We start from the raw sequence: 288358 nt of genomic DNA on the forward strand, positions 1-288358 counted from the left end.
AGTGGAAAGCTATATATTTATTAAACTGTAATGTCACTGGGTTATACTTTGAGGTACCTCAGAGGTGCTGACTCCTCAAAGTCTGTAGATACAAGAAAAGGATCCGAGTCTTTTTGGAAAAGTTGGTTTGCTGAGAAGAGCAAACATTACTGCACAACTCCAGATGTCACTTTTAGTCAAATGTCGTATTATTCCATTGATCTCCTCTAATATGGAGGGAAATTGAACAAACCGTTCTGTAAAAATGAACCTTCACTTAACAACAGTGAAACGAAGTCAGGCATCATTCTAGAGGCCTCATTTTTATATCATTTTCCACACTCAGTAAATAGTTACAGCCATGTTGAAATCTGCAATTACTGGAGGTCTAATCCTGCCAATGTTCTAGATGCAGTGTTTCAGGGGGGGTTGTCATCCATAAGGAATATTGTACTGGACATTTTTAAAGCATAATGGCAGAGAAAAACTATATGCAAGAAACATTTGTAGAACAACTTAAAAATTAATCATGCCAGCTTCCAGAGATTTTCTGGACAGAAATCTTCTAACATGGGCTTCATCAATATTACCAGAAGCATGAAGACATCTTGACTGGTTTTCAGCACAGGCGAACTTGTGACCTGCTTCTAGAGAATCATGAGCTTGAGCTGAGAAACCACAGTTGTCTTGTAGGACATAAAAAAATCTTAGGGATCTCAGTAAACCAGCCAACAGGAAAAGACCTGCATCTGGGTTTATAGGGCATGCAGAATGATTAGAATTTGAACAACCATACATTTTGAATGAACTGTTTTAAATAATTTTCCATTGAAAATGAAGTATTCTTACTCACAGCGCTGAAGCAGGCACGTACAACAAAATGCTTAGTTCCATGTGCTGTATCCTTGAGACTCACCATAGAACTGGCATCAGCAGAGATTTAAATTAGGATAGAGTCCAATGCAGAGAGAGAACAGAGATGCACGTTGCTCTCTTTCAGGTCTTTCAAAAAAGGAAGAAAGAAGTAACACTTGGTATTGGAAACAGCATCTTGGGAATTAATCAGAAAAGAGTACACAAAAAACCTGCTTCTCTTCTTAGCAGACTTCATCATTAATGGCTTGGAATTAGGCTAAAAAATTAAAGCTGCTTCAACAAACAAAACAAACGTTTTCCAAGAATGACAGGAAAATCTGGACTGCTAAGTTTCTACGAAAGTTATTTGTTGGGACTGAAGATGTGGGTCTGAAACATAGATGTAACTCTCGCCTCTCACTTGAGATGTGATAAATGGGATCCATGAAATCTTGATAGAAAACTCTATCCTGTTCATTCTGAAGACCGAGCCTTACCCAAGAGATAGGAATCATCAGTACCTTATTACACACTGGTTAGAGCTATTGCCCGTTGCCCTGATACATGATGGTGTCATCATTTGTGCAATTACCGCCTCAGGCAGATCATGTAGCACACCACTGGGAATGACGATTTAGGGAGATGAGACACATGCCTGATAAGTACTAAGGGTAGAGCAAACTAAAATGCAGGGGTTGTATAGTGCTGCCTGATCTCTATGCTCAAAATAGTCCACATTTGCAGAAAGTTATTGGGAAGAAAGGATGGCCACTTGGTAAGGGAACAGGGCTCAGGAGATCTGGAGTCAGTTCTTAGATCTGTCAACATGTGGCCTTAGCAACGTAGTATGTTGCACTTTTTTGTCTATTTGTAAAGAAGAAATAATCTTTCCCTCCCAGAGTTCAGAGAAATATGCAAATGCAAGTGCAAGAGACCATCTACTCTGCACAAGCATACCGAAGTTCAGGATCCGCAGGCAGAAATTGTTAGGTGCCGACATCCTTAAGAACACTGCACGTGTAAATTAGGGATGAAGCTCTGATTCAGGCTGAGAAAGAGACTAAAAGAGGTGAATATAGCTGAACCTGCTGCAGATAACGGCTTCTTCTAAGGTTTATACATTAACAACATTAGAAGATAGGATGAAACAGATTATATATGCTTGTAAATATTATAAATGCAGATGGTGTACATTTTTTGTATTTAGGGTCCATTGTAGTTGAAAAGTTATGCCACATTTAAGGACTTATGAAATGCAAGTATAAGAAAAGATAAGAAAAGAAAAGATTATAGATATAAAAAAAAAAATAAGAAAAGATTTTTCTTCTTAAAGAAGAAAAAAAAAAATTCAAGTAGCATCCCCATAAAGTCATGGTGCTGAGTCCATGGAGCCATCTGTATATGCTTGTGGACTTTATGAAACCTTCAAAACCAGATCTATGCTTCTCTGTGTGCATTCATGATCTGGCCTATTTTCTTCCATAGAGAAATAAACCATGGATTTGATTTCAGGACTTTTTACCAGTGAGAAACTAAGTTATAATTGTATATACACAGTTACAAGTTTCTTACTCTGTCTTCAACTATTGAACCTGTTGAACTATTACATGATGGCTCCTGTCCCCAAGTCTATCCCAAAAATTAAAGCTCTGAGGGTCAACTTGACTTCCAATTAAAGATAACATTATAGCTCCATCACTAAAACAGGCTACCTCCTATGCGATTCGGATTAGCTAAGAAGATACACCATGGCAAGTCTGGGGCACAATGAAGTTATCCTAGACTGAATCTTTCCCCTTTTTGTTGTCTATTAACTTTATGGTCACTCACCCAGCTTTGATGAATTTAAGAGAAAAAATTGAAATTATTTACTGATTTCTCCCCACTGCCATCCCTCTCTCTTTTAATGGCTATTCCCACCAACATTTAACTTTACTCACTAACATCCATTATAGTCAATATTTGTACTGTTTCAAAAGAATGGAGAAAATATAGAATCGTACAATAGTTTGGGTTGGATGGGACCTTTACAGGCCATCTAGTCCAAACCCCCTGCAGTGAGCAGGGACATCTTCAACTCGATCAGGTCGCTCAGAGCCCCATCCAGCCTGACCTGGGATGTTTCCAGGGATGGGGCATCGACCACCTCTCTGGGAAACCTGGGCCAGGGTTGTGAAAAATTTCTTCCTTAGATCGAGTCTAAATCTGCCCTCTTTTAGTTTCAAACCGTTGCCCCTTGTCCTACCGCTACAGGCCCTGCTGAAAAAACCTGTCCCCATCTTTTTCCTCAGCCCCTCTCAGCCCTGGCAGCTGCAGGAAGGTCTCCCCAGAGCCTTCTCTGCTCCAGGCTGAGCTCCCCCAGCTCTCCCAGCCTGTCCTCCCAGCAGAGCTGTTCCAGCCCTCGGGGCATTGCTGGGGCCTCCTCTGGCCCCGCTCCAGCAGGTCCGTGTCTCTCCTGTGCCGAGGGCTCCAGAGCTGGACGCAGCCCTGCAGGGGGGTCTCCCCAGAGCAGAGCAGAGGGGCAGAGCCCCCTCCCTCGCCCTGCTGGCCACGCGGCTTTGGGTGCAGCCCAGGACACGGTTGGCTTCTGGGCCGTGAGGGCACATGGCCGGCTCATGTCCAGCTCTTCACCCACCAGGACCCCCAAGTCCTTCTCAGCAGGGCTGCTCTCCATCCCTTCATCCCCCAGCCTGTGCTGATACCAGGGGTTGCCCTGGCCCAGGGGCAGGACCCTACACTTGGCCTTGTTGAACTTCATGAGGTTCACAAGGGCCCATTCGTTGAGTTTGTCCAATTCCCTCTGGATGTCATCCCATATCTACAAATTTAAAATAGAAGTCAAAACAGGAATTCTCCCAAACCATATTAATACTTAGGGATCTAAGTCAATCATTAAAGCAAGAAAAATTTACCATTACTATACTTTTTAATTCCCATATTAGTCCATTTTATCAAAAAGCCATGCACTAAGTGATCAAATTAATCTGAGGCATTTAGAGCAGGGACCATGTGGTAGCTTGCAAAGCATTGGTTGTTCACGATAATTTGGACATGGCAAGTAGCCAAAGGACTGCTCACAAACATATGGTTATTTATTTCCACTAATCAGGCACTAATACAGCCTGTTTGTTACATTACTTTATAAATATAACAAGCTTCAAAAAGAAAAAGGACCACAAGTGCACAAAGCAATTAATGAAAACAGCCCAAAACAGCATGTAGAATCACTAGCATCCCGAATCCCAAGGTGATTTGCTAAATTCTTTTCACTATCACTCAACAAATCCCCAAAGACTGGCTCAAGCTTAATCTACTGTAGCATGTTTGACTCCTTTGTTTAATCACATCTGAAATGGCGTCTTCCAGAGTGACACGTCAGCTGAAAAAGTTTAACTGTTGTTCTGAAAACAGCATCGATCTATGTTTTATTATAAAGGCTGTAAGAGGTGTCTTTCTGTGAAAAGAAAAGGTGAGGGAGTGAAGTCCATGTAAGTGGCAAGAAGAACTGGGTACACTTATTTTTGTAAGAAATAAATTCACTTAAAAATGTATTTCATTGCTCCAACTCTTTCCATGAACTTAGATTCTTTACTCTTTGCCAAGTGGCACAAAAGAAATACTTAGTGGCCCAAGGAATATTTGAAGCCAAACAAAATAATAATTTTTGAATGAAAATCATATCAGTAGAAAATATTTTTTTTAAATCTGAATATGGTTCTTCCTGATTATCTGAATCACACAGCCTTTACAGTTCCCAAAGCAAACCTGCCACTGCTACTTCCCAGCGTCATCCAGCGCTTTGGGGTGCATCCATCTAGATCTTTTCCTTATTGTTAGCAAACCAAAGCCCATTTGTTTTTAGAATGCAAACTGGGATGATTACACTCTTGAACAGAAAAAAAAAAAAAATAAACCAGAAGAGAGATAAAAACAGTTTATAAGCAGTAATCTCCCTACCAGCTGTGTTCTTGTAGGGAAATTGCCACTTCAAGACCTGGATTCAGAAAACCGTGCTTGGTCCCACCTACTCTCTAGAAGCTTCTCTTTGCATCACCATGAACCCGGTGCTGTAACTTCCCTGAGCAGTCCTGGCGTGTGCCAACCCGCCCCTTCCTCCGCTTCCGCCAGGCTGGAGCCACCCATCCGGGCACGTCATCTGCAACTCCCAGAGAATCTCCTGCTTCCAAAACGCCCTACTTGACCAAGGCATAGCTTTCTCAAAGGAGGGTAACACATGTGCTGAGGGAAAATGAGAGAGATGCTTTTTGTCATATATTCCAATAACTTCTGAAGGTGAAAACCAAGAAATTCAATGCATTTTACGGCACGGTTTTCCTACGACAACTGTGTAATCAAAGATGGGAGGGCAGGAACCTGACCCTCTGCTGGGAAACATCATGCTTCTGGACCACCAGAACACATTTTCATTTTTTTTGAAAAGACAAAGCTTAGGTGAGAGGAGCAAGTGTTGAATTACGGTCTTAAAGAAGAATAATTCCCTCTGAAGGGATCTCACTAGGGATCCGCAGTAGCTCATCTGAAACCACGGCTGCACAAATCATCGTCACCACAAGATCTGCTGTATGCTAATGAAGAACACCGACTTCACTGTTCAGTTATTCAAGATTAAATTACTTGATTTACAATCAGAAATGGCAACTAGAGATTACAGATTCTGAGGCTGCCGGAATGAAGCAACAGCAATAGACTAATGTTTGGATCTGGCATTCAGTGAGGATAAATGTTTAAGGAAAAATGCTGGGAATAGCTTACAGAGTATTTTCTCTGTATATTCAATAACTGTATCACCTACAATGTCAGAGTCATTTACTTCTTCACTCTTTTGCAATATACTAATAGCTGTTAAAAAATAATGGCCAAATACTTTTTTTTTTAATAAGCACAGATATTTGTCTGTTAGAGAAACTAAAAAAAACCATTGTGATAAATTGGTAAGCAAATATTCTTTTACCTCTTCTAATGAAAAATAACTGAATGTCTTTTAAAATAAAATGTTATGAAGCATTTAGTCCTTGCCTGAACGTATAGAGCCAGAGCTTCATCATAAATTTATCTGTTTCCTGGGATTTAAGCTCCACAAAAACAGTTTACAGATTAAGAGGAGAGCTGACACAACCTTACGCATAGTTGTGCAAATAATACTATACTAGTTAGTTATACTAGAGACATGCTGTCATTTTAGAATTTGCTTATACAGTAGGCTTATTTATAGCGATTACTAATTTTCATCTATCAGCCATTGCCTTAGCAAGTCCCACGTCTTTTGGAAATAAGGAAAGGAAGACAAAAGAAAGGAGAGACAGGATATCAAATTTCCAACCGTGAGCAAGGAACAATACAACTTTTGCAGTAGCAGCTACATCTTCAGAAACACACAGGTCACCACACTGAGGGATTTTATTACCCAGCAGTGGAAATACCTGGGTAACATCTGTGGTTGTTGGGCAGTGGACATGTGCCAAACTTTCACCAAAGCATGAGCCACCATGGAGGGGGAGAGGGAGGAAGAAAAGAAACTTATGCTACCAAAGTGCCAATAACGTTTGTAAACTAAAACCGGTGTAGCAGACAGCAGGACTGCAGAGGAAATTCAAGGCAACAGTCAGAACAGTCAGTGACCTTCTTAAATTATTCAAAATGTGTCATTTTTTTCAGTCTGAGAACTTACTTGAAACTCACAATCAAGATTTGAATCCCACTTCTGGTTTTGGATAAATAAAAACTATTTCTCCATGACCCATTGAGCCTAATTTGAATCCTGCTATGGAACTTTCCTAATTAACCCATTGGGTATTTTCTTCCACTTTCTTTAAACCACTATTGACGTTTGCTTTAGTGCATCCACACATGGGAGCACCGATCAGACTCTTCTTTGCTTGTATAACATGCAAGATTTAAGCAACAGCAAAACAACAAAATAAATCTGACTTTATCAAAACATGTTTTCCTCTTGGGAAGGAGGTCTCAAGCTGACCTACTGAAAATCCTAGCAATTCAATTTACTATGTTAAAGCTATAGATCTATAGCTTTAGAGATGATGCTAGAGATCTCTATAGAAGGAGATGCTAAAGATCAAAAGAAATCAGGACACACAAAAGTAAAGATGTTCTGACCATAATTAAGCAGCTTTGGGTATAAAGATCTACACACCTAATATGAAAAGCAAGGTCAGTTGTAGGATATGCTTAATACTGCTCTTTTTGAAAACACCCTGGTATAGAATCAAGCATGGAAGCTAGTCTGTACTTATATTCCTCTTTCCTTAAATCTGTCTAGCTTTTAGCTGCCTTGATGACCCTTGGAAGGTGCTGTCATTCAGGGGAACAGACGGGAGAAAGCAGGCTCGGATTTACAGAACTCAGAAGACAGCCTGTGTTGATAATGACTTGCCACCTACTCTCCAAGATCTCCCAAGCATCAGGACCGTGTCTTACAGAAAAATGAAACGGTTGTGACAGATCATAATGCATTAGTACCCCTGAGTCTAGTTAGGACTCTCAGTAATCTGATTTTTTCAAAAGGCCACAAAACTTCATTGTATCAAAAAAATGTGACTCAACGATGTTGCTGAGCTACGTCAGACTGTTTTTCACTTTAACGAAAGGCCGTTTGCCTTAAGATCCTGAAGTTTTTTCAGGCAGAACTTCTTCTGAGGAGACTTTGCCTAAGAAAAGCCTTAGTAGTTGATTTTGATGACAAACTACCCTAAATTTGAGGTGCGCTATTTCCAGTAAGATAGTACATAACTTAGCATAATGCATCCCTTTCCTTTACAGTGATGGGCTTGAAACTATTTCCCCACAATAAAGTGTCCCCAAACCTTCAGCTACTCAAGAATCATAATTCTACTTTCTCATGATCGTGTATTTGCACTTACTTTCAATTCAGTATTACTGGAATCTGTGACTGGAAAATATTGCAAATAACTTAAAGACTATTTTTCTTTCTGTGATTTGTCAATTTATACCTTTCTTACTAATTATCAAGTACTGGCATCTTCATAAACATATTTTACTGAGATACGCATCTAAAGTTCAAAACACTAACGCTGCATCAAACGTGTACGGCATTTTATCACATGTCAAGTTACAAGACAATTTGTTACCACTTCAATCTTTTATACTAACTCCAAAATTCAACCCAAGGTTTTTCTGCCTTAAAAGGCATGATTAGTTTAAATTTCTGGAAGCGGGCTTTTTTCCATTATTCATATTTAAATTGAGTTCCCTTGAGATGGAAGAAAAGCAAGGAATTTTTATCAAGAGACTAATAATATAACCAGTGAAAAATCTGAGCATTTTTATATTGAATTTATAAATCATGCTAGCAGTAACCAAACCGCTTAAATAATATATAGAGTTTAACTATAACATACTTATTGGCATAAGTAATTTTAGGGCTTTTTAATGTAACAAATCACTCAGAAAATATTCTCAGTTAATCATTAGCATATTCAAGTCTAGAGAGAGGTACATGTATTGTTCACTTCATAATCTGGCAGGAATGGCTGAGTCATAAAACCTCATATTGTGTGCCAATTGATTTACCATTTCCTAAAGATGTTTGGGTACCCTGACAAAGTATCAATTTATCTCTGCATTATAAACCACTATCTGCAGACAGAATAGCATGTAATTTAGTGCAGGAGCAGGAATTAATTAAAATATACATGTGTGAAAGTGCATACGCATACATTTGTCTTTCATATAGAAACAGTAAAACATACCCACTAGCACAGATATAGGTGAAATTAGCCTCTTCCATATCGTCACTATTTGCTACCGTATTTATCACAAAACCAGAGAACAAAAGCTTCGTAGCAGTGACTACATGAAGATACTGGGGGCAGGGAATATGATTTGGGGGCTGTGACTGAGTGAGGCAGCAACCCTGAACACATTTCATGGTCTCATTCTGCGTGCAACGGTTCGTTCTGAACACCGACCCACCACCTGCCCCCACCCACCCCGAACTGCAAAATCCGCAGGTCCAGAGCAGGAGCTCTGAAATATTTCGAGGGCTTGGAGCTTGTCTTTGTAGCTTCCCTCGTTCCCTCCTACAAAGGAGCCGCAAGACGCGTTACACAGCGTAGAGTTCAGTGATATTTTCTGAACAATTAGGCAGGATCCACTCAGAGCATTCGGTGCGAGAAGGGACCAGGGCTCAGAGTTCAAACCAGACATACTCTGTTGTCAGCCTCAGTTACGTGATGTGACATTTTAATTAGAAAGGGTCAAAGCTGAGAAGTTTGTGTCAAGACCCAGATCTGAACTTTCGCAGATTCCTGTTGTAGTAAAAGGTTGAATTGGGTGTTGTTTTTCAGTCCCGTCCCTCATTTCCATCTTGGAAATACTTCTCTATTTGCATTATTACCAATATTCACCCTATAACTTTAAGGAGTTTTCCTTAAAATTCCATGTATCATCTCTATCTTTCTTGTTCTTTCAGTGACAATTTCCTGTTCAACTCATCTAGTTATTGTACTAGAAAAGTATAGATCTTTGTGAAAATCATCATTAGAAGTAAAAATATTTTGAGATAGTTACATTTTAGGTTTTTTAAATTTGATAAATTTGCTTCTCTGTTGAGTGCCCAGTCATTTACTTACAGCATTTTAAGGCAAAGGAAATAACTCAGACTACAGTGGAAATACTCAGGTTTATGAAGACCAAGATGCCAGATGCACGTGCAAGTTTTTAACAGTGGCAAATACCCTAATTCAACACGTTGTGTATTTTTCATGCTACTGTACAAAATTAATTTACTTCCTCTGTTAAGGGTATTCTATGGTGAGGTCTTCCACAATTAAGAGGTTTGAGATGCAATAGCAGGTACAAAAAAGCTGAAAAGTGCCCACTAGTTTATTTTTCAGGCCCAAACTACTTAGGTTATCAATTAGCTTGAAAAGACTATTTCTTCTTCAGATGTTAAATAAGAAAAATAGAAAAGCCCACAAAAAATGTAGATTAAAGCCAAAACAAATGTCTTTCATCTAAGTATGAAAAAGATTAGCACAGTCATTAACAAAAATAGCATAGAATACATAATTCACGTGTAACAATTGCTTGAGATTATTTAACCTTTGTACAATAGTCTTTGCATGTTAACCACACATCTGGGTTCAGGAGAAAAGCAAGACATAGTTCCACCAAGGTCTTTTGCTTAGAGCACAGTTTCCACTGCCTCCTACCCTTGAATAAAAACATCGCCAGAGAAGCAGGCCAGCATTACAAGACGTACTTGGAAAGCAGAATGATTGCATCTCACACAGGAGTGTGCTACGGTAGAGTCCCCCATACAGTTAAGCAGGCTGCCAAATTAGTCCAAGCAGCAATATCTCTCCAATATTTTAGTACTCCTCGTGTATAATTTTTCAAATAAAGTGATGGCTCCTTAAAATGTCCCTTTGTAATCCACTGAAAGGGAGCCCTGGTGCTCTTCAGAAAATGCCACATGTACGAAGAAACTCACTCAAATACACAGATGTTTCATAGGAAATTTTATCTGATTGATGCCAGGCTGCTAATAATCCAAAACAGGGCATTCCTTGCATTACGCTCATCTATAAATTTTGCGCTCCCTAACATCTAGCGCATCTGCCTGCCTATAAAATGACCATTTCTCTATACTGTGCTAACCTTTCCACTGTGATTCCCTTCATCCATTACTGAAAGATATCATTAATTTGCATTATAAGTTCTAGTGGACAGGAATGCTTGTCTCAAATTTCTTTTTTTTTTTTAAAGCATGGGGGACATGTGATGACTTACCAATGAATAATATAACCTTAAGTTTGCATGGTCGCTAGCATGATGGTAACTGGGGGCAAAAGAAGGGCATTGGTTGAATTATTCTGGTCCTTTCATCTCACCCAACTGAGACACCAATATTTTTATTGAAATGATATGTCATGCTTATAAAGACAAATCTTTCAACTGTCATCTTTTCTCCTTGGCTAGAAAAACTTATTCATACCAACTGTGAATTTCCCCATCCTTCAAGTCACATCTATGACTCCGGCAAGCCCAGTCACTTTGTCCAAGTTGTTCAACAGTCGTCTATTAATTTCAGTGTGATTGGAGGATACACTCAAAATATCTCAGGGGACTCTCATGACCTTGTTAAATTATCCCTTCAAATGGATATAAATTTTATTCCACGGTTCAGCAGACATGGGTTCTATTCTTGGTTCTGTGATGTGAATCTAGGAAAAAAACCACTCTGAGGGCCGTGATATTCCAAAATAGAAACATTAAGGAAGGCTTTAAATCTCTGTGTGCGCTCCTGAAAAAGTGGCCGGCAAACAGTCCTCATATCTTCCTACCATCAGTCAGAACTGAAAGAGGATACAGGAGGCACATTTCCTTGGACCATTGATGCTGCTGAGTAAAATGGGCTGCGAACAGGCTCCGGGCAAACGCGGCCACACGACGCAGCGTGGTCTTTTCTCTCGAAGGTGTCCAAGCTGTGTGTGGGACAAGCCCTGTCGTATCCCAGGGCGTACAATCTTGCACGTGGATGGCACTAGCGCTCTGGGCAGCTTTTAGCTGTCTCAGCTAGCTCTGTCAGAATGATAGCTGCATGAGGAGAAACCCGCTAATTTTTACAGATATCTACATCAGGGCTTTTAATAAATATTTTTTGCTTGTCTTCAGGATGTAAGTAATTTGAAGCTTGTATTCTGGAGAGATGAAGAATCCACGACATAGCTCTCTGAAGTTAATAGTCCAGCTAAATCCATGTCATGAAATAAAATTCTAAGCTAGATTTTCAAAAGATTTGGTTTCAGTTTAACTCAATACCCACTGAATTCAACAATAAAAATCCTAGTCTTAGAGGGAGCAGTTTTAGGTCAACGCTATTCAGTTTCTGCATACTTTTCAAAAACATGTACAAATACCTCCCTCCAAGCACATTTATAGATTTTGTCTCCAGGGCTGTGTCTTAATATTGGGGAAAAATTCTGTTTAAAGGTGAAAGGAAAGACAGATATTCTAAAGTCTTTCCTCTTCTGCTGCCTTGTCTGCAAATACTCGCATCCTGAGGACAAAGGATTTATTACAAGTTAAAGAGGAACATTTTTGTGAGTGCCCTTTGACAAAAAGGTCCCAGCACTACACTGCACAGGGACAAAATAATACAATTTAGCCTATTGTATTCTTGCAAAGGAAAAGGTTAAAGTGGAGATTGAGGTTTTTATGGCTCAGCTCAGAGAAGGATTAGCTAGGAAAGGTTGTTGATACCTATTGAACAATACCTACCGTTGCCTTTTGTGCTGTATTAATTTTCAGCAATAGAACAGCAGCCAGGAGAATTATAAAAAAGACAGCTGGACCCCCAAATGGCTGACATCTATATAAGATCCAAGTGGTTCCCTACGCGGGATCACAGGTGTGTATTAAACATAAGATAAAATTAAACATGTTATAATATAAGATAAAATTAAACACGTTATAAGATAAAATTCTTCCTGAATCTGACCTGTTGGAGTGCCATTTTGCCCTGTCTAGCACCTTCAAACAGTCCCAGATAGCTCGATATATATATTTTAGGAAAAAAACAGTTAAGAGCTCCTGCTGACTGAAGGACGTGGTCTGAGAACTCAAGTCAAACTTCATTTTAAAACATTGAAAGGCAGATATGGTTCAAAGATAGTGCTCTACTAAGGTCCTTGGTTCTCTCAAAAGATAGACATTGCTAATTTTTCATTAAAAAAAAAAGTAAACCCCCAGCTAATTAGGGACTTTAAAATTTACTGACTTTGGTACTGCAGAGGTAAAGTTAGGTTACCTGAGCCTGGAAAAGATTACAGCAAAGTAGATAGCTTACAGCTGATAATTCAGGACATTAAGAGAAACAAGAATAAACCAGAAGGAAACTAACGGGCTGTTTATTAAATCTGTGAGAAAATAACCATCTTTGACCCATTTTCAAACTACACATAAGAAAAGCAAGAAGTCTTGCAGTGAACTTCATATGCTTAGGAAGGTTTTGCCTTTCAGTCTGTTATTTTGTAAATTCCAAAATAATGTACAGCTCTGAAGGCCTGGTTTGGGACACTGCAGACGCGCTGGAGGTTTTTTAGAGAATGTGAGATAGAAAAAAACCAGTAAAAATGGAAGAGGGAGGAAGATGGGGAGGAGGGGTAGATGAAAGGGTTCCCACAGGCATGATCGCACAATAAACTCAAGAGATCTGTTGTCTGACATCGGAATATGTTTTGAATGGGTTCTCCAGAAAGATAAAGTGGAAGAGAAAACTTGCTGAGGACAAACCCATAGTCATCACACATGGTCCAATCTTTTTTAAAAAAAATCAGTTTCTTGAGATGTCTCAGCTTGAAAACACAAGCAATGGGCACAGCCCAAATTACTACCGATTCTCAAAAATCACAGCCCAAGAATACCAGCAGGGTAATGTAGTAAGAGGCTTACTAAGCTTAAGCAGCATACTTGTTTATGCGTTTATCTTGTTTTGAGAAATTAGATTTTTTAAATATCTGCTATTGGCCATGCAGTATTTTCCTCCTCTGTTTCAGAAATTTAACTCTGTCCCATTCTTAAATGTTTAGCATGCATGATGGTTTATTTCCTAATCTACCATGAAAGAAACTCAGAAAATGTTTATATTTATGTTTTTTGTAGAGAAGGGAAGAGAAGGGAGGTAATCACAGCATTGTCTCTAATGTAGTTTCATGCTTTCCTTATAGGCATTATTAGATTAATCTGATGATAGCTCTCGAACAAATTTTGCCACCAGTGATGATCCAAAGACATTTTCAATTATAACCTTCCAATATTATGCATATCATGATTACGACTCAGTAGATGGAAGAAGCGTGCAGTAAAAGCCTTCACTGAGGAAGCTTTCTCATATCAATGTTGAACACATTTTCACACAGATTGTTTCAAAGCAGAAATTTGTCTATCAACTTGCATCCTTAGTCTTTTGCTATTGTCACTAGATAAAAATGTCTTTTTTTGCAGTTATGTTTTTTCCTGTCAGGAAAACAACATTCAATTCTTTTGCAGTACATGGATAATATCAAGCAGATTATGCCACATTGGCCTATTTTTTTCTAGCAAGACCAGGTTCCAACATTAATGCCTTTGCCTCAGCAAAATAACAACTCTCAAAGTGTTCTGTGGTTGTTTTTCTTGTTGCTGCAAGTTCTTTGCAGTGTTAAATTAACTGAATGGGTTTTGTGAACAAAATCAGTATAACAAGTTGTATTTTTCCTGCCAGCATGTTGGCCTTCTTACTTGTGGAGTCTAAGAAAGCTTGTGCTCAGGATTTCTTTTTTTATCTTCACCAGACACAGGCTGATACCATGGCTGTTACCCAGTATTGCCACCTTTCCCCTTGAAAGGCTTGAGCTCTATGTTTGTAAGCAGCTCTGCCTGATGGATTCTCATTAAACTGCAGCTTTTGTCAAGGTTTCACTGCAACTGCCATTTATCTCCCACCTGAAAAGATACACTCCCTGTAAGACAGGTGGATTTTAAGCATCTTTTTTCTGTCTCTAGTGCTTTCACTCACTTGCTAAAAACTTGTAGCAGATACTGTAAGTTATTAGGAGCAGTCAACAAACAGAGGGATATACTGGGGTCTGCAAAGAGTCTTAAAAATCCAGGGTTGGATACAGTAAGGTGCAGGGAGATCTAAACTCTCTTTGGTGTCAACAGAATTTGAGGGCACTTCTTGCATCACAAAATCTGGTTCTTAATGCAGCTCAGACCGAAAATACATTACTGTTCATCCTGGAACACATGGAAACAAATCCCTTGCCTGGCTTGTATGGCTTCAGTCTATATTTTAGGCAAAAAACAGCAACTAATGATTTTCTTCAGAACTGTAAAAGCACAGAGAAAAAGCAAGGCAAGCAGTGTTCCTTGTTTGGAGCCCAATGACATGTAAGAAATCAGAATTGATCTGCAAAGCCTTTTTTTTTTTTTTTTTTCCTTTATAAATCCCACAAGCAAGCAAGGAAAACTAATGAGAGAAAATTCAAGCAACAAATGGACATTTGAATTTTAGCTTATGAATAGAAAGTACAATGTCAACATGCCAACATTATCTGCAGCTCTGACTTTTTTTGCAATATACTTTAAAAAGCATAGCTGGTCCTCTGACTTCAAATGTTTGAGAAACACGGGCTTCAACAGTTATTCATGGAAATATAACGGTCACAGAGAATTAAACAGCTTTCATGTATTTGTCAGCTGTAACTATAATCCTACTGCTCTCTCACAGCACGTTGAGGGCACACTTGTTTGGAAGGTGTTACTGGTATCTTCAGGTTTCCATGTTTTAAATATAGGTAGTTTCCCAGAAGGTGGCAAAAATCTTTCTCCCAATAAAGCAACTGCCAAATGCTGTCGCTGCAGCATAAACCTAAAATATCAACCATCCTTTCTTTATCAAGTTACTTAATACACCATGCTTCTGTGACGCTTTATACATACTAAAGAAGCCTGTGAGCACACGGATGTAAATACATACGTGTTTGTGTGGCCTTGCATAAGCTCATTAACATTCTGTGCCAACGTCCGTCTGATCCCAAACCCGGGTGCTGAAGCTCTCCGCAGGTACAACACAGCTGCAGAGGTTCAGCTGTGGAACCATTCCACAGCCATTACTCCGTGGCAGGGTTAAGGTGACAATGCAAAAGCCCTGACAGTCTGTAGTCTTTCTGATGGGCTAGCACGGGATTCCTGACGTTTACGAGGAGCCTGGAATACCGGCTCTTATATTACAAATGCACGGATAGAGAACAGCCAGCAGAGTTGTTTATTACACAAATAATAAATGTAACATGTTCATAGCAAATAATTTGGGAAATGCAGAAATCAAATACACCAGATTGAGATCAATGATCCGGCTGAAGCTGGAAATCATCTCAGGGATCAAGACCACAAACTTGCAGAGGTTTATGCATGTGCATTATTTTATAAAATGCTAGTATTTCCTTTTGGCTTCAGTGGAAATATTCAAGTATAAAATCACTCACATGCCTAAATCTGTGCTGGATATGTTCCCAAAAGCTCAGTAAAGAAGCCAAGAAGATGGACTAATTGTATAGTCCAGAACAGACGATTCTAAAAGACAGAAAAACCTCATTTTCTAAGAAAAAGCTCCAAACTTCATGTGGAAGTTGAGCATGAACAGCATCTAACCACATTAATAGTCAGCAGAATTGCAGGTTCTTACCTTGTTCACCTAAAACTGTTTGCTCCAGTATTCAGAAGTGATCTAAGAAATTTGCAGCACCCTTCCCCTTCGTTTCCTCCTTTCCTTGTACATGACCATAGGTGGGATATGGTAAAGAATAATTGCTTGCATTTAAAATGCACATTTTCAAATGCTAGGCTTTATTTTTGGGGTGCAATTTATACCTCCATCTGCACATGAATTGCTGGTGCAAATTTAACATTTGAATGGAAAATGACCTGATTTATGACTATGTGCCAGCTTGCTAGCTACGCAAGTGCTAAATCCATATCCCTAATTCCAAGGGTAGGCAAATTCACTGAAGCTGTATCTCAGCCAGGATAGAAACATATTCCGTAAATATCTGTAGCCATTGATGGCGAGGTGCGATTCCAAAAGGCTAGAGGTGGCTTATGCTCAAGTAGAAATAGTAGAGGTATGGCGCACAGGTATATTAGAAGCAATATTTTGGCACCGCTTTTACTTCTTTATTTCTAGGAAGAAAGAAAATTAGATTAAGGTGGCAGCTTCACAAGTACAGGCATTCTCCATTCCAGAAAAGGCATATAGCCTGCCCTCTAATTGTAACGCAGTTCAGCTGCAACTGAATTGTCTTCATTTTTAATCTGCCATTTACAACTCCACCTTCTACAGCTTGCTCGCTTTGGATTTCCACCAAGTCCTTCAACTCAAAAGTTCAGGGAACTTCACCAGTAAATAGACTCTTTCTGTGCTACAGACAGACTACATAAAAATGAAAAACTAAGGCACAATGTGGCTAAATAAATACTCTTTTATTTATTTAAAATACTCTAGGGCTTCGATGGGTAGGTTTCAGTATTTCTATTTTCATTTTCCATGCTGCTCCCTTATTTTGGGTTAATAAACTTCAAGTACGCAAAATATTTGCTTCTACTATAGAAAAAAGATATTTAACAAGAAATACAAATATTATCCACCGACCAAGGAGGGTGAGGCAATAACATCTACGTTCCATCATTTATAAAAGACAGAAAACTTTTGCTAACTCTCCTGAAGTCACTGAGGAAAGGTAAGAGTCTACTGAAATGCAGTAAAAAGGACATAACAGGACATTAAGCCTGTAGAAAAATTAAACCAATTGCACAGCAGCGGGACCATAGACAAAGAAGAGTATGTTCCTCAGAAGAGAGAAATGTAAGAAAGCACATTTGTGTGTCAGCAGATCAAGAAGCGTCAGACGTATATGTGCACAGAAGTAAAAGACACACCCGTGACGATTTAGGTTGTGTTTTAGTTTTTAGTCAAAAATATTCTTGTAGTCAGTTCTGGATGCCCGCACAGAATTATCTATATGCGGTAGCTGCTAAAGAGAATATCCTGGTAACTGGCAAATCTAGATATCCCAATAAAAGTCTCCAGTCTGCCACTCAACAAGACTCACTAGTTCCGATAGTCCAAAGGAACTCACTTTACAGCTTTGCTTCAAGGAGGCATAGGAAAGAGTGTAACTTCCAGCAGTCCTTAGGACAGAGTAGCAACCTTCCTTAAAACAGGGGGATCGGGGAAAGAAATCTCTCATCAGGATACTGGAGAGTTGTCGTGGATATTCAAAATTACCAAGGAAAGAACAGAACCCTTATTTTGACTTTTACTATTACAGGCAGATAGTTGGTGTAATCTCCTCTATAAACCCCTTTCTAATTAAACTTCAAAAAAAAAATTACTAAGCCCATTTACCCAAACTTATTAAGATTATGTATATATGTTTAAGTATTACATTAACAAATGTTTACAGTTTTCCAATTATTTTGGAAATTAGAAGCCTGCCAATAAAAACAAGCAAAGGGAAACAAAAGACAAGATTATTAGAAATGGTTTCCATAGTGCCTGAACACCTCTTAGAAGAGAATAAAAGCTATTATTGAACATTCAATCTGTCCTGACTCAGAGCAACAAAAGAGAGATGCACGTCTCTTTTCTACTGGTTTGATATTCCCAGTGTATTTTGGAGCTTCTTTTCTTTTCTGACAAACTCTTTAACCTTGGCAGAACACACCAAGAACACAAAGGCTGAGAGATAGCATTATTTTACTGCACGTAAGTTTAGTAAGGAATGATGATTGTTTCCAGTTTTCATCAGCTGAATTTTTTAAGAGCCATCTGATGCGTATTATTATTAGTCCTTAGGAGGAATAGATTCACGCCAACCCAATGCAGCCCTGAAATGAATAAACAACATCCTGCTCGTACACAGACAGATCTAAGATGTAAAATTCCATGGATGAGGACACTTAGTGCTGAAACACGCTCATTGAATCACCACGGGAAGCAGAGAGGAAACTCCCCTCCCGTTGAAGCCGCAAGGCACTGCTTAACCAGTCAAATACGTGAGATAGTGTTTTCGTCTAACAAAACGTCACGTGCCCCCCAATAAATGTTTCCCTTACGCAGGGGAGGGCCTGAGTGCATTGGAGGGAGGGGGCATCGCAGTCTGACCGGACCCTCGACGCTGTTCCGAAAAGAGACGGCGGAAACGCCCTGCTCGGAAAGGCTCCGCTCTGACGAGTGCAACCCGACGCGCATGGGGATGCGGGAAACGGAATCTCTAATGAGGTGTATGTCAGAGCTGGAGACGGGGAGAGACACCTTTCAGATTTAATCTAGGCGTTAGCAGATAAAGTATGGTTTTCTCATGCTTTCCTCACCTGCGTCGTTAGCTGTGTTGTCTTTTAAGAATATTGCATGTACTGAATTTGCATTTTATGCAGAGTTAAGAGCATTTTCAAAGAGACTTACTAATTACCAGGCATTCTTCATCTGTGAATACTGAAAACTTATAAAGAAGAGTGCTGGGGCACCTGAACTCATGCTCCTGCTCCTAAGCGTGTTGGGTTTTGGGTGGTTTTTTTAAGATACAAGAGTGAGCTCTTCATTCAAGAGCTGGTACCACAGAGGTCAGGAAAAGAAGAATCTTTCAGTGATCAGTAACAACTTGGAAGTTCTCATGCACCAAGATACTGGAAATACAACTGAATCAAGTATTTAGGTAGTCGCACATTAAAGTAATCCTTTTATTCCATACATTTCTTATGGCATTTTTCATTTGATTAGATATATGAAACATAAGGATATTGGAAAGTTCTTTTTAACTATTCTTTTCAAATTTTTTCACTATACACATTGAAAATATGGAGAGACAGAAAGACAAAGTGATTTACGAAAGACAGCAAAGAAATGCTGTTGCAAGAAGCGAAGCCAAACTATTGTATGTAGGTGCTATACTTCATCCACAAACTTCGTATTTTCTGTCTGTGATGTCAAAAGCATAAAAGGTCTCATAAGATCTTCTGTTTGGTGTGAGTGAACATTGTAGGGGGAAAAAGGTATTATTTATGTTCCTAAGATTCTAAATGCATCTTTTTTTCATGCCTGAAGAGGTCTGACACTTGATTAGGTTGAATCAGGCGATGCTGTCAGACAGACTTCACTCATCCGAAGCTAACAGTCGTGTACTATGGCTGTGCCCCAGTTAAAAGTTTTATGATCTCACAGGTGCTGCATTTCTGAGGGGAGTTGTGATGTTAATGAAAGGATTGCTGTAGACACTGCAGTTCAAAGCCTACTTTCACAACCAAAGCCCAAGAGACATGTTAGCTAAATGCAAAGATGTGTTATCATATTCCATTTATCAGAACTGATATTATTTCAAAGTTCTGAACTGAACAAATTTTGGAAAATACATACTAATTGTATCTCAGCTATTTTGCAGTACTTAATGTATAGATTGACTCATTACAGGAAAGTGTTCATTCTTGCTTTTATCTTTTATCTGAACTAATATATTAAGATACAGCAGACTGAAATCTTAATAAGGTAAATTAATATAGTTCCTCATATTTATAGGAAAACACGCAGATTTACACTGACAACCGACAGCTACGAAGTGAAAAGGATAGTAAACCTCTGTTAAGTGAACCACAGCATTCATGAAAATAACACTTACCTACAAAATCCACCAGTCACACAGAGTAGGCACAGCTTGACACACCAGGGTAAATTTTCCTCCACCAAACTGCTGATGCAAATCTCCACTGAGCTTACAGAACTCTGCCATAGATTGGCAGATTATTTCAATGCTCTGAATTGACTACTGAAAACACCTTTTTTTTCCTGACAATTTGTTTCTTGGTTTCTCTGCTGCTGAGAATATCAACTCAGTGGGCAAATATTCTGAATTATGCCAGCGTGATTTTCTGGTGATTTTCACTTACTACTTCCCCAACTTCTAGCAACCCATTTCACCGCAGGCCACCAAAAGCCGTGAAGACGATCCAGCAGAAAGAAAGTAGATATGTTTTAATCTGATCCATATCACCCAAACCAAGCACGAAATAACAGTACGAGCCCAAGATTAAAATGTTCTTACGTGGTACTTCACACGCTTGACCTGAATCTCATTAAACACGGGTAGATACAGCCATGTAGTGTCCCGGGAACAAGCTACTGAGGCAGCACTCATCCTACCAAACGATGTAGGTGAACCTATCAAAGCAGCCTGAATACCACCACCGCTAGATCTCTGCTGCCATCCTGATAATCAACAACTTATTCTCGGAGATTTTGGCAGCCTCACCTGGGTACATCAACGAATCTCACTGAATAGCTGCTTGATTTGTTATTGATTTCCCAGAGGGTGTGTTTGAAGCAGCAATTTTAGTGATAGATCCTCAGAGTGGAAATGCAGGGCGAAGAAAAAGGTTTGCTTATAAAGAGGGGCTCGAGTGGTCACACTCTAATAAGCTGGATTCAGGGGATTTTTCCAACTGAGGCAGGAAAATCTTTGCGGAAAATCTGCAGTTTTGGGAAAAATGCAAATAGTTTCAAACACATTATCTGCTTTACTAGAAATCTGAACTACTTCAAATTCCAACACCTGACTGTTAGCAGATCTGAAAATAGGTCTCTTATCTTAAACCGAGCATATTTGTGACAGCTGTCATATTTGCTGACATGCCAGAGATTGAACTGTGGAGCTGTTGAAGCAAAAAAATGAAGGCTGATATAGCCTGAGCTAATAATCCCTAGATTGGGCTGCAAGCAGATTCTTTCTAGGTAAGCCATAAAGCAAGTTATGCGTTCGGTTGTTAATACCAGATATGGCATTATGACATCTTCTACAGCAGAGTAAAACTGTTAACATTCAAGTAACTTGAATGGAAAAATTCAATGTACTCACACTTGTGCAGTATCATACGGCATTAGTATCAGAGATGGTTGCTGCATAAACCCTGGTTTTAGATTGAGCATCGTCTTTTAATCTGACTTCAGAACATGAAGCATGGCGAGTAGTCAAAATTTCAGATACAAGAAAAACATGTGGTGACAGCAGAAACTGCCAATGGATGAGAGGCAGTGAGAGATGTAAGAAAAAGGATCCTCTACCACACAACAAGAAAGATCTGCCCTGTTACAGGCTTCACCTATAGAATCTTTTATATATGTAAAACCATAATATTTATTATGGCTGCAAACATATTTTAAGTATTAATATATTAATGGAAAACAAACTGTCTCTGTAACGACCTATAATTACAGACTTATACTACAACAACCACTATAAAATTAACTGAAATCGAGGGCTTGCCCTAAGAAAGCCCTTACACCCAGATTCTTATACCACAATTTAACTCTTTTTTATTAGGTTGCTTGTACATACCACTATTTTTCGTGGACCTACATCAACATTTTTGGTAATTAAATATAAAGTAAATGTGTAGCAGTATCAAATATAATGATTTCCCATATATGAGAGTCTGTATAGAGGCAAGGACGGGGTGGTGGTGGTTGTTTTTTTAAAAAATAAAAGTTACATCTATTCTATGAGCCTCTAAATCATAAGAACTTTAAATGGCAGTTATTCTAAGCTTTCTCTGCTTTTGTAATCATTAAACCAAACACACTTGATGTACAGCAATGCCTATTTTGGAATCATCTGAAACTAAAAAGAGCAGTCCTAGAACAACTGTGTGAGCTGGCAAACAAGTCATCTTTGCACACTTTTCCTTTTCCTCACTTCTCTCGATCCATTTGCTCTTGGCAGCTCCAGCAGTCACTGCCGAGAGAACACGTAGGAGACACGATACATTTGTCCTTGTGAGCTTATGTCAGCCCATTTCTAACGTGATAACCTATTTTCTTTGATTAAAATGCATGAAAGTAGCTTTTAAAGCACATCCTACTATGGAGTTTAATCCTTCCCCAGCAGAAGGGGGAATAGTGAAGATTGTTGTTGCTGTTTACATACACCAACACATAAAATAATCACAACGCTTACATTTGGCTGGTATTAAAATTACTTCCCTCCCATTACTTGGCAATGCTGTTTTATTTTTCCAGGTTTCAAAGTTTTATAGAAGTTTCTCACTCACACACACACAAAGATTAGGCAAAACTAAGCACTGCAGATCCCAGATTAATATGCCGGGCTCTGGAGGAAAGCTGCCGTGACTAAGAGGAAACACATTTGTTTATATATACAACACAAATTAGATAATGGGGGAAAATGTAAAATAAATATCTTATTACATTTATTTATTCAATCATCTGATATGCCATGATTTCAGAGCCAACTTTTCCCAGTTATATCAGTATAAAAAAGAACAAAATAGAAAGCCAAAGCCATACATCCTTTTCAAACACTAACCAAAAATCTAACGTAATACAAAGTGGTGCAGAGCTTTTCTTATTTCTCGTTACTTGAATGGAAGCTCTATTATCCTACGATGCCTTACTTGTGACCTAGTTCTTTAGGCAATTCAAAAGCTCTCAATTTTTTATCCCAGAAATCCCACCATGTACGATTCCAGATTTTCTGTTGGCATATCTTCTAATTCCTAGATAAACACGTATGTACTAAGCTGATGCAACAGTTGTAAATAAAAAACTCTGTGATAAGTACACAGATTCTGTTAATGTAATTGTTCTCCGAACTAAGATTTTCAGTAATATTAATGATAGATTTTTAGAATGGAGGACAAAATTTAATTTGACAAGTAATTTCATTTTGCTCCAGTATTTAAGAGTGAAGAAATAGAGCCACACACTTTTTCTGATATTCATGTTAAGACATATTTTAAAGTTTTTATTTTTACAAAGAAAATCAGTACGCACCTACTTTCTCAGTATTCTGTGAGCAGCTTAAGCTTCCATTTCCTTTAAGTACATGCTTTGAGATTTCTGCAAAATTGAATTGCAGTAATTCTTAGTTACAAAATGTGGATTTTAGTGCTTCCTTCTGAGGACTTACACTTAATATCAGTTGCTCTGCTTTAACGGTTATAAGCTGTTAGTTTCAGTGTATTTACTCTTGGTTTGCAGATGTGTAACTAAGATGAAGTTGAGTTTCTCAAAAAGAAGTTTCAGACTAAGACAACTAGTGGAAAACAGCTTTGTTTTCTCCCTTCGTAATACCGAATTTTAATGAATGCAATTCATTCAAAGCTACTTCCCCCTTCACAGAAAGACTGAGTTTGAGGAATTTACAACTTTGAGAAAAACAAATTAGCTCAGAAATTTAGCTGAAAAATCACATTGTGGCATGTGATGTCAGGTTGCATCAGTCTTGCTTTATTCTATGACACAGTTCACCAGGAGTGACACAATCCAAAGTGACTTTGCACAATACAAGGTGTCAGCTAAAAAACCCAAACCAAATTGCTTTTATCAATAAATGCATTTTTAAGAACAAGAATTCGCTACCTTCAAAATGAAAAAAAAAAAGATAAAAATGTATGGCTAAAATGTTTATAAAGCATACAATAATGATCCATACACTAGAGACTGCTAGGGATTTTATTGCTTCTCAGTGCCATCTCTGCATTCGAGTGCAAAATTCACACAGACCTGTCATCTGCCAACTGCCTTTGTACACATGAAGCCAATGAAAATCTAATTCGGTAGAAACAGAAGCGATCGTTGCCAACACACACATGCATCCCTACTTTCTTAAATGGATCAGAAGTTGTTTTTTCAGGTAGGACTGAGATCAAACATCACCTCACATCATTCCCCTGTTAATGGAGTTCCTACATACCTCATACACAAAGGCTATTTGGAATTTCTACAATGTAGTTTGCTCTGATTTCTCTTCCTAGGCTTCTTGCTCACTGATTTTTGAAACAGGAAGCTTACTTTCCTCTTATCTCTTTGTGACACTGGCTGTACTTTTATAAAGGTAGCAGGCATAATGCAGGGACAAGAATAAGGTTCACAGGAGGGCTATTCGGTCAAAACAGCAAGTCATGCATACCTAGTTAAAAAGTTAATTGATGTATTATAACACTACCCAAATATTTCTCCTCTTTTATTTCTCCTCATGCAAAGAGTTCCTTTGTGTCCTCCCTCCGCCTAAACGCCCAATTTCTCCAATTATAAAACTCAACTGAAGCAAAATTCAAAGTTTGTATATTAGCACAGACTCTGATCCCATCGCAGGTAGGTGTAATGGGCATCGGGTCAAATGTTGAGATGAATTGCGCTTGACATCTTTCAGGGACATTCTTGCACATCTGAATTGCAGAATGTGCTCTATGCCAACTTAATTCAATTGATAATAGAGGCTTCATACTGACCACGACACATTTCACATGTACAATCATTTAAGCACAATGGGATTTTCTTCACAGAACATTTCTGGAAACATAATGACTTAGAGATTATATTAAGAGCATGATGCAATACAAGGTTAAAATCTAAGTGTTATCTTTAGCTTTCTTGGGAAAAGAGCCATTTTTATGCATTTTAGCAGGTCTTTCAGAATCATTTTTAAAACAATAAAGTTACCTCCACAGTGCTGAGTCACTAAACATATTCAGTAAGAGGTAGAATTTGACAGATATTTACAGATATATGCTCTATATGTGGAAATACAGGAAACAATTGTATTTTCTATAATCTATCTGGACACAGTGGTAGATGTCCTACATAGCGTCTAGAAATACTACTTGCTATTAGCACCTCAAATGCCAGCCATAATCTACACATCTGTAATTAGCCAATCACTACTTACTTTCATAAGAAAAGAATATAAAAAATCATTTTCCATATATCATCTAAAAAAGAAAGCATTTAATTCTACAGAATCATATGCCTTTTAAATTGCTATCCCTGACTTTACTCCCACCTATAAATCAAAAACTAGAAAATGTAGCAATATTTTATGCATTGCACCGTAAAAATTTAAAATCAGATTAGAAAACATCGTTGCCATGGCACCTGAGAACTACACTTTCATGCAAAGCAATTTAACAGATGCAAAAGAATTCAACCTTACAGCAGGCATGGTATAATTTTGAGCTAAACTTAAGAAGAAGCTGTAAGGATATTTCCAGCGCAGTCTGATGGCTGGATGGCTTCTTGTTCTGCATTTCACAAACTGCATCTCTACGTCTATAACTGCTTCAAACTCTCCAAGGGCTGAAATGTTCCTAGGGTGAAATCTTGATGTTAATCGAGTCAATGGAGGTTTTGCCACTGACTTCAAACAAGACAAGGTTTCCCCTTGGCTCTTCAAAGATGGATGGCAAAAAGAAACATTTAGGGAGAACAGCAGTCTCAAGCCAAGGTCAGGCTAAACTGCAGTATGGCATTGCATCTTCGCTCACAGAAAATGTTCATGCAGTCTGTTTTCACAAAAGCTGCTTCTCTGGATCCCCTGAATTAAACTTAAGGGGAAAAAGTTCACGGATAAATGAGGTTAATTTCTATTTCCCGGTATGATTGTAGGTGTTGTACACCTTGTTTTCTTTGCCCAGGGGCATCACTAAAGAGAGAGAAGAACAAAGAAAGAAACACCAGGAATATTGTGGCAAATAAAAGCCAGAAATAATAGCGACTAAAAGAAATATATATATATAGTTTTCCATGCAATTTTGTATCAAAAAATGGCCCCTTTTTGTATTGTTCTTATAGGAACATTGCATTGGAAAGCTCCTTCTTCTGACAATTGAAGAAGACACAAATGAAGACATTGAAATTTGATTCACAGAGACATCTGAGTTGCCCAAGAAAAATCTACTCCTTTGACAACTAAGAACCACCTCGACAGGCCATTAAATTACTCTTCAGAAGTCTGGGCTAGGCTTTTAAATTGTTTAACACCTACTATTTTCTGTTCTGGCAGCTGAATTAGTGGTCAGGAGAACAAGCTGGTCCTTTTTCCAGATTTTTTTAATGTGGTCAAAAGACCTTAAGTACAACGCTTTTTAAAACTTTAACATTTCAGCATGACTAAATATTAGAAAGGTTGTTTAAAAAAATCCGTTCCCAGCAGTTTGCTCTGTGCAATTTATATACCTTGGCCTGCGAGCACGTTAATAGCAAGAGCCGAACCTGAACATGAAAAGCAGCCTCCTATTTTGCCGTGCCACCAAGAGGCAGCGCTCTGCCTCCCACCGCACGTCTTCATTACGGGATTTCTGTGCTCATCCAGGAGGAGCAGATGTGGCCAACATGCAGCTAGGAAAAAGGAAAATGGCAACAGCTTCCTTCGATGCTTCAGTGAGATTATTTACTCTAAAAGACACACTCTGAAAATAGACTCCTGATCACATCAGGTACCACTGAGGGTTTTGTAGACTAAAAGAATTTCAGAAAAAAGCAAGCCAACAAACAGGGAATCTGCCCCAGACAGGTGACTTGATTGCTGTTATTCTGCAGCCCGACGGGATTGCTGAGCACGAGAAGGGATAAAGGAGCCCTTTGTAGATACTTGCAATGACACAGCACACGTGTATGCACATCATGTAACACCTTTCACTTCTTTATCCTTTGCTGCTCAGGTTTAGTTTTGAAGGAATTATCTCACTTTATAACACACCGGTGGTTTAAGTAAGGCTTTTGGGTAGCTATAACTCCCTTTAAAAATAGCATTGTAACAGACAGTAAAAAAAAATTTTACAAGAGTCCCACTCCCTCAATGGATCATTTAATATTGCCAAGAAAAATTAGACATTGTATTGGGATAGAAGGATAATCCATTGCATCAAGTTGTGAACTGCTGAGACAATATCCCGGTAGCAAACCTGAAGGGCCGCGTTCTTCGCTGCTCAGATGTTTCACCGCTTCTCCGTACAGCCAGATCCCACGGAGCCACCTTCTGCTCGCCACTTCCTTCTCCATCAGGGAGGCAGAAGGTGAGGAACAGCGACAACCACCCACAGCGACCAGCCGCTGCAGTATGTTGGGGTTCATCAGAGCACACCTGCACAGAAAATCACCCTTGTTTTAAATACTGCTTGCCATGACTAAAGTAGGCATTCGTCAAGAAAACTGAACACACAAAGATAACAGTGCCTTGCACGCGATGTCTATCAGACAGAGGGAGCTAAGATATACTCCGGATTAAGAGGACACACAAAAACTTTGCATTTTTAATTTGTTTCCTGGTTGCGAGGAAAGGAAGAGTGAAAATTGCCGCCTGGTGTCTATCCCTGCAAATTCCGGGAGGGGATGTGGGAGGGAAATCAATGAGTGGCTGCTCTGGGAGAGCCCTTCCCTTTCTGACTGTTTTCTAGCACTTTTTCCCCTTGCTATCCTCCAACCTCTTTGCTGTGTCTGCACTTAACGGGCCTCAGAGCTTCTGCCAGCCAGGAACCGAGGTCCTGGGCCAGTTCCTTCTTGGCAATGCAGAGCTGAGGGGCTGCTCCAGTCTCCAGGCAGAACCAGCACTGACGGGACATGGAGGAGCAGACGGGGTTGTGACAGGTATCTGCTGCAGAGTCCCATTAACGGCAGGACAGGAGGCTATCTGAGGTTTTTAAGGCACTATTAAGAGCATTCCATCTCCCACCGGTGGAAAAGAAAAAAGGGGTTCTTAAAGGTTGACTTATTTAGGAATTGAACTGGAGATGAAATAAAGTTTCTTGAATTCACCAGAACAGTTGAGATGCCATTGAGACTGTTTTGGAAGGGATCACCTATCTTTCATATCTTATCTGTTATTTTTACAGTTCTTCATAGCTGCTTTTTCTGGAAAATTAAGTCGTTTGGGACAGTGGAAGTGCAATAATATCAAATAATTTTCTTTACTAACCTTCAGTGTGCTGATTTTGGCAGTACACAACTTCTACTTGTAGCAGACAGGGAGAGTAAGTGTGATAAGTTACGAACAACGAAATGATGCCTGTCTGCAGTGCTTGCATTCTTTTTGTAGTAAAGCATCTACCTGTGTATTTCACTCAAGCCTCTACCCTTTGTATAGATGAGAACAAGGCTCAGCCTTACATTTCAGGTTCTAATTAATAAGGCTATAATAGTGAGATGCTTGATTTTTAGTGGGAGGCAACAAACATTTCAATTTCTACTCTTCTTTTCTTTTCCTTGTACTTTCCTAGTACTCAGCCTACTGAGAAGAGTTATATAAGGTTCAGACTGTTTAATTCCATTTTGAAGAATGCATTTGACAGCACTTAAAAAGTGATACCATTAGCTATTTGTTTTATCCAATACATTTCTTATTAACAATAATCTATCATAGTGCATAATGATTATTAAAATCGAAGCAATAGGAGCTTTAGAATAAATGAACTGGCACACTTGACTAACCTTGAAACCTGCTTTACAGATTAAAAATACTTTTTTGCCATGAACACTTCAGTCACTTCACTTTCCTTATATCCTTCATATCTGAATTGTATTTCCTACTTTCCCCTCATGCACTTGATTCTATTCAAACAAGCCAAAGCATTTTGAAAGCATTGAATGTACACCTGATCACCGAGTTTTCCTACGTTTAGGTCATCAACAATGGGCTCGTACTTGCACTGAGGTTCTCAAAGCTTCACCAGTGAATATACAAAATCTCTGCTCATGAGGACATTAAGAAATTTGTCATATTTGTCTAGGTGGTACATTTTAAATTTTTATCTAAAGAAATTTACTACTTATTTACTTAACCCCAATTTTAATGCTGACCTCTAAGTTTAAAACTGAATACTTTAGAGTATTTAAATTAAGGTATCATAGGTACAGACTTTTGTGCTTAGTGACTACAGTATAGTGTGAATTGTGTCAACAGTCCATTAGAATGAAAAAGTTCTATTCCAACAAAAACTGTTTTTCTATTAGAAAAAAGGGGAGGGGGGAACCCCAAAGCAGGAACCAACTCACAACAAAATATTACCAAAATCTTATAATTTACAGAGCACAGGAGAGAGATATTAAAATGAAGATAAAATGGATAGGACATAACAACATACAACAGAGTGATAAAAGAAAAGAAAGAGGAAAAAAAATGTAACAGAACTGAAAATAAACACGTCTATATGATCTGAGTACACACAACTGAAAGGTAAGCAACCAAAATTACATGACAAATCAACATAAAAAAGGGTACTTGAAACAAGATAACAAGCAAAATCAATGTCAAACCACTTTAAGTCCAAACAGAAATTAAAAAGGAATAAAACAAAAATCAATACCATTAAAAGGATTAAAAATAATAGGTCATGAATATAACACTTTTTTTTTTTCTTTTAATTGACTCTAACATCTAGAGCAAATAACACGGGTCACGGTGCCGTAGGTGGCTGCACAGCAATTTTTTCCTATGAGGAAGGCTTCAAAATTTGTTAATTTATCCCATTAGAAAAACAAACAGTTTCATCAGAGATGAGCACAAAAGCCTTTGACATTCTGAACCTGCGTGGAATGCACTGGTGTTCGGTAGCCAGTACACAAGCAGGGCTGCTGTGTTTGCAAGGAGATAACTCTTACACTACATGCAGCCAGATAAAGGACCAAAATTCCTTCCTGTATAAAGCCAAAACAGTCATGTTTGCAGGGGAAAGAGGCCTTGGAATCTTATCCTAATACACTACTCATAGCCGTAAATGAGTGTATTTTGCAAACGCAATTGGCGTTCCTCACAAGGCAGAGGAATAGCTGAAAGCAGCAGATCCAGGTAGCCACAGAGCTGTCATTTTTTCTCATTGCTACTCTTCCAGCTTTCCTGGCTACTACTTCCAAGCTCTGATGTGTACGGTACGTAAAAGAAATGCATAAAGCATGAAGTGTACAAGACACACAAACCCTGTTCTGCCCCCCTCTTCCATGCGGCAGCCGCGTATTTTGGTCCCGTAGAAGTCGGGGCCTTTGGCCACTGCGAGAGGGTGCAGCATGAAGCTCTGAGAATGGTTACTTTGACAAGAAAGGGGGAAAATAAATCACAGGGAAAAGTGTCAGGGCTCATATTTAAAAGTTACAGTTCTTCACATGTTCTTATCTTTGAGGATAAAATTATTCCGTCATGTTCAGAGATCCACATTCTGCCCTGGAAATAAATTCCTCTTTTGTTTTACGCTAAGCCCCAGCTTATTTGCAAGTCTGTGTAGGCAGCTGATTCCTGGCACTATCTGGCCAAACAATGACTAATTGTTACTGACTTCCCAGATGGTCATTCTAATAACTGGAGAAGGGCAACCAACCCAGCAATCAGGTTTCATTCAGCTGAAGGCAGCACAACAGCTGTCTTTTTCTTTCCTACACACACAAGCAGAGCTTTCTGCTGTTCCCGTACTCTCCTGAGCATGCAGCAAACAGAGCTCCAACCAGCTGGAAAGTCCTGCTTTAGACGATGCTTTACCAACTTCTCATCTCCTTCTCCTCCTTCCACATTTCTCTGCATTTCTGTCCACTGCAGCTGCACAGTAACTTGCAGGGGGGAAATAGCTTAAACGCATGTGTTATCTCCAACCTGTTCAAGGAATTTGAGTTCGAAGGCAAGCATCTTACAAGAGTATCCAAAACTTACACAGAAAGCAGTAACCGAGTCTCTGCAAACTCAGGATGAGCCGGTTAGTTCCCCAAACTGACAGCAGCCAGCTAGCATGAGCCTTTGGTAAGCAGCCACGTAGTATCTCAGGTGTGTAATGAGTAACAAAGTCAAGATTCAAATTTCATCAGCCTCACACAAGTTGGGATCCCGTAAGGACATAAGAGCATTTTTAACTAAGCATGAATTGCAGATGATTCTTCTAAGCTGTATCCATCAGGGCCAGAAAAGCTCAACAACTAATCCAAGCAGATGGCCTCTACCACAGTACATTTACAAGGACCAGAAGAGCATCAAGTTTGTCTGTTCCTGTAGCTCCTGACATCACCCTGCAAGAAAGGTGTAGACAGCTCAAATGGACAGGCCTTTCCTGAAGAATAATACAGCAGTGGAAAACAAGAGAGATCAAACCACTGTTTTGGCTTAAAGGCCAAACAAGTCAGAGGAATCTTTGAGGCAGAGACAGTCTGGCACATGCGCTGGTATAAACACTGAAAACTGGGATGATGTTCCTCTGAACCACTTTGGCCACAGCAGAATTAAAACTCTTTCAACTGTGTGTTTGCACTCGAGGAGAAAATCATTTATATCCTAAATATATCTTCTGACTATGTTATGGTCCCTGACTTCCAGACTGAATACAGTTCAGCAAAGTGCTAATCTCACGAAGTTCTCAGCCACTGAGTCTGACGTTATCACAGGTGAGAAATGTGATCTCCGTCATAGAGTTGAAACTCCAATTTGTCACATTTCTTTCTTTGGCTTTCCAGTCCAGCCCTTTAGACAACATATTCTGGTCCCGTATTAGCCCAGGAGCAGCCAGCTTAATAGACCACATGCATAGCAGGAGACACAAGATACACACCTCAGAGAACCCCGGGAAGAGGAGCTTGTTCACAGGTACAGCTTAACAAAGGCTTGCCAGTGACCCCAGTCATTGTCGCGTTTCGTTACTTCAACCAAAGAGCCAGTTCCTAGCGGTGCTGGCTACAAAAGCCCATGCTGGCTGGCTTCCTCCCGTGGCTAGGATTTGGCTCACCCTGCAAGTCCCGTAACAGCAGAGTTCCTCTGCTAATCACATAATGCAGCTCTACCACTGGAAACCATCCCCGTAACAAGCCTCATGTGACCTACCCTACACTAGCCGTTTGCAGAACAATTGCAATGGTAAATGCTGCAAACAGCTAATCGCAGCACGCCGCTTCCTCTTTGTTTCTTCTCCTCCCTAAAAATGTCAGACCAGTGAAGTCAAGACTCGTAACACAAGAAAATTCCAAAGTACTTCCTTCCTTGTAGTTTTTAATTGCAATCATGTTGGAAATATGAAAATAGCATTATGAATTGTTTCCAAAATCCTTTCACTGTGAAACATTATTATCTAAATGCCAAGAGATTAAATTACAAATAATAGAAAAAGTTGCTTGTATATCTGAACGGGCATTAATTACTGTAAAAGTAAGTTGCAGCCTTTTTTTTTTTTTTGCCTAGTAAATCACTTTCCAGCTAGACGCAATTTCTGCAAATGTGCCATATCAGATGGTCCAAGTGATTAATTTTCAACTGCTTTTTATAAGCTGCATAGCTTTTATACATATTAGTTTTTAAGTATAGCATTTCCTATGAAACCACATAGGTACATAACGCGTGCTTACCAGAACTGTGATACCATCAAGTATCTAAAATTTTGGGATTCAGAAATTATTCCACACTTTTCCAGCAATTATCCAGAATTATGAACAGCCTTAGTATGACTCAGTGACTCTCAGCTCAGCTAAAAAATATTCACTTATTAGTGCTTTCCTCTCCAGTTGGCATCTTTACACAAACATCGTTGGTGCTGAAGTTTCTGAATTTGGGTCTGAAGAGTGGTTCAGTCCTGTGGACCCCAGATGGGGCGGAGAACACAACCCAAGGGTACATGGATTTTCATCATGACTGGAACTGAATGTGAAATATTCAACTTAGAAGATGAGCTGGACTGAGTTTAAACTACTAGCATGGGAATGCAAAGATTCAGCACCTCTATAGACTCAGCATAGAAAGGGCACGTAACACACTGTGGTAAATAGCTGCGCTTAGGGAGACTGTTAATGCCCAATAAATATTTATTTCTTTAAAAACATCTCCAAGTAGGAGCCTAACTCAAGCCAAACATATCTAGATTTGAATATGAGCATAACCTAATAAAGTGTTTTTATTTTTAAATTATACATTGCATTCAGGATTTTAAAATACATCAAAAATTCTCTTTGTTAGCTTGGATTAATATTTTAAAGCTGGAAGTATGACAAGGAGACAAAAGGAGTATTGTAGCAGATTAAACTAAAAACACCCTTGCCACATTAAAATAGCTTTTAGAAATAAAGGGACAGCTGTTCACAGGATGAAAAGAAGTTAGAATAAATGAAACAACTACATGATGTCTTGATAGCCTGATGTATACACTCCAACGCCACAGATCTCTCTTTGTACAATATTTATATTTGATTCTCAGTAAGATTAACTGTGTTCTTATTATCCATTTGCATTTATGACTGAGTTTCAGAGCAGCTCTCAGACCCCCTCCACATCGGAGTTTTGCCTCTAAGCATGGTAGGAAAAGAAAAACAACACCTGTGCCCTGCAAAAGAACAGAGTGTTCTTGCAGAATATACACTAATGAGGGGTCAGGCCACTTTTATTTTCTTCTTCTTTTTTTTTTTTTTTTCAGCAATAGTCTGAGCACTGGTATATTTTCTAATTTTATTTCCACAACAAAAGAAGAGTTAAGATTTTCTGCAAGCTCCTTTGGATAAGTGATAAGTGAAACTAAGTATTCTACCCTGCGACTCTATCTGATTACCCAAGGGAATCCTATAAACACCGGCACTCGAGCTAAGGGTAGCTCACAGCACAGAGGCCACAACTCTATTAAAAGCTAGCACACAGGCAAAGCCTGACTGCAAGCCATAAAGGAAAAATTAACATATTTTCTGAAATTTAGTTAGGTCTAACATGAACCACATTTTCTCCCAGCTGGCTGGGTGACTGGTTTGATTTTAGGGCTAGCAGTCCATCATGCAGCTTCCTGAAAATAAGCATCTTTCTTTGCTCTAAATCCCCTGCACGTCATACGTGGTTGAAGTAAAGAAAAGTCTTATTGTCACAAGAAGAGAACCTGAGAAGACCTTGGCTGCTTCCCCAGCTCAATCTGAACAGCAAGCACAGGGCAGATGCCTTCTTAAAGGCGTCCTGTGACTCAGCAGGACCTGCAAATGGCCCTGACATTCATCATACAAACCGTTCAACGAACGGCCGCTGCAGGTTCACACGAGGCACGTGCTTGCTTCTGTAACTGCCGCGTCTCAGTCATCAAGTACGTCTCCACAGCACAGTCCCACCACCAGACGGCTGCCAGCGTTACCACTGAGCTTCCTCGACATGCGGAATTACCATTCCTGTAGTGCAGTTCCCAGGGGATTTTCCCGTGGGAAGAAGGGAATTGCCTGTTCTCTGACAGCCTTGGGGACCGCTCCTGGCCCAGCAGCTGGCTGACAGTGGGGAGCTGAAGATGACCTCCCCATCTCTTCCTTCCATCTCCAGCAAAGAGAAATGGGCACAGCGTGTAGATGGCAGCAGGTCGTCTCTAGCAAGGCACGAGGGTGAGTTCTCCCTGGCTGCGAAGTATTACCGGTACCTTCCTGGGCCGAACTGTTGAGTTATCACAGGTGGTCGTTGCCCTCACAGCACCAAGACAGACTGGCCTGCAGAGCTCCACAAATAAAATCAACAAACTAAGACGCTGAGGCTGCATAGCCGAGGGCTGCGCTCACCCGGGTGTCAACCACCATCCCTCGTGCACCCACACCGCAAGCTGGCTGTATCGTACCCCCGCCCAGCGTCGGGGTGCCCGGGAGGGTGGCTGCAGTGCCTCTGTGCGTGCTCTGCACCGCAGCCGAGACAGAACATTTTGCAGAGAAGAAAAGCATGGCAAGACATGAATAATTTTAACATTTGAAAATAGTTAAGGGCTTCAATTCTGTGTCTAGCTGTACAATAAGACAAGACACAGTTTAAAATACTTCAGGCTTTTATCTATTCCCAGTGATCCATATTTTATTCAAGCAGTACAGGTGTATTGGCCCATATCTTCTAATTCACAGTAAAAGGGATTCTATTCTGTCTCTAACTAACATTTCATCAGTTCACCCTTCAGAAACATACCATTTTGTCTGCTTGCAAAATTACTACTCAGAATATTGATCCATGCAGGCGGTGTGTTGCTCTGAACTTATTCATTAGAAAAGGATTAAGGTGGGCAACAGGAAAAAAAAAAAAAAAGCAACATCCTTTGGAGTATATAAGCAGTGTGTTAGAAATTAAGCACCACAGAAGTGAGTCATAGGGTAGAACAGATCGATGGTAAAATTCAAATGAATGCACTTGCAGCTAACAAGTGATCCAGAGATGCTGGTTCTTACTGCAGGGCAAGTGCTATGTTATAAAGAAAACAAAACAAAAATGAATTTATCATACTGTTCTTCACTTGAAGCAAAGTGTGAATACTTGATAAGAAAAATGTATAAAGTTGAAAAATAAGATTAATGTAAAACAATTTTGCTTTGCTTTTTGTCCTTCTGCTCACAGTGAAGCAATACTCTACAAATTATTAGCCCAATATAAAACAAGAAAAGTTTCAAGAAAAATCTCTAGAGAAGTCTTGGAGGCAGAATGGAAAAAAAAAACAAACCAAAACCAAACCAACCTGATTTCCTGCCTTGTACCTTGCTGGCCCAGCACTGTCTGCATATATCCTGCCTCAGACAACAGCTAGCAGGAGCTACACTTCATTATTGCCTCCATGAGTAGGAAACGTGCCTATACGCTAGTAAAAGACCCTTATGTTTTCACTACCTGAAGTTCCTTAGAACAAGGGATATACAGAGGCTGCTCCCAGAAGCCCACCTCAGGACAAGCCTGGCACAGAAGAAAACCTGCAGAAGAATCTTTTCAAATGATGTTCCACATCCAAATAGGCAGAATCCTGAACCACGATCCTTCATTTAAAACAAACCAACCCTCCTTTGTTATTAGCAGGCAGAACAGGTGAGTATTACACAGAATCACACATTCAATGGCTGAGGTTGGAAGGCACCTCTGGAGGTCATCTAGTCCCACTCTCTGCTCAAGCAAGGGTAGCTAGGCTAGGCTGTCCAGGAGCATATCTAGTCAGGGTTTGAGTATCTCCAAGCGTGGAGACCTTGCAACCTCTCTGGGCAACTGGTTCCAGTGTTTGGTCAGGAAATCTAAGCAGTTGTAAGTCAGCCATGTCAGATCTGTGCCAAACCCCTCTTGGTCTACAGCACAGAGGGATCGTGCAGGGAATCCTTTGGCACACTGCTAAGCTCGGACTATCGCTGATACAGCTGGTGCAGATGAGAGTAGCCTTAAGGCTATTTTAAGTTACACCATGGGATAAACAGGCTACCAGCTCTCTCAAGGCTTGGGAGTCATAAAGGTGGCTTAGAGTTGCTGAGGTTTGTTTAATGTATTTTTATACTGCCTTCACTACGGGTGAGGACTGACTCCATTATTGGAGACACTGTAGGACAAACTGGATGCAACTTTTTGAACATTGATAATAATGTTTGGAACTATTTTTGCTGAAGATCTCCCAGCAACTGTGTGCCAAAACAAGAACTATTAAATCGCTGGCTAAAGCCTCCTGTTCACTCGAAAAATTACTTCATGGCAGACACAGACTCTAAAAGCTTGGCATTTTTCTGCAAATGTATGCAACAGTTACTGTATGTTTTAAGGCAAAAATCTATACATTAGCACAGTATGATGTGTGAATAGTCCTTTCCCCACCATTTCAGTGTCACAGTCCTGCCACATAGTTTGGGGAGTAATTCATTACTGATTGATAGCCTAATGTATGTGTGACGTGCACACTATACCATGCCTGGCGCATGAATCTCACTGACTCAGTGCCTGCATGAGTAAGGAACACATGACAAACATGTCAAGTTTTTGGACATATTTTCTAAACAGGATTGACAGAGTTGTTCTTTGTTATTTTTGGATTAAGCTCTTTTTCTTTGACTATGTTAGAAACAAACAACAGAGACAAAATGAATCCCAGACTTTTCTGACTGTATCTGCTTTCTTCCATTGAATGATGATAATGCATTGCTTCCTTTAGGGTCTTATTCTACCTTGATGGTTTCCAGTAATAAGTTTCATGTCACTTCCACAGTTCTCTGAAAATTGTTCAAAAGGATTTTCATAAAACTCAAAACAAGCTGAGCTATTTCTGAGTGTAATTTGGTAAAAACGTAACAAAAAGTAATTTGACTTGACTATCTTGTGGGCAATTACACAAAGCAGCTCTAACATGTAAATACAGCTACATAAATTATTTGCAAATTCTGTACTATCGATATGAAGTAAAAACACTGTTATAAAATACTAGATGTAGGGCTACAGCTAAGAGAGGGATCATTTTGATCGTCCATGTTTTATGTCCACAAAGGCAACAATTATTCCCGCATCATGTCCATACCTCTTGATTTAATTTGCACATACTTCATCGCAACATAATGAAGAACCTGTAGCATCTCTAGATACTTTGGAAGCTGCATCATCACGTCATCAACTAATTCTGTATCATCACATCTAATCCAAATCAGTAACCATATTATATCCTCCCTTTCAGAACTGTATTTAATTCTGTAATGAATAACTTCTAACCAGAATTTTTCTAGAGCCAGTTGTCATTTGTTAGATCACGTTCTTTTCTATCACAACTGAAGAACATTTTTATCATAAAAAAATACTTTCCCAGTGTGTTTTTCCAGGGGCGGATATTTTCTTATTTCATGCTCCGTGTATGATGTTGATTATAGATCATTTGTACAACTATGCATAATATAATAAACAGCTTAAGTATGAAGGTTAGTACAAAACAAAATGCTAGGTGCAAGCACCTCCACAATATATATGGTTCAAAAGTCTGGGGACACATTATAAGCTCTCTGTGGCTATTACTCAACTCTATCAATTTCCTTTCAGGCAGAATACCTTCAATATAGTCATTGAGCAAGCGACACTTATGAGAGGAGGAGGATAAGAAACTAAATGAGCAGGCTTGATTAGTACATGTACTGTAACATCTAGGAAACAACTATTTAGATAAAGCTGAGGAAAACCATAAGAATACTGTCACACAATATTTGTATCCTTGATTTTCTGCACAATTGAGATTGTCCTGGAATATTATACCCTGATTATCCTCAGTTTTTAATGGTTAATTTACTTAAGAAGGGGCACAAACAAACCCAGTGTAAACCAAAAGGTTTTAAATAGGACCACAGTTTGGCCAGATAAACAATCTATGCCCATATGTATTTTTAAAACTGAAAATAATATAGTAAATACATTAAAGAAAATCTAACTGAAGTTCAGTCTTCCTCTGGGCATCATGATGTAACCACACTTGTTCCGCATCACAAATAATACATTCAATCAATGTTCAGCCTTTGAAAAATCTTGAACAAAGTTTCTTTCAGAATGATCAGAGGCAACCACACTGTGGGTTGCTGCTTAAAAGCTTTTACAAGTGTGTTCACACTAGGCTTCATGTGACTTGAATACCTCCTATGGTTACCTTAGAAATTTACTGATGTTGGTGGATACGTCCCACAGATGTTTTGGTAAATCTGAAGCTGGTTTTCCACAGAGAACAGGTCAGCTTTGCAGACTGACGCTGGAATGCCATTTAGTAAGAAAATTTTTGTAGGAATTAAACAGCAGCACTAGGCTAAGCAATTATGAAAGAAAAGCTGACATCTAGTAAAAGAAATCTAGAGATCTAGGTTTCTAGATCCCAAAAATACAGTATTATGCTGACAGTACAGTAAAATATGCAAATGATCAACCCCTTCATTATAGCAATATCATATGAACTACGTATGCATTATAGAGACACTGAGCCCCCAGACAGGAAGATCAGAGTTTCCTCACAAATGTGTTTGATTTCTTTTGACACACACTGAATTGGATGCTTTTTTACATTGCATAGGGGATTATATATGCAAATGCAAATACCAATGTAGCACTTCCAGAGCTAGCCCTGAATCCAACCCTGAAGTATCTTCTGGTTCAAGTTAGTAATAAAATGCTCCTTCAGAGACTAAACGTGCTGTCTTTTGAAGAATGCATAGTCTAAGCCTGAATTTATTTATTAGAAAATCTGGCCACTCATCCTGCAGCCTGCTACTGAGATTTGTCAAACCAAGTTGACTTCAAATAAGCATGATCAGCACCCACTCACTTTGTGCTGATACAAATGCAGAATTTAGCTCTGTGATATTGCTGCAGTTGGCTCCTACTGTAGTGCATAAAAATTATTGATCAATTTGCAGAACACTTGGAGAGACAGTCTGAAGATCTGAGCATGAAATACCCACAGAAAACATGACAATTCCACAGATATTTTAAAAGTCCACAGAAAGATAAATAACATTTGTGTAATATTTGACAATGACTTAAGTAATATTTGGATTTAATAAATAAAGAGAGAACTCTATGGTACAGAGAAACGTCTTTATAAAAGGGGAGGGTGTGTTTCGGAAAGAGACCTGTCCTAAAAATTGCTATTAATTCCGCTATAACAATCTTCTTGCTTTTAAGGACAATAGCTGTAGCAATGCCGGTCCCTTTTGTACTTAAACTACTAAAAAAGGAGGAAGAATATCCATAAACTTAAAATGTCAAAACCAAAATCTTGACCATAAATGGCAGCAGCACTAAATACTCCCCAGAAGTTAGTTTGGCCTTGCTGTTTTGTTCATGATAACCAGATGCTATAGGGACAGAGTCCGTAATCCAAAGATACGGTTATACGGAAAGTTGATATATTTCATTCATTCTGTCTAAAACTGACTATGTATAGCATCAGTTATCCTAAGCATTCACACACCACAGACGTGACAGTCATCTCCACAACAGAGCAAATGCTCCACATTAGAAAAGAATTCATAACTTTTCTAACAAGGAAACTTTTGCTGAATGTAACCGACCCAAGCTGGAAGTTCGCCAGCACACTGCATTACTAACTGCTTCTCTAAAAAAACCTAAAAGCTTCCGCGAGAATGTTAATGACCGGAGCTGGCCAGGGCTTTGGTTTTGTACTTCGCATCTGTGTCTTCTGCAGTGATGCTGTGACTCGCAGAAGCACTGGCAGGAGACTGAACGCTATGTCCCACTCACAGACGTGTAACAAAGGTTATAGTTACAGCTCCCTTGTTAAACACGGACCCATTAGGTCCCAAGGGTATTTTTACACCCCTTAGTGCCACGTGTTGGCATTCATTTCAGATGTTACTTAGAAGGCTACACTTCTTCTTGAAATATCAGAACTGTATTTAGATATCACTAAGCCAAATGATAAAGACTAGTTAAAATCGGTTTCTTTGACAAGATCACAATCAACACAGGAAAGAGTTTTGGAAACCTTCGCATTACTGCATTGCCCGATATGTAGAAAAGGCTGCTCCAGCTACCCATGAATTGCTCCTTCTAATATGACTATACGTATTGAAGTAATTCATAAGAATATAATAAATGCCACAACTGTGTGGAGCTGTATGCCTGTGATGTCTCCGTTACACTCTAAATTGCAACATAAAACATGCTTATGTACCACATTCTATAGTAACAACGAAAAATACTCAGTGCTTGCTTGAGTAAACCTCCTTAGGTATTTTATTCCAGAAGTCCTAAAAACCTTAAATTCACAAAGTTATATTTATTGGTTAAATCATCAATAATCCAGCACTAAACCCAGCAATTCCTGCTTTCGGTCAATAGAATACTTGTCTAAAATCTCTTCTTTGATTTCTGTCTATAATGTCCTCAATGTTTTTGTACATTGACTCTTCTGAATGAGAGGCACAGACTGTGGAAGGTGTTTAGTGTTATGATGCTTTAACTGTTAATTATTATGTCATTTTCCATGGCTAGAATTGTCACAAACAATAAAGTAAGTACAGACTTAAGAATAAGTAGAGACTTACTACTCTTCCAGTTACCCTAAACCAACAGTCAAATGCACTAGTCATTTGCCTATAAGTTTCAGGGATATGTTTTGAAAATTAAGACAGACATCAAAGATGACAGACACTTTCCCTTCCACTCCCCCAAAATTTGGAAATTTATTCCTCCCCACTCTACCTACTGGACTGCTTTTGGCCCTGCCTGTCAGTCTCAGCCTCCTCTGAAAGATCAGGCTTCTTGACTCCTCCTCACTAGCCCTCTCCTAAGACTTCCTTCTACCAAGGAGTATCAGGTAGGGTAAAGTGCCTCTGTCCCCCATTCTGGCGGGTCAAGGAGAAGACTGTATGATGGAGAACGACAGCGAAGTACGTGAAAGTACTCAATTCTCTCCCTTTATTTGCAAGCTATGCTATGAATAATGGAGAAGAGCAAGGAAAGATTCCTGTCCTAAATACAATACAAAATGAGCAAGTAATAAAATAACAGTTCAAAGCAAAGGTTTACAGAAGAAACTGTAGCTCGTGTATCATCCCTTTGCGGTTGCCCGCAGCGTGCCCATGATGCACTCTGTGCTGTAAGTGATAAATGGCCTAAAACTGACCTCTCCTCGGAGCCGGCTCCAACAGCACCGCCAAATACCGCTGTAAGAAAATGCTGTCTGCTTAATTTTTCCTCCCAACGGCTGCATGTCATTTTTGGAGTAAGACAATTTTTCTTCTTTACAGGAGCCACCGCGAGTGCCAAGCAATTTTGCTGTAAACCAGGTAACAGAAGAGAAGGAACCTCACTGACAACGCCAGGCCTTCTTTTTTTTTTTTTTTAATAAAGTGTTTCAAGTCACAGCTCCCCAAAGGAGGTCAATACCTTACTGGGTAACTTTAGAAAACACCAAAGCTATAAAGTTTCTTTAGTAGGACCTAGAGGTTCCTAATTCAGTGGTCCCCAATTTTTTTTGGATGTGTGTCTCACTTGCACCCAAAAAATTCTTGCTACTGCCATCCAGATCACTGCTTCCTCCATACTGTCCCACTTCAGTGTTTTGACTCCTGCTGCTTTCCTCTCTGGTCTGCTGTTCCATAGCCCGCTGCTCTCACAGCTCTCTTGGGCCAGTCCTCAGCATCCCTGCCACTACCTCCTGAAACTGTCTCAAATCTTGCCTCTTGTTTCTTCACCTCCAGAGAGCTTGTTATCTTGGACCGATTTTGAACGTGGGCTCACCTCATGAAGCTCAGACAGCCCCAAAATCAACGGCACTTGTTTGACCCTCTTTCGCACAAAGGTTTCCTTACCCAGGAGGTTCTGCAACAATTTTGCAATTCAAGGACAAATTAGCGTCTTTGGACTGCTTTGTTTAACAGAGTTCCAGCAAGTCCTTGTACACAGAAAACAAGTTTGCCACGTTTTGCAGGTAATGGTGAGGTATGGAAGGCTAAGATTCTTTTAAAAAATTTTTAAAGAAATAGTCACATATGAGTAGGCCAGGTTTTCCAAAGCATTTAGCCCTTTGCAATCACCACAACACATCACATTGCAGATTCTTCTGTGAATTAAATACTGTCCTTACGCTACGGTGATAAGCGGGTGCTCTATCTGACCATACGGCTTTTGTTCAATGGAGAAAATTGTGAAACTTCATGATCCTGAAGCCTAATTCCATTTAGATATCAGGCAGAAATACTGCAGAAGAAAGGCACAAGGCCTTGATACTACAAGCAAGTCAGATTCCTGGTGTAGACTCTACCTACGAATGCCTGAAGATCAGAGAAAAGTTTGTAGATCGTCATCTTCTTAGTCGAGAGTTTATCAGAGTAGTCAGTATTCAATATTTAACATCTTCCCCCCACCAAATTTACACTTCAGCTGAAGGAGTGCTTTAAATAAAACATTTATGTGTATACTGTCAGAACCACCTGCTCAGTGGAAGGGAATAGAAAAAAAATATTGAGATGTTGAGCCTTAAATACATCATTATTTCTTGTTGGCTTCTTTTATGTCTCCAGTTTTGTTCTCTAGGATATCCATAGGGTGTAACCTCTTTGTATAACAGGCTACTTTCTTCTGCTTTCAGATTTTTTTCAGTTGATTTGGGAGAAAAGCAAGTTCTAATGATTTCTTTTTTGTCCTAAAGACAATCTCTTTTTTTCAATTAAACATTCTCAAGATCTAAACTCTCTCTTCAAGGCACTTATTTCCCTCCTATTTACTCCCTTGTTCATATCATGTGGAAACTAAGATTAGCTAAATAATTCCTAATTTATTCTTCATCCATCAACCCATAAGAATTAAACAAAAAAAAATTAAAAAAAATCTTTTTCTCACCCTTTATAAAATAGCCTTTAGAAACAGATTCCTTCATGCCTTTAAAAAAAAGCATTTGGCAGTCCCACCCAATGAAATCTTGCCCTTAATTGTTACAGTCTAGGTGTTAGAAAAACCTCACCACATACAATACGAAATAAATATCAACATTCTGCATGCATGCTGAAAAATACCAAAGACAGAGTTGGCTTGAGGCTGCAATTAAACCCACCATACATTACCCCCAGCAGATCTGGGGTTTTTTGGTGAATAGGAAAAACAAAAAATTAAAGGAGATTGAGAAGGAGCAAGACTGCCCAACAGTGCCCAAAGCACTCTCATCTGGGCACAGACCTGGCAATTGTATCAGCACTATGAAACTATAACGCTTCTTTAATGATTCTGGTACTTTCTTTTTTTTCTCCCACCCTTTTCTGGGGGCAGGGCTTGGCTTGGGGGGCCCTATGTTTCTCAACCTTCCCCTTTGCTTTCCTACTCACACTTTCAACAGTGAGTACATCCTTCAGACATGTGACAAAAGCACAGGTATATCAGAAAATCATTTCACATCCTGGAGGGCAAAGGGCAGAGAAAGAGAGACATTGCGGATAATATTTCACAGGTCGTAGCTACCACATCAAATTTTTAAAGGCTTAAGTGAATTGAGTAAACACATTTAACTTTCAACTGAAAGCTGGGCAGTTATAAAACCCTAAAGTTTTGAAACTAAGGCAAAGTAATCTCCATAGCTGCAAATGCTAAACAGAAAGAACTGCGTAAGTATTAGCAAGATGAGGATCTAATGCTCTCAGTTGACAGTATAAGCAGAATACAGAACAGAGTGACACCAGAATTACTATCACTGATTAGGGATGAACTTCTATAACCTACTGAACCTATGCTTTTGCTTTGTCATTTATGCATGCTAAGGTTATTTCTATTCTGCTTTAAACTTACAATGTTTAAATACCTGTAATTTTCTAGAGAGAGCCTATAACATTATAAAAGAACTGAAGTTCAGGCTGAAGAGGTAAAGGAGAAAAAATAAAATAAAATAAATTGGTCTAGCAACATTTAAATGATGGCAAATGTAAGTTTAATATAAAACCTTATTAGAACAATTGAGAATCATGAGAGGCTGATTTATTATTGATATAGCACACTAAAAGTTATCTGTAAAGGAAATTGTGTAATATGCAGTAAATTAGACAAAGCTGCACTATAAATTGGGATTAAATCTTAAACTGGTTTTAATATTTAATATACTATCATGACTCACATTTTCAATAACGGTTGTTCAAAGTTCAGGAAGAAGCTTCAAAGCAGACAGAGGAGGATGAGTTGCAAAACCTTGCCTTTGTGATGATACAAATTAAATCAGATCATCTCTTAATTGCTAAAACCAGACAAAATTAGCACATGTCCTCTGTTGAGGACCTGGTCCAAAACTCAGCAAAGAGACTAGAAAAACTTCCATTAAACTCAACAGAGTTGAGATCACAGAAACTGGAAGTTACGTAACTATTAGGGCTAGATAAATTATATTACACAGGAATAAAATAATTCATTTGGTTTATCTTTAATGAATGTCCCAGTGGAACACTGGCAAAATTCATCCTTTGATGGGAGCAAAAATGGCACATTAAAAAAAAAAATCATTATCCTAGAGGAGCACTCAGAATTATGCTGTTTGACTTGAACAAAGAATTGAAGTCCAAGTGCCCATTTGGATTTCAAACTACACACTTAAGCAGGCAATATCTGGTCATGAAGTGACATGATTATATTTTTTGTAAGCGTGCAGAGTGCAAGAAGATGAGTTCTTGTATATATTAAAATGCATTTCTGCATTCAGCTGGACAGGAGCTGGCAATGTGCGCTCACGGCCCAGAAGCCACCCATGCCCTGGGCTGCACCCAAAGCCGCGTGGCCAGCAGGGCGAGGGGGGGGGATTCTGCCCCTCTGCCCTGCTCTGGGGAGACCCCCCTGCAGTGCTGCGTCCAGCTCTGGAGCCCTCGGCACAGGAGAGACACGGACCTGCTGGAGCGGGGCCAGAGGAGGCCCCAGCAATGCCCCGAGGGCTGGAACAGCTCTGCTGGGAGGACAGGCTGGGAGAGCTGGGGGGGCTCAGCCTGGAGCAGAGAAGCTCCGGGGAGACCTTCCTGCAGCTGCCAGGGCTGAGAGGGGCTGATAAGAAAGATGGGGACAGGCTTTTTAGCAGGGCCTGTAGCGATAGGACAAGGGGGAATGGTTTTAAACTAAAAGAGGGCAGATTTAGACTCGATCTAAGGAAGAAATTTTTCACCATGAGGGTGGCGAAACCCTGGCCCAGGTTTCCCAGAGAGGTGGTCGATGCCCCATCCCTGGGAACATCCCAGGTCAGGCTGGACGGGGCTCTGAGCGACCTGATCGAGTTGAAGATGTCCCTGCTCACTGCAGGGGGTTTGGACTAGATGGCCTGTAAAGGTCCCATCCAACCCAAACTATTCTATGATTCTATGATTTCACAAGTTAAAACGAGTTTATTTATGAAGTTTTACTTATGGTTATATGGAAGACTGATTTGAAAGGTTTTAATCTGCATGGCTTAGTCCTGCCTCAGACATTTATTATTTGCACTACTGTGAAAAAACAATTGCCTCAGTTATGGTCTATGGCCTTAACACACTGTGCAAAGAAAATAAATCAAAGTCCTTGACCAAAAAGGTTTATCACTGAAGATGTCAAACAACAGACAAACAAAACCAGGGACAGTTCAAGGAAACCGTGACACAGCTTTGGTCAGCAATTTAGTCAGTGGTCTCAGCACATTGGCAGCCTAACTCCTGTCAGGAGAGCTTTAGAGGAGAAAATGTTTTTGTTTTGTCGAGGGTTCTAGAGAGTGTCAAGGGCAACATGGAAAAGGCACCAAAATACCCCAAGGAGTCTATGGGGGCAGTTGTCTGGCTGGGGAGAGAAGTCAAGCTACTACTGCTTCCCAGAAGATCACAGAAAAAGTGGAATATGGCTTTACAGAGAAAAAACAATTAATATTTGATTCAGTGGAGTGGGAGGAGACAATCACACAATCTAGGGTATGATTTCAGCAGCAACAGTCTGAATGGAAATGAGTGGGTGGTCAGTATCAGAGAAAAGGATGTTGCACTAATAATCAAGACATGAAACTATATTTTATCTGCACAATACTTCACTTGCGGATTCCTAAGAAAAGTCATATCGTAGAGATACTTTATTTAAAGAACTTGCAAGACAGAAATATATTTATATCTGTGTGTAAGAATAAAGAAAAGTCAGGGTAAAAATACCACATACTTCAACTCTTTTCTAACATGTTAAAATGTCAGATGCCTAAGTGTATCTATGGATCAATATGCTGAATCACAATTCAACCAGTCTGGCTGTCAGTTGGATGGTTCCACATTAAACCAGTTCTCTATTCCTTTATGTCCAGGCAAACCCTTGGGAGTTTTGAGTGCCTGGCCCACAGTTTAACTCCTCTGCACTGCTTCACTTCATACAATATCACTCCCCTAAAAACCTTAAGAACTATGAGTGGAGTAGTTTTAAAAAACAATGATGTCATTTGCAGTTTAGACTTCACTAATCTTTTTTAAGGTTAAGGTGTTCTGCACAGGAAATCACATTTAGTTGTCTGGAATGTTTTGAGCTGCTTAAAATGCCTAATTGTCATTTTGATGAATGTAAAATAGGCATACAGCAGAAAAATTTGGTCCAAGGTGAATTGGCATTACAAATGATAGCACTTTCTAGCACTGCCACTGTAAGAAATGTCAATTTTAATTAACGCATTATTTTAAAAGACTTTGTTTTGCACATGACACATTAGAAAAGGTTTGTAATCTGCGTGAACTTTAGACTGCTGTGCTAGGCAGCGTGGCTAGAGTTTTCTTTTAAGCACAAAGGAGAGCCTCCGTGAACAACTCTCATGGGGACATTGCTGGTTTTTCTACGGTCACCCGGTTCTAGGACAGAGTTGCTATATTAAAAGATGTTTCTATCACACAAGACAGCTGCCTCCTTGAGTCACTTCAGCTCTTGTAGTTTATTTCTTCATTACCTCTAAAACTAAGACTTGTCCATGGCTAGTTCTGATTCTAGTCAAATGTGAAACAAATCTGAAATTATAGTGTATTAATGGAATGTACTGTTGCTTATCTGTCTTCTGTCACGACTGATTAATTTAGCATCCTGACTATATACTATTAGTGCAATATCTGGGCCTAAATAAACACTGAGAGAGATTATGTATTCAAGAAAGACAAATATATAACAAAAAAACCCCCCTGAACTCACATATTTTGGTAACCAGTAGGATTTTTTTCCTCTGACTTCAGTAAGAGGTTTAGACATTCCACTAAATACATTTTTCTCATTTATGACAGCCACTAGCGTTAAAACTCCCAAACAGTATAGCATCCAGATTCTGTTTATAACTTTGAACATCCTCCCCAGCTTTTGTTTCCATCCTTGTTACAAACATCTGAAAGCCAGCAACAGTGCTTGGGAGTTGGCCTCCTGTAAATGCATGGCCTGACTAGACTGCTTTTTATTATCTGGCAAAACTGGTAAAAGATATGAGGATATCTTTAATTCCCAAAGCTATCTAGTCACCTTATCTGTTGTTGAAAGAAAAGTGACAAATTATTGGTTCTTAAGGGAAAGGCAGATTAGGAAATAAAGGTTTCCATGAAAAGTACAACATTCTTTTTCTGCCTTATTAGAATCCATGTTTATCAGGTGCTATTTATCTATATATTTTACCAAACGAAATAGTGACTAAAGGTTTATTGATTTCTGGAAAGTACAGGCTACACTGCAGACTAGGCTGTGTTTCTTTTACCTAAAGACATCCGATGCTCAGAAGATAAAGGTTTATAAATTAAAATTCCAGACATTTTCTGTACCTGTTGACTCAGTCCCAGGATAATAATGAACTGAAACCATACTTAAGAAGCTGAGCTTGACAGCAATGAGGATGAGACCCACTTGCCATTTACAGAACAACTCCCTCCATAATTAGTCATTTTAAAGGATATTCCTGCATACTAGGATTCTTCTGGAGCATATCACCATGTGGACAGGGCAACTGGACCAGGCTTGTCAGAGCTCCACTGATTTCAACATTTGGCTAGATGAACCACACAGGGTGGAAATCGGGATGTAGCTCCACCTCTACCGGCCTACGTTTGATGCACAAAAATAATCACATAGCTTCTCCTATGGGAGAAGAAACTGGGAGTGCTTCTGTGTGTGTTTGTTCCGAGGCCAACATCCGTAAACCCCTCTCGCTACAGATCAACGATTATAGGGTAGACAAATAGTCCATTAAAATATTTTCAGGTGGGTATCTGCAAGTAATATTATTACTACTTTATTGACAAAATACAGCTCAGATATAAGCCAGCCTCCTTACGTGAGAACGCACTCTGAAATATATTTTGGTGCTGATTATAAATACTAAAGATAACTTACTCTAAAAAAAATTCTCAGCAAGAACATATCCAATCTTTATCATGATATGAAAAAACATTATGATTTCCAGCCTGGTATTACTTTTATGAGTTCCATTCTTTCTTAATAGAAACTTGAATAAAAACTGGTCTGGCCAGCCCTCGCTATTTTATTTCTTTTATTGCAAACATTAAATCAGCTTTCATTTCATTACTCTAATTGTGCCTGGGAGCAGCAACTGCCACCTTAAGGCACGTAACCTAATTTAAAATGCTCACAGCTCATTCCACCTTAAAATATATTGCGGTACTTACCATCAGCACAGCAGGTCAAGCTATACAACAGCACTGTTGTGATCAGAGGACTTTTTGGCAGTTAAATCAGGAGAAAGACTACGCGATGTAGAAAAGTAACATTTCTCTTGCTTAAATGATACACAGCAGTTGACATAACCATTTTTTATTTGTACCTTAAGTGTCTCCAGAGCATTCTTATTTAGGTAGAGATTTCTCACATAAGGAACATTTCTCGGCACAGCACACAAGCATCTAATTCACTAGGATGATTTTTACCACGGGGATTATACATGTAAAGAGCCATCTTGCTGGGCTGTGAAGGAAAAATCCATAATGATGATATATATGTCTGTCTGTGCTACTTGTGTGGGCCCCTTCTCCCATTGTTTCTGACTAACTCTCAATCTTTATCTGTTCTAAGCCTCCCTGTAAATTGCACATTAGCTCCATTTTACTGATGGGGAATTGAGAAACACAAAAATTAAGCAACTACCTAACATTACAAAGGGGTGCAAAGGCAGAGCTGGGATTTAAATTTAGGTCTCCTGATTCCCAGGTGAGTGCTTTACATAAAAGGTGCTGTTGTACCTGCTCCTTCTTTCCTTTCTTGGTATATAAACAGACTTACCTATATTTCAACATCCCCTACAGTATTATTTCTAAAAGACTTTCTGCTGGCTTAACGATTCCAGTTCCTGTAAACAAGACCATAAGCTAAATACTCTGCTTGAAGAGACTAGGGGCAGATGTTCATTAGCAAAAAGTGCAATTACAACCCTAAGTCTTGTTGTAACGTTGAATAAAGCGGCAAACCAAAAATTCAGGTCTTTAATGCCTGCAAAAAGGCCAGAAGCACATCCTACCTACCCCTCATCTGTCAACTGAAATCCCTGCCTACACTGCTTTGTAACCCGGTGCAAGGTCCCTCTCAGACCAAAGGTAAGGAAGCCAGGGATGCCAAGACACAGCAACTCCAGGAGCGAAACCAGGATTTGTGTGATATGCAAGGTCTCAGGGAGTTCAGTACAAAGCACTGCTAAATATCTGCTACCCGATTGTGTACCTGGGAGGCAAGAGTGGGATATTTTCCTTTGTCTCGCAATGAACCAGCTGGGCAGGAAATAACTCACCACCATTCCTTGGAAGGCACCAGCTAAGCAGCTACTCGTTTCACTAGCTAAACAGACACTAACTGCATCTCAAAGCCAGAGACCAAGCAGTCGTTGGACTGGGCCTATGCAATGATGGATCCATTCCACTCATGCTGCTGTTTTGGATATGAGAGAGCAAGAGATGCATCAGTGGATCATGACCAAAAAAGAAAAAGCTTACTTCGGACACATGCTGTGGTGCAACATCTGTGTAAGTACTTGCATAACATATATACATACACGTTTTTAAATACACACACCCACACCCCCCCCCATCTATAAAATAGATTCTCAGGAAGAATACTCAAATTTCTGTTCAAAAAAGGCAAAGTATAAATTTCAAAATTTCTTCAAACCTTCTTTTCACAGATACTTTTAAACAATTTTTTGCCTTCTAACAATTCAGCATATTTTAAAAATTCTTCAGTTGAAGTGTCATTGATGAAATATTCCAGGCTCAGGAACTTCACTATGTGATAAGAATGACTTAGCTGTTAGCTTAGGCATTCCAAAATGACAGTTTTCAGAAAACCTTGATGCTGTTTTCATAATGTAAATCAAATGATTGAGTGGCATATGGTTATCCTGTTGTTATGACACAGTATGTGTATCTTTCTTTTCTCTGCATCAATAAAATTATAATTTGAAAAAGGCACTCATTTAAATTGGAACATGAAAAAAAGCACTAAACACATCATATATATAATGCGCAGACGTATATTCACATACATAAGCCTGATACATATTACATCTGACATAACTTTAACCTGCCTCAGAGGTAAAGGGGCAATAGGTCACTGGAGACCCAGGGTTATTCTGTCAGCCAAACAGCTTCCAGCATCAATCAGGTCACGGACTTCACATTATATTCAGTGCAGCAAGAGGCTACCTTTGAGAATATGGCATATATTTATTTCAATTTCTGATTATTAGATGCCCAATTCTCAATTGTTGTTTTTAGACTTTGAATTGTTTTCCACAATAGTGCCAAACATAGTGAAAATACTTTGTAAAAATAATTAAATATTTAACAAAGGGTGTGAAGATTGGTTCAGTAACATTTAAGGGAAACCACTGAAAGTTTAGACAAAGTGCAACAGCCCAAGCAATGGAGGCACTAACCAGTTGCCTCCATAGCTATTTCAGGGACAGAGTTCAAAAAGCTGCTACAACTCTTCCATATCCATAAGACTGCTGTAATCTTGCTATCTAGCAGTGGGACATGGGCATCTTCTCCCTCCTATTTGACTGTGTCTTATGTGTGCTCAATACATGCAATTTTAACAGGGAATTTTCAGCAATAAAACCATCATTAGTTTTGAGTATCTTCGCTAGATCTTTTCTCTGAGCACCTCTGGAGAGAATGCAAACATCTAATCCATGAGGATTATTTTTTACCATAGAGAATATAGATGGTAAAACCTGTCATGTAACAATCTTTGTGATGCTGTGGCGGGATCAGGGTGTGGAGGAGAATGCTTATTTTAAGAATGTTGTTCAAATGTAAATGAAAAATATGGTTACCTGGATAGGTAGGTGAACCTGTGAGCAATAAGGCTTATGGGCTATATTCAGGCAGAACTGGCAATCATCTCGGTAACTGGCTGGTGGTTTCTGTGATGCAGTAACTTTTTTGTGCATATTGGCAGCTTGCTTCTAAACTAAACTTTGTAACCCAAGTCCCTAGCATGTTTAGAATTGCAGATGTGTGTTCTGAGAATTTGCAGTGTTTGCCAGAAAGACACTATATGATATTAACACAGTTGGTTCTGAATTTTAAACCCAAATCTGATGTGCTGTGACGCACAGCCTCAGGAAAGGATTAGATGAATACCTCATAAGGGGAGAGACACTGCCTGAATATCTTTATTGAGGGGATATGCTGAATAATAACCATTATCTCCACACCACAAGCTACCATTCTGCTTAGGATATGGTGTGCTGCTATACAAGCGGAGTGTGCCACACCGATAGTCATGTCTGGATTATCTTTAATACACCTAGAGTACCAGAAACAAAACTGCGACAGCACAGACCTCACTGATAGCTTGCTCTTCCAGTTCGTGTCCAGGATGCTTCACTGGCACTCTTTGACAGTCCATACTGAAATCCATACGGTCACAGCAACTCCATAGCTGCCCAGGTATCCCTGCTTGCGATGTAATCACACCTCTCATTGCAGTAGAGGCATAATCTCAAATTAGATGTGATACAATGAAATGATTTTTGCAATAGAGAAGATCTTTACAACACTGTCTCAAACTAGTCAGCCTTTAATTTTGGTAACAGGCATTTAATTTACATGTACATCTTTCTTGTAGCAGAAGTCCCTCACATTATCTAAAAACGACAGGTACAACATGAATCTGGCCCCAAGCAGATCTGGGAGGAATTTCTTCAAATAAAAATATTTAATACATATGGTTCCGAAAAGTCTGGGTCATCTCATAGACTATGGTTGGTACTAAACCTAGAGTGACCTTATGTTTCCAGTTTCCATATTGCATCATATGGTAGAATTTGCATTTGGTATTCCTCTCGCTTCTAGGGCTCAGAAGCATGACATTTGGCACCAAGAACTCTAAGTAAACTGTCTCCAAAGAATTATAACACAGAAGTGAACAACAGCTTGTGGCATTGTAAGCCTTGTGGTACCATGCAAGTCAATCTGCTCCGAGCACCACCATTCTAACTCATTTTGAAAGACCCAATAAATGTTCGTATAAACCAATTATAAATCACAACCCTTTTAATGACTTATTAGAGGACACTGCTTTGCATGGGGAGGAGGTGCACTTTCATTTGGCTAACTTTACTACCTAACAAGACTCACATCTGGAACATCATGATTTATGACACGTTCTTAGCTGTAATCCCGTTAAAGTAACATGGAATCTGTTCCATTCATTCTGCCTTTCTAGAAGATGCCCACACCAAACAGTTAAATAGTAGCTGGATTGCTCTCCTCTGATTTGTCATGTATTTTGTGTTTCTTTTTCACAGCGAGAGACCTCATGATATTATCCTCCAATGCCTTGAAATCTGGCAGTAGGACCTACGACAGAATATCAATATTCAAATAACACATTATTTGCTATATTTAACACAATAGCACCTAAAATTCCTGCCAGAAATTGAAGCCCCGCTGCACCTCAGTGCTATAAAAATATGTTGTGTAAAGCACCCTTGTTCTGGAGAGTTTTATGTTAAAAGAGCCCAAAAGGACAGACAGAGCTCGGAAAGAAGGTGGGTTAATTTGTGTTTTGCAGCCTTTTAGGGATGGTGTGGTGTTTCAGTGTCTGCTTACCTTTTTCCTCTGCCCTCATATTTCTTTATCCCATTGTTTTATCAGATTCAGTCACCCTCTGACTCAATCTTTGTGCATAGGACAGTACTGAAACATTCACTCACTTGCCTTCCAATTTCTGATCACAATTATTATGAGAAGATGAGGAGCTGCAAGAGGAATAGGTATGTTTTAACAATCATCTGGCACTATTTCTGGCTCTGTACTTTTATATCCCTGTTAATGTTTCTAGACTACCCAGGATGAGTTTGTGTGCTAATGCTTGCAGATTTGGCTTGTGAAAATGCCTCCATAAATAGAATTTATCCTTTAAACATCAGTCCCTCTCCTTCCCTGCTGTGCAGCACATTTCATTTTTCACAAGGTGCAAAAAGAACCTACTGATGATAATGTCCTTTTGCTCCTCCAGAAAAGTAAACTCTTAAGACCCTCCAGCAAAATATGTCCCTATTTAACAAGTAACTGAATAAAATGCAAACTCCTTGGGGCTTTGCTTAATGGGGCAAGCAAGTACTTCTGTTCAAAGCTGAAGAAATCATGGATGATAACTTAGAAATACTCCTTTCTCCTGAAGTTCAGCTCTACACATATTCAAGAAAATAAACTCAGCTGAAAAAATACACAGTTTAAAAAAAAAAAGCACCACCTAAATTTCACATTTTTTCCTCCCTTATGTGTCTGTTCTTTCTTTTTGAAAATTATATACATACAATAATGCAAACAAGACCCAGATTTCTTTATTTTCTTTTTTCTCCACTTTTTGTTTTGCAATTGCTGAAATTTTCAGCCATTTTTCAATTCTTGCAAAAGGCACAGAATGAAAAAAGGGAAAACAAAGAAACGGCAACTGGAAGGACTACTGCAGGAGGAAAGGAGTCCCAATACTGGAATAGCAAGAGGCAAATAAAAACTGAAGGCCTTAGTAACAAATGAAATAGCCTAAAAATACTCTGGTATATGCACATAAAGTGGTTTTTCATTAGAATGAATAACACACATAACTTCTCTTCACAAAGTAGGCTGGAGCGCAAGGACTTGACTGACCCCATGAGTACAGCAGTGCTAATAAAGCATACCCTGCCGGCTTTTTCCCAGTCCCGTATAAACTACGGCAAAGCCTTCATGACTCAAATACTAAACTTTAAAAAAATCGTTTGTTTTCTCCTATGCTGCTCACCTAAACAGAATGATTAATAAACATCTGTAAAGGCACTTCTTGTTTCCCTTCACAGCTCTCCTTAAAATCTCCAGTGCTGTAATGGACCTACAAAAACAATAACAGCTGAGTTGGACAGCTGAATATTGACATCGCTGTACTGAGGCTTCAGAAATATTGTCTCCTGGGTTATTCAAGCTCCTTCATAAGCAGCTGTGGTCTTTTTCTTCTCCCGAGAATGCAAGATTTATGGAGAAAAGACTCCAGTTCTTAGTACAAAGCACCTAAAACATGAAAACAGCAGCAGCAACAGCTCAAAAGCTCTCATTTCTTACTGCACTGCCATATCTGAGAAGTTATGATGAGGACAACACTGGCAGCACATACAACACCCATGGTCTACAATAGGTGCCAAATGCCAACTTTCGAAAACGCTTCCTTTCAGCGTAATCTGTTGTTGTTAAGGATCCCCTGGACATTATTTTGAGGCGCACACCAGATGTTGCAGGGTCCAGAGAATATATAATATGTGGCAACATAATAGAGAGCTCTCCAGAGAAGTACGGTTTCTGAGCAATAGGAAAACATCTCTATGGGGAAAAAAAAAAAATGGTGATAAAGTCATAACAAAATTAAGTTGGATATAACTACTTATTCATGTCAGGGGATGTCAGCAAGGGCTTGCTTTGGCAAGAAGTGCACCTACTGAAAGCAAGAAAGAGTAATAAGCCCAAATATGTGCTTGCTTAGGGGAAAGATTTTCAGAATTCAATGTATGGAAGTAACTAGACTAGAGATAAAATGAGAATGGGAAAAACAGCAGTAAGTCACTTGGATTCACAGTACGAAAAAAAAGTAGATGCTCCTTACCCATGACATACACAGTGGACTAAACATCCTATTTTCTGATCAATCTTGCTTTATCACAAAGACATTTTCTAGTCATGACTGACCGAATTCAATTAAAATATAAGCTCACTTGTCAATTAGATTCAAACAGAAACTCGCTAGATATTCAGAAATAAACATTAAAGATCGCCAATTACTACCAGAAGCTGCTATACTTAAAACTATTCATACACAGGAATATATTCTGTTACTGGATTAATGTGAAATGTGTAGTCTCTATTACCCTGTTGGGGGTTAATTTAAAGAAAGAGAAAAATGATAGCCCTTTCAAAGGTCTAAGGATTTTTTTTTCACTTTTTTTTGCTTCCAGCAGCAAATATTACAACAGCAGCACGATGTATATATGCAAGGGTATCCTAAATTATAGGGTGACTTGATAAGGCAATAGGACTCTGCCTCTACACTTAAAACCCGCCAATTCTTTAGTGAGTTTGTTTACTTAAACTGCTATTTCATTCAGTGTGGTGAAGCTTTGCTGACATCTCAACTTAATTTAGCTTACTTAAACTGAACTTTGTTACATTTAAATGTAAACATTCTTAGTTTCAGGCTGACTCCTAGCTTATTCCACGTTGCTAAAAATAAAGATATCTGTTGACATAGGTACTCTGAGTACAGTATTTCCTTATGAATTTGGTCTTGAAGTTGTACTAAAACACCTTTTTAATCTTCTCTGGAGGAAATACTAACATTTCATCTCTTACAATTCCTAGGACCCACAGAAAATATAATACTTACAGTACAGATTCCCAAAGGGAGACTCCGGGTTACAGAGGTTACTTGCTACAGCTTCAATCAATACGTACCTCTCAGTCACCTGTTGTACCCTTCAGCTGTTAAAGACCTATGCGCACGGTGTGCTGATGCTTTTTTGTGGCACCATCTATTTATCCTACTCCTGCAGAAGAAATGCTCTTGTTCACTCCGTCTGCTATCGGGAGAGACACCCCTTTAAACAGCAGTGGGGACAGTGAGAGACATGCCAACGGAAGGTGGTCTCTCATGGAAAGCTTTACTCCTCCAACAGTATGAGGTTATTAGAACTTTACTAGGAATTCCCAACTGTCAGGAAGCAGAGCTACAATTCCCATGTTAATAATAAGCGCTAACAGATATACAATGGTCTGGGAAAGTAGTGTGATGTTAAACTGCTTGGAGTCTGTTATTGCTCAGCTTTGGGTTTCTTTTGGGGTTTTTTTGCTTTTTGTTTTGTGCTTTTTTGAAAAACAGACAACAAAAAAGGTCACTTCATGCTTCTCTGTTTTTCTTTAGTTTTGCATTTAGTAGGATTGTTCTTCATTCCTTCCATTCTTCTGTTGATCTAGAGGGAGAGGAGGCACAGAGGGAAAATGACAAATAGGCTGCATTTGTCCCTTCCCTTCTGTCATTTGTTTCACGGGTAAGTGAGTAGAAATGAAGACAGCATGTTCCATGCCGAATACTGAGAGCACAGAATATGGCCTCTAGCTAAAGCACAAAATTTCTATGCATGATGAATCCTTTCAATAACAAGAGCCCTGATAATGTGGGATCAAATCACAGTCATTAGCTCTTGGCACTGTTTTTAAAAAGATGATACAGAAATCCGAGCAGCATCCAGCCGTAGTCCAGTATCACACACACTAGCCAGTATTTAAGTTGCTAATTTACTTTTCTCATCAATGTGCTGGTATAATTAGAAAAAAAATCCATTTGATAGGATAAACTCTTCTAAAAGCAATAGCTTGCTTAGGAAAATGGTGGATCATTCTGAAATAAGGGGCTGTGGTATAATAATATTGATGGATGAATTGAGGCTGGGACTATATCAAGACCTGTAGCCCTGAGTGATTTGTCTATGGCAGGTAACAAACTTTTGAAACAAACCCAATTTTTCCTTTTTCTTTTTTTTTTTTTTTTAAATCTAATCCTGTAGTATCAGTGTGTAGCACGCATATTACTGAAAGGGATCAGTTTTCCCAGTTAAACGAGTATATTCACAAATGTGACACTCTTCTTGCAAACTCTTCTTGTAGCCACAATTAGCTATTTCCTTGCTTCTGAAGTAGTAAAACCATGCTTGCATGGGCAAAGTCCCTTACATTATTTGAACTGCATGACTTCTATAATAATTCTCATTAAATGACAGAATCAAGAACAGAAAAACCCAGTTTCTTATTGAAGGAAAGTAAGAACTTTTTATCTGCTTCCTTGTCTTATTTAGTCTTTATACTATGGCTTACACAATGCTGTTAAAGTTACAGATAACTACAAAACAGTGTATTATTTAGGAGTCCATCAGGAGTAGATTTGGTATCTCAAAGCAAGAGGAATGGACACCTTCTACAAGAGACCCTGCTGTGAACCAAGTTCCAAACGTTCAAAATTGTCTCATCACCAAAGCTTCTTTGAAGTCACTGCAGAACTGACACTATGCACCAGCTCTTCTAGTGCTTCTTATTTTCAGTCAACAGTGCCTTTTGAACCCACGGTAGTCATAGAAGGAGTCACATTTACTGCAGCAAAAATACTTTCAAACTGAGTTCAGGCTCTTTGACCATGATCCAGAAGCTTTAGATAGTCATTTAGAAACACTTTGCCTCAAGCTATCTTTTTACTTTAAAAAAAATTGTATTATTATTTCTATGTAGTTAGCAGTTATTTTCCTATTTTAATTTTTAATTCTATCATTCAGTATTTTATCTGTTGAAAAATTTTGTTATTAATATCCTGCAATGTGAGAATTATATATTATTTTCAAATCCCCAAACAATTACTTCTCCTCAGTTTAAGCATACATGGTATTTTACTTTTAAACAGCACTTTCTTTCAGGGATTATTTTTTGGGGAGTTTGTTTTTTTTTATTTGCACTTTCTTTCAGCAACCGTGCATCTATAAAGATATTTTACATCTCATTATTATTAGATTTTTCCAAGAAAAGAAAATTAGAAATTAGTAAAGATGGCTGCTTCTGTATTCCCTACATTACTGTTCTTTAGGGAACGGTGTATGGTAAAATAGATACTACTATTTTACAAAGGAGGTTCCACAGAAAATTAAGCTTCAGCCTGTGTTTCACATTCTCTCAGTCCAGGTAAGGGATATTTTTGTATATTTTTTTTGCCAGTAAATGCACTAGAATAACTACTGCTTTCATAAATTGTCACACTGCTATTGGATTTGTTAGTTTGATACACCACTAACATCTTGGGTCTGTTCAGAGTTTGTCAAGTAGAAATGGACTCCATTTACTACCCGGTTAGGCTGTGGACAAACGCTAGTTAATAAATTCTCATTAAGTGCCAGATGAACAGCAAGCATGTGGCTGTGCTGCCTGCTGGTGTATGTGGGGAGCCCTGTGATATCATGTTTGTGACCTTTATTGACATCATGGAACATGTAGTTCTCATTCCACTTAAATCAAAGACAACCTAACAATAAAGACCGGCCTTCTGGACTATGACAACAAACCTGCTGACCAAATAATTCTAAAAATCCTTGATGCTTATCCAACTCCACACAAGTCAGTAACATTAAAAATAAAATACTTTAACAAAGAAGGAGACACTACAACTGATCCACTCTGATTTAGTGTTTTATTTCAACACAGAACAGACTGCTTTTTAGATCTGGAAAACAATACAAGATGCTCAGATTTGACTGGCCCAGACTAAGACACAGATTATACCCTCCCAGGCCTATATTCAGTAACGTAAGAGAAGAGATAAAAGGGTGGTGTGATGGTTAGCTGATAACTTGCCCTGCTGTTCATATGTAACTCAGAGAACACAGTCCTGAGGTGTATTAAACTGAGCCAAAAAAGAGGATCAAGTGGGATAACATTTTAAAGTTGAATCAATACATGCTTATTTTGAAAAGTTTTTATGATACTGCCATACAGATCTCTTCTGGAAGAGGATGCATGTTCCAAACCTCTTTTGCTGACTTTCTATGCAATCTTGGTTAAAACAAGAAGATTTATTTGGGAGTAAATTCACACTGATTTTTATATTTGAAAAGAGAATTTTTTTTTAAATGCATTGACTTTTCCCTCCGCCAAAAAAAAAAAAAAAAAAAAAAAAATCAATCAACTTTTCCTTAAAAGCTTAATGGTTCCCAACAGCAAAGTATTCATAAAACAGAACATGATAGACATGGGAAACCTCTAGGACATAAGGCTCTTGTCTGAATCTCTTCATACAGAAGAGACATGCAATTCACATCAGGGTAATTCAGTTTGAGACATTTTTCAGCTGTGACACTAATTTTAATCTGCGTAACAACGAACTGAACCACTGTTTCCCTTAAGCTCAGGCACCACTCCCGAGAGGTCTTACCTGTCCTTCCACACTGTTTCCAGCCACTATTACCTGCAGACATGTCCAGGTTCTCTTCTGACATAGCAACAACAGCAGCAATTGTTACAGCTGGCAGGACTCAAGAATTTTTGTCTCTGTTAGCTATTTCCATCTCATTCCATCCTTGTTACGAGGTCTTAAGAAGGAACAAGTTTACATTCCAGGTGCATTAACAGAACAATTTAAAGACAGCTATTATTTTTATTATACTTTTCTTGCTGCTTAATAAAACAACTAGACATGGTCGATGACAACCATTGAATACATCTGTAGTTTCTCTCTGTAGTTCTACTACAGAAAGTGCATCAACGCAAGAGGATTCTAACCAACAGAAGGGAAATACAGTGCCCCTAGAAGCTAATTACAGGTTTGCATTTAATGACATAGCATTTAGAGAAATGTAACTACTTCTTTATTTAGGAACATCGGATACTGTTCTGGAACAAACCTTAGCAATCACTATATCTAGCTCTCTTCTGTTGAAAGCTACCATAGTTTACCTATGTTCCCTCTTAAGAACTAGTATTGATTTGCTCTAATGCAATATGAAGATCAAACTTAGACCAATATTTTCATCTTTTATTCAGTCAGTTTGTCTCATTTAAAAGAAAAATCACAGCTTGAGCTGTGTAATCTCAGCCAAAGGTAAATCTCAGTTTATTATGTACCAAGACTTCCTAGTAAGCCATTTGGTTGAATTAAGCTCATCTTTCCTTTTTTGTGACAACTCATGTCATGACATTAAAGGTCATGTTCCTTTATTTCTGTCACATTAAATTATGCCGTCAATATCATGAAGTGATTCAACAGAGACTTTAATAAATGCTACAGAACTATTAAAATCATACTAGGTGGCTGCTTTTCATATATTCATGCAGTTCCTTTTATGATTTCAGCTAACACTTTACATTCTTAACAGGAAAAAACAGGTGCCTTGAATATAATAGGAGATAAGTTGAGGATGCAAGTCTGGGGAGGAGGAGTAACTTAAATTCCAGTCACACCATGCCTATAATCATAGCAATAGCACCATGCATGCATTCATTAAGGAAACATTCAGTTACCCTCTTTGCAATCAGGTTTAAAATGATTTAGCTCCACACTCTATCCCCAAAAGCATACATGTATACCAAAATAAGAAATAAATAATTTAAAGGTATAAATGTTTATTGAAAACATTTGCATCTGACTCAATCAAGTGCTTAGTTGTATACTTTTCAGTATGACTATTTTACTTCCATGTTGTTTTTTAGTTTTCAAATGAGAAATTTAGGTTCCATTTTTCAAAGCAAGCACCTTTCTGTTTCCCTCACCTTCTGGCAGATAGTCCCAATGTAGTTGCTAGAAGATGACTCCGAGTTCCCCACTGGAAACACAAATTGAAGGTATAATCCAACTGTAAACACACCATTTATGTTAATAGTTGTGAAAAACCATCCTGGAGAATTAACTTCCCCACAGTAGCATAATGTGGTGCTTCCCTTGTCTGAGAAAGCAGCAAGTACTCTGAGAAAAGGAAATAAAATAGTATTTTTTAATGTGGTTGCAGATTAAGATATGGCTTTTTTACACAGGTTTAATTATTTTGGTGTCAGAGATTCCATTTTTGTAGTTTCTCTTCCTTAATTGATTCATATCTCTGTTTTTGAGTTAAAATTCTGCATCCAACTACATGCAATACATGGCCCAGGCAACACAAACAAAATCATTCAAAGAACAACTGACCTGCTCGATGCTCACTATGACCTGGGCAGAGGTGAACCATGCATAGGGTTAGATAGATCTTTTACTAAAATCCTAAAATCAAAGGGTGGGAATAGACTTCAAAGGACACTGGAAACATCTCAATGGAATAGCCTTTTCAAAGCAAACCTGACTTAGCAGGCACCATCTCTAGTGGATATCATGGAGACCAGAAAATATCTAACAAATTGTAACAGATTTCAGCGATGTATTTGGGTCAAAGTAGGTTGCTTTGAATAGGAGACCTCACAGAGCTAACGCTATCCAATCTTTCTTCATATAAGAAATTGGCACAGGAATTCCTAACCTTTGCTTGTTTTTCTCTTGGATCACAACCCTGCCCATCTCAGGACTCCACACAGATTTGAACTGTTGTAACATCATGCCCATGAGTTCCTGCTCAGTTGCAATGTGTGTTTCATCCAACTCCAGAACAATACAACATGAATGGAAATACTATATTACTCTGATCTATGTGTCAATAGCATCTCTCCTAGCTGTCATGTGAGGTGCAAAATCATTTTTCTTGACTTTGCTACTCAAGATGTAATAGTTTTCTGAATATTTCTGAGTGGCAGAAAATGAGTTGCCACTCCAAGCTGCTTAGAGACCTTGTATTAAGGTACTGAATAAGCCTTAACTCCTCCAGAATATCAAGGAACTACCATCCAAGGAATTAACTAACTTGTTCCAAAGACAACTAGGCTGCTCCCATACTCACCAGCATTACTTGGTACGTGAGCAACCATAAATGCAACCGACATTGGAGCAAGTTTCCCAAGGAGGGAGCAGACATGGAGGCAGCAACAAAATCAAACCCCAGCACCATTAAGTCCAGGGAATGCATTCCTAAGCACAGTTTCTACTTTGACCTCTTCCTAACCACTTAAGCGACCGATGAAGTGTGCAATTCATATTGCCTTAGTGGACTGAATATTTAGTCTATTAATTTGATCTTCTATTTTTTTTTCCTGCAGGTTTAGACTCCACCTAAGGTGAAACAGTTAAACACATCAAGGTTCCACACTGAAACAGATCATGTATACTATGACACCTTCAGCGTTAATTTTTAATGGTTTAATAGGATCTAAAAAATGCAACTTTTTCTTTCCTACAGCATGTTTTCTTTCAATGGATCATACACAGCTTTAATAGTGCCACTGCAGTATGCCCTAGAAAGCCAGGTGACCAACTCAGTTATCAGCTATCACTATTATTAGTTTCTATTTTTATTATGAGTATGATATATCAGAACTAGAGCCCATTTTACTAGACAATGTGCAAATCTATAGTAAAATTTAGTCTATACACTGAAAGGAATAATAAAATTATTGTGATTAATTCCTTTTTGGCTTGAACCATTATACACTATCATGAACATATTGTGTTAAATGCTGCACATACGTATTATTTCCATTCTAAACATCCATAGGAAAAATAGGAAAAGCAGATAGTAAATGGGAACACAGCACTACAATTAATTCTGTCTCCTGAATAAGGAGGCATGCAGAGCTTAAATGACTTCGTTCAAGGACACACACACACACAGAGTAAGTGTCAAGGCTGGGAACTGAACTTAATTTCCTGAGTCCTACCTCAGTACCTTAACTAAAAACCCATCCAACCTTTCAGCCTACCTGCTTTTATTTAGACTAGTTTGTTAAATGCCCCATCACAGAAAAGCTATAATAAATGTGCTTACCGCAAGATATTAAATAAGGAAAAGGAGGAGAAGAGGAGCCTCCAAAATAAGTTACAGAGCTAACCATGTGTAAAATTAAATGTTTTAAATCTTTTAGTTGTTTAAATAAAATTAAATATACATACAAGGTTGTGGGGAGTAGGAATATCAAAGGAGAAGAACTTTTCAGTAGTGCTGGAGTTGGAAAAAAAAAAAAACAATCACCCTGAACGTAGAGTCCAGCAGTGAAAAGGGGTGTGAGAAAAGGAAGGCTGAGGCAGCAGGACAATGAAAGAAAGGCTGCCTGAGTGATCTGCAAAAAAAAAAAATAAATGACTTCACACAGACATACACCTGCAGCCCACCTTGGCCAAGGGACCCTGCTTATACTTTAAGTGAGGTCTGATGGTCCTTCTTCCCATCTCTCCCACCTGGAATTACGTTTTTTTGTCACTGCAGCTTCCAGCAAGAATTCTATCATGTGCTGAAACCCTTCTTTCAACCATCACTTTCTTGCACAAGAGGGCAGATCTTCACACCTTCCGTTTTCTCTATTCCTAGAGTCATGTTAGGGGATGGACACATTCGGTACCACTAACCACTTACTGCAGGTTTTTAGCTGCATATGTAGAAGGAAAGGAACAGCACAAGAAGCCTTCTCACTGCCTCTTAGCAAAATTTGGCTATTTTAACCCTAACGCTAATCTTAACTCTTTCCCTTTGCAGCTATGTAGTCCAGTATCTCTGGGAAAACAGGGTTTGCCTCACTCTTACACCTGAGCTAGCTGAAGACGACCGAGTCAGACCATGGGATCTACAACTTGGTGCTTGCCTAAACTGCCTGTCAAAGAAAATTTAGTCTGTCAGTGGAGAATTTAGTTTTGCCAGGATTTGATTGCAGTCAGCGCAAGTCCTCCTATGAAAGGCATTAAGGGTGCTTTTAACAAAAGAAAACGTTAGTAAGCTTCAAAGATTGTCCAGACCAACTTAAATAGCCCTGATAGAGACCTAAATCCCAGAATTTCCAAGAAAGAAAACAAAGACAGAGCTCTTACAATAGCCATTTTAAACTCTACAGACCAGCTATTCCGATCTGAGTTATCACAATGCTGTAAGGGATCTGGGGCCCATTCTGTCAGGTGCTGTGCAAGTACAGAACAAGGACTCCCAGGCCAAGGATCTTGCAATCAAAGTACAAAACAGAAAAAAAACATGGGTACAAATGAACACTGAGTCCAAGGAAACACAACCACAGCATTAGTGAGGGCAGGAGACACAGCATTGCAGCAAGTCTTGCTATTGTTAAATTTCTTGTAGCAAAGGAGAATTTGAAGGAGAGCAGAGGAAGAGGAGAGGAAGGCATCTTTCTAGATGTTTACAAGGAGCCTTTGTCATGCGCAAGAGCCGCACAGAAGAAAGCACAGAGACAGTCTGCTTCAGCGCCTCGCGCTGAGCTCGTGGATGACAGTATCACTGGCCACTGTTCGAAAACCTGTATTTGAAAATTTCTACCAGTTCTGAAGGCAAACACAGACTCTTACACAGGCAAAAATACTGGTGAACAAGCAAAGCATTTGCTAGAAGATAGAATGAGTAAAGGCTGAGCAAGACCCTCAAGTGGTGTTGCCTAACTTTTAGAGAAGATTCCTTTTTAAGGCATCTAGGGATATTTAATGCAAATTTGGCTCTACTGAAAAAAACAACAGCAGTTTAGGCTCTTAAAATCCTACTGTTTAGCAAGGGATGAATCCTTGAATATTCATTATCTTCCTGAATTGGAATGAGTGCTGGAAAATGAAAAATCAGGACATGTCAGAAAGAGGGAAAACAGCCAGACTTCCTCTGTGTGAAACATATGTGCTAGGTTTGTTGAAAAATGAGGAGGAAGAAGTTCTTTAGATTACACCACATAGGTAAGCTATTTACAAATACAAAACTCACGCTGAGGTCTCTGCCTTTCCTGCAGTCTATTCTTTGAGATCAACTCAGGCATTAATTACATAAATGACCCTGCCGCTAACAGCCGTGTGCAGAACACAGGGCGCAGAGATCATCCTCCATTGGGGAAGACAGGAATTTGGCCTTCAGAAAGCTTCTGGCTGCAGTCAGCTATTGCTATTGGACGTATTGGACTGTGTACGTACTGTTGGACGTATACAGCAGTTATTTACACTGTATAAGTGTTAAACGAAGAGATCTGCTGTTTATGGGACTGAACAATACAGAAAATAGCCACGAACACAGGAAAATTGTTATACCTGAAGAGGCAGCTTTCTGAAGGTGTTCTATAGCCTGAGAGACTGGAAAGGTCATACCTTCCCTTCAACAGGAGGCTCAAACTACTGGGGGGGGGGGGGGGTTTAACCCTATCCTACAAACCAAATTCTTAAGGATGTTTATTAAACCTCCTTGTCAAACGCAAAGGCATGCAAAAACAAAGCAAACTGTTGAAGGGAAAGAATGCCGTCTGCGGTGCTGATGAGGATGCTGAGAAATGAGACAACTAGGTATGACTATCCTCATACAGTACATTTGGCTCGTCTGCAAGGTTTCAGTGCCCAGGTGTAACTTCCATAGTCTGTTTTTCTCAAGGTACAGCACTTTTTCAGACTGTTCCTAATTACTGTAGAAAGACTCAGTAACACCACCTTCAAACAAAGCAATATAAAGAGCGAGACAAGCTTTGGAAATATTTTATGCAGGCTGGTAATATAAAGATAAATCAGATTCAAGAGGCCTAATCCAAAGCAACCTGGAATAAGGGGAAATTTCTTTTTACTTGAGTATGATCTGAATGAGCCAAATAATTTTTCAAAGGCATATGCTTAGGGGAAAAGGGAAAAATGCAACCTTATTGTAAAGTCAAGTTGCATGGAACTCTTCTGATCTCTTTTGCAGCTAGGTAGGTTTCCCTGCAAAAGTTGCTTTGAAGAGTAAGAGTTCTTTCTCTCCAGCCTGTTGTTTTTACTTCCTGCAGTAATAAGTAGCAGTGTCAGTATTTCTATTCACATCTGAATGCCTGTGTGTGCATATGCGCATCTCTTGTAATTCCTTTGCTCCTCCTATGGGAGAAGGACAGATCAAACTTCTAACTATCAAAATTTTGACCAGATTTAAACACATCTCTTTTCACCTTCAAACATTCTAACATTCTGTGTACTACTACAGACAAATATATATTTCTCACCTGTTGACTTCCACTGAACACTGTAGTTCAAGTTTAGGTTCCCATGGAAAGGTCATAAAAGATAGCGAAGACAGAGTTCATAGAAGTAGAAATTGTGTCTATCACTCAAAATCAGGTTTGCATATCTTTCGCTGCTGCACAGTAAGACAGAATGGCTCATGGCAGAGAGCCCAAAAGTGAAGAAGTGTAATGACCCGCTGGGGGATTGGACATAAATTGCTTCTTCATTTGAAAAAAGGCAAACAAAAAGTAAACACCACCCAAAACAAATCAAACCCCCAAAGCCCCAGCTCCCACCCAAACCCAAATCAGAAAAATACCCTCTCTATAGATTTTTGTTTGAGATCTGTTACTAGAAAGCTACATCCAGACACTAGATGATATCATTAATACAGATACAGCAGGGGTCTTACATTTTTTGTTCCACTGTTTTTCAATGGAATATCCTAAATTTAAAATCTGTTGTTATATTACATACATACTAACAAATGATGAATGAAACAAGGATCTCCTATGATATACTCTGCACAGACAGTATTGCTTATGTAAAGACAGACAGATGAACTGAGAATGAGCTGAACTTCTTTCTCAGAACTGTAGGTACCTCAGACTAGAGGGATTCAGACATGGCCTTCACGTTCAAAAAGTAGGTAACTCTTACACTGGTTTAAGTATTCCATAATTTTGTATTGCCGTTTTAAATTAAGGTATTTATGAGAGAGAATAGATTGGCATTCTGCATTCCTTATCAAATTAATTGTTTTATGCATTATAATCATTCTCATTGGAGGACTGAGTTCTGGAATAACCTCTCTCCCTTCCTTGGGCATTCTGATTATCTGCAGGAAAAAGGACATGGGTGTTTTAAAGGAGATATGTTTAGGTTCTGCTAAAATACCATGACAACCTTCAGAATTATTCACTTTCAAAGCTTTTCCAGAGTAATCTGTAAAGAAACATCAAATATTTCATACTATTATGGCAGAAAATGAAAAGTGTTCCATTTCATGCTTAATTTATTTTGTAATTATAAATACGTTGGTAAACAGTACCATAATAGGCTTTGCTTTGTGCCTGTTTATGCTTTTGAACTATTTGAGTTTCAATATGTTTTTCAATACAAACAACATGATAATAACTGTTCTTGGAAATGACTGGCTAGATCTGTTCATCGCAAAATAAATTTTAGCATTAATCACATACACTTGCTAGTAAGAGACATTTTAAAAACAACAGGTAGAAAATACTCTGGCAACTTCTAAACTGCAGAACAGACGCAATCATTTATAAGTAGAATAATTTAATATTAATTCTCCCATAACAATAGTCTTTTCAGAAAAATCAGAAAGACAGATTTTAATTGGAACCACTTTTCATATAAAAATGTTAAACTAGCATATAGGTGACATCTCACAAAGCCATGGTCTCATATTTTACTATAATCTTCCTGATGTACTCCTGAAGACAAGAGGTTTAGCTTTCTCCTGACATATGAGTGAGTACTTTGGCTTTCTGTTGCTCCTTTTGGAGTTTCACAATCACTTAAGATCGTGGCGGTTGGTATATAAACATTTGTATTACCAAAATGAAAGACTGTGCGTTCATTAACAGGCAGCCCATACTGTATTTTAGAAGAACGTCTTTCGTTCTGCTTCATTGTGGCAGTACATTCTTCTCCTTAAAGCGGGAGCGAGCACTGTTCGTACAACTACATGCAAGTCAATTATAAGAAGAGCCTTCCTGCTTATATATGCCAAATATGTGTATAAGTAGAAATACATTTTGAAAAATAGTCTCTTCTATGAGTCTTTACTCATGTCTGCATTCAGTCTTTGTTGATCAAAGTGTCATGACGTCCCCTAATATATATAGTATAGAGTAATACTCTCTACTTTCACATCTGCTGAGTTGTTACAACTTCACCCCCAGTCCCTGCAAGGGCTATGGCTTTGCAGAACAGGCAGATATTGGAACTTCTATACCAGCAGAAACAAGCATAAAAATTTGCAAGAGATCAGGGAGTCCATAGTCCAGTGGCAAGCATTAGGAAAAACAGGGGGTTATATAAAGTACTTCAGTTTACATGGCCACACAATACAAATCCACCCAGTTTGGTATTTCAGCTTGAGTGAACAAAAAAGTTCAAGCAGCCAACTCCTTTCCGCCATTAAATTATTTATCAGCACAACTGCAGAACAGTCTCTAAGCCTCTTCCATCACTGTACGCCGAGTAAAAAAGGAAAGCCTACTACACTATATTTAAGTAGAGCCGTTACCCTTTCTGAGTGACTATGTTATGAATACAAATTTAGAGACCAGCCTAGGTAGGTGTTTATGAAGGAGAGTGAGCATTCTGGCAATTTCTCACAGAAGTCTGTCAAGACTGCATAATCCTGAAGATATGCTTTTAGTAAGGGAGATGGCAAGTTAGTCGTCACTCCTATAAATCAAAATATCAGCTGCATAGAGCAATTGTAACCACAGATGGGAATTCCCTTATAGCCCTCCCTCTCCAGGCAAATCTGCTCCTAAACAAACAGTCACAAAGTGACTGCATAATTTTATAGTGAAATATATATTTAAAGTGGTCTGTAATACCAAGAAGAGAACGCACAGGTGTCTAGATAAAAAAACTGTAGGTGTGTGGATAAAAAAGTCAAAACCTGAGTGAGAAGCTAAGGTACTTTTTATAGAAACGCATTGCTCACAAGTTTAAAAAAAAGTCTTACAAATATTGTCCTTGATTTTTAACAGAACATTTTATAGAAAGTAATTTAACAAGTAATCTTTCCAGGTTTACTTTTTTCTATATTCAATGTAGGCGTAAATAACTTTATTTTATATTGGTATGTTACAATAAACAAGCATCTGCTTTATTTGTCATGTTCCAGTATTTACTCCCCACCTTTTGTCAAGTTTCAAAACTGGTTAAGAGGACGCTTCAGTTCTCATTTGGTTTCTTGGAAGCACTATTATACCTTTTGATGTCATGACTATGACAAAGTTGAAAGCTGTATTTTATGCAACTAAGTTCTCTTATCTAGACTAAGGAAAAAGCAGCTATAAGATCAAAAGTATGTATTTTCATGTCATCCTTGCGCAGTGTGGTAAAAGACTGAAGTTTGAGAACTTAATTGTTATTCTAGGACATGATTAAGTGATTTTCATTTATACAGTTGACTAACTTACAATATTAATCAAAATATTATTCCACTTATAACAATAGAAATAAAAAAATGAAGCTGCATAATTGCAAAAATTATTCATGAGCATATTTTTGTACCAATTAATTCTACTATTTTACATGAGGCAAACTCTGCTTTGACTTTCCTCATGAAGTCCAAAAGTTTTCATCATTAACTCCACAAATTTTCCTTACCAAAAAATGATTACCCGTTATTCGTGATTTCGTCTTCACTTGAAAAAAACCCCACAAACCCCCAAAACAGTAATTCAGGCAGAAGCTTCAAGTAATTGATTACAGAAGCAATAGTAGAATGGAAAAAGAGAAAGGTTTTGAAAGCATAATGGGCAACTCAGTGTTGAAAGTCAGTGACAGTGAAGCTCCTCTTTTCTTTTGTATTTAATCCCATCCCTCCATGAACTGCAAACAGGTCAGTTCTAAAAATGGCTGATAGCATAATTTGCCTCCACAAACATTTAGCAGTTATGCCTATATGTATTTAACTGCACGTGCATATACAAACAAAAGCAATTAAAGGAAAGAGGCTGTTTTACTGGATAATTTCTTTGCAACAAATCATTCCACTAACTCCTTATAAAGTTATTAAACCAATTCTAAATTATGTGTTCAGAACATATGCAAGGAACACACATGCTTTGCTTATGTTTACACAGTACTCAGCACACGGGGATTCTGATGCAGGACTAACAGCTTTTACTTTTGTCATTTTTTTCCTTTGTTCTCTTCATAAGAATATAGTTAGTTCTAAAAATCTTAATGGAACTGTCACTACACTATGGAATTAGCATTAACAAAATCTTTCTATACAGTTAAAAGGAAAAGTTCTTGGTATACTATGTTTACTGCAGTATTTTCAAGAAAGGAACCAAACCTTTGTTCAGTGGAAATGCTGGGAATGATTCCAAGAAAAAGAAAAATGTATCTACATAACAGCAAATTACATCAGGAGAACCACAGAGTCATGATGGACAAATAATAAGAAGCTGAGACTACATGAGTAGATTAGTACTGCAAACCTGAAAGCAGTCTTCCCCTGGAAATGGGAAAATTAGGCATCATGCAAATTGTTTTTAATATCAGTATAACACACCTTCTCAAAATCAAATTTCAGAAGCTATGATGTCTGCGTCGGCCTACTTTAACTACACAGCGAATATTTCAAAGTTTCCTGACTTCACAGGTATCATCTGAGCATCTAATTGCCAACTTGGGGCTTGCACAGGAGCTATGGAGACTCTGTAATACTGGCATCTCTACAGATGTCACACGAGCGAGACAGAAATACATTGCTTCTTTCTGACCTAACACACACCGATTTGTTGGGCACATGCTCAGAAGATTGTTTGAAATTATGGAACTAAAAATTGGCTCTGTCAACTTGTAAAAATGTTGGGTTCAGCAAAGTGAAAGCCTTCTGTGCCTTTAAAAAAAATCTGGGATTTCTAAAAAATAAGTGTGGCTTTCCAAGACCTGCAATCTTGATCCCTCAGCACACTGTTCAACTGAAACACTATGTTCCATATGCACAAGAATCTTGATGCTCGTCATTAAACAAAATGCCAATTATAAATTTCACACGTCTTTGGGCAACACAAACCCCACAAATTGCACCTTAATATAGGGCTGTATGTTCAAAATGTATACAGTATTTCAATTGGATTGATTGAGAAAGGCTCTAGGTTTATTTTCCCTGTATCATCCAAACAGAGGTCATTTTAAAATCCTTTAGGCTGTCTATTTTGAATGATTTTGTCATAAGAAATTAATTTACAGGCTTATGAACTCTGCAGAAATGATACATCTCTAAAGACTTTTTGAGCAGTGAATAATGAACTTTGTCAGGCTCCTCAAGACTCTGAATGATTTAGTTTCCTGAATAAGTGAGGCAAGTGGTGGTCTTATCTCCACACTGAGGTCACACGACTTCTGATTGGAAGCAGCAAACATAAAAGACAAAAACTTCCACTTTCTAAGACATAATGTCGTGGTTTAGCCCCAGCCGGCAACTAAGCACCACGCAGCCGCTCGCTCACTCTCCCTCCCACAGTGGGACGGGGGAGAGAATTAGGAAAAAAACCTCGTGGGTTGATAGGACAGAAAGAAAGAAGGAAACAACAATGATAATACCAACAAAGGAATGTACAAGAACAAGTGATGCCCAATACAGCAATTGCTCACCACCCCGTGATCGACAGCCCGTCCCCGAGCAGCGATTTCCGCCCCCCGGCCAACTCCAGTTTATGTACTGGGCATGACGTCGGATGGTAGGGAATATCTCTTTGGCCAGCCTGGGTCAGCTGTCCCGGCTGTGTCCCCTCCCAGCTCCCCGTGCACCCCCAGCCTGCTTGCTGGCAGGCCAGCACAAGAAGCTGGACTGTCCTTGACTGCTCAGCAACAACCCAAAACATCAGCACATTATCAACAGTTCCTCATCCCAAATCCAAAACACAGTCTCACACTAGCTTCTGTGAAGAAAACCAGCTCTATCCTGGCTGAAACCAGGACACATAAGAACACAGTGTAGGACATCACTATTTCTTGTACAGGAGCACAGTTCGATCTTAATGTCTTGAGCAGTAATTCTTCAGAATTATAAACAGAGAACCTTTGCTAAAATCTGGCAATGCAAAGCAAGATGCTTACTTCCACTCCACAATGAAGAAAAAATCATGTTTGAGATCTTAAAGGGTGTTAGTTTTCTCCATATTTTGAAGCAATCCCAGAATCAAGTTTTCCATTTTTGAAATACAACCTCTTGCCTTTAACCTTGAAGACACTATATGTAAATACTGCAAATACTATCATCTGGAGATACTTTTTTTCATTTCATCCTAATATTTCCTGCATTAAATCCTCTGCATTAATGCAAAGGAAATAAAAGATAATTTATGTGTGTCTGACATAGAGGAACACTTTAAGGAATTTGATGGTCATAGCAAGAACTAAATTCATTGGCATTGGCCTAAGTTCACTAATAAGCAAAAACCTGGACAGCTTTGATTGTTGAGAGATGTTATCCTAAATCAAAATCAGCAGACCACATGACCGAGGCTAACATCTGTCTATATATGTTTTTATACCTTTATCAAAATTTTACCATTTCCCACTTTACAGCTCTAAAGGTCACCTGTTCAGTATGTTACACCCTATCCATGTTGCCCCAGTACCATCATGCATTATAAATTCCATGATTCTTTAGAATACATGAATTTATAGCCTCAACTTTTGTCCCAGAACCAGCTACATTTTGATGAATGAGATCTCAGACTAGATAGGTAAATAGAAAAAGGGTGAAGGATGTAAGCTTGCAATGTATAATTTATTATAAGCGCCACAAAATACCAGTGCTGAGAGAAAACAAATTATTGGCCTCTCATGCAGTGACCATGAGAAGGTGATAAATATTTCATTATATAGTACTCATCAGACATTTGAATAGCTCATCTGTCCTATTTATGCCAGCTAAAATGAATTCAACCTATCAGTGGCAAATGTATTTTTAATGTTTCTCTTTACCTTCTGTGGAAGAGGCAGCTAAAAAGTCTATCTTCCACAAGAATTACATTATTCATTTCATTACATACTGTAAACTGTTTATTCTTGAATAGGCTTTTTCTTGTTAAAACCAGCTCTTTACATCTGAAGGAAATTTCACCTCCAATGCTCATTCTAGTTACTAGGAAGCAAAAGTTAACACAGTTGTTTTATATGCCGTGAAAACATGGTATTTTGTTGGGAAAACACCTGTCTCATATGAAACTTTAAAAACATTCAAAGACGTGTGGACTTAGTCCTCTGGAAAAGAAAAGCCAAGCTGGATAACACCATTTAAGGTTCTTAAATGTCTCCTTAAAGGGAAAAATTACATCAAGTTTGGGTGCAACAGGGCATCAATTCTCATACTAAACATTTCAAGTTGTCATATCTGTATAATATATTAATTCTTAAACTGTGCCAATTAAACACTAAAGAAAAAAGATAGGAGCAATCTGTGATGTAGGGGCACCTCAACATCTGAGGATTCAGATGGCATCACAATAAAAGGACGACCCTTCTTCACCTATTGACTATAACAGAATTCCACGAGGCCCCTAGAATCCCTGGAACAGTTCTTTATCAAGTGGCCAGCATTCAGTTGGTTTGAATTTTATACCTTCTACTACTTTTTAGAAACTCTGCCTTGAAATTATGTCCTGCATAGAAGCAATGCCTTTGAAGAAGCTTCTAAGTGAAAACAGAATCATGTTTTTCAAACATTGCAGTGTTAGCCTTTCAAATGCCTGGAATTTCAGTTCAGGATATAAAAAGAAAACGGAAAACTTGCACTAGCACCTGTTAACAGTGGAGCTTACAGCACGACTATAACAAACAGAAGGAGTCCCCATATCCAACAACATGAATAAGTTTTATGCAATATCTGAAGACAGACAATGCACAGGCACACACATGCACTCTTTTCCTTGCACATATTTCTATGGGAGCTTGATGTTCACCACTATATTCAATCCGAGGTAGGTTTACAGAATTTTTAACATATTTTCCCTGCCAGCACTAATGTGAAAATGGCTGTAGGATACTACTGGGAATCTGAAAACAAGTTTGCAAAAGGTTGTGCAAAACTTTTGGTATAACATTTGGCTCTAAGAGCATGAGAGGAATGGCAACCTCCAGGTATGTAACTTTGTCACTGATTTTAAAAAAAACAAACAAACAACTCATACAGGGAAGTGGTCATAACTCCAAGTGGTCTTTTGTAAGAAATACAAGCTTGAAAATCAGCAATTGCCTGAAGAAAAAAGGATCGTGCCAATTGAATTTGTACCTGTTAACTCTCAAGACTGTATACATTTGTTTTCCAACTGCAAACAGAACTTCCAAAATTATTCAGGAACTCCAATAGGGGCATGAAGTCATAAGAACCTGTTACAACTCATACATAACAGTAAGTAATTGGAAGTCATTATTATGAAGCCTCAGTTAACCTCTTTGGAACATGACAAATACTGTAAACATTCGCTTTATGTTGTCCTTGCTATACTTGACTCCAAGTACTATCAGCTTAAGGCCCTTTTATAACCCAAAAAATAAGATCGAGAAACTTGAAACTTCTAGTGCTAGGTCTCAATTTACTTTCCAGAATTTACCTCTTAATGCACTTTTTTGGGCTCTTAGTCATACTGTTCCTCATCCTAAATATAACCCTAGATTTAACATGGGCTTCAGATGCCACTGTAAATCCAAAATCAGGACTAAAGAAGTCAAATGACATTTATATCAACTCTGAGTTTGCCCTCCTGGAACTTCCTGATTACGATTCATTCAGGTTCAGGAGCTACTAACTGCAGCATCTAATCCTAAACTTTTCTGAAATATAGGAATCGGCCAGAAGTAAAGAATGATTCATTCAATTCTACTTATGCCAGATCTATACTTACACGTTTGCATGTTGTTGAATACCGCATTTATTCTGACATACAGAATAAATACTTTTCCTAACACTGTCTTTATTCTGGCCTTAACATTTAGCCTTAGCCCCAATATAATCTAGAGAATTTTATACGAAATTCAAAGCTACTTCTCTAGAACTTTGCTAACACCGCCTGCATTGAGCTTCCACAGGTTTTTTCCTGGCTTTATCCCTAGAGATGGAATGGGCAGGGAAACATGAAGAATTTAGAGTCCTGAAAATACAACTACCAACAGCTATTTCAGTGTTAGCTTTTGGGTTCAGAAAGGGGAATTTCTTTCATTTCTATACATCTCTGATATCCTTTGACTTGCATTACTTATAATCATCCCTCTGTTGCCATGGTGCATATCAGGCTCGCAATAGTGAACAGCCCTACTAGCTCTACAATGACAGTAACAAAGAACACAGATGGCTACAGCTATTATTTCCACTCCCTCAGGGTGTCCTTGGCACTTGACAGGGTCTGGAAAATGTCTGTGTTACTCCACCCATGTAATATTGACCACCACAAAAGCTGCTGGAGCAGCAATAACAAGATTGAGCCCGAAGAGTTTCAAAAATTTCTGCCTCCCAGTAACAAAACCAGGAGCCCTTACATCAGAGACAGAATGTCCTATTACGGATATTGAAATGACAAAAATAGGAAAAATATGCTTTGGTAACAAACACGTGCTTATATGAAGCAAACTCAGAGAGCCAACAGTAACCTGGGACTGTTGACAGGGGCTCAGCTCCCTAGTCCTTACTTGAATAAAACCGCCATTGAGACCGTAAGTAGGTTATTCTGAAAAAAAAGCCAAAAAGATGGCATTGTGACAAGAATCATCAGCTGCTAAATGAGCTGATTCATCAAAATACAGCAGAGAATACTTCATCTTTTCATGCTCCCCATATCCCGATTAAACTTTCTATACTTCAGAGACTTTTCAAAGGCATTCTGTCTTAGCTATATCTGGAAATAGGTTTCTCTGGTGGAGGCAGAGTATTTTGGACATTAGTAAACAAAGTGTCTATCAAGGTTAAGGTCAGTAAATAATTATTGTCAACCAAGCAACTTTGAGGTGTCAAAATATTCTTGTGGGTGACCAAACATTTAAATATCATGACAGCTTAATTTCAAAAACAGATTTTGATGAGATTTGGAATTTTTGCCTTAGTGTTTTGCGTTTAACACTGTAGTTCTGTTCATCTGCATTTTCCAACGGACGCTAACATTAGCGCTGTTTCCTCTTCTTGTATGCTGTATTTTGTGGATGAAAGCACAGGTGTTTCAGCTTCCAATGAAGCTTGTATTCACTTCAATGACAGTAAAATCAATGATCAAAGCTCAGTTTAAAAGTTCTCTTGAAACACTGCAGAATGAGTTTCCATGTGCCTTCTGTGTAAATATAACAATTTTCAGGACAAGCCAAATTCCAAGGCTGCTTTAAAGCAGAACTGAACCAGGGCTTTATAACAACATCTACCAGCAGCTGTGTTTCTCTTCTAGGGTTTTGGTAGACATGTAGAATCGCTCACTTTTGAAGAGCTGTACTAGCTCGACCTTAGCAACATACTAGCTTTGAGAGCCCTTGTTCCAGCTTATCCTTGTGGCAATACCTCTGTTAACAGTTCAGTAGGTCCCTTTATATTTAAGAAATCTAATGAAGTTCTTACTATTAAGTTAAGCTACCTCAAGATTGGACCAATAGTTTATCTTCGATCTATCCAAATTTCCTGATTGACAACAGAAGGCAGCAAGAGAGGCAAACAGTCTGAGATTTTCTTTAATATGCAAAACAGAGACATTACATCCACTAGTTGGAGTAGAATTTATGATAGAAAAAAGTGGTTTTGAAAGTTATTTTCTTTAAAGAATTGATTTTGCTTCTGATGCCCCATTGTTTTGCATTTATTAGCAAGTGATTTATGAAGGAAAGCAGTTAAATATTAGAAGTTCTGTATTTTTATAGTTAATTTTTTCTCAACAATTCCATATATGCTTTTGCTCTATTATGAATTCTGAGCTCTGTGTTCAGTAATCATTCTTTATGACAACCTAAATATGTACTGCATTATTTGTGAATTAGAGAACAATTTATTTAGGAATCTGAGAAAATTACTTTTCTCCTAGGTGCTTTTTTACAGTCTATCCATTTTCTCTTTTATCTAGAATTGCTTCTTCTATGCCACATAAGTCTTAAAAGATATCTCATACAGATGTGAATTGCAGGATTACAAACCCCCCCCCCCAAAAAAAAAACAAACCCCACCAAAAAAAAACAGTTTCAAAGAAAAAATCCAGCTTTGATTGTGGCCAGAAAGAAAATAAAAGCTCTATGAATACTAGGCAATAGCTAAGGAAAACAGGACCTTGTACAGGGCCACTGTTAGGGATTATATAAAAAAAACGAACCATATAGACGATGAGATGCCTGTAGGCACACAAGTCTGGATCTGACAATCAATTCTAAGTTCCTACTTCAATATGAAGAGGTTTTCCTCAGCATCCTCCTAAAACATCTTTCAGGAATTTCCACACCAAGATACATTTTTCCTATGAGTTCAAATTCTTCACCTGACCCTAAAGTATTCTTTCAGTTGGATTTTCTCAAAGCTCTTCTTCACATATTGAAGTTAAGCAAGCATTAAAGGCTCAGTTCAAGACTCGTTTCCTCTGGCACCTGGTGCATAAGTTTAAATAAAATATGGCTACAAAAAGAAAATTCACATTATGCAACAATAAACACTTGGCAAGCTATATCATACACACACAGCAGCTAAAGATAAAAATATTTTTGCTACACATTCAACATGCTAATGTGAAGCACAGTAAGTAATTAACACTTAGAATTGAGATAATGATTTAGCAGTTCTTTATCATGTGTAACCCAGGTGCCAAGAAGGCCACTTGAGTTTCTATTGCCTTCTCCTACCTCAGTCTAGTGAACAATGACTACGGGGAGGGGGGAAGACTTTTCTAGCTTCTTATTAAGAAATAAGGTGAATTTTATCATTGCAAGAGTCTGGACCAAAATTTTGGGCAGAAGGCTTTATTAACCTGGAATTAAGGTTAACTTCATCTTTTGCCTCCATTCCAAATCTGCACATTTTACAAAACAGTTTATATTAAAAGTACAGAAATGCAACATATGCAGAAGACAACCCACTGGATGGAGGAAAGCTTCTATCCAGCTGGTCTTGTGCTAAAAACTAACCCACCTGAAAGTTAGGAGCACTATACTTATCCTGGCTGCTAGCCACACAAATACCATGCCAATGCCCTTTTACTCCACCTTGCCTCATCCCATCCTCTGGCTGAAAGTTGGTTTTGCACAACTCTTCAACCCTTCCCCTCCATATGAGGACTCCCCAGAAGGACTCTTACACCAGCTCCAAGCTTCTTCTGAGCTCTTCCAGGAGCCTAAAGTGCCAGAACAAGGTCTTTTGTCTTTATTTTGACTCAAGTTCCAGTGTGTGACAGATCAGAGACAAATAAGAATTTGAATTTTCTTCAGAGCCACATAAAACTTCTTGTGACCATGACACATACACCGCTAAGTGACTGTGGATCTAATTTATTGATAGTAACTTAGTTTGACTCCGAGAAAGGGCTGATTGTAGACCTGGAATAACAAGTTTAACTTAACTCAGCAGTAATATAAATGGCAGGCTGAACTAAATGATGGTCCAAAGCATGAAAGCAGGTGCATCAAATTAGCATCCAGCAGAACAGAATGAAGGCAATTAATACATGGGGATGCAGCAGGGAGGCAGATGGACCAACTGACAGAACAGTGCAAATACCAAGATATACCAAATTAGATTCCCTCTGGATTCCACAGAATCACAGAATCATTAAAGTTGGAAAAGACCTTTAAGATCAACTCCAACCATGAACCCAACACCACCATGCCCCCTAAATCATGTCCTGAATGGCCACGTCTACAGGTTTTTTTGAAAACTTCCAGAGACTCCACCACCTCCCTGGGCAGCCTGTTCCAATGCTTGACCACCCTCTCAGTAAAGAAATTTTTCCTAATATCCAATCTAAACCTCCCCTGGCACAACTTGAGGCCATTTCCTCTTGTCCTATCGCTAGTTACCTGGGAGAAGAGACCAACACCCACCTCGCCACAACCCCCTTTCAGATAGTTGTAGAGAGCGATGAGGTCTCCCCTCAGCCTCCTCTTCTCCAGACTAAACACCCCCAGTTCCCTCAGCCGCTCCTCATAAGACTTGTGCTGCAGACCCCTCACCAGCTTTCTTGCCCTTCTCTGGACACGCTCCAGCACCTCAACGTCCTTCTCGTAGTGAGGGGCCCAACACTGAACACAGTATTCAAGGTGCGGCCTCACCAGTGCCGAGTACAGGGGCACGATCACTTCCCTACTCCAGCTGACCACACTAGTGCTGATACAGGCCAGGATGCTGTTGGCCTTCTTGGGCACACTGCTGGCTCACGTTCAGCCGGCTGCCAACCAGCACCTCCAGGTTCCTTTCCGCCAGGCAGCTCTCCAGCCACTCCTCCCCAAGCCTGTAGGGTTGCATCGCATGGTTGTGACCGAAGTGCAGAACCTGGCACTTGGCCTTGTTAAACCTCATACAATTGACCTCGGCCCATCAATCCAGCCTGTCCAGATCCCTCTGCAGAGCCCTCCTGCCCTCAAGCAGATCAACACTCCCGCCCAACTTGGTGTCATCTGCGATTATAAGATTATAAGAATCCAGGGCATGACAACCACATCATGAATATTATCCTCATCTCAAGCAACCCAATAAGTAAAATTTTCTCCCACAGAAGTATCCGTTTAATAGGGATGGTGTGTTAGCTGGTATAAAGGTCCTACAAAGGCCTCACAAAACCCTTAAAGATTGGTATGCATAAACTGTACTGGAACCTTGTTTAATATATCAGTAATCCGTTTTTGGAAATTTATAACCAAGTTACAACTACATTTACCAAAAAATCCGGCCTATGACTCCTGTGTGCGTTTTTGGAGTCAAACTTTTTTATAGGCTCCTCTGTGACATTTAATTGGAAGTCTGGGTGGTATATTTGGCCTCATGTCAGCAAAATGCCCTGGATAAACAGAAGCAAGCAAACTTCGATGGGTTTATTTACCACACAGTTAATAACTTGGGTGAACTATTTGTTTTGGGTCTAATATTTATTTTGGCAGAAACTTGGTACACATGCTTTATTCTTTTTGACTCTTATATGTACATAAATTTTAGAAATATCCATTGACAAATAGCAAAGTTCAGAACCTTTTCCTGAAAGTAAACGCTGCTCTATTGCTTTTGTATCAAAATGTTACTAGGCATTGAATTCACTCAACAGAAAACAGAAGGTTCTCTTACTGTCTCATACTTGCATCCTTCACTTTTAAACAAACAGTAAGACTCTCAAGAGAACATGTACCGCACTGAATTACTTTATTTTCAATAAAATCCAGCAGTGGTACTATAGTAACTGTCTTCACCATGATTAATGTAGGAAACATTTGGAAAGCATATTATTATTATACTAAATTACATTTTGCCTGAATTAATTTTTATGCACGGTTACTAAGATATAAAGAGTTCTGAATTGCTAATTGTAACATTCATGCTTTTGAGATGAGATTTGAAGAACAAGTACATGTTGCTGAAAGATTTTTAGTTTGAGAATTTACAAACTAAAAAAAAGGGTGCAATATATTGTAAAAGTCAGTCTAGTGGCTATCAAGCCAAAAGATTATAGTGACAATGACATCCTTAATTAAAGATTTCTGTTAAACTCCAAGACCATAATGTACTTCCAGCTTAATGCCATAACAGAAAACAATTTCATTCTGCACTTACGTGTTGTTTTCCCCTCTTATCACTGTTGTTAAGTGTTAAATCTCCTACAACTGCATTATCTGTTTCCCAGGCAAGGTAAAGTTGTGATAGATTAAGATGTACCTAGGATTATCAATCAGATAATACACAGAGGGACCCGGACAACAGTTCTTGCTGTAGATATTGCTGATTGCTTTAATGACACCTTTGGAAAACCTTATCTTCAGCCCATACCTTCCCCAGTAAATGTATGTTTTGCATATACAGAGAAGTATGCAGATATAGTTGAAAAAGAACACAGAAAAAACATTACACTCCCTCTCCTGTACTTTCCACAGATGTAAACAATTGATTGTAGAGAATACAGACCTGGACATGGAAGGAAACAAAACCATAGGCATATAAGGACCAGCTCTCCCCTTCTCTAGTGTGAGAGGAAGCATACAAGCAGGCACTGAAGGTTTCATAAACAGAAAAGCCCATGGTCTTTCCTAGTAATAGACAGGCTATTAGTAATAGCCAGACTAGCCAGGAGAAATAACTTTCCTGTTTGTAACCAGCTATAGCACAATTACATTTTCTGTGCAAAGATTAAAGCTTGAGAGAATTGAGAGATGCTCCTAGTAAGACAATGGATGCTGCATCTGAATTTAGCATTACCGCACACAATTCCTTTCAATAGCAGTCAATTCACTTTCTGACTACTTGGCCCACAACGGTCCTAAAATCCTAAATATCAATATCAGAAACATGAAGTGCATCAGATTCAAACACCATTGATTTTAGATAACTAGCATTAGCACAGTTTTGAAATGTATCTACAGAAAATAATCAATAATTCATTTTGTATTCTGAAACACTTAAGTATGGAATATCCGTAGACAAATCAGGAGGAGAAAAAAAAATATATATTTAGCCCCCAAATTAATCAGTTGCTGCAAACAGTCCCTCTCTGTAGTTACAACTCTACTTTCTCAAACTTGCACTCTAATTATTCCATGCTTCAATATCCCAAAGGCAATTATGCATTTTTCAAAAGTTATTGGATAGTAATCAGTACTTTCAACAAGATTTTCAGACAAAGCCTACCCAATGCCTTATTTATTAATAATGGCACATACTTTGATTTATATTGTATGCATTCAGCAAAGAAACAGACTGTCTCTGGTGGAAAGAATGCTCTGTCTTTTAGCGGATAAAGACGTTTCACCTTCAACCTCGACAGAGTTACTGAGAGGTCAACAACCGTCAAAAAAACCCTGTGTTTGTAGCCCTGTAGAGAAAGAACAAGTGTACATGAAAAGAGCAAGCCGAGAGCAGGGCGTACGCATGGATTGCATAGAAATGGAGAAAGTTGCTAATATCACGGTACAGTTATGTGCATAATGGTAGCAGCAGCACTGTCACCCAGTCAATAGCTAGTTCTATTTGCATCTCACTTCTCTGCCCCTTGACTTCACTAAGCAATGATTCAAATTCAGCATTTGCCATTCTCTCAGAGAAATTGTTCTTCTTCCTTATGATGGCTTTCTTATGTGGTCGGAGAAACAAGGAGATTCATGATTACCTCCTCAATCTGCTAATAACTTTGGCTAGCTAAGATCTTTCTAGACTGTGCTTTCTATAGCCTAGAGTTTATTTTTCTTTCCTGATAGTTCAGGCTTCTATCTATGTTCAGAGAACATTTTTTCATAGACTGCAATGAGACTTTAGCTTGAGAAAAAAAGGGATTTAAAGACCACAATGAAACTGAAATTCAAGTTTCTCTATATGCAAAGGGGATTGGTCATTTTGCCTGCTTGAGAAACCACTCAAATATAAGGAATCAATTTGTGTAGTTATAGAAGAAAACATAAAATTATTTAAAAGGAAAGTAAGAGCACTGTAGGGGAGAAAAAGAAAAAAAACCCAGGAAATTTAAAAATACATTACTGGTATCCACTTGATGGTACCTAACTGTTTGGAAACCCTTTTATGCTTAATACATACCACTGATTTCTTTTTAGGCTGAAATACTCTGTGCCCTTAAAAGATTTCTCTTCAAATCTCCATTTACAGAACATGGCAGCACAAAAGAATTTGAGAAAAACCTGGAAGATATCTTACCTTGTCAGTCCACTAAAAATCTTTTTTACAAAACCAAACAAAACAACAACCCACAAACAAAAAAACCCAAATTTTTGGCTGATGGTGTTATATGCTGCTTTATACTGCTGTAGTACCTGAAGAAGTAGCTACGTGCGAAAATACCATTCATCCAGCTTGGATCCTCAAACTGTTACAGAAGCATTTACCCAGACAGCATATTCCAAATGAGAAAAATGGAAGTTCTGCATTGTTCATTGCAGATTTACACATTGTTATTGGGCTGAATTCATGCATCACCATGATGTATGAGATGTTACCATAAGGTCAGGGACAAGCCTCAAGAAAACAAAATACAAAGACGTTAACTTTAAAACACTTTAGGTATTATCTGGAAGCCAGCTGGTTGTCAGTGACTGAGAAAACTACAACAAGTATAGAGACAAGTTGGAATGAAGGAATCCTCCCCTTACAAAAATGAAGGCTGGGATGGAATATGACTATGTTTTACAAATTAAATGAAGGTGCAAGCACTAGAGAACAAGAAGATCTATTCAAGCCACAGGCCAATTTTGGCACTGACATTTTGAGATTTCAATTGAAAGAATATTCATCCTTGGAGGTATGAAAAACTTGATGGATAAGGCCCTGAGCAGCCTGGTCTAGGCTGGGCGTGCTCCAAGTAGGAGCTCAACAAGATGACCTCCAGAGGTTCCTTCCAGTCAACTATTCCAGTATTCTATTTTAACATTTCTAAGTATTAAAGCCAATGATTTTTAGAATAACCCTGTAATGGAAGCAATGAGGATAAGAACATCACTGCATCAAGACAGTGTGGTAAATTCAGGAAAGAAACTCTAAATGACAATGCTAGCAATAGCAAAGAGCATGACTCAATGCCCAAGGAGGTCTCTTCCAGTCTTGTATTCCTAAAAAAGATGATAAAAAAACAATTCCAGAACAGCAGACATTAATATCCAATAGACTTAATTCATTTCACTGCCATTTGGTTTAAATGCCTTTCAATTCCATTGAATTACTTGCGTTAGTTAACTGGCATTTCAAAGGGAGACTTTCCACACAAATGCTCTATGTCGCTATGATTAGTTTAGCTTTTACACTTTAAAAAGTCTGGGTTTTATCTGGAAAAATGTGAACGCTAACTTAACAGCTAATACCTGTAAGGCAAGGAAAAATAGTAAATGGTAAGATATTAGTGGCTGGACAGATGCTATTGAGGAGTTCGTCTTAAATCACTGCAAGGCCCAATATATTTTACGTCTATAATTGCTGCTCAAAGTTCACGGTGGCATTTTGCTGATGTGCCTAAAATAGTTTTCATGGGTGCTGTTAGAGTTGATTTGACAGTAGTTAAGGTATAAGGGGCAATGATCCAGCTGAATGCCTGTCCGAGTCATTTTGATAAGTGTACAGCCTGTGCAGAAACTTCTTAATTGCTCCAATATTCTTCAGTTGTTCCTGTTCATAGACTCTATGAGAAAGGTCATCAATCACTGAGTATGTGAAGTTTTTATGTTTTGCTTGCTTAACAAAATACATTTTAAAGAAAGTAAAATCAGTTAATAAGAACTTAAAGAGGTTATGATGTTCCCTCTCCCAATAGCAAATTTGGAACATGAGTCATTTAGTATCTGTATTACAGGGGAGGCACATGGCTAGGACTAAACCTTGCTCTTACCTTATTTTTGGTTTGCAACAGAAATCTTATTGTCATGCTTTAATATTAACTCTATCCCAGACAAATCCAGCACACTTATTTAGATGTGATAATAGTAGTAAATAGATCCACAGTAATTAAAGACTTGTGATATACTGAAGGGAGTGGATTACCTGGTTAACTATGAGACAGGATGCCAGTCAGTCCCATATTCAGGTCCTGGGTTTGACATTGACTCAAGTGGATTTGGACAAGTCATTTAGCAGTTTTATGTTTTTGACTAGCCATGAAAGAACACAGCCTATGTCGAGCAGTATGCAGTATGTCCACAGAGGTCTGAAAACACAGAGCAACTTCATGGCCTTAAGGATGCTGTCCTCACTACCACATGACCAAGACTCTACTAGCCCTTAATCTGAGGCACAAAGATAAGCCTAGGTGCATGTTGCTTTTTTCCTAGCTACAATCCAAATGTAGCTGTGAAGGAAGAGAAAAAAGCTGGTGGGTTGACTTTAGTTTCACTGATCGGTCCCTTTGCTTTGGAAAAATCTTCATGCATGAGAAGGTGTTTTCAGCCCATGAGAGATACCAGGTCTGAATTTGACCCTTTGTATCTAATACTGTATACATATCAGATGGTATCAAGGTTGCCATAGTAACAAAAAGACTTGTATTGAATGGCAGAAAATTCAAAAAATATGATGTATGAATCCTGCATAATTTGTTGACACTAAATAACTGTTGCCCGAGGCCTGTATCACTTAAAAATTACACATTTTTGCTAAGAAAGAAATGGAAACCTTGATAAAACACATAAAATTTTACAGAATATTCATTTTTTTTCCACTTGCTGCTTTTGGAAATACTTTTTTTATACCATCTTGTTAGGGAGCTATCCCTGGTTGTGCCAGTGAAGATTTTAAAAAGAAAAGAAAAAAGATCTGTCATTTATGTAAAAAAAAAATAAATAAATTAACCTCTACCTTCCCACTTCCCCTTTATATTTCCCCTTCCAGTCCAGTCTCTTGTTTTAAGAACTTCTGAGATTTTATCTCCAAAGCCTCTCAGTTTTTAGTATTTTTCTATTCCCCAATGTTAAGTAGCCCAAAAGCTAAACTTTCATTATATTTCCTTTGTTGCAAATATTTTCATATCTGCAGCTACACAGTTACAGCCTCAATGCCTTTCCTCATAAACCAAAAACATTCCAGTAAGTTCTTTCCCCCAGACTTTATTTGATATAGTAACAGATGGATCCCAAACTGCAGAAACACGCCCACTGACTTAAAATGCGTAGAGTTTTAAAGTGCATCTGTAATGCGCCAATCCCCACTGCTTTCCACATTCCTATGGAAAATCATAAAGGAGAGGATTTTAGGCTGCTGAAGTAAGCATCCCAAAAAAACTCCTTTTTAGCTGTAGCATTTCATCTCTAAAATGAGAGAGAAGTACCACCTGCACATTATCAGTTCTCCAGCTGCCAACTGCAGATATGGAAACAGAGATGATGTGAGTAGGCGCAGCCCGGACCTGGTGGTGCTGCACCCCACGGCATTACTCCTCACTGAGGTGAAAATCTGCCCCATTAAAGATCTTCCATTCTCCCCCCCCATTTACTTCTCCAACAGCATCTGGTACCACGAGTAAACCTACAGCGCTACATACCGAAATTCCTGTAGCTGCTCAAAAGAGCAATTGCGTGGGTTTTGCGAAAGAAACTTATTGATGTTAGAATATGAATAAATGAAACGCTTCAGTATCGCTGCGGATTAAAACTGTGGTTTAGATGTAGAAAACTGGAAAGGGTCCCTTAATTCCTCTATACGTTTACCAGCGATTCTTTTTATGTGCGTTTCAGACACCGACTCATCTAAAAACACTGACACTGGAAGGGGATTACCAACACTTTTAGAATGCATACTGCATTCCCACAACTACAAGGTCAGGTTTACTATACGATAAGCAACAATGGAACAGTCTCAAGGAGTTTTGTAGCAGGAGGAACTCCCTCATTCCACACCTGTCCTAATCAATTGGTAATATTTCATCTCTTCTTGCAATGCAGATATAATAGGCTATGTGTTTTTCTACTAAACTCAGCAAATACCTACACAGTTTTTGCCAAAAGACACTTTTTGATTTATTTCATTTTCAGGACAGGAACTATTTTTTGAGGAAGTGTCCTGAAAGTCACTCTTAGAACCGGCTGTCCTCAAGTCTTTTGACTTGAAATATCCTCAAGAGCATTCTGAAATAACACAAGAGAAAGACATTTTCATATCCATAAAGAAATTCTACTGAATAGGAAATTTGGTGCATTTTTGTTCCTCTGAACAAACTAAGAAACAGAATTCTGTAACCCGAAGAGATTCAATACAGCTTTCATTATACAGAGAACACATAAAAATTGTGCATATCTGGAAAGTCTGGTGCAACAATTGATTCAGCTATTAAGGAGCTGAGGAATTTGGTATAGTCATTGATGATGAGGAATAACAGACATACAACAGGGCTTTGCATTACTGACAGCTGTTATTACATATCTCTGGGTGCTGGCAGCTCCATTACTTACTATGACTTGCGATTATCATATTGCTGGCATGTGCAATTTTTCAAATTTTTGCAAATTTTTGAAATCACAAATTTTTCAAATTCACAGTTTTTCAAATTCTGGTTTGTTACAGCCCTCTGAGTTTTGCAAAAATTTGTATTTTTTTGCACATTTTTTATATTAATAACCTACTATAGTCCTGTTTCTATTTGGATAATACTGTATCAGCAAGATTCATGATATTGAGATGAACATACAGACCTTTGCATGCAAGGGTAAGAATTATTAAAATAGGTCAAGATCACCTAAGGTACACTCTTGCCTCTTTACGAGTTAATTTTAAGGACTGCGAGTTGGAATTTTTGATGACCTGTGCTCCAACTGCCTAACATTCTCTTACATGAGTTACTTCCACTCTATTCTAGACACTGACTAGTCCTTATTTTCCAGCAGTATTAAAGAAAATGTTTACATATACACCAAGATGAAGCTGATGGAACACGGACCACAGATGCAAGGAGTTTGGCTTTGGTTCAATGATAGGCAAAATATTCTATTATACCATAATATCTCACAGTTCTTAAATAAGGATACCTGTCCCTCTCAGCTGTGTAGGAAAACAGAAATAAGCTGTTCTAATATTTAAGTTGGGCCCTCCTTTTGCTAGCAAACATTTCTGCTTCAGAACATTTGTATCTTGGTCTATGCTATTCACAGGAGGCACCATTTATTTTTAACTTTACAAACAAATAATTACATTTTTTAAAACCTCTTTAAAATATTATACTAGATATAAACGGGTTGAACTTTTCCTCTTGGCTGATCAAGTATGTCACCTAATTAAACAGTTTTGTGTTACTGCCATAGGCTTGGCAAGAAATGAAATAAATACCAAGCAATTGTATTTCCATGAACCGCACACCACTGTTGGCTTCCCTGCATTTAAAGAAAGAAGTCATTATTCCAAGCAGAGGCAGGAAAGATTTTCTTTGAATGAATGAAATTTTGCATGCCACACCAGAAAAAGTAATGTCAAGCATAGTTGGTAGAAGGTGATCTGTGTAGAAAGGTGAGCAAAGCCACATTCTGAGGGAGATATAAAAATTCTGTCAATTAATATTTTTGTCTTTTCTATGTAGATGGAAGTTTAACTCAGGGATCAGTGCCAAACTACTTCCATATCTTGCAGAATAACATGATGAAGACCGGAGAACAGCATCAGAGAAAAACAGAAATGCCTCCCACTATCTATGGAAAAGCCAAAACAGCCTGGAACAGAGAAAATCAATTCATTGATGTTCTGTCCTGGATAGTGTGTGGAAAAAAAAATAAATTTCTGCATCCATTTCTAGACATGCTGAAAAGCTTATTTGGAGGGACATTTGGAGAGGATTCCCCCCAGTGAATTCAGGGGCTATTCCAGCTATAGATCTAAGTTTATCTAAAAATAAGTTTGAATCTTCAACTAAGCACACCAGCTTTTTCAATGCTCTGTATCTATAGGGACTTGCCCACAATCTCATCCAATATTGTCACAGTATCTCATGCTGCTCTTTTTTATATCACATATACATATGCAGCATATGGTGTTTCTAATCTAGTTTTTTAATTTTCAAAACATCAAGGCTTACTCCCCTAAGAATGATCAAAATTAATCTTCGCTTGTGCTCTTAATTCTTATGACAACAGAAAGACAGAATACGAATCTCTAATGCATGCTTTTTTCAGTGTTTAAAATAACAATATTCACTTTTTTCTTTTGATGACAGCATCACACAAAATGTTTGGAAACTTCAATAGCATTGCTTTATGCATTCTTACCATAGTGCTTAAAAAGAAACACTCAGGTTCCCAGCATGGTTAAGATGATATGTCATATTTAAAAGTTGTAATTGAGCAGAGTCATTTGGCATAAAGATACATCTCCCCCCCAAAAAAACTATGTTACGTGGCATTAACAAGAAAAGCTATAGCACTCGTTATCTGGCTTTTACCAATTCATCACAAATAATCTCTTAGCTTGTCAAAACCACAAATACTTATTGCATTTCAGAAGCAACTTCAAAAATTCTTGTTCTAGTGAAGAAAACACTTCACAATCAATGCACATTGACCTGCAATGTCTCCTAAAAGTGACCATTTTAACAATTGCTCCCCACGTGAAGGCAGCACCACCACGTGCTCCAGTGGATGAAAAGGCAAAGCGAAGCCCACGGAACCCATGGAAATACTGCTCCCTGAAGTTATGGTTTGTAAACCAACACCACTAGATTCCTTTGGACTGAGTGTTTTATCAAACAATGCTAGCACCCGAATTGCTGTCCTGTTGGAGATGTATGCCTCCAAAGCATGCCTGGAGGTTAAAACAAAATGTGGATTAACCTTTCCAACTCTGCAGTCATTTCAGTGCTAAGAAAGTTTTTTCCTTCGAAAGACTGTCCTACCTACTTAACATATATAAGGTGAGGATTTGTAGCAGTACGTTGATATACTAATCTCAACACCTCTGCAGCAGCCCTGGCAGCAAAGTGCCAATAAATCTAAAGTGTCAGACGCTACTATACCTGCATCTCACTTGAAACCTTCCCTCCCCTTATGGAGAATCCCCTGCAGAGATGCATTCTGCAAGGATAATTTGCTGCTGCAAAGCCCAGCCAGCCTTGGCTTCCCTTCTTCAGCCCAACCTTCCTGTCCTCCCCTGTGTGCCGGTACTCTGTATTCTAAAGGGAAGGGCTGGGATAATACATTTCAGCTACACAAAAAAGAATGCAGAAATGACCAAAATTATTAGCAATGTTAGTGTGTGGTATTTTCTCAGCACCAGGCATTTTAAATTCATTATCTCTTACACCTTAAATAACATTACCTTATATAATTATTATTATTACTATTGCTTTAGATAATTCTCTAGTTAACTCATGCTTCAGTCAAGTAAAAATTTTTACTTCATAATTAGAGTCATCTGCTTATTCACCTCAACATTTTTGCAACTAGTTAAATACAAATAATCTATTCAAATTCCTATTTCTTCATAATTAGGAAGAATTTTAGTTTCATGTCCAACCTGGGCCAGCAGCAGGGCTCAACAGACCTTTAGAAGTTTGCTAGAAGTGAGTTTCAGTCTCACATTCAGAGAAACAGAAGTAACTTCACATGGAACAGCCTGATTCTTCAGTGCAGCAGTAAAACCTCACGCAGATTTTTTGCAAAAACACCACTAAGTGATCTCAGTATTTACCAGCACCAGCAAAACCATGTTTTTCACATGAAGGAATCAGCAAAATAAGTTATTTTTCAATATTAACTATGAAGGTCAGAGAAAATTGCAGACGTTCACAGGCATTGCTTTAAAGAGATTTTAGACAGATTGAACTTCTGTTGTGCTGGCTGCAGAGAAGGGATTCCCCCCCCAAAATCTTTCCATCAAATGCCTCACTGAGACGTGCATCAAATCATAAAATCTTTCCTCTTGCACTGGATAAGTAAATGGAGAGAAGAAACAGTATTATACAATCAATCATTACCAACCAACATTTGCAGTGCTGACTTTGCAGCCAACCCCTTCCACAATCAACAGAATTAGAACAAAATAAACTGCAAACTTTGTTGAGTATTATACTACCAAATGAAATAATTTGATCTCTTTGTGGACATTCTAGAAATGGAAAATAATTTATTCCCTAACGTCCTTGAACGATGAATATTTGGATTTATTTCAGAAGGAATCAAAAGAGTCAGAGAGCGTGTGACTGTAATGAATTTTGTTGCTGATACTGGGTTGCAGTGCAAATGTATCTATCATCTTCTTCTTGCCCATTAATGCTAATGCATGTGCATTGAAAAGAGAATATAATCCATAATATATGCACAAAATCTGCATTATTGTTGGTACAAGAGTTATACTTGTCCTTGGGCTTCAGTAATATTCACTGCTGGTGCTCTTTTGTTTAATAAAAGCTTCATTATTTTTCCTTTTAATTGAATATTTATACTTCAGAGCACCATTAGTAAGACCATTTTCAACTGAATTTTTACTATAATTCAACTATCCTCCTGTTTATGTCTCTTTAGGGATGAGTGAATCTGCCTCCAAAACTTGATAGGAGCCAAATATGATTGCCTTTGAAGATTCAAAAAAGTCAAAAAACTTCTGTTATGAAATAATTTTCTAATCTTTTCACTTCTTCAGCCTTGCATGAGACACAAACATCCTGCTGAAGGAATTGATTTCCGAGAATATCCCTTTCCAGCTGATCAAAATTCTCACTGACATCAGCTGGGCCAAAATCCTACTCCTTAAAATTTTCCTTAAGACAAACTAAAAATTAATAATTAAAAAAAGGAAAAAATATAATTACAGATCATGTTCCAAGCCTAAGAGGACTAGACAGGTGCTACTCTATGCATTCAGATGTTTCCTTTATTATTTTTTGTCACGTGTTACATGTACTATATAATTTCTCATTGGTACATCTGTCACAAGGGTTGTCAATTTAAGATACAGTAGGATTCTTGTCTCTGCAGAATTAGGCTGAATTTGCTAAAGCTGGTCCTTCTGTGAGAAATACTGTATTCACATCTGTCTGTCATAACTGCACAGGTGCAGTTACTCTGATTAAATAGGGAAGCAGTGTTTCTGAACTCAACCAGTTATTTATGGAAATGTGAATATCCACCATATCAGTTTAAAAATTGCAGCAATAAAGCTATAGCCCTAGTTGTTGCTTCACAGATCTAAAAATGACAGACACATGCATTCAACAAGCACATTTCTAGCTTGTCCTGTTCCTGTTGCAGCTCCCAGAGCTCCACCTTCAACTGCGAACTGCAGTACTCTGTCACAGGATCCAGACAGGACTTACACGAGAGTCAAACTTGCTTTTCCAGGAATGCGTAGCCAAGATAAACAAAACTGATGAGTTTTGCTTAAAAGGCAAAAGAAAGATTAAAAATTAAAATAAAAAACCCAGGAATAACACCTGGGATAAAAAAGAAGAGACCATTTTAAAGTGCTGGGAATACAGAAAATATGAAGTATTACTACACGCTTCAACCTTTCCCTGTCACCAGTAAACTATTATTTAGTAATTAGAGCTGACTTTCTTACATGATCCTATGACTCCAGGAACTGGAGCATTAAAAAGTACTGGTCCTGCAAACATTATCTGTTTTCTCCCCACATTTGCTCCCATCTGCTGACACATGCAACATTTAGACTGTCTACAGCACACCTCTCCCTTCCTCAGAGCGAACCCAACGCACCGAACGTAGCATTAGCCATGGCCTTTGTTGCTCGTGTTTTATAGAGAGAAAATGAGCAGCTATTTCTAGTATCTGAATGCAGAATCTGCACTAAATTGGAAATAAGGATTTTAAACAAACCAAAAACACTACTGGCAGCATACAGAAAGAAAGGAAAAATGTCCGTGCTTGTTCTTCCTGTTTTGTCAGAGCTACTAATTACAAATGGGATCTCAACAGTCCAGGGGAAACTTCTTATTCTGTCATAGTCTTCAAGCTAAGGTGGGCATGTACTTTGGCTTGTTCAACTCTCATTTTCCATTTCTTGTTCTTCCGTGAAACAAAATTGTTGTTTTCCACAACAACAAAAAAGTAAAATGTTTCTGACTGTACAGGGGAAAAAAAGCCCTGATAGATCCGAGCAATTCATGGGCAGAGTATGCCATCTGGGAAAAATGTTTCTAAAAGCAACAGCGGTTGATACATTCAGGCAAATGACTACATGGCTTCCCCAAACAATTTTACATGTTTCCTTTTCTCCATCTGAGGTACCCAAGGGGGAAATGCTATACTTATTTGTTACCAAAGGCAGACAAGTAGTGTTTTCACCAATTTCCCTATACGGATTTCTATTACAAATATTCTATTGCAGCCGTTATTTAACAATTCAGCTGATGACAGGTAGTGTTCTGCGCCAAATACCTCCCGTCTGCTGAGCTCTTCCAACTCCCAAGTTGTAGATGGGAACATTTCATTTGAATGCTTTTCTAACACACCTGCACAATTAAACCGCCTTGGTTTCTCTCCTTGGATGGATTTGGAATGAAATAAACAACCCACCCATGGCACACCCCAAACTGTTCCGAGTGTAGGGGCAGGTTGAGACTGATGTTGCAAATGAAAGGGAAGAGGGGAGAAAAACCAACAAAAAACACACTTAAAAATTAAATTATTTTCAAACCACTTAAGTATTGCTTCCTACTCAATCCTCATGCTAGGTTAAGAAAGGACTCTGAACATGATTGTGTCTGGTGATATAAATTCAGGTTTTATTTCAGGTCCCATAATAGAGATGACCCTAATTCAGATTCTCTAGAGAAGATGTTTGCCCCTTGTCATCAGTTTAGATTTCATTTGAGAGAACATAAGAAAAAAAAACATTAAAAGTTATAAATCACATCCCTGAGTTTGCTGTACTAACATGATTTGTGTGAGGGAATGCTGGAGAAATAAAGAGCAAAAGGAGCACTTGAAATGTTTTGACTGCAAAATCTTGCAAAAATCATTTCTTCCTGTCAAAATAAAATGTCAGTAATAGCCAACTTCCCTACAAATGAGACTTAAGGACATAATGGCCAGTATATACGTGAACGGCACAACTGGATCCTTGCAGTTTAATGGGTAAGGACTCCAAGATCCAATTCCCCAGTTTGCCAGAGTATAAAAACAAACTTAAGAGACAAGAATAGATTTCTTTTTTTCTTAAAAAAAATCAATTAATAAAACCATCCCAAGAAAATACAAGCAAAAGCCAGTTGACTTACATTAGTGAGGAATCACACGTAGCAGTTTTGCACTTCATCGTAAACACCTTGTTCCCCGTATTTTCTTCCATCATATTCCCCAGACAAAGCCCCGGCATGGCTCTCCTTCCTTTAGGCCAGGCCACAGCTCACGAGTTGTCGCAAAAATTCTACAGGAGTAGAAATTTTACTAGAAGGCAGTGCTGACTCTTTGCACCAGGTTGGTGCAACAGCAAGCAGCTCAGTAATGCTAATAAATGGACCTCAAAGCTTGAAGGGCTAGGTACCTTATTTCGGTTACTCAGCATACGAAAATCTGAGGCACATTTTTGCATAGTTATGAATTGCAAAGCTATACAAAAGCCTGAGAGATTCTTGTGCTCTCATATGCATCTGGTTCAGAAGGCACATATGTGTATAACAGCATAGTCAAATATGCTCTTATCAATCAGGTTAAATAATTCATTTGTTCAGAGTCTACTCCCTCCTTGAAGATATTCTTCAACAATTAAAACATCAGGTGACCGACTGATCTGCTAGTCATTTAAGACACAAAATAAAACTGGATTACTTCAAATATGTCTAATTTAGCACCTCCATGTTTAGCAGCATGTACCTGCATAAGCTATAAGAACAATTGGTTTAGTGAGTGAAAACAAAACCTACATGAGCACAGGGCAGTTAAAAGTTTTAGTAGGTATTAATCCCACAAATGGCAGAACCGATGTATTTGCACAGACCTCCTAGAATCCGATTGACAACAGCTCCTGTGTTGTGTCTTAAACCGCAATGTTATTAAAAGCAGGATGACATTCTTAAAATCTGCATTTAGATGAACAAACACAGGTTAAGTGGCTGCACTTGAGGCAATTGTTTCGGGAGAACTCTGCCGTGGTTTTTTTCACTAGCATGTTCCAGTTCTTACTCTCAAGTTTAGCAAAAGTGCACTGAAGGGATGCCAACAAACACACAATTAGAGAAGATCACAGTAATCAAGTAAGAGAAGTTTCGATTCCTTATTTTGCTACCTTAAAGTAATACAAATGAAAAATAATTCTGATATTCCACTTCCAAAATACATTAAACAGAAGAAAGTCTCCTTCCACAAGATTCCTGTCGGTAATAAGCATTCTGCACCCAGAGGTACAGCACAGTAACACAATTTATTCTATTTAAATGTAAAAAACAGGTACAAAATGCAGCTATTACCTAGTTGCTGAACGCTGGTTTCTCCCAATTCAAAAACCCTTAAAGACATTTTACAGCAATTATTTAACAAGCAAGTTCTGATTTTCAGATTTCAATGAATGCAGGCAGCATTTTAGAAGTAGAAGAGGAGCATTAAGGCCCATCAGCATAGGTGATTTCAGGGAAAATGGATGGCTTTTCTCTTCTGCATTCCTGCGGGAGTCTCACCAAAAGGGGAGGGAAAGAAGCGTCAAAATAGAGCAGCTTCTTTCCCCCGCAGCACAGGGGCTGCCCATACTGCTTAAACCTCCTCTTGCTGATGAATTTAATAGCTATACTTGGAGGCTCAAGCCATATTTGAGGTCTCCTGTCAGTCTGATGTGTTCCCATTATGTCAGGCAGTAGCCAAATCTCCAGGGCGGCTTTGCAGTGGCTCTACAAGCCCGCCATTTATTCATGGCATACTAGCAGCTAAATTAGTTCTAAAAGGTAGCCCCTCATGGAACACAGTCCTTATTGATGGGAAAATGAAGTTGACTGTCCAATACTGAAGTAGTTGATTGTGTTCTATATACAAGGGACAGAATACACACTTCCATGATATATTGTGATTAGTCTCGTATCCTTATAAATGACAGTATTATATTTAACTCTGGTCAAATAGTAGTGGGGTGGAGGGACAAGGTGTTTACAAGTATTTTAACTTAAATATATCTCTTTAGAAGGACCAGGGTTATTTTAACCTCTTTTCTCACTACCCCTCCTCTTGGTTTGAGTTAGCCCTTGAGCCCTTCTTGGTGCGTGGCAGAAGCAGACAGTGTCTGCTCAGAACACAAGTAACACCAGTTCTGTTCAGCATGAAGTTCAGCACAGATCTGTACAGACATCATTTACTGGGAAAGTTGATAAAACACTTATGAATTTGTCTCCCAAGTATGAATTGAGATCAAGTCTTTCAACACATGCTCACAAGCTTGGCTACTGATACTTATCATTAAAAAAAAAGATAATTTTAAAGATGCCACTCAGTTCTCACAGGCTGCTGTTCCAATGCACAAGGAAAAATAAAATATAAATGAAAAAGCATATTTGTATCTGAATAGTGCAGAATAAAATAATAAATTGCATCAGACAGTGTACAAGTTACTGTCCCTTTCTATTAGAGGTAGTTGTAGGCAGACCCAATGTTACAGAATGCTTCATTCTGCAGTTTTCCTTTAGGTGTCACATAAATTAGCCAGAAAAAATATTTAACTTTCCTCAGGAACAAGCTGTCTTTGTCACTTTGTCTAGGCTTTATCTGTGTGCTTTAGACTCTGCCTGAAAAGTTCTTGAAGGCTCCTCAACATCAGAAACAGAAGCTTCTCACTTTAAATCATAGTAACAGCAGCGCCCAACTTAGCTGGCAAAACAGAAGGAAAACTGTCTCAACCACAATGTTCCAGAGGTCTACACTATGAAATCCTGGGAGCATGAAAACTAGGAGCATTTTTCCACTCTCCCATTTCAACTGAAGGCCAGGGAGAAGCGATAAAAGAATGCAAGTTTTGCAGGTTGGGGTTGTTTGTTGTTGTTTTGGGGTTTTTTGTTTTGTTTTTAATAAGGAACACTATTCATCAGAACAAAAAGTACTTACGGAAACGCAATGATGACTATGAAATGGCTTTGGAAACATAATTTGTAACAACTTCAGAAGCTTTTCTTGTATACCAAGTTCCTGCATGTCTTTGTAATGTTGTGAATAGAAAAGATATTGAGCCAGGCCTTTATATAGTAAAGTGAACATAAAAAATACCGAGTTAGTATATCTTACTGTCATGCAAGACAATTCAAGTTACTGAAAATATTATCACAGAAGTGAATGATAAAAAGGGTTGAGATCTCTCTGATGGAAGGCATTTCTCTTTGAACAAGAAATGATATTTAAATACTTTTAAGATTACTCTTTAGAAAATACTCAGTTTAAAAACAAAGATACTTCTAGTGCCCACAAAATATAGATAATTCTGACTTAGCAAGACATCTTCAAGTACATTGGCTTTACAAGACTAACCATCCATCAAAAGAAGAGAGCTTTTTTGGAATGGATTTGCAGAGCAGGTTGTGAGCGTGAGTGGGAGAATGCTCATGTTGATGTTACACCATCACAATGTGTTATTTGTCATGTGATGTGTAATCATCACAATGGGTTATTTTAGTTCTAGTATAATGCTTCCTTTTACAAAAGGGTCAAATACAAGTTTTTTTTCTTGTATTTATAGTCTGTTTTGGAATAGGAATAAGAATAATAGCCTCCAAAGATTAGTATATATACTTGCATATACCTGTAGAGAAATATAAGTGGAAAAAACCTATTCGAGTATTGTCTCCTTAAAAAAATACTGCATTGACTAAAAATATTTCAAATTATATGTACCTCTATGAGCTAAGAGATGACAAAAATGCATTATTTACATGAGTACATTCCAAAAAGGACTTTGAGGAAGACGACAAAAACCCAAACACTTACAGCTTCTTCACTTTACTTAAGGATCGAGTCAGAACCTGAAAGAATTGTTAACACACACATTTCGGACATAAAAGGCTTCAGTTAAAAATCTCTGCTGTGCATATGATGGAATAAACTTTGACAGCAACCACCCCCTCCCCTGGTCAGTGCACTCCACACACTAGAATCGTTCTTCTGATCGTTCTCCCTCTCGTCTTTCCCACCCTACAGCAGAACAGGGTGTTCAGTCCAGTATAAAAGCTTAGGATTCTCTGAAAAAAAACACTTCTGTCATTCCATCTGCTGTGACAGATGCACCGTCATCCCAGCAGTTACTGAAATATGGCAGCTACAAAGGCCAGAGACACCAACGTGAACTATGTAACCTTCCACCAGTCCACGTGCCAGAAGACAGCGGTGTGTCCTCCAAGCCCCAAACCGCACCACAAATTCAAACCTTATAACCTCTTAGGCTACACATTTTAAGTGTTAAAACAAAATACATTTAAGGAACATACCAAAAGTTATATGATGATAGTCTATCGTACAAAGACAGGCACCAATTTTTATGCTGTTACCCACATACTGTTTAAATGCCACCTGTTAACATGTCAACATTTTACTATACACTGAACTGAGACAAGCAATAGTGACCAAAATCTAGGGTTGGTGGATATATTGCATCAGCGTATTTCAATCTCATTGATCCTGACTGCGTTACGTGTCTAGCAGGTACAGAAGTTTACAGTGAACCGTGCATGCACTCGAGCAACAGGATTAGGAAGAACACTCCGAGGAGCTCATTCTGCAACACCACCACCGGCAATAGCTTGCTCTGCGCTTTTGGTCTGTTTGGAAGCATTAGCAGCCAAAAAATTTCCCTTTCCACTTAACTGCTCGCATGAACATTGTTAGCTCCTCTTGCGGGTGGACTTTGGATATACAGAAATCTATCTTTAAATACAGAGATATCTGAATGAAGGACCTTTTGCATGCGACAATGTATGCATTAGAGACACTGTTCAAAAAATTGCACAATAACCAGGGTACACAGAAGGTTTCTTTCAGCTGAAGCTGTTTTACAGGAAGCATTTTTTTTTGATTGTGCTCCACTTAGACAGTCCATACATAATTTAAAACCAATATATTTTCAATTATTTTGAGCTCCCTAAACAAGAGAATTTTTATGAATGTTAAATATAACCAGGTAATCATTAAAATGTTGCTTGTGTTGCAATTTTTTTGCAGTTCAAAAGCAATGTTAAAATTTCTTAGTAGTAAATGAGACCTCTAGGGAGGAATAGTCAGAAAGAGGTTTAATCAGATTTTCCAGAAGCAAGAGGAAGAAAAAAAAAAAAAAAAATCCATCAAAATAGCCTTCAATTTTTCTACTCTTTTGGAATCGAAGTCAAGCCCAAAAACCCATCCATACTAAAGTTATTTCAACAGCACTAGGTTCCCAATTTCATGAAAAAGCACTGTCCAGGTGAAGTTAACTGCATGACCAGAAATGGTTGGGCTGCATTGTCCAAAATGTTCAGGTTTATAGTTTGACATGACCTCGTTATTACTAAATAAAATCAAAGGCTTGTACGATGTTTTGAAATGCCTGCCAGAAGTTACTGAACTGGCAGCCTAGTAAATCATATCTCAGTGACACCTTAGTAAGAAGTCAAAATAAATCAGCTTCATCTTCCTCAACTAACAGTTCAGTGTTCAAACTACTAGTAGGCTACAAATGTTGTGCATGTAAAAATATAGCATCGAAAGATGGACAGACATGTTGAGCCTCACAGTTTCCTTGTAGGTATAATTGATTTCTCATTAAAATCCCATATTCACATGTAGCATTTCCTGGAAGTTGTGTTTTACTACAGGAGAAGAAACTGTGCATCGTGCATTCAGATCACCAGCTGCTCCAATTCTGAACCACCAAGTTTTCTCTTTGCTGTTCCCTTTCACATTTCTTGAGGCAGTATTTTCAAATGCACAGAAGTAGTGAAAATTCCTTGGTTGCTTAAGGACTTCTGAAAATGTTTCCTTTTTCATTTAAACGGGACTGATGCACTACGAAAAGCTTGAGATAAGCTCTCAGTTTTCATAGCACACTTTAAGCCTGGTACATCTCCAACCTTGTGAAACAGTCTTAGGGGCTCCCTGAGACTACAGAGCATTATTTAACTAGATGCAACACATCCACATTTTTTTGGGAGCCTACGCAAGTTTTCTTATCTTTGCTTTATGCATGGGTATACCACAAGCCAGATATGTTAAATAGGAAGTCTTCAAAAGTCTGACTCTAAGAATCCCTTACCTCTTGGCATTATTAGACACAAAATGTGTGCAGCTGTTTTCTTATCCACAGCATGAACAGTGAACTCCAGGCCTTTATTGTCAAACAACTTGATATAGTCAACAAATACTGCAAAGCAAAATACACTTTGAAAGAAATAAAAGAAAGAAGAAAAATTACGTGAACACATGCCAAAACACCTCCTTGCTCTCTCAGCACATTTCAGATGACAGCTTTTACCTGCTTTCTTCAGAAATCCTTAGGGAGGAATTAAGAAAACTTATCTCAAGGCACATAGTTACATGGTGTGTAAATTACATTTTATGCATTCAGGGTTAAGCTAAACACAGGTGGAACAAGAATTGACTGCACACTTCCAGAGGTGTCCCTAAAAAGCCTACAGTCTTTATGCAAAGACTGTGCTTCTGCAGGGAGGGGTTTTTGTTTCATTTTCCTCTGCTAAAATTGAAGAAAACCTAACAGCATCTTGATTTTAAAAAGTTAAAACTGCAATTGTAGGTGCCAGCCAACACTATCATACAGTCACGGGGTTTTGCATCTATCCTGTGCTTTCTTGACATTTAAAAGCAAGCATATAGGAGTACTTGGCCAAATTTTACAGATTGTATTAAAATAAACCATTAAGGACAAGACCAGCAGTATTAAATGAATGCAGATACATCAGGAATGCCTTTTTAGTATGGAACTCCCCCTTTCTTTCACCAAAAAGAACAAAGAAAACACGAGCTCCATGAGACAAGATGACTGTCAGTTTGCTCAGAAGTGTTTGCTGTCAAAATAGATTAACCCATCTAGAGTTCCTATTAATTTGTTTCTTGTACAGTGAAGGAATTAGATCTGAGAGGCCTTCAAAAGAAGAAATCTGATCAACAGTATTAATTTTGGTGTGTAAATAGCTTAAGGAGTGATAATCTCCAGAGTCAGCAGGATTGTTTTATTTATTTACTGAAGAACACAATATATAGTTGTATAAAGCCTATTCATAGTAAATTAATTTACTCTTGACGAAGTGCATATGGACTTGACTTCTCACCAATGCCCATCACTATTGAATTACACCCTTTTTAGCCACACTACACCCTCTTCCTTTTAGGGGAACAAAGCAGAAGTGTCAGACCTTAAGCCACCACTGAAACTTAGATCCTTTATGTAGCGTTTGCCATTTTACAGGTGTATCTCCACGTAAATGGTGTAAGAGGACTTGGTGTGCCATCTTCTCTGTGAAGAAGTTATAAAAAACCAAAAAGTCTGCCAAATTTGAGGGAAGGAGTAAACATTTTATTTGGTGCAATGCAGAAATTGTGCAATCAGATATTTTCACATCATTTTAATGTTTAAGCAGTTTATTAGCACTAATTATCATCACAGAAGGGCACCAACAAATTCTCTGCTGCCATAAGCAGTGGCATTGGCTTCCAGAGTACATTACTCTTGCTGCTGTCCAAGCAGGGATAATAAAACAGAGGCAAAAACAGATCCAGAAATAGATCCAGAGTCTAGGTTATTTAATATTTTTAGTTTTGCTTATCATATCCACAAGAGATTGATGAACTCTTTCAATTACAGTCAGGAAGTCACCTTTTCCAATTGTTTCCAGACAGAAAATTTTCCAAAGAAATCTTCATGTAAACACACTTTTCTATATTTATGTACTGTTTCAAACAGTAAGAATTTTCTCTCCTATGGAAAACTGATGCCACCATTTGACTCAAGATGTTCATCTGCTAGCAGGATGGACAAACTTCTCGAAGCATGTTACACATGTCAGAACAAAACTGGGACTTAAAATTCTTCCCATTTTTTAGATTCCTCTTCAGTGCTTTCCCCTGTTGAACATAGGGATCGTAGTAACTATTTAGTCCATTACATTAGCTGTTGCCTTCCTCTCTTAATATTAGATTGGTAAGTTTAGTGAGCATGAAATGTTCTGGTAAAAATGCCCAGCAATGACACTTGGCATAGGGATTTGCTGATGTAAAATCAGCTTTACTACACACACTCAGTATTAACACTGGATGTTATGAAACTAGTGGGAGACATGGTCTGCAGTTTCATGATGTAATTTTCAATTTCAAAATCTATTTATTCTTTAAAGGACTTAACATACAGTTCTGAAAAGTAACAGTCAGCATGGCGACTTCTTTCTCAACAGATCTCTTCTCTGGGTGCATTCAATCAGCTCTGCTGACGAACTTGCCAACACAAAGTTTTGCTGGTCTGGTGTTCCAAGTCCCAACAGCACAACTGCAACAAGTCAAGCTAAGGCTAGACCCATTTCATACTGAAGACAAGGGAAATCTCAATTCAGTGAAAGGATCAAGAAAAAGATTAGGAGGTCAAGATAGAAAAAGAATATTTAGGGAGGAACTGTGAGGAATGGACAGAGAAAATGGTGAATTAGGACCTGGTTAAAACCTAGAGTGAAGACATTAGAAAAAGAGTAACAAATCTGGAAGGATGTATAATTTAAAGAAAAAACACAGAGGATTGAAACAAAGGAACACTATCACATTCTTCAAATATAATGATAAACCAAAGTGATATATATATACCTAGCACAGAAGAAGCAGGAGAACTGGAAAGAGAGAAACATGCAAAGAGTCCATAAATTATTTTGCATGGCAGAGTATTATAAGAAATTTAGTACTAGGATGTTACAATAAATCCAATAAATGTTAACATTACTATATGGGATAAAACAGGCTGGGATTGGAACATATACTGAAGTTCATGGAAGGCAGGGAAATGCCTAAAGCACAGTGGGTACTGTGCACCATTTGGGGGAGAGATGAAGAGCGCCAGAAAAAACTATCTTCAGTATTGTAAATGACATGAGTTTCTAAAATATGCATCAAATGGAATACCAGAGAGATGAAAAAGGCCCCTCTTCAGCAGTAAACTCTAACCTTGCTGCTGAGACAGAATGCTAGGGCAACAGCTACATATGGGGAGCTGGCTTCTGTTCTTTGCCTTGAGGGATGCTTCCTGATCCATGAGCACCATTTATTTTTCATCTAGCCTCAATGAGCAGAAAGTGATATCCTAAACAGGCAGTCTAATTTGTTCCACTAAGACACAGAAGATTTGCTCCATGAGTACTAAGGATTACACCCCTAAATTACCTGATTTAATTTTTATTTTACCAAAAATCAGGCACCTCAGTGGAAATAAGGCAGTGAAGGTAAGTTTCCTGAACATCTTGGGAAAAGGTTTTCAGGCTGAGAGCATGACCTGAAAGCACCTGTATAGTTACAGCTGGTGAAACACTACAGTATTTGTTACTATTATCATGGAACTCCTGTATTTGATTTAATACCATTTAGGACTCTCTTTAATCCTTATTTCCAAGTATTAGAACAACTGCTAGATATCTCTAATAGCAAATAAATGCTTCCCATGCTTGCACAAAATTATAACCTAGATAAACGTTTTTCTAGAAGTTGCTATTGGAAGATGTTTAGTCCTGTGTGTTACACACCATATTACATTGTGGTTTATAGTAGTATGTGCAACTGAAACGCCACAGGAAAAAAATCATCCAAAGCTAAAACGAGTCATATGACTTGGTCTTCAAAGCTCACATTCCAAAAGCAAGCTGGCCAATAGTAGATTTCGTAAACAAGCCGTGAGCCAAATACTAGTTCTAACATCCTGGCAAAAGCTTGTAATTGCAGAGTATTTTAAAAGAACTCAAAATCATTACGTCTATATATAGATGTATGCTTATGGACTGTACCTAAAACCCACCGAAAAATAGTCACATTATCACTCAATAACAATTAAAATGCTAAGGCATTTTGTATTATTTTTAATCAAACACTAATAAGTCATCAGAAGGCATGCAAATGGTTACATATGTGTATATATATAAAAATTGAACTCATGCTTCGTGAAACAAGCCCTAAGATGTAAGTCATGTGTCTTTTAAACTTTCTAATTTGTTTTGTAATTTTTGTAATCCATTTTGTTAGAATTGAAGCAGAAAAACACAGATACGGATAAAGAAAAATGAACCTAAAATAATTCATATCAAGTCTCTGCTTAAAGAAAGCAATTCAAAACTCATTGAGAAACATGGAGGTGTTGCCCAAGTTTTACCTTGTATGTCAAGCTGATTTGATATTTAACATTCAAAGCAAGCCAAACAGTGCAAACAAGCTTCCTTTAGAACAGGAGATGAAAAGTAGATAGAAGCTTATTGATTCAATGGAACTACCATTTCAGTACAAAGTTCAGCTTTAAAATTCAGCTAGAATGACTGCAATGGGAAAAAAAAGGTTATTTAAAACATACATATGAGTTTATTGGGGGGGGCTGGGGTGACAATGAGTGAGGGGCACTCTAATGGTAACTTCTGATTTTATTAAAAAAGAAAAAAGTAGGGGGGAAAACTCAAAACACTAAACACAAGAAAATGCCTTTTCCATAAGACTTTCTTCCATTTACGTGACATATCTAGCTCAAATTTGTTTGGATGAGTTGTGTAACTAAGTGAGCTCTCAAATGTTTAGCAGCTCACCTTGAACTACTTCCTCCAAAGTACTTGACCAGCTTTGCTTCTTGAAGGCAAGGAAGAAAATGCTACAGATGTGCTAAAATTCTAAGTTTCCAAGGAGAGAATGGGGGGCAAGAGAAGGAGATTAGTCTATAACACTCTGATTCTAGCAAGATTTTAAATTCCCCTGCTACCAGCTTTACATGCAATAGCCAGAAAACAAAGCCAAACTACAAGGCCTACCAGAGATACCAGTACCCGGTTACAGCAGTGGATAAATATGGCCTGTAAGTTGCTCTGCTGAATACAAGAGTGACAAGCAATTTAGTGTTAAGAATAAGTACTCTCCACATCAGAACTACTATTTTTAAATGAAATTTCATAAGGTGATTATGTAGATATCAGGCTACAGGACTACCTGGACAGGGTAGAGACAGGAGCAGACAATTTGATCATTGCAGCACTTTTGAAGTCTTTTTTTCTGGCTACAGATTATACAGACACAGAAGTGCTCCCTCTCGCATAAGCAATTTCAGATAGAAACACCGTGGAATGCACAAAGAAAACTCAGGCACCCACAGACCATTTCAGATTCAAGCTGTGTGTTCCAAACATTGATTCATTCTATTTTTCCATTTTAGAGGAGTATATAATATCGTTTATAATAGTTTATTTAAAAAGAGAAGACTCAATGTATGTATATCTATATATATGTGTACACATTCTGTTTTTAAAATCTTGCTCAGAGAAAGGGAACAAATTGAAGCACTAAACCAGTAACACAACTTAAACATTACTAAATTTCTTGTCTTTTCTGCATAAAAGCGACATAAGTGGGACTCACTGGATACATGTGCACTTGTGTATCTTGGCAGATACTCGCTCTACACTTAGGGTGAGTATCTTGCATTTCAAGAGTTTATTTTACTTCATATTTAAATGGCAGGTTTTTTTCCAATTCTTACTATCCTCTTATAAGTCTGTACACAGCAGAACACAATAGCTTTCAACTCCCAATTGTTTATCAAATTACTGATAGATAAGAACATATATTGAATATTACACCTGTGGAAATGCACATTATTAAGCTATGCGTTGTAGTACCAGAAAAATTAAATCAGCTTATGCATAAGCTGGTGAAGATTCTATCAGTTTTTCCTGTATACAGTTTTGAACTATGCAGATGTCCCAGTTTCAGCTGGGATAGAGTTAATTTTCTTCACAGAAGCTAGCGTGAGGCTATGTTTTGGATTTGGGATGAGAAAATGTTGATAACATGCTGATGTTTTGGGTTGTTGCTGAGCAGTCAAGGACAGCCCAGCTTCTCGTGCTGGCCCGCCAGCGAGCAGGCTGGGGGTGCACGCGGAGCTGGGAGGGGACACGGCCAGGACAGCTGACCCAGGCTGGCCAAAGAGATATTCCATACCGTATGACATCATGCTCGGTACACAAAGCGAGGACAAAGAAGGAAGGGGTGGAGGGATGTTCAGAGTTATGGCATCTGTCTTCCCAAGAAACCATTACACATGGTGGAGCCCTACTTCCCTGGAGATGGCTGAACACCCACCTGCAGTAGTAGTGAATGAATGCCTTTCTTTGCTCCACTTGCATGCACTGTTTTTGCTTTACCTTTTAAACTGCCTTTATCTCAAACCATGAGTTTCCTCACTCTTCCGACTCTCTTCCACCATGGGGGAGCGAGTGAGCAGCTGCATGGTGCTTAGATGCTGGCTGGGGTTAAACTATGACAGCAATATGAGGAAAATTACTGGTTGATTACCAAGTCTGTCAGCTTCCCACAAGACTCCACAGTATACTTCAAAAACCTAGAACACCTTGTCAGTGCTACCCCAAACTGACAGCTCTATTTCCAATGTACAATTGCCAACTCTGAGATAGAGCATTGGAAAGTCAATGAAAGCTATAGGTATTCATCAGTCCTCAAGAACAAGCTCTAATACAAATTTGCACACAAAATATTTCTTGAAGGATGAAGTCTGTACCTGAAATTATGGATCTACATATCTGAAGAGCAGAGTGTCTGCTCCGACAACAACATATCTATTAAGGAAAAAGGTACCAGAAGGGACAAATTTCATTAGCAACCAGCACAATCAGAAAGTATATTTAGAGTTCAAGTCCTTTGCAGAGAGAACGTAACCTTTCGTGCTACTGAATTCAGTGAGGAAGTGGGTGATCTACTGACTAGGCACTGACAGAGCAATTGAAAGCTGACACAGGGTCACTTGTAGTAACTTCTGTATCCAATTTGCCTTGGACAAAAATAAATTTCTGGCATTATTTTTGTGTGTAAGCACTACATGTATTGCTTTTGCTGCTTACTTAGGTCCTTTTTCTTTTCATACAAGCCATACATTCTAGACACAAGTATTGAGAGCTTTCAAATCTATAGATCAAGGTTATGTACTCAGCTCCTGTTTTAAGAAGATAGGGTAGCTTTCATTGCTACTTCTCTTAGCTCTTCTGAGATTAAAAACAGAGAATTTGTTTTCTGAGCTGCACTGCAGGAAAAAAAAAAATCTTTTTTTATTATCACCATATAGAAAGAGCATGCCCCACCACGTGGTAGGTTTTGTCACTAAAAATTTTAAGTGAAGTGATCGCAAAACTAAAGAATGATGGTAATTAGAATCCATCACACAGGTCACTTCAGCTCATGCCAGATGATCTTATCAAACCACTGAGCCCCAATGAAGCAGAGAAACAAGAACTTCTCAAAATGAAGAATCAACTTTGATTAAGAGCTCTTGGCCAACCTAAAATCTGTCAAGACACCTATAAGGGAGGACTGTCTGGGTAACTTGAGATCATGTGCTTAACCTTTAATCATTTGCTCACAGTCTTAAAGTAAACTTTTCAGTATTTTACCTGGGATTGATGCCAGACTCATCCCTAGATCCCCAGACACTTACCATTTAAGGGTATTAATACTTATCCTTTAAGAACTTGAAGGCTCCCCAACCCCTTACACCTATTCCCACCCCCTGCCCTTGGAGTTTTTACTTATTTAAATCACTTATTTAAAACAAGTGATACTGATTCCAAGAGTTTCAGCTTACTCCTACAACTCATCTGAGCCTGCTGATTTAAACATGTTCAAGAAATTACCAGGCTTTATGCCTCACTCTTTCCTAAAGATGGCATGTTTATTCATAATGTAATGAGAAACACACTCTTCACCATAAAGTACTGAAATCGCAACTTAAATCTTTGCATGTTCTACATTGCTATTCTTTTTCCTCTTATGGTTTGTTTCTTCCTTTTACAATGAAAGGGGCTGAAATGAAGTCTCCAGAAAAAACTTAATTCTATAAAGTTTACCCCAGAATTATATCACACACTATAGTAAAGTTACAGACTAATTATGGCCATTATTGTAGAAATTTTTTCTTTTCCCAGGGATCATCTGCTCCAGCAAATAACACTACCAACAAAGGGCAGCCATAGAAAAAGGATGCTCTAGTAAAATACTTCAACAATAAGTAGATAGAAATATGTGAAAACAGATTGTAACTACCATCTATGAAAATCTTAAACCACATCTCATTGGGTATTTTTGCTTGTGAAGTGAAAGGAATAAAAGCCCACCTGCTAGGTAATAACCTATTGTTCATGAAATAAACGCATATTTTGTCTGAGTGGACTAATTTTTTGAAATAAAAAGAAAACTTTGAATGAGCCACAGAAGACAGTTTGAACCATAAGAAATAAAGCAGATGTAGCCAATAATGAGATTGTGCTGTAACCAGTTCTATAACATTATTGCTGAATTTTCTTAAGAGACTACAGTGCTTAGACTGCTTACTATTAATAACACTAGAAGAAAATCTTATGTTAAAAATCAGGCAATCAAAAAGAGAAGTCACATGCAGGGAATAAACACACTCCTTTTTATTTTAGGTTCTCAATTGACAGTGAAAAAAGATTTTTTTCCTAACATGTACACCTGAATTACCTCTGTAAATATTCTGCATAGTTAGAACATGTATCTGGCCAAATGATTGATCTTGCAGTACCCACTGTGCCAGACAGTTAGTAATGCCCGAGGACACAGACAGTTATTTTACGTCGACGTTTTAAAAAAAACACACTTCTGCCCTGGTAAGGACAGAATCTTCTCCAGGGAAAGTTCCTTCAAAGTCTTCACTGAAGATTTCACCTTCACCGAAGACTGATAAATACTGCCATAGCTTTCAAACTTTTTTTTTTAATTATAAATGCAGTTATGAATTGTGAAGTGCTTATGTACTGTACTTAGGAGAAAAGAGGGCATAAAGATCCCTCAGATAAATTATAAAATCCAAATTAAGTTTATTCTGTTTGGGACCTATAAAAACTATCTACAATAAAAACTGAAGAATCTTAACCTTTGCAGTCAGCTCAGAGTATGTTGCTGTTCTCCACATGAAAGCAGTGCTACCATGCCATGCACTCTCAACAACAATAACTGTTAAACACTCATTGTTCATATTGTCTAAGTGCCAGCAGAAACATTACCATGCCTTCCTTTGATCTGACAATGTATCACCTGCAGGTATTGTCATATCTCTCAAAACAAATCTCAAAGACAAGTTCAGGGTTATGAATCATTCTTATATCTTGATAAATGCTGTCTTGAATATATCTAACAGATAAAATGCAGTATACTAAAATATGTGTCAGCCAAAGCACTGGCTGGCTTCAAAAGAAGACATATTTTCAAATTACTAAATGGATTATTGTTAATAATCCAGGTATTTTAAAATAACACAATTTTCAATTATTGTAAAAATTTTTACATTAATAGGAAAGGGACTCTCAAAAGCAATCCATTACTCTCTCTTCTAGATCACAATGTTCAAACACATTTAAAAAACAATGTAATTACAATACAAACACCTTATTAGTCAGGTCACTAAAACTACAGTAATCTCAGCAAGGTATCTCTCCTAGGTTCCATTCATGAAGTTCATACAAGCAAGCAACTTATCAATTAGATGTAGGCAAATTATTTATACTATTGTTGCTCAAGAGAATTTCTTAAATGCAGCCTGTCACCTATTATGTCAGAAACATTTGCACTTGCATGTTCTATATAGTCGGTGACAAGAGGACTGCTTTGTCTTTGTCAGACTGCAGCAAATGCAGGACAGCACATGATAGTGGTCTCAGTTTGTAAAGAGATAAGCAGTAACATAATCTTGGATATTAGTAAATGCAGTCTACCAGTCTTTTACATTACATAATTCCATTCCATTTTTATCAAACATTAAACATTAGGTGGAGAGATGAAACTGATATTTGTCAAGAAAGCATTAACGAAGATGAAAGTGTCTGATTTATTGATTACCAGATGTTTCTTTAAATTAAAACATCACTAGATAGTATCTCATGTTTAAAAAGTAATGTTTGCTATTTTTTCCTGTAGTACAAGATAGTTGCTGGCTGAAATTTTCCCTTAGCCAAAAAGCACATATTCAAGCAGAAGTTAATTGTTTTGCTAATTCAGCTTCGTTAAGCTGTGTTCTAAGTTACCGCTGTCAAAACCAGACCAGTTCTATGTAAATACTTGAACTGGAAATCTATGTGTTTGACCCAAAACTAGTATAAAAGACTTGCTCAAAGTTCCTAAAAAACAAAAGTTCCTGGCTTCTAATACCATGGGAATTTTATATCATTTGAACAGGGAGAAGACAGTAATATGTTAAGTTCCTTGTGGAGACCTATATAGTTAGAATGATGTAGATGATCTTTGAATTTGTCCCTCAGAGTCCTCCTATATTAGTCCATTGATACAACACTGCATTTCTGTTTACATGCTCAGCTCACTCCCTCCTCTCAGGGGCCTTAAGGAATGTTTTATATGAGCAGATCTGAGAGTTCTTCATGCCCCAGTACCTCTTGGAAGCTTCCCACTGCTCTAGAAGAGCATGAGGATTTTTGTACCAATATTTACACACAGTAATTTTAGTTCAAGTGGTAAGTCTGTCAAAGAGTGTATGCAACAGAATGAAAAGATCAGTCAGGAAATGCTGGAGTTACTGCCTAGGCCATTTGCAATTTGTACTGAAGGAAGATGAAAAAAGAAGAGATCATTGTGATTTAGTTATTCAAGTCTTGCAGTTTTGCTGCCACAATTCATTTCCTTAATTATACTGAAAATCATTTGCCCTGAGTGTTAACAGATTTTTTTTTCAAATGGTAATCTATGTAAAAAGCCTTTGGGGCTTAATGAATTATGTAACATATGTTTTCTTTCAATAGGACTGGGGATCACTTGTGAAAATTTCATAAATATAGGAAACTATTATTTTAAGAATTTGGGGACATCACGCTAGTAAAGTGCCTGCTCTGCTTTTTTTTTTTTTTAATTCCTCATCCTTGTTAAAAAAACCTATCCCACAAAACAAAAATGGTACAACAAATCCAGTATGGCTTTTGGATCACACTGGGGAGAAGAGTACGCATCTCTAATAGCACAAATATATTCACATATTTTCAAGGATCGTGCTGCACTTCCTGGAAATTTGAGAGCTGGACAATATGTGAGATTCTGAGATGCACATACGGGGGGAATAAACCTGGAGAAGTAAGCAAAACAAATGCCAGCAACCCCCATCTAGCAATTCATTCCCCTTGTAAATATGTCTCCAAAAACCTTTTAAGAGTACAGTTCCTTCTCAAACTTTGAGTCTGGAATCTTTCTTTATTGAAAAGGAAAGATTATGATTCTGCATTTGCATTGATTTATAAGAGCTATAAGAGAACACTATGGATAAAATTACAGGAGTCAGAAAATAAAAACTTGTGTCTTGATATCACAACATGGGTACTTAAATGCTATTGTTATCAGCAGAGATTATACACTTTTCTGGGTTTTCTATCAAAACCAAAATTCCTAGAAATACAGCTTTGACTAATCACCAAAACAGAGGTAACTTCAAATGTCTCATGTTCTTTTTTTGCTCTATGGTATCCCAGCTTCATTCTTCACAGGGAGTAGAACATGTCACGTAAAGGTATGTACAGTCAGGGCAGAGCGAGCTGCCAATAAGGACAGTCACTTCAACAGCCCAAACTACAACTCCCACAAACACCTTTATACTATTGTAGTACCAGAACGTTTCAGGTTTTATGTGAAACTTTTCAGATTTTGATTTTCAGTGAAAAGGCAGATTTTTAAAGTAGTTCTATCCATAGCTAACAATAAGGCTAATTCGGGAAACTTTTCACCTTACCTTAATTGAGTAGAAACAGCAAAACACCACTGCTCTCCAGAAGCCAGAAAATACATGCAAATTCAAAACATACGGAGGCCTGACATGTCAGAGATTTCCAATGTGATTGTGACAATATCGGACGACTGCAGGCATTATGTTGAATGCTACTCAGTGATGCAATTACAGAATTCAATAAAGGATATAAGCCACAAATAGTGGAGTTTTGCTAGTGCTCCCTTCCTTCAGTACTAGGAACAATAACTACATGCAGATGAGTACATTAACTTAGTACACTCTAAAAAAAATTATCTCATTCTTAATGAAATTTTTAAACTGCTAGACTAGCAAACTGCTAGACAAAGGCATAGGTACATAAACCGTTTAGTAAGGATTTCCTTCAACCAGAGGTACTTCTGGTTTTATAATTTAAAAGTCTGTGATACTTAAAGAGTCTAAAAAAATAAACAAAATGATGTAACATAGTAAACAAGTTGCTTTTAAACAAGCAAGCTATTTCAACTGTACCAAGTTCAGCAAAATTATACTTTTCTCCATTAGAAATTCATCATGGATTTGAAGAAAGTAGAGTTTGAAAATACCAGTAAGGTCTCAAGTGTTGCAAATAAGGAATGCAAATATGCAAGACAAGGAAGAAAGTGGGAAACACTGCAGGAAAACTGGGTAGTTTGGTTTTTTTCCCCCCAGTTGCTTCTTACTGTTGTTCTCTAGATGTACGGGGTCTCAGCATGAGACTCCCTCAGTAACTGGAACCCATTGGAGAGATGGTATATGTCCCACCTCAGAACTATTAGAACTATACATTTTCCCTAACTCCACATTTATAGAATGGTTTAAAACATTAAAGACTTGTACAGTCACTTAAAATACACAACCCCTTCTTTGAAAAGCAAAGGTACCATTTCTCTGGAAAACAGAATTGATTTGTGTTATGGTAAGTATCAATCAACTCTTTCCTTTCTAATGTCTAAGGACCTTGATGTTGTACTTGACATACAACCTATCCCCGCTCCCCAAGAGTCACGCATTTTAAAGCCCATGAATATTTGGTTGTGCCTTTAGTGAACATGGAAAAAGCAGGTTCATGTGAAAGTGTCATGAGGTTCACATTGTCACTTCGCTTCACTTTCTCAATATTCTTAGTCTTGCACTTGTTTGTCCTACTACGCTAGTTTTATCAACAACACTCAAAAATAGCTGTGCAAATGAAGCTACCTGTGGGAGCAGAGAAAAGGAAAACTGGCTGTATATCAGCAAAAACATATGAAATAAATAATACAGTGCATTCTTGTGTTCTCTCACAGTAACTGGACATCAATATTTCAATCCATTTCCACAACATCTGATTCTATAGCTCTGTAAAGTCCCTCTCATTTCCAGAAATCCTCCTTGTCCCCACTCCCCCAGAAGAGCAATGGCCAATGAGCTGGATTATCATAAATTCAGCAATCAAATTCACACAGCTCTGGAGATGCAAGTAAAATGAGTATTGTATCTTCATTTCCTTTGTGGCACTTTATCAACCTCTTCCTCTGCTGATGGTAGAAGTCAATAAAATCCTATTAACACCAAGATTTTGTATGAAGTTTGACAGTTTACAAATTGCAGGGGTTTTCATTTCAAATATGAGCAGCTTGAGATACTCTGCAGGTTCACTGTATAAAATTGTTAAAGTTTGAGTAAAGTTGATAAAATAATTTGAGTGTATTTTTTCTTTGCCTTTTAAAGACGGCAGCAGAAGCAAATCAAACAAGAAAACCTATAATCCTTCCTGAGAGATTCATATTAGTCTAACCAGGAAGATCAGGAGAATCATAACAGATCTATATTTAGAGCAAAACATTCACCTGATCTCTCTGTGGGTCTGATCCAGCTGCTATCTGAAAATAACACAATCCTTTCTATGGACTCCACAGGCTTTGTATCAGGCTCTGTTGCTCTCCGTAATCACAAGTAACCACTCTTGCAAAATGAGGAACACATCCTAAGAGAAAAAGGCTTAAAGCAACTGAACCTTTAAATAGGTAAACAGAGATACCAGCAGCAGGGATGGAGTTGCCACCTGCAGAAACAGCAATCAAGGTTACAGCTGACCAGCTGGTAAATGAATTAGGAATTATGCCAGAACAAACCTGGGGACAAATCTAAAGCTATTCCTGCAATTGGGCAAATTGCCATAATTTCTGCACTTATCCACCTGGTGATTTAAATTCATGTTAAATATTATTTGAAGAAAATAAACACCAGTCCCATCTGGTGCTACTCTTCCAGTACTTTCTTCATTGAAGCACGTTCTCCAAGAGGAGCATGGTAGCAGAAGGCATTTAAGCAAGATCTAGAGAGCTGTCTTAAACAAGAAATGTAAATCCAAAGCAGATGACTGGAAACGTGAAAGAAGGGAGAAGAGGAAAAAAGGATCAAATTTGGCCCAATTTCAGGAAAGCATGCAAGGACGTCCAATATACAAATCCCAGTGATTTCCTGAAGAGCCTATGAGGATAAAAGAAATAAGTAAAAAAAAAAAAAGGGGGGGGAGTAGAAAGGGAGAATGTAAGCAGAAGTAGAGGGAAACATAGAAGAAAGTGGAAAGAGAAATGTAGTAACAGCAAAAAAAAATGGGGTGCAGGACACCGAGAAGAGTCGGAGAACAAGGCTAAGCACAGAAGAAATAAGTGAAGCAGTGCCTAAGAGAGTAGCTTCCCCTTATGCTGTTGCTTTAGCCTCTTTAGAAAGAGTGCTTGGTCTCATCAGCATGGACTGGGAGCTGTAGAAAAGTTGCTACTAGAACGAATGGCACATAGGGTTTATCACAGCTTTTGGTTAGATTCTGATATTCTTTTCAAAAGCTTCCCCAAACCTACAGTACCACTTCTGAACAAGTCTGTATCATCCTTTTTTCCTAGTAAAAGATATTGTAGAATTACCTTTTTTTCAGAATAAGGACTTCCCAAATATTCACACATCCCCCATACTTGTCATCACTACTTTGAATAGGCTTTGAGTTTCAGGGAGAATCCTCATTCTTACATTTCATTTCTAATTATCTTTACTCTTGCCCTTCTGCTTAACGAAGGAGAGCTGTTCAAAGCTTTTTTCTTTTTTTTTCCCTTTTAAAAAAATACATTTCCATTTTAAGTACACAATCTCAAAGCCTGTAAAAATTAGTACTTACTGGACACCCAAAGGATATGGGTTCTTCTGATCATTAATTACTTCACTGAATCAGGATAGGAGCACTCAAATAGTTGATCTGATCAGGAAGTAATTATAGGTTTATGTATCAACACCCTTTTCAATACCAACAATTCAAAACATCAGAGTTTGTGGCTATACATAGATTCCTCGGATCACTACTCTTCCTGCATAAGACAGTCTTGGACCGCTCACAAGACAGAGTGGGAGGCTTTATTTTGAAGCAAACATTGCCTCTAGTAAGGATGTTTGCACACAGCAATAACTTGCCAGTGTTTAAGGCCAGAAGCATTCCTAACACCCACTTACAAAACATTAAAATATATCCTTTTTGCCTAGAAATTTTACTTTGACAGAAAACTTTTCCTGCTTCAAGTGATTATGTCCAAATATGATACCAAATAGATCATGTTTAGCCATCTATCCGTCACACTGAGAATATACACATAAACTAATAGTGCATCATATATCCACAGACACTCTAGAGTTGCTGCCCTGACACCTCATGCTGTCTACTTCCCTTTTGCTGTCCTTGAGCCGAGGGTACAAGGACAGAGTGGCAGAAATCTGTGAATTCAGCACCACAGTTAATTTATTGGCACTATGACTTCGCTGGTTTAAGTGGTTAGAAGTACAATCTTGCAGGTTTAAATTTCCCTCTAAGCAGCAGAATAAAAAGATGCCTTTCTATGGTGCTGAGAGAAAATAATCTGCTTGTGTAGGTAGAATTTCAGGCTTGAAAACTGAACAATATAGTTAAGTATTTTATTTGTAATGGATGACTTGTCTAAATTGCCAATTAAAGCTTAGGATTATTTAAAGATTTAGTTAATTAAAGAGTAGTTAGTTAAAGAATAGGCAAACTGAAACCTCTATACTGCCAATCTACATCCTAATACCAATCATAGTTAAGGTCAAGATTTGAAAATAAAAATCAAACCCAGAAAAATAAAAGCATCTGAAAGCATTTCTTCACAAGACACCAGCTGAGATTTGTACCATGTCACCTGATCAAACCCTTGCATTCAAAGCTACACATTCAACATGTAAGACATGAGACGTGGTGAGCCACATTCCTTTAGAGAGTGTATTTTTGAGCAACTGGTGCATACTAAGAATAGATTAAGTGCCCAAATCTTTGAAGAAAGGAAGATATCTTAATATTGTTCCCCAATCAAAACTGAAATAATCGTATGCTGTCAAGTGAGCAGTGAAATATAAATACAGTGCATAGGACTAACCTTCTCTCTTCTTGTAATATGGTTATGAGTGATGCATTTTTAGCTTTCTATCAGGAGGCAACATTTCAACATCCTTTGGTATTTTACTGCTGTGCTAACTAAAAAAATACAGCATGTGACCCCTTTTATTTTCTAGTTCATCAGTTTTATGTTCTTACTTACTTGCCATATGTTTTAAATCTGACGGTACACAACACAGGCAGCTCAGAATATGCTGTATTTAAAAGATATGGGCAGACAATGTCTTTGATTTTGTAAAAGCCTATTTTCAAAAAATTAGCTGTGCATGTGTGTATTTAATACCCAATGCAACAGTCAATCAAACAATGGAGAGACAAAGAAGATAGAATGACAGATTCTTCTGCATTTTCCAACCTGGGGAAACACCCCATTGTGCCCCTGCAGAAGTATATTTTGTACACTCTGCTGTAACAGGCATGGACTTGGTTTCCTCGCTGCAAAACTTGACAATGCAGTGGACTCACATAGAGGGCCAGATGCTGAGCTAGCACAAAATGACAGAAGCCCATCGATCTTCACATCTGACTGAGGAGTGCAATTGGATGCATGCAAAGTCCTACCAAGGAAAGACAAAGCATGTTCCACTATTCCACCAAACTCTGCTTTTGCTCATCCTATGATTTCAAGTGATGCTGGGAAGCTCTAACTGCACTGTTGCTTTGCACTAAGTAACAAATAAGAATCTTTTCAGTTTGCCACTGAATCATAACTTGGTATGATTTTGCTTCACCTACCAGAGTAATTGATTTTGTATGATAATCAACAACTGTCATATCAACTGCTAGACTTCTTACTATTTAGCAGTGTCCTTCTGTGAGTGGCCGATGACAAAGTATTACGTTACTAAAGAGGTAAAGGTCATGTTTTTCTATGGGAAAGAACAATAACTAATAACCATTTTATGTTCTTCTCACTGAAGTATTTAGCATGTTGCAGATAGCCCCCCAAAATGAAGTTGAATCTAAAACACCATTTCCTGCCATTAATCTTTTGGACCTGGGAATAACTACCACTCACAGATGGAAAGAAACTCCACACCAATCAGAAAAATGTGACACCTGTAGATCAAGAGCTATAAAAGTATGATTATTTTTAAAAATTTAAAAAAATTATGGAATAAAAGCTAATAACTACACTTCAAAATGGGGGCGGGGGTGTAAAGACTATTCTTCTGTTATGGTTAGGGTCTTTTATCTGTCCAGCATACATTTTGTCAGAATTTAAGAGAAAAGTGTGCATTCAAACAATCTCCATCCTGTTTGTATTAGTTAACTGAAAGCCATTCCATGCAAACCTAGTATGTTGGCATCCTTGACATTACCTCCTCTATATAAGAAAAAATAAGAATGTTTTACAAATAGAGGCCTTTAAAAGGGAAGTACTCCTTAAGGTAACAGAAAAGTATTTAGGTATACATTTGCCTGCCTTCATCTCTTGTTTGTTTTTTTTGGTTTGTTCTGCGCCCCCCCTCGCATCTCCCTCCTAAACCAACAGAACTAATTTGTTAAGTCTTTGACTTCCTTAGCCCCTTATGCTTCCACTGATTCAGCAGGAACAGTCAAACACCTGGTGCTTTGCTGTTCCCGAGTAGTCCAATTATCACTTAGAATAGAATCAGAATTAGGTTCTTTTTACAAATGACTCAGCTGCCCTCTCTTGAGATTATTTTCATGCTCAAACAGTGGCTCTTGAACAAGGGGTGGTGTATAATGTATCTAAAGGAAATTTCATCTACTTCTCATTCTTTTTTCATCTTCGCTAGGCTTACAACTACATAGAGTAACTGACCTGGGAAACAGAGGCAAACAGGAGCAAAGACCTGAGAAGCCGAAACACAAACGAGACTGCAAGCCACTATTATAGAAAATAAGACACAACCGGGCAGCTCCAAAATAGTTGAGAATCACTGCAGTAGAACTTGCAGTACAGGTCAATCTTCTATAGATAACAGCTAGGGGCACTCCAGTTGGAAATACTTCTTCCCACTGCCCCTTTTTCTACTGTCAACATAGGCAACACTCACTAGCACACAGCTCCACTCCTCCCCAGATCCTTTCCTGTAGTAATCCTAAAACCTTTCAGAGAAGGGCTTTACCCTTATTCTAATCATGCTGTCACATATAACACCTTAAGGCAAATACAGTGCTTGTTCCATGCTGTCATATGAAATCAGTTCTGGCTACTAGTCAATATAGTATGAACAGACAATGGCAAACTTTACTAAACACGGGATTATTTTAAAATATATTTTTGCCACTTAAAGCCAAAACCAGCCTTACCCAGAATCAGTTTTCAGAGGCAGCTGATGATCTGAACAGCATTCTCCAAGCAAACACTAAGTATAACTCAAACCACGTTTGCGAACAGAACGTGCAGAAGACAAATACTCTCAAATACCTCAGCCTTAGGTTAACTGTAGCACTTCTTTTAAGCAAGTCTCATCAGATAAGCAAGAACAGTTTACTGCTAGAATTGCGCAAAATGATAAAGTATCTAGTTTAATAAAGTGTTTATGTTCTTGATCAAAATATTATATTAAAGCTGTGGTCAGGTTAAATTGAATTCTTGAAAATAATGAAAGAGATTTGGCCACAGTACTGAGAAAAATTATTTCGTAAAAAACCCAAGTACAGAGAATGTATTTGAGCTAATGCTAGGAATCAGTAAATTCAGGTGCTTCTCCCTTTAAGAAATACAATTTGCTATTACACTAATCTGATACTTTTAGTTTTCTTGTGAATTAAATTGTCCATTCTAAAAACTAAAGTTCAATCAAACTTTCCTCTAAGCATTAAGCAGCCATAACATTTGACATAAAAACATTGTCTTTTTAATCTGAAGAGACTTTAGAATGATTTGAGACGAACTAAGATCGGTACAGAGATAGTGACCCTAATTTTCACTAAAACCAGCCATGACAATTATAGCATTGCTGGAATTACAAAGTCTGCTAATCTGAATATCAAGACAAAAATCAAACAAAAAAATCTATAAGAAGTTTGCTTTTAGATATTTGCTACATTTATTTTCAGGTATTGTACTGGGACAGGCTAGTTAAATCCCATCTGTGAGTTCACAGTCAAAACCTCTGCCTTAACTATAAATACAATTAGTAAAACTCTGCCCGCAAAAGCATTACTTTTTAAAAAATTTCAAACCATTACAAAAGAATTTGAAGCCGATATTACAGAACATTCAAATACTTATTTCAGGCTTTGTCCTTAATCATACATTTTGTTTTAATAACTTCAAGTATAGAGCTCATTCTACATCCAGTGATGTAATACAAGAGTCACTTCCTGTTCTCCATTAATTTAACTCTCCTATTCAGTCGTGAAAGAGTTTGACTCTTTGATATATGACCAACTATTTCTGCACAGCTTTTTGTTAACCAAAACCTAAACCCGGCAGGGAAAAGGACAATTCGGTTCTTTTCTCAAGTGTTTTCAGTATCAATTTACTATGAACAAGCGTGTTCTTTGCTTTGTTTTTCAGTGCTCCAGTACATCATGAGTTTAGAAGGAGGACAAGTGAAGAACAGAATTCAGCTCTTTACCAATACATTTTAAATGTTATTATTTCCGAGTAACATAAATACAAATAGTTCTATTTTTGAATAAAGATTCCAGTGAAACGTTCTGGACATATGCGTTGGATACATAAACTTATTTCTCCTGACAAACACCACCCCTGAAGTGAATGCCAGTCTGTTGGGACCTGTTCATACAGAGGTAACTTCTGGAATCAGATCCTCCTATGCCAAATACTTAGTTTTAAGAACTGAGAAACAAGCTTCAGATTTAGTTCAGACATCTACCATTTATATAAGGAATGAGAGAGAGATTATCAGGAATTTGCAAATCTTCATTCATTCCTTGAATGAAGAGAGATAGCTTATCTTTCAAAACCTAAGAACTCATGAATTTTGGTGTGACTGTGCTTTACTGCGTCTATAATATCCCAGAGACAGCCTAGAGCTACAATATACTACTACATTTTTTTTAACGAAACCCAAAACCAAACCACCAAAACAAAAAACCTAACCACACACAGAACACCAGACTCTCATTCCAAAGCTTTATTTCAAAATGAAAAAGAGTAATCTTCCAGCTCAGGCAGAACTAGACGCAGAGCTGAAAAGTGGGTCTTAACTATACATACATACACACACAGCTACTAATCACCAACCATGTTAAAAATCCAATAATTTTTATTTTAATACACTGAAGAATTCTTTCGGTCAGTGTTTGGCTTTGGTGGTTTTGTTTGGGGTTTTTTTTTTTGTTATTTCTTTTAAATAAGATGCAGTTCTGAAAGTGAACCAAGCACTTAGTATAAATTGCTCATCTCGACGTTAGTCCTAAACCACATCCACAAAACAGCATTTAAAACCTGTATTATTTCTTCAGGAAAGAGGTTCTGACACAGATCTCTGTCTCAGCTCTGAATTTTAATTGAGTGGAGTTCTGCAAGCTAACTAAATGATGCATGACTGTATAGATTCAAAGTTCAATTTCTTCAATCAAAAATCCAGAAAGCATTGCCAAAGTAGGCCTAGGAAAAAAAAAGGAAAACCAGCATCTGCTAATATTAAACTCAGACTTTGCCACTCCAAACAGAATTACAAAACCTCATCTAATGACAGAATAATTAGGCATACATAAAGCAATCATTGGCACATTGTCAGAAATAGAGTCTTTAGAAAAAATAAAAAGGATACAAATATCAGCACTTTCAGTAGCATTCACTAAGTCTGTAGCTTTTGCTTCCCCTGACTAACTCCAATCAATGAGTCAACTGCAGTAGGTCGAAAGCAACTGTGATAAAATGCCACCTTATGAAGTAACTGCCTTCATAGATCTTACCAAATGAGTCATAAAACTATTCATCAATATCACACCTTGTGCAGTACAGCACAGTTATGAGGTAAGCTTGGGGAGTTCTCTGATCAGAAAAGCTGACTCTGTTATTCCATTTACAGGCTATAAATCATCATTTCTTACATTCGGTACCACGATTAAGTAAAGAATGAAAACCTCCACTATCATTAGTCGACAGCTAATAAGGCATTAACATTTTCATTAACAGCGTTGACAAATTCAAATCGATTTTAAAAGCTCATTTGCATCATATCCTAAAAACGTGAAGTAGAAGGGAACAGCCTGACAAGTCGATTATATGCTAGAGCTTAAATTTTTGTTTTTCATGTTATGTACAGACATGAAGTATACATCACATCTGGTTATGTTCTAGCACCCTGAGATTTTTAGTTTGCAACTGCTGTCTTAAACTTATGGCCAGCAGCTATGCAATGTTCCAACTTCAACTGGCTTAAATAAATACTTGCCAATCATAAAAGATGGTACATACAAAGGAAATGGCAAAAATTTTGGCCTTCTAACTTGAAGAGGGAAAAGAAGGGAGAAGATGGAAAAAGATGACAGTATAGTACTCAGGCAAAAAAATGATGCATGCAACATCCAGAAACACAAAACTATAGACATTTCAAAATGTGCAAATCCCATGTCATTCCAGCTTGGAGTGGCCCTTATAGAACAATTAAATTACCTCTGACAGCAATGACTGTTCTCCACTACTGTTCTCAACCTTGAGATTATGCAGAAGTTGTACATCAAAAAGGGTATAATGTGGAACACTGCAAGTGTGGAGATAAATGCGCTCTTGCACACACAGACCTGAAATATGCAAGGGTGATAGTCTTTGAATATATTTAGTTTGTGAAAGACCCCAATTTGAGCCCTCATTCTAACTACACTGGACCAGAGACAGGAATTAGTTCCTCCCACACTTAGTCTCCTGTTTTTTTGGATGGGTAGAGCCTTGCTCATGGAATTAGGCAGCTACCATGCAGGGTCAGTCCTAAAAGACACTAAACAACCATGCAACATGAAAGCCTACAATATACAGTAGACACTGGTGAAGTTCTCTTATGAGTTCCAGTAAAATACCTGGTATTGCTTTCAAATTTCATTCAAAACCCTTCACCCAAATGAAGCACCACTACAGAGAAAAAGTCATTCTGTAATTAAATAACAGCCGCTAAAATGGATGAATTAGATCATGTTTCAATATTCCAAGTTTGGTACATAAATGTGCTTAATTTTGTTTCCTTTTTGCAAAGACACTTTTGATACGATAGAGAGGAAGCAATTCGGAGAAACAGATTCAAACAAGTGTGTATTCAGGAAAGGAAGGGTATTATGCAACTTCAAATTTACAGACACCTTAACAGTAAAACATACAGCACTTACTGTGTTCATTAGGGAAAATTCTTTTTGCAGTTATACTGTGGCTTTAGAGATACGTGCATTTGGCATTATAATCTTTTCATTCTAAGTAACAGGAACCTATTACAGTCAAAGAAAATTACAAGATAAAAAAATCATTCTAGAATTGGCACCCAGGAGACTGGTGAGGCAGCTTTACAGTAAGTTGTGGTGCTGGGGAGACAATCCCGAGACCTGCATTACTATTGACTAAAAATTCTAGACTGCCCATGTACAGTGCCAACTCCTGTTGTCCAAACTGGGTGTGCTGTGCAGTCTCCATCAGCTGGTTTCATTTGTCTCTAGAGTAAAACACAAGCAGGGATCAGCAGTGCATTTTCCTTCTCCCATTTCCATCGGCAAGTCATGAGGTTCAAAGATGAAAGAAAAACTGCTACTAATTAAATGGGCTTTGAATTAAACACTGCTTGCCCAGAAAAACTGCTTCATCATTAATTTCCTATAAATTAATCTTTACAGTCAAAGCTAACATGCTTTGCCATTTTTGCAGCAGGAATCTGAAGAGTATCCAGTGCACCATGTGGAAGTCTGTATCTTAGTAAAAAAAAAAAAAATATATGTATCTCAAACTGACTTCTGTCTTCCTGGCTCTGCTGACAGTAACAAGCAAAGGCTTATCTGTGCTGCCTTACAAAGCACACATAATGCTTTAAGACTGCACCCATAACAGCTGTGACCCTTAAACTGGACAAGTTTTATGTAGGGTGCAAGGCAGTAAAAAACCCAAACAAAACAGAAAAAATATATTTAAAAATACCAGCAGCACAACATACTGTTTGAAGATATTTTAAAGGACTTATGCCAAAAGCAATGTTCTTGATAAATAGTCAGTATACATTTGAAGTTTCTCATATTTTAATATTCTTAAGTCGCACTAGGAAATCTCCTTCAAGATCCAGACAGTTCTACCAGAACTAGCCAGTTCTGAAGTGTTTGTTGTTTGATACCCATTTCCCAATTGCTTCAATTTATAAGTTTTTTTTCCTCAGTAAACTTTCAAAAAATTACCCTTTTAAAAATTTTTTAATTTTCTATTTGCCAGTGCTTCTGCATCATGCAATCTTACACATGTTGAGATTTTGATAACTTAAGTCAGCATGTGCTTTTCCTTACATTTCTGTAATTAAAATTAATAGGATCCTTGCTAAAACTAGTTTTCTTAAACTGCAAGAGAAATTATTTTGGAAGGTAAATGGTTTCTTAAGTTAGCTGTCCATGTAATCAGACTCAAATTTCAACAAAAACTACACCTTCCCTTTTCTTAATGTATCCTCTCACCCACCCCCAAACCCTTGTAGTTTCAATAGAATATACAATGTGATAAAAATAATGCAGAGTGAGAAGAGTGGGAACAGATCAAACCCCACACTGAGCGAGTTTCTCAAAGGAAGCCTTGGAGGACTAGCCAGTAAAACTCAGATTAAGGTACCTGAGACTAGGGATATTGCCAGCTGGAGCTAAACTTCTAAAATAGGAACTGTGTCTATGTGTTTAGGCATCCAATTGTCTAAAGAAGTTGCCCACAGCTCTGAAAAATTTTTTGTTGTTGTTGTTTGGACTGTCACGTTTTGGATGACTTAGGAAGAACTTCAGCTATAATGTCTATGTGACAGTATTTTTCTAAGCACAGTGAAATTTAAAAGGAAGAAAAGTTGTGCAGAAACATGAGCAAAGACAAAACTTCATTTAAACAATGAAGTATTTTTTCACATAGCTCTGACTTTGTTTTTGTTAACTACTAGTCCTACCTGTCTTATAATACAATTTGACACATGTAATTAGTGTTAATGCCAGATGAGAACATGTCTAACTAGTCAGTTATTTTTTAAATATATATATATACACGAACACGTACACATACAAACTTTTGCTCTATATTAGGAAATGGTGCCTTAAGTTGCCTCAAAAAGTAAAAGATCAGGTTTACTAAAATAAATTATTAAAAGAAAAAAGTGACATTTTCCAGAAAAACTGACATGGACTCGCAAAATTTTATTTTATCTTTTTACAGATGACATTTTCTGTAAAAAGGCTTGTAGTGATTAAATAGTAATGTAACAGTATGAGTCATAATTAATTCTGATCGGAATCTCTGAGCTCATGATAAGTTTAATGCAAGGTGCCCCAAAATGTTTTCTATAACTTGAAATGCATTATTCTTCCTAACATCTCCTAGGTAAAAAAAGCACAGGCACAAAAATAAATTATACAAAGAACACATACAGTTGGGGTGCAAAAAAGATTATTTATGAATTACTTTCACTGTAGTAAATCCAAGTTCACATCTTTTAACATTCAAGAGAATGAACATTTTCGTATACCTGACTTGCCAAAAAAAAGCATTTAATAAAACCTCAAGAATTACACGTTCAGCTAGTTAGGGAAATACAGATCTTCGACACTGGCAGAAATCTGAGACAAAGAACATAATCTGTGAGACAAAGACTTTGCAGTTTGGGATTTTTTTATACCTAAGCATTGTAGGAAAGCTGCTGCTAATGCCTGTTCCACAGGCATTAAGTTGCCTGAGGTACAGCCAGCCTCTGCACATGCTCCATGGTCAGATTTACTTAGGCTCTAATCAATATGTTCCATGCATCTTGTCTATATTGGAGCTCTTATTACATGCTCAATTGATTCACTGAACAGCAGCAAGCTGTAAAAGCCTGTACTCCCATGGATAAAGCAGATGTTGTTCTGACCTCCACCCACTGGCTCAGACAGCTAGTTTTCTGTCTGCCTCCAGTAAAGAAAAATATCCCAGCTACACATTTTGCCCTTGAACAATAGATATTACATTCATTATACAAAAGCTCCTGCTAACTTTCCCCTTATTTAAAAAAAAAGCCGAACACCCACCACAAAAGTAATAATAAACTACTTACTCCTAAGAGTTTTAGAGAAATAGTCTCCATTTTCAAAAATATGAAAGTTTTGAAAATTTTTAAAACATGCACACCAAATTCTAGAAGGCAACACTAAAGCAAACCAGAGTCAGTTTTCTGAAATTACTCTAAGCTATAGATTAACACAGAAATGACACTATATTATGAAAACCATGTAATGATACTGACCTAGGAAAGCTTCTGTTGCTTGAATTAATCATTATCTTTAAAATTAAGGCGTCATGAAAAGTAGAAATAACATTAATCAATCAAACAAAATATTTTAAAAATCCCCTTCTTGGGAAAACAAGGGAATCTGATAAAAAATAGTAAAAAATACTATAAAAATCTAAAGATGGCCTTGATAAAGGAAATGGAAGTATGTGATCTGAAAGGATAGGATATTGCTTTTGAGAATACGTGACAGGAAAAATAGGAAAAAGACCAAGTTGAGATATTGATATATCAAATATTTGTTATATTTAGAAGACTATTTAATAGGTTAATCTGGATGCTGGGAAAGCTGAGGGACAGACGTAAGTCACTAGCATCTCCTAACATACACATAAAGAGTGAAACAGCTTTTAAGCACACTACCATGAAACAATAACGCCTATTTCTGTACTACGAGGGTGACTGCTAGTATCTGAGTGACAGACAAAACACATCTCAAAAAAAGGTTTCTAAGGCAACAATACACAAGAGAGCAAAATAGACATAACTGCTTAGCCCTATCAGTATCATAGGATTTAGTAAAAACCCAATAAAACAGGGTAAAGTTTCATTACCTTAAAGAATTTGTGGTCTGTTTGCACCAAGACATACAGTTTCTCCCAGTCCAAGTGCTGCCAGCTAAATGCTTAAGAATCCAGAGCAACCTTCCTGATCCATCTGCGGATTCAGCCAGAGCCAGCAATCCCAGAGGTGAAAAGCACTCACCATTGAACTTCAATAGGACACCTGTGAACTTAAGGACTTTATAACAGCTGAGCTTCTTGTAAAGTACTTTGCACAATTCTTTACCAGATCAAGGTTTAATTCCTGACATATTTCTCTTACCATGTTTGAGGAATTTAGAGTACCAGGCAATTAGTGCTAAAACCCAACCGAAGCATTTGGTTAGTAGCCTTTCTAGGCTGATGAACATGACCCAGGTACTTTAATTCCATTTATTCAGGATTAAAGCTTAAGCCTGTTTCTAAGAAGTCAATGGAGTTGTATCTGTAAATATGCATTTCAGGCATTTGCTTTTCATTAAAAAACAACATTTGACAGAGGTAAAATTAGAAAAAAGTTATCTGGTTTCTTCATCCCTAATACATATTGACACTATGTCCCTTCCTCATGTGTTTTGATTTGTCTTCTACCAGATCCCACTGTGTCTCACGTTCCAGCTTCTGAAGTACAGAGTATCTAATATAAAGAGTTGGGGCACTTTCTCTTGGTGTCCCTGCAAGGGACAAGTGCACCTCTGAAGGTTCTGACCCTTGTTACTAGCACCCTGGAGGGAGAGCAGAAGAGTACCAGCTACAAACTTCAAAGCTGAGTTCTTGGAGATTTTTGACAGACCAACCCAGGCCGCTTCTAGAATATTTGTGATAGCAAATAAACCAAGGAAAACCTCACGGACAATCCGATTGGCAGAAAACAAAGATCTGGAATTTGAACTGTAAACTCCCTAAGTTACCATCCACATGCATACACGTTTATAAAGAGGCCAGAGAGGGAAGATGTTTCTCTTCTCCCTTCTCTGTAGGTTTTGAACCATAGCATCAACTTCAAAATCTTTTGTGCAAGCCTTGTACAGTTTGTACAACAGTCTAGCACTACAAGACAATGGAACAGGAAATATTATTTTAGGATCGAGGTGCCTCACCAGAAATTGAAAGAACATAAATAGTAAAATATAACCGCTTATGTCTTTCTCTGACTAACCCCGTACTTAGATTTTATTTTTCCTAGACGCCTACAGTAGTTTAAGCTAGTCCTTAACTATTGCATTATCAGCAAAAGCAAATGAAACAAACTGCTACAATTACTTGTCACTTTTGCCATTTCTCAATGGTAGTAAGTAGTTCTGCAATGCAATCAGGCTGTAGCTTAGATCAGGATGTGAAAAATATTCTTGTCTTAAACTTAAGAAAATTCTTGTGTTTATAGGTAACAAAATCCAGGTTCCATCTCCAGAACACACATGTTACTCCTTATTAAATTTGAAAGAATGTCTAATTTCATTATGTTCCCTCTGCAGGTATAGGTGTAGATGATCTTACTCACTCAAGTGGAGGACTGGATAAAGATGTACAGGAGAAAAATGGGTAAGTGAGGATATTGCAGAAGTGATAGGTACTAATTGTGCTGCCTGATAGGATGTTTGTCACTTCTCTTGCCTCGTTTAATGTTGTTTCAGAGATATAAATGTATTTTTCCCCTCCACAAAATATTTGGAGCACTGATGTTTGCTAAAGATCAAATGAATTTTGGTTTAATAAATCCAAGAGCAGAAAAATTAGTTTAAATCTTCATTCTTTAGATGTTCTTAAGTTCTTGCACTTGCATTAAACAGGGCAGGAAGCAGGGAGCCCAACAAAAACCAACAGAAAAAACTTGGTTCAAGGGTATGCTAAAACATCTCTTTCCATACTGTGTGTGGAGAAAGTCATGTAAAAGTCACGTCCTACATTATAACCTGTGTGACAAACCCTGTTCCTTAACAGCAAAGAAAGAGTTCAGTGAAATAAGGCATGACACCTGGCTGAAGTCTCATTGTGCTATCAGGTTTTAAACAATTCTGATAAGCAAGATGAGATGTGTCTGAAACTTGGTATCATTATAATAGTTTATACATTCTATTTCTCTTCATCTACAATTTTAAATTAGATGTATCCTTATTTAGTATATTGGATCTATTCTCTGGATTTGAAATAGCATTAACCGATTATTCTCCCTTGAGTTTGGTTTTGTTTTTTCCCCAAAGAACTAATAGCTTTTTCCAGCTGTGGGTGAGGAAGGGGAAATGTTTCTTTGCTCTATAAAGAGCAAAGGGAGAAAGAAGTCCCAGATAATTACTTATTATTCTCTTGTCAAGTGCTATTATTGTCCTGCCTACCAACTGAGAGCAGAAGCAGCACTGAACTGTCATTTTACGATAAAATAATAACTAAAATAATTGATACATGATGGGATGTATTCTTGAGCTTTATTACAAGATCAGGGGACCCAGGGACTTGACTCTAAATCTTTACTGCTGTTTGAAAAGACAGTATATGCTTAATTATCAGGAAACTAGTAATGAAAAACAGTTCTTTTCTATTTAAACTTTCTAATTTAAAGGACACACTAAGCAAAAGAGAGATCATACATGATTTAATGTAATTGAGGAAGGGAATTAAAATATAATTTTCACTCTTCCATCTAATAACACTGCTCTTTCAAGCTCTGGGGATGTTGTTTAAGTCAAAGGTGGTAGTTTCCTTGACAATTCTAGGTAAGAATAGATACCTTGAAAAGAAATGAATAGAGTAAGAGGGCATGAATAAGCAGCATTTACTAAATTGAGGGTTAAGGAAATTATAAAAGATCCCTCAGAAGACTTAACACTGAAGATGTAATATTAGAAAGAAGAATAAAATGGAGGTTAATCTTGATAATGAAGGACTTAAACCCAGAGAAAACATCATTATCAACACGTTAACACGTGCAGAGTTGGGGCGAGAATCAGACGGCTTGGGATGGCCAATGATACGTGTAGCTCTTCACCTGCTGCTTATCAGGGCTAATGTAAAACTGCTACTAGAGAGCAGCAGCCTGAGAGGACCTTCATGAAGGTGGCAGTCTGTTCTGAGCAAAATGGGGATAGCATTTAACAGAGCAACCAATAGCTCCTTTATAGTGCCCTGGGGGATAACTTTAACCTAAAAGTAAACCTGTTACTTATTTTCCAGTTACGTCAAGCCCTGACCACAACTCTGATGTAACAAACATTAGCCCATTACCCTGCAATGCAGACCACGCTTAAGACATATACTGACAATTTTAAGAACAGCAAAACACCACAGGCCTTAACAGACACCTGATTAAAAAGCCCAAGTTAAAGTTTTACAAGCAGCTCATTGCACCGTGTGTAATCATGGGGCATTAAGGAATACTGTTTAATTCTGCTGGAGTTCAAGGATTTATCAAAACAGCAGGTGTTAGCTGTTCAAAATTTGTTGTTGTTTTCCTGCAAAAGTCCAAATAAAATTCTCAGTTTGTGTCCAGTGACTTGCACCCAATTTCTTATTATTTTGTATTTTTTTTCTCCATTTACTGCAGAGTTCACAGCTCAGTGGGAGAAGCATGTGATAGGGTTATATGAAAGAAGTATGAAAGAAAGGCAAGGCAAGGAAAATTTCTCTTAGAATAATTTCACCTTCTGTATTTCAGTTTATGCATTATATTTTGGAAATTCGGGTATTTATGAATAAAAGCTGAGGTTTTGTTAAAAAATGGCTGAGAAATTTTAAAGGTTCAGGAAGACACAAAACAACCTCAGTGCTGCCACAGAGAGAGGCAAAGACTCACAGTAATAGCATGAAGGAAATGAGAGGACTCTACCTGAAAATAGAATAAAAAGACACAAATTATGTATGAAATTAAATTGGCAATTTAACAAATGCCTGATCAAATAAATTCTAAGCCTGAATGATTAATATTCAGCAGAGGAAGACAACAAAAATACTAGATTTTCAAGACTGGCAAAATCAAATAGGTAGATGCAGTAAGATCTTGGATAACACAAAATAAGTAACTGATGAGAGAAATTGCCTATTGATTGCTTGTTTGCTATTCTTTTCTATGAACTAGAATTATAGATTATTGGTCTTTTAAATTCAATGTTGTTTCCTACCTTCCTTTTCTTTTACTAAGACTTTTAATGCATTTTAAAGGAGATCTGTGGTACTCTGACACAGTTTCAGTAAATTGAAGCCAACCAGGGAGATACTCAAATACTCCAAAAAAGTTTGAAAATATCCTTTCTGGCCTTCCTCAGAACAATACGTGGCATAATTTTCCTCACTTCTTTTAAAAGGAATTAATTAAATTCAGAATCAAAAGCATTGTCACTTATGTCTAACTCATTTTATCAAAGTTCTTTAAAAAGAACTCATTGTTATGATTTTTTGACTACTGATAAAAGCCCCCGTATAGCTTAGAGAAGCTTTGCTACAGAGAATTATATTATTGTTTGTACTCTAGTCTCCATTTTACCTAATATATTTCTATTCAACAGCAACTATAGGAAAAGCACTATAAGAAAAACACAATAATCAACTGATTCTGAAAACATACTTACTGATAAAAAGTTTTTCTGCATATATCTCTCTCTATCTTTTGCATTGTCAAGCCGCATTTTCCATTAAAAATACATAGGCAGATGCTCTTTATGTTCTGCTGGAAAACTATCAAACAGCTTGAGATGTTTGTGCTGTTCGGATGAAGTTTCTGTATCTCTATTGCAACATTCCTTTAACTAATCATTGGGGTTGGAAAAAAAATTTTTGTTGTGGTATTTACGTAAGTTATTTTGGCCTGCCAGGAGTATGAACAGGTTGCAATATGTTGCAGTTTTGAGACAGACCTAAGGTAATAATAAATGTAAAATTAATCTCTGCCACTGATGGTTCTGACTTTGGAGTGCAATGCAACATACACTTTTGGCCATTTGAGCAAAACCACAATGACTTTTTTTTGTATCCTATGATGTTAAAAAACATAATTCAGTCTTGTAGTTCAGTAATGCCCTCTCCAGATATGGAGTGGGGATCGTTTTTGTGATCAATAAGAGATATAAAATTATGACTGTGAGAAAAAAGGAACATTTACAAAATTCCCAAGAAGCCTATAAACTAAGCACATATACTGAAAAGCTGAAGTGGTGAATAAACACATCTTTGGTTTCTACCACTGCAGTGTCCCTAAATCTCATAGAAATGGAGAAAAAAATAGAAAAAAAGAGAGAGAGAATAAAAAAGGGAGACTACTCCTTTGACCTGCATTCCTGCAGTAAATAGGCCTCCTGGCTTTTGTCCGGTAAACAGTATAATTCTCTCAATTTCTGATGTTTCCTTTCATTTCTTTGTTAAGATAAAAATACATATTTTGATTCTTTTTCTTTTCCCAAGCCTTTTCCTGACTTAATCAATATTAGCATTAGTTCAAATTCAGAGAGAGTATATAAGAAAACTTATAATTTCTGGCGCATTGTTGATTACTATCCAAGGAGTGTTCCTGAACTTTATCAGGAAGGAAAACATGCAAGAACCCTAATTGTTTGTAGAAATATCTGTACAGCCCCTTAAATGGCTTTGCAACTTTGTGATAGACTCTTCAAAACAGTAAAAGAATAACAGATTAAGACACATATCAAAGCAGTGATACTTTCACAATTTTAATTTGACAACAATAGCACACTTCTATTAGAAATCATTTTGAAGGGAAAGTTCTGCCACCTGCTATTGCATAGTACCTGAATTCACAAAGAGGCTGATTTCAAATCAGTGAGAAAACTGATTTCAATGAGAAAACTCAGTAGCTTTGTAGGCCTTTTTTGAAGTCTTCTACTAGGATGACTGTATCCTTGCTACTGCTTCATGGCATTAGAGCAAGGACACACGCCATAGACTCCTTACACAAGTGCAGTTCATTAATATCTGTCTCAGACTCCACACAACATTTTTTTTGTCTCACATTTATAAAAATAATCTTTACAACAGACACAGAAAAATAACTGAATTAATACTGACAATATCAGAGAAGCATCACAATAAACTGGCATTGGTAAGATAGTGAGGATGGGAGCTAGGACTCCAAAAAGCCTTTAGAAGTGTGAGTGTCACAATTAAACACTTCTAAAGCTTTTGGCAACTCAGGGCAGGGATAAAAGGGGGAAAAAAAGGCTGACTCAATTTTTGAGGTTCTATTTCAAAGTTTGATTATTACTAGCCATTAAAATGGACAAAACTTTCCATTTCAAGAACTGGCAGCAGCAAAACGCTAGCACCTCAGATAGAGCCTTTGAAAATTATTTTCACCAAAAAAACCAAAAGCATTTTATCAGACCTTAGTTTGACTGCACTAATTGCATCTTAATGGCCCCCGCTTACACGCCCGCCCATAGGCCTAAGGCCATCGGTCCCTGCCTCAGAAACGCTGTACGTGTACTGGTCTCAAGCTCAGCCACAGCTAGGCTCTCCCTGGCCATCGGCCTCACTGAGCCAGGCTTGACCTGTGGGCTGATGTCCCAGCCTGGCTGCGTCACCACAAACTTGCCTGGTGACCTGGGCTTTTGGTTGAACTTAGCTAACATACTTGACCTGTCCTAGCAGCCCTGTTGCCCCTGCTCAGCTCCCTGTCCCTCACGAGCAGCTGGCTCCCACTGTGCCCTTACACATTAATTAGCTTTCAGTTTAAAACTTTTTTTTAAATTACGCTAAGTTTTGTGAATAACATTTTCTGTGTTTTGATATCACTGAAACAAATTGGGGTGTCTTGCCTAGGCTTTAGACAAGTGAGAAAAGGGTTTCATAACTGAAAGAGGCCAGCATTATTGTACTTATGGCCAAAACTATTTCCTTAGCACAAACTAGCAGAGAACTACTTTGAATTTCAGAGTAACATCCTAACAAGACAGACCAATTTTCACATTCACTTCTATGGGTTTTTTTATGAACCAGTGACAGCTACTTCACAACAAGCACTATGAAATAATATCCCAATTATATACAATGTTTAACTGTCCTTAGATAAAATCTGCTAACTCACAATACTATGGGCCAAAACTAGAGTTTATTATCTCAAGCTTTCTATACCTGATAGTCATTCTGGGTGGAGTCTTAAATGGTACGAATTGAAACATAGTTCGGTTTATCGTTTTTAACAATGTGGCAGTTTAGGGAACCTATGCAATTCAGAAACAGTTGAGGACCAGAGAGATAAAAAAAAACTTTAAAGAATTATATAACTGCCTTACAATGCTCAGAAGCATTGCTGTGGATCAGATTGTGCCTTCGCATTCTGGGTTGAACTCTCTACTGATCTCAACAGGGAGCTCTACTCAAAAAGGTTTGTGAAATATCCTGGCCAAACAAATTGAGATACCTTACCACTTAATTCCGCACTGGCATCTTAAGATAAATCACATTACCATTCTTTAATAATTGCAGAACAGTATGAATTCTGACCTTGTCTCTGCTGCCTTTTTTTATCATATTTTGTATTTTTCTGTTTCTTCACATCTGAGGACAGTAAAGCTTCACTGTGATCCACTAAGACCATCTGGTGTTTTTAACAGCACAAAAGACAGGTGAAAGCAGACTTTCCTCCGAAGCAAAGGTGGAGTCTAAGTCATTGATACCCGTCCTTTAGCAGTAACAAGATAAACAGCAAATAATGTGACAATTCCAAAGCATAATTCATCAAAACTGTAGAATTGTGTGATTAAAATCCTTATAAATCGCATTGTAATATTTTTGAAAGTAATAAACTTAGATGCAATTAAATATTTTAAAACTGAATAATCTGCAAATATCACTGTCTCTATAGGTTCAAGTGCATCATTCACTCTATAGCAGTAGAAGGCAAATCTTGCTGTTTCAAGTCATACACATTCTATTTTGTCTACAGCATAATGCATAAAGATACCATATGAATTAGCTTTTTTTTTTAAAACCACACAACAGGATACAAGTATGAGAGTTGTATAATTAAGGGGGGGGGGAGGTATTCCACTGAACAGTGGTGAAGGAGAAAGAGGATTAAACATCCATTTGGAAAAAAAATTCCACATATTTTTTCCTCTAGAATACCTGGTTAATGAACAGCATTTATTTGAACTCCAAAGAAAATTTTAAGTCTCTGAAATATATAATTTTCCTTCATCATTCTCAATAAAGAGATATTGAAAATAGGACATGTACAACGCTTACAGACCAGTATTTTTAAAATTCATTTGGATGTAGAATGCCTGTGTTCAAACAACACCTCCCAAATCACAAGAGAGGTGCCAATTTCAGGCACTCTGTGAGTACCTTGATCCAAACGGTCTCTAAAGAAAATTTAACTAATTCATCTCAGGACAAATACAGCCAAATCTTTCCCAAATTCCAAAGGTAAACTAGTGGATTACAGAATGCATGAAGAGATACAGTGATCAACTACAGTACATAACTGATGAGTTCTCCATCTAATAGCCAAGTGATTAAGATTCAGTTCTCCATCCTCTTCCCAGTTTATTTCTTCATTTTCTGGGACATCTAGTACATGTGTTTTAATGTTTTTATTTCCTTGTCTAACATCTTTCTTTAAATAAATGATCAAGTGTGTTTTCCAAATACAAACTGACAATACATCAAAAAAATTATATGTAGGAAGATGTTCATAATTTATTCAAATGTCTCTTTCATTTAGACTTCAGAAAAAAGCATTGAGATCTGAACCACATCTGACTTCCATAAAACAAAACCTGGTCATGTTTTCCAAGTACATCGACACTAATAATCCATTTTCTTGCTAGAGTGCAATTTGAATTGCCTAACAGTCAAAACATTAAGAGATTGAAGATTTACATCAATTATTGATGTAATTACATTACATATGTATTTATATTTTTTACATATAATTATTAAAAAAAACATCTCCTTAAAACCAAATTTACAAAAGCAGCCTTATATTGTGGTAAGTAAAGTTTAGGTACTTATTTCCCTTGAATTCTAAAGGAAATGGTTCTTTTTCTTCAGAGGAATAAAATACCATAAACCAAACAGACACTTTCCAAGTTATATTCTTTTACCCCACAGCAAAAACATATGTTTTATATTGAAGAATCAATCTTTTGTTTAATCTGTCTCCCCCCACTTACACACTTGTCTTATTTATAAGTCTGTCTATCACTTATTCTGGAAAATTACTACAATTTCTCTTCTACTCAGTTCTTCTTTGTTTTCCTCTCTTAATTACTTCTTGCCTTAAAAAAATGTAATTCCCTCTTTTTCTGTTCTTCCCAGATCTCTTACCTAGATACCAGAGTCAATGATAGGTCATGTGAGACCACTTTTATGCATTGCTTCCAGCCTCAATGGCTCTACATTACCCATTCAGATGTAATGAGCTCCTACTAACTTATGTTCTTACTTCAGTACTGATAACCGCATACAGCTTTTCAGAGCAGGGACAGATGTCTTGCTTCTGCTGCCTCATCTCTTTAGAATCCTTTCCCTCCGTCTCTCTGGTCATTTGTTTCCTTTGACTTGAAACCTTTTTTCTCATACAGTAAAAGCAATTAACATGTATTGAACATTCCAAAAGAGACACTTCGTTTTTAACTATTATTTGACATGCAATGGCATGAGCAAAATTTTCATGTAGCTGCTCGCTCTGTACTGTTTACACAGTTAGCATGACGTACACATGCAAATTGGGTAACTGTAAATTCAGTATCTTAAATGAATTACTGCCACAATATTTTGTCTTCTACAGCATACATCGCAAGTTTTACTGGTATTGACAAGCTGTAAGATATGCAAAAAAATACATCCAGAAGTTGCAACTCTGCCCACCTACTGCTGCCAGCATTTTTAATTTGCCTCTCCCTCCCCCCTCCAAGTTAAGGTATTCATTGTCCTTCCTAAAGTCATACAGGAATTAGGCTACTCTGTAAAAATATCTTGTTTTTTCAACTGTGATTGATGAACTCCTAGTTGTTAAGAAAATCTTGGAAGTATTAAGTGAGTGATATACCTACAGTTTCAGAAATCAGAAGGAAAATAGAAACATTTTTTGAAAAGATTTAATTTTGAAAATCCAGTGTTTTCCTTCTGAATACAAGGACTTACAATAGTGCAATGTCAACTCTAAACCACAGGAATAAACTCAAAACCAAAAAATTCCTCTCCAAAACATTCACCGATAAGGCATCTTCCAGCTTATAAGAATGAGCGGATTTTGAGAATGTTGCTAGATGCTGTTAATAGAGAAAATGCTAATCAGAGCTTCCTCTTAAAATTAGGTGTTTTGAGTTCCCCTCCTGGATGCAGCTGCCACTGTATTGCAGGAGAAGAGACAGTTCCTCAACCAGCAATAGTTGGTGGGATATGATTTTTGGTTTGTTTGTTTAGTTATTAATATTAAAGATTCCTTCAATCCATCCAAAAGCCAGATAACCCTTGTGGTTGAACCATCAATTGATTTATTGATTTTTTTACTCTTGCATTTTGCCTGTACCACAACTAATTTATTTTAAAAATCATTCTCTTGGGTATTTCAGATATTCTGTTAGAGTAAGTAGGTTTTAGTGTTTTCCTCCACTGTATTATTTGCCTTTCCTTTTAGAAATACACAGAGCATAGCTGAGATAACAACTGCAGTATTTTCTCAGCAATGTTGATAATACATGCTAGACAATATTTGGGCTTGGGGAATGAGAGCAAAGGGGAACACTGCAAAACTTTCCTTACGTTTAAGGAGTCTGTAGAGTTTAGCAGGGATAAGGAAATATTCCTCAAATTGTAAGTGAAAATAATTTCTCATTTAAGTGTGTGATAAAAGAGCAAGTCATATGAGTTAGCGTTGTTTAGATTAACCATAGGAAACAACTTTTCACACTGACCTGTCAGATATCAATAGCTACTATACTAGATGTTATTTAGCCAGGTAATTTGGAGCTCTGAGCAATGTCTCCAACACAAACATGACTATCCAGCTCTTCAACAAATATCTGAAGTTTTCAGTAGCTGACAATTATTGATTTATCTCTCTTTCCTTAAAAAAAAAAAAATCAATGCAAATGTGCAGTTAAGACTGAGTACACTAGAAATAGTGAGCAAATACAATGACTTTCACTTTATCTGCCATTCCACCAGGGAAATCTTCACAAGTGTTGGATAAAAGTTTCCTGCTATAAAATACTTGTTTACAGCAGTGCTCAATATATAGGAAATCTACCTTATGTAGTATAACAAACATCCCCCTCTGCTCCATTTACAAAAAAGTCTAGGATCTCCTGTTAATGTGAAGTTCATATCAGTTTTATTCATCATAAATGGTTTTAAGTTGATGATGTTTAATGAGACCTAGATCATTCAGATAGCTTTCAAGCTGTGACTCAGCAAGACTTCACCAATTCAGTCTTTCTAAACATACCTTTACCTTCCTTTCTGTGACTACTTCATGACACAAATTAATGTTTCATTGAGCTAATTGGATACTTGCAGCTCTTAATTTTTTGCAGATATACTATTTTGAAAATAAACCATGAAGCTTTATCTCTGAATAAGAAAACAAATGTTCAGTCACGTTCATTCTATTTATCTGCACAAGGTAATGTGAAACTACATCTCTACCATGGGACAGAAGGTGCAAGCTCTTTGCTTTGCAGATCTAGATGTTCTTGGTTGGTTAAGTCAATTTTTGTTAATCAGTATAAACAGGTAAACCCGCGCAAATGATTTACTGGGCCCAGAAAATGAATGCAGGTAAACGTAAGTACTTTTGCAAACCTTGCACCTTCACACACAACCATCACATACAATGGCACAATTCACACCACTTAACGTTCCTCCCAACCCCCAATGTTATAAGACGTTTGTATGCAATATCTTTTAGGAAACATTCAAGGTATATTCTGCAGACCAAGTGCATGCTTCTCTACAAGCCTCAAGCTGCCTTGATATGAGGCAGCTCTAAACCAGAAGCTAATGGGTGTCATGGTAGCACAGTACTCAGCTCAACCTATGTTCATACCTCTGAGTCTATTAGGTTCAGCAACAAGCTACTTCTATGTGCCCAACTTCTGATAGGTAGTTGGCTCCCATCTAGCTGACTTCAAACAAGTCAGATTAAGTCAGTGAAGGTAGACCTCTGTTCTGTTCCCAAAGTAAAATCCTACCTTGGGACACGGAGGAATTTAAAAAGGGAGTCTTTAATTTTAAGATATTCCATCTTTCATATGACATGCTCACCTGCAGAAAAGTCTGCAACACTACTACTTCAATTCCTCCTATGAGCAGACTATCACTTCTCCTGCAGGACAAGCCATCTCTGTTCAGCTCTGGACAATGTTATAGCACAACAAAACCATACAAGTCTCCTAGCTATTTTTATAGTTTATTGGTACTTTGTGAGCTGGGAAGAGATTCTGTATCTGCCTGCAACAAAGTAAACCCATGTAGTCAACTATCAGAAAAAACAGGCTGACAGCTCTAACAGACAGATGGAAGTCCTTACAAGGAGTCATCTGAAATAAAATTTACACCCATCATCTTCACTCTGTTTGTTTTCTAACATAGGCAGAACTACCCAGCTCCCTGTGGGACATGATACCGATAAACACGCTTTACTGTACAGTATCTCCCTATATTTAGAGATTGAAACAAACATAATAACCAGACCTTTTAAACAGGCAAATAACATGCTTGACTGGGCTCTAATATCTGCTCATGCTCAATCCACTATTTTCAGTAGTTTACTAAATGGTTTTTAAATCAAGATTGTATTACCAGCCCTAACTCAATGGTCTAGTGAAGAATTTGTAGGGTTTCCTCTTTTGACCTGTCATGCAAGGGATTAGGCTGGATGACTGTAATAATCACCTATGTATAATTGGAATTATGCCTTTCAGAAAAATACATTTTAATAGTAAACATTTTTCAAACTGCCCAGAGCACCCACACTGAGCCCCCAATTTTCATAGCCTTGTAACCAGCTTGGCATATCCTTCCTGTTATCCAGACAAAACTACTAGGGATCCTAACCAGCAAGAGAAAAGCAAACATTTTCTATAAAGTCAACCAATTGAATCACAGATCTTTCTTTACCGTTGGGACTTTAGAGTAATGGTATGTCCACTTCAACGAACTAAAAACAGTTCAAGGTGTTCCAATGCTTGTAAACAAAGCTACCATTCAAGAACAGAAACAGAAAATACTGTATTTCAGGGGTGTCTCAGCTCTCTGCATCTCCACAGGAGTAAAAAAAAGAAGTTTGCAAAAACATTTTCATGTCCTGAAAGGTTTTGGCCAGATAGCTGTGCATAGAAATGCTGGGTCTCTAACCTCACCGTGAAGGGAGCACTCAGCATGATGTACTGTAGCGTTAGAACATTTAGAATACCACTGTTTGAAATCCTTCATATGCTATACTGAAATACTTCAGGGGTTTTGCAGAACAGTATAGGTTAGGAGCAAAACTGTTTGCTGAACAAGCAAAAGTGTGATATTCAATAATCAAGAGATCACATTGAATAAACAACAACTTCACATAAAAGGTGTAATTCACTTTAGCCACTGTAAAATCTGAGAAGCAACACTCACTTATGAAAGTTGAGAATTTGGTTCATTTTAACACAACAATGCTTACCAGCATATTTCCCCCCTCCAAGTAAAAAAGTACCAGTTTTATGAAAGCAATAGACTGTTTCTAAGCTAAAACTGCCTGAACTAATAGTTTTCCAAGCAGACTGTTTTAGATCCATGACAGAAATAGCCATTTCACTACATTTCTGAATAGATCAAACCTGATGCACAGAAAATGCATGGCATAGAAATGTAAAGTCCATAATTTGACAGTGTTCTGTTAAACTCCATTGCAAAGTATGCTCCTTGGCATGATTTGCAGGAGATTTTCATACTCCCATTCTGTGCTCTTTCCAATTCTTTAGAAGTGTTTCAGATAAGCCTTCAGCCGTCCAAAGCCTTTGTATATTGAACCTTTCTCCTACAGAGTATTTAAAATATACAATGAAATTATCTAGTGAAAGACTTGAGGTTTCTTCTCCTACTTTTATTGGGCAGACAACTGCATCCCTAAAGCTTGGATCATACTGATCCCAAAAAGCTCTTCATATGTGAAGGCAGTAAACTGATAATAATTCTTAGGATATGTGGCTTGCACATGCAACAGGGCTACAAACAAGCAAAAATAAAGGTAGTTTTTTAGGTATCTGTTTTGAATTGCTACAGTAAGCCTCTACGCAGCTTTTTCTTACTGTATCAGTTGGAGAAATTACTGACTACTGAACTTTTTCCCAGACTCTTTAAAATGCACTGCATTTCAGAATAACAAAATTCATTCACAACTTTGTAGTTACATCCACAATTATCAAGCCTTTAAGACATATAGACACGTGTTTATATGTATACTGGTGATTATAAAAGCAATTTCACGGTTATCACAATCAGATGAAGAACATGTTCCTAGTGTAGGATGACATAATGTCTGCTTTCTTTTCAGACACCATAACCTTAAAGAAACTAACAAAAAGCCTGTCAAGTTTTTCAACTGTCTTTTGGCCTTCAACACTGCTGTTATGACATCAATTATCTTTGATGGCAATTTAGCTTTTGTATGTTCTAAATAATGCAAAAAAGTAACAGAACTCCATAAGCAGGGAAATTGCTTTGAGTTTGTTGTCTTGGGGTTTTGTTTTGTTTTGTTTTTTGCCTTCGAGCATCTCTGTAGAAGTATCTCTTTACATTTCAGTGCTGAAAATCATCCACTATTGTTTCAGTGAAAAATTAATATCCTTCACGATGCAACAATCATTTAAGAGAGCAAGGAAGAATACACACATACTAAAAGCCACTATATACTTGTCATCTTCAAAGACTGCAATGCATGAGGGACTGGCATCTCTTCATTAACACCGTACCATCTTAAACAAATATGTCCAGAGAAAGTCTTCATATAAAATACTCAGCTTCTAGGATCTGAAGTCATTCCCACATTTTTTACAAGTCACACTTCAAACCAGTATCCTGAAATGTATGCAGAGTACTTTTGCAATACTGTAAATACTGTACCGCCCCCAAAACTATCTGAATTTTGTTTTTAGTAACACAGAAGCAAGAGGAACAAGTAGCTATTGGGATGCTATTAAAAGAGAATTACCAGAGGTGGAAAAAGCTACTCACTGGTCTGTCTAATGACACTACATATATAAGTGTAGACTAAATCACAAGTTCCGGCTCCTTCATAACAAGAAGACATACAAACTTGGGCATCTTTCCACACGGTTAGAAAGTATTAGCAGACCTGCATCTTTTCAAACCTGCTTTTGAATTTGGTTCTTTAACTCCAAGCTTTACGTCTGACAAGAAACACTGAAGAGGGGTAGGTTTTTGTGGTTTTATCAGCTTTACTGCCCTTTCAGAGCATTTGGTAGAGCTCTTTACCATAATTTTCAAAACCCATCAGGTATATAGTAACTTTCCTAAGCTAAAATATTATTTCAAACCTCAATATTCAAGCTATTACACAAATTAAAAATTATGTGTGTAAATCTTAGATTAAAACCTATTCTTATGTTCTTCTAATTCTGACCACTTAATCAGATATAATGCTTTTAGCAGTAGAAGGTGACATTGTTTAAACCAGCATTACATAATCACACATATCTTTTTTATTTACTTTTATTACACACACAAAAAGGAGCTATTTTACTGAGTTGGTTTTTTTAAAAGTCTTTGTTGTATGAATACCACTGTGCTAGCTAAAATCTCATCAACTTGAGAGCTGTTCTTCAGACACTTCAAATGTTTGTAGTGCAAACCATCTCTTCCCACAGCTACTTCGACTTGCTAGATGACTCAAAGCCTGAACATACTGCTAAAAGGCTGCCTAACCTGAGCATTACAAGTAACACTTATTAATGCCTGAACGCTTGTATGAGAAGAATGAACTCTAATATTCTCTATACACTTTGACATACTAGCAGACGTACTTCCTGTGGCATCACTGCATAAGAAGGTGTCTATTAGAAGGTTCTGAAAGCTCTGATTGACTTGTGGTCCAGTGTACCATGGCAAAACACATCTTCAGATATGTACAGTTTCTCTACAGTACACTACATTAATTTTAATATGATTAGTTTTCAAAAGATTATTTCACACACATTTACAATTTACATCATTAGAACCATCTGACATGAATGTTCAGAGATTTGTTAAAATTAATTTTAAAAATCATAATGCAAATCATCATTAGCATTTTTCAGTTGCATTAAAGTATACATTGTTTTTTCAGTCATCTCCTTCCAAATTACTTTGATAAATGTTAAAAAAACAGGCTTTATTTTTGGCCACTGTTCACACACCAAATAAAAATTCATTCACATGAATGTAACGTTTTCAGAATAAGATAACATAACCTTTGGAGTTTTGAAACTTTAAATGATGGGATTATACCAGTAACAGTTTGCTAGAGCTCCATAAGAAAAGACAGAGCTAGCATAAGCAAAGCAAGGAATATCCTCTTTATGAGGCACACTGCTAGAAACGGAGACAGTTATCACACGTTCCTCTGCTCCAGGCAATCACTTTTTCTGTCAATATAGAAGATCTAACATGAGGAACAAAGACACAGACTCCTGCTGACACTTGAGTTTTAACCAAAGGTGGGTACACAGCCTGCTTCTTGAAATCTGCATAATCACAAACCATCAAAATATTCAACTACAGTAAACAGAAGTCCTCTTTTAACATGTGTTACTTGCAGGAAGAGCAATATGATACAGCCATATTTTGCAGGATTAAATCTCCACTCTGGAATGATTCATGAATCAAACAAACATAACAAAACTATTTTTAAGGGGCAATATTACCAAAAGTCACGTTCACAATGAAAAAAACAGAAATAAAACTAATTACCCTTGTGCAGTATTCCATTTAGCTAGAATTCTACAGTTGCTCCTGTTTAATTGTACAATTGATGAACATAAGTTTCCTAGTTTATTTGGACTACCAAGTTTAATTATTTAAATTGCTTGTTTAAAAAAAATGCAAATACACAAACATGCAACTCAATTCACATATTACTAAGATTACATTTGTTATCTACCTTTTGGGAATTTCTTAACTATTAAACAATTACTCCTGCATTTGAAGATGCTGCTGATGTTACCAGAAACTAATGTGATTTTTTTGTTGTCGTTGTAAAACAGGTATGAGTTTTACATGTACACACACCCCTCCACAAATGGAAATCATTCTAAGAAATCCTAAACTACCTACAATCCCCCAAGTTTATTTGCCATCCACTGGGGGTTTTGCTTGTTTTGATTCGGGTTTCTGCTTTTATTTACTTCTGGAAAAAAGGAACCTTAACTTCACCTCCATCAATGTACCCTGGTTATATCTTATCCTCTTCATAACACAATATGCAATTCAAATTCTTCTCTTTGCAAGGCATTGGTCACTCTGCTGTATGAACAGTACTACCTAAATGGGTTTTTTAGAGCCACTTTAGCTTCACAACTGTTCTGCCATTCATCAGCTTCCTTTGCCTAATGTTTTCACACATCCTACTGCTCTGAACAAATGTCTGAAAATACCTGGCTTTTATACAGTGGATCACTGGGTGTCCAGCCCTCATTTCTGTATGTATAGATGTAAAGACCAGATTTCACCCCCCTCCTCTATATAGTGTACTGATCCAGCTGTACAGAACCCTTGAAATAGTATTCCGTTACATGTAAAACAACTATAAATACTTTTATTTTCACAATAAGATAAAGCAACTTAATGTAAATATAAATTAATATTTCTATTTAAACACATAAAAATACACCATATATATTTTATTATTCAGCACATGGCACTTCTGAGACTTCTGTGCCTTGATTTTTTTTTTTGTTAGAGCACAGTTAAGCAGTGTGCTTTATATTTTCAGCAACAGCTTCAGACCTTTGGTTTCTCTAGGGAGACAGCCTGACCCATTAATCTGCGTACATAATCTGGCTAATGTCCACACTTGCTAGAGCTAGCACATTCTGGACAGTCTGCCCACATCCACATCACACAGGATTTCACCAAGTTCTCTGAATCCCAGATGATACTCCTGGGGCCCTGAAACACTTTTGTGTGGGTTTCAGTTCAGAATGCTTGCAGATTACCAGTTTGACAGGTTTCTTATCAGCTGTGCTATGTCTATGTTCAACTGAGAGAATTAGTTGATCAGAAAGTCTAGAAATAAATTAGCAGTAGACTATGGCCTGGGAGCAAGATGAGAGTCAAATTTACAGCCTAGGTACATTGATATAGCATGGTTTTGAAAAACCCAGGGAACAGACCAAAGAAAACACTAGCAGTTTGGGATCCTAATACTGAAGAAAAGTCTTCAGAGAGCAGTGCCAGTCTTCATGTCCTTCCTGGATCCCCCACATTAGACACTGATTATTTACAAAGCAAAGGGACCTGAACAAGCACCTCTGCTCCCAAAAGTACATCTGATTTTTCTAATTATATAAGATGGCCCAGTAAAAGATATTTCCTCTTATCCTGTCAATGACCTTTAGATCATAACATCTAAAGCAAAATACCACTGTAATTATTCAATTCTTCAAGTACCCAGTACACAGTATCTCCAATGTCTCTATTTAGGTGAGAAGAGGAGGGTTGGAGGGCACTGTTCATTTTAGCCTTCACTTTAACCTTTTTTCTCTGTTAGGTGTTATGTGAAAATAGTGCTCTTTCAATGCTTGTCATGCTGTTTTGTATTGCATTAGTATTTCTACACAACATTCTCAAGGATTATGCATGTTCCCAAACTATTATGTTTGCCCACAGCAAGCACTTTAGGAAAGTGATGAGAAGGTGAAGGAAAACAGGAAGACTTGAAGGTATGAAAATAACAATCCTTGAGGACCAGGTAAGTCGCAGGCTGAGGTTCACAGTAATTTTAAACACAGTAAGGCAAAAATAAAGAGTTAAAAAGATTGAGGTTTAAAGATATTTTTCAAGTACATAAGGAACAAGATTCTGACAAAGGAGAGACTAAAGCTTCTGAAGGACAGCAAGAAATACTTACTGCTTTAAGTTAATTTTGAGAAAGGAAGATGTACAATAGATAGAGAACAACTGCATTTAGTCAAGTTTAGACTGCGTGAACACCAAGAGTTCCAAGCCCTTTAATCCTTTTCAACGCCCAATCTATAATCCCTCCAACACCAGATCCTTTGCTAGCAGTGGTATCCAGCAGCATCCCATAGGAAGTCATTTTCACAGAGTTTAAGACTGCTGTGGTCATCAGCATACCAATACAAGCAGTATTAATAAAACCCATACTCAGAAAACAAGTAGAACCTGAAAAATCATGATTTTTAGAAACTGGAAATGCCTTTTTTTTTGTTTTTATCTGACTTCTTCACCTGTTTTTAAGGGTTAGATTGTTTCAGTTTTTTAAATTTCAGGGTATGCTTGAGGTCATGCTTCATGCTTTTCTCTGCAGCCATGACAGCCAGATATTTACCTGGAAAGGAAGCTATGATTCGTACTCATTTAATGACTCCTGAAGGCAAACCCTTAGGAATATCACCAATTATTGCAAGACAAGAGCTAGGAGCCTTGTAGTAAACACGTAATTCTATACATACTAGCTCATACAACAGATCTTATACCAAATTCCTTAGTTTTATAGGTAGTCCAAAACAGATAAGGTAGCATACTTGTAAAATCTTAAACATTAACTCTCTTTGTGTTCCTGACTCCAATATTCATTTCCTAGAAAAACTCTAGTGAACAGATACGGGAGGACTATTTTTGGATGTGCTAGAAAGTGTTTCAACTGTAAATATAGAGTTGCTTTTCTGTGAAAATTTCACATTGTTATCCTATTTCTAATTGGAATAAAAATACAATGTGTGACATAAATGACTTATCTAGCCAAATATCCCCAACTAACTTTCAAAAAAGCATTATAAACCAGTAATTTTTGATATTGAAATTTACAAAAAATACTGCAAGCCATTCTTGTGAACAGAAATGGAATGCATAAAGATGGTTACTTGTCAGGAATCACTTTTCCACAAATACTAGCATGTATTCAAAAATCCCCCACCTGCTGTGCAGCAGCTGGAGAGTAAAAGGAGAAAAAGGTTAAAGATGGCCTTGGAGCATCTTTTGTAAAAGACCTACAAATGATGGCTAAAAAAGCCTAAAGCAAAATATAGAGATATCCTCAGGGTGTAAGAATTCAGCTGAAGAGGGTTTTCTGAGATTGGAGCTGGGCCTTTATAATCTTGAACAGAAACTCAGGATAAACTTGAAGTGAATTGTGGCAGAACAGTAAAATGTTGTCATACAACCAACCTAGGGAAAACACATTCAGACATAAGCAAATCTCATCAATGTTAAAATAGACATAATACAAAGTATACAAATACTTGTAATGTGTATGTTGCTGCATTGCTTAAGTTTGCATTTTCTGTTTGAAAACTCAGAAGAAAGGAAATTAACAGCGGGTCTGACACTGTCCCTTTTACCAACTGGTTCTTTCCAGCCCTTTCAAAGCAATAGAATACTTAACAGCAAGTTGAAGAAACTATATATTTCTATCAGGCCTTGATATTACGATACTGCAGTTTCAGAGAGACAGTTTTTGACTCTTGAAACACCTGTGTCTGTCAAAGGCAGCCATTACTGACTACTAAAGTTGGTTAACTGAGCTAAGCACTCTATTCAGTTTATTTGCAGGACTCTGTACAGTTCTGGCAAATCGATTGCAGCAGTTCAGTACCAGTGCCACCAACCACACTTCCAGAAGAGCAGCTGGGATTTCCTCAGCTTATTCTCAACAAATAAAGGTTGAATGATCAGCAGCACTGTGGCTTGTAGGATGACCATTTAAAATGCAGCATTGCAATGTTTTTTCAGGGAACCCACCTTTGTAAAGAGAAGCATATGAAGTTACTGAAGACATGTTTTAACATTCTGAAGGTAAGAGATAGGTTAATTGCCTTAGTCAAATCTAAGCACAAAGGACCATGAACTTTAGGTGAGCAAGATCTGGTCATGTAAATAAGTTTCCTTGAACTAGTATTTTGTTAAACTTGCCATAAATTTCTATATGGACAAACAATTACTAAAGACAGCAGCAAGAGTAAGAACTTGTAAATAAGACTAAGGAAAAAAAGAAGTCAGGTATTGGTAAACAGCAGTTATCCTTAAATAATAATAGATGGTACACTGGTTAAGAAAAAATATAATTTTATTTTCTCCTTGCCAGTATTCAGTTACTACATTAAAGTTAACAAACAAGTTTTATACTCACTCACAACCCCCCTTTTTTCATTCTTTAATGAGAAAGGGGCAGAATCTCAAAACACCTAGTTTTCCCACTGTATTCAGGAATCAAAAATTATGAGTTATTTATCTTCTCCCAAAATGCAGTTCAAATTTGAGAAAGCTTCTGATCCTTTGGTGTTGGAGGACTAAACTCATCTGAAATCTTCAATAGAAGTGTCTAGTTGAAGAAGCTCTGAAATCTCAGAACTGCATATTCAGTCCATGACAGCACTAAAAGATTAAAATTCAAATTTCAGAAGATCTATGATACAAAGTGTGCACATTTATCTGCGGGCATTATTTAAAAGCCTGTTTGAAGTCAACTGATGACTTGCCAGTTCATTTGATGAATTTTGGAGTAGGACACAAACATATGATACAATAAACATTTTATTCAGTTATTGTCACACCTGTCAGTAAAATGAGACTTTAACGATTCATTCATGTGGCTCAGACCAAATCAGCCCTGTTATAGAAAGGTTTCTTAAAATAATCCAGACACAGTCTTTTAAAAAGGAACACCATTGTAGCCTCTGGAAGATGCTGTATATTAGAAAAACATTAATATTAAGCTCTTGATGTAGGTGCTATCCTGATTTTATGCTAACTGAAGAGAACAATTTTTGCTGTTAAAAATAGTGATATTAAATTGGGTCCATTAAACCAACTATAAACATGTTAATAATTCATAGACTTCAGTTATCAGATCTTTCTTCATCTCAAATTCCTTGATTTTGTTCCATTGCCTCATCTTCTATCCTGCAATCCTAGTCAACGATAGAAACTCCTCTGCCAATACCTCTTTCAAAGTTTCATCGCTATGCATTGCTTCTCCAGTGAAGTGAAAACAAGATGATCTGGGGATCACATGACATGAAGCATGTGAACATCGCTGAACAAAGGACTGCAGTCAGCTTAACTAAAATTGTATGTTCCTTTCATTTCTCAGTCTGAAAAATCCTACTGCAATCTTGATAATATACCAGCATTCTCAGTCTTGACATTTAATGTAACCATATGGAACCGCTATGACTGACAACCATAATTGTCTACCTTAACTTAGTGTCCTTCTACAGATAGTAAAGTCACTTTAGAACAATCTTTCCTCTTGCCTTTCAACTGTTTTTTGTTTACTTTCATCAGAACTTGAATATGCTCGATCTTGAATTTTCTCATTATCTTACATGAAACTTATCCTGGAAGGTCTTTTAAGACTCTTGAATGAAAACATCATGCTACCAAAAAACACTGAGAGAATCATGAATGCTAAAGGAACACTTGTACCATACACATCTTTTTCTTTTGGAAAAAAAAACCTCCAAAATCTCCAGAAGTACCTGAATCATAAAAACAGGCTATCAACAGCTATACATAAACACAGTTCTCATTATTTTACCTGTTATGCCTGTTCACACTTTAAATGAAGATTAAAAACATCAAAAGAAAGTACATCTTATGTTCAGGTACCCTAAAATTAGTACAAGTTTTCTTTTGGCCAATGTTTTACCTTTATTTTTTAAAGGAGAAACCTTACAGTCCTAAACTCCTAAGTAATGTGTAAACATTTTCAAGTGAAAGAGAACTTAAAGAGCTAGACTGAGAAAGTCTCAGATGAAATTACAAGTCTAATAAAAAGTAACCAAGCTATTGGGACTCAAGTTGCATGAAATTTTAACATTAGTAAAGAGCAGCGAATCACCATAGTGAGAAATTAGTTTGGATGTTGTATGCCTCTTCCTTTCTAGTTGTCCTTTTATGTAGGAGCAAAGTCTTAAAACTTTTAAATGTTATGAGATTTCTACATTTTGGCTTTCACTTTATAGCATCAGCAAAAAAACGTGTAATGGTGCTCAGGTGTATAGGATCTAGCCAGCAGCTGTCCACAAATGTTTCAAAACACTCCCTTTGGTACAAAGTTGTCCCTATCTGTAAGTCAATTAGGAATTAAAGCATCGTGGTCCATCAAAAGGAAGCATTTCTTCTGACCAACTTAATTTTTTCCAGGATATTTAACTTTGGCAGAATTATGGGGCATTATATCACATGATAAACATGTATCTGAAAATGACATGCCTTTTATGAAAAAATCAGTTTTGATTATTTGCATATTATTTTTTATGCCCCCACCATTAAGATAATTTCTTTGAAGTTCTGACCTCAATGAGACTGTGCAGTGGAGGTCTAAATAACAGAAGTACAACTTCTGCATGTGTGATTTTTTTGCCTGATGTGACATTCTATTCTTTTACCAAGGACCATGTTATTTCAGAGCTTGAGAAATGGATACAGTATGGATATTGTATCTGAGAAGCAATAAGTATATACAGATATTAAAACAAGCAACCTTGGAAGAAAGGCTCAGAAGTAAAAATTTAAATCTGTCTGAATCAATGTTTCTCCAAAGACAACTTGGACGTTTATGTTAAATACATATTGCAAGTGATAATAAATTAAAATTGCTCCTAAAAGTTCCACTTTATTTCTTACTGAAAGCTCGTAAATATAACTTCCCCAAAATACAGTATATATGAGGTATATGATTTAGTTTCAGACTATGTTTATATTACATTTCTAGCTCATAATTTGATTTTTTCAGCAGCTTTCTTCAAATTTATGTGACCTTATGGTATACAGAAATGTTCTAATTTAAAATGCTCTAAATAAGTTTCAACTTTACACTCATGGCCATATTCAATATGAGCATGCCTTAACTCCTGATAGTGTCTGTTATCTGTAAAAAAAAGATATGAGACCATTTCACTATAATCTTTTCCTAGACTGTTAGTCTCGAAGAATGTGTCATTTTTGCCAGCTACACAGCAGCAGAAGGAATAACTGCTTTTTCTAATCATTCAACCTTTAAATATTAGAAGAAAAGTTAGTTTTCTTTGAATTATGAAGATGCAAGATTAGATCTTCATAGATTATATGAACGTTGATATCGATTCGTACTATTGTTCCCTTCCAAGGATGAAGTTTGTCCATAACATAATCTGCTATAATGGATAATGTACTTAGAAAAAGGTTGGGTCATAAATTTTTAAACTGTTGAAAACAAATGCTTAGACCATTATATCTCTATACCATAGATGCACAAGATCATGAAAAACATTTCTATCCATAATGATTTTGCAATGTTTTTTCATTTGTTCTCCTGATCTCACAACATCTTGTTAAGAAATAGCAGTTGAGAGTTTTTAATTCCACACTTTATCTAGAGCAGAGGGAGAGAAGAGGGTTGGGGTTTTTTTAGTTATAATTATATCCTTTTAGAATGATATGCAGCATTGATATTCCTTCTTAGTAGTTATCAATTTGACCTCTAATGAATAGAACAGATTTGTAGGAAACTCATTTAGGAGTCAGGTTATGACTTCAGTGATTCATACTGGCTGATAATTAACAGCATATACTGAACAATTTATGAGCTCTAAAAATTGAACTTCTGCACTGTAAACTATAATATACTAGAGACAAGATGGTTTGTGTAGTATTTACTATTAGCTGTTCACAGGAACAACAGAGAAAGCCATGGTCAGTCTCATTTCCCAGAAGGTTTGTTTTCCCCAAGTACTCCTTTTTACCCAGTTACTACAAGAATGCATAGTAAATGACAACCAGTAGCTAAGTATCAAACTTGAAAGGTTCAATTTAACTACAAATTTTATTTAGTAATTATTTTATATAAAAGCTGTTTACTGTAATTTTATTTCAAATACTTTAGCCAGAGATCTGGAACTAAATAGTTAACTATTTGCTAAGACAAAAGTACTCATTGGATGCTTTTTCTGTTCATGTTGCAGATAGATGCATGCACACAATGTGACTGCTTTCTATACTCTCCTCTGACTAAGCTTTCCTGTGACAGTAAACCAAATCGCCACTTCAGTTTTCTTCATAAATATTATTTTATGTATGTAAATAAGCATATACAAACACACCAGGAGTACCAAGAGCTGCAAATATAAGAAAGCATGGTATCCTACAGATTTGTGGCCTGCACTCCATACTTTTCCACAACAGCCTTAGCTACACCTACCACATCCCCTAGATGTCACGCAGAATCTTATTTTTTTCTGTTGCCTACCAACATGCCTTGACAGAAGGGAGCTTTTGCCTACCTTTCTGTATAGAAACGTGCTAAGAAAAACGTAACAAGGTATGACAAGCAAATCCAGGCTTCTGGTTAGATGCTGTTCTCCACACTAACAACTCATGACCTTTCAGGAAAGGTCTTCAGTGAGTGCTGTTTTAAAACAGTAACGTTCCCCTGTGTTTCAATTTTTGAACTGGAATAAAAATTAAATATGCTGAGGATCAGGAGGAAGTTGGAACTTTCAGGTTTCAGTTCGGTGTTTTCCTCAGTTTCCCAGATGTCCTTCAGGTTTCCTCACTACTCAAGATCTTTCCTGTAAAGCAAGATCTGTCTGACAATCTATTTTAAATGGCATGCAGTCTTCCTGATTTTAAGAAGTGAAATCCAAAAATTCTGTATACTCAAAAGCCTCAAGTTACATACTTCAGCAGACAATAACTGCCGTTCAAGAGAAATCAATGCCTTTCCATAAGTCTCAACACTGTTGTGGGAGTGGGATGAACATGCAACTGGTTCCAAAGATGACTCCATTAACTCCCTCAAACTAGCCTCAGAAGGAACCTTGCTTGCTCAAGCTGAAATTTCTACTTTCACCAGCAAGCTCAGTGCAACCTGTGAGATACAACTTTCAGAAAAGAAGTACCCAAACTGCTCCAAAACTGTATTCAAGCTGGTCACTCCTGACAGAGACCAGTATTTTCAGCATAGACTTTAGTTTTTCTCCACTGCTTTTTTTCCTCCACTCTAGAAGTAAAAACAAATACATCTACTTTTAGCAATGCAAATGCAGAGTTTGTGGTATACCACATGGCAGCAATGGACACGTTAAGGCAGGCTTATTTAGAGAAAACTTCAATTTTCACTGAAAATTGATCGACCAAACACCATAAAATTACACAAACACTACTACCTTATCCAGACTGAAAGTATACTATTGTCCTCTTCTAATAAGAAGTTTAGAGTGTACTATTCATAAATTGCCACTAGAGTGAAGTATGGTGGTTAAAAAAAATAAAAGCGTTATTATTGCTGTAGAAAAATTTGAGACTTTCTGGAGGACATGGCCCCACTGAAGTCACCAAGGATCCAATTTTTAAAGTTTTTATATTAACTACTATGTAATTCTTTTACACAAAGCCACCTAGATAGCTCTAGTGAGGGACTGGGGCCCTCTCTTTGCTATTGCTCAGTCTTGTAAAAATTAAAAACCTGGCTTTATTCATGCGAGCAATCTCATTGATGTCTCACATGCAGAAAGCTAAAAGCATGATTGATTTTTTTTCAAGCAAGATTAGACCTAATGCTAATTCACTCCTGAAGTATTATTCCAGTTCTTGTTATAAGAATACATTATCTTGCATTTTTCCAATTTTGAAGGACAGAAAACTAAGAGCAGAAGAAAATCAGTTTCCTAAGTTTCCTCCAAATTACACAGCAAAGTTGTATTTTATCATCTTGCAGAAGCACTTTTTCTTCAGAACAGCATAGCAAGATATGCACACAAAGTAATGTGTAACATATAAGGAAAAACTATTCCAACTATAAGCAGGGAAGGAAAGAGATAGTCCATTAGCATGAATTGGGTAAACCTATCTTCCAACAATGCCTGTTGGTTTTACTTCAGAGTGAGATAGTGGAAAGGCATTCAATATTACTGACAACCTGTGTCTTTGTCCTCCTTTTTTCTACTTCAAATACAGACTGACTCCCACATTCATGTTTCCCAAGACAAGCTACAGATCTAATGAACTGCTCTATTTTTATTTCCTTTTTGTGAGAAAGTTCTTTGACATGAGCAGCTTTTTACAAATATGGGGTGGCTTGGGTTTTTTTGGTTTTGGTTTTTGTTGTTGTTTTTGTTGGTTTTTTTTTTTTTTTTTTTTTAATTTCCACCCTTGGAATATATGACAATTACACTATCTAGACAACTACAGCTGGATTCAGAGCAAAGTTACTTTGAATATTCTTTATACCCCGAATTCCTTACTTCATTATATACTAAAACTGCTGTGGGAAGATAACTATAGTTGGATCCAAATTCCAATGTAAAGCATCTTTCCAAGAATGCATAATTAAGCAGCATTTGTTAGAGTCAATTTGAGTGCATAAATTATTGAACATGGGTTAATTTTGGTTGGATTAAAAGCACTACCTGTTTGCTCCTATGAAAAAGTGCCATAATTTGTTTCAGTGAAGTGTTTAATGCTTACATATTTGGTTTCATCCTTTCAGTATGTAGTTGGTTTATGAATACACTCCAGTACTGAGAGTCAACATGAACATGTACCCCATCTATTCACTTTTCCTGTGCCTGATAGTGAAGTACTACAACTCCAAATGTGTTTTCCAGGTAGGGAAAGCAATATAGATCAGAGTAGCTCAGACACACGTGCCAATGTATGTAAAGGCTTAAATGGCTGCAAGGCAAACTGTGGTTCGTCAATGAAATTCAGAGCAGTAGTGGTAGTTACTACTTTATATGGCAGCTCTTGAGATGCAAGACAATGACTGCTAGAAAACAGCTACTTACCAAAGCCTTTCACAGCAGTTGTAGCGTTCTGCTCCTCTCAACAGCTGTTATATACCAGACTGCTGGGGAAAACGCTCCTTTCGCCTTCTCATGTAGAGTTGTTTCCAAGTGACAAGCTTAAAAGTGGTTCTACAACTGTGAAGTTTAAGATGTGTCTCAATAGATTGGAGTGAGTCACAAGAAATCACCATGAAGGTTTCAATGCAAACCTTTTTCCACTGAATCTTTCATCTCTGATGGTAAGATGAACCCTCAATTTGCTTAGCATCTGATGAGAAGACATGAAAATTCACAACTTTGGAGGAGAAACAGAAGATTACAAGTCAACTAAACTATGTGGATCCACAGGACATGGATCCTGTGATACTTTAACCCCATTTATTTTGTAAGCAGAGCTTCATATACCTTAAAACTCAGACCTGGCATACTCTATCATTTTTATCTTTTATTAGGGCAGAGTGTTTGTCCTATACAGTCCTGTGGACCTGAAGGAGGCTATTTTATCAAGGTACAGGTTCAAAAGTTTATAAGGTGACATTTGCTGAAATAAGCTGTTCAAGAAAATTATTAGTAAGATATAGTTTGGAAAAAAAACACAACAGTGGAAGAATTTATCCTTTTAAAAGTATTCTAGGGGCACTGTCTGTTCTTAGAACAAGGTAAATTGAGTCGTAGACACTACAAAAGCATTACTGTCAGCAGCATGAGATGTTCAAAACAGAGATACATTTAAAGCCTTCCAGTGTTAGGGGCACTGTGGGAATTCTGTGGAGGCTGGGATCAGACACACCCTCTCCTCTTCTAGCTGTTGAATTTAAAACCTCAAGCGTGCAATTTCATCAGTAGAGATGTTGAAAAAGGAACCCATGAAAACAAGCCCAGCACAATGAAATAAAGGCTACAATAAATTAACACAGTGACAAGGTAGCAACAAGATTAAAATGTTGCTCAGAAAAGGAAAATAATCATTTTAACTTCCCTGACAGAATAGAGTGAGAGCATGTGTGTATAGGAACCCTCAGAGTAGCTGGCAAGGCACCCCACCTTCCTCCTGCTTCTGTTTCTTCCTCCATCTTGATATCAAGTTTAATTCTACATCTTGAGCATTTAACTGGTAGAGAAGTGCAAAGAAAATAAAAGCTTTGTGAAGCATGTGTATGACAGGAGAAGTAACAGGGACACAAATGCAATGAGAACTAAATTTTGAAAAAAAAAAAAAACAAAGAGTAACTCAGGGTGTTTTTTGCAGGAGTTTGGGCCCTTGTGCTTAAGTATATTACTACCGGTAGCTTTATTGCCGTAAGCTTAAACTTATTATTACAACTCTGCAACCTCAGTCTGAATTCAATAAACTGCTAAGTAGAGTAGTGGTCCCTCAAATCCTAGAAGTCTTGCCAGAATGACATATCCTCATTCATAAAAATTGTTATCCCACAAAATTCACTTCAAGTCATGAACTTCTAGAAACTCACTCAGCTGAACAAAGAGTATAGATTTTTCTTACAGTATGAGGTAGAGACTGGCACTAAACACTAAAGATATGTGACTCTTGGTGATCTCACTGTGTAGTTGTTCATGCAAAAAATTGTTTTTCTCTTTCACTTCCCTCAGATCCAGACCTTTTGATTTTGGTTTGATATGTGGATTTAAAAATACAACTGTGAAATCAACTTGGTTTCACCTGGCTTGAAGTCAAAACCAGTCAGTTTTATACACTTCCCATAACACTTAGAAGCCTGTTCAGGCCAGCCAATCTTTCCTTCGTGACCCTCATGCAAATTCCCAAATTTTTACTGAATGGAAGGCAAACCTCATTGATGTAGGAGGCCTACAGAGTCTCCAGTTACTCAAAGTCTAATCTAACTAATCAGCACTGCAGCTTACAAGCTCCAGCATTTGTAAAGCATTTACCACCTAGTTAAAAACAGTATAGTATGTTTGTTAAGAATATTTTTATTTCCATAAGGTACCAGGAGAATATTTTAGCATTTCTCTTTTGATGTCAAGTGCTATCTACCAAACAAATCCACACTTTTTTTAATTCAAGAGAATGTAAAATAGATGGAGAGACTGCATTTGTAGGTTTATGATTCTTATTTAACTAGCTGCTTACATAAATCCTCAGGTATATATGATTAATTATTTGCTTTCTAATCCCTGTTCAAACGAATGCATCTGCTTTTATGTTTAAATCAGGTTTTAGCATCCTTTTTAAAGCACTTGACAAATTAAAAATGCAGATACCTGTACATTCAAAAGAATTCTTGTAGTGCTATTGATAATCATCTGCTACTTAGCATGCCTTTGCAAAAGCTCTGATGAGCTGTCACACATTACCTGTTTGCTATGATATTTGCCTTGGAGTAAAGTATATTTTCCACTGAGGTTTACAATAACACATTTCACAGGAGAGACTGACATTCCAAGCACTAACACAGCCCTTGAATACGAGGCTCAAGTCTTGGATATTAGGTAAAAAAATAAGTCTATGGCAAAATACAACAAGTTTAGCCATTACGTTTAGAGAACCACCTAACCAGCTAGCCTATGAAAATTGCATTTGGAGTAAAAACCCTTGACAAGACAAATCTACTCATATGGAAAAGTCTACTTAGATGAACAGTCAAGACCTTCCTAAAACTATTTATGTCCACTATGCTACAAACCTAGTTAAAGAAAAAACTCTTATCTTAAAACACATACATCCAGACTTCCAGTTCACGTAAACCATTCTGTTGATTTCTCTTTGCCATTCTCCTTCCTGAGTTTGTTCAAGTTTACAAACATTTCTAATTACTGTAATTCAAAGCAAATGGCTGCTCCTGCCTTAGAACTGCTTCTGCAAAGGCCAGCAATCTATCTTCTGATCTAGGCTGGCCTGAGCAGGAAGCTGTTTTGGAGTAAAGGCCCTAGTTATGATTTAGCACCTGTTCATGAAGAGACACACATACGTAAGAGGCTCTTCCAGCCACACAGCCTCTGAACCACATACAACTTCCACTAGCCTCACTGGAGGGCAAGAGAGCATCTGTGAACTTTTTCTAAAAGGGATTCTAAATAAAGTTATATCAAGGAATTTGAGTTTTCCCTGATACCATTTATTTTAGGAGAGTTATCTTTGGCTTGAACCAAAAAACCAGGTCTAGAATGAAAACCTTTTTGAAGACTCTTTATATTTAAGCTTTGAGACTGACTATAGAACCCTACTTATTCATTAAGTGCCCCAAAAGCCTATTCCCTTGGAAGAGTAGTTCCCTTGACTTATATTTGGATGAGGCAAAGCTGAACCGCACCTTTTCCTCAGCAGAATGCTTGCACCAGAAATGAACTGCCTATTGTGAAGTGTTGCAGTCATATCATGAATAAAGTAATTTTCGGCTGTTTGCAAACTGCATGCTAGGCCAGAGTAGGACAAGCAAGGTGTTGTGATGCAGCTCCTAAAGGAGAGAAGTACATTTACCAGCCATTTTATCAGGTGAGTTATCTTTCAGAGGACAGATCTCACTCTGCTTCTTCCTCTCAAATTCATGATGGATGTTGATGTAAGTGTTGTAATCTAACAACTACAGAGGCGTAAAACAGAAATTGATATGGACCTAGAAACATTGTCTAACCATCTCATATCCCAAGGCAGAATCAACTATGTGTAAATTGAAACTGTATGGTCGCAACATGTTTGCATCAATACCTCCTGTCTTCTGCCTAAATTGCGAGTTTTTGCATTGGACTTGGGACATGAAGTTTTCTTTATTAATTACTCCACATTTTATTGTGCTTCATTATCTGAAATAAATCTAATACTTGTCGAACTGTTAAGTCTCTTCATGGCACATGCAATACAAAGGCTTGTTACATCAAGCACACTGCCACTCAACTATTTTCCATTCAATTATAGAACACACTGATTTTCCTGCTGAGTCACCTCAAATTCAGTTTCTCATTGAGAATTCAACTAAATTACTCGCCTATGAATTAACAATGCTGAATGCCAACAGACATTGAATTATATTATATTTCAGTGACTAGTAGATGTAATTGCAGCTGACAACGTCTGCTTCATTTTTTTTCCTTCTTCTCCGATTTTTGACTTGGTGATCCTGCCTTTTAAATACAATACTCTGGAAAAAAAACCCACCATAATTATTTTGTAGGATTTAGGTTGCACCCCAGCAGGTCACACAAACAATGCTTCTGTTCCATCTACTGAGTATGATTCAGACATCTTCTCCAGAGTGATCTGGTAGGCTACAGAAAAAAGTGTTAACTGTTCCTGAGTTTAGAATCATAGCATAGTTTGGGTTGGAAGTGACCTTTACAGGTCATCTAGTCCAACCCCCCGCCATTGGCAGGGACATCTTCAACCAAGTCAGGTTGCTCAGAACCCCATCCAACTTGACCTTGAATGTTTACAGGGATGGGGCATCTACACCACCTCTGGACAACCTGTTCCAATGTTTTACTCACTAATAAGACCTATTACCCTGAAACTACACTTCAGTGCATGAAACATTCATTGGTTAGCACAGTCACCTGCTGGCAAATAAAGTAAATACACAGATGCAATCCGTGTAAGAGTAGACAGAATTATCTTTGCTGCTTCCTACAAGAATGAGCATGTTATCTACCATATCCATTTTCTTTAATCTTTGCATCCATTTGTATAAGCAGCTTTCTTTGGTAATTATGTCAAATTCAGGTGCTAACAGAATATACAGATTTTGTATTTAGTTGAAAATTCCAACAAAATACTTAGCAACAGCATTTGCCGTGTCATCAAAATTCAAATATTTTTGCAGAGTAGCTCCGTTTCAGGCAGAACAAAACCCACCTGGCTTCCTGGCAGCAAGCAGAGTTGCAGTTCCAGTACAATTGCCTAGAAATTGTGGACTCTAGAGTACCTGCAAAGAACTTCATGTTTTAGTTGTCCAAAGAGTCAAACAGAATTTCAGAATACCGAAATCAGAGACAGGTACATATATTGTGCACAATGTTAGGCAAAATTAATTATCCAAACAGGAATTTTCAGGCACAGTTACTAAAGTACATTCACACATGCAGTTCCTCAATTTGTAATTGCATTTCTCCATACTGTATGTGAAAAGTGCACTTCTAAATAGCAGAAGAAACTTGCCCACAATGTACTAAGGAAGTTATTCTTCCATATAAGATTACAAATACAGATAACTCTTTATGAAAGAAAACTAGAAATATTACGAAGTGCATACTGTTGCTTTTATGTTAACGTTGTACTGAGTTTTAGCATATTCAGCCTCTAAATAAGTTAGTGCCTGAAATGCTTTATCTGCTGCATTTTTAAATTAACATGTTACTATAAGTGGTTAAATAACTACTGTTTTTAGTAACATTTCACAACATATGGCAAGACATGTTACTGCTGACTATGACACTTCTTTTTTTACATTTTCAGGCTTTGCTTTTCTCATGGCATAAAGCCACTTTCCCTCTTTTTACTGCTTAATATCAATGGATAATTTAGTAATCAGAGAAGAAATACCAATCTGGTTTTATCTGATTTTCAATTTTAATGGGGAGATCTGCAATTTTAATAGCTGAAGTACATTCTTCCATTCCTAGCTCTGGTTACATCAGCTTTGCTTCTAAGTATCTTCCAATACAAATAAGCCATCAATACAATTCTCCAGATGAAGCTAAACTAGGGTTGAAAGCTGAGTTATAGCAAGAGACTCCAGGACCTATTCAAGCTACATTATGAAATGGATCCTTTAAAAGCCTGCTGTTGATTCCAGAAACCAACTTAAACACTGCCTGCATGGGAAGCTGCTGCTAATTGTCTGAGCTGACAACCATCTCTGCTCCTACCCTGCTGCAATAGTGTTGGCAGAGGTTCCCAGAGCAATTGATCTTTGAGATCTCCAGAAAACTGATAAAATAATAAACAAAAACACAAGCAAAATGCTGTTAATGCTACTGTCCAAACATGGATGTGCATCTATTGGAATATCAGCTAAAATTGCATAGGTTTTAAGCCATAAAGTAGAAAAGTAACTTTCCATCAAGATACATCTTCTTGTGGTCTTTCTGCATTCAAGCATTCCAAGCTTGTGAATTATTACAAGCGCCGGCACTTGAGGACTGGCTAGGCTTTTGGGAACGATGTACTTCTCTAGATGATTACCAACCATTCATCTGGCTAATGTGAGGCCAAATCTGGCCTGACTGCCTGGCTCCAGGGAATATCGTTAACTCTGCAGTCAGGTTGCAGTTGCGAAGCAGGATGAGCCCCAGGAGGTGCAGGCGGATGCGAGAGCTGATGCTGCCACCCCGCGTACAAAAACGGGCTTGCAACGAAACTCCTGACTTCGTATCCGAAGCGTGTGCATATCAAACACCCCCCTATGCCAATCAATATGAAAAACAGAAGTATACATAAATGTATTTTTAAAATTTCCTACATCTTTGACCAGCTATTAAGTGATTCCTTACATTCTCCCACCGAAACATCCTCACCAGTAAGGGGCACCCTCAGGAAACCATGTTTGAAAACAGCTAAGAACATTTAAATATTATTGATTGCACAAGTAATAGCGCCAAAAGTGATTACACAGTGCGGTACTTAGAAAAATAATTACACTTCAGAAAATCAAAATTAATTTGTACACTTCTGCTACACTTTTAAAGTTGTTGACATTTCATTGTAGTGCGCCTAATGAAATTAAAATTATTAATAATTGTTTCTACTTCAGTGTGACAAATGTCATTTAGGTTAGGATATGAATTTGTCAGTGCCTCATTAGATCACTAAGTTGACTTTTGGCTCATGTCAGTACTTGAAAGGGCGATATTTATCAGATGCAAGTTTATACAAGCCAACCATATTATGATCAATATGTATGCTGATTCCAAACTATGAAGCATTGTGTGTGCTGTAGTTCTCTTTTCTTAGAAACCACTCTGAAAAGGTGTAAAAACAATTGAATTTGCCTGGAGAAAAGATCAAAATTTTGTTTCTTCAAGCCACTTTAACAGTGAACTAGTATAAACTAAACTAGTGCAATTAGCATAACACCAGGGCCATTGCCTGGAGTATCATTACCTTTTTATTCCCCTACCAAGCAAATTTAGTCTTATTTTGACATATAGTGAATCGCATTGTTCAGTCACAGAAAATTATCAAATGAATAACAGAAGTGCTGAGTACAAAAAAAGATACCTACTGTGTAAAGTAAAAGTTAAATCATATTATGCCTCAGTGTTTATCTCAGACAACATATCACTGCTATAAATAGTTATATAATTAGCACAAATGAAATAACTACGATTTTAAAATACTGCAATGAACATACGAAATGCTCTTAGAGTACTTTAAAAACATTAAAATTTATACAAACGATATCTGAAGACCCTTACTATTCTAATTTTATGGTCAGGTGAACTGCCAACCAGATAATTTGTCCAGGCAATTGTAGCAAACAAATCAAAAAGCTGCAAACAGAGTTTTGGAAGAGCTGTCTCTAGGCTGCTCAGACAGTTCTCATCTACTGCCCTCAACTTTGACAGGAGTCTTTGCCTCAAGACACCCTATCAAGATTCAGGTTACTTCCCAATAGCTGATCTAAAAGTGCATAGAATGAAACATCTGTGTTTTGACAACTTAAAAAAATCCATTCTAAAAATATTGAACCTTCAATATTTGGAAAACCCCTTACATTTTGCACCACAGCCAGTAATTCATGGATTGACAGAAGTGGATAATTTCTATCTAAAGATCAATATAATTGCTTTGTCTAAATGCTATTTGAGCAGTACTTTCAGTCATGTAAAAACAATTATGTTAGGCTAAGGTAACTGGCCTGGATATGTGGCCATTTCCTCAGAGAGGGATATTAACAAGAGCCAGTTTTGCAAACTGGAAGCCTCAGGTAATGATGGCTGTATTCATATTTTTAAAGTTTTCCCATTTATCCAGAATTTATTTCAGTAGCTCTGACTGATGATAAAATCTTGGTTGTAGATGCCAGAGTACAGGAGCCTGCTAGAGATCTGCTGTGCCTGTGTTTGGGGAAGGGGCACTCCTGCTTTTCCAGTTGTTACCATAAATTCAAATAGCATATTGACAGGTTTGAAACAACAGCTTGCATGAAGCCACCTGTTCAGCAAACATACACTTGTTTTAAAAAAACAAACAACATAAAACCAAATAAAGTAACAGCATATGTGTTTTTAACAACTTTCTCCTAGATCTGGGTAGAATTTTTATTCCTTTGTTAACATTGCAGGCACATCGGCAACATGATAGGCTTTGATAGGATTGCTATTATAGTTTGCTTGCAATTAGAGACAGCAAAGAAAGGGCTATTTAAGGAACTTGTTTTCCTCAGATACAGAAGTAGATATCCAACATGGTGACAAAAAGAGTTTAAGTAGTCAAACTACAGTAGCAAGTAAGCAGCCAGATAGCATGTCACAGCCAAGTATCTTTCGATTATAAGAAAGACTCACTTCTCACACACTCCAATAGTAAACTGTTTCACTTTCAGTAGATAAGCATAAACAGCCTCAAATAAAATGCTTGCCTCAGTTCTCCCTTTACATTCTCATCAGTAGCTTCCCACTTTGACTTTTTAACTACTCAATACATTAAAAAGAAAAATTAAACAGACTAGAAAGTTACATGTTTATTTTCATCTTATGCTTTCTCCTTTTATCCCATTCACCTATAAAACTCTGCTTCATCCCTGTATTATCGGTATTATCACACTCCTGATATTTAAATTGGTGATGTTTATTTCTCCTACAGTCTCAGTTCTCAGGCTCTTAAGATTGTTTGAGAATCCCAACTTCAATTTAAAAATCCTTATATTGCTAGCTCTCAGGTTCTGGAGAACAGTATGAAAGTATGACTCAAGTGTACTCTAAAAGCTCTATGTGAAAGGCAAAGAAAAGGTTTATTCTGAACAAAAACCAGAGAATACATTCTCAATGTGTTCTTTGAATTGCTTGTTGGAGATTTTTTTAATCGCTAGGTTTTGTGAAGCAGTTATATGTAAGTGCTGCATTCTAATCATAAACATGATCACATGTCACAAACCTGCTGCAGCGTGTAACAGGCCAAGTATTTCCAAGGAGCACTGTCAGGATCAGCAGGGGCTTAATATTAAACGGCAAGTAAAATCATCTCACTTGCATCACGTTCACAGAACAGGAATAAAATTGGGTGGGTGTTGCTCTAGTGACATAGCCAACTTGCTCAGGCAAATTTTGCAACCTGGCAATACTATTCACATAGTGTCCCTCACCAAAGTCACTCTGAAGTCCCTTTTTGTCCTTGGGGTGATTTAACACATTCCTGTCCTTCAGGAGGCCAGCAAACAACCCACACCAAAAAATACTCCAGACAAAGCTCTCGCATGTTTCCTGTCACAGGAAAACAGCTACTACAGTACTATCAGTTCTGCCCTAACTGTAGCAAACCTATTTGACAGGGCTGCCTTTACCACAGCACAGCACTGCTCAAGAATGTTCCTATACATTTTTTTTACAATACCAACTAAATCATCAATTCAATTTTTGCTCAGTCAATGCACTTTAAGCAGAACACTTACTGAAACAACAGCTAGCTATCAGCCCCTGCCTCCCCCAAAGACAACTCCTCTCAGACTTACCTCAGCCAGGTGCTCCCCACTTCTGGGCAGAAACAGGCCTGCTTGCTCCCTCCCGGCTTTATAACTGCAGAGATGGGGAAACAGGCCATAAAAGGGAAGGAAGTCAAAACCCAAAGAGCTTTAGAGACAGAGTAGGGGTTGTTTGTGCTGGTAGCCCTCAGCCCCCTCAGGGCAAAAGGAGAGTTGGCTGAGGCCTGTGAGAAAGGGCTACCTGCATTCCCTCAGGTGCAGCTCCAGCTCAGCTAAGTACCAGCTGGCTCTAATTTGAGGGAAAGTAAGATTATTTTGTTTTTCTAGAACAGCTGTTGCTGTTTACCCCATTATCTCACAGGCTGTGAGAAAGTAATAAAGCTAAGATGGTCGCTGTGGCTATTCTTAGGGGGTGCACAGGGGTTTCCCCTGGTTCTAAAGTAGCTCAACTTGTTGAGGCATTGTTGTGCCATGGCCTCTTGTGGCCTAGCTGTTGGGCATTCAGCCATACCTGTGAGTGGCAGTGCCCTGGATCCAGCTGACTCTCTGTGAGCATAGTAGACTGTAAGTGCTGTGTTTCTGGCTGACACACGGCTACAGCATGCCTGGGGAGGGTGTGCTGCCCCGGGGAGTGTTGGTGGCTGGGGGCACATACCGCTGGGGGGAGAGGTAGATACCTGCTGTAACATTTGAGGGCTCAGCTATTTGTCTGGCTTTTGGTAAGCCTCTGGGCTATGGGAGTTGGTTTGTGGATCCCTGGCTATAGGCTCCAGAGTCTGGGGAAACAAAGGAACTTGAATTTTGACCCAAAAGCCCTGGCTTCATGGCCTGACAGAGAAATAATATAGATGGTGGTGGTATGTCCAGTGACATGTGTGGCTTGTAATGCTTTCAGGTAAGTCTGACTCTTACAGAAGGTATTGGTCCTTGTTTCAGTTCTCTTCTAAATGAGCCGAGGTGTGAGGAAAGCTGCTTCTGTCTGTAGCTGTGTTTAGAAGGGATGTGCATCTGGCTTATTCTGCTGAGTGTGGAGCATGGAATAAAAAGAAATGTATGATTTTATTTTAAGAATTGGGCTGTGTGAGACATTTGAAAGGTAAAAAGGCCCGTATCTATCGTTTTGAAAGCTGTGGCCTGAGAAGCAAGAAGGGGGGGGGAGTCTCAATTGCCACAAAGGGGAAACAGGCAGACGGGTGCTGTATGTAGAATTGCTGTTTCTCTGGTTCAGAATTGTTTTAATTTCTTGGGGTGGTTTTTCCAGAGTTTGCAAAGAAGCTTTAAGCTCTACACAAATGCCTGTGTCTGGAGAGCTTACAATCTAGTTCATTAATTACAGAACAGGGTGGAAAGGTTACAATTAGAAAGCTACAATACAGGCAGATTTGCAAACCTTAATTGTACTTTAGTCTTATTCCTGTTCAGGCAACAGTTGGAATATCATTTAGAGGTTAGTGTATTGCTTAGAGATATGAATAAAAATCTTTGATTAACACAATAGCAAAGAACTTTGGTTTCTTATTTGGTCTCAAATAAAAAAGCTGGTTAGCTGAGAAGTGATATATTCCCCTGAAGTGAAAAATTAGCACCTTACTAATATTTCTTTCAAAACCTCTTGATTTTAAATTAAGAATAGTAGTTTTGTGATTAAATCCCTGGGTAGAAATTCAGTAGCTTTGAGTTCCACTCTCAGATCTGAGACAGACTCATTATGTGACCCTGAGCTATGTGTTAGTTACCAGGGCTAGCTTTTCAGCACCCATCTGCTTTTAATTATGAGTGTAGCGCAGTTGAGAAACTGCCAGTGGGACTAGCAGGACTTATTGCATTACCTGCAGTTGACTTTGGATCAGACCTTTTTATCTGTCTGTTTCCTAAATGGGTATGCATGGAGAACCAGGCGCTCTCCTGAATTGGGGTATTGGGAGGATGTATTAATTAGCGTTGTGCACTGCTGAGATATTATGGGGAAGGGAATTGTACAAGCAGCTATGTAAAAAAAAAAAAAAAAAAAAAAAAATTTAGTACAGTAAGTTACCAACTGTCTTATTTTCTTAATTCAATTTGTTAGGGTAACAATTTTGCAACTTTCTAATTTTCTAAAGTATGAGACACCATCCCTTAGTTTTAAAATCTCTAACTTTCTATGCATTATGAGAAGACAGTAAAATATATCCAAATATTATCAGCTATTGGAGTGAAGGATTTGAAGAGAGCTTAAGTATTTTGGAAGCAAAAAAAGTAATAATAAAAAAAAACAACTGAAAAGTAATTCTAGAGTGTGTCTTCCTGTTGTTTAAGACAGGATCTGGTTTCTGCTGTGAAAAAAGACACTTTAGAGTTTCCATGGCTTACAGCTTTTCCTTTCCAAACTTAGGACATCTGTTTATGAAGAAACTCATTGTATGGCTTCTGCAAGAGGAGGGAATACAGACAGCAAGTTATACCCATTCCCAGGTGATGAAGGTTTCAAGACATTCTGGAAGTTAAATTTTTACTGCCTTCTGAGAGGTAAAATTCACTTAATTGTTATTGACAAACTTTTGATACTACTAACTGCATGTAATAGCTCTGCTTCCTGGGGTTATGAAAAATAATCTTACATTTAAACTTTATAAACTACTGTTGTCATATTGTACCTGAAGAAAAACATGGCTTTGAAACTACAACACTTCTGTTGAAAGTGTGGGAATTTTATTTCTTTCTTCAAGATGCCCATTTGGTTATACAGAATATGATGAGGTGCATCTGAGCTGAAGGTGCTTATAATGATTGGTAATACATGGGCATGGAGCAAGCATGCTTTGTAAGGTCTGAACAGCTCTCGGGGTTTTCTTACCACCACCTTGAGAAAGACACTACAGCAATGAGCCTTCTAAATTGCATGGCTCTTTTGGGCCAAAGATTGGCCCTAGTGACACACTTGTAGTCACTTAAGGCAGTTTGATTTGTATGTGAACATCAGGTCAGCACCTTCCAGGCTACCTGTTTGCTCCTGAACACTCTGATGGGGGAGGGGGGAGGACAAACAAAACAGTAAGGTCAAGTTCTAGAATATGAATTCAGTATTCATTTCAGCCTGAGTTCAGAAACATTGGTTAATGAGCAAGATTGAAATTATTTTATGGGATTTTAATTATCTTGAGTATTTATTCTCTTTTTACTGTGTATTATTTTGTTACATGGCAAGTATTTCAATGGAGTGTGACTCACTGGTATTGTTATATCCCTGGAGAGAAAGCAAGCATGAATCTCATTGTGTGAAGCAATGATCAACTTGTAGGGTGTGTTCCAGTTCCTCCTATGTTATAAAGTTCCGTCAGTCTGATGTGTTGGATGAAGAGAGAGATAAATTAGATTAGGAAGTAATGACTGGAAGAAAAATTTATTAGGACAAATTATTTTCACATTAAGATCAGGATCTTTATAGCTGGAATCTCAGGAGTCATTATTTTAAGCATTAGTGTATAATGCAATACACCACATTAAGTTTTACGTACAGCAGTTGGAATCTTGGGTTGACTACTGTAAACTTTCCATCACTGATAGTTTTCAGTGAACTTTTATCTTCATTAGGCAATGATCTGAAATTGCTCTAAGTATACCAGTATGGATTCTTTGGTAAACTAGAATGTTTATTGATGTTAATGGAACCATTCACATTTATTAGTATAACTTAGTCTTAGTACTCTCCTGCATCATAAATCATAATGGACATCAGGAAAGTCATTTGGAAGCACTGATGTAAAAACAGTGAAAATAAGGAAACCATTGACTCCATTATTCAATGTTTAGTGGCAGAAATGTGTGTGAAGTGTGTATATGTATTTAACAAGCTTCACCTTTACATGATAAGAATTAATGAATGGACAAGAACAGGGCCAGAGGAAGAGTGATTTGCATCACAAGAACAGGGTAGCATTCATCACTGTCTGACCCTTCACTCTAAAAGTATTTCTGTTCTTTCTGGTTCTTGCATTTGTCCTATGTGTAAAAATTAGGCCTAATGACACTATAACCTATGCATCTACATATTTTTGTTTTGTCTCTAAAGTGTACTGATACCTCAGGTAATGTCTATATTGATAAAGAAATTGGTGAACTGTGTTACAAAGTCACTTCTGGCTGCTAGGTCATGACATCTGCTCAATAGAGTATGACAGCAATTACTTGTGGATTATGAGAAGTAAAATGACATTTACAGTTTTAGGCTATAACTCTAATAAAGCTGTTGGACAGGAAAGGATCTCCCAAGTCTAAATCTAGAGCCCCTATTGTTACTGACAATCACATTAAATAGTTCGAATTGTTGAGGTGTTACGGTAAAACGAATGCATAATACAAATAAGAATTCATAGGTAAATTACAGCTAGTGAGGCAAGCCTGAACATCTGTTTCCTAGTGAATGAACATTGAACTCTTCTGGCATCTAGTGCTCTATTTTTACCCCAAAAATCCATACAATATTTAAACCCTTTTCATGCTGCATTTTGATGACTCATTATTCCATATTGATATCATACAAAGCTGTGATTTCCTTATGTATATAAAAGACTTGCTGGGTTTATTTGTCAAGGGAATTTGAAAGGAAAACTTCTATAGAATATAGAAATTGTGAGATAGCAGAAAGTATTTAATCATGGCGATGGCTTTTTCAAGTGATTTTTCTTTGTGACAAACCAAATATGTATTGTATTATTTGTGGATCAGTATATCTAACGTCAGCACACATTTCTGTTTATTGACTCATTTTATCATACTGAACTGTCACAAGCTTCTTATTAATCTGTCTCTGAAGGATCAAAATGCTTTAATAAATATGTTAGTTCCTTTAGATCTTAGGCTGGAATGAAACTGTTAGTTAAATGTACTGTGACTTTGAAGATACCTTTAGAGAGATTTAAAATGGGAGCATCTTATATAAATCTAAGACTGACAAAGGAGAATGCATCTTTCTATTAATGGCAAATTAGGACTCAAAAATAAAATAAAAAGCCCTTTTCTATACAAAATGTGAGTTGTCTTTGTTATGTGGTATGATTGATTTATTAAAGGGATAATTAATTTTGCAGTTTTATAGTGAAAACTCATTGCCTGTGGGCTATTCATTTACATGAACAGATTGATGTGATTTAAAATCAGTACACATACTGTATGTATATATGACACAAGGGCTCAGGAAGGTGTCTGCCACATGAAGTTAAGAAGTTGAATTTTTACTTTATTCAAGGATATGAAAATGCATACTACGTTCTTCACCTGGCAGGGACACAAAAGAGGGGGCCTGAAGGAAAAGCTGACACTAAAATGACTGTAATACCTTGTGTACTTGACTAATGGTAGAAAGCTACTTTTTGCATAGTCCAAATAAGTGTGCCTTTCTGAGCAAAGAGCAGTAAATGCTTGGCTTCTATCAAGGGATCAAAATATCATGCAAGATGCGGGAGTGGTTGATGCATTTCAAAGGGGAAAGGCATTTGAAGAACAGCGTCAGATTTAAGAAAAAAGAAACTAAGGTCATCCATGTGATATTGTCATTGGTCATTGTAATGCAAGTTCATGTTCCCTGTTAGTTCTCGCTATATTAGCCCACAAACCTTTGAGTATGAACCCATTGCAGTATGAGCGAGTCTTTTATTATATCTGTGTACTATGTTAACTAGTATTCCCGAGTATACATTTCACCAGAGTTTGTTTTTTCATGTTATACATAGGTTTGGAAAGTAAGCACCCATCTTTATTTGGAAGTGCCTGAATCTCTCTCTATATCGCTCAATTTAAGAGTTTATAGTCTTGAGTTTAACAGATAAATATTTTTATTCTATATTATGTTGACTAATTCAACCTTTTTCTGGAAATGCCTCGCAAGTGTCAGAAACTTGCCTTTTTGTAATAAACTAATCTGCGAGATCATACTCGCGTTGGAATGTTGGTAGTAGTTAGCAAATCAGATCATTTTGGATGAACATCCAAATGTGGAAACAGTTTTAATGATGTGTACACTTGTGAACACATTGCAAACAATCATGTGTGCATAGCCATGCCTGTAAAACCTCTTAGTATCACTCTTGAAAAGCAAGCCCCAATGGTTGAAATGGATTTGTTTTCAAGTGCAATTGTATGTGTTTGTGTAGCTGCAGAAGAATGCATGTTGTATCTCCTAGGGGATAGTTTGCACAGACCACCCATCCATCAGTCCACTTCCTTAGAAATGTTAACAGTTTGTCACTATTTTTTTTCACTTAAATCTTAGCATCAATCCATGATATTGTTACAGTACAGTACATGGCTTTTCCTCTGTGTCATTGTATATTGCCATTGGGAAATGAAGCATAAAAAGGCTGTCATTAGAGTACATCATTAAATAAGACTGCATGAATTCAACTTGTTGAACAATTGATCAGTTCCATTTTGAGCCAGAGATGTTTTATCCCTATTTGAGTTCTTTTAGTGTAAAAAAAAAAAATAAAAATCCATGTTTCAGTGGTGCCTTTAATTTCTTTTAATTTTTCTTTTAGAAATTGTGCAGTATAACATCACCCTCTACCTTGTAAAGGAAAAGATCAAAGCATACCAGAACTTATGTGCATGTGCTAAATGAGAAAAAATTAGAAATTAACTCCCAAGTGCTGTAAGTTTTCTGAACTATCTGCAAGTAATTCATGCTGAGGGGCTGTTTTAAAATGCCATCTTTTAGTTGGATGCAGAGCACAGTCACAATTGTTGAATTAACTGCAGCAAGAAAGACTGGCTCTACCTTCCACAGCATTTTTTGGTTGTGCTGAAGTTGTTCAGTTATATTCAGCTTGCTAGTTCACTCATTTTGAAGTTTTGGCTTTTTACAGTGGTATATTAGGTTCCTCAACTGTTTGTCTGGTAGCCTATTCCACAAGGACTGAAATGCGCATGTTGTAAGAGTAGACAGTGTATACAGGTATGCTTTAGCAATGACATGCCTGGCTTTTCTTTCTTTCCATGTTTGAACATGGTCAGAGCTATCTATGTCCTCTGGCTTTCACTTCAGTGACCTAATGTCACTACTTAGACCATAGCAACCAAGTCAGTTGTACTGCATTGTGGCTGCAACATAAAAAAATAAACAGCTTCTTTCTCTGATTGTGTTTTAGCATGGCTACAATAGCCAGCTAAGTCTGAGACAATCCAGCATAGTCTGGAGTTGTTTGAAAAGCTGAATTGTGCAGGGGAGAGTTCACACCATAGTGGTATGGCTAAGAAGATCTTTTCATGGTATGCCAGATTAAAGGAAATAAGCAGTAAAATTGAAGTGTTTCTGTGATAGACAAGACTGACTTCAGAACTGGAGGCTAATTAAAACACTTTCCTTTATCAGAATAGTAGCTGAAAGGCATATCCATAAGGCTATAATACATGCAAAATGCTTACTGAAAAAAAAAGCTATGATGTTAGACTTCTACCTGATTTTTCTTAGGTTGGTCCTGTCCTTGCATGTGCCTGGGATATAGATATCTGCCGGTTGAATGCACACAGAAGCCTGTTGTTAGTTAAGTAGATATTTTGGTGTTTAAGTAGTTTCTCTTTGGAGGTGTTTTATATAGACAATTTTGATTGAAATCTATGGGTTTTTCAGTACCTTAAAGTTCTTCAATGCTGAAAATAAGAATTTAGTATTAGACACCTACCTGAAGAAAATGAGCTTAGTGAAGAGGCTCTAGCTTGCCTATAGTGCTACATTATTAGTGGTGGTATGAAATTCATGCTTCTATTTGAAAAACTAAGAACCGTTGCAATGTCAAATCAGCCTCTATAGGTAAATGTGTGATTAATGTCTTCCATCACTGAATAATTAGTGTTTCGACAAACACAGATAACATGTATCCATAAATGATTGTTTACCAGGGCTCATAGACCTCAAATTTCTATCTCTGCTTTGGAGCAAGTGACCCTTCACCAAATTTAAATAATTCACCAAAGGATTAAGCTTCAAACATGTAATTTAAGCTAGACAAAAGGGATTCTCAGGTGTTTAGTTTAAATTAGGTAGTAGCACTAGGGGTGACAAATGGGTCAGAATCCACACCACTAATGATCATTATATCACTGTGTACTATTATTTATTTTGCTGTGAAGTTTATTGTGACATTTTTGATCATGAAGTCTGTGAATCAGGATTCTTGCCAGAATTGCTGTACTTTGGTACTCTACATCCATCTTCTCTCATGTTGCGTGGCAATTGTCTGGTTGCGTTGTTGATGGGACACAGTGACTCGAGAAATAATAGGAAGTAGGGAGCTAATAAAATATTCTCTTTAATCTCAAATATACCAGCATGTAAGAATGTTATCTACCTGTCTCCTGGTGCTCAGAATGTGCTTATCATTGTAATTGGTCAAAGAGTGCACAGCAGTTCATTTAGTAAAGTGAATAAGGTTACAGAGCTGCTGCTGCTCTCAGATACCACTGTATCTTTAAAATATCCTGACATTTTCTTTCTGCCTAAGTGATCATGAAACAGTAAAAATTGCTGTAGAATCCCATGACCCTTGCTTTGTCTCTTATGGCTGGGGGATGGAAGGTCCAAATATTAGTGTTCATTCAAGGGCTGTAGGAGTAGAAGTATGAGCACTTTCTCACTGTGGGCAAAAGTAAAAACTGAATAAATGTGAAGTAGTTTCATAGTAATCCTCCTGAAGCCAGATGGTTGAGTCCAGGTAAAACCACTCTGCTTTTTTTTGTGTTGTAGACTAGTCACCATTTAATTAGAGTCAAATTTGAACAGCTTTCTTTTGAAAGCTGCAGTATCTATCTCTACTTGAATTGCATTCACAGAAAAAAGCTAAAGCTCTGCCTTTGGAAAATCTACTTGTTTTGTCAAAGTAGGATTTGCAGTTCCTAAAATCAGCATTTGTATAACTTGAAGGACAGAAAGTCTGCATCATACTATTCTTCCTGCTTTATTATGTTGTTGCTTCCATCAATTTTTTGTGTATTCTTTGAAATGTATCATGACATTTCGTATCAGTCAGAATTCTTTCACAGTTCCTCACTAAATAGTATTCCTTCCACAGTCTCCTGTTGGTTTGTTTTTCAATCCAGCCTTATGAAACCACATTCTGCATTAGAAGCTGACTACAGGAGGCTGCTGTCTCCACTGAGGAGAGCAGATAGGCCTTTTTCACTAAAGATAGTCTCTCCATTTCCATACTAAGCCAGCTCCTTTTTTTTTTTACCATTACATACCTAGCTTCAAGTCAATAAGAAGCATCACCTTGATTTTGGTAGTTGGGGATTGAATGCTGAATTTTTAAATTCCTGTTTGAAGGTTTGATTTCTTTGGAAAACTGTATGTATTTGGGTTAACTTGCCAGTAACTTTTTCAAAATACATTTCCCCGTTTACCCACTGTGCTCTGTTCATTGTCTCAATTTTGTTTCCTAGCTATTTGTAAATCTATATTAAGAGCATAGGATTCTTCTCTCATGGAATCACTGTTTTCTCCAACATCTGATGTTTGTACACTTGAGAAGATACTGATAGAAGTAGTGATACACATGGGACATTCAGTCCAGTGGTAGGCTACACATTCCATCAAGCTTAATTTGAAAACAGTTGGTCTCTTATGGGCACAGCAAAGTCCATGTGAGCTGGAATTTTTTGTAGCGTAGGAAGAACTTTGAAGCTTGAACATCAACAATACTCAAAAAATTGTTGAAAGTTAAATACCATCAATACTTGAAAAATAGTTAATAGTATTGGACTAATTGATGTAATGCCAGACCCAGAAAGTTGAGCTGGCTTGTGCAATGAGCCTGACTAGGGAAACAAAATAATCTTTTAGACATAGGGAAACAGGTCCTACTTGAGGAGTCATAGAAGCTAGCACCATGGAGATGAAAAAGCTCTAAGATATGTTTTATGGTAGAAGATGAAATACTGTTTGAAGTGGAAGCTGTATCTGTTGACTTAATCGGACAAAGCAGCTACCTAGTCAACCTCAAGATGATACTTAAATGACAACTTCAAAGAGCCAGGAGGCCAGTTAATCTGCATGACTTAATAGTTTGTGTTAGAGCAAATTTACCTCAGATTATATTTAACTGAAGCTCTTGTAAAAAAAAAAAAAACTTAGAGGATGTAGGTCAATGTTTGATTGTATAAAATAAATATTAAGGCCCCAATATTGTCAGATACATAGCTGCTAAATTTAAATGGGTACAAATGTCTGAACAGTCAGACACAGCAAGCTTCTTAGTAGTCCAAATCTCTCCATGCAGAAGTTGCACCTAAGGTGTCAGTGCAAATGACATGATGTGTAAACTTAGTTCTGAGCACTTGCGAAAGGGAATGCTACAACTGGTAAAAGATTTTTATTATAAGTTAAACTGAAACTAAATAGTGTAATTGACCAACACCCCCTCTACCAATGTTCTAAAAATTCCCAGACAAGAAGCAAGGCCTCTCCTGTATGTTTTCTGTATGTTTGTCCCTTGTTTTCTTTGTTACTTACAATCTCTCCCATGCTCTGTATTCATGTTTCATGTTATAGAAATTCCACACCTTTGCCTTCCAATCTAAAAACTGATATACGTTTAATGTACTTTCTAAAAGCTGTGTAATCTTGATGAGAGATATTTAAATGCCTTCTTATCTGTGTCTTCTTCATGAAGATCTCCTGCCATGTGAAAGCCTCTGAAATGATACCGTGTTCTTCCAGTTATGACACATGAATCAATGATTTCAAATCAGTGAAAAGACACTGGAACCAGGTGTTCTAATGTCTTTGATCTATTCTGCAGCATTATGCTGCTCATGATACTATGCCTACAGGTGTCACGAGGACCTACCCATTTTGTCACTGTAGCAGGGAGTATTGGTGGTGTATCATGTTAGGATTTTGGCCTTATCTTCATTTTGACAAGAAGTTCTGTGAACACTCTGCAGCTGGAGTGTAATACTGCCCAAAGAACATTATTATTTCTTTTGAATGTGGCATTTATTAGTGTTTCTCCCATAAACAATAAAACTTACTGAGGCATGAAATATATTTGTGTGAAAGTGCTCATTGCTATGATATTGAGGCAAAAGGAATATATTCTGGATTCACAGTGATATAACACTGTTACGACTATGGCCTTTGTTAGAAGAAAAAATATTAGCAGAGGTTAAAGGGAAAAGAGTGTAATTCAGCCACATTGACAATGTATGCAAAGTATTTAAATTGAATCTTTATTTTTTCTGAACATTTTGATCTTTTGGCATATGAAAAGCAACTACCATATTTTTGACTGTATGGAAAGTTCCCCTTTAGTGTTTAGAAGGAAGCTGCAGGAGAAAAAAAGATGTTCCATTGTTAAATCTTCAAAGAAAAAGATTCAGGGATGAAAGTAAAATGGAGATACAAAAGGTGTTTTAAGGTATTTGGTGTTTCAAAATGTGGTTTGGGCCCCTGCCTACTGGCCAGTATCAAATTTACTGCCTAAGAACTGAAATTTCAAAGGTGATTTGGAAATACTTTTTTCCCCGCATTAACTAATGCGAGGGCATATGGCCCTTTAGTCTGAACGCATGGCACTAAAAATATGTGTGTGGAGTGCTTTGTTTCAGTCACATTTTTCTTTTCATTTGTTTCTAAAATCAAAGTTTTGGTGTTCTTGAAAAGACTGAGCCTGTGTAATGTCACGCTTTGAAATACTGTTCTCTCAACGTTATAAGACCATGAAAAGTAGAACTTTGACTAAGTGTATTATTCCTTCACCTTTAAGAGACATTGTCAAGTTTGCTAGGCTCTAAATATGACCCACCTGGTTTTGTTTCTTTTACCTCCTATCGAATTTTATTACAAAGCTTATTTGATTCTTTTCTACACACAGTGCTTCAAAGCTTGCTTTTATTCGTAAAATTAAACAAATAAAAATCCAGAAACTTGTATTTCAAGTGACTTCTGCATAACTCCGATCAATGTGGGCAGGTGATTGTAGTGTGCAAACTTCATTTCAACTGACTAATGCTTATCAAACAATGAGCAAAAATGATTTAGAACAAGTTTATGTCTTTTGATGTGTGGATACAGTGCTGATCAAAGTCAGTGATAGCCATTCATGTCAATCCCAGAACAGGTTTTGTCCCCATTAAAAATATATTCCATTACAATAATTGTGAGACAACCCTTCTCCTTTTTAAATGAAAATAACTTTAATTTGACTCCTTTAAATCCCAAATGCAAATAAAAAAACCCCACAAAATTGAAACACATACTTTTGTTTTAAAACTGAGTGCCTCCATCCAACAAAACTAAATCCCTAATGTTTTAATTACCTATAATGATCTCCTTCAAGTATTCTGTTTATTATGGCCCAGAAAATGGTCTTATTGAAAGCCATGTGCCACCATATAATAAAGGTCAGTATAATACGTATATACACACACACAAGCACTGTTGCTCAATAGGTCAGAACTGTGTAAGGCACTTATTTTTAATCAATTCCATTGTCACATTTAGCTGAATATCTAACTGAAAGGGCAATTTAGATCTTGGTACTTACTTGAGTTGACTTAAGTATACAGCTGACAAATTGGTTTTTACTGATCAAAGTTGTAAAAGCTCACTTGTGTTCATGCTTGCTGTATGTTGAAAATTAATTTTGGAAACTTAATGTGATAAGAACACTCTTGACCTCAGTGGGAAAAAAAAAAAACAAACCACGTTTTCTGCCTAATAGAAACAGGAAACACCCAAGGCTTCACTTTGAAGTCCCTGAAACCCTAAGATCTGAATGAGTCTAAAATATCCAGAGTACTGTATAACTACAATTATATACCTTGGTGTCTGTGCTAGGCTTAAGTTCCTGGCTGAATATGTATTAGATCAATGGTTAGAGAACATTTAAAAAAAAAAATGTGCAAATGCACCAATCCATGGAATATTCCTTTCCCGTTGCCCTCTTTAATAAATAAACAAGAGAACTTGAGTGTTCTTTGCCTCGATTTTTTTTTTTGTGAAGAGTGCATGAATATTGTGTTTGGGGGAGCCACATGACCTCTCAGGTCTTTTAAAAAAAGAAAATCCTACTGGAGGGATGTGGGTTAGGGAGTTGTAATAGATAGGTAGACAGCTGAGAAGTTAATCTCATTTCATAAATTACAGATTTACTCCCAGATTGGAGTGAGCCTTACCACAAAGTTTGGTGATGAATGAGGAAAAAGTAGAAACAATCTTCTTTGGTCCTACTATCTAAAATAAAATTGAAGTGACATTTTTCAAATGAGAATACATTGTCTGCTGCTTTGTCTCATTCTTTCATTTCAGCTTTGTTAGATCTTTTGTTTCTTTGATGCTCAGAATATTGCACCATTTGGCTCTAAAACCTACATTAGAAGAGCATTAATTAAAGGCAGACACAGTGCAATGGAGACACTGTTAAAATTATGCTTGAAGGTACAATGTAATTAATTTTGTACAAGCAAAACATAAAAGAGAGAATGAAACCAGAGGAAATAGCAGCGTATCTTCACAAAATGATAATGAGAAATACAATTGCAAATCAGACAAAATATTGAAGGACATATGGAATAATTAGACTTCAAGAAAGAAATCAAAACAAAGGGTAACCTGCTAAGTGCTCAAAAAATTAAGTAAAGAATATATACCTAATGTTCAAGGTTCTTGGGTTTTGTTTTAGGATGCTTGTCTGTGGACTGTAAGGTTTGTATTAAGTACTTGCCAGTAACATGAGGATGTAAATTTTACATCATAATTTCCTGACAGGTATGTAAAGAATTGAGTATATAGCTTCACTTAAGAACAAGTTCTCTGTTACAAGCTCTATAAGAGATAATGGGTTGAGATCTGGATTATGGTTCCCAGGTTGAAAATGAGGGTACATGACAGTATTACAGTTAATTATGTCTCTATAGTAGAAGAAAAAGGCTTTAGGAAACTGCTTTATTTTAATTGCTCATTTTAAGTAACAATTAAACTTTTCCTATTCTTTTTAGAACCCCTGTGGTTCACCTTCAGTTGTGAATGCTCTTCAGTAAAGCAATTTAAAAGGTACAAAAATGTGGCTTGAACATTCATCCTGTACTCCAGAGTTCAACTGGAGTCAGAGGTTTCCAAAGGTCTATGGTGGCAGTCTTTTAAGTTTAGCATAAAGCAACATAAAACAGAATGAAGTATTATCATATGTTTAACGACCTCTGTTGCACGTGATGAACTTCTTTTGATGGCTGGGATTGCAAAATTTTTAGTTTGTCTGCAGAGCTTTCATTCTAACTGTATGGAAACTTTCAATGTTGGGAAGACCTTTATGTTACCAGCTATGGGAGGATGGTACCACTTAACTATGTGGGATGGATTATAGATGATTGTTGAAGCCTATATTTTCTTCTGCTTTAGCTTTAAACAAAAAATAAAACAAATGCCAGCACACAGTTCCACACATGCCCTTTTGTGTGGTGGCACAGCTTAGGTCCATTAAAAGTTATGCAACATACGGGCTTCTGTCATCTGGGAGAAAGCAGTGCTACTAGAAATTCTCCTAGCAAGTACTTCAGTGTTTTTGAACATAGAAAAACACCGTAGAGGTGTTTAATGATTGAGGGAGAAACCCTGAAACTTCTTTTAAAACAGTGTATAGATTTATAATACATTATCTTCCTAAAGACTCTGTAGATTATAACTTCTTTCCAATTTCAAGAGTGTCCAAAATGTGGTACCTGCCGAATTAGATTCTAATAGTTGGGTTTTTCATTTTAAGCTGGGGTCCCTCTTTATTGTCTGGATAAATCAGTTTATTACTGTCCTCTAATTCATCAGACCCCAAATGAAAAATGGCCATTAGGAGGCAGTGGGAAGGATTTCTAGATGAGGATTAGCCCAAGTATTGTGCAGTCCTTCAGTTGAGGATTAGAAAGGTGCACACTGTTGAATAACAACATTCCCAGGTGATCTAGAAGGCTTCTTGGACAGCGAGATCATTAATTACCCACAACTTGAAACTATGCACAAAATTGATCCCTTAACATCCTGTGCAATGTTATTGGACTTCCTATATTTCTAAAGCTTTCTTAGTCACAAACTCCTGACCTTGAAAGCAATGTAATTTATAGCATAATAATGCCTTCTCTGTTGCGTGCACTTAGTCATTTATGTGGATTTTAAAGAGTTTTAAATAAATCCAAATCCATTATTACCCTTTTCTAGTATTATATAGCACAGTGCAATAAACTCATTTAAAATGTTACTTACAAGGTGGTCTTTTTGCAGCAATGCAATGGACAATACAGGTTATGTTTTAAAGTAGAACACATTGAACTGCTTCCAGCGTATGTAATTATGTTGACCAGTCCATACTTTCTTCTCTGAAATTTCAAACCACGCAATTTCAAAATCAAACTAAAAGAAAAATACATAGTGCTTTTTTTGGCCTCTGTGGCAAAACTCTTAACCATTAGAATGCAGAAATGTCTGATTGAGGAAGGCTTTATGAAGTATGGTGTACAGTAAAAATCTGAAGATCCTTAATCTTGTAATGGTGTATTTTGTGATGATTTACATAAAATTGTAGGAAGACAGGAACTTCAGAAAGGCAGAGGATATTCATCTATTAATTTTTATAATAATTTGAGACAACTCATTTAACTGAAGTTTAATCTTTATTCCAGTGTCAAGACTTTCTAAATTGTCTACCATAGTTGTTATCAATGTGTTGCTGGGCAGTTATTTTTTAAAAATATCTTTCAAAGTTTATTAAATCCATAAAATTTGTCCAACTAAGTAGCATAACCTTCCAAGATAATATATTATTTACAGCTTATTTCTACAAATATGCTCCTGTTTGGCTAAAACATATGTAGGAAATTGATTCTCTGATTCACTTCAGTTTACAGGACTTATTAAGAGAAAATTTTGTCTCTACCAATTAATCTTTGCAAATTTTTTTCTCTCCTACATGAATGCTCACAGAATTTTGATAACAAGTAGCTCTAATTCATTGCTTCATGAAAGGGCCTTTTAATCTGTTATGTTTTACACTATTTCCCCGAAGAAACCTACTGAATTTCAAAGCAGTTATGGTTTAATGCCACACAGATAATATTTTGAAGGATAAATACATTTTGCTACTATTAGTGATGGGAGAATATCTGTTCCTAATAAAAATTTTGCTCTTAGTGTTGCACTAATGTTTTACAGACACGGTGTGGAAAGTTACTTGAAACTCTGGTCTTGTGCAAGTATAATCGGAAGGGGCAGGACTGCAGGGGAGCGTGCCTTCACCCCCCTCTCCTTTCCAGCCGCATTCAAGATATATTTTGCATAGCCTTTTGGATTACACACACAGTAAAGATGGTTAGCTTAAATAACCCTGTAAAATGACACCTTTCTTCACTGCCTCTAACCTCCTGAATGTGCCGGTGCTTCTGTGGCTGCTGCTATTGTGGAATCTGAGATGCAGAGAAAGATTGTCTCTATTACAAAGCTGAGGCAGAGAAATGGGGAAGAACTCTTATGACTTCAGAGCCTCTTGTGCATAGCAGAGTGTTAAATTCTGGCCATCTGAATATTTGAGTAATGCCTTTACTACCAAATGATTCTTTTTTTCTACATTGTGATTAAGCTTAGAAACACTGTATACTATTTCTCACGTGTGTAAATGCATGCAAAAAACCCGCACATATTTCCTTACATAACAAACCCATAATATTTTGAAAGCCTCATCTACTGTGAAACTTTGAAGTAGATGAGCAATTTTTGTTGCACCTTGTAATTTTAGCTTCTAGCTCATGTAATTAATCTTTTTCTGTTTTGGCAATCTTACCATTACGGTAACAGACTTTGCTAAATAAGAATTCCCAAGGTAGACAACTTTTTCTGCAGTTATTTTTTGTGTTTTCATTATTCCTCATTAAAGTGGATGCTTGTGATTTTTTTTCCTATTCAGTAAGGAAAATCCACTGTGTCCTGTGATGAGGGCATGGCAATGAATGCCACACCATCGCAGCTGATGGCATTGTGTTTATCCTAATTCAGATTCTTGAGAGCCCATGCCCAGTTGTTAATGCAATTGTGTGATATCTTGTAGAAGTCTTACGACAACGGTTTTCATTCATCCTCTTGAATTAACACAAAATGAGTGCTAAACAAGCAGCAATATTATTGCTTCTGTTGAGTAATATACACACTGACGCAGCTGCTAAAGGCAGTGTTGATCGGGAAGGTATATGAAGCACAGTACTCAAAATTTACTGTAGTCTGCTCTCAATTGAATTTCTCACTTCATTCAAAGAAATACGCTTCACAGAATTCAGAGTTGTGTGTCTTCAACCAACGTTGCAGCTTGTTACAAAGTAGGTTGTGGTTGTGGCTACCTGTCATTACACTGCCAGCTATGATTAAACCATCAAAGCAGTATTTTAGTTGCTTTGATGTAGACTGGAATTGTATCTACTGCTGAATGATGATTAGCTTAAATGCTACAAATGTATCCAAAGGGAATAGAAGCACTAGTCTACTCTTGATCCACCACAATTCAATTTTAAGTGTTTCCTTATGTTTCTATTATTGCTGATGCATTCCTCTTGTATTTATACATGCCAGTACAGCAGAAACAGCCTGTTGGAATATCATTAAAAAGCTGCCATTAACAAAGTCTGTCTTATTAATGTGGTGTTTTGTACATCACAACTTCCAGAAATAGATCAGTAGATAAATGTCTTTTTATTTTTTTTTTATATTCCTGGAAAGACTAGCTAAATCAGAAAGCTCTAAAAAATGGATAGCAGAAATGAATTTTTCCCCTTTTTAAATGAAAGTCTGGTTTTTAATAGTTATGGAAAAAATACAGAAGTAAAGTTAGGTGTTGTTCAGGTTTGATAGAGAAGTCTAGCTTCTACTTGAGACTGACTGGCTACATTCATGCCGTGCCTGCTTGGTCAGTTAATATTTGAGTATGCTATTTAGGCTTGGCCTCAGGCATCCATTTGATCCTGTGTGCCCTCTTGCCCACAAGTCAGCTTATATCAGACTCCTTGTTGTTCCCATTGACACTGCCTGGAAAAGAGAAGATGGAATAGCTGGCAGCTCAGACTCTCCACAGAATAGATGAGCATGTCTGGAAAAATTAACCAGATGTCAGATGTACCTCAGGTTTCCTCTACAGGATATCAACAGCATAGCCCCAGAACCATCTTCCAGTGCTATCCACCTTTACATGTGGATAATGTAGACAAGTGGTATTCTGCCTTTCAGACAGCTTGGGAGGACAGCATTTCAGAGTGTACAACGGCTAGATCTAATCTCACTCCAGTGTCTTCATCGGGACACTGATTTCATTCCTTTGGAGTCATTAAATGAACCAGTCCTTACTAAACTTCCTGGGTAAGGTTCCAGATTCTGGAAGAAGGTACAGATAACTTCTTTCAGGGAACACTGGAAGAGGTGATCTACTTGTCAAGTGTAAAATGTAAACCAAAATCCTAAGAATAAAACAAGACAATAGAACAGGATACAGGAACAATACAATCCTAATTAACATAATAAGCATTGTTGTATCAGCATGTGATTGGCCTGAACAAGAGCAATATTCTTAGGCAGTAAATCTTGATCAGTATCTTATATTCAGATTTTTACAATAATTTTAGATTCATGTAGTTAAGGCAGTATGCTGAAGTTTTCCTCTGAATCGGTGTATACAAATCCTTTCTGTTTTCAGGTTTTTATAACAATTGCCAGAAATTAGAGTTGTGTATATTGTTTTGCTGCTGGCTGGTTTAGTACTAATGACAGCAAACTTTCTGTACATATGTAAAACACTCTTGGATTCACTTCCATTGTATAGATTTTGAGTACTATCCAAGAACTCAGACTGTCAGGGGAATCCTTTCTGAAAAATGGAGTTTACGTAAAAATCCATTGAAATTACGGCAACTGTATCATTTACCTGCAGAATTGTATGATGACATCTTGACAGTATATTCATACAAGATCCCTTACCATGCCTGGATTAATGTTGGTAGTAGCCAAAATAGTAAGACTTGGACCATGGTTATGTGAAGCAGAAGTACTGAGAAGGGCATTGGTATGTTTCAGCAGAAAACATCTTTTTCCCTCATTGTGTGAAATCGTCCTGGTTTTAGGGAAAAGAAAATGGTCTTTGAAAATTTTATGGCTACACGGAGAAAGAATTAACTTATGAGATGTATGCGACAAATCTGGATTCAAGGCATAGGTTCAGACAGGGATTTGAACCTTTATCTCATATAAGCATCTGATAAGTTTCTCTGTCCCAGACTAAATACTCAGCATGTTATAAAGTAAGGAAAACTTCAGCAGGAGAGACTGAAAGAAACACACTTTAAGTCCTGGTGGTGAGACTCATACACGATTGTAGACCACACAACATTGAAGGAGAGAACTATTCCAAAACTGAATAGTTCTGACTGAACCCTCCACACCCCTGCAGTAAGGAAAAAACAAATTTTACAAATTAGATTTCATAGCAGTAAGATAAACTAACCAATTCACAGAAGCAGCCTTTTAGCTGTTCCAGAATTGGTTTGTAACAAAAACCCCAAATCTTATCTGAATGTGTATTGGGTATTTATTTGAGCATGTGTGTAGACCCTGACCATGGTCTAATGGTTCATGTCTTCCTCAAACGTAGAATTCAAAACTGGATGCTGATAGCTCCTTCTGGGAGTGCTACCTGTATCCAGGTTAATGGAAGACACTATACTGCTATAGTGTACAGCATTTTGCAACTGAATAGTTAATTGTTTATGGCCCTTCATAAGATGTAAGGCATTAGCCCAGTAGTAGCTAATGCTGGACTTTATGCTTTTAGCAGAAAATCAGTCTGAGATCAGAGCCTGCAAACATCTGGCTTTTTGTTTGAGACACTAATGTTGTATAATTACAGAAAGGCAAAGATCCAGAGAGTAAAAGAAAGAAGAAAAATATTACTATAATGAAATGTCTGATGCTTCATGATGCATTTCCTTTTAGATAAGCAGGAACATTTTTAAGCTCAATTTCATGTTTCAATGTTTCTGATTTTTGGCAAATTGCAATGATACAAAAAGGTTAAGTATAGGCTTCAAATGAAGGCTGTTTTTATGATTAGGAGTATAGAAAAGACAAATATGTTATTCTCTTGTTTTGTTTCTGGCTGATTGCAATAAAATGTAGACACAGAGCTCTTTCCTTTAGAAATTATCATTTTATTTTCTACAGCAAGTCAAGGGTACTTCAAATCACCCTTCCAAGTAGAGCATCTACGTGATGTTCAGCAAGTGGCAACATTTTAATTGTGGTAGGTCATAGAAATCTTTCAAAATGATACATGAATAGGGATATGTAGTTTGTACCATGATTTGTCTAAGTGAAATCCTCTCAATTGAAAATGGGTCAATTTAAGTTGTGAAAAATTAAGAATTGTCATTGACATTAGTGCAGCTTCAGCCTAAGTGTTCCTGACTCAGTACAGTCCAAAACAGCGTGGACATGATGTTTAGGGCTAGGTGAACTGGATTTCACTAAAACCTTTGAAATTCTTATAATGGACTTCAAAGGGATTTGGAATGGTTGTTTTGTAGTGAAGCAAGTAATCCTGTATCTCAAACGTGCTGAAGTAAAGGTAAGATTTTACACAGATCTTTGTGTAAGCAGCCTGCAGTGGGGTGCATCTCCTGTGAAGGTTTTCAGTGCCTAATTTGTATGTGAGAGGAGCCTTTGAGAAGCCCTATCATTATTTGCTTAGAAGTACATGGGAACTGAAACTGTGAAGTTGCATTTGATTTTGAAGAAGAAATAAACTTGAGTTAATATGTATTTGACTGAAAAAATGTGTGTCAAAACCTCAATACAATTACATATTTAAAAGGGATAGGTATCAGTTTAAAGCAGTTAAAATTTATGGCTGGAGATTTTTTAAAACAAATTATCTCAGATTTTCTTAAGCTCTGCATAAAATTGTCATCAAATATTTTTGTTTACAATAAGAAGAGATAAGTAAATTCCAGCTGCAAAACTTAACCTGTTTACATTATCCTGAGGTTATAAGAAATCTCAAATGATAAACGGTAAGTTTTCCTGCAAAGGTTTAAATATAAGTGTTAACTGCTACTGCTGTCTCTTCCACATAACGAGAAGCTTTAGTCTGTTACTTATGCAAAGGATAATGATGGTCCATCTCATAATTCCCCAGGTCAGATTTGCATGGTGTGCTAGATAACTGATTTTATGCAGGAATATCAAAATCCCAGGTCTGAAAACAGCACCACCATTCTAGCATTGAAAAGAATAAAACATAAGCTGTGTTTGTCCTTAAATTAAGGTGAAATGATGCCTTTCTCCACATAGAATAGGCTTAGTAGACCCACTACTGGCAATTGTTGCATGTACACATGAAGCTAATGAGCAGTATTAAGAAAATTTAAAGGACCTCCTACTGACTCTTTCCATAGAGACCTATGGAAGGCAAGCAAGGGTATATGAAGTGTTTTTTCACATATTCTGGTGTAGCAGTCAGGCTTCTGTTTGGAGAAAGCATCTAGTTCAGCTAGTGTTGGCAGGTGGAAAGGTATTTAATATATACATGTATATTTTATAGCAATCACAATGGAGCCAATCATGTTGCCTGAACTTAGGAGTTACACCAGTAAATAAGCAGTATTCCCTGGACTCACCTGATGTTTCAAATGGCTCTGTTCTGCTAGGTGCTATGTTTTAACCACATAGATTATTCATATATGCTTTCAAAATACGTGAATATGGAAGGCAGTGAACAGTTAGTTTCAGTAGCCCTAATCAGATGGGATTTTAGTGTTTCTGTAATTTGCAAGAGGAGAAATAAAAAATAGTTCATTATTTTAAACAGAAAAAAAGTTGTCTTAATGAGAATTTAGGTGACGTTTGTTTTCTTCATTGTGTTTACTTTCCCTGTATAAGTCTTGTATCTATGGCTCAATACTGCTGAAAATAAGTGTCTCTGATGTATAATTTAAAGTAAGACAGAAATTCATTGCTGCTCCTCCTCATTTCCACTTTACAAGAGAAAGGTTTTTTGAGTTTATCACAAATTTGATGCCATAATAATGTCTCTTTGGATAGCTCCAGTCTATTATGTCCTTCACTTTTAACAGTCAAACTCAGCCTTGAACAGTTTGTTTGTTACCCATCAGTAAAGCTTATACAAGTGTTGAACTAAAGTGGATATTTTTTCTCTCACTATGGAAATCTTCTGCTGTATTCATCACTACACCTCAGTCTGCTAAGACCTTCTCCTGAATGACACTTCTGCAGTAAGCAGTGAATGTATGGTATCCTTGAAATAATACTATTTAAAGGCTAGAATATTAGCTGCTGTGAAGGCAGGCAATAGAAGGAGAGAGAGCTCTCATTAAATAAGATATTACCATAAGAAAGATGGCTCAGAGCAATGGAAATATTATGAGATTCACACTATTCTGCTCTCTTCATGATGTAAGGCTTCCTTCTTATACATCAGAAATAATTTTGATTGTCAAAAGAAAAAGTATTGCTTAATAGCTATGGATAGTTGTTCATGAGTGATGCGTGGGCTCATCTGTTGAGCTTTTTTACCCTTTTCTGGGATAATGTGGGTTTCTTAATTTGATGTGATCTCTGCTATAAAATACACTTGATTTTCTCACTTTGGATGGGAAAGACATTTGAAAAGACCCAAGCAGCTGGACTTTAGTAATGGGTCTGTCATATTGAGTTCATCATACTGTAGGAAAGCTAAAAATACTAAGAATAGCCTGCTAAAGCTAGGGAATTTCAAGTTATTAATCAATAATGAGAGAAAGAAAAGGCTTATTATCAACAAACAATAGAAATGTGCATACCCTAGGCACAAATAAAATGGATTTGTGATAGCTGGAGAATAAAAAAAGACAATGGTTCTCAATTTTAAAGGACAATAATGAACAGAAAAGTAACTTTAAAAATGGCAGCTTAGTGTCTTGTATTCACTCCCGGTCAGTGACCTCTGTATCAGATCTATAGCATTTACAAGTCAAGATTTTTGTGACAGTTGTACAAACTGAAATACACATATAAAAATTAACCTGTGTTCTTCCTGCTTTTTATTTGGGCTGATGGGACAAAGTGAAAAGTGCTTTGTGTCAGTTTTTCAGTTTGCTGTGGCAGAAAAGGCTGATATTTTTTTTTGTAACTAGGAGGTTATAAAAGACTATAAAACCCATAACGTTTTTGTAGTTGCTGAAACTGGAAGTCAGAATACAGAGTCTAACAACCAGATAGAAGGCACCAGAACTTGTATTTTAATTGCCTCACAGGAGCAAAACACTAACTAAATCTTCAGCTGGTATAACCAGTTCTATTTACATCTCTTTGTGATCAAATCTGCTAAGGTTTCTTTAGTCTGGCTTTTTTTGTTTTGGAGATCATCTATAAAATCTTTTTAAAAAATTAGAAGGTTCAGGTGATTTGGAGGTTTGGAAACTTGCCTCCTAAGGATTTTTATGCCTGCTTCTTCAGGAGATCTGTAGCCTGAAATTCTCCAGTTATGTTGTAATCATCTTCAAATCAGTAATGCTTTTCCCCCCATCTTGTTTTAGAGATTTTTCTTTTTAACACCTTCCATATTATAAACTGTTCATTTTCGTTCGCAGAAACCTTAGATTATAAATATGCAATACTCAGCACTTCTACTTTGGAGTAAATTGTTGGGGGAGAAAGATTGATAGCAACTTTAATCATATTGTCAAAGCCAGAATAAGCTAATGTATCAAGTTGAGAGTTTTTTCCAGTTTTATGACTTAATTACTTGTGTATTAGGCCCACAACAAAAATAATAGCTCTGCTGTAACAATGTTTTTAAAACTTTATTATTACTGTTTGCCTTAAGATAAAATGAGTAATTACCAGCCCATTAAAAACTGACAGGTAACTGGTTACAAAGACGACGTTGTCAAGTTTTTTCAGCTAAGTAAAATCAATCTTTCACTGTTATTCTTAATTAAGGTAATTCCAGCTTGGCTCTTACGAAAAGCTCATTTGGAATTTAGAAAAAATAAGCTTTGGAAGAGAAAAAATACTGCTATAGTGTACAGCATTTTGCAACTGAATAGTTAATTGTTTATGGCCCTTCATAAGATATAAGGCATCAGATGAAAAACATTTCTTAAAATCTTCCCATTTTATTTAGCCACTATATGTGTGCTAGATTTTTAGATCTGGTTGTGTGAGTAGATTCATGACTGAGGGATGCCAAATTCTAAAACTTTAAAAATCTGGTGCTTGGATGTGGATGGGTTTCTCTGAGTTTAAAAGAACCAGAGACTGGAAATGAGCTACCACTAATGCATAACACATCATCAGTGACTTCAGTCCAAATTTGCAGAAGTAGTTACTGATGCCACTTCCAGCTTTCATACTGCTGGACATCTACTTTTGTGACAAAAATAATGTGACTCCAGAATTCACTATGAATGCCTAATGTATCTAATATGTTTATATCTAGTTTTCTGCACCTACCACAACTATGAACTACTTAAAAATGGAGCTAAATTAATTCATAGCTAAGTTATTGTAAGTAAGAAGATGCAGCCTATGTCACTTCCAGTGGAAGCTGATGCTTTAATTCTTGCCCTGAGTTTGTTCCATCTTTGAGATGTGTTTTATAATGTCTAGAATAATAAAAAAGTAAACAATTTCTCATTTCTTAAACAATAGAGAACTGAATATTATTATAAAATTACTTAACCTAATCTGGTGACTTTTATATAAATGCACTGTTGCCTGCATTGTGTGGAAGGGCCAGACATTTAACATAATGGAGGGGTGAATTATTTAATGCAATGCTAGGGTAACTGTTTCAACCCTACACAGCCTGTAGAGGGCTGTTAGGAGAAGAGGGGTCTGCCAGGGAATTGTGGCACAACAGTTGAATCAAATTTGGAGCTTGCTTAAGGTTGTCAATTAATATTGCAGCATCATGGATGCAAAAAGGCATTACCTGCTCTGGTATGCAGAGATTTCGCAACTTGTTGGAATAAGTAGAACTACATATGCAAACTCAAAGATTATTTTACTTTGTTTCTCATGGAAAGAAAGTAGTTACAGTAGTGGACTCTAGACTGTAGTAGGAGACTTGGTGAATAGGTAGATGTTGGTATAACACGAAGCACTTTTCGTAGCACAGCAAAGTGATAACGTACCTGTAAAAGGCTTATGCTTGAGGGGATTAACTTCATTTTTTAATATAAGCTCAATGATCCTCTTTCACAATATATTAGGCGTACAGACAAAAGCATTTAAATACTTTGGGTTTTGGCAGCCAGTTTGACTCTGCTAAGCCTTTTCAATCAGTATGCTACTATATTATTACATTGCATCTTAACTAATGTAATCAGTATAATGCATAGTCCACAATCTTCACAGCAGCTAATTAACAATCTTGGGATTATATGGAAAAGTATTTGTAACTTATTTTGCTTTTCCTTCTCCCCTACCCTTTGCGATGCTGATGTGTTTGCTTTTGCATATTCTTTAGTGCTTGTCTTTATTTCGTTTTACACAGCACCACCTTCAGTGAATCCACCAGGTCTTCTGTGTTGTAATATATATCATTTCTAGGAAGCTTTCTCTTCAAAATAATTATATTCATGGATAATTGTTTATTTTCGGAGACTGTTCCATATTGTGTCTGCTCACCCCCAATCTAATTTTATTTTGATGGACTAGACTATCAGCCATGCTGTTCTCATGCCTGAAGTTAATGTATTCATTAGTTATAATTGCTTCCAATGTGTCCTCGCCAATCTTAGTCTTCTGGTTACTTAATGATGCTGATTGGATGTTCAACACTTTTTTATCTGGGTTAATTTACTATTCATAGTACAATGATGGATTATTCATTTTGTTACCCAGATTACAACTGTAAATGGAGTTATATATCATCAATGAAAGCGCCACAGAATCATTTAGCTAAAAAAATGCCTTCCAGTTATCTTGAAGCAGCAAAGATAGTCACATAAACACTTTGTGGACGGCAGTGCTTCCTGCCCAAAGATGGCTGAATTCATTAGCCTGCTATGAATTGCCATAAAATTCTGTAAATGCTACTCTTAAACAATGTTTTATGTGCCTAAGCACACATATGTGCGTACAAATCACGTTGAGGGAAACTTAATAAAATGCAAAACTAAGTGAATGGCAGTAGGGAGTTTATAAAGGGCAGTGCAGTGGAGCTTAGAACTCTCAAACTCCGTTCAATGCTTTGGTGGATTTGAGGAGGTAAAAAAAAAAAAAAAATTAAACCTTTAGATTTGAGCTGCAGAAGGAAAGATGCTTCAAGCCTAGTATCTCTGTTGTCATTAATGTAACAAGCCCCTTAGCTATAGTACTGCTGACAATTGATCTGTTAAAGATACACATCACGCTTATTCTGGACTAGTCTGTATTGGGTTTCAGAGTAATGTGTGAGCACCTTTGATGTAACTAGTATCTTGCAAGTATGCTCTGGCATTTCTTGCTATCAGAAAAATCAGAGTTTTGTACTTACTGCAGAAGATGGTGAAATTGTGACATTTACTGATCTTCATGAATGAAAATATTTTTTTCTTTGAGATTGAAGATTTTGGAAAAGAAAGAAAATAGTTGACTGCAAGATCAGGCTCAAATAAATTTGGCCTAAGCATTTTTAATCCAGCTTAGATTCTGTGAATTATACAGAACAGCTGTGTATATACCCTTTAAATGTGCTTCTCTCCCTTTGGGGAGTAATTATCACAGAATGAATTTCACTAAATTTTAACTTAAGTAAATGTTCTCTTCTGTATTTCCTCAGTTTTAATTGAAGAAAGATAACTAATCATCTTCAGGAAAGAATTATTATCAAGAATCAACAGACAGACTTTTTTCCGAGGCTGTGACCCAAAGGAAATTCAGGGCAGTCAGTGCTATTGTGTTATTTCAGGTAGTGTGCAAACTGAATAAACATTTAATGGCCAATAGGTTACTTGTCATGATTTATCTAGTAACTACCAACAGAACCTCTCCTATAGGTTGAGTTCATAAATGGATAGTTTCAATATAACTTTAACTCCCTAGGGCTTTTTTGGAAAATGAGGCCTCATGCCTAGAGATAACTACAGATTCATGCTGTTCTGTTAGCTCATTTTGCATCTTAACTGTGAACATAAACAATATTTAAAGAAGGCAATAGCTCTATTATATATTTATGAGGTTCTTAGCTTATCGGGGTGTTTAAAATGAAACATCCATTATGATACAAGTATCAAAAATACTGGACAATCACTGTAATTAGGAAAATGTCTCAAAGAAGAATAATATTCACTCATTAAAAACATCTTTGCTTCTTCCCTAATAATACACTTCGGGGTTTTTGTCTGAAGGATGGCAAAATTTGAGTAGCTGAAGATGGAGTTACAAAACCAGAAACTTAGGGCACTTTTCAAAATCAGGAAATCAGCCCAAATAAATAAAAGATCTTTCTCTGTAAACTCTGTGCCAGTTAATATTTCCTGGCTTAAAACTCTTGTACATGAAGTATTGATTATGTGCATTTCCCCTAAAAACAAGGGCTAGAAAATGGAAAAACTAACCTAGTATATTTCAATATCCAAATATCAATAGGACAAATGACCTCTAAGGGAAGCCATCTTAATTAACAATTCTGAATAAATAATTGTATTTTACTTCTTCAAGGCTCATTGCATCACCATTGTATTCATAAAACTGTATTGATTCTTCCAAATAATTCTTAGATTATAGGAAGAAGACACTACTCAGAAAATTAGTATTTTCCTATAATGAATATTGAACCCTCTCGCAGTTATTTTGTGCATAGGCATTAGATTTCTTGAATTTCTGTGTTCTGTAAAAATCTGTGCGCTTGCACCCGCCTTGTAGAACAGAAGCATTTCCTACTAATTCAGATCAAACCAGATGATCACTGTGGTTCCTTTGCGCCTAAGACCAATGACAGTATGAACTAAGAATTGGTAAAGATATCACTGAGGAATTGAGAATTTTTTAAAGCTTTTCCAAAGACATACATCTAGCATTGAACAGATATTCTAAAAATTCAGAAATACCCTCATTAATCCCTACTTTTTAACGTCACGTTTCATGCTTGCAAGAGTTCCTGCATTTAATTTATTCTCCAATGTCATCAATTTTCTTCAAAGATGTATTTCTTTAATATAGTTATTATAGCTGTCACTGATGCAACATCATCTTTAAGTTCCTCTTGGGTAGCATTTACAGCTGAGCAGTCATTGGAAGTATGACTGTTGTCAGTTTGGCATTTGAAATCTTGCAGCATTTGGGGACTGTTTCAGTACCTTTGCAAGCGAGCCTGGGGAGGGGCGGGGAAAACGTATAAAAGAAGTCTTTCATTGCTATGCTTACTATTAAATGCTGTAGTTTTACCTGACAGTTGGTGAGTGGAAACAACAATTTGATAAATGTGTGAATACATGGTAGAAGGCAATGGGGGAAAGTAACAGCAGAGCTAAGAAGGTCCCGGAATTTATAAGTGTTCTACTCAGACCTGATATCAGGTCCTAGCTATTCAGCAACAAAATAAATGAATGGATTTTTTAATTGAGTTTCAAGCTTGTGGGATCTGATTCTCTTCTGATGTAAATTAGGAATAAATACTATGGTAGCCACAAATAACGTAAGCTAATGGCTGCATCATTGGGTCGCACTGGCATTTTGTTCTCTCTGAATCCGCTGGTCAAATGTGTTTGTTCTGAGAACTGGATCAGGCCCTGAACCAGCATAATTCATAAAAATCTGAAAGACATAAGAATTGAACTGGCCAGTAAGGGGAAGCAAGACTAGTATAGAATATCTTTTCCCATCTTCCCTAGATACTGTTTTGAAAGAGGGTGTGGAAAAATTCTCACAAAAATCTCTAGCAAGCTAGAATGCAATCAAAATCAAGGAGGAATATAAAACTAAGAAAAAGTCAGAAATAAAATGTAAAAGAACAGTAGCAAATTCTGAAATGAATCCTGGAAAACTAGAGGGGTTTGCCAGTAGTCATTAGTCTGAAAGACAGAACATGTCAATATAAAGGGAGTGTCATGCAAGAATTGGTGCAGCACGAGGAGTTTCTTGGATTTTTCAAACCTAAATGGATTTATGGTAAATAATGGACTAACTTACCTTTAGTTGCCTTTTTTGTTCTCCAAATACTTTTTTAAACTGACAGATTGTGAAATCCTGAATTTCTCTGGACTGGTATTTCTCTCAATTTCAAGAGATCTGATTAAAAAAAGGGGGGGACTGGGGGGATCAGAATTGTTGCTTTACATAGGAAGCAATAGAAGAGCTGTATTTGTAATTGTGTGCTTCACTTTTCGTTTTCACAAGGAAAGCATTCATGTTGCTTGCAGATGCACCCTGCTTGGAAAATCACTGGCTTGACAGAATGTAATAGGCAGAGAGATGAAGAAAAAAAGCATGTGCAGAACTTTCAACAAATACCTTCATTGTCTGTTGCATTCAACCTGCTGTGTGTTTGGCAAAGCCCAGGGGATAGTCTCTCTCTAAGTGATCTTAGAGGCTGTGCCTGAGGCATGAGTATGTATGGGGATGTTCTACCTGTTTGCTTAGCAGCCAGCCTGGTGCAGGTTTTTGGTGGTTTTTTTTTTTTCTTTAGCTTCTAACCTTAGGGGTGGTGAGTTTTGGTTGAGAAAGAAACAGTAATCACAGATTGATTAGTGACTGTCGTGGTTTAGCCCCAGCCGGCAACTAAGCACCACACAGCCGCTCGCTCACTCCCCCTCCCACAGTGGGACGGGGGAGAGAATTAGGAAAAACCTTGTGGGTTGAGATAAACACGGTTTAATAGGACAGAAAGAAAGAAGGGAACAATAATGATAATACCAACAAAGGAATGTACAAGAACAAGTGAGGCCCAATACAGCAATTGCTCACCACCCCGTGATCGACAGCCCATCCCCGAGCAGCGATTTCCGCCCCCCGGCCAACTCCAGTTTATGTACTGGGCATGACGTCGGATGGTAGGGAATATCTCTTTGGCCAGCCTGGGTCAGCTGTCCCGGCTGTGTCCCCTCCCAGCTCCCCGTGCACCCCCAGCCTGCTTGCTGGCAGGCCAGCACAAGAAGCTGGACTGTCTTTGACGGCTCAGCAACAACCCAAAACATCAGCACATTATCAACAGTTCCTCATCCCAAATCCAAAACACAGTCTCACACTAGCTTCTGTGAAGAAAACCAGCTCTATCCTGGCTGAAACCAGGACAGTGACTTAGAGGGGAATAATTTTACAAAGAGGTAAAGGATATCGTCTGGTAGATTTGGGGATCTTGATCCTTTGCAAAAATATGCCTGAAAAGCACCAAAATACAGCAGTTTTCAGTTTTATCAATTTCTTTTCATTCTGAGATCAATCCTTCTGAGAGCCACAGGAGTGTTTGAGATGCTCTGAATTGTCTCCCAGGCACCTTCCATGCAAGTTCTTGTCATGTTTGTCTGTATTAGTAAGGTTTTGAATGTCTTGCATCAAACACAATTTTACTCAAATATGTGAATTACATACATGCTTATGAATTTTCAAGATGAGAGCCCAGATAAGTGGATTTCTGCCCACACAGTAGCTACTACTTCTACTTAGTAATCTGATCTGAAAAAGAAACACTTATAGAATCATAGAATCTTTGGGTTGGAAGGGACCTTTAAGGTCATCTAGTCCAACCCCCCTGCAATGAGCAGGGACATCTTCCACTAGACCAGGTTACTCAGAGCCCTGTCCAACCTGACTTTGAATGTTGCCAGAGATGGGGCATCTACGACTTCTCTGGGTAACCTATTCTTGTGGTTCACCACCCTCATGGTGAAAAATTTCTTCCTTATATCTAGTAGAAATCTGCCCTCATTTAGTTTAAAACCATTGTCCCTTGTCCTATTGCAACAGGCACTGCTAAAAAATCTGTCCCCATCTTTATTACATGCCCCCTTTAAGTACTGAAAAGCTGCAATAGGGTCTCCTTGGAGCCTTCTCTTCTCCAGGTTGAACAACCCCAACTCTCTCAGCCTTTCTTCATAGCAGAGCTGTTCCAGCCCTCTGATCCTTTTCGTGATCCTCCTCCTTTGATCCTCCTCTGGACCCACTCCAACAGGTCCATGTCTCTCCTGTGCTGAGGTCTCCAGAGCTGGATGCAGCACTGCGGGGCCGGGGGGGGGGTGGGGGGGTGGGGCGGCGCTCACCAGAGCAGAGCAGAGGGGCAGAATCCCCTCCCTCACCCTGCTGGCCATGCTGCTTTGGATGCAGCCCAGGATAGGGTTGGCCTTCTGGGCTGCAAGCGGACATTGCTGGCTCTTGTTTAGCTTTGCATCCACCAGTACCCTGAAGTCCTTCTTGGCAGGGCTGCTCTCAATCCCTTCATCCCCCAACTTGTACTGATGCCAGGGGTTGCCCTGATCCAGGTGCAGGACCTTGTACTTGGCCTTGTTGAACCTCATGGGGTTCACATGAGCCCATTCCTCAAGCTTGTCCAGGTGCCTCTGGATGGCATCCTGGCCCTCAGATGTGTCAACCACACCAGTTGGCTTGGTGTCATCTGCAAACTTGCGGAGGGTGCACTCGATACCCCTGTCTATGTCATTGGTGAAGATATTAAAGAGTACTGGTCCCAGTATGAACCCCTGAGGGACACCACTCATCACCAATCTCATACTCAGGTTTGGCTAATAACATTTTAAAAAATCTAAAGCACAATTACTAGGATTTGGTGACCTTAAAAAAAGGAACAGCACCTGATTAACTGATGAGGAAATAAACAGCAGCAATATAATGCGACCTTTAAAGAGCAGCTCATGAAAATCTTTTAAAATGTTTGGAAACATTTCTACTCAAATTATATGTCAGGAATATACTTTCTGTAGTCTTTCTCCTCATTCTATATTGCTACTTATCTGACACCATAGCATTTGGATTTTGTACTATGAATTCACTGTAACTGTTTCACAGGCTATGTAATAAAACACAGACTGGGATTACAATTACAGTCTTACTGACCAAACCCCCATACGGGAGATTGTGGTATTCTTGTTTCTTTGAATGGAAACTTTATTGATATGATTATTTACCTCATGAAATATGCAGTGTTCTATTCAGTTTTTAATTTGATCCAGGAAATACTTTTATAGTGTAAGTGATCTTGTTAATGGATGTCATAGAAGTGCTAGAATCAGACACAGAATTTGATTAACTTTTCTTATTGACTCTTTCCCTAACTAGATTATCTTATTAATAACAAAAAATATATTAAGAAGGTATACAGTATTGTTCAGCCACAGTTCTTAAATACCCGCCTTCAAAAGAAAGCTGGAGATCACTTTTTAACTCTTGTATTCCAAAGGGCTGGAATGTGGATCCGTGAATGTAATTGTCCTGGTTTCAGCCAGGATAGAGTTAATTTTCTTCACAGAAGCTAGTGTGAGACTGTGTTTTGGATTTGGGATGAGAAAATGTTGATAATGTGCTGATGTTTTGGGTTGTTGCTGAGCCGTCAAGGACAGTCCAGCTTCTTGTGCTGGCCCGCCAGCGAGCAGGCTGGGGGTGCACGGGGAGCTGGGAGGGGACACAGCCGGGACAGCTGACCCAGGCTGGCCAAAGAGATATTCCATACCATACGACGTCATGCCCAGTACATAAACTGGAGTTGGCCGGGGGGCAGAAATCGCTGCTCGGGGACGGGCTATCGATCGCCGGGCGGTGAGCAATTGCTGTATTGGGCATCACTTGTCCTTGTACATTCCTTTGTTGGTATTATTATTGTCGTTACCATCGTTGTTTCCTTCTCTCTTGCTGTCCTATTAAACTGTTTTTATCTCAACCCACGAGTTTTTTCCCAATTCTCTCCCCTGTCCCACTGGGGGAGGGGGGAGTGAGCGAGTGGTTGCGTGGTGCTTTGTTGCTGGCTGGGGCTAAACCACGACAGTAATCAAGGCTGAAGTATTAGAAAATGTTTTTAAATATTTTTTATTTACTGTAGGGCAAATTATTATACATTAAATATTAAGTATTATGTATTAAATTACCTCTTTGGTATGAGATAGGGTACAAGCAAGCATGTTAAAATGGAACTTGCTTTTGTATAAATATGGTTTATCAGAATTCAAAAATGTTACATACAACCAGTTCTAATTCAAGTAAGAATTTTTTTAACATTTTTGTTGACTTTCAGCCATGAAGTAAATTTAAACTACTTTTCCCATGAACAGTAAGTTATTTTTCCCTTTTAATTAGATTGTATACAAGTTTTTGTGTAGACTGAAAAAACAGAGGAAAATAGAAATTCCTCAGATGTTTGAACACACCATCACAAATTTGCAATTTCCTTGTAATTTTTAACATGTCTGAATACTGTAGTTATGAATAAACAGTAACATTTATCTTTCATTTACATTCCTTACACTTTTGTTACCTTATGCTTTTACTCACTTAATTACTACATGCATCTGTTATGCTTCTCCTAGTTTGTTCCTCTGAACTGATGCTGACCTCAGCAGTATGCTGGAAGTCAATACTTTCCCATCAGAACTCAAGAAACACCAAAAACTTCAGGAATAATTTAAAGGCCTCCAAAGGTGCAACCACCTGTGTTCCTTTTCCTTCTCTTTGTTCACACAGCAACAGTTCGTTCTCAAAATAATGTGACACAGATCGGAAATGCAGGTCCTTCCCCTAATTTTCATCTCAGCATAAAATATTTGTACATGCAATTTAATTCGATGAAAAGTAAACCTGGAAAAGGTGGTCACTATCTCACAGATACCCTTTCTCAGTTGTGGTTTTTTATACTGGAAAGGGATCCAAGAGCTCCTTATCTCCCTGGATGTTGCTTTTTTTCTCCCCCAGAAAATAAAAAAACCCAACACCTTATGTGGCCAGTACAAAGAGAATTGTTTATGCTTTTCTGAGTGAATTCCAAGGAAAAAAAAACCAGGAAATAAAGATAAAATCCTTCCTGAATTTGCTACTTTAATTTTCTGATGGTCTGTCACATAGAAGCATAAAAATTCTAAAAAATCAGTTTGTGTATTTCCTTTAAAATTATTTGGAAAACTGAGTGTGCACTATGCTTTGAAGAGACTATAAGCTGGGTTGAAAGCATCAGAAGAGGCACATTAGAAACTTTTTAATTCCTTTTGTTTTCTCTTAGAAATTGAATGGGACAAATCATCACAGTACTGTTCTCTCAAATGCAATTGAACATCTGCCACAGGATAGGGATTGTCAGGCTTTATGCCTGTGCCTGTAGAACTTTCACACAGTAATCTCTACTTTCCCCTGACAGTTACTCTTCATAAGAGGATGTTACCTCAGGTTCTCTCTCTCTTTTGTCCATCTCCTATCATCCAGCCTTCCTAGATTCCTTTCTACCTCTGTCTTTTATAGATCCTATGTTTTTCTAGACCTTTTTTCACTGTTTTGATAATGACAAAAGTGGAATTCCCCAGATATTTTTTAAAAGTTTCTTCTGATGTTACCTGATGTGGTTTTTTAGTCTTTTGCTTTCACAAGGAAATCAGGCTTATACTGTCAGTGGTGACTGTCCAGTTACCTGCTTCTATCTGTCAGGTTTCCCTTTCAGAACTTCTGAGCCATTTACTAGTTACAACAAAAGGAGATGAACAGCTATTGTAAAAACAAACATAAGTTCATGCTTTCATTTTGGCCAAGTAATATACACGTATTTGCCAGCCCATGACCATGCCTGTATCTCGGAACTATACATTGTATATAAAATATGTGTAAATGTATGTCAGTTTATGGGGTTTTTTGTGATGTAGACATGTACCACATCATAGTTACACATCAAGTATTATAAATGGATAGTTAAATATGAGTATCCATAGCAAAAGTTATGCAAAGTAGGTGTTTTAAGTGTAGTGAGTGCTATACAGCCGAACAGCTCTTGCTTAATCACATTCTCAGCAGACCAAGGTACAATAGCTAAAAAACTTTGCAAAAAAAGAAAACCTGTTGGTATCTGTCACAACATTCCCCAAAAGATTACTGCTGGAAATGCTGCTTCCTGGAATAAAATTGCAATAAGACGGATAATTTATATATCTAGAACAAGCCTGCTACAGATAGAAGGTACAAATATGAAAGTACTCTGCTGCTGCTGTGTTAAATCAAAACACATTAATTTAAAATATGCATTTCAATCCCAGTCATTTCATATTGTGTGTATATATATGTATCAGTAAAATAAATATAGGTCTAGTATTGTTTAATAAAAGAATAACAAAATTATTCCTGACATAATCACCTTTAAGCTTATCCCTGACCTCATATATTTTAATTATGTATAAGAGCTAGCAGATCTCCTGTGCAACAAGGAGCCCTTCATTACCTGTAATTCCTATTTTATAACTTTTTTGTTTGATCTGTTCCAGGATTCATTCTGAAGAAATTCAACAGAATAAATTATCATTCTCCCCAACCATTTGACTGCAGCTTTGAATATATAATGTATCTACCCATGTATATTATTTATGAAAGATTGATTATTCTTTCATCTCAATATCCCTTTTATGCCAAGAGAATGTCAGATTTAACACTTTCCTTCCTAGGCGTAAAGATCAGCTGTTCAGATGTGTGACTGCATCTCACACGGGCATATCAAAGCTAGCTGAAAGCTCATCTGGTATGTCAGTGTGAGCTGCAGTTACACTTCTGCCTCATTGTAGGCTACCAAAGATAACTCAAGGGATAGGAAGGTAAATAGGTGAATGGACTTCTTTGTTCTAATCTATGCTCTGATTGATGAAATGTGGGCTCTTAAAGCTGTATCAACACAGAATTTTAAATTAAACCTTTGGCTCTGATCTACTGCTGCACCAGTTTAAACCAGTAAGTGTAGTACTCAGCTGAAACTCTCAAGGAAATCAAGGAAAAGGGGGATAAATACGAACTGCACTTACATAGTTGGGAGCCATTTGGGTTTCACTGGGTTTCTTATGTTTCTGTAAGTAGAACGAAAATAAAACAGAATGTTTGAGTTGGGAAAATTCTGCATTTGCTTTTACATCCAGGTTTTGGTAAACTTGAGAGATCTGTTTCTCAAGGACAGATGGCTTCATTGCCACTTATACTGCACTGCTGTCACTTGACAAATTTCATACCAGAGTAAAGTGGTGTCTCCTTATCAAACAATGGTGAGAACTTCTGTCTTGTGAATGCATCACCTTTCTTTAAACTGTTCTTGGGATGGAAAGGGTAAATTAAATATGCTTTCTATTGGTACAGCAATAGAAGTTCTCAGCAGCTCAGCTCAGATATAATTTCAGTTCCTTTCTTAACAAGTACTGCACCAGTTACTATTAGGATGGTTGAGAAATCCAGGAGCGCTCCTTAGCTATGAATTTAATTGCCCTATCAACCAGAAAAATCTTCTTTGTGACTGCAAACTTTTCCAAGTCCTTTCTTTTGTCCACCCCATAGCCTTTGTCCAGTTTGCAATCAGCTTCAGATATTTTTTTGGTGTAAAATCTAAAAGCCAGCTTAGTGACAGTGAGGTGGGTTACATGAACAATATGGACTTTTATATGGGTTATTGAATGTCCCATGGTGTCAAGCATGCTTTTTGTGAGGGCTTGTCTTTTTATAGGTACATTTTGTGGTTTTCTTCCTGTTCTTTTGTTTCCTCAGAAACTACATTTTACCTCTAAGCTTTCAAGTTTGACTGGAAAATAGATTATAATCTTGTAATTCAAGGGTTAATGGCAAAGGTATCACTCAGAACATGCCTACTGCTTTTTAAAAATATAGCTATTAATCCTGTTAGGTATTCCTTCATAGGTGTTTTGTCAAGTGATGAGTTTTGCAAAATATGCAGCTGTTTTAATTTTTGATGACTTTTCTAGTGGTCAGTTATTTTTACTCCCTTTTTATCTTTTCATTCCAGTAAAATTATAATTAAAAATTTTTTTTCAGATCAAATGAAAGATGGGTTTCCTAAATGACAACTTTTAAAATACAAATGTCATAAGGAAACATCTTTTGCAGATGATGAATTAAAACTATGATCAAAAGATATCTAAATATTTTCACATTATGCTTTTTTGGGAGGGAGGGGGTTCTTTTGGTCAAAATAACTCTTGATAGAAAGCTGAAAAGCTGCTGCAGGTTTTGGTTAAAAATTAATCAAAAAGTTCCACCTAAACTTGGTTTTGCATTTTATGATAAAAATGTTGTCAGGTTGTCCAATAAGGTTATCTTTTAAAATGTGTTGTCTAAGTAATATGTAGAGTAGAAATTATTCAGTCATCACCCTGTCAAGGACTGCATGATTCCTACTGGCATTTTGGAAGATGACACGTGCAAACCAAGGCCCTAATTCTGTAAAGATATCACATTCTCAAGTTTATACACAAAAATAACCACAATAACTTCCATGGGACTACACTGCAAATGAACTATGTTTGCTATCTGCTTTCCTGCAAGGTGTTGTAGTAAAATTTACTCCCATAAAAGCTCTCTGTAAGTCTTAATTCCTGCTGAATCAAAGAGCCATACTCTTATCAAAAAAAAAGAGTAAGAAAAACAATACATTTTGCTAGTTTGTGTGCTCACTTGGAGTTCGAAGGAGCAGATTTTCTTTCCAAACCTGCCAAGTATTTGTTGGTTGGCCTTAGTAAGTGACATCTTGGTGTCAGAGTTGTTTCCTCTATAAAACGACTCTTAACACCTCCTGCACAAAACCAGAGAGAGCATCATCTGCAATGAGTATAGGTCTTTCATTGTTTTTCAGCACTAAGTAGTTCAAGAATATCTGTAATATTAATAGCTACTGAAAAAGGGAATACAACAGTATTACACTGCAAGGGTGTTCATTTACCTTTCATACTTAAATTGCACCAGAATATGTTTGTCACTGGTGAGTATATTGTCCACTAGTAAGATTGGTTTGGATCTAACTTTGTATAGCTCTTGTAGCAAAAACCTTTCAATGCTTTTTTATTTTTGACATTTTGGGTCCCTTGGTTTCCTTATTCCATCACTCTAGAAAGCTTTGTCCCATTTCTGCATCCAGTCATCTAGTTTTCATTGCTTGTTTTGCTTATTTACTTGGAGGGCGGGAAAGGAATAGTTTGGAGAGGGTTAAGGTTTCTGCCCCATTGAAATTCTTACAGCTTTTTCCAAGAATGAGAAAATTCCTCTTTTTGCTCTGTGTAATACAGTTCTGCCCTCATACAAAGAAAAGTTTTCTGTACGAGGTTTACAGTGTGAACCAAAAGAAGGCAGTCCCTTCATTAGTAATACCTCTGTGTGACTTAATCTGATTCACTGGGCTTAAACTTTAAGCTGAAGTGGTTTGTGGCTAGAGGCTGCTATTCCTCCATCACAGAGAGATTCCCAATTGCAGTATTTGACATTGCTGGCTGGGGATTTTGTCTTCAACACACAGTTGATGCTCAGACATAGGCTTTTAGCTGGCTGTACTGTTCCCATCTGTTTCCATGGCATTGTTCCTGCTCACAAGGTGATAGGCCAGTTCCAATACGGCAGAAGTGCCAAGTAAAGATTAGTTTGGATAGGTGGACTCATTTATACTATAAAAACCCTACCTTGTGCAAGAATTACCCTCTCTAGAACCTTTATGTCATGCATTCACTGTGCTTTTTTTCTATTTGTTCTTGCTAGTTTTCTCTCTGTACAGTACCTTTTCCTCCTAAAGGCTGCTATCTCAAAAACTCTGAAGTCAAGGATGCCCCCAGGTATTAGTCTGCCTCCATCAGCACACCCTGCTGAACTGGAGATGGTAACTAATTCAGCTCCAGTGAATTATTTCATTTGTTTTAAGAACTAACCAAGAATGCTGTGGTTGATTATGATATCACATCCTGTTAGTTCTTAATATATCACACTAATTCTCTCAGTACATGACCATTGTCCTATTTCTTAAACAAATATTGTACTATCATGCATTTAGTTACTCAGACTAACTCTGACAGTAATTCTGTAAGTAAAGGTCTTTCTTTTCATGTTTATAATTAAATTGATGTCATTGTTCTGAGGTCCTGAAGCCATTCTAATTGATCCTGAAGATCTTAAGGTTAAAAGTTCCCTTCTTTCAAAAGATATCCATTTTAATAATTTATCTGTTACTTTTCTAATATACATTTCTTTTTGAACTTGTCTTATCTTTCAAGGGAAAAAGCAGTTAACAATGAGAAAAAAATGTATTTGCAGTCTTAAGCTCCTCTTTTTCTAAAGTACTTTCTACTCTACCCATCCTTTCGGCAAAGCCTGAAGGATTTGTCATTTTGGGTCCACTTTAACTAAAGTTTATCAGTATCTTATTAGATAGCCATGCTAAAGATGTATAGCTCAAATGTCCATGTGGGTCTGCTCTGTATCTAGATATATTCTGAAGCTGCTTGGAAGGTCTTCTGTCATTGTGCAGTGGTGCAGCCTTCAGTAGTCTTGTAACTATGATCATGAGACTGAAAAATCAGTGAGTATGGAGTTATTTAAAAAAAGCAAAGAAAAAAAAAGCTGGCTAGAGAAATTGTTATAAACAAACAATAGCATTTACTGTAGAGGGAAAATGAATTATATACTGATAGACCAAGAAGGGAGACTAGGCAGTTGCTCAGTATCTCTGCCTCCCACTCTGACATCTCCATATCTGTGTCTCTTAATTTTACTCTTCTACAGAGATTTTTTTTTAAGTTGTTTTCTTTATCCTCTCCATTCAAAATTAATGCCTGAATTGAAAATGGTAATTAACTGTAAATTAGTATGCCTGAAGATGAAGAGACCAGCACTAAAACTTCTCAGGACTGAAGTAAACAAAGGCTTTATCACTTCCCCACAATATTCCTGGGGATTTCCAGTTGTGCGCCACAGTTTTCAGCAAGGAGAAATACAGCCTAAACCCTTTAAAAACCCAGTCTTTCTGTTAGACTTCTGTGCACACAGAGAAAAAGAGCATTTTTCCAAGACACCAGGTGTGCTTCAAGGGTTAACAGAGATGATGAGACAGGACCAGGAGCAGACTCCAATGTCCCCTTCCAGCTTTACTATGCAGGTAAAGCTAGATCAGGAAACTGTTAGTCTCAAGAACATGCTTTTGCTTAGTCCTGATTTGTACATTATGGGATTAGCTAGTCAACCTATAATAAACCAATGATCTTAACTGACTAATGTATAAAATAGCAGAGTGCATTGTTCTCTTAATGACACAAAGGACAATAGCCATCTAGCCGTGACTGCTTTTTGAAATCTGAAGCAGGTGTTGGCCCTGAGTTTGGTGAGCAATCTTTAGTTTTATAACCTTTCTCAGGAGCATTGAGAAAGTGGGACTCCACTGAAATAAATAGGCAGAATGGATTTGCTGGTTTCCTCAGACACATAGGCAAGGGCAGATGTCAGTTCTGTGGCCCCTCTGGCTTTTATTTTTTTGCACAATATTATCTGTGTGCAGCGTACAGTAGTCTGCACCAATATTTGATCAGTTGCAAAGACAGGTGAAGACTAAAGGAAGCCTATTTAGCTTCAAAAATCTGAACCTCTGTAAGCTAAGTGTCAATTAACAACATGTAGGAATAAGTAATGAATTGAGAAGAAATTTTGAGCAGCTGTGCTGCACACAGATTTCTTCTGAGGTATGCACTATGCACAAGCTGGCTGACAGGTATCTCCTGCTGAGTTTTGTTGTCAGATGTCATGCAGGAATTTACTGTTGTGTCTTATACACACTCACTTATAAATAAGTAATATACTTGCTGGGAGGAATTGTGAATGATCAACAGAACACAATGTCAAGTACTGCATTTCTTTAATAAAACTCCTGATATGACTCATAGCAGAGTATCAAGTGCCTAAAAGAAGTTCTGTTGCTCTTTCAGCAATAGAAGAAATTGTTCATGTCATTTGCTGTTTATTTTTATGCAGACTGTGACATTACAGGTTCTTTGATACTAAGTTCCTTTTTCTTTATATTATAATAAGTTTGTTATAATTTAATGAATTATTAGAATTGTTAATTGTGGTGAGGAAGGAATGGCTCATAGAATACCGTCTGAGCCCTGCATGCACAGTAGAGTGTAGTAAGTTTTTAAACACGTCCTTCAGGTAGTTCCTGTACAAAAATGTGCGATTCACATCAGTTTACATTTGCATATTATCCTTTAAATAATACCAGATTAAGAAATTTCAATTAATAGATCTTGTGCTATGCTTCTGAAACACTTTCAGTTGAGGTTATTTTCATTTGGTCAGCTTAAATACTTGGCAGACAGAGATGGAAATGAAGAAACTGTTGACAAGCCACCTGATGCAGCAGCAAAAAATTATTTTGAAGTGGCACATCCTGCATTTAAAACTACAAAATTCAGGTTAAATGCAGAAAAAATTCAATATATTGCCATTCATGGAGAAATCATAAATTCCAAACACGTTTGATTATTTTGCTCTTCCATCAAAACACAGAGTTCCTATACCAGCAAGAATACTGGAACAGCCTTTCATTTCCCTAAGTGATTAAATTGTCAAACTCAATATTTAAAATAGCCTATGGATTTTTTTTTTTCTATGGCAAATGGGAAAATTTTATTTTTATTTATTCTATCAGAATTTCGTGCTGGTGGATAAAAATTATGTGACAATGTGGTAGCCTTAACAGAAACTTCAGTATGTATGTTTGGGATGACTACATATATGAAAAATGCCAATGGAATGTTGTATCAGCCATCATAAATTACTTTATTAAGCAATAATGAATGAATAATTGAAAGTATTTTGCATCAAGGTGGTGATTTCAATGACAATATATCTTACATACTTCTCCCTGGGTAGCAGGATGTCAAAAGTCTAGGTGCAGAACAGCAGAGCACTTAGACATTGAATATCTGAAGCTGGAATTCTAAAAATAGATGGATCAAAAATCTATAGCAATTTCAAGAAAGGGTACAGAATGGGCCACACTTTAGCCCCTAAGTATATCTTGTGTGACCTTTCCCAGTGTCCTTTATAGCATGGTTTTAATAGCGGATTCCATCCTTCTAAAGCATTTGGAGATCTTTGAAGAAAATAAATTTATTATTATTTATTTGATTATAGTTTAACATTTACAGGCCTAAGTATCTACTTAAAACTAGTATGTGTACTAAACTTTAGATTCCAAATGGTATCAGAATATTTAGAATAGCAAATCTAGAATATAATTCCCTTCTAATGATATTTGTACTGTATATGTGAATCAAAAAGTTAAATAACATATTTTCATCACAACATGATTTTGCTGTCTGACATTAATACAAGGTCAAATAAACATAGCATGAGAAGGAAATAAATCCAAATTTGAAGTCTGAAAGGGCAGTCATATTTCTTGAATGTTCTGAATGTCAGCTTTTTGATAGAAAACTAATACAATAGCAAGGAGTGTGTACATATGCCATCTCGAGTTGTCTTTTGTATTCATATAAAAGTTTAATTTCTTTGAATCCTTTGTGTTTCCCATTCAGCAGTATCTTATGGCATTTATAATGTTTCTTTTAAACTGCAGCAAATGAAAGGCTTTGAAAGGTCAGACATTCTTTACCATTTAAAATAAAATAAATCTAAGTTAATAGATATTATTTAATAAAACAGAAAATTATGTTTGACATACCTGTGTTGTTGAAGATGAACTTCCCTTAAGAGTTTTGGTACCATATAGTGTGTCTTAGTTTTTAAGTTCTTCTGACAAAATATTACATTAAATGTCCTAATAATAAAGATGATTTAAAAAAAAAAAAAAATGGGCTCCATTGTGCCCTGTGACTATAACCGTAAAGTTATCATTCAGAGACAGGCAGATTAATACAGTTGTCCTGTGACCTACATGTACTGGAAAATGAAATCTAATGTCAAAAATAAGAACAGTAAATTAATACTTAGTTCAATAACTGAGAATAGGCAATATTTTGTCTATTTTTAACTTCCTTTCTAATGTTAGACTTTTGTTTGATTTTATTCAGTATGTATGGTAATAATAAGTAAACATGAACCTCAGTATAAGATATCCCCAGAAGATTCTGTTTTAGGATTTTCTTGAGGGTCTCCACAGTTATTTATGAGAAAAAGCTGAGACTGCTGCTCTTCCTTGCCAAAATAGGTCATAACATTCAGCAAAGTTAGCTGGTGTTCTTTATAGGGTTATCTTATAACGGCCTGAATTTTCTATACCTAGTCATGAACTGTAAATGAGATTTCTTTTTTTTTTTTTAAAACTTCTTACCTTTTTCCTAAAGAGCTTAGGGCATATTTTTATGTACACTGAGGAACAGTTTTCTTTGAACCTGGAATGAGCTACTGTATTCATGATTATAAGTATCTGCTCTTAAATGAAATAAGGGAAAAGTCATCAAGGGGAAAAATAATAAAAGCTGTAAATAGTTTAGAAGACAGTGCCCTGTTCTCCTAACACTGGTATCTCCAGTCTTCTTACTACTTAAAAGTTAGGTGTTACATAGGGCACTGCTATTTCCATTGCCAAGGTCCAAAGTTCACGCTAATTTTGCACTCATTCATTAACTAAGCATTCTAACCTGAAAGTATCTAAATGATTGTCTCCTAAATTTGCAGACAATCTGTAATTTAATAGGAAAGAGAGTTTAGTTCTGCAACTCTGATCTTCAGCTGATATTATAACTGATGAGGCATTTGAAGAAAAAGATATATCAAGTACTGCATTTTCTGCAAGTTTTTTTAAAATGCAGGACAGTAATAATAATTTTTATTATGTCTACTAAAGAAGTAAATGAAAAAAAAATGAAAGTACTTTCTGACATAGACAATCCAGTGGGCAAAAATATTCCCAAACCTAGTAAAAAGTTAGTCTGAATTCTCAGGTGAGCCAAATAAGCTCTGGGAGCACAGAGGAGCTGTTGAAGTTGCCCCAGCCACAGAGCAGCCTCAGAGTACGCTAGCCAGGGGCATAAAGTGTTCCTTTTGAAAGGAGCGGTGCTGTGGATCCCAGTACACAGTGCTGATGCTCATCCTGCCCTGCACCTGCAGATTGGACCTTATAGGACCTTGTAGTAACAAGCAAGGGGAGGTTGGAGGATGTTAGCTTTAAAGTTTTGGCATAGAGCAGTGATTTTTTTTTAAGATGTCTGCTACCTCTGAAAGGTAAATGATCACATGTGGAAACATCTGTTTCTAATTTTAATTGGTGTGTTTTAAAAAAAACCCAAAACTTAAAATTCATTTAGGAAGAAATTGCCTTTGAGATTTTTTTCCTAATTAGACATTCAATACTTTTAATTGTTTTCATTGTTCCGAAAGCAGAGAAACAACTATGAGTGGAAAGAAAATCTTTGCAATCCCTAGTTATTTCTTTATTTAAAGACCAAGATAGAAGGTATTTAATCTCATCCTCTTTCATTATTGCCTGTGAAATGAGGTGGGAATATATAATCCTCATACTTCTACCAGTGGCTCAGTCAGGACACTGTGCAAGAACCAATTGTTATAGTAATTGAATTTCAGCAAAATTTATGAATACTCTTCAATAATGTCAAGTTTATTGAAATCTAAAAATAAAGAAACAGAATAGTATTCTGAATTATGACTTAAGAGTTGTAATATATACAACTTGGAGCACCGTTATTAATAAAGAAAACATACTGTACTTCACAGGAAATTAGTTTTCTAACTATTTGTGCTTTTGTGAAATGTTAATGTATGTAACAATTTGTAAGGAATATTTTCCAAAATTTATCTTCAATGCATTATCCAAAACATAAAATGAAGTTCAGTGGGGATTTCCATAGCATCATGATGGCAGTGAACAAGGGAAACTAGAATACTAAAACCTTTCTATCATAATCATCTTCTGGTGAGGGGCTGGACAGTTCATTGTGCTCATATACAGCAAGAAATCTGAACATCCTGAATAACTATTCTCTGGTTTACATAGAGATGACTATTGTTATTATTATTATGTATTGTGCATGGATTTGCAGTGTTGGAAGAACGAAGGAGAGAGAAAGGAAAGGCTATGATAACATGTAGGATCAGCTGATAGCATGGGTGATTTTGAAGAGAGGAGTGACTGGAAAGCTGTATCTTGTGGTGAGCAGGGTAGACCGGGAATCTCTGCATTCTCCCTATACCTATTTTACTCTCCTGTCCTCTTTTTTACATATTGTACTTTTCTCTTTCTACTTTCTCTTCATTATACCCTATTTCTCTGTGACACCTTTCCAGATTAAAGTCTACAATTTGGCATCTGTATTTCTTCAATGACTTTAAGAAATGCAACTTTTTTGCAATACAGTGTCAATTGCAATGGAACTTCAGGTGGTCGAATTGATTATTTCCTTAAAGTATCAAGTGGCTTTCTTTCAGAATGAAAAACTGGGTCCTAGCTCAGGAATGAAAAAAAGACTGTTAAATAACAGTAAAATGAGCAGAGTAGGAAAAAGGAAAGCAGAAGAGAAGACGTTTCTAATGAAGAGAACTTGGGCTATGGTTGAGGTAATAGCGCAGGACTGCTTTATCCCAGCAGCCTGATCATCTGTGAAGCAAGAGGGATTGTTGGTAACTTCCTAACATTCCAATCCTCCTCTTCTGTAAGTCTTCAGTGATAAAGTCTGTAAGGAGACTTTTCTTCCATTTAGGGGCAAAAGCAGCTGTTTGCTGTTTCTAGATGCTGTTTTCCAGATATCACAGAATCATAAAACAGTTGGGAAACTTCAAAGATTGTCTACTCCAACCACCCTGTGAAGCGCAGGTAAGATTTGGACAGTCGCTCTTCCATAGATGACTTAGTTTTAACATCACCACAGAGTTGAGCTGTACTCCCATTTCACAATATTTACAAAGCCTGCCAGTTTGTTTTGTAATTGATACAGACTAACAGGTAGTATTATAAAGTTGATTCTAAAAGGAAATGAATGTCAAAGTTCCCAGCTCAGGTCGGGTATAGTTTCAGTATTCCTGTCTGAAAACTCAGGAAGACAGTACTGTACTAGTTTGCATCTAGACGTCTAGATTTGCCATGAGGTGGGCTATAAAACACTTTTTATAAAAACTGAAGTTTAGGGTTTTTTCGAGACCACTGAAAAAATCTGACATCCCATAAATCTGTGAAGCCCACACAGTTTGGACTCATTCATAAGGTTGCTTCAGTCAAGATTTCTACTTCTTGGATGGAAAGGTGGATCCACAAACCTGAATTTTAACAGAAAAATTTAATCAATTCCTATGAAACAATGATACCAAAAAGTCTACATCAAATAATGAGGATCAGTAGAAATATAGAGTTTGGGCTTTTGTTTAAGTCAACAAATATTGGACAGAGAAAATTAGAAAGCGTGCATTATACCATGGTAATTGATGTATTCCCAGTCATGCTTGCAGCAAGACTCAACTAGAAATGGGATGATTATTATTTCACCTGATTGATTACCTATACTGTTATACTGTAAGAATTACCTATGAAATAATCTACCTTTTTCAGTACCTGAGATACTTGTCAGTAAAATGCAGCATGATACCAAGTCTGATTTTGTTTCTAGTCTATGATCTTAAATTTAAGAGCTATATATACTAATGTTAGAAGATAATTCCAAGAACATGACAGAAATGGCCAGGACTGTCTTTAAATTATCACATTAAGACAGTTTGCAGCAGTAGTTTTTGAAAATAGGCATGAACATATGACTATTTGGTTTATCAAGGACTGTATACAGCTCAGTAAAGAATTACCTGTTGATTTTGGGATGTTTAGAAGAGATGTCAGCAGAAATGTATCTGTAGAAAATTTAACATTAGTCACCTATTCTCTGCTGTAACAGATGAATTAACAATTGAGTTACGAAGACTCAGAGGATTTCATTTGTTATAGGTATGTTTTCAGAGGTCTCAACTGATACCTTCTGCTCCAAGATTGAATCATGATGCTTAGCATTTGTTCTTCATTGTTCTGTTTAGCCAGCGGGTCTGATAGAAAGTCCATCAGTCTTTCAGCAGTAGATCCAGTCCGTAAGAGTCGTAAAGGCAAACTGTGTTGGAAGATGGCTGTTGCAGTTCTTAAGTCCACCTCAAGTTAAAGGCCTCATCCAAAAGACGGATTCATTTGTGAGCTGCTTATATTCAAGTTGCTAACACAGAAATCTAAATGCTCTTCTGTGCACATTGTGCCTGAAGGACAAGAGCACATTCTCATTAATATAGCAGTGTCACCTATGATTGGATTGATGGAAATGATTTACAGAGAATTAGGAAATCTTGTTCTGTTTTACCAATAAACAGTGTTACATTATCACATTTCAATAGCTAATTCTATTGCTGTGCCTTTTCTCTTGAAAATTAACATGATTTTCAGAGGGAAAATAATTACGTGTCATTCATAATCCATTAACTAGATTAAAAAAAAAAATAAAATTGGGTGTCTATTTTCAGAGAGAGAAGTCTAGAGTATCTACACTTCCCTCATGTGGTATGCGAGTGTAAAGGCTTCTCATAGCCCTATTAATCAAATGCAGTCTGGTAGCTCACTTTCCTATTATTTCAACACAATTACTTAGGAGCATCAGAAACAGATTAAGTGTGGTGGGTTGTAGCCAAGGTGGGTTGACCTTGGCTGGAGCCAGCTGCCCTCCAAGCTGCTCTGTCACTCCCTTCCTCAGTAGGAGTGGCGCAGGGAGGAGAAATTAAGATGGAAAAAACCTCATGGGTCAAGATGAAGGCAGTTTAATAAAGCAAAAGCAAAGGTTGCGTGCAGAAGCAAAGGAGAACAAAAGATTTGTTCTCTACTTCCCACCAGCAGGCGATGTCCAGCCACTTCCCAGGAAGTAGGGCTTCAGTACACGTAGCGGTTGCTCCGGAAGACAAATGTCATAATAACGAATGCCCCCCATCGCCCTCCTTTCTCTTAGCTTTTCTTGCTGAGCTGATGTCATATGGTATGGAATACCCCTCTGGTCGGTTTGGGTCAGCTGTCCTGGCTATGTCCCCTCCCAGGATCTTGCCCACCCCCAGCCTGCTGGTGGGGGGGCAATGTCGGAGAGACAGCCTGGATGCTGTGGGAACATGGGTGTGTTATCAATGCCTTTTAGCTACCAACCCAAAGCACAGCACTGTGAGGGCTGCTGTGGGGAAAGTGAACTCCATCTCAGCCTCACCCAACACATTCAGAAAAGGAGCTTTATTTGAAGACTGTTGCTAGTATTAATGCTGATTAATACTGAAGGAGTTTAAGTACACAGTTACTGTGATTTTGCAACAAAAGCAAGTTGGAACACATAAACATGGACACTGATTTTTTTTTTTGTGCAGTACAAGCAAATAAACACTAAAAAACACAAGCAAAATCACTAATGTTTGCCACTTACACAGAGATTTTCATTAGCATATCTCAGGGGTGCTTTTTACGGAAAATATCAGTCTCATTTTTCAGATCAGGATGCTGAAGCACTAGAAAGGCAAGATATTTGCCTGTGTTTAGACAGAGGCAATTGCAACACTGCTTTGAGATCTCAGCACCAGTCTGTTCCCTAGCTAGTCAACTTTGCTGTTGCTGTGGGAATACAGGTTACTCCTAAAGAGGCTATGCTCGTTACTGGGCTTTTTTTGTTAGGGACAATTTTGTTTCTTTCTTTTATCATGTTTTTCTCTTTCAGCTCCCAAACACTTTAGGAGTCAGTAGCTTTTTTATGTTTTTTTAACTTTAAACTGGGCAGGCAAATTTAATGATTTTTCAAATGCATTTGTTGTTTTAAATAGTACTTGCCAAAGAACCATTAGAGCTATGATTAATTCCTTCTGTCACAGGAAAAAAAAAATATGAAAATAAGCCATGAAAAAGCTGCAAGGCTTTTAAGTATGAATAATTTGCTGATGGTCTAGGAAGGGATTACAGTGCTGAATACACATCTCTATAAATATTAAAATAGATTTTTTTTAACAAAACTATACTTCAGGACATGCTTACAACAGCTAAAATAGCTATAGAATTGTGTTTGATTCCTACCCTCTGTCAACTTTCAAGAAACTGATGTTTTAGAAGAGCCATCATGTCAAGATATTTAAATCAATCTAACCTACTTTAATTTTAATCTTCAGAAATCAGACAGACTTCATTTGGTTTCTGACTTCATGTTGGAAGGTTTACATAATTCTAGATTGTTATTCAATGCTTCATTTCAACTGAAGTACTGAATTTATTGGAGAGCTGATTACTGCTCCGCACGTGCCTCTGTTTCTCCACCGTTTGTAGAGGAATATAGTGTTCTAATTTGAGCGTACCACTGAATATTTTGGTTTTCCTCTGTGAAGGCCTGACCCCCTGAAGTTGATGCAAGTGTAACCATTGTTAGCAGCAGACGGATCCTTCCAGGCTTATACCATATAGTAGTATTTACAGTCCTATTGTAAATACAGTTGTATAGAAGCACTGATAGGAGTTTTGCAGAATTCTCTTGCAAAGATAGAATCTGTGATAGCAGGCATGCAAGAGTTACAAAGTAGAAGAAAAAGAGTCACTATTGGTGTTTAGATAATAGTGTGTGTCACAAGGCAGAACAAATATCTGGGTATATATTGTGGGCAGGTGTTAGCTTCCACCACATAATATCAATTTAACAGTGTGTGTTTTGATTTGGGACAGATGTTGTGGAGATATTTTTCTCTAATGCTTGAAATGCTTTGCTTCCGTAACTTAAGTTGCTGATATTTTACTTCTCTGTCCTACAGAACTGTGACTTACGCCTTTAAAATAATGCAAGACTTAATGTGTGAATAGTTCTTGCTGTGAATATGAGTGAGGTTTGAAACAGGCAGAAGAACTGTCTTCATTGCTGAATCATGCTGCCGTTCTGATTTCTGAACACTGAAATAGGTGGTTGTCTCTTGCAGTGAGCTTTGAGGTCTGTTAGGTACATAAACAAATTTTAACTGCAGCAATGTGTCCCAAAGCTGGTTTTGTGGTAGCTATTGTTTCTAGACAATGTGACAAACACTTTTTAAATCATTTACCCATTTTCGTCACCTGTTTCCCTTGGAAATAATTTTTTTTTTTCAAGTAAAGTTATTGGTAAAAAAAGGGTATTTTATCCCCCTGCCTACAACTTTACAGCACCATATGGATCATTAAGGTCTACAAGTGCTTGAAGTAGGGCTCACGAGGAGACTACAAGTTGACTTTCACACTCACTGAGTAGACATTACTCCTGGAATATTATCATACTGGGGGTTAGTTTGTGAAGAACAGAACTATACAATGAAAGAACTATTAAATGGCCAGCAATCGACTGTAAGCCAACACAGATGTGCCTACTTTGATAAGAGTAGATTTATTTAAGAGACAAATTATAATAGTCCATTTTGGAGAGAAAAAAATCACTAACATGATAGTATCTGACGCAATGTCCCATTTCACTGCAAGTCACAAACTGAATAAATCAACATGATTGCAAACTTCATCTTCTTGTGACTTAGAGACTATAGCACTCTGGGATGTAAGGAAGGCAAGTGGGATTCGCTGTGAAATTGGTGTTTCTAATGCAGCTGTTGGCAAGAGGTTGCTATGCAGATTCCCAGTATCCCTTCAACTTCTTGGCCATTTTCACCTTTATTACTGTCTTCCCAGCATCTCTGATGCTCCTGTTTTCTGGGCTTTTCCTATTACAGGCTATATTGTTGTCTAATCAGTGTGGGAGTTATTTTGTGTTATTTCTTCCTGGCTTTTGCTTAGTATTCCGTATCCTAGCTAACACTAGGATAGAAAGCTCACATAAACCAAGTATCAGTGTGATCCAAGCAAAATACTTCCTTTATCTATAACTATAGCCATCCTCTTTAACCAGTTAATCTCCAAGTGTATGAAATAAGCTTTGTGAATTTTGTACGTGCCTACTTAGCAGCTGGAGGAACATACATTCAGCATACCATAAAGCAAATAAAGGCTAAATACATTTTTGGTATTCTATAGGGTTTGGATATTAAAATTGCTTATTATGTTGTTTTCATGACATTCAAAAGAACTGAAGCTTAGCTAGTTAAGGCAGACCATGCAGAATAATCTTTTAATTTGGACTATTTAATAGAAATAATTCAGTATCTGCAATAAAGAGAAAATGTAATTAGTAGCACATTGCCATAACTAGTCATTGAGATAAAATCATGGAAAGCAGGTCAACATTTTATTTTTTAAAAAGTATTTAAAAATGCAAAGTCATAGCTGTTTGCCCTAAGAATTTCAGCTGGGTTTTAAATAGAATGCAAGTCTGATCTTAAGTTCACTGAATTTGATAGAGTGGTTCCAGGAATTTTGATGGCACCTCAATTGAGTTCTACCTGTGTATTTTACAGCCAGTAATCAACAATTTGGAGCTACATTTTTCACAGTATGCTGAAAGGTGCATGCATGAGTGCATAACAACTGCAAATGCGCCTCTCCCCCACCCTATGAATATTCTTGGGTATCTTCTTCAAGCCAATAGGAAAAGCTTTGGCAGAAGCTTTCTGAGGCTTTCAGTTAAAATTATAGGAATGAAAGACTCTGAATAAATTACCCATGTATTTAATTTGTGCTCAAAATACAACTTGTTTGCTCTATCTCCACCCTCTGTATACAATCTTAGTACATGATATATAGTGCCTTTCAAATGTGGAAAATTGACTTGATAAACAGGTGTACCACAGATTAATTCTGTGTCTTCAATTTTGTGTGTTAAATTTCTTAATCATGATTCATGACACTTGATAACCTATAGTTAGATATTATCATAATCAGGTACGATTTTATCATAGATCTATGTACAAATTATGTTAAATAATTGTTTTGAAATCACATCTAATCATGAGAAACAGCATCCTGGGTAATACTTCAAACACAGTTCAGGTTATAGTCCTTGCAGCTACCTAATTGTTAACTAGTTTTTTCCTGTGTTTAAAGAAATTCTTTCACCTGAAAACATGAAGGCCACATAGGCCTGGTGGACTTGCAGCTTATCCATGTAAAAAAATATTTCATTCATGTCTAAAGAGGAGAGGTTATTTTATTTTATCTTTTCAGCTGTAACATTTTTCTTGATGAAGTAGTCATCAAGATCAGGGAAAGCACAGTATCAGGAAAGTACAGATTGGACTGCTGGCCTGTGTTAAAAAATGACAATACATAAGCTCAGCAAAAGGCAGCAGAAATTAATAAAAGGTCCTACCATGCAAATACTCCTGTGTTTTTAATGGGTCAGTATTTCTGAATGAATAATTTAGAAAATAAATTTAACCTCTTTTTCCTGCATTCAGAGTAGTATCAAAAGTGATACTATTTTGTTCACATTTATCTATTATTCATAAGTAAATGCTCCCCTGAGATTGATCACTGCTTGTTCTTTGAAATGTTTGCTGTAATTTTTCCATCGAGTGATATTATGTTTGTACTGGTTTGGATGAGTGCTCAAGAAGCCCTGCTGTGTCTGTTCAAACATAGCATTTCTCTTAAAGAACCATGTCACTCCCTTGTACATGGGCTCTTCAGGTATTCTTCCATCTTTTGACTTGCCCTCTCAGAGTGTTGCAAAATTATATACCATTCCATATACAACACACCACTTTAATTCTGCAACTTGGAAACTTCACCCTATGGCTAGCTTTTCGAGATCCTCCATCTCACACAGTTCTAGCATTTCAAACATTACACTTTTGACTGTATTTCCAAATGTACTATTTATAGTGAAATGACTACAAATATAAAGTTGCTCTTTTGATAGATGTAACTAAAAGATCATTAGTTTGCATAATAGATTAGAGGTCACTTGGACCTGGAATTTAAGAACAAAAGAAGTATAGGCATTTAACATGGTATAAGGAAGATTACATTGTCTTTATGAATAAAGTTAAAAGCTACTTAAAATTGTATTAGAACAACATGCCAGAGTTAATGTACAGCATTAACAGGTTAGTCTTGACTCTTTTTTTTTTTTTTTAAAGAGGGCATAATGATTTTCTAGCATTTGTTCTTGTATATCACTTAGCTGTATTTTCAGAGTTAATTATAAAATGCTTAATATTTGACAACATTCTATGTCTGGAAACTTTATGGGAATAATGTAGATGTTGCTTACGTTAAAAAATAAGATAAGCCAACTGGAGTGTACTAGGTAGCCATTTCATATGGTTCACAAATGGATTTATAGTGCATACATAAATTAGATGTTTTAGGGAGAAAAGCTGCATGTTTCAGGGCTAAGTTAGATGTCTGATAAAAGATCTCTGGCTTCTGTAGTTCAATAGTTCCTTGTGGTGGGTTGACTCTGGCTGGACACGAGCTGCCCACCAAAGCTGCTCTATCACTCCCCTCCTGAGCTGGACAGGGGAGAGAAAATACAAGGAAAAGGCTCATGGGTCAAGATACGGTCAGGGAGATCAGTCACCAATTACTCTTATGGGCAAAAGAGACTTGACTTGGGGAAAGTAATTTAATTTTATTGCCAATCAGAGTAGGGTAATGAGAAATAAAGACTAAGTTTTAAAAAAACTTCCCCCACCCTTCCCTTTTTCCCAGGCTCAATTTCAGTCCCTTCACTCCCTATTTCTCTCCCTCCTCCCCGCAAGAAGTGCAGGGAGAGGGAGAATGGGGGTTGTGGTCAGTTCATCACACATTGTCTTTGCCACTCCTTCCTACTCCGGGGAGGACTCCTCTCACTCTTCCCCTGCTCCAGTGTGGGGTCCCTTCCACAGGAGACAGTCCTCCATGAACTTCTCCAAAGTGAGTCCTTCCCATGGGCTGCCGTTCTTCACAAACTGCTCCAGCCTGGGTCCCCCACGGGGACACAAGTCCTGTCAGCAAACCTGCTCCAGCTCCTCTCTCCATGGGTCCACAGGTCCTGCCAGGAGCCTGCTCCAGCATGAGCTTCCCACAGGGTCACAGTGTCCCTCGGGCATCCCCCTGCTCTGGCATGGGGTCCTCCATGGGCTACAGGCGGAGATCTGCTCCACTGTGGAGCAACATGGGCTGCAGGGGCACAGCCAGCCTCACCATGGTCTTCACCAGGGGCTGCAGGGGAATCTCTGCTGCGGCACCTGGGGCACCTCCTCCCTCTCCTCCTTCATTGACCTTGGTGTCTGCAGAGTTGTTTCTCACTCCTCTCTCCAGCTGCAATTGCCGTTGCATAGTTGGGTTTTTTCCCCTTCTTATCTATGTTACCCCAGAGGTGCTGCCACCGTTGCTGATGGGCTCGGCCTTGGCCAGCAGTGGGTCCGTCTTGGAGCCAGCTGGCATTGGCTCTGTCGGACATGGGGGAAGTTTCTGTAGCAACTTCTCACAGAAGTCATCCCTATAGACACACGCTACCAAAACCTTGCCGCACAAACCAAACACATTCCTGCTGTAGTCCTATAGATACTATAAGTCTTTACTTCTTGTTTCTACTAAGCTAAAGGGATTGTGAATACGATAACAGGATGTTAAGGTTTGTGCTTAGCATACCTATGAGATGAACAGACTTCATTGCTTTCCAATCCAAGCGTATGACTTCTTTCTCTTCAAACAACTCGGGAAGAAAAGATATAGTAGTGTGTAAAGGTAAACAAAATGTAGGAGTAGATGAAAATTCCATGTACAATTTGGGTCCAAAAATGAACATGAAAATATTCATTATATAGACTCCAAAATATATGATACAAAAAACTCCAAAGCAACCAGATATGAGAAAGCATTCTCACTGTAACCTTATCGACTACAAAACTAATAAAATTAAACATTCCGATGTTTCTTGCTTTTCAACTGGGAATGTCTTTGTCAGCAAGATCTGATTACTTCTCCCTCTATTCTTAAGTGAATTTTCCATGAAATCCAATGTAAGAATATCTGACTTTTTAGAAGAAAAATATTGTCACAATCTCTATTTATTAATTGTATGTTACTGAATTCAACTTTCTAGAATGAGAAACACAGTATCAATTCCTTCCTAATGTATTGTAATAAATGTATACTTTTTTTTAGGTATTTAAGCTATCAGTAATTATCTCTGTTCAACAGGGCAAGTTATGCTAACTGAGACACTGGACTGGTGAACCTAAATTGCTTTGTTTGTGAGACAAAGTCTTTGTATTCTGCTATTACCACCTTAACATCTGATGTTGAGTTTCTAATGCAAAAACTCATGGTAATGTCAGCAGTTACTTTAAATATAGAAGAAAATGCTTTTAGCCAGTTTTGGGAAGATAGGTAGCAAGGGAATGTGGAGAAAAGAAGTGGGAATGGCAAGATAAAAAAGTTACGAGATTAACACTTTTTTATTTTGTTGGTGTGAAAATGTATATGTATATTTTTATATCCTTTCTCAGATTATCAAGCCAGTATTCAAAGACAGCTTTTTTAACTTGCATATCCAATAAGTAATTTACCTTGAAAGGCAAGAATATGAAGAGAGCACTGGGACAAGCCCTTTTAATTCTCAGATTTTTTTGGAAAAAAACCCAAACCACAACCCATAGAAAAGGCTCTTTGATTACCAGCTGTGAAATTGACTTGGAAAACCTTGAATTAAGCAGAAAGGTGGTATCTTTTGCTTTTTGTAAATATAATTTTAAGTTTTGGTTCCATATATCTTATGAAAATCAACAGAAGTATTTGCAGTATCTGGACCTGAATTCCCATTTATTTCACAGTGTAAAGAAAATCTCAATGAAGGTTCAAATAGAAACATTTTACAGAGCCAGGTGTTTTCATAATTATACACTTCAGGTATTTTCTATCTCTTCTGAAGTGTTTGGCACTGACTATCCCTCAAAAACAGACACAGGGTCTTGGCAGCATGTAGTCCAGTTTTCACATGGCAATTCCACGGATTTATTTCCACCGGCTTAAATGAGAGGTTTAGTCATGCAAGGAATGCACATTAAGAGGAAAGAACATAGTAGTTTGTTTAATGTCTGGTTATAGGGGCTTTTCCTCTCAGTGCTGATGAGGTGAGGAGTTTTATCCCATTCTTGAGAAAAAACACTAAAAATCCGTTTTAGGCATTTCATATTTTAAAATAAAAGTTGATTATTACTAACAAAATAACTAATATTGCATGTTGTTGCCATTGCCACTGCAATTAATTCACTGAACAAGTTAAGGGGGTAACATCAAAATTGAGGTGAGATCTAAGAGTGTGTATGCTTAAGGCAGTTTCTTAAATCCCAGTTGCTATAAAGAATGACAAACGGATCTCCTTGTCTTTTCAATATTGTTCTTCTCTTTCTTTCCCTGAAAAATGTTTTAGAGGTACCAACTCTCAGCCCCTAGTTTACAGATAGAAGTTGTAGTGATTATTCATAAGGTGGGAAATGTGCAGTCATTTAATTTCTGAAAACTCTCTAAGGATGTCTTGCTCAAGAGTATTGCATGAAAATGCAGAGCAGTTCTGCTGATTCAGCCTGGCAGCCTGTCATCACGGAATAAAAGAAGGTAATTTCTAAGTAAAGAGTATTAATTTTTTTTTCCACCCAATACTTTTTTTTAAATACAATATATAGTTTTTTTTTCTTAACAGAAATTTCCTAAAAAGATTTTCCTATAGTTCTAGCTGTCTCTCAATGTTCCTACCTTTGAATGGAAGGAAAGGTTGGATGAACCTAGGCCAATAGATCTTTCATGGAAAATTAGAAGAAACCAACTCAGTAGGGTGTTTAAATACAAGTTGTAATTTTAAAGTGAAAAATAAAGGAAGCTGTATTTTCAATATTAGCCCAGGAAAGCTGTGCTATATTCAAAGCAGAATCAAAATTTTTTATGTTGTGGGATAGCTCACAGAACCAGAATGCTGCAATGGATGTATACAGGCTCTTTAATAAGGACTGGCTGGGCAAGCAAGGAGGTGGGTAGCAAAGGAGATGGAGTCAGACTCTTGTCAGTGGTGCCCAAAGGACAAGACACAATGGACAAAACCTGAATACATAAAATTCCATTCAAACTGTTAAAAAAAAAAAAATCTTTTTTTTTTAAATGGACGGCATTGAAACACTGGCAGATGTTTCACAGAGAAGTTGTAGACTGTCCCTGGTGGGATATATTTGGATCCCAACTGGATACAATCCTGAGCAACTTGCATGATATAATCTTTCTTTCATCAGGGAGATTCGACTAGACGATCTCCAGACGTTCCCTGCAGCCCCAGTGAGTCTCTCCATGATTCTATGATACACATCATTCCTTAAAGCAGCTGAAAAGTATTGGGTCCATTTCTGAGTTCCAGATATGTTTGAGGTAATGTTGCATTTTTTTATATATTTTGTAATCAGTTTTCTTATTTTTTACATCTGCATATTGTAGAGGCTTTTTTTTTTTTCATTGCTGTCTCTACTTCCCATCTAGAACAGGGTATATTTTTAAACAGGATTATTTCATGACTACAAAGCTGCGATCTGGGGACATCTCATAAAGCATTTTTAAACAAATCCCAATTATGATTCACATTCCAACCTACTACCCGCTTTCTCTCATGATCGCTTTTTCTTTGTCGTCTTTGAAAAGGTTAGTTGTTTACACATAGAAGCTTTCTGATAAGAACATGGGCTTTTTAAAAATTTTTTTCATCAATTTTTTATTGGAGGGTGCTTTTTCACAAGCCAAGTAGATTTGTTTTATGGGACTTTTATAGAGCAATTACTACTGTGAGGGGCTTTCATTGTGCAATTAAGACAAATGTTCTGCCACATTCATTAATTACTGGAAACACTGAAAACACCAAACAAAACAAAGCACTCCATCTTGAAAATAATTGAAGACTCACTTAAGCTAGAGCACCCTGCACTGGAAAATGTAAGGTACTAACAAGCAGGCTGAACATCTGCTATATACACATTACTTCCTTCTTCTGTAACAGAACATGTCAAAATGAAGATATTAGAGGTGCTGCCTACCTCCAAATACATTCTTCTTCTGAAAAAAGACACTTCTAAATAAAAAATCATGAGGTTTGTAATCACTTTATCATTAAAAGATGTACTTCCTGTGATGAGGCGGCTCAGAGAGACACATCAGATATATGGACCTTTCTTCCACATACTTGAAATTTATCCCAAAGCTGGTGACCTAATACTCTTACTGAGTCCAGCCTCCATTTTCCAGTCTCAAATGAGACTACTTGGCACCTTCATTTGTCTCAACAAAAGCCAAAACATAGAGGTGAGTTGCTTCTTCCCACTCTAGCAGTCACTGTGATGCCATGAAAAGTTTATGAATGCCAAAATTCAAGTTCCTAAAGTTGATAGTCATTTCTGACTGTCACATATTCCAGTTTTCACACAAGTGGTGATTATCAAATCTACAGTAACCATCAAAACAGCTTGCCTCACAGGATTGCTGTGAAGATTTTCAGTCTTTATGCCATCTTTTGTCCATGCAGTTCATCACCATGCCTGTGCATTACTTAATATTTAGTGTATTTATCATCACAAATCCCTAGTGAGGTAGGGAAGCAGCGTTAAACCCAGTACAGAGGAGGTAATTGAGGTATAAGGAATCTGCAATGGAACAAAGAATGAATTCTGGTCCAACCACTGGATCAACCATAATCTACAGATTCTGAAGCTCTGACAAGACTGTATAACTGCTATGTAAGATTTTAATCATAAAAACTATTTTAGTTGATAGGAAGCTGGGCTTCTTTCTCAGATTTCAGACAGGAGAAATAATGAAAAGGTATTTCTTTGTCAGCAGTAATCCCTTACAAGCTTTTCTCTCTACCGTTTTGCTTTTCTCTTTGCTCCTCATTAGCTCTATCAGGCATCATAATTCCATTATGGAAATGAGGTGATGAGGTAGGAGACATCCTCCCCAAACAACATCTTCTCTAGAGAGTTAAAGAGGGGAAAGACATCATCTTAAACCTATTTCCAGCCAATCAGAATCAAAATGTGAGCAATCAGTGACCAAAACCGTATTATAATAAGGGAATTGGAACCGAAACCATAGTGTTCAGAAAATCCATTTTCAGGCTTTAGGAATAATTCTTCCCTGATGACTCCCAGTTTTCAAGGCTTGTTTGTCTGATAACAATGAGAAAATTCACTCCTGTGCTGCATAATGGAGTGCCAAAGTATACAGTACATCCAAAAAATTCATTTCAGTACTGAAATCATCTGTCAAGTGCCATAATATCTATCTTACACACCTGAACAAATTTGTCAATCTTTTAGTAGAATATGATAATGGTGATGAATCCGTTGACAAGATGACATGCGCTCCAGCAGCAAGCAATATTTCAGAGAGGGTTTTTCTTTCAAAAACAAAGAGATCACAATCAACCCTGTGGATAAATTGCTGCGTAGAAATTGAGGAAGATTCTTGATGATCCTTTGTCAAACATCCTTCACCGTGTGATGGTTAATCCTGTGGCAAGCCTCCTGACTGAGAAGCTGTGTATTTCTGTGTCTGCTACGGACCAAGACTGCCCTAATGAAGTTTTTATTGCGGACAACATTATATTGCGGCGCTTGAAATCAGGGATTTTCTATTCCTACTGGACTGAAATAAAAAATGTGCAGATAGAAGACTTGCCTATTGGAAAGTGCTAATGTTTTTTTTTTTCAAGCAAAATAAAACAGACTACTTCAATCTTACCCAATTTCTTACTGAAACAAAATCCCATTGTGGTTTGCCCTGTGTTGCCTACATGTGTTCCTCTAGTGCACATATTTGGCTTTACCAGGCATCGACCCCTGGTCTGTATGGATGAGGAATGGGTAGAGCATTGATCCCATTGCAGAACGTAATGACCTTCAGTGACAAGCTAATTTGGAGACAGTGTAAGAAAACAGAATGTTACTTGCTGCTAAAACAAGGAGATTAAAACGTTGACATGGCCTGAGCTACTTCCTTCCCTAGACTATTCTAGGGTCCTGCTTAGAATTTGAGATCCAAAATAAGTCATTGTTTAGCCCCTAAAGTAGATTTCTTTTCTCTGAACATGCCTCCCCCTCAAAGTAGGTCATAGGTTTTGATATATGGGAATAAACTGGGATGGGATTTTCAAGTATATGGATAGAACTGATTCTCTAGTGGCCTTACGTTGGGGATCACTGAGTGGATGAATTTGATTCCAACCAAGAAGGTGTGAGATCTGTTTGTTGTAAGCATCTAAACCTCTCAGGTTTAGTTACCATTTTATTATCATGAAATTTTTACTAAAAAGTGGAAATCAAATCAACAGTTTTATCACAGATGACACTACCTAGACATATTAATAGAGTAGGTTGTTTTATGAAGTTTTTTCTGTCAATCCATAATTTTGTATACTGGGAACTACTCATTTGTGCATCATTGAAATAAGTGACTGTTAAGAGACAACTTGAGACACACTTTCATTTGCATTTAGCAAGTCAAGCTGTTGTTTTTCACATAATTTATTAAGTGAGTTTCAGAAAGATATACGCATTTTGATACCCCAGGAAAATACTTGTGATTCATCTCCTGTGTCTGTTCTCAGAGAGTCCATAGGAAAAATGTTACATGTTGCATTTATGAAAATCTATCACTAAAGACTGGGAGGAGAGCTGTGTAAAATATTTGCATAGCACCTTCTCTGTGGGCTAAATGATATGAAAGTAGCCCTGCTTCAGGTTTTATTACATGCTTGAAATTCATTGCAAAATAATAATGAAAAGGCTTGTTAAATAAAAGCATTGTATATTAGATATTTGATATTTTTTGGTTCAAATAAATCAAAGACAGAAAGAAGATTTTAGTTGCTGACTTGAATAGAACAGCAGACAGCATTAAGCAGGGGAGGTACTGAAAATAAATCTCCCCATGAAACACATCTTTTTCCCTTGCTATAGGGAACGAGGTAGAACTTTCCTACAGTCTTCCCTCTGCAGCAGCTGAGCCCCATTTGCAGCTCCGTCCACACCTCACCTCCCCCATAGATGATAGTACTTATTTATTCTGGCCAATTTAGAGCTAGAAATTATCATTTGCTTGCAGTAACAGCTAGAGACCAGTTGCCTCAGTGTAGAAAGCATGGCTATGAATATGGAACAGAGCACTAGATGACCATGCAGCCTATTTACAAGCTCCTAGCAGACCCTGGGTAACAAACCATGCAGTGAGCACACACGGCAACGAGGTGGTTCTGGTTCTGATCTTAAGCAGATAAACAGGTAATCTATGTGTAAATCTTAACAGGTAAACTATGTGTAAGGACTGAGAAGATGTCATAGTCAAGTTACATGGACCCACAAAAAGTTAATTTAGCCCCTGCAAATGAAAGAGCCTTTTCCTGCAGTTTGGCAGTGGCTGCTTGCCTCTCACTGCTGCACAGCATCAACCAGATTTACCCACAGTTTTACAGAATGAGGGAGACAGTTTAAAACAGACAAGCTGTAAATTGACATGTTCAGAGAGTATTTTTTACATCATATTTATAATAGCAGAGATATTTATAGAATAAATGGCATAGAAAGATTATTAATAGTAGTGGGAAAGAGTTTCCCCAGTATAGGCACTATGTGTAGAAGTCTGTTAGCAAAACCAAGTATATAGATAAATGTGGTATGGGAGGTAAAAATCCTAACGCTTTAGGCGCTAATGATTTCTGTTGCATTTATTCAGCAATAGAAGTGGTATGCAAAGGAGTGAGGACAGAAAGGTTGATAAAAAAGGTATTTTGGTAAATACAATTTAGAAATAACCTCCAAATGCAAAATAGGAATTTTCTAGGGAAGACTCAGCTTCTAGTGATTTGGAAATATGTGTTTCCAATTTGTTATTAGCCTTTTAGGAAAAAAAAACCAAACCATTTGATGAATTTTGTCTGTTCTTTGAAACAAAGAAATTAGCATTTTAATCTTGCTCTGCGGTGACACAGATCCTCCGGGAATTAAAAAATATGGAAAGACAACACTTAATGGCAAACCTATTGAGCAGTCTGATTGTACAAAATACTTCTGACGTTTTATCCTTTTTAGCTGAAACAGTTAATTCATGTCCATCAAAAGCTTTTCATGAGATGGATTTCATCTCTGAACACCGTTTCATGCTTCATTATACTACATTGATGGGTACTTTGGGGGTACTCATTACTCTCTTTTTTAAGAAATGAAAATACATTAATAAATTCTGTGTGTGGTTTTTTTCCTTTTTCATTCTAGAAATATACTTCCAGGGAGCATAACATATCGAATACTTAAACAGTGTAGAACAGCTGGTTTGTGCTGCGTCTTGTGACCATTGTTTTTGACCGGCTCGTGATAGCTGTTGTGAAACACTGAATTTTGGGGGAGACTCCAGGCTACATTCTCACAGCCACTCATGTCCCAGCTGGTGTTCAGGAGCACAAGCACAGTTAGAGAGGAAGTTAGAAAACTGGTTTATATGTATATATACCTCTGCCCTCTCTGGATGGAATTAGAACTGTTAATTATGTACCTCTTTTCAGACAACAATATGAGGTTGTATTTCTGGAGTAAAAGGGTTGAAATGGTTGCTTTGGTTATCCTGTAAGGCTAGATCGTACAGCTGCTTCCTAGACGGTACCCGGTCCCAAGAGCAATCCCACAGAAACATACAGAACTCAAGCATAAACAATTGCTTTTAAAGAGCTTGTGTAGCTCAGACTACATGAAGTTTTGATCATCATTACTATGAGTGCAAAGCAGAGATGACCAAGTGGTAATCAACTTGTTATTGATTTCCTAATAGAGTTGTCCCTTTGTTAAAAATAGGGTCATGTAAGGAAGACGGCTTATCCCTCCTGACACACTGCTGGAGAGGTATACTCAGCCTGCTAACCCTGAGGCACCTTTCCATGCAACCTTGCTGGAAAATTATTTCCAATTTTTATTTATTTCTCTAGACCTCTCCAAGAATATCCTGACCTCCTAAAAGCCTTTTCACCTATGAACCACTCTGCAAAGTTTACATCTATACAAGTCAACATAAATCTGCCAAAACTGTTTAAATCAGAAGTAGCTCAGTCTGTACTTGGAATTAACCAGAGTTCTATATTTGTAAATCATGAAGATGAAATATGTGCACTGAGGCAGTAAGAAATGTATCCTCAGTGTGGATCACTTTTTTAATAGTGGATATCTTTGAGTCACTTGAGTCTTCTGGTTAACCGAAAGTGACTTTTGTGGTCTTTCTCCTTCTACAAAGAATACTTGCTCAGTTTTAACTAGTGCCTGTAGTCTCCTGAAGATATTGTATCCAGGGCTTAAAAAATTCCCTGTGCATAAGGTAAAGAAGAATGTGTTTTCTCTGTGAACAGTTGTAGTGTTGGACACCAGAGTTTATGAGCAACATGGAGGTGGACACCAGAGATGTATCATAAAATTGAAGGTGTTTTGTTCTTTTGCCTCTTCTCATTAGAATCCAGAGGCAGGATAACATAACCCTGAAGGAAACTGCTTCCCTTCACAGTCACTGCGATTGTGGTTGCTGGAGCATGTAATTACACGGAAGGAAAAAGAGCATGCAATGAAAGGTTGTTGAAAGCCTCCGGACTCCTAATCTCTCTGTCTGTTGTTGGGAAGTAAAGCCCTCTGTGGCAGAACATGTTTGGGTAATTGGAAATGGGACACCTACTGCTATCGTTAGCCTGACTGCACCTATGTTAAATAAATGTATATTGATAGTATTTTCGTAATGCCCAGAAAGTTCTTGTCTCTCGAGAAAGGGAAAACAGAGGCAATCTTTTATAATCTGTACAACATTCTTAAAACTATCGATTTAATAATGGTGCAAGTGGGAATGAAAGCAGCGCATAATATTCAGAGGGTATAGCTGGACCATGCTGCTTTGAAATTCAAGAGAGGATAAGTGATGGCAGGGGGAAGCAGAGAAAACGAGTGGTGCAGTAGTGCCAGTACATCCTGACTTCTTTTTGTCGGATTCACCTTTGTTTATAGAAAGAAAGCTAGAGAGAGAACTTTATCTGTCATTTGTTGAGCAAAAGTTTTGTAAAACCAAGAACAAAACAAGAATTTGCATGTGAATTCCTTTGCCACTAAGTTCCTCAACCTTCAAACCAACAGAGAAATTAAGAAACAATTCTGATATTTTTTTTTTATTTCAGATATATAATGAGCAATATTCTAAATACCCAGGACACCAAAGGTAAAATTGGCATGTCTCATTCTGCCCTGAGAATGGGGATGGAATATATGAAACCCAGTGAAGAGAAGCTCTCTGCTGTCAGGGAGTTCAGCTGTCACTCACAAAGTCACAGTGCCCTTGCACTCTCATTCCCAAAGCAATGTGCCCTGGTTGGAAAGAATGCTAATGGTATCCTGGGCTGCATTACACAAAATATTGCCAGCAGGTCAAGGGAGGTGATATCTCCCCTCTACTCAGCACTGGTGAGGCCACACCTGGAATACCGTGTCCAGTTCTGGGCTCCTCAGTACAAGAGAAACATGGACATACTGGAGAGAAGGGCAGCAGAGCTGATTAAGGGACTGGAGCATCTCTCACATGAGGAAAGGCTGAGAGAGATTGGGATCGTTTAGCCTAAAGAAGAGAAAGCTGGGGGCGGGGGAGTGGATCTTGTTAATGCTGGACAACACTTTCAGTGAAGAATTTTTTCCTAATATCCAATCTAAACCTCCCCTGGTGCAACTTGAGGCCATTTCCTCTTGTCCTATTGCCTGTTACTTGGGAGAAGAGACCAACACCCACCTCACTACAAGCTGCTTTCAGGTAGTTATAGAGAGCAATAAGATCTCCCCTGAGACTCCTTTTCTCCAGACTGAATAACCCTAGTTCCCTCAGCTGCTCCCCATTGTGCTCCAGACCCCTCACCAGTTTTGTTGCCCTTCTCTGGACACACCTCAGCATCCTTCTTGTAGTGAGGGGTCCAAAACTGAACACAGGATTCAAGGTGCGGCCTCACTAGTGCCTGACATGCAAGAACTATATCCAGGGCAGGAAGAAAAGGCTTTGCTAACCTATACAACAGTACCACAGGGTTCAGGCTCTGGCTTTAAAGCAGGGAAGAGATGAAAACTAGAGCTTCCCCTCCTCCCCTTTTCAGTGATGGGAAATGGTGAAATTTCACACCAGTGCTGATTTTTTGTGCACTCAGAAAAGGGGAAAAAAAGACATAGTTTCAGCCTACATACTATGCAGGAGTATAAAAGGACACAGAGCATGTTTTACACACTCCTACAAAATACCTTTTTATAAATACTAGATCCATGTTTTCTGAAATACTCAATCACAGCCTTCCCAAGTCTCTAAAAGGGTCAAAAAATGTTACTCAGCAGAGTCAGCAGCAGCTCTGCTCCTACAGGGCAGAGGAGTGTGAATAGGCTGTAATTACTGGCTTCGGGTGTTCTGGGTCATCAGGGTCCTACTACCTATAATTAGTCGGTTGCAACAGTTCAGGCAGTTGTACGAAGACACATGAGCCAAAAAGACATTGCAGGTTCCAAAAGTTGAAGAATCACAGCATCAGAGCAATGGACCTACTCAGGTAAATTGCAGACATACCCCAAATTCTCCCAAAAATACTGCCACTTGTTACAAATCTGATTGCAGGAAGCATGTGTTACTGCTGTTAAACAAATGTTGTGTAACATTGCCAGCTGCATTGCATTTCCATGTTGCACTTGAGCAGTGTTAAAAGAGACCTCATGAGCTAGTGAGCAAATAGTGGCCTAATAACAAACACCTCCAACTGATGTATTCTGTACATGTTGCATTCAGTAAGCACTGACACAACCATCACAGAGCATCTGAAATACCAACTTCTTAAAGGCACAAGATAAACCACAGAATTGTTTAAGTCAAGTCAGCCTTTTCTAAAGGAAAGGTGACAAGACAAGAAACTGCATGTTCTCTTGTTCACTGAGTTCTCAGTTCATTTGTTTCCTAGCTGGCCCAAAACTAGGGTCTTTCTCCTGAGAAGTGGAGTCCCACGGTCAGTGTCACAGAGATGCAGTCAAGCAGAACAGGCTCAGACAAGTATCTTAATGCTGAACTTCCCGATATTGTCACCCATTAAACCACCGGCTTCCGAGTGCAACAGGACAGGCATTGAACTTTCAGTCACTGAAGAATGTAGGATCCTAGCTGATGTGTTAATTGTGAGATGGATAAGCCCCTGCATTGAAGTGTTACAAGGGCATTACCACAGCTAATTGCTATCCATTACACATCTTTTTTTCCTCACTGGTTTTACCAGTCTTTTTTCCTAAACCAGTAGAATGCTCTGCTCTCCCATTTAACTGACTTAAACTGTTTGCCAATTGTCAATGCACAGTTGAGATTAATTGTAAAGTTACAGGTAATTCATGACATAGGACTATAAACAATAGAAGACTCACCTGCATTTTTATCTTGTTTATTTTATAGCTTGTTAAATATGTTATATATTGTTATTTTACTATAGTTTTTAAAAGATTTTACAGTCATTGGCAAGATTCTCTAAAGCCACATACTATACTCCATCCATGATGAACAGAAGCTCCCATTTATGTCAGTGAAAGCTCTAGATCAATAGCAAAATATATCCACAGGAGTCTCAGATGCGCTGTAATAATCACAGTGTCTCCTTCATGGGGGTTGCAGGGATGAAGGAGGAGAACTGCTGTAAGTAGACAGTGTTAATATAGTCAGATCCTGTATCGGGTTGGTCAACATCTGACTTCAGGTCTCATAGTGACAGAAAAAATCTCTTCCATAACAAATGCTAGTAAAGATTTTAACACTGAACTTTACAGGCACCATAGAGCTTGGATTTTCTAAACTGTGTAACTTCCTAAACTGTCCTTCAGATTATCCTTTGGATCTGTCTTCATGCAGAGCTGTGACTCAGAAAGTCTACTTCATGCTCTCTTTTCTTGTGGATATTTTTTGAAGTGTTCTGGCTTCCAAGAATTCTTTTTTTGCCCTTTTTTTTTTTTTTAAGAAAGGAATTTCTCTTTCTAAAACACTGTATCATGCTTTGGCTTTTATGCCTCTGACTGGGCATGAAGTCATGAGAGTTTTGCCATTTACTTTAGTTAGGAGAAGAATTGAGGTACCTGAGTAATCTCTTTGGAGAAAGGACTATATTAATCTAGGTCTTGCATAGCTCTTTGTATATTTATGAGGCTTTTTAATGGATTATTAATAAAGTCTATTCAGATCTTACATGCTGTCATCATATTCTCTCTCTGTTTCACCAACAATGCCAGCTTTAAGAAAGTTTTAGTAGAATTTCTTTCCTTGCAGGCCTGGAATGCGATCCCTGTGAAAGTGTATGAAGGGTCTACAGTGCCCTCCTCTAACTCTTCCTTGTAACTTGCATCTACTATGATTCTGGGTAAAGAGCTTGACAATGCTTTCTTTCCTGTTACTCTTACTAAAAACCATCACTCTTCTACTTTCTGCAAAGACCATCTTTTCATCATAGAAATGTATGGTACCTGAGGGACTGTGTGGTTTCAGTCTGAAAAGAGCGCCATTATATATTACTAAAATTGTGGTCAGTGCTTATTTTAGTAATGAAACTACTAGTATGGCATAGTATATTAAATTAATCATCGATGTGCTATTCAGTATCTTTTAACAGTTTTAAAACAGTTATTAGTGTACTATGTTTATACACACATATATTTTTAGGAGGCCCAAATGAGTGCTAAATGATGTGTTTTTTCAGCTGCCACAAAAAACTTCATTGTTAATAATTTTTGAGTCAGCTCATGGAACGTCCTATGCAGCTGTCATTTAAGAGCAATGGAAATGCTTCATTTCTTTTACTCTCCCTAGCACCCGTGACAAGTATTTCCCTGGGATGCTGGAAAAGAAGAAAATACAGTATAAGGAAATGGATGTTCCACTTGCAAGTAGGTCCGCACAAAAAAAATTGTATAGTCCTTCAGTCTTTGGGAAAGAGGCAGGTCATGTCCTCACCCTCATTAACAGTGAGAAAGCAACAAGTGTTTCAATTGGCAAAATAAGCCAAGATTGTGAATGCCATCATGGTCTTTATATACAGCACAATCTGAGGACAGCAAGACCACTTACTTAGGCTTGTTCAGTCACTGAAAGCTTAGCCCTAATAGAAATGATAGTCCTTTATTGATTAACACGTAGGTCATTGCTCAGGTAAAATTGATAAATTGATGTAAAATGCCTTTCTTACCTGCTTGCTGCAAGTAAAGGCCATGATTTTTCTTAGCCTCATGTCCCATTGAGAACAGAGAAACATATCACAAACACCTGTGAATTTCTGAAACTCTCATCTGATTTTTATCTGACCTTTTCCTGAAACATTATCACACAAATATATTTTTCCAGTCAGACCTTGGTTCTAAATGGATAAAAGGACCAGAGAGAAATAGGATGTTTCATTTTGTTGCTTGTTTGGGACTTTATATATATAAACCTCCAGTAAATAAATCTCTGAATGAAAAATTGATGCAGGTTTTCTTTTTTTACCTTTCTGCCCTTATCAGAAATGCACCGAGCCTTATCTCACTGAATATATTCACTGATCTTGGCTATTCATTAAAAGTAATAGAACAGCTAAATAACTTTGGTCCACAGCAGCTCCAACATCTTTTGTTTAGTTTCTTCAATAAATCATATTGTCACAGGTTACTTTATTTTACTATTGTGTCACTGTAAAAGAATGAACTATATTTTGAAAATTTCCAATCCTGTTGCTTAAGCTCTGCTCTACTAAGTTTAATACCCTGACAATTCCAGCCATAATTTACTCCTTGGAACAGATCATTAAGTACACATTGCTGCTTCAGACTTCTTCTTTGATCCATTGCCTTTTATAAAATATAGAAACAGTCTAAATAGTCTCCATAGAAAGAATTTCCTTTTAGGTTGGTATTTAACTATGAATCATAATACATAATTCACCCACCCATCCAGAAAAATTTCTTGCACCACACAGACATGTTGCTTTCATTCTCAGAAAGCCATATGGTGCTTCATCATTTGCCACAGTGGACTGATTCAGAAATAATAAGGTTAATCATATTACCATAGCTAAGTGAGCAGATACGCTGGTAAAGCAGGTAGTATCTTCTGTGTTACCTGGAGATAATACAATTGCTCTGTGGCAGTCCGCCAGGGATTGTCAGAGTCACTTACGGGAATCTGATGTGATTTGGTGTGTAAAACTATCAGGGTAGCTTGGTTAGGGATGCACGATAGTGTTATAAGCTTCTCCCATGGGCAGATCAAAGCAGTTAATAACACATCAGGGAATGGTCACTGTGATGATACAGCTAATGTCTAGGGAGGAAATTTCATCTTTTCTCTCCAGAGAATTGTACTCAATTGCCATGAAGTAAGAACATTTATGAATGAAATAATCATGTTGCAGTTATGGGATCACTTCTGTCACTCCCAAAAACCTTAGCCTTCAGAGCATCCCAGCTGGGTCTATTAAATTAATTTAAGTATTTGCAGGACTTTGCATAGAGAAAGCATCTATTTCTACAGTATTAATGGGTCAAATTGTATTATCCTTATTATGTTGATAATATCTCTGTCTAGAACAGGTCTGTTCCAAATAATGGTCCTTAAACTGTCTTTAGGGTCAGAGAGTTTAGAGGTTTTTTAGAAAGACCAGTGTTGTCTATAAATACATATGTGATAATTGCATAGGTCATTTCATCCTTCTAATGTATAGACAAATTTTGCTATCCATCATCTAAATAGTCCATGAATCTTCACCCAGCACTTTTAGTTTATCCATTTTTCATGTTTATTTTTTCATAGATATTAATCATTTAAATCTATTTATAAAGGTAATGTATTTACATGTCTAGACATCTGAATATTCAAGCACCATTTCTCATTCCATGCAGCAAAAATTGATTAGCCGTACCTAGAGAAAATTTGTCAGAGTAACTGCCAATACTAACATCTGCCAGCCAATCTTCTTTATAATCAGCAGAAAAAGAAGTGATTTTGCCTCTTGGGAGAGCTTTCAAAGTTTCCTGTCTCAATTTGCAGTTTGTATCTCTCAGGGGTGTGAATATGAATAATATTACAATTCTCCATACCTTCATCTATCAAGTGTGTAAAGTGATGACAGGATCCTAGTTATAAAACACTGGGACAATGACATCCCCTAGGCTGCTCTATTAAGAGAAAAAATAGAGTCAGCTTAAAAGACTTCTGGTATGAAATGAACTGTTGGGGTAGAATTGACCCAAGGTGTGCAGGGTGATACAAAAGAAAAGATCAGTGCAAATACAGAAACAGTTACCATGTCTCAGTGAAAACAATGTTAGATCTTAGCAGCAATATGCAGCCTAGGGTACGTGCACTTCAAACAAGCCAACAAACAAACAAAGAGAATGTTAGAGCTGAGACATCAAAACCACAGAGACTTGGTGGATGCCAATTCCTATTAATTTTAATGGGCTTCTAGCATCCAGATTCGTTGGTATGATTTGAAATTCAGCACAAAGTGTTAATGCATGCTTATATTCCCGCCATCTTCCTTATTCACATCAACAGTGACTCTTAGTGTGGAAACTAAACCAGAATCTAGCCAAAGGGAAGATAGTAAGGGTGTAGTAGAGATATGTTGATGCCTTGTCAGGCCATGGGCAACTTTGGCAGTTTAGTAATAGTGTCATTCCTTTCCCTGTACTCAGAATAGGAATTGAGTAAAAGGTAACCCCCATTTGCTGGAGCGCTATGGTAGTCCTTGGTATGCTAAAGAGGGGCTAGGGGAGTTCAGAGTTCATGAACAATGGCGATGTGGGAAGCCACCATCAACCGTATGCCAGTTACAAACAGGCCTGAATATTTCCAGTAGTTCCCGCACACTCACAGACACGAGGTAGGTATGCTCAAGCTGCAGTACGCATGCCTCTCTTCACAGACATAGGAAACTAAGGGGGGAGCTGGTTTGCAGTGCATGTCAAGAATCAAAATCGGAAATCAGCCTGTCTCTGCCTGTCTGCCCAGAAAAGCCACTGCCCTTGAAAATAAGGCTGAGCATCTTCTCTTCCATACACCCTGCATGGTATCTGCCTTCCCAGATCTTGGCAAGACACCCACCTTTACTGAGCCCACAACATGCAAGAACGCATCTAACCACATCCAGGCAGGTTACAGCGCCTAGGATACCTATTGTTATACCATCTTTCCCCTTCTTTAAGTCTGAATATTATGAGTACTGGACTGTTCATCAGGGAATTTGAACTGTAAACTAAAAGGTTATTTCAGAATTCGTATTGATGTCTCAAATGGCATTTCACAATCCTGTTGGAATATTCTGGTCTTTAACGGTGACCTATTTTAAGACTGCATCTGCAGTGCTTAAAGCAACTAGCCTTAAAATCTTTTACAAAAGGAATATTAGAATTGTTTCATTTCTTGTATTAATTTTCTGCTGTACCATTCAATAGAAAAGCAAAAAGCTTGAGGCAAACTAGTAGTCATTGGTCATATACAGTATTTATTAAGAAAATGTATTGGGATTTATTAAGAAAATGTTCCTTAGTTCTTTTGAGTTGCCTGAAAAGAATTCTTCATCATACTTGGATTCAGATTATAAAAACTAACCAATGAATCACAAGTGAGAGCATTCTCCTTGGCTTTAAAGTATATTTGCTACCACTGTAATACACACTAAGTAGAAAGGTAGAAAACAAGTAAAATGACTGAACCCACTATGAAAGATAATTGCTGGTGGACTAGCCATCATAATCAGAAAGTAACCAAACAAAACATGTCCTCACAAGTAGTCGCAAATTAATGTAGCCTCATTGACCTCAGTGTAGCCAGACTGATTTACAGCAGCATCTGTCCCCTTGTACTTACAGGCTAAGCAACTATTTTATTCATAAATGTTTTTTCTCAGAGATAAAAGCCTATCTTTTCACTTGCCCTCCGCTTGTTTTTTAAAAGAGGCTGTTGGCATATTAATTGAAAAGCCGACAACTGACTGAGCTGTGCTCAATATAATGTCATTGTTTATACTTTGACTTGAAAACGTGCACCAAGATTGAAGTTATTTTACTCCCACAGGGGTAACACTCTATTTTAAGTGCCCATTAACTAATCCTAAACAGCAGTGGAAAATCAGTGAAAATACATGTGACATCTACATGAATACCAAGCAAATTCATGAAGATTGCTGCTGAATACAAAATTATTCCACTATAGAAGGGATACTTGAAAGAAAAAGTTGCTGAAATAAGGAGCTAGTCATAAAAAATATGCATCCTTCAGTAACAGATCTTTTACATTCTATGGCTCTATTCATGGCAGTTAGTCTGCATTTCTATTATAAATCCTGAGCTTTCAGGAACTCAAATCTTGCCTATTGAAACTTAGTCCGTGGCTTGGTAGTAACATGTATGTGTCTGGGATTAAATTTTGTTTTAATAAAAAAATATAACAGCCACTTATTAAAGTTGAGTAAAATGTTAAGGGATTCAAATGCTGTTTAGCATTGTTAATATCTTGCTTTTAAAATAAAATTATATAGATGTTTTTATATATACTTGTTATTGATTGGTCCCACTAAAACAGTTAAGAGGAGAATTTCAGTAAATGACTGACTCTGCTCACATGGCAATGGCTGCTTGAATTTCTCTTGATGCCAGCGGAAGACTATGATCTACAGAGTCTTAGTATCAACATGTGAGGCAAAAAACTAGCTATTTATTTAGCGCTCAACCTCTAGGTGATTGTTAATAGACCTCAGTTTCTAATGGGTTGAGACTACTTTGTTACCAACATTTAGATGCTCAGTCTGCATGTAGGAAGCTTGACTTAGAGTTTAGAAGTGCTGAGATCTCCCGGTGCCCACTGAGGTTAAAATGGGCCAGCAAAGCCCAGTGGATATCAACATAGGTGCATAATTTTATGTTTTAAGATTTGAATATATAGTCCCAGTTAATAGGCATAGTTGGTGCTTTGTCTTGATAAATCTGATGCTATGTGAGTATTCATACAATTACCTCATAAACTGAATGGAAGGCAGAGCTTTAACCTGCAACGTTAGCACTATCAGCAATAAGCAGGAAGAGAGGAAAGAACAGATTTGCACACTAACTCCCTCGGACAGAGTTCACAGGAAAACTTAATTCTGAATGCAGAATCCAGAATACAATATGAAACATGAAAAAATGCAGACTTATAATTATAGTGAAACTAGAGCTGCTGTAATCTAGACATGTTCAAAATGATGAAACACTTTTAAAATCTGCATTGTTATTATCTGCTAACCCAATTTACTACTCGAGTTGATTTTCCAGTCAATTTCTCTGAGTTAAAATGGCTAGGATGGAGTATATAAGACAGTCACTCACATTTATTCCAATATTTGTATCCAAAGACAAACAATTCTCATCTCTAAACTGTTAAAGATATCTCTCTCTCACACTCATTCTTTTATATCCTCCACCCTAGCATAGCCTCTCTATGCAAACATGCTCCCAAAACATTAGCTGATATATCGATGTCATTTTCCCATTCTAGACACCCTGAAATGATCATTCTTCAGAGAGTAAGCAATGCTGAAGCTCATAAAACTACAGAAAAAGGACTTTTATGGAAGGTTAATTTATGCTTGGCATGATTTGGGATACAGAGAGTCTTTTCTGCAATGTCTGCACACTACAGAGCAAAGGGAGGTCCCAATTCAAGACCAGGAAGCAACATGCTACCACAATATAATACAAATTATCTTGAAAGTCATATTAAGAACTAAACAGAAAACAGCTGAAGTGCTTGCCCTTCTGAATATTTCTGCAAAACAGAGCAAAATGAAATTAAATTCCCAGAAGGAAAAGAATAATAGATGAGGTGAATTGATCTTAGCAAAAGATGAGATGTTTTGATAAGAAATACCTTAAATGTGGTAGCCAAATCACACATTGGTTTTGGATGGCTAGGTTCCTTGGTTATCACACTCTGCTCTGATTCTCAGAACCTTCCTGGAAGATGTTGATTGTTTTCTGCTCATTTACTATGATTTGTAAAGTAGACCCCAGCTAATAAAAAAAAAGGAAGTAGATGTAGAGATATAGGGAACTCAAGTTAGATTGAAAGGAAGCTGAAAGGAGACCCTTGTGACAGCCCAATTTAAGAGGAGGTTTACAACTGCATTCTTTGTTTCTTGCAGTCTGTATGTCTACATTTCTTTTAGAATAACTACATACTGCTTTAACCAGACAGTTATGAAGATTTTAGAGTTATACCTAATCTAATGTTAAGTTGGACCTCCGTTTACAAAACTGGTTTATCGTATTGACAAGAAGCAAAGGTGATTAAAACTTATGTCTCTGACAAGGTTCTCATGTTCTGAGTTAAACAAAAAGAAACAGTTGGAAGAAAAAATATGGATCAAACGATGTGAGGGTAACACATCAAACCAGTTAGGTTCTTACCATTTCTTCACTTAAATAGGAACATTTAAATATGTACCTAATAGAATTAACTTTATAGTCCCAATTTTATGAAAGCTTATCTACTTTATCTACTTTCTTAATTGACTTTCCTCAAATCCTTGAATAAATCTTTCCACATCCTTGTGGCTTATGAAAAGCTTGACAAAAGCTGAACAGCTGGGGTGTTGTGACCCTGCATTCTCCATGTGGACCAGTACTGCTGCATTGTTTTTTTATGACTCTCCCTGACCATTTTTTGTGTCCGTCAGTTACCATTTCTATTCTACTTCAGGAATAAGGTTCTGGAGTCAGATTGTGGAGTATTTGTTCTATATGTACAGTAGCTTCCACAAGAAGATCATGGGAGGAGGATAGGGTGCGTAGTTGTTACTATAATACACTTAATGGCAATTTAAATATTTAAATCTTGTTATATAATTTTAAATTTTTGTATAAACATTGTGCTAGAAATCTGTATCGATCATACGTTATTCCTGTGTATGCAGTCATTCCTTTGTGGTTTATCATTTGTCCTTTTTCTCAGTGTATTAAATCATAGTTGATTTAAGATGTTGAAAGAAACATGGAAAATTGCAGTTACTTCTTTCAATGTCGTGGCTAGCTGCCATTTTCTTACACATCATACATGAAGTTACAAATAAGGAAATATATCTCAGCAATTTTCACTACCATTTTTACAGTTCTCAAAGCAGTTACATTGCACTAAAACCACTTTGTCTGGATCAAACATTGTTTGCATATTTTTTTTATACTCACATCAGTACTAACTGGACAATTAAGATTATTCTGTTGTTGTTGTTTATTGAGTGCAGTGATTTACTGATTCTTTTCTCCTCTTTATACCCTATGTGTATGCATTGCACGCGGTGCAGTTTCTGTAATTAAATTACCAGACTGCAGTCAGACCAATTGTTTTATTCGGTTGTTGTGGAATCAAAGTCATTTTAGTGCCTTTACTCATTTGTTAACTGAGGGGGGAATAGCTACATATTTTACTTGACTATACGCTGCTGTGGCTGAACAAAACTATGTAAAATTGCTTTGATTTTCATGCAAGAATTAGACTAAAAGATGTACAGTTGCCAGATTTTTTTTAAATACAGTTCATCTGACAGCACAATCTTACAAGTTCTGAGAGCTAAGGTATGCTACCTATTTAAGGACAAATGAAATCAAAACAGCCCTTTGCAGAATAGAGCTTTTTTGGAAGCAGTCAGGCAAATATGATTAGGTGGGATGGAGCTGTCCCCTCAGGAAGATGGTTTGCGTTACTGTTTTAATTCCCATACCTGCTGCTTCTCAATCTCACACTTAGCTAGTGCATCAGCATAGTCACAAATGTCTTACACTTCTGCTTACCTGTCCTTTAGATTCGTTTCTACGCTGGCAGGACAATTTAGTCTGTGGATTGATTATTGAAATGGGAGAAGTTATCTCATAATTAAATTAATATAAAAATGAAAGCCATTACTAAGACCTCCAAATTTGAATTGCTGCTTAACATGTAACGTGAATAATTTTGTTAAGAACTTAAACCTCCATTTCAGCTGTGTTTGGCATGGTTTATATGCCTGTATTTGATGTGGAACCACTAGTTACTGGATGGGATGCTTCCATCTCCAGTGATCATGAGAATGGCTTTTGTTCAGAGTCAGAGCCTGCATGGGGTTGGTGCATGCTTTGCTATGGAAATAAGAAAGGTCCATGTTTGTCCTTATTCTCTGACGATGGTGACGTGGGCTTCAGCATAGAACACCCTGGATACTTATGTATTTACTTCAAAAATATTTGAACTGTTGTTCTCTTGCTGTCCTCAGTTAAGGCTAGATCTACTGTATTTTATCAGCAATCTACACTACGATCTAGTGTAGCTATAACCTTTGCAGTTCTGGGACAAGGTTAAGCCGCAGGAAGCAGAGTATCACATTATACACAGAATGTTGAATCCAGCTTTTGAAAACCTAGATCCTCTTCAATAAAATTCAGAGCATATTGTGCTTTCCTTTGGCTATTGTATACCACTCCTATGTGTGGAAAGAAAGCAAAATGTTTCTCATGTTGCATTTTTAAGGGGTAAAACATTTTTATAGGTGCCACAGGGAGAAAGTATTTAGCTAGCATTCCAAGCAGCCTTTAGGAGTACATGTAAGAATATGTAAGCTTTGTATCCTTCTTCCACTTACCATGTAGGCATTCTCACTTTATCTTTTAATTAACACTTTTTATTTTGATTTTTCTTCAACATTTAACTTTAAATCCTGCAGTGGGGTTTTTTTGTGTTGTTTTGGTTTGGTTTTTTTCCCCAAAAGACTATATTTCATTTGGTATTGTACATGGTCTATTTTTCCTAGGGTGGATTTCATCTCTTACTCATCTTCCAATGTAGTAGTAGGCATAAGCATACAACCCTGGGGCTCCCCTTTCTGCAATGTCTCTTCACTGAATACGGTATCAAGGTTATTGCAGTGGCATGTAAAGATTTACATGGCACAGACTCAAGTTACCCTTTGTAACTCTAATCTCCATGGTTAGAAACAATAGAATTATCTACCCCAAATTTGATTAGTGATCCTACATTATTTTAAGCAGTTTCTGATCTTGAATCTTGCTACTTAATACATGGGAATGAGCATGTAATGCAATTTAGTGATCCAAGTCAATATTTGCTAAATTGGCAATGTTATTTATAAAAAAAAGGAAAAATGACATGCAAAAAGAGGATAAAAATGCCTTCTTGTAGAAAGCTGAGTCACTGAAACAGATCTGAAGACTTGGGTGATTTGGTTTATGTTGTACTTGATAAAACCATAACACATTAAGCAAAGATGGCATCCAAGCCTAGTGAAATGGCAAATCATATTAACTTGCAAGGTCACTAGGTCATAATTTCACCAGTAGATTTTTCAAAATGAGAGAACAAAGTAAAAAAGACTGTATAGATAATATGTTTGTATATGTAGTTCTACATTTTTCTAATACGAACTGGAACGCCATTATATATATTGAGTAGTGTACTTTCATTCAGAGATTGTTTTCTGTATATATGTAATGAACCTATAAAGTACAGGTTTTGTTAACAGTGATGCTAAGAAATGCATAAAGAAAAGCATTGGTCATGAACAGCAGTAGCAGGTTTTAGTGATACGACAAAACTAAAGCATGCTACATGCTTCAGAGTGCCATCTACTGGCATTTCTTTTATTAAGTACCACATGCATTCATATGTAGAGAACCCTTCTAATAGTCCAACAGTCTAACCTATAATCTGTATCATTAAACTTCTTAGATTTCCCATCATTATTTTAATTGTGGCCTTATTTTCCCAGTCTGTATCTTAAAGTACACCGTTTTCAGCTATTTATGGTTGCTTTTTGTTTAGTTCATCACCCAGACAGTAGCGGTCAAAGACATAAATACTGTGAATCAAAACTCAAAATGAATCATCATCAGGGTTCTGTCATTACCTTGTGATGTTTCAAAGTACATGAACATTGCATAGAACAAACTTGTAGTTTGATCCCTAGCATCATCACTGTTCTGTATTAACAAGAAACTAAAATGGTCAAGAATTCAAAGTCCATGGTTGGAAAAAGCAGTTCTTGGAGATAATTTTCATTTGCAGAAGTGTAATAATTTGCTTGTGCTCATGTACTCAGCACTTCATATTTATGTTCAGTATGTCACTGGAAAACGTGTGGTAATACAGTTTTTTCTGGCCAGATTGGATCAACTCCAGTATCAATTTTCCTGCAGTGATGAAAACTGCCTTGAGATTTCTGTACTCAAAATGCAGTTCCTAGTGGGAGCGTGGAATGATGTGTATGCAGGGGATACATGTGTGCTCTGATAGAGAGATTCAAATAAAGAACTGAAGGCCCAGCCATGCATTAGTATCATGATTGCTTCTTCTGGAAGACAGTGAAGGTACTTGAATGTCTAACTCACCATGTGTTGGTCTGTATTCCTCATCTTATTTTTAAGCAATTAGGCTTGGATACAGCTGCTGTATCAAAAGGGAGGACTGCCACGATGCCCTTTCATACCGTATAAGCCCTGAGAATGGGCTTGACAATGGACAACATTAACTAGCATTCATTTTTGGTTTTTTCCATTAGTTTGTGTGAGACCCATGCGTGAAACCTACGTGCTAACTTTTCCATAGCTTTATTCTCGTCTAATGTCTCTATAAATATCTGTGTCTATGACAAAGACAGGTATCAAATTATGTCTTTCTTAATGAAAAATAACAAAAAAATTGCCCCAAAAATGTACAGAATGAACAGAATCTGGCAGACTTCCTCACTACGGTTAATATCTTACTCATAAAAAGTTCCATTTTCATACTCCAACAGGGATTTTTTCCTGATATGTCTTGGCATAACATTTGCCATTTCATGGCCACAGTCATATTGATGGTTCATAGTAATTCTGTGATCAGGTAATATAGCCAGGTCTTTCTCCACCTCTGTCATTTTCAGAGCTCCCCAGTTGTACCAGAAATTCTTGTTATTCATCCGTAAGTGAATGGTTGTGCATTTTGTGCTATTACATTTCATCCTATTTCCATTACTCCAGTTCTAAATGTCATCCAAATTGTCCTGTAGGGTATTCAACTCTTCCTTTGCACTGATGATGTCTCCCAACTACATTTCAGCACCAAATGTCACAAACACTGTCTCAAGCTTTTGTGTCAGCTTAGTAATTAAATTTTTAAATAAAATGGACCCTAACACTAATCCATAAAAAAAATTCCATCAGCAATCTTCGTCCCTAACTAGGCATTTAACCTGAGCAGATGAGTAACTCTGCTGTATTCAGTAGAATAGATTTTTCTTATGGATAGTTTTTATTCTCTTGTAGTCAAGGTAAATGACCAGTGTTGTGAGACGGGAAAGCTAAACTCAATGGTAACTACTTAGATGCTTAAAGTTAAGTGTGTGCTCAAATTTTTAGCTGTAAATATCAGAGGTAGAATTTCTCTCTCAAACTTTTTGCCTTGAATGGAATCTTGTTGCCTGTGCATCCTGTTGCCAGAGCAACCTGTACTGGCACTGGTACAGTGGCAAAGATCAGCTACTGCTTTCAGAACAGACATAACAACATAAATGTGTGCATTAGGTTTGATTTTTTTAAACACTCATATCAACATTATCTAATTCTGTCTTATTTCATAAAATTATGGGATTTATTTTTTTTCACATCTGAAATTAGTAGGGAACTGTGAACAGAATTCCTTAGTAACTAACAATCCAACATTATAGCCTTTTCTAATTGTTTAATAATGAACATTATTATCTGGAATACGCAGGGAGAGGAAATGTAATGTTATCAATCTGATGTCCACACTGATAGTAGATGCAAAAATGTAAAATAGAGTTTGTGATGATGGAAGACTTGAAGGAAAATTTGCAGAAACCTTTTTTGATTCAGCCTTTGATCCTCCACTATAGTCAGATCACAGGTCCTACATGCCTGAAACTTCCTAGGTTTAACTACCCCTGAAAAGATTAAGGAAGCTCAAAGCATACAAGATAGGTAATTCCCATCTGAACAGAGTGTTCAGGCAGTACATTTCTATCTTTTGCAGTTGAATCTCCTCGCACATACACAGTCCAGTGCCTAGTCAATTAGGTGCTTGGTTAGAATTTTACTTTTCATGGTTTCATCTGATGCTGTAGAAAAAATAATTAATAAAACTATACCTAACTGAATGTCTAGCTCCATTGGTTTTTGTTCAGTACTTTTGTAATAAAAATAGCAAGTACGAAAATTGTCAGTCTTAATTACTATACCACAGAGAACAAAAAACCCCACACATAAACAAATATTTAAGGAGTATTTCCTCTTAAAAAACAATGCAGATTATAGTATAACATATATGAGATTTTAATGTTCCACACAATTAAGTCTTCTGCTGTGCTGTAAACTTTACTGAATACGCTGGTGAAAAATAATACAAGAAGTAGGCAACTATTCCCAGCAGACTTTGAATGTTTTTTCTGGGTGTAGCTGCATAAATTAGAATGAATTTTGTTTCATTAGAGACAGTAAAAAGGAGGATTCATGTGGAAATCATTTTCAGTGAAAGTTTCTATCAAGAATATAGAAAATGCAGTGCAACATTAACCAGATAATCTGAAGAACCTCCTGGCTTTTGACATTATTAGAAATACTATGGTCTTTCTTTTCAGGACTTCTGACATGATTTTTTGTATACTATTTACAATATTTTTCAGACATCCTTCTATTTGATCCAGAGCAATCAATGAAGAGAGTGATCATCTCATTTTGTAATGCTGGAGATACCAGTTGGTATTGTTATCCTTTTTGATGTCAATTGTGTAAATCTTGGACATCAGGGACAGGTTCATCAGAATAGTTTATCAGTCTGGAAATGTATCTGTTTTCTCTCCTTAGGGTTAATCCTATTTCACACCATGTGATGAGGCAAAAGATCTATAAAACAGAAAAGTCCCGTATATAAACTGTCCAGAATTGATTGTCTTTGAAGTCAAGGTCATGTCTGATCTGGACCTGTCGTTACTGCAGTACTGCATTTTGACCAGATGTTCTTAACTAGCCACGTAACAACAACAACAATTCAGCGAATACCTGAGCATTTTGCCTGGGTGCACTGGGGTTTAAACACATTTCTGAGCCTAAGCCATAAGTCACATTCACACACAATGTTATTAATTTTGATGCATAAGCATGTGTAATCTCAATCTAACGTCAGATATTTAGAAACAAAAACAAGCACCCGTCAGTAGTATTATCCCTTTCTCCTGAATCAAAACCATTTATCTACTTTGCACAATTTTGTATCTGCACATTTTCCCCTTTAATTATAAGAAACACTCTTTCGATATTCTACGGGGAAGTTTACAATCACATGGACCCTTACAGTCCACTTTTTTCAATATTTAATGTTTGTCAGCTTATCAGGTCTGAGATATGTGTCCTTCCTTACAGGATCGTACCAGGCAGCAGTAACCAGAGGCCACTGTTTATGCTGACAAGTAAAAAATACAGCTATTCTCCCATGTCATCATTACAGAACAATCAATTATGATGAAAACAGAAAATAAAAGGAATATTTTCTCACTGTACATTCTGCAATGCAAAAGAATTTAGGACTTACCCAAATTTGTCAAAATTTTCATAGTTAAAGACAAAACAGAAAATGTATTTAATATCTACCTAACCTAAATAAAGTAAATGTTTCCAGATTATTAGTTTCCAATGTTCTACAGTTTATTGCTTCTTCTCTCTTCATTCATTCAGTAAATAGAAAAAAACAGCAAATATCTAATTTCACTACAGCTTACTGAGAGCTCTCAGGTGTATCACCCTCTTGGCTCTTAACAGGGCTCCCAGCATTGGCCCACAACTTTAATAGAACTATTCCTGGATATAAGCCCAATTCAGACTAAGGCCTGCAGTGTAAAGCCCTAAACATGTTTGCTACGAACTAAAGTTAATACTAGCCTGGTTTCTCTATTTTCAGCTTCTTACATCATGCCTTCCATGGATGTTTTGAAAATTACATTAAAGGTCAGTTGAAAAAACAGCTGCAAAATTACCTCTAAGTCTGAATGGTTCTATAGAATCCTGTAAGAACTTGTCTAATATTATTCACCATTTTAAGCACAGTTGCTGAGGTTAATTAGATTTCTGACCCCTAAAAATTTTAAGTGTCTCTGATGACTTACTTTCCAATTGATAATTTGGTGTGAGAAACAGAAAAAGAATAACAAATAGACTATGAATAAATAAACTCTTCATATTCATTCATATGAGGACAGAGAATATGTTTCTGACATTTAATTAAATATCCAAACGTCCACAAGATCTATAATAAACCACTTTGCAAGATGTCTAAATGTCAAAGAAAAACACATTTTACATGAAATGTTTTTCTACCACTGAAGCTGTGAAGAAGACACAGCATTTTTTAAAAAGACACAGAAACAACAAGCACATATTTTATCTTGAAAGTACTTTTTCAAAGCCTTCTGAACAGCTAGTTGTTTGCAGTATGACGAGTGGAATTATTTTAATTTATCACACAGGAGTTTCAAACATTAGTTTTACAGATATGCCAGGCTGTTCTAATATAATTCAAGTCCTGAGACTTGAATAGCAAAACACTGGAAACATTAAATTGATTAAATTGTTCACCTGGCACATTTCACTGGGATATGAAGATTTTTTCCTGTATTTAAATGCTGCAGAAAAACTGTTCTAATCTATTCCCCACATACACATTACTTCTCTCCTTTTTTGTCGAAATCTTGACAACATCCTCTGACCTGCTCAAGTGGTGTGCTATGTACTTTACCCTTCTAAATCCACCCCATGGCTGCAATCTGGTTAATGTAATTGCAGTGAAATGTAGCAATTTCCTACGTGGGCCTTTCACATCATGGGAAACAAGGGAAAACTGTAACTCCTTTCCTGCATTCGTGGATTCATCCAGGTAAGGCAGCTCATTGTTAGAAAGTTGAAAGTCCCATGAAAATGAGAATGTCCAACCTAAGCTGGACAGGTTGTTGCCAGGTTTGCTTTGACAAGAAGGATGTTGAGGGGCTGGAGCGTGTCCAGAGAAGGGCAACGGAGCTGGTGAGGGGTCTGGAGCACAAGTCTTAGGAGTGAGCGGCTGAGGGAACTGGGGGTGTTCAGTCTGGAGAAGCGGAGGCTGAGGGGAGACCTTATCGCTCTCTACAACTACCTGAAAGGGGGTTGTGGCGACGAGGGTGCTGGTCTCTTCTCCCAAGTAACCAGAGATAGGATGAGAGGAAATGGCCTCAAGTTGCGCCAGGGGAGGTTTAGATTGGATATTAGGAAAAATTTCTTTATGGAGAGAGTGGTCAAGCATTGGAACAGGCTGCCCAGGGAGGTGGTGGAGTCACCATCACTGGAAGTGTTCAAAAAAATGTGTAGATGTGGCACTTCAGGTCATGGTTTAGGGAGCATGGTGGCATTGGATTAACGGTTGGACTTCATGATCACAAAGGTTCTTTCCAACCTTAATGATTCTGTGTGATTCTGTGATTCCGTGACTTAAGTCTGCTTTTTAAAGGTAAATAAAATACAGGGGCAGTTTGGTACAAAAGGTGCTGAAATTATAGTCAGAATGAGATTCATATGCAAGTCTTTTATTATGGTGGCATAGCATTGCTTTTGAAATGCTGGGAGGCGTTCCCCTTCTTGAATCAGGAATATCATTTTATATTATGGTCATAGGTTAGTTGAAAGATCTGCAAGGTGGCCTGAACAGCAACTAGAGATAAAAAAATGTGTCATCATTTTCAGAATGAACTGCGAGGGAAAGGCCACAAAGAAAATCATACAGGCATTATGTGAAGAAGTCTCAGTCTGTCAGTTTGCTTCTTGGGAGCAGTTGCTTCTATGCAAGCATATACTTTTGTGCTGTATTTCCTTGCGTGAGGTATTAAACATAGAATTAAACTACTCAAAAATGAGGTACGTTCCACTTGACCTCAGTATACCTATCCAGTATTTCCCATTGGTTTACAAGTGACATTCTGGCCACCTGTTTGGAGACATTGGCTGCTACAGTTAACTATTGGTAAATCCCTCCAAAATATAGTATTGTCTCCTTTAAACTAGCAGATACAGCCTGACAGCATTGGATGGAGTTACTTATCTCCAGTGGTGTCACCCCACCATCCCATCATGCATATTGACACAATGCGGTACCTTTGTCGCTTTGGACGGTTAGATGCTGCTTCTTTCCAAGGGCAGCTCTTGTAAACGTCATTGCATTTGCACACCGTGTCAAAGCAAATACGATTGTTTTCACATGTCAGTCACCACTCTCTGTCAGCTGATACCTGTAGTGTAAATGGATACTTAATTAAACTGCCTTCATAGAGCTTTGTAAAAAATCTATTAAACAAAGAATGACTGGTATAAACAAACAAACCTGGGTCACTGTTTCAGCTCTTTGACCTCTTTAGTAGATTTTCTGTTTTTATCAGAGAGCTTCTTTACATTTTTTCCTAATTTGCCACCAATATTTTAAAACATTTTTTTTCTTTTAAAAAGAGAAAAGAAGGATAAGATTTGGCACTGATTGTTGTTAGTCTATTCATAATACAGGAGGAAGGTTAATTAGCTTTTCTGACCTGAAGAGTCTAGGAAGGTATCCCTGGTGACTCACTAATTGCTGCTCAATGCATAGTAGTGTCTGTGAAGCAAAGTGCATGAAGCTAGACACTGATAATAATGTTACTTTGATTTAAAATTCTATACCTGCAAGGACATAATGCTGTTTCAGTACAGCATGCGCTCCATTGATAGATCTAAATATTCCCCAACTATTAATTTATTTTATTGGCAATGCTGGTCACTAATTTTAATTTGAATTTATACCAAGAACAACTGTATTTCTCAGATTGAAAGTAAAATGCTATTTAGGGTATCATTAAAGCACATTCTGAAAATACTTTCTCATGCATAATAAACATGTTTTGTATTAAGACTGGCATATGTGCTAGAGTTTACTTATTTATTTAGCTATGCTGATGTCACACGAAGAATGTATAATTTTTAATAAATAAAAATAAAGAATTAGTGCATGTTAGGAAAAATGTCTCTAAACCATGAGAGACAGAGACACTGTGTTATCTTTAATAATGGTGTGAGACCAATATAGCACAAGGAATTTTAGGAAACATATGGAATGAAGCTCACAGAATATTAGAGAATTGTTCAGTGTATATGTCCTTCCTTTTGATATCTATCAATCGACATATAATGATGAGGATTTTAATAGGCAGCATAGATATACACTATTAGTTCAGTTAATCAGTAGCTGTCAGGTCTGTTTTTTAAAAGTCCAGAAGAGAACAAAAGACAAATTTGTTCTTCTTAGGATGTCCTGTAGTGTAGTTTTCTTCAATAGATTTTTGTTTAGAACTATTTTAGTTCTAACTATTTAGTTCTAACTATTTAGTTTGCTTAGTAACTATAAACACATTTTTCATGTAAGATTTCTCCCTGGTGCTAGTGGTGCAGCTTTCTTTGAAAATAGGTAGTCTACAGAAGCTCACTGGATCAGTTATAAAACATTTCATCAGCAATCTGCTCTCCCGTAACAGATTCCTACGTCAAAAGTCTCATTTGCATTAAGTATATTACTTCCAGTTTCCTGGTGTGTTGGAAGAGCAAGAGTGTCATTCACAGTTTTGACTACATACAATTTGTTAAATCAACAAGCTGCATTCATTCAGTGACAAACTATAGGCTTCATAGACAAATTTCTAATATATAATCCTGGAATTCTGGATTATCAAAAAACAGTAGTTCATTATATACTTTCCCTCTCAACAGTTTATAGCACAGTCTAAGGATTTTTTTGCAGCTACCCTGACCCACCCGCAAGTTTATTCTCTACCTTTCTTGCCTGCATCTACTCTGCCCTGAGCCAGGTGATAAAATTGAGCCAGACCTATACATTAGGAGGGTGCTGACCCAACAGGAAAACCTCATGTACCTTTGCCAACACCTCTCCATATAGGCAGTTAGCAGTAGTGACATAGCCTGTAGATGAAGCAGTAGAAAGGAGAGAATATAAATGTTCAAGCATTTCTTCTGTTAAGGCTGGCATATTGTTTATTACTGTTTGACTTCTGAGCTATAAATGAAAATAATACGTATGCCCTGCCCGCTATATCTTTGCTGGGATAGCTTGCCAGTATTTCAGGCAGTCAGAGGACTATAGAGGATTAGTTTCCGTAGAAGCTCTGTCTCAGTTGCAGAACAAAATACCAGTTCTGGGAAGATTTCTGCTATCTCTGGGCAGACTGTGGGCCTCCTGCTGCATGGACATACAAGGACATCCCATCCCTAATACTCTTGTTCTTTAAGGAGCATCATTTGGTGCTGCGTGAGGGAATGGGATACCAAAGTAGTGTTGGGAGTATCTTTATACCTTGGTTCCAGACACAGTCCCTGATGCTGTCTGTCTGTTGGCTATGGACAACACCAGGAGCAACATAGGTTTTCTTCTGTGTTTTGGCAGACTTAACCTACAGCTCCTGGGGAAACTAATGACTTTGCCTGAGAAATCTGCAGGATGATATTTACTAAATCAGCATTATGGAAACTGTATCTTGGTCCTACACTCTTCTTTTCCCTGTCATTTCTATTTCAGCTCAGATATCCAGTAGCTTGACAGATAAGACATTGCCAAATCACAGAAGACCTTACCTATATCTTGAATTTCCTGACTTACCTTATTAAGCTACAATCTGTTTCACAGAATCACACAATAGATGTGTTGCAATGTAACCTGACATAATAAGTTGCTCCCATGATAAAAGCCAGAAGACATGCAAAAAGTGACTATTTTTCTTATCAGTTAAGCAGCTCTCAAAGCAAACAGCAGATCAAGTCAGTTGAATCTAGCATGTATTTAATTTAACAAAAATGAAAGCAGATGTCTACTAATGTACGGGATTTTAGGCTTTTTCTGAAAACTATTCAATCTGTAATATAAAACTTTATTCATTACATTATCTTACTGCTCATTGAATTTGAATTATTTTCATCACCTAAAATGAAATCCTGAGCTCTTGTTCAGGGCCAAGTCTTCTTACTCTTACTCTAATTCACCTCTTAATTATTGTGCATGATTTGGCCACAGCATGACTCTCCTGCCCCTCCACATAACTTTATGTCACTTGCATAAAGTCTCTGGTTCTGGTGTTTCAGAGTAGAAAACTAGTAACCTAGCTCACTGTTTATTTTGTTTATTACTGAGGTAGTGAAGATTTGCTCAGTTTCCAGGCCTCTGTGCTGTACAGTTATAAATTTCTGCAAAGCCTAGCAAGATTATTTATTGCCAGGTTGGAGCTTTGCTCCATGCACAGATTTTGTAGTTTCCGCTGCAAACACTAAGGTATTGCTCCATGCAGTTACAACATGGTGGAAATGAGCTAATAATCCCAGATGAATTTCCCTTAAAAACTGAGCTTTACTTTAAGTGAATATATATGTTCTTATTTGTCTGCATTCTATTTGCTTTATGATTATTTTGTTTTCATTATTGTATTTTTAAGCCTTTCTTAGCAACAAGAAGAACTAGAAATGACATTTTCTTGAAGCTAGTTCCATTCGTATTGGGTGAGGCTGAGATGGAGTTCACTTTCCCCACAGCAGCCCTCACAGTGCTGTGCTTTGGGTTGGTAGCTAAAAGGCATTGATAACACACCCGTGTTCCCACAGCATCCAGGCTGTCTCTCCGACATTGCCCCCTCACCAGCAGGCTGGGGGTGGGCAAGATCCTGGGAGGGGACATAGCCAGGACAGCTGACCCAAACCGACCAGAGGGGTATTCCATACCATATGACATCAGCTCAGCAAGAAAAGCTAAGAGAAAGGAGGGCGATGGGGGGCATTCGTTATTATGACATTTGTCTTCCGGAGCAACCGCTACGTGTACTGAAGCCCTACTTCCTGGGAAGTGGCTGGACATCGCCTGCTGGTGGGAAGTAGAGAACAAATCTTTTGTTCTCCTTTGCTTCTGCACGCAACCTTTGCTTTTGCTTTATTAAACTGCCTTCATCTTGACCCATGAGGTTTTTTCCATCTTAATTTCTCCTCCCTGCGCCACTCCTACTGAGGAAGGGAGTGACAGAGCAGCTTGGAGGGCAGCTGGCTCCAGCCAAGGTCAACCCACCACACCATTGCATCCATGGTTTTGCTTTAAAAACAAAATCAAATTACTTTCAATAAAGTTACATTATTTGGTACTATTGTGAGACAGTTTCTCTTTCAAACTTTCACTGTTACTGAAACTTATTTGCCCTTCTTATTGTAATACGCTTCCTTTAGCATTTTGTAATATATTTGTGAAAACATGCATATTTGGTTTAGTGTGGTTTATTCATCGTCTTGTGAGATGTAAGGATAGGACGCCAGTGAGAGAGCCAAAAAGGAAGAAAACATCTTACAGATGGGGCACTCTGGGCAGGAACTTTAAGTAAACAGTCCCGCTTCTCTGTATAGTTTTGGATACATGGGCTTCATCTATACATTGTATTTCACTGAAGTTTAAACAGTTCACTAAATGCAATAACTGAATCAAGACTGAAATCACCAGGAAGAAAGCTGGTGCTTTTTGAGAGATTTATTCCTGTAGGTTTTTCAGGTGAGAAGCATTTTGCTGCTGATCCTTACTTTGCTGTTGCCAATTTGCCCAGTGCCGCTGTGGAAATGCACAGTAAAAGGGTACCTCTTGAAGAACAAAATGATACTGTCCTGAGATGGTCAGCATTCTCCACATTCAGAGGACTTATTCACCAGTCCTACTGTGCAAAAGTGCTGCCTTGATTCCTTGAGATAGAGAGAAGAATGTTGAAAGATGAGGAGGAAATGTTCTGCACAGAGGCAGTGCTGCAGTACAGCTTAGACTCATGTCAGTTCTCCATCACCCACACTGGTATGTGGTACAACAGAGATAGCAAAAATAACAGGTCAGGTGCAGGAAGAAGAGGGAAAGCTTTGCTTTCTTAATCCTTTCCTATATTGTGGTTTTGAGACAAACATCATGTCTTTTCTCCCACTCCTGTTCTAAATGTCCTTGTGCGTGTACCTGATTCTTGGAGCTGAGTTCTCCCGAGTCGAGAGATTACAAGTTTGATTCTGCACACCTGAAATAATTGAAGCCTTTGCTGTCAGCTTTAACATAAGTGGAATCGAGCATTAAACTCTACAGCTCTAAGCAGAAACACATCAAAGCTTTCTCCTTTCTCATTGGCAGTCTGTGCCTTAGACGGGAGATGTGGACTTGCCTGTGTTTCAGGGCAGACTTACAGAACTAGCCGAGACCCACAGGAGCAGTGGCTTCACTCAGGCAACACAGACTTCCATCAGTGCAGGTAGTTTCTAGCTGTGACATGTTGTCCCTGACCCAGACATCCGGTAAGTTCAGGTAGTATTGGAGACAAACAGAAGATTCACAACTACCAATATAAGCATTACTTCATTATCTACTCCAGAGTGTCAGAAGGGGGGGCAGGTTAAAATTGCAGACAGGATACTCTAAGGAACTAGGGTCTCACCTAGGGGAAATTGCTAATTTTTATCTGTAGTTTATCTGAAATTTCTTTTGTTCTCAATACAGAATGCTTTGTTTTAAATCAGTAAAGCTGGAGCTTTCAGAAATATTACTTGGCAAGGGCACCTAGGGGAGGCAATTTAGTTCTCTCAGGTTTCTGGGTGGGGACTCATGTCAGAATTGGTTAATTTTTCCATCTGGAGCCTCCAGGTAATTGAACCTGACAACACCTGGCAGAAGGGTTCCACCGAGTATCTCATTCATTGTGTAGAAGCATTTTTATGTCATCACTCATCACTCATGTCTGAGTAATGAGAACAGGTATCTTCTTTGGGGTTTCTTTTTTTGTCTCCTATCTTCCTAGAACACTACTATAATCCTGAGGTAACAACACAGCAGAGGCAAAAGATATGCACTAAAATGGGGTTCTTATCTTCAGTTTTATTATCCCATGCAATATTCTTGCAGAAAATTACTTTCTGAAATGTGCTAAGCTGCTCTTCAACTCTCCAGGGCTCCCTTCACAATTTTCCGTAAGTGATTTTTGTTTAATCTGTAGCAATACAGGGATAGATATCTTTCACCCGGACTGCCATCATCTTAATTGTAGCTATAGGAAATGTAAAGGCTATCTGACTTTATATTACTGAGAGTAAAATAAGGGGGCATTGTTTACTTTTCTGTTTCTGTATGGCACATTGGCTAAACTGGTTCCTAAGTTCACATAACTTTGTCCCAAATAAATGCTTCATTTTAGTAAATTAATTTTCAGCTGAGAAAGACCATGTTGCCTGTAGTCCTTGTTCCTAATTGCTAACTTGCTGCACGTAACTCAGTCATTAGTAACCATTAGCTTTAAGTCAATTACAGGTGCATGTATATGAAGGCTGCTTTTTGCTGGTATGCTGCTTCATTAAGATAAACTATAGAGACAGGAAGTGCTCTAGCAATTAACAGAAGCAGACTAGCTTACCTTTCACAGTTTGTTCATTTTGTGCACATTTGCACACTCAAGCAAAGCAAGGAAAATGAACTGGTTCTCCTTAAAGGACAGGAGGACACAGAGACTTGGACTCTGTTGCAATTCCTATTAGATTTTACATCAGGCAGAGGAACAGCCTATGTCTCTGCTGCTGGATTTCTGTAGAAGAGTGTGAAGACAGCCACTGCTGGCCCTCCTCTGCCAGGTAAGAGCTTCGCAGCAGTAAGATGAGGTAGAGAGGGAGCTCAGGCTGCCAGCAGCCTTTAGGAGCAGGCAGGGGTTAGATCTGGAGTGCTGGGACAATAGTTGCATCCAAGGAAGCAAAAGGGTGGGGAGGTTGAAATGCAATATGTAGGTTGCAAGAAGATCTGGATCAGCAAAAGCCGCTAGTTTCCATGCGGCATGCTCTACCTGTGTGCCTCTAATGCAGAGGGCTCCCATTTTGCTGCAGAGACATGCAGTTTTTGCCCTTGTCTACTGCATCCACAGTCCCTGTTTTCAGAAAGGAGAAAAATAACTGTGTATGCTCCCGTATGCATTTTGAAGGAAAGCCCAACTGTTTTTACTATATTGATACTCACAGCACTTTGATAAGGTTTACTTTAGTAATGCCCCACCTGGGGTAATATGTCTAACTTGGCTCACATCACTTCAAAATGTAGACAGGCTAGAGAGGAACAAGAAAAAACAAAAATGTATGGGAAAGACTGAAAGATTTGAGATTATTTAGTCAAGAAAGTGAAGGTTTTACCCTTTACATTGTGCAAAAAGGAGAGAAATAAACTGGTTTCCACAGGCATGGTGGAAATGGCAAGAAACAATGGGCTTAAATTGTACCAAGGAACAGACATTAGGAAAAACTTTTTTAATGGTCAGGATGGATAAGCAATGGCCTCAGGAGGGAGGTTACGAATTCTCTGACACTGGATTTTTTTTTTTTTTTTAAATGTACAATATCTCTTGGAAATGCTGTATGTACTTCCTCTTATCTGTAAGAAAGGACAATGTCTGTTAATGTTTTGCAGTTACTTTACGTCCCATTTTCTTGTCACTTTTCTTCACTTTTATAGATGAGGAAAGTAGGTATAGAGAAACTATCCCTGACTGTCAAGCTAGTCTCCCTCCTTAAGAAATCTTTTCTTTAAGACCTGTTCTGAATAGAGGTACTTTGCAGATTTGGGCTTGGGCAAGGAATACCCTAAAAGAAAACCTACTCAAGCATAGTCTGCCTGATGAGATTCTTAATTTCTTCTTTTAGAGACATTTATTTTAGCAATATGTGTAGGATTTGTTGGTTTCATGAAAATGTGTACTGTGAATTTTAATGTTACAGGATGGTTCTGCAGAGGAAAGGGAAGATGCCTCACCTTTGCCATCTGTCTTATGTCTGTAGTATTTTTAGGAAGCATCTAGCAACATGTTTTAACCTCATGTATTGTAAGGAAGTTGCCCTCCCCTCCCCCTTGCATCTTCAAGGGTAGATTCTTTGTCATGTATTGTAGAGAAGTACAATCTTCCTGGCTTTTGGAAATTCTGTGCAATATTTCAAACTAAAATGTTTTCGTGCAAAGATGTTGGCACGTCGCTTACTGCATCAACCCAAAAAAAGTATATAGTGATACTTTTTGGATGGATTTTTAAACAAACTCTGCTTGTAGCTTTGAAAACATTCCCCTACATCCAATGAAAAGCTAAAAATATCGATGAATAAGTTAACACCTGAAAATGTAGGTTCCCATACGTGGCTTACATAAACCATAAAAGGAAATTTTTCACCATGTTTGAATTTCATGCATAAATCTCCTTGGAAAAAAGTTCCATCCAGTGACAGCATGTTTTAGGCTAAAGTAAACATTTTTCTCTGCAAATGGCATATAAAAACCCTAATTCAAGGTTACTAGACCAATATCTGCAGCTTTTTTCTTTTTTAGCCACACTTAATCCCTCAACTCTCAAGTAGACTGCTGTCAGAAGCTTTTCCAACAAACAAATTATTTTCTTTGTTTACTTTCATTGTAATTACTGACTCAATTGCTTTGAATAAACCAGGCTGATAGTGGTTGACATATGAAATTATATTCCCCCGCCCCCCAGGTTTCTTAGTTAATTTCTGATTGATGATATCCAGCGTAAAAAATGATCAGAATTATAGCTTTTGAAAAATATATTAAAAAATTAAAAAAAAAAAACAACAAAAATTCCAAACCCCAGGACTTAGTTCACTGTAAGTAAATAGATGATTTTATTAATGTTTGTAGAATTATGTTACCAAAATGTGACATAAACCAAACCATGTTTAGATATTCTCTGGTTTTGCTCCATGGTAATTCATCATAATGTATTAATATATATCACCTTTTCATACTATTAGGACTCCATACTGTGACTAATCTTATTCATTTTTACACTCCCTGAAGGAGCCATTACATTGTACTCTGCAAAAGAGCCTTTATAAATGTCTCCACAGGACAGATTGACACAATATACCCTAATGGCTACTTGGAGGGTTTCATAGTGTGTCCTGGGGATGATCTATTTAATAGCTTATTTACGCTATGGACTGAACTCACAGAATGTATTGTGCCAAGAATCTGTGAAGTGGCATTTCCAGGGTACATCAGAGCAAGCTGAGCCATGATGTTCTTTGATGCAGTAAAGCATCTATTTGGAAATCCCGGTGAAGTAACTGTCCTGGCAGCTGACAGAAATGTGCTTGGAGAGAAAAGGTGAAAAGAGGAATTTCTGCATTCTTCATTCATCTTACTTGGACAATAATAAGCATGAGAGATAGAAAGCAGCATATGCACCTCTGAATCCCCTGAGATTTGGTGTTACAGCCCACCCGAGTGTCTGTCTTAATTCCCTGCATAAGAACAGCCCAAGTGGAGAGTCTGCAGAAAGAGCCATTCAGTTGGAATATCTCCCTCCTATAAATCTTCTGTGGCTTTCTACAATTGAACATGTTTTAGCATAGTCATGAGACTGCTTTAATTTGTACCAGCCTACATGTTGGCAGAAAAGTTAGGTGAAATTAATAAAAGCTATCAAGGGAATTATAAAACTGTTTCCTATTTTCATATTTCTTGCAAATTACTCTAGACAATTCATTACACTTTTCTTCAGAGTTCTATCCTTGGCCCAGAAAAGCAGTAATAGCACCTGTCAAAACTTCTGTATTATTGCAGATCTGGAATTCTTGATGACTTCTCTGAAGGCATGAGCATTCTGTTTACACAAGGTCTCAGCATGCTCTTCTCTAGCCTGAATCATATAAAAAAACATATATGCAGGGCTCAAATGGCAAAAGGAATTTTAAAAACCCTTATAAACTTCACTAGTATGATAACTGTACTTCATCTGAATTATCCCCTTCCCTTAATTCCTCCACTTGTTTTTATAGGTTTATTCAAAAATCCAAGACTCATCCGAGCAAATTTGACTAGGTGTCTAAGCCACTCCAAAATCGCATCTTAATTCGATTCTGTTGATGTAACACCTGACCTTGCTAAAGCAGATGGCAGAGCATGTCACTTCTGGCATGCTGAAAATATAATTATTTCTCTGTTAACATAGTGGCAAAGAAAAGGCAATGTATCAAATAGTGAAGTTTTAGAAAAGATAACAGGTGAACTTGGAATCTACCATACCTCACGTGATATTTTTGGGAACAAATCATCAAAATCTTCAAAGCATAATCACGTTTTTCTGGATACTCATGTCTCATGGCATTCTTGCGGTCATTTGCTGGAGTAAGGGCTTTGCACACACATGGTGCACTGATTGTAGAATGAATCTTTGAATTGTCATTGGAAGCTTTTGTCTATGTTTACTGCTCTTCAGTGAAGCTCCTATTTTTGCCTTCATTTGTTTTAGTTTTTAAAAGTGTTTCTATAGAGTTTCAAGGGGTTAGTTTCAGCCTGAGCTTGAGTTTTCAGCTCTCTTTAGGTCTTTATTCCAAACCCTAATGAGACTCACAAATTGTTACGTATTATGCATGTATTCATCTCATATATATGTATATGGAGTGGATCTAAACAAAAAATAAACCTAAAAAATTGTAAAATATGAAGACTGAGATTTTATTGCTGTCTACAGCTGCCCAGTGGGAGAATATAAAGAAGGTGCAGCCAGACTCCTCTTTAAGTCTTCTTTAAGTTCTGTTGACTAATACTAGCAGTCTAATAATTCTGGCTGAAAAGAATTCTTAACAGATAACTTCTAATCACTGAACGTTATGGAAACTCTGCAGCCGCAACATAAGTTCACTACATAAAATCATCCCAGTTACAATATAACAAGTTGTGTGAATTCTCTCCAGCTCTACACAGTACGCTACAACACAGCTTTGCACTGACCGTGGTTGCTTCCAGAAAGAAAAGGATGTGTAAATCTTAAGAAAGAGAAAAATGGCTTTAAAATATATTCCTTGATCTAGTCCTCTATCACTAAATTAAAATTCAGTGGCTTGCTAGGAAAATGCATTCTTTTTATGTGTTGCCATAAATTGTGCATTTCAGTGCTGTATGTATCCCTTTTTATTATAGGGGAAGAAAAAAAAAAAATCAACATAGTCAATATTTCGACTCCTAAAAACTAACTCTTCCAGACACTTAGGCTGCATCAGGTCTGAAAGTGGAATATTATTGTGACTCCAAGAGATAAAACTCAAATTTTGTTAAAATTATTCCTTTAACAATAGGTATGAGCACATATTAAGAGTGCTGATTAAACTATGCTACATCATCTTGCAGAAACGAAGTACTACAAGACAAGTAAATTTGTCTGCCTTGTATTGTTCTTCTTCCTAATTACTTGCCATGATTTTGAATAATCTACTGAGTTGCAACATGTGGCTTTGTCATAGTCCTTTTGTTGCAAATTTCATACCAAGCAGCGCCATTTGTTACAAGATATGCCATTCCCTTGAAGTCACTCATTAACAGTCTCAGTGGATCAAAATTAGATAATTAGCTGTTTTTTATATAACTCATATTTTTATAGCTAGTTTACATCCTTACTGTTTTTTCTTTGCAGGAGTTGAGAAATTGAATACAGGTCAAGCATAAATTATTCCTCACAACTGTACCCAGCAAGTCCTTTTAGCTCAACTGGCAGGATGCTTGCTTTGAACTTTGATTGACCATCTTCTTTCTTCATCGTTTTGCTGCAATACAAATATATTCAGTACCAGGCATGTCTGTCTTGAAACTGCCTGTCCTAGTCACTTTTGCTAAGATAATGGTTGAAAGGTCGTATTAGCAGATCAGCAATGGGGGTGTCAGTATCTAGAGCAGATATGTGAAGTAGCTTCTATTAACTCAGATACTTTGAAGTACAGAAGGCAAAAATTCACACAACGTCCTGAATTTTTTTATCTAACATCTTCATATGCAGAAATGGCATGAGAACTAGGAGATGACAGTCTCAAAATGGTAGGTGAAAGAACCGAACTGCATATTTGCTAAAGGGAATGACTTGGTACCTGCAGTGCTATTATAGTTTGAATGTAGGTTGAGATCTTGTTGCTTATTAAGGTTTTAAAGCTTTGTTGGGCAGTTTTTCTGATGGATTCCAATGAACTCTTCCCATGGGAGTTTAGCAGAGGAATATAACCAATAACAAATTCTGAATACTTCAGATCTGAATCTCAAGGAAATACAATTTGCAAGAATTATAATAATTATGTAGATGCTGTGTTTCAGCAGTTCAGTTAAACAAGCCTCGAATGCACTGACCTCATGTTGACATCAGTGGTGCTACCATTTACTAAGCACTGCAAAAAATACGAAATAAACTGCAATCTTTAATCTTAAAAATTGTGAGGTCAGAAAAATATTTGTCCATAGCAGAGCTGTGTGAAGTGAAACGTATATCGAATACTGTTCAAGTAAAATGCATTTTTGGTACTTATGCCACTCTGTGTCTGCAGCCTTGTTGTTAAAATTATTAATGATGACGTACCTAGAAGTGGTGTTTTGGGAATAAACTATGTAAATAAAAGAGATGAGGTATATATCTCAGCCGGCACATGACTTTTTTTTTCTAAATCTCCTGTTCAAAGGTGGTAAACACCTTCTGCTGGCATTTATATTAATTTAAAAAGACTGCAAGGTCATCTCCCTGTAAAGCTAGCTCTTACTGAAGGCTGCCTCATCTCAAGCATTCCTGTGGAAAATCTGGAATATGCAGTAGTGACAAATTTGGCAGAAAGTGTCTCCTGACCAAATAAAGCATGCATTTTTAACCAGAATTATTTGCCAGGGGAAGAAAAGAAAAAAAAAAAAAGTAGTTGTAGAACTTAGTGCCAAAACTTTGGGTTTTTTTTTTTCAACACATGATAAAAGACTGTTCTAGGTAAGCTTTTCTTTTCTCTTTCTCACAAAAGTTCCAGTTCTTCAAGGTGAAAAATACCTTTCTCACGACCAGCTCTATCTTCACAGTATTAAATAAAAGCATGCCTTTGACCTCTGTGAATAAGAGCAAATTAATAGATTCTGGCTGCTGCAAACATTTCTGTGGATGCATGTTCTACTTCTGAAAATTGAGCTTTTTAGTAAGAGGATATAACTCTTTAATTATGGCATACTACTGAAAAGAAAAAGATAAGAACGCAGCTTTCCTGTGCACGGACTCTTTGCTGAAAATTAGGGGGCTGTCTTAAGTTTCATTGGGACTGACTCTTTCTTCAGAACATTATCTAGGCTGATTAATATTCATTCTCTCTCTCTCTAGCCCCAAAACCTAAATGCAAGTTAGTGATGAGGCATAAAGGATCTTTTTGACAACTTGACTCTAAACAGGTTAGTAGAGCTGCCATAGTGCTAAAGAAATGGTGGGACCCAGAAATTTATATGGGAAAGACACTAAGAAGTTAAAATTATTTTCTTTGCGGGAGTGAAAGCTGGAGCATGTTTCCTTTCATATTTCATACATATTTTGTACAACTTGTGTTTTAGAATTAGCATATCTCTCAGATCTGTGTAGGTGTGTGTATTTGCCAATGATGATAGAATCTTACCTTCCAGTCTGAGATGTGTCTAATTAGACCTGGAGGCCACATCTGCTTCATGCCCAGAGCATGATAGCACTTGTGATTATTTAGGAACACAGACTACTGACTGCTACTTAACTACTGAAGTCTGATTTAATTCAGTAAATGTTGCATTGTCAGCTTTTACCCTAATTAGCAATGTCTTGTGATTTATTTCCCTTACTCGCACATAATATCAGAATTGCAGCAAAGAACAGTATAGAATTTTCTGCATGCAATGGTTTGTTCTAGAATATTACTTTCCCATGACGGGTTGTATCAGCTGAATACTTGCCGAAGCTCATTACCTTTTGGTAGCAGAAGTATTAAACTTTGCTTTTTCCTTGTTGTTCCGTGGTTCTACAAATTATAATTAAACTATTAATTATGGTAGCTACTTAAGTGTGACAAATGAAGTTGACTATATGGCAAAGTCACTCAGTACCCTTGAGAAGTGCAGCCTTGGTTCAAAGATATTGCACTGAAAATGGAATGTTTAACAGTAAGCTCAATCTGCTGGTGAAACTGTGATTAAAAAATACTGGCTTCACACAGCACAAGACCTACACATAACCTCTTCTTCCTCTTTCCTCTTCTCACCTACCCTGTTCTGCATCTCGATCAAGATTTGTAAGCCTTTCACACTAATGTCGTCTTACAGCTATTTTAAAGGCACAACCAAGAGTCCTAATTTCAAAGGTTAGTGTACTGAGAAGGTGACAGCCAGATGAAAATCAGCTCGATTGCATAGAAGCAAGTTAGAATAAAAAATGCATTTTCACACGTGGACAACTCTGGATTTTCACATTTGTTTTCTCTACCAACTTTCTGAAAATTTTGGTGAGTCTCTGCTGTGTAAAGAGACCGAAAATGGTAAAAATGGCAAAATGTAATACTATTTGCTTTTAAGGAAAAGAAAATTTAAAAAATTAAATTTATCTTTATGTTCTTCTAATTAGTATTGTTTTTCTTTGAACACTGACAATGGCTGTGTTTTAAAAATAACAAAAAATGCAGTTGTTCCCAAAAAAAGGAACAGACATTTTTTTAGTAATGTGCAATTTTACTGTACTTTTCTAACGTCTACTTTTCAGAGGCCAGTAGAAATCTATTCTGCATGTTTCTTCATTTCTTTAAAGGAGTTAATACCTTCAGTATTACCAGACAAAGAATGCGTTTTGCCATAAAGATGTTTGCTGCAAACATTGTGTTACTTAATGTGTCCCAGTCTGATAAACAAACTCCACAGAATTTTAAAGTGAGGGGAATTGTTTAAAATGCTGTTTGCTAGAAGCCTACACTCTTCTTCTGCTGACTGGCATTTATAGCTTTTGTTTCATTGCATTCTTTGCACTAGATTCAACCCTGAGTCTCAGGTCACCTCTGGAAAGGCACTGGACCAAGATTCAGTTACAAAAATTCAGTTCTATGTTTTAATTCTGTTTTCTTTTGAGGTTTGAAGTATAGCTTTGAATCTCTCTGATTCAGTTCTCTAGCAACAAAATTGGTTGTGGGTTTTTGGTGATTTGTTGGGTTTTTAAAAAAAAAACCCAATCACCACTGAGTTTTATAATATTTTTCTAATATTTTTGGCTTGAGTAAATGATTTCATTTTATTTCTGTGCTCTAAGCATCTGCAATAGGAATTTAACCTGAATGAGGAATGAAGAAATTGCTCTGTTTTAGAGAACAATTTTTTAAATGGTTCTGTTATTTCTGCCCCATTTAAAGTTCAATAAAGCTGTTGAAGTAATTTGATTTTCAGCTAAAGACAAGCAGAAGGCTCGTACTTGGACAACAATATATCATTCAGTAATTGTTACTTTATTGAAAATGCTGATTATATGGAACTATCTTACATGCTAAAGTCAGAGAGAAAAAAGTTGTCTTTCCTTCATAAGTATGTAACAGAGCTCATAAATAAAGAAGTCTAATAGACAGCTACAACACATGCCACATTTCAAATCTTATCTCTCTCTAGAAAGCATCTAGCCCAGCCTCCCTGCTCAAAGCAAGGTCAACTAGTGCAGGTTGCTCAGGACTCTGTCCATCTGGGGGTTGAGTATCTCCAAGGATGGAGATTCCACAACCTCTCTAGGCAAAATCTGTTTCTTACTTTTAAGTGGAATTCCTTGCATTTCATTTTGTGCTCTTGTCCTTGTTGACATGATCCTGACTGGCCTGTATTTCCTCATATCCTCTTCCTTGACCTTCTTGCTTTCTTCCAGTCTGCAGAAATCCCCCCTGATCTCTACAGCCCCCTGTGTTTTCTCTTTAGAATCAGTAGCCAACTTCTGTTGGAGACAGTTTCTTCTGATAGATTAAAAGCCCTTCTGGTACTCTTGGTATTCATCTGCTGTAATCATGCTACGTCTTGATCTTCACTTTGAAACCAGGTTTTTGAATTTCAGGAAAATTCATGTCTTTGGGGGCAAAAAAGGGTGGAGGAATAAATCCCAGAATGTCACTCTTCTGGTTTCATGCTGCCAAGTCAGGAAAAGCACTCACTGACTTCAGCAAAATGAATATTTTTTGTTTATGGTTCTATTCTCTCCCTGGACAAGTTTGCCATGGTGTTAGTCTAAATTTGGATTTCTATCAGCAAAATTGGTTTTCTTCCCTCATTTTTTGGGAGACATTTTTCTGAATCTACAACTCAAGAAGATTTAAGGCTGGTTGCCTTAAGCCAAGCATTGTCATTGTAAGTGTAATAATGATTCATCATCCCCCGAAAACCTCAAATATAAACATCTGTCTGTTAATGAATTGTTTGGCTGAGCCACAGACTTATCAGACAAGATGTGAATCCTTTTGTGGTTAGTTGAGTAATTAAGTTCTTTGTTCACTGCACAACCCTTGCTTAGCTTTTGCATATCAGAAGTCTAAGCAATGCCTTCAAGGAAATGACCTCTCGAAGAATGAATAGCCTTGGCATGATATGGCAGTGGGACGGAGTATTTGTTGAACCATGCCTAATATTTACATAAAAAGAAGACAAATAATTACAGAAAACATTTACGTAAAAAGAAAGCAGAAAGGAGAGCTTAGGATTAGTCAGTTGACAGTACGTGCTTGGGGCAGAGCTTATGTGGACGAAGGAAATAATCTGTTCTTTTTTTCCAGTCTTCAAGGCACTGTGGTAACAGTCAGGGCAGAATACTTTGTCTTGGGACAGAAGGATACCCAGAAATGGGCTTAACAGGGTAAAAGACTGTGATGCTGATGATGAAAACAATGACCAAACCTGTTTGGTCATTGTCATAGGAGAACAGTCAAAACACTAAGTATGTGATCCTCCATTACTGAACGGCAAGGGCGGGTGTGTGTGGGAGGGCTGTTTGGCTGTTTCAGTGTCTTGTAGTGGAATCACAGTGTAGGAACTGACTGGCTAGAACCATATAATGATATATTCTCCTGATGCTATATTCTCCTCCAGCTTTAAAGCCACAGCATGGGCGAAGTTCTCCTTGCCCATACTGGTATCACAGTGACTGATACTTGACTTCTGTTGGTATCATTCATAAAAGTGGCGTGTTTGATTTACATGTTGCTTTCTGCTTGTACCTTGAGCCAGGCTGTCGCATGCCCAGGTTTGTTGTTTACCTATGCACAATTCCTATGCTTCATCTTTTAGAAAACCTCTCTTTAGATATCAATACAGTGTAACATCCATAACTGTAATCTTATTCAAACTTCTGTATTGATTTAGTTCTGTTGGATAAACTGATGTTAAACTGAAGGTACTTAAATTTGTGAAATAAGTTATTTCAAACAGATATACGTTACTTACTTGTTCATACGTACAGTCCCATTGAAGAATGCAGTGGATCAAATTCTCTTCTCACAGAACCAGTAGCAAATTAGAATAATTCCATTTAAAGTTTTGGAATAAATAAATTTAGGATAAATAAGTCCCCAGGCCAGAAATACATCTCTGAAACCCAAGCTTATTCTTTCTTTTCCTTGTTTAAAATAAAATTAAGCAAGTGGTTGAATGCCTTCCTACATCAAGGCAGAAGATTGAAGTCTGATCCATTTAAGCTCCCTGCTTAAGCTAGGGTAGAAGTGGAATACCTAGCTTCTTTTTCAAAGTGGTAAGTCTATTATGAAAAAGGAACACAATTTTTTTTTTAACTTCTTTTTCCTGCTTAGGTCACTGTAGATGTTTCCATATAATATATTCTTAGCATACGTATATGTACAGAAGTGAATGTTTATATCTGTGTTATCCTAAGAACAGGCTTTTGTTCCTAACAGTGAATTATTCTTGGGGGAATCTGACATATTCTAGGAAACCTAACTGGCAAAAGTAATAAGTAGCAATAAAACAGAAGGAATCTTTGTAATTTCAAGATTAATGGATAAAATGTTTATGCTGAGGGTTCTCTTCATCAACAAACTGCTGTTTCCACCTATTTGCATTTTAATGGTTACCCTGGTTCTGAAGTTAAAATTACAGACTTTTCCCAGCTGCTCTTTAAATGCTACATTATAATTTCGAGGAAGTATCATACGTAATTATATTTAATAGACACAGAATTGATTGAAACACTTAACAAAAACAAAAAGCCCAGACCTAATTTTGTAAACATGTTATTGTACAGTAACCCCCAATGAGTTTGTTCTTAAATCTCCTAATTAATTTTTAATTAAAAAGCTCAAAGATGCTATTATACTTCTTGTTATAAATGGCAGCCTTATGTAAGCATAAACGACTTAGCTGCTCAGACAAATATCTTCCATTAAAATCCATGTTAGTGAGAACTCCTGAACACAGTGTTTCAGAGATTTAAGCAGTGGCAGCACTAGAATATCACATGGGGATTTGTTCTTTTTTATTCATCCTTTCTTTCTTGTTCAAGAGAGAGGTTTTTGCAGAACGTAATAGGTTTGCACATGACAAGCTGTCCGAATTTCCACTTAGGAGTATCAGTCCTCTCCCCATTGCTACTGCCAGACTATATATAGCATTAACCAGCAAACGATGGGGCTGATCCAACTAGTCTCTACTTATGTAAGGGCAAATGCGCATCATATCAGTAAACTTGTATGCAGATTTGCTCCATTAAATAGATGAACACTCCTCTTATTAATGAAACACTAGCCTACTGAAGAAAAACACAGACTAGCCAAATTCCCAACCTCACATATAAAAGGGATCCAGCATTCCATGATTTTAGTCTATCTTCTCATTAAAGCCAGCCAGAAGATCTAAGCCAGTAGCTGCAACACAGTGTGTTGCTGTGGGGATGGGCTGATGTCACAAGTAGAGGATTATTAATAGCATAAAACCAGCAAGTGCTCCTTTCAGAGAAGCATCTTTAATAGCAGGGGAAAAACACTTGAGACAAAATCTCATTTGCTATGTTTTTCTTACATTTTTAACCAAGAAGGGATGGGAGGTGAAAATGCAGTGATTTCTATGGTTTAATTATCTGTCTTCTATATGGTTATTAACACTGCACACAGAAGAAGCAGAATTTAGAAGGCTGAAGGTTGTAAGCTCGGTTTTGCAAAGCTGCAGTTTTCATTTTAAAACATGCAAAGTTTTGTCATTAAGACAACGGATTAGAGAGTGATGTTTCTTCCTAAGTTTACAGTAGCTTCCCCCGATAACTTTTCTTATCAGGTTCTTGATATTTTAGAAATGGAAGCTGGTGCAAAAGACACTCAGGAGATTTAGAACTAGATTTTTTTTTTAACCATACCAGGAATAAATGACAATACATACCTTCAAAACCAGGAATACTCATCCACTTAATGGCAAATGAGAGATGCATGCTCTCCTTTGGGCACAAAACAATATTTATTGTAACATATATCCATGTTTTTTTAAACTAATATTTTTTTAAATTATTATTTCTCTTACATGTCTGTTTTGGAGTGTCCAGTTTGGGGGTGGGAGGGTGGAACCTCAGACCTGCTTTATAAAAGTGAAATATCCCATACAGCCAGTTTTCATGCAAAATCTATCATTCCAGTTTTTGTTGTTGTCTGGAAATAGACTGTTGGATCATCTTGCGGAAAGTAGTACAAGGAGGTGAAAACAAGGCGACAGTAGGATCTGCAAGGCAAAGGGCCCTAGAAGGTGCTGGTTAATGCAATTGTTGTTTATGTGTCTACAAAGTACATATCCATCCATACATTTTTTACCATTTTGCCATATTTCTAAAGAGAGAGATTCTCTTTTTTTGAGCAGATTATTGGTACTGATGCAATAATCAATCCAACAGCTACACTGTGAAACTTGTCTCAGATATTTGAACTACCTGATAAAACTTTTTTGCATGACTATGTCATGGGTGATTTTTTTTCACCATTTTTGCTTCAGTAAAAAAAGTTGAGACAATTGGTATAATCAGTTTCTGTGTGTTACATATTGTCATTATATGCTTGACTGAAATGTACTTGTATTGGTGACTTGGTTGTTTTGAAAAATCATTTTCAGAATATTTTTCTGCTGAAATTAATACTTCTCTGGTATTGAAGGTAGCAGTTCCAAAAACTGTAAAATCTTTTTCAGTTCCTGGAATGCTCCAGCTACTCTGGTAGAGCTCAGTCTTTAAGATGTGATAATATAAATCAAATGTGATGCAGTAAATATTTCTAGTTGCTAGTGGCAGGCTTTTACAGCCATGAATGGTTTTGTCATTTCCTTTTTTTTTTATTGTGAAGATCTGTAATAGTTACAGATCATAAGTCTGAGATGTAAATGCTATTCAAATTACCTGTTCTTAAATTGCTCACAGGAGATATTTGCCTTGAAGAGAGCTTGATTATGAGAGCGTATAGCTCATCACACTCCAAAATGAAATGTGTCCTCTCTTTTTCAGAAGTTGCTGCAACAAATGCAAGTAAACGAGTACTAGCAAACTGTGTGCTGTAGCTTGACTATATTTTAGATCTTTATGAAATGAAATTGGATTACATACAGAAAATCAAATATTTTTATCACTTCTTACGTTATCCTGGGCTCCTACAGTTGTGGAGATCTGTAATTCTCTTCCTTAACAGACCTCAGATAAAACTTCTTTTCTGTCTGCAGAGAGAATGAGACAAGTGGAACAGGGGTCTCACAGATTCCATGTTTTGTACTTTCCAGACACAATGAAAATCCCGTTTCCCCCAACACTTCAGGACTTACTTAAGAGTCAATTTCTCATAATCCCCCTCTTTCCAGTCCGTAGATAACTCTGAAGAAAAACAAGGGAGATTTGTTTTGCTTTGACAGTTTCTTTAGCCTTTCTCCTCCTTCTCCCAAAAGGCAGACGCTTTTGTCATCACTAATCTGTGCAGACACCCCTGTGTTTACTGCTTCAGGCTTTTGAAACTCCTAAACTTGCGCGGCAAACCAGCTACAAAGACTTGTGTACAATTGTGTTTTAGGTGGCGGAAACTATTTATTATTTGCAGAAAAGATGTTTATGTGTCTAAAGGAAGGCTATTTTCAATTACACTTAAGTTGTAGCAATGCCTTTTGCTCATGTATATAAGAAAGAAGTTCACCTCCCCTCTTCCCATCACAGAGGCCAGAAGATGTGGTGAAAATCTCAGTAGAGTAGCAGCCAAAATACTTGAAGTACTGTATATTCACTTGAGTATCTCCTCTTTGCCAGTGCTTAGAATCTCCTGTAAGAACACCAGCTGTGCAACTTGTCCACCCAGCTGATAGTACTTCAAATCTGCTTAGCTTCAGAAATTAGTTGCCTGTGTAATCTAATTTTACCCAATGTTCTGTTTAGAAATAAGTCCATTTACCACTCACAGATTGTTAGTTTCCTGATTTAATAGTGAAATGTTGAAGAAAAAGCGGTGTTTCTCCCTCATAACTCATGCTTTCATCCACTTGTTCATACTCCAGTAATTGAAATTACAGTCTTATAATTGCACAGACATTGATGATTTTGCAAATGGAGGATTATTAATAGCGTAAAAACAAGAAGGACCTCTTCTCAAAATGTTATTCCAGCAAAAAAGAACCAGAAAAATACGCTTGATTATTTCTTTGGTTTTTTTGTGCATTCTTCACATTTTAATTAGGCAGAAAAAGTAGATAAGATTTTCTTTCATCAGCATGAATATTAGTGAATCATAGCGGAAAAGAATCTTATGGAACATGTTACAAGTTATGGACTTAGATTTTTGTAAGTTCTATTGACTTTACATTTAAGAACAAATTATGTACTTTGTTTAATTTTATAGAAAAGAAAAAATTCTGTAGGTATTTCTGTATATACATGCTTTTATTGTTAGTTTGCCAAACCTGACATTCCTATATACTTTGCATCTGACAGGACCTTCTGGTAGGATCTTTTGGTCTTTTAGCAAATTATAGGTGTCAAATCTATGTATTTCCTAAGTATTTGAATATATGCTTTCAAGTTAAGAGTGGGTCAGGAAAACTTTGCACCTCGTTTTGCTGGGAGGTCTGGGTGCCAGATCATAGCTTTGGAGTTCCCATTTGCCAGTGGTGCCACCACAGCGTCTTGCAGCTGGAGGTCCCAGCCAAGCATCTGCAGCGGCGATGCTCCTGCGTCCCTCCTTCCTCTCTGCACACCCAGCAGCGTGGTTAGTCCCGCACCCTGAGCCACAAAGTGGTTCAGAGGAGATAGTTTGTGGGAGTACAATGCCTGAACTGCTAGCTAGGAAAAGGTGAATAGGGAACAGTGAAAGAGCCAGGGGACAATGAAATCACCAGGATGCAGTTTTAACACAACCAAAGGAAGTATTTTTAACACATTGCATAACTGCGCTATGAATTAACGGAAGATACTTCCATGAGGATACAATAATGATACAGATACGCTTTGTGGCTCAGCAAGTGCTGAAGTTGCTGACACAATTAAGAGAGAATACCATAGAAATGACCACTTTTCATACTTGTCACATTTCTTATACTCTTTTCCTGACTATTGACTTTGTTGGATACCAGATACAGAGAGACATGGAATTTTGGCCTAATTAAGTAATTCTGTTCTTAGGAATGCAATTTTACTTTTTCATTGTACTTGAGGTGGTTTTGTCTTTGTTTTGTACATGTATATTTAGCAAATGCTTTTAAAAATCAACCGTGCTATGAGCATCTCATTGCTAAGCAACAGTGTATTCTTCCCACCCACATGCCGCCTTGCTATTCTGTGAAAAATAAGTATGACAAATGTGTAAAGAGTAGGGTGCTTTCCTCTTGGTAGAATAATCCACAGAGAGGCTTAGCGCTGAGCAGCTCTGGTCACTTATTTCTGAGACATACTATTGCTGCCATCTGGTTACTGGCTAAAGCCATAATGGTCTGTATCCTACTGCTGCATTCCTGCAAACTTTCTTGAGATCTCTGCTTGGCCATAAGTTCTTCCGCACAGAACATTTTTGTAGTTTATATGTACTGCTGGCCGTGGACAGTTTGGGATGCTTTGAGATGGCCTAATACTGCGTGATCTGCAGTACAGGCAGGCTGACCGTACTTCACGTGTGGAAGAGGAGGCTTGTGGCAGCTTTCTTGTTAGTGAACACACCTTATAAATGCATTGGCATGCAGTGTGTTGTTTAGGGGCTCTCCTTCTGGAATATTACTATTGGCTTTGTTGTTTTCACATTGATCAAAGGACAGTAAAGTTGTCGTGGGCAGGGGAGGGGGAAGAAATGTGCTTTGTCAGCTAACTGCACTTCTGGAAAATGTTTGTCAAACCATCTGTTGTTTCAGTATCGTTCTGGAATTACAGCAATTTCAAAGCTCATAGAGTTCAACAGCCTTTAATTTTTTGGGGGTTTCTATGGTGCTGCTCTGTTGTTTCAGTGCTCTTGTGAATACCTTCAAAAGCTACCAGTATATTCCATGAATTGTAATTTTACCTTGTAATATCAGTGTTGTCTGAACAGCACTGAAACTGCTGTGGCAAGGTCACTTTGCAGAACTAAATGCTGGCTAAGTGTTAAATATGATCATTCAGTTGTAGAACAGATTGAACTAGAAGTGCTCCCTGGCTTACGGTTTCTGCCTGAACTCCTGCTATCCATCAGTTTAGGAAAGTTGTAGTTAAGGGTCCAAGAGCAAACAACAAATAAAGCAAGCAAAACAGTTGCCATTTGGTGACCATCTCTTGTAGACTACTCGGAGTGCAAACTGGTCTGTCTAATGTTTTGCCAGGAGTCTCCTATGCTAAGATACACGTAGGTATTTCAATTTTCAGTGGTATCATCTTACAGGCATCCTTAATTTCCTTTTTACCACAAAAGTATGTAAATGCTGTTTATTTTTATATATCCTAACTCTAATAGAGGATTGCCTGATTTTCTTTGTGAATGCTGCTTATCTGTGTGCAGTTGTGAAATGAGCTCAGGTGTGAACTTGAACAAAATACTGCACCCTCAGGTTTGATGTGGGTGTCCTTATTCCTTTGTCAAGGAGGAGAGCCTTTAGGCTGTTCATTAGTGTAGTGTGGGGTGGCTAGTCCAAACCGATGTTCCTTTTTTTAGTCATTATAATCTTAGCTTGAATGCAGCAAACCATTTAAAAGACATTGGTACTACCAAACATGGCAGCAGAACTGTTCTGCAGTTGAAATTACTCGCTTTGTAACTATGTACTTTGCTAGCTAGAAGTTCCAGTGGTAATTTTAGTATTGGAATAGTAATCTTCCATAATATAATATACAAGTCAGTGGCAAAACACAGTGATCCTTTCATGTACTGGCTTTAAGATCAGATCAATAAACTACCAAACACTTGCATATGTAGAAAAAGATTGCAAAGACCATGCTGTACTCCTGTATGTACTTTTTTCACGTGTGGGTACAGAGCAAGCAGGCAGTTAAGCAGTAGTCATAGCTCCACCTGATGTGCCAGCTAACAACTGAGTTAGCACAGAATGGAAGTAGGTTGCAGAACAAGAGATATATAATTCCCTTCCCCCTGGAGCACGGGAGAAGCAGCAGCCACGGTATTGATCTACTCAGAATTTATTCCTCTTGTTGTTCTTCCAGTGCAACAACATAATGCACTTTAATCAGAGCAAATAGTTAATATTCTGTTTAACCTACAGCAAAGTTAAAAAAATATGTGCCAATGAGGATACAGTCCATTTACCCATAATTCTTCTATACACACTCTTCTCATTCATTTTTAATGATCATTTTATGTTTTCCCCCTTATTTTTTCTTCCTATATTATTATATACACAAGGGGGAAGACTGAACAAAGTTAAATTGTTTCTTGGGTTTTGCTGAGCTGCCTGGTGGGTAGATAAAAATAGCAAGTGCCAGTGGCAAAGTCTTCCGAAAAGTGCTAGCACATTGTGAAAGTGCTAACACATTGTGCTATTGAATCAGCACTGAGAAATCAGATTTTCCTCACAACACTTTCTTTAAACTTAAGGTGACCTTTAGGAATGCATTTGCATCAATGTAGAGAACCATATTACTTTGTTGTATCAAAGAGTAAGCGCTGTTCTCCTGAAAAGAGTTCAGCTATGGGTCCTGGAAATTCCCTTCTTTTTCTTCTAGGCTTGATAGGACATTATTGATTCTGGTACTAGAATAAGCAAGCCATGAACACCCTGTAATGAGATGTATTTGTCTTTGGGAAGATATTATTATACAGTAATTTATAGTTCAGTTTTGGAGAAGGTTCCTATGTATGAAAGGCTCCAATGTATCGTTTCTGTAGAAATGGTTTTCATACTTGGTAATTCCACATGCTTTCCTGAAATTCCACAGCGCCTGAGGTTATCTACATCACAGACACTGATGCAATTTCTAAACAGGGTTTGGGGCAGCAGAACTATCTTGCATATGGCAGTTGTCTTGCATATTGATTATGTAGAAAAAGTTTTAACTTGCAGGGTCAAATTCTTAAGCTCTTACTTGTGGATCAAATTAACAGAGATTGAGAGCTGCTGTGCCACCTATTGATTTTGAAGCCAGCAAGAATTGCTCAGAACTTCTTACAGTCAGGCCTGAATTGATCAAAGTTCTTATGGGTCAAAACTTGTGAATTGTTACATTATTTTACACAATAACCCTAATCCAGATCTTACTGACCTCGATGAAAATATTGTCTTATGCCTTGAATGAAGGTTTATATTACAAGTTAGACTCAGAACAGGTCATGACCAGTAGAATTGGACAAATATTTAGAAACTTGGATGGTAAAAATTAGACTCTTGAGTCAAGTACAGTATCAAAGAATGAAATACAGCAAGATAGAGGAGGCTCTAGGTGGTCAGTGACTTTGAAAACATTAAGACTTAAGTAGCTGCTTAAATGTGGAATTTAAAGAAGCCAGAAGAAAGCTGAAAAAGTGTGTTTTTTTAAATGCATTGTAACTGGCTTGTATGTGTTCTCTCTAGACCAAGGGCGGAAGGAATATGGCTTTCAAAAGGCAAAGACAGCAGGTAGTGGTTCAATTCCCGTTTTACCCAAGATCTCCATTGCAATGTACATGTACTTTCAGTACACAGCAAGAGGCACAATAGCATCAAAGATTAGCATAGAAACAGCTACAGTGAGCTGAAAAAAAAATTGTCCCTAACTTTTATGAGACTCTCCATGCAATATTCCTTTACTTGGAGTTTTTTTACTAGTATATTTTGGTCTAATACACATAGCAAAACTGGCCCTGAGAATTCACTGTGGGGATTGTATATGTAGCAGTTCCTCCTATCTCAGTCTGATGTATCAGTTTAAATAACCAAAGAGTTACAGAAGTTTTTAAAGCAGAAAATTATATCTGATTTGTGACTAAGAGCCGCTGCATATGGTATTCATATTTAGAATGCAAATAATACCCTTACTAACTTATAATAAATATTGATATCAACAAATCAGTATTTTTCTTTGTCAATGCATTACTTTTACACTGATCAGAGCCTCTTGGTTTCTTGTTTAGTGATATTCTCTTTATTTTCTTTCTTGTAGTTTAATTCAAACATTAAAAAATGACTATGTTGCAAATATATTAATAAGTGTTATTTTTCAGTATCTTCAGTTTATTCAGGAAATGGCAGAGATATTTAACAATTACTTAGCATTTATCTTTACAAAGCAAAAGGATGATTATAAATACCAGTGAAAGGGCTTATTGAAGGCAAAGGAGGTATGAGTACTGAATTATCTGATGATCGGAGCAGCTGATGAATAATTCATTATCCTTGCCTTTTCCAGGAGCCAAACTTATGAGCAGTGGCCACTGTAATTGTGGACACCAGGTGTCATATTATTAAGCTATTAATTTGCTTATGCAGTGTCATGCCACATTATATCACATCAACTCTCTGTGTGGCCCAGCATAATAGCCATTTTTAAGTGTTGTAAGGTGGCACAGCGCAACAGGGACACAAATCAAAACCAGTGGCACTTCAATAGATCAGCTGTTCTCTAAAGTGTATACAGGCTATCGCTGTGGACACCCATCTGTAATGAAACTATTAAAATAGAAGTGGAACGGAAAGAGAGCTGTCTGCTAGGCGTCTCCACTAAACTCGGGTACTTTGGCACATCTCTAATTAAAGACACTAAGTCTTGAGTTCCAATTGACAAACCACTAGATCTAGACAACATAAGCTCAAGAGTGCTTGAAAGAGTAATACAGAGACGTGAGGTGCTAGTCTGGGTAATTTCATGGGCGATTTCTAATTAGCTTATACTTGAGAGGTTAACTTGCAAGCCTGCTGGGAAACTACCCAAAGAATAATGGAGTCTCCAGCACCGCAAGTGTTGCTTGTATGACCTTACATGGATTTTATGCTCCTGAAGAAGCGCAGCCTGCCATTTAAAGAAGGATGTCTTTGCCAACTCCCCTGGATTGATCAGGAGCTGCTCCTCCCAACACAGCAGCCAAACAGCCATGTTGTGCAAATAGATGCTGTGAAAGAAGCAGCGTAAGTCAAAACAAAGCCCTAGTTCATTATTTAGTAGGCGAGGTAAAGAAGATCTCGGGATGTTACTTTGTTCTGTTCTATCACAATCTAAATGCAGACGTTGTCAATTAGCACGAATATTGGAGTCTGTCACAAGGACTCTGCAATAAGCATATAGAAGCAAAACATAACTGAGGAGCTGGCTTTTGCTTATACAGGTGTATATAATCAATAAGAATTGGAATCACCTTGTCACAGCTGTAGTTGCCTCTAATTTAGTACAGACATTCCGGTAAAAGACCAGATGTGTGTAAACCCTAGAACACAGTTTGCTGAAGGTAGGACTTTCACCCACAATTCATACTTCTGGTGTACCTTTTTTTATTTCTTTTGTGCACTAAAGAAATAATGCGTCTTATGTAGAAATCGTTCAGATTAGAGTGAGAAAAGAGTAGCCTTGGAAAATTGCAAAAGTTATGAGAAAAGTTTATTCATGTTAAGTTTATTGTCATGGGGGAAAGAAGACTTTATTAAAGATTTAAATGTAATAAAGTAATAATTCAAGGAAGAAATAAAAATCTTGATAAAGTTGATCCAAAAGAGCCTAACAATAAGAGGACTTAATCTGAAGGCTTAGGAAATCAAGAATCAAATACAAACTATATATAGCAGGTTCACGTAGCTCGTAATGAGCCTGCACCCCTGTGTAACAATGTAAGAGAATATATTCAAGAAGCATCAGGATGTAGATGAAAGAATTAGATGAGATTCTTGACACCAGGGATTAAGGTTGTGGCATAAAAATAAGAAAAGGATCTGGATCGATGAACATGTGACATATTCTGACCCCATGGCTTTCTCAAGATTTTATTTGGTTTTTTAGTACTTTTTTTCTTGAAGGTAAAACACCACGATGGTTTGTGACCAGGCTTAGCTTTCCATCTCTTTTGCTGTCTGTCAGTCCATTTTCCTGATTGTCTAGGGCTGAGTTGACTATTCTGTGTCACAAGATTTCTTATTCTTTCAAAGTTACCATTTAGGGAATTTTTCTCTAACTCTGAGCCCTGGACCTGATTTTCAGAGGTACTCATTGCATCCAGATCCTGTAGGAGTCAGGACTCAGAGTTTCATCTGAAAATGAAGGTGCCGACAATGAGAGGGGTCTAGTTTGAAATTGTTCACACTGAATATGGCTTTTATGCTCCATATTGATTGGGCACCCCAGATCTCACAGTCTTTCCATTTCCCTCCTTGCATTTTTTAATTGCATTCTTTATATTTACCATGGGAGAGCTAAAGTGGCTCTGTGGCAAGGATAAGCCTGCATCTTCTCTGTGTGCATCTGGAAAAGTTTACAGAAAATACTTGACCTTGAGTATAAAGATGTAAAGGGAGTGTATGAATATGATTTCCTTTGACTTAGATTACAGCAAAATTTTCAAAGCTTCCTGACCCTTCTGATTCTTTCTTGTGGCTCTCCCAGCTGGGAAACACTGGTCTGCATGAGCCACCCAAGACATGCACACAGCTAAATCAAACCACTTTGCAAGCATAAGAAAGCACATTTAGAGCAGTTTGAATCAGGCACAGTTTTTCTTGTGTTGAGTGAGGGCGAGTGTTAATTAGAGCTAGTCTTTCAATGGAAATTATTTTAGTGCATTTCTGGTATCTGTGGAGATCATGATTGATGAGAACATAAATAGGCCGATTTTACTGCAAGTTATTAACGTTCCAGTCCTTGCTGCAAAACCACTGATCCTGCTCAGCAGAGACCACTCTTGAGTGATGTCACTGCATATTTCTCTGCACAATCAAATCAATAGGTAAAGAGTATGATCATTGCAATTACTACTCCAGTTAGCCCACACCGCTACCTGAGGTAGTAAAAAATAGATGTTTCTTTTGCCTAGTGGCAACTACTCATTGCCAGTCTGTCAGTAGCAAGGGAGCAATATTTATAGTTGTCTTTAGAGAGCTCGATCCTATCGTGCAGATAATTATGATGAACTGTTTTATTTGTAAAAGAGCTTAAAACTCTTTTGTACTGTGGCGATGTGTGGCTATAAAAGAACTGCTTAATTAGGATGGTCAAACCAGCAAATTTCTACTGCAATATGACAGGAAAAACAGCAAGTTGTGTCTACTCTGAAAAATAAAGCTGTGATTGTAACATACTCTGATAAAACACTTGTGTAATCACAGTTGAAGACAAGGCAGAGTTTTCGGTGCCTCAGCACTGCTAACTGCACAGAGCAGGCTCGGGTTTTCTCAACAGTGTAGGCAAAACTGGATTATGACTCCCCAGAGGAGCTAAGGCTCTAATGTGCCTATCACATGGCAGGTTGAGACATGGGCTTTCACCTGAAGGAGTGATGTGGAGACTGAGGCAGAGACCCATGGAAAGCTGGGCTGGTTGGTTGTATGGAAATGGAAAGATTGCTGGTGGCGTGCACTGATGATGCTCAGCCCCCTCCCAGTGGTAGTTGTTGCTCCCACAGCGTAGGACTATGGACTATGCCCAAAGCTCTTTGGGTTTGCCTTGCTTTCCGGGGCTCTAATGCAGACAAAATAGGTAGCAGTGCCATAGGAATTGTGTTGCCTCCCAACATCTGGCTCTTGCCCTAAACCATAGGGATGGCCCTGCAAGTGTGTTAGCTAGACTGAGTGTGCACAGTCCAAGCTGAACTGCTATCTCCATTTCACCACAGACCTGCTGTCGTTGGCTCCGCACAAGCAAACTGCTGAACTCGTGTGGAGTCCATGGACTTTAATATAGACTCAGTCAACGAACGTGGATTCATGGCAGGATCCAGACATTAAGGGCTGCACAGCATCAGTGTTGACTTCAGCAGATCCCAAAACATTCTGAGGTTCAGCATGAGCAAACAAATGGATAATTTATGGATGTTATAATGGAGAGTCTAGAGCTTGCTGGAGCCTTTTATTGGAAGAGATTCATTATTATTTATACAGTAATAGTTGAAAAGTCCCAGTACTGCCTCTGCTGGTCCACATCAGTGTCTTTCATCATGACACTGCAGAAAGGAGGACTTGACAGGCCATCTAAATTAAGGCTGCGTGAGGAAAAATATTCTTTATCTTGGGGAAAGAAAGAAATTATATTAATATATAATGCCCTACATTTAACATTCCCTCAGTACCCTCCCATTTCTCAGTTACTGTACTTGGAAATGTGGTCATGTATTAAACACTGTGAATTCAAGATCTTTTTATTTCTGGCCATTTGTCTAGAGCTATTCTATAGAATGCATTCAGATTTTATATTAATCTCAAAACTGAAATTTATTGGAATGGTATATTGGTTAGCATGTCTGAGAATATCTGAAAATATTGTACTTTCACTTTTCTCTTTTTGTGTTTCATATACCTGTCAGAGGAGTATATGCATAGACATAGGCACTTTCCTTTGCAGTCAATAATGAACTAATTAGAGCATAATTAGAACAACCATTGCTTTTCATTGTATAAAATCATAATGTCTCAAACATGAGTCCCAGGCTGCCTAGTATAAGATAGGCAGGTAGCTTGGCCTGTGCTTACTGGTAGTTATCCTGAAGCTTTAATTAGGGCTTCCTGCTGGCTCAGGATTTCAGAAAGAGGAAAGTAGAGTTGGCGACAAAGGAAATTGTTTTCCTGGGCAGCTGCTAAATCAGGGGCAGAGCCACAGACAGGGCTGTGAACTCAAGGAGTACAGCCTACAGCCCAATTTCCTGGCCCTTTCGTTATAGGCAAACACAAAATTAAGAAACTCGATAATGCTGCAAAGGAGCACTTTTTAATATGAATATTTTAGTTGTCTTTTCCAAATACTATTTTGCTTTAAAATATAGGTACAAGTCGGTATGGACCCGAAAGCATTTTATAAAACATAGAAACTATAGATAAAGATTTTCCTTTTTATGAAAAAAGATGAGGTAGACAATGAAAAGTTAGGATGCTTGCACGAAACTGTCCAAGTTTATGAGTCTGTGTGAGCTAGATGAGATTTAAGAGTATGTTACTGGGCTCTCTGTACAGGGTAGTATTTAAAAAAAAAAATCAACAGCAAGAATGCATTTAGAGGACATGCCTTCAGGTTAAGGTGCCAGTCTGCTTTGTGATACAAAAGAAGTTAGTGCAAACTCGGGTTGGATTAATCTAGGGAAATTTTTCATAAGGCAACCACTTGTATGGCTGCAGTGATATAGAAAAAAAACATGCTGAGATAGTCCAATTAAAAATTTTCTTTTTTTAGGGGAAAAAAAAAAAGTATAAATCTAAGTCAAAAGAGGAATGGTAAAGAGAAATTAATTTTTTTTAGCTGCATGGTGCTTGGATCTGCTTTGAAGGGCTCTGTGTGCACAGGCAAAGAAAAGAAATTAATCTTACACAGCAATGAACATTTATAGTATTGGAAATTCCTTGTAGGGTCCAGATTTTGGTTCCTGTGGAGACTGAAGCATCATTTGCTGTAACAAAATAAACAGTTAAGTTGTTCTGGAGATGTATTTTCTTTCAGTTCAAATAAAAATTGTATCAGCAAGGGCATAAAGTTGTAGTTTGGGACAAGTGGGAAAAGCCCCAATTCAGCAATCCACCACTGTGAACAGCCAGCTATCAAAATGACTTCATGTGTAAGCATGTTTCAGTTCTTTGCTCAGTAAAGATAGATGGAAGAATTTACTTAAATAACTAGCTGAATACCTGGGGTCTAGTCACTTGGAATCATCCTTTCATGCAGAAAAGGTGGCTTTTAAACACTCAAATAACAGTGGCTGGGGTAAAATCTTAGTTTGTTCAGTACTCATTCCGTGTTAAATATTAACCTTTGGAAGACGGGTTTAACTTTACAAAAGGTTAAAATAGCTCCCTCTTATTAAACGGTGTACTAATGCATTTTTCCAGCAGATATATGCAGGACTAAAACTTTTGAGATGAGTTTTTGAACAAAAATTAGTATGTTGGTGAATTGTAAGAAATTCTAGTTTAATACTTATACTCGATTCAAGAGCTGAGCAAACTGTATGTCTTAACCAAACATAGGCATTTCTCTGCCTTTTTATATATCACTTGAATCTGGGATAATTAAAATGCGGTTGTAAATCTGTCTCTTTAATAAAAATATAAATGAACTGCACCAATTAATAGCTACTATGAACACATTACCTTGTTAAAAGCAGTATTTGTCATTCCTATGTCTTCCTTCTGGGCATGCTTAAATAACTTGATACCAATGCTATGAGTAGGATTTTATTATAGCCAATTTATGTAGGCTTGCACATAGGTTGACACGTGCAGGAAAATGACAAGCAAGGGAAAAGCTAGAATTTCTTCTTTTTTGTACTAAACACTAGATGATATTACCTTCTTCAAATCAAAAATTCTCTCCTCTTCTACGCTTTAGCTTCAGAATACCCTCTCACCCCAAATAGATATTCCCTGATTACATGCAGTATCTGTTTAGTTGTTCCTTAAATACTCTGAATCAGCATATTGGACCTTTTCATTGGGGAAAAAAAAAAGTTCCTATTTCTGAACATTTCAAAACTCTGAGGCTGAGCAATCCCTCGGTAAGGATTTTAATATGACTTTTAGATTTATTTCTAAGACATCACTATCAGGAATGCAACTACACTTACATGTTAGGATGTAGATCCTTAGAAATACCTATGTGAGATAAACTACAGGATCATTTAATTAATACTACTGTTATATTGCGGCAATTAAGAGGAATACTTTGAGCAAAGGTTAATATACAATGAAGTTGCCAGCTGGAAGTTTCTGATTCATGAAACTATAAGCATGCACAGCTTTGCAAGTATCTTGTTGCAAACATACAGCTATGATTTCTTCTTTAATTGTATTCACATTTTATATGCTTACCAGGTCCTGTGTTTCCCAGGATATTTACCATGTTCTGATAAATCTGCTCCTTATGTTTTTTAGGATTTCTGATGCTATTTGGTATATGAACAGCCATGCGCAGTTCGTGGAATCTTTATGTTCTTTTTGAGCTATGGAAAGTTCTGTTATAGCTACATAAACCTATGTGGTATATGCTTCCTTCTCAACTTGCCATGATGAGGCTTCACAAAAATCAGCATTATTATAATCCTTTCTGACTACAGAGAATAAGAAATAATGCAAAGAGCTCAGCTGTCTGCATCATATGGGATTCTCCGTGTCCTGTTTTTAATTCATTTTCTCATATTTCTTGAAGATGCTTTTAAACCAGCATGAGTTATATTCTGCTCGGCTTCGACTGGGGAAGTAGCTGGAGCAAAGGGCAAGCCTTTGGAGATTTATAATGTGCTGAAGCCTCCTTTGTAAATCCCTAATTCTCTTTACTCTTAGCAGTAGAGAAATCCAGTTGGAGAGTATGATATTTAAATGCGAATGTCCTTTTCCTTTCCATCTTCTTCCAGAGGGATGGATCACATGCTGGGAAGCTTTGGAATTGGTGATGCAAAGATGTTTTATGGTAGCATACTGCAGTCAGCTGATGCCTCATTGTTTTCTCATTGCAAACTGTGTGCATATTCCTCTCATGACTTGTTCTCTTCAAGCTTGTTGCATGTAATTTGTCAGGGTCTTATGAAGAGGCAATTTGGAAGTTTAAATGGTCAGAAACTAAAGTTGGCACAGGCCAACGTTAAAATCTGCATGTGTCCAGTTGCACATCTGGTGGTGTAGTGCCCGGACATGACTGATTTACAAGTAGTCGTGACTGTCAGTGATTACATTCAGAATACAAATAAGGTCCATTTGTGAAATTTTGGAACATCAGTGCTCTAATTACACACATGAACGTGAAAATAATTTGGCAAACTAAATTGTATATGGTATGCCGCTTGACTGAATTCCATTACAATGATGGAAACTGAAAATGTGCTCTATGAACAAGAATTTTTTTTTTTGCCTGTATGAATAGATATGTATTTCTTGTAAACATTTGCATTGCTAATTATGAAATCTATGGAGAGCCAGTGCATTTATATATGTCTGTAATTTCTTGTCCTCACAATCAAAAGACTCTTCATTTTCTTTAAAATTAGGTAGTCTTCACATCTTTCTCTCTTAAAATAATACATCACTATTCATGTTCAGTGTAATTCTGGAACCGTTTAGTCAGACTGAATGGAGATGTGTGTGAGAGTGTGTATATTCTATACATATCTGCATATAATATATATATGAAATATTGTATGCATAATGTATATGCATACATACACATTAAAATACGTATATGCATACATACATATAAAAACTCAATATCAGGCATTAGGAGAATAAACAGCAACTTGGACCACATGTTAATCTCTCATTTTCATATGCAGTGACTACTTCCACCTTCAGAATCCTCAGCTTAAAGTGTACATAAGAGTTGCTCTATCTGTTGTAGAGAACAATAAGCACAAAAGGATTCAGAAAGTAATAACAAAGATAAATAACTTTGCAATAAAATTTCAGCTCCAGTAATTTCCCATTTATATTTTCTCACTGAATCATGTAGTCCCAAGCAATGCACTTTTTTACGTCTGGGCTGCATCATACAAAGTAATTTTATATCTAGTACTTCCCAATGTGTCCAAAATAGAACATCACACACACAATGCATGACAGGGTGGTTGATGAATTATACAGAGCCTTCAAATAATATCACTGTGAATGCGATTTCATAGGCTTGCTAAGGCAATCAATCTAACCATATTATGAGGAATGAATTGTCAGTCAGTTTGGGTATTTTTTATTCTTCCAGGAAGGTTTCAGAAGCTGTTACTTAATGCTACTTATTGTTGAAGGCTGCTTGCCGAATGTATTTTTCCTGTGTGAAATTACTGATGTGTTCTGTGTGTCTTAAAGTTTAGATCTGGGTTAGCATAGCATTTTACCAGAGTGCATTACCGAAGGCTGTAGGAAATGTTAACAAGTGAAAGAAAGTGGAAACTTCAGAGAGAAGGAGGCAGAACCAGTAGGAGCAACAAAAGGACAGGTTTTGTATATGTCCAGAGAAGGGCAACGAAGCTGGGGAGGGGTCTGGAGCACATGTCTTATGAGGAGCGGCTGAGGGACTGGGGTTGTTCAGTCTGGAGAAGAGGAGGATGAGGGGAGACCTTATCGCTCTCTACAACTACCTGAAAGGGGGTTGTGGCGACGAGGGTGTTGGTCTCTTCTCCCAAGTAACTAGTGATAGGACAAGAGGAAATGGCCTCAAGTTGCACCAGGGGAGGTTTAGATTGGATATTAGGAAAAATTTCTTCACCGAGAGAGTGGTCAGGCACTGGAACAGGCTGCCCAGGGAGGTGGTGGAGTCACCATCCCTGGAAGTGTTCAAAAAACGTGTGGATGTGGTGCTTCGGGACATGGTTTAGGGGACACGGTGGCGCTGGATTAATGGTTGCACTTGCTGATCTTGGAGGTCCTTTCCAACCTAGTGATTCTGGGATTCTGTGATCTAGAGTGTGAGTTCTCTTATCTTTCTTCTGTCTTACACGTACTCCCGCACGCTTATTTAAAGCATGGTGTGAAATGACAGCTGCACCAAGTCTTCTTGGAGAAGCAGATGAAGCCGGACTTCCCTCTTCTTTCCATGCGAGTGACTGGGATGTTTCTCCATATTGTTCTTAAAATATCTGCAGCAAAGAGAAATACCACTCTGGCAGAGGAGGTGTGATTTTGTCTTATTCAGGTTTTTCGCTGGTGTTGCTTGCAGCGTGGTCCAAGTTGGCTGAATAACTGGTATGAGACACCCGTGTCTTCCTGACACAGTCCTGAAGCCTTTGGGGGGTTACAACTGCCCCATTTTGTTTAATAGAACTTATATGTAGGTATTTTGAGCAGTTATAGCTGGGTTCAAAACTTCATTTCCTATAGACAGCTGAGGAGACGGTTCTCTTCACTTAATAATTAACGTTGTCTAGAGATCCAATCATGTTGCACCAATGAGCCAAACTTAATAAGACAAACATGTCAGTCTTCAAATTTGACTCTGACTTATGGGCATTGATCATTAAGGCTCTTTTCTCATTCTCTATCAGGTATTCACCTGGAAAAAAGTGAAGCCTTGTTTTTACTATTCTGAAAACCTGAGAGTTTCACAGGGAACTGGTAATATCCACTCGCCACTGGTAGATTTCAAAATAAGAAGTAAAAGTGACAGAGGATGAACCAGCCAGTTCTCCACCTCATGCCATCCCCTGGAAGCTGAGGTTCTAATCTTCCTTTAGATTCTTTTCCTGAATTGAAAATCAATTAATTGAAAGGATAACAGAAACTGTCAGAAAATTTTTTGTTAAAGATGATTTTTTCCCAGTGGGGCAAATATAGTCTCCAGTTGGTTACAGCAAGCTTACAGATTACTGAGACAGAAGAATCCTGTGAGTGTGAAATTCTGCTTAGTATTTACCTGGATGCTGTCATCTGACTCTTTCTCTAGAGACAAATGCAAATGTGTGCCACAGATTTTAAATATGCCGTTAATTACTGAATACTGCTTCCCTTGCACATAGTCACTGAATTCCATAAGTTGTCTTCAGTGTAAGGGGTACAGGGAAAGCGTGCCAACATTTTTCAGTTTGCAACTTACTGTCACTTCTGGAATCAGCTTGTGACAGCAGATGTTAATTCTCTGCTCAGTAGAAAGCCTCAGCACTGGTAAGCAGCAGTTAGCAAGAACAGTTGTCATAGTTCAGTGCAATCTTAATGCTTCCAGAGACTTTTATATTCCAGCTCCATTATACAGAGGGAAATTTAACCTTGTAAATGGAAAACCTGTTGCATCACGTTGAGCAAAAGACACAAAGCTAACCGTACCACTGGCAGATGTGTGAAATGCATGTGGAATCTAACAAACAGAAATGAATTTAAAAAAACAGCAAACAGGAAAAAGCCATTCACAGACTTAATTCACTATGTAAAAGCAGGACATGCTTCAGTTGAGTATCATACTACAATATTTATATGTAACATCTTTCAGAAATGTGTTCCCAGCTGTTTTTTATTCTATTTTAAAGAGTTCCTCCTTACCTGCTTCTAAATGTTTGTCTCAGGCTCACAGCATAATACCTTGTGATCACTGAGTATCTCCTACTTATTGCCAGAGGAATGAGCATTTTAACATGAAGACATGACTTTGATCTTGCATATTCTTTGTTGTTACTTTCCAAAACTGGAATATACCCTAGTGGATTCAATTCTTGCACTGTGTATGTTGCTTCATTGAACTGGCCACTGCTGACAACATAACAAGCACTTTCAGGTATAATCTGCTTTTTCCCAGTTTTTCTGTTTTTTCTCCCAAAACCAGATCCGCTTCACACTAGCGGGCTGTGACTCCGTTAGCCTTACCCGTTCAGAGCAGCAGTGCTGTTTGTAAATGAATTCTCCCATTGTCCCCACTTGCCACGTGTTGGTTCAGTTGCAGAACCGTTTCAGTAAGTCCAAACTAGATTCTTTTCTGTGAAAAATAAATCAGAAGCTCTGCTACTGAGGTGGACTGCATGCTGTCCAACAATCAGTGGGGACGCTAAGTCCAAACCAGCACTTGTTCCTTTAGGCAGCTTCAGTCTACGTGTGTGATGGGAGGGATCCAAGGGATCAGACTAAAGTCAGTCCAAAGTAAAACCCCGAACTACATACAGTTTCAGCAAATGAACCTTAACACTGATGGCTTCATTCTGCTGATGATTTTCTTTTGCACCCAATTTGTTTTATAGACAAAGTCCTTTTAAGCAAATAACTTCCGGTGGTGGTAGAGGGGAAGGAATGGGGAATTACTGCAAGAAATTCAAACAAACAGCTTGGTCTGAACAGTTTTGCAACTGAAAAAATGTCATACTGCCTTGTATGCAATGCCCTCGTAAAGATAGAGTGATCTGTCTGATTCCAGAGGGGCAAATAGGAGACAAGTGATTTTTTTTTTCCAGTTGAGATGCAAATGTTAGTCAATACAGTGTCTTTTTAGTATACGTTGTAATATTAAAAGCTGTGTAATAATACAAAATTGGACTGCAAAATTGGACTTTATTTTTTATTTCTTCATCTAATTTCTTTAATCTGATTTATGCCGTTTACTGCATGCGTTCACTGCTTTACATATTTTCTTTGGAAAAATGACACAAAGTAGTCTAGCAGGCTTATGTTTAAGACCCGTTGTTAAATAGACATATTTGTGATGGATGTTCTGCCTTGGAAACGTGTTATTTTTTAACACTTAAGAATAGTACATTTTGCTTTCCAAGTGCATTGCGTGCAAGAGACTTCTGTTCGTGAAGCAAAGCAAAAAAAGGCCAGACTATTGTGTATCTAGAATTAATTTCAGTGACTAGAAATCTGGACCTGTATTTTCCCTGAAAGCAGAAATACTTGCTCATTCCACCCACATTTATGCTATACACACAAATACCCAGTAAAACACTGTCATTTGAATTATTTTTCTGCCTCTTCTTGTTAAAAAGTCTTGCAGATGCGCACACATTGAACTAATATTTGGCTTCCAAAACACAATGAAAAAATATTTAAATTAAGATCTAGTTTGAATTAGGTATACTCAAAACTTTTAATCTTATGCTATGAATTTATATTGGTTTTATAGACTATGTTTTCAAATGCTTAATATTCTGTGAGGGTATATGTTTCCAGGTTTTTTTTAAGAGTGGTTCTGATGTTTGAATTTCCTTGATCTTTCTTTAAACATTTTGTATTGATCTAACATATATTCAAATCATTTACAGTAATCACAGGAACAAATGTAGTCATGATATAAGAAGTATTGCATAAATATCCAATATAATCCAATAGCTTGATTATTTCATACTCTTATTATCAGAATAATATTTTCTTCACATTAATGAACACTTGCAACATCTATTATATATTTCACCACATTTTAATATGTACTATTTTCCTTGGTATTAGACCTTGGACTATCTTATTTTAAAAATAAGATAGCTTTAAGAATTGCTAGTTTGAATATTTGTTCATGTCTCAAATATTGGAATGAACTTTTGGGCTCAATCAAACTAGTTAATTTAAATTTGTTAATTAGATTCAATATTTAAGAATTTATAGTATGGTATCTTTAATCCAAGATTATTGCCTTGCTGTGTTAAGGTCAAGGTATAATGAGAAACACTTCAGGCTCACAGCATCATACAATCTAAACAGTCAAAAGAAATAGAGGGCAGCTGCCTTCACTTACGGATGGAGGCCAGTAATAGCTGAGCCCAAAGCAAATTTAAGCTCTCCTGAATCAAAGGCAAGAGTTTTCTTTAATATTTCATGCTGCCTCTCAATATTTTTTTTTTTTTAATTTCTGCATTGTCAGTCTTGACTAAAAATGCAAGCGTAGAAGTCACAACATTGCTATCCTTTCTGCCCAGCTGTAATCAAAAGTACTGGAAATGTCACCAGGAAACACAGTTTCACAGGGCATGGCCAGCCTAGGTTTGTGGATGGGAGTAGTTCAGACAGCACTGATGATTTCTGAAATGCAGCTCAACATTTTGTTGCTTATGTGAGCAGGGCAATAGCTCCAAACCTGCAGAGAGTTCCTCATTGTGCCTGCAAAGTAAGGAATGGTAGCAAGGCAGGAAATGAAACAGTTATAATATTGAGTCTAAAAAGCATCTTTCATGTAGTTGATAAGCTATCCTTAATTGGGATCTGGGATCTGTTTTAGTATCGCAAGATAACCGAAGATTCCTGGGGTATACAGGAAGGTTATGTCAGAAGAGTGTGAGATGTGATTTCACAGCAGTTATATCAAACTGATGGGACACTTCAGAGTGGATATGCTCAATCCAGTGTAGGAATATCTTTTTCAGTTGGCATATTTCATTAAAGAAACCGATCAACCAATAGTCATTTTTTCACTGGAAAAGGGAGAGGAGACAATTCTCATACACATACAGCTATACATACAATAGTGGCTAATCTTTCTGAGAGAGAATATCCAAGGGTCAGAGATCATTTATCACTTTAATAAATATTTTAAAGTACATTTTCAAATTACCATTCCTGGGAATCTATTACAAATAAAACACTAGGTATCTCTCTGCATAATTAAGTGGGGGTTTTGTATTTCCGGAGCATTCTTTAAAATAGAGTTCAGGGTACACAGACTAACACCCAGATCTATCAGATTTGTTCTTCAACCTTAGACCTCAGTATGACTAGGGTTCGCTGATCGTACTGTATGACCAGGCAGTTAAGAATGCACTGAATACTTGGAGGAGTTTTAAAATAGTTATACCTAATTACTGACTGTATCAGCTCTCTTACTCTTTTGCAAAAATTCTTCTTTTGTTCTTTTCAGCCATAAAAGACCACACATTACTGAACAA

Source organism: Phaethon aethereus, assembly GCF_964289735.1.
Source record: "Phaethon aethereus genome assembly, chromosome: 16".
NCBI classification, from domain to species: Eukaryota; Metazoa; Chordata; class Aves; order Phaethontiformes; family Phaethontidae; genus Phaethon; species Phaethon aethereus.